The sequence below is a fragment of the Canis lupus genome, chromosome 10 (genome assembly GCF_048164855.1).
Source record: "Canis lupus baileyi chromosome 10, mCanLup2.hap1, whole genome shotgun sequence".
NCBI classification, from domain to species: domain Eukaryota; kingdom Metazoa; phylum Chordata; class Mammalia; order Carnivora; family Canidae; genus Canis; species Canis lupus.
The window spans coordinates 40,294,054-40,506,665 of record NC_132847.1 but is presented as its reverse complement, the minus strand read 5'-3'; the positions used below and the strand labels follow the sequence as shown (position 1 = coordinate 40,506,665).

Here is a 212,612-nt window from a genome sequence, read left to right as displayed (position 1 = left end):
ACTAACAAATTCAGCTGTGTTAGGAAATAAGATGAACACACAAAAATCAGTTGTGTTTCTATACACCAGCAATGAACAATCTGAATGTGAAGTTAAGAAAACAATCCCAGGGGCATCTGGATGGCTCAGTTGGTTAAGCATCTGCCTTTAGCTTAGGTCATGATCCCAGAGTCCTGGAATTGAGCCCAACATCAGGCTCCTTGCTCAGTGGGGAGCCTGCTTCTTTCCTTCTGCCTGTTGCTCCCCCTCCTTGTGCGCTCTCTCTGTCAAATAAATAAAATCTTAAAAAAAAAAAATCCCAAAGAGTAAAATACCTATGAATAAAATGAATCAAGGAGGTAAAATACTTGCAAGCTGAAAACCACCATACATGTCTGAAATAAATTAAAGAAGACCTAAACAAATAGAAAGACCTTCTGTGTTCATGAATTTGAAGATTCAATGTTGTAAAGATGATAAAATTGATCTATAGATTAAATGAAATCCCTCTCAAAATTTCAAAGGCGGGGCAGCCTGGGTGGCTCAGCGGTTTAGCGCCGCCTTCAGCCCAGGGCCTGATCCTGGAGACCCCGGGTATCAAGTCCCACGTCGGGCTCCTTGCATGGAGCCTGCTTCTGCCTCTGCCTGTGTCTCTGCCTCTCTCTTTCTCATGAATAAATAAATAAAAATTTAAAAAATTTTTCAAAGGGGCATATTTTGCATAAATGGGCATAAAATTCATATGGAATTACAAGGGATCCCAAAGAGGTAAGACAATTTTGAAGAAGAGGAACCAAATCAAGGACTCCCATTTCCTGATTTCTGAAACTTACTACAAAACTGCATATCGAAACAGCATGACACTAGCCTAAGGATAGATGTATAGACCAATGGAATAGAATCAAGAGCCCAGACTCATAAACTCATACATCTACGGCCAATTGATTTTCAACAAGGGTGCCAAGATCATTCAATGAGGAAAAGAATAGTGCCCTTAACAAATGGTGGTGGGACAACTGGATATCTACATGCAAAAGAATAAAGTTGGACTTACTACATCACACCATATTAACAAAATAACTCCAAAAGGATCAATGACCTAAATATAAGAACTCAAGCCACACAGTTCTTGAAAATATAGGGGTAAATTATGACGACTTCGGATTTGGCAGTGGATTTGTCTCAGATATAACACCAAAAGAAAAAAATAGATAAACTGGACTTCATCAAAATTAAAAACTATTGTACATCAAAAGACATTATCAAGAAAGTGGCAAGAGACACCTTCAGAAGAAATTTGCTCATCATACATCTAATGAAGGTGTAATATTCAGAATATGCAAAGGTCTCTTACAACTTTTACAACTCTACGAGACATGCTAATTCAAAATGAGGGAGCAGCCCTTCTGCATTATTGATAAGATTATAAAATGGAGCAACTGTTATGGAAAACAGTACAGAGTTTCTTCAAAAAGTTAAAAATAGAACTTCCATTTGACCCAGCAACCCTGCTTCTGGGTTTGTATCTAAAAGAATTGAAAGCAGGGGCTCAAATAGATATATGCACATCTATGTTCACAGCAGCATTATTTATGCATTGGTGGTTCAGTGGTAGAGTTCTTGCCTACAATAGCAGCATTATTCACAATAGCTAAGGGTGGAAGTAACCCAAATATTCATCAACAGATGAATAAACAAAATGTATGTAGATACAATGGAATAATCTTTAGCTTGACAAAGGAAGGCTTCTACATGCTACAACATGGATGAATTTTGAAGACATTATGTTAAGTGCAATAAGCCAATCACAAAAAGACAAGTACTATATGATTCCATTTCTATGAATTTGACTACTTGAGATGCTTCATATAAACAAAGTAGAATGGTGGTTACCAGGGGTGGTGTAAGGGGGTGGGTGGTAGGAAGGAGGAGTTAATTCCAGTTTTGCAAGATGAAAAGGTTCTGGGGAATCTGTTTCACAACAATATGATATATGGATATATTTTAAAGGTTTATTTATGAGAAAGACAAAGAGCTCATGTGAGCAAGCGGGAGAGGGGCAGAGAGAGCGACGGAGAGAGAAAATCTTAAACGGGCTCCACAGTCAGCACAAAGTCCAACATATGGGGCTGGATCTCTGGATCCTGAGATCATGACATGAGCAGAAGAATTCAGAGTCAGACACTTAACCAACTGAGCCACCCAGGCCCCCTGTGATTATATTTAACACTACTGAACTGTACACTTAGAAGCTATTAAGATGGTAAATTTTGTGGGTTTTGCCACAGTAAAAAAAAATACATAAGAAAAACCTGAGGAGTAGTCCTGGATTTTACTCTTTGCCTCACATGAACTCACTACTACTACTTCAGTGAAAACCATTAGAGCTAAAGAAAACATAATTGGGCAAAGTGCCTGAATAGTTTCCTATCTCTCCACAGAAGATATATAAGAGTCCAAGAGGTACATGAAAAGATGCTTAACCTCATTAGTTATAAGGGAAATGCAAATCAAAACCACAATGAGGCACCACTTCACACCCTGTAGAATGTGGAAAATAATGAAATAAGTACTGGCTAGGATGTTTAATGGGGACAGAGCTTCCCTTTTAGAGCCAGATAGAGGTGGTGGACGCACAACTTTGTCAATGTACCAAATGCCAATGAATTGTTTACTTAAAAATGACGAATTTTTTTATATTAATTTCACCTCATTACAAAAAAATTTCACAGGTTTTAAATGTCATTTGACCAACATTTTGTACATTAATACCAGATGATCAAACAGATTTAGTAGACTTGCAATTTTGAATGTGAAACAGGCCTAAACTCAAATCTTTGTGATATTGAAGTGGAAGATGGGATGTAATAATCTTGGAAAGTAAAATATTGTTTACCTGAAATGCAGGAATTTTTATTTCTTTAAAAAAATAGAGTAAATAAATAATAATCAATGTTCCTTTCTGCAGGACACGGCTTGAGAGTGCAGGCTTCAGAGTTGGACCTCCTGGGCTCCTATTCTTGTCTTCCCAGGACTATCAAATATGTTGTATCTTTCTCATGGCTTGTGTCCTTTTTTTTTTTTTTAATTTTATTTATTATTTATGATAGTCACAAAGAGAGAGAGAGAGAGAGGCAGAGACACAGGCAGAGGGAGAAACAGGCTCCATGCACCGTGTGTCCTATTAGGAGCTGCATCACTGTGGACTCAAGATTTACTAAAATACATTCACTTAATCTCCCTCTACTGGCTGGTTCCCTACTACCACACTGTAAAGACTAATAATACCTACCAGAGCTGGGGTTATGATAATTTAACAAATATTTACTGAGCACTTATTTTTATGTGCCACGCACCTTGCTGTGTCCTAAGTGTTCCACAGTGAAGGTCAGACAGCGGCGATGGCCTAACTTGTCTTCTCGTAGAGGGCATAGACCATAAACACTGAGGCCAGAGAGCTAGGCTCTTGTCTCCGAGTCAAAGAACGAATCTCCGGGACAGAGAGTGAGTAAAGCAACAGAAGTGTATTAAGCAAGGAGACAGAGAAACGGTCTCAGGAGTGAGAGGGGTCCCAACAGGGTTGCCAACCTGGGCCCCCACGGACGGTCTTTTATTTAGAGCTGACTAGGGAGTTGTGGCCTTATCATTTGAGTGACGTCTTGGCTTGAGTAAGGACTGGTGGTAACATCTTTAATGGCTTCTCTTTTGGGCCTGGTTGTTTGTTGGTCACAGGTGGCGGTCACATAAAAGACACTTAGGGCAGGGTGGTCTGGTTTGTTTCCTTACCTCTGGGTTGTGGTGGTCGTTAACACCCCAGCCTTTAGGGGGTTTCTGTGAGCCCGATCCCGCAGCCCGCCGCCTAGCCCCGTCTGTCCCTTACTCGAGACCATTTATGTATCCTGATTGAGTATGAGAAAGGAGGGCAGTGCTATCCCAGAGATGAGAAGGAGGACACTATCTTAGGTAGCCAGGGGGCCAGGAAGAGCTTTTCTTGGGAGGGACATCTCACCGGAACGGACCTGCGTGCTATTAACACGCGGCCACAGGTGAATTTGGGGGAACTTGGAAGGACAGGGGATGGGCAAGTGTTTAACTGCGGTGGGAAATGCTGCGTTTCCAGCAAGAGCGACGCAATTTTGCGTTGTAAGAAGATCCCAGAGGCAAGGCAGAGCCGGGAAGGCCATTTTAGGACGCACGGATGGTGGCCTGGACTTAGGGTAACGGGTTAGTGGCCTGCGCAAAAGGGCAGGTGCTGTGCCGGGACAGGAGCACGAGGGGAGGGAGCTCCAGACAAGCCCGGCCTTCAGGGCGTCCTGCTGCCAACAGCCGGGCCAGCGCAGGGCCAGCTTCAGGCGGCGTCTCAGGTGCAGGACAGGCCGACAGAGCTGAACTCCGCTCCCGCCCTTCTTTCCCGGTACCTGCAAAGGCAGACTGTCGGGGACCGAGCCGGCCTCCGCCCTGGCTCAGGGGCGCGCCTGACAGAGCCACCGGCGGGGAGCCCAACCTTCAGAGAAACACCTGACCGCGACCGCCGGCCCCTCCCGCACCGCCCCACGCCAATTAGCCCCGCCTCCGGAAGTGCCGCCTTCCCGCGCTCACTTCCGCTATCCCAGGCTTCCGCTTCTCTCGCGAGAACTAGAAGTGCCTATGAGATGAGGGCTAAGCGGAAGTCGGGTCTCTTTTTCGTGGCGCCTCCGAGGCGGTAGGCCGCTTCAGGATGAAGGTAGGAGTGGTGGAAGCTTTTGAAACGGGCTAGGGGAACGTGGGTCGGGCCCCCCAGAACACTGCCTTGCCGCAGCCCTCCTTCTCCAAAGTCCTAGGTCTAGGTGGGAAAGGGTCTGAGGCGGGAGAAGGCTTGCCGCTTTGGGGTGCAGGGGTCCTCGGGAGAGCGGATGGCGAGCGATTACAGCAGGAGCCGCGCCGGGCGGGGAGCGCCATGGTGGCGTCCTCGGGCCCAGCCCGACAGACGCGGCCCTGCTGCCTCTTCGGCTGCCTGTGGGCCGGACGGGCCGCGGCGGGCCCTTCGCCCCCGGAGGCTTTCCGCGAAGCTCGAGGAGAAATGAGCCGGTCTTTTAGTGCGCTGCTTGTGCGTTATGAATGTGCACACACGCTTTAGCGGATGAAACCGATACGTCAGGGTTTCTGCTCCTTGTCTGGGGTTTACATAAAAGGCTTTGTGCAGTGGATTTACCTTTGCAAGTGGCTCTGCGGTTTTCTAAAACTCTTTCCCTCCCCTTAATCCTTAGCTGAACATCTCTTTCCCAGCTACTGGCTGCCAGAAACTCATTGAAGTGGATGATGAGCGCAAACTGCGTACCTTTTATGAGAAGCGTATGGCCACAGAAGTTGCTGCCGATGCTCTGGGCGAGGAATGGAAGGTTGGTTCCCGAATGAAACGGTCTCGGCTATTTGATAGCGCTGTTGGCCACGGGTGGAGTAGCGGGCTTCGATCTGGGGTCACTTCCACGTGCCCCTTTAAGGCAGCGCTATTACCCTGCGGCGTTATGGCCCTCAAACGGGAGAAGACCCCTGAAGTTCTGTGGGAAGTGCCAGCAAGGGTGGTTTGTGGGTTGGTTGCTCGATTGTACTTTGGTTTCATGACATAACTTTTCCCTCGCTGGAACGGTTACATCTGGTAAAAGAGGTTAGAAATAGGACTTGACTGAATTTGCTGACTAATCTTGGCATGAAAATCTAGACAAAACTGGGTGAGCTCAGAAAACTGAAATTCATACTGTTTTCCGCACACCCCCAGGATTTAAGGGTCGTGATCCTTTATTTTACAACGTGTGGTTGTGTCCCACAGGGTTACGTGGTGCGAATCAGTGGTGGCAATGACAAACAAGGCTTCCCCATGAAGCAGGGTGTCTTGACCCACGGCCGCGTCCGCCTGCTGCTGAGTAAGGGGCATTCCTGCTACCGACCCAGGAGGACTGGAGAGAGGAAGCGCAAATCTGTTCGGGGTTGCATTGTGGATGCCAATCTCAGTGTTCTCAATTTGGTTATTGTGAAAAAAGGTGAGGTGTACTTGTGTTCTTGAATTTAGTTTTTGTTGACATTGTTTTAAAAGCTGATAATCCAGATGTTTTTCATTTGCATTATCCACAGTTTCTTTACCAGTGCATAAACAGTAATTTAGAGTTTTTGTAAGAAAGTTGTGGAATTAAAAAGGTCTGATCACTTCCTCTTTTAGGGGAGAAGGATATTCCTGGACTCACGGATACTACTGTGCCTCGTCGCCTGGGGCCCAAAAGAGCCAGCAGAATCCGAAAGCTTTTTAATCTGTCGAAAGAAGACGATGTCCGCCAGTATGTTGTTAGAAAGCCCCTAAACAAAGAAGGTACGAGGATTTTGCTTAATTTCATTTGTAGCATCTTGTATGCATGTTAATAAATGTATTTACGGGGAGAGGGTCAAGACAGGCACTTGTTAAATCTGATGCTTGTCTGCAGTATTACAATTTTACTTGAAGTTTTGCCTGTGCTCCTGATGTAGAAGTTTATCTGAAAATAAGTTATCAGAAGTTCATTACTTTTGGGTTAGGAATCGGTAAAATGATAGAAAATTCTGGGACTATGATTGAAAACCCTCAGTCCCACCACTTTTGCTTTCTTTGCATATTAGAGGTTCTGTCTGTTTACAGAAGTAGTGCTTTCGTTGCCTGAAGTTGCTTTTAACTCCTGGCTCTTTTTAATCTGAGCTGTGGATAGGAATAGTAGGAGTTGTGGCTGTTAGAAGAAATACACTTTATTCAGAATACTAGAAGGTGTTTGGGGTTTTGGAGTTATAATATTTTAAGATGGCATACAGATGCGCAGTTTGTTAGAGGACATAACTCCTCACTGGTGAGGCTCTGTAACGTTATTTCTCTAGTAAAGTGTATGCATATTTACTTAGGTTATGTGGAATAAAGAGGATGTCAGTTCAGGTTGGGTTTTTCTGAATAATGTGAAAAAAATTGGTTGGCACTGGGGATTTAAGCCTGGCATATAGCAACTGCTCATGAGTCACTCCAAATACCTGAACTACCTATGTGCAAGGTAGTAGAAGTGTTGATGGTATAGTATAAAAGGACAAGTAACTCGCATGTGGTTTACACTTTAAAAAGAAATGCCAGATACATGGTGGTTGCCCATTGTCAACTCCCCTGGCAAGATCACCAGTGTAATAGGTGTTCTAGTTAACAGGTGTGTATAGAATGGTTCTTACATCTTTATAATTAAAGGATGGGTTGACTTCTTTTTAACAAACCTGAGCAGTTGAGTATTTCGTTTTAGAATATATGCTTGGGCTATGTTTGTTATTCCCACCAGGCATCTATTAAACTCAAAGACTTCTGTCCCAAAGCAGATCTATGATCCATAGAATTTGGGATGTATAGATGACACAGGCTAAATGAAGATACTCTATGAACAATGTGCTGCACGTTCTAACGTTAATGGTTTCATTCCCCAGACTGGCAGGATCTGCCTTGGCAAATACTAGATTTGAGCATAAATAGGATTTCAGAGTGTGGTTAGGATAGTGGTGCAGGTGGAACTTTACTTAGTTTTCATAGACAAGTAATATATACACAGTTCTACAGTTTTAAAATAATGTCCCTGTATCTTACAGTATAAAAATATATCTAATTGTGGAAGAGACTTGAGTCCCCCAAACAGAGTAGCTTAAATTGATGTGTGGTCTTGAAGTTGACATCCAAACTAGTGGTGTAGTTTAACGAGGTGTTTTAGGATTAAATATGCTAATTAGGAAAAGACTGGCACCTAGTAGACAAAGTTAATCTGTTTACTTCAGAAGGACTTACCAGTTTACATTGATAATATTTAGCACATCTTGGCTTTTTCTTAAGGTAGTATTTCAAGTTAAATGGTTCAGATTTTACTTCAAAGGCCTCACACAGGTAAGTTTTCCTAGATATTCCTGTAATATTAAAAATGTAGATGTAGATCCTAATGAACATTGAGAAGTGATTGAATCATCTGAATTTTCAGGTAAGAAACCTAGAACCAAAGCACCCAAGATTCAGCGTCTTGTTACTCCACGTGTCCTCCAACACAAACGTCGGCGTATTGCTTTGAAGAAACAGCGTACTAAGAAAAATAAGGAAGAGGCTGCAGAATATGCTAAACTTTTGGCCAAGAGAATGAAGGTAAATCAAGAAGATTGAGGGAGGGAGAGTCAGGCCTGACTTTGGATTTTTAACCCAGACAAGCTATAACTGTTTTGTTTTGTTTTGTTTAGGAGGCCAAAGAAAAACGCCAGGAACAGATTGCCAAGAGACGGAGGCTGTCCTCTCTGAGAGCTTCTACCTCTAAGTCTGAGTCCAGTCAAAAATGAGATTTTCTAAGAGTGACAAAATAAATAAGATCAGACACCAAATCTCTTTGACTTTTCATTGATGACAAAAATTGATAAATGGAGGGTGAGATCATAGTAAAGGGAGTATAGTTGACAGCGATCTGATGGTGGATAAAGTAAGCAAGAGATAGTTGAAAGTGCTGTCCTTCAAGGTGAGAGGCTGAAACCATATGATAACACTGGGAGAGATGGGCAGACCAGGGTTTCTTTGAGGATGGGTGAGTGGCTCTGGAAAGGTTTCTCAGCATATAAGGGGGTACCTGTTTTTTTCAGCGAGGCAAGGAACAGTTTGGGGGAAATGAAGGACTAGAACTATTAATCTGTTGTACACTTTATTTTGAGGAATACAGTTTTAAAGATCTATACACAATACATGAAAAGTGCCCTTAAGAAGGTGGACATTTGTCATATAAAAATACCTTGTTAAAAGCATAGTTAATTGATAGCATTTTTAAACAGTTCACAAAGCTTTTAAAACCAGTGCAAATTTTATTAACAAAAGCTTTTCAACTCTAGTGAATTGTTATTCATGCATTTTATGATTTCACACTGTGCCTTTACAAAGCACTTGGATCCATGAAGTATGCAAAGGAAGGAATCTACTTTTTCTAATGAAGCCTGTCTAGTTCATAGTAATTGCAGTTAAAATGAACTTTTACAGACTAGAAGGCTCTTTAAAGGCACGTTAGGTTTTAAGGGCAAAGAACTGGAGTTTACATTTTAACCACAGGAGTAGGATTTTCAAACTGCTTTAACAGGGACTGAAGCTGTGCTTGGCAATTATAATGTGTATGAGTCACTTGGGGATCTGACCAAAAATGCAGATAGTGATTCGGAAGATTTGTGGCCCCAGGTTCTACATTAAGTTCCCAGCTGATAGCAATAATGCCAGCTCACAGACTGGACTAGCTGAGAATTGAGAAGATGATTAGAAAGGAGATCCCCACATGTACTGAAAAGCTATAGACCATGAAAAATCCTAACTTGCAGTTGTTTTATATAAATTAAGGTCAAACTAAAGGCTGAAAAGGAAAGTATTTGTAAATGATTACCAAAATAAAAATAAAATACTGTAGTGACTTAAAGGCAAGTCTGGTGTATAGCCCAGAGTCCTGTACTAACCAACACCTGGTTGATTCTAATGCACAAAATATGAGAACCACTACCCTACTTGTATTAGGGAGTGCAGTCACTGAAGGGGACAAAACTACTTTTCAAAAGGATGTACCAAGAATGAAGCAACAATTGAATATCCCACAATTATGGGGAGTCTTAGGCTTACTTAGTTTAAACATGCAGGATGCTATAATTAACCTATAAAATGCAGCTAAAATTAGATTATTAAAACCAGTATAAATGCTAAGCATCTGGACTTTCAGAGACTAGAATTTCTCAGGCTTTTAAGTTTCATACGTTGCTATAGTTGCTATAAGTCATTGTAGACATTTGTAAATCTGTGGATAATGACTGCATATCTGGCTTTTTGGTTTTGTTTGCGGTGAACTTTTAGTGGTCCCCTTTCTGTGGTAGGTGCTAGAAAAGGCCTTTATGCACTTTGAACACAAATCAGTCCCTATTTCTAAAGGAGAGCAGCAGGTTAAGTTTCCAATGTATAATGGCTGAGTTCTTTTAGAATGTTATAAAAAGTTACTAGAAAATGTATACTTTGGTACAGAATAGCCAAATCTTAAGTGAGATCTTTATTACACGTCAATAGGAAGTGCTTTGGTAAGTAATTTAGTTCAAGTTAAGTCTACAGAAATGGAAAACAATACTGGAACTCTATAAATAACAAAGGTTAGAATTGTACACATTTCAGAAGCCTTAAAAATGTGACAGACAAGCACAGCAAACTTAAGAATTTTCCATTTTATTCAACCTCAAGTTTATATGCAAGGTAATTCCAAACTTTGTTGCGGCAATACGTGTTGAAAGTACCAAGTGTTAAGTTGCAAAAATATATACTCTGAGACAGTGCAAATGATCCACTTTTAAGGTATTGAGAGTTGTACATAATTTCTGACAAGTTATTTCACTTAGCAATTCCATAATAAATTGAAGCAAAATCTGCATAGGTTAGATTAACCCTGAAATGTTGAAAGACTGGTGTGCTATAAATTTTTAAGAGATTACACCAGGTGGGAGATTTGTGCTTGTTAACTCTACCACCTGGAAATATTTTTATCAACTGATTAGTCATCTGCATGATTACTGTAAAAGCACACATAACCACTGGCTTTTTAAACGATGCAGAGAGTTAAGGCAAACGTTAACTGTTCTTGAGGGCAGTTTTTAATGAAAGGCATGATAAATGTCAGGCATGTGAGGTCATGATTTTCTTGAACCTACTGGCAACAAGCTCAATAAGCTTTAACATTTTAAGACTTAACTGATCCATCCTAAAAAAACAGTATTTACAAATGCACAAATAATAAGCATACAAATCTAAATATTATACAAGAATAAAATTTCTGTGTGCAGTGCAAGTTTATCCCACAGGTTTTTAAAAGTGACCAATTTATGTACCTGAACAATTTCAGGTCCAAAAAATAAACACGAGCATTTTAAGCATGTTCCAATTTTGTAAATTATGAGGCTGACTTAATTTCATTTAAACTATATAATTGGCTCATTTACTCCAATCTTAAAGCTGTTGCAAATTAACATGATACTGGGAAGAGGATGAAAAGTAACTTGGATATTCAAGATACAATCCACTAGGAAGAGAATACATAATTATGATTGGTGAAGATATAAAGGCAAGGCTGTCATCAGATTTTAATTTTGATTAATGACTACAACTGAGTTTAGTAGTAGTCATTTAAGTTGAAGACCCCTTTCAGAAAATTGTATTGCAACACGCAGTCTAAGAATTTTAATAAATATAATATGGCTGTACATACAAATACCTACACAGCCACACATATATACACACATACACAAATAGTTGCTCTTATAATTGAAATTTCATTTGTTTTGGGGTTAGTCAAGTTTACATTAAACCACTATTCCCCAAAACCAATAACTTCAAATATAAACAAAATGCCAAGAATGAATATCGTTTCTCATTATCAAACTACACATACTGAGAAATCCAATAACGATTTTCAAGCAGAGGCAAGTGAAACATTCAGAAGTTGCAAACCTTCAGATATTAACCCTGGAATATTTTTATGGCATTTTTACGTCGCGAGATGATTGAGTATAAGTTACATTTCATTATATATTGTCCCAAGAGTTAACCTCATTTCACTTTCATCAATTGTTAGCATTTGGAACAAACCTGGATGTCTGCCAACTGAATCTATTCCCTCAAGCTTTGTGTGTTTTAAAATCTGGTGAACATCTTATTTAAATGAGAGGTGCTCCAAAACACTTCCTGCACCATTCCACACTGATACTTGGTGGAGCATCAATTTTCTGCAACTTTTCAAGACTCTCTGAAGATAGATTATTGTATGCAACTCCATATTCATTGTCAAAAGCCTCTGAAAGACATTTTCAAAAATGCAGTTGTAATTTGTTAAACAAAAGCTGTAAACTGAAAAATGGTAATCAAGTAATTTCATATATATCTATAAACTGCATATTTGAAAGTAGAAATCTTTTGAAAGGTTAAGTGCATTTACCCATACCAATTACAATTTTATAAATTACTTCAGAAAATGAACCTCCTTTAGTAATCCTTAATTAACCAACTTACCAATATCAATATTCTCTCTTCCAAGAGATACTAATGATAAGAAGAGGATTTCTCGGTATAAACTCCTATAAAACAAATATTTTTAAAGTTAATAGGCACAGCGCATAAAAATACATACATGAAGGTTTTGTAAAATGGTGAACAATAAGTTCTACAGTCTAGTCAACAGTAATGTGTCCATGTCAGTGTCCTAGTTTCGACAACACTACAGTTAAGAGATGTTATCTTTGGGGGAAGTTGGGTGAAAAATATGCTGAACTCTAGGCTACTTTTGCAACTTACTTTGAATTTCTATTTCAAGTTAAAAAGTTATGGATAAAAAATGTTAGGGATGTAAAGTTTCATACCAAAACCTATTTTAAATGGCGTGTTTTAACATTGTTATAATATTTTAAGACCATAAATACAGTTGACCCTTGAACATGGGGTTGAATTTCATGGGTCCAGCCATAGTATTTTTTCCAATACAGGAGAGTACTATAAAGGTGTTTTCTTTAATAGCTTTAAGAATTCATTATATAATACAACATACAAAATGTGTTAACTGTTTATCATATCATTGCTGGGACTTCTGGTCAACAGCTATGAAGTTCTGGGGTAGTCAAAAATTATACATAGATTATCAACTGCACGGAGGGATCATTTAAGGGTCAACTATAATAGGTAACTGTTTTAACTCTACTTTCCAATTAAAATTTGCAAAAGCAGTCACCTCTCATTTGCCACTTGACAAAGTAACAATTTTTAAGTGAGTTAGGAGTCTAAACCCTTGGACACAGTATAAAAGGTGGTATGGTCTCTTTGCTATTTAACCCAACAATAAAGGATGAACTATATTTATTTGGTTTGTGAACATAAAAGTGTTACAAATCAAACCTTAAAAATTAGCTTCTTAGCGGAGTTGTTAAAAATGAAGGAACGCTTAAGAAATGAACTGATTTCAGAAATTAACATAGAAAAAAAATTAGAGTAATGCAGATTCTGATAATGCTTCATATGATCTTTGTGTAGAAGCTTCAGAAGCCAAAACATGTCATTTCTAATTTTCCTTCCCTGCCTTAAAACTACAGATGCTTGAAACTACCTGCTCTTTAGACTGTGAAGGTATTTATCTTCAAAGATGCCATAACTAAAGAAACTTGTAAAGGACCTGGAAACTTAGTATTTGGTAGAATTTATTATGTCACCTTTTCTGAAGTTTCCACTGGAAAATTCACTAACATTGAGACTGGGATGAGTACTGATCTAAAGTATGTTAGCAGATAATAGTAAGAGGATTAGGAAACCTCCATATCCTTTGTTATTCAGTCTTTTCATGACTTTTCTAAATGGTTTCTATTCATAAACAGATTTTTGTTTTTTTATATCCCACAAAGAAATAAAATATAAGTTGTGCAGGTATGACAGGGTCTGAACAAGTAGTACATATGTATAACATCACTGTTAACAAATTCATAGGTTTCCAGTGAACACCAATAATGTTCCCAAAGACTCAGTACATTTTAGACATGAATGAATTACCTCCTAAAATTTAACCTATTCCTCCACACAGAACTTTTAGTATGTTTGCTCAAGTATGAGCAGATACATTTGGGCAGCACTTTTGAAACAATCAGGTGTTCTACACTGAGTATTTTTCTTTTATACCTAGAGATATTTTAAAAATAATACTTAAACATGAAATTATTTTGAGTGGCATGAAGCAAAAACTGGATTCTTACCTTTGTCTTTTCATGTCTGGTTTTATTAGCTGTGAAAGTAGATTGATGGGCTTAAGAACATCATTATGTTGAATACTCTGCCTGATGGTTTCCACTAAAGTGCTTGTTGCTTCTTGTTCCTCTGACAGCAGAGACAATTTCTTTTCAGAATCTAGTAAAAACAAAGAATAATTATTAAAAAAAAATTTTCCCCCAGACCTGTAGCATTTTCTAGTCTTTTATTCAACATCACCATCCCCACCCCCATCCCTTAAGGGTAAAATTACTTGTCAATGTGACCAGCTCAAAACTACTTTTCCTACTTTCTTCAGATAGGAAAGGCCTGTCCCTTTGCCTTTTCCCTGAATGTAGGGATTCCTGCTTCAAGTTGGGATGTGATAGCTTATACTCCAGCAGCTATCTTGTGACCTGAACCAACCTCAACCGATGGGAAGGTAAGACCCAACACCAGGGACCTGGGTTGCTGATGACAGAGAAGTTGCCTACCAATATATATTAGGTATATACTGGGATTGAATCATGCTAACATTAAAAATATACAAAATCAGGGTGCCTGGGTGGCTCAGTCAGTTAAGCGTTCAACTTTTGGATTCAGCTCAGGCCATGATCTTCAGGTGAGAACAAGGCCCGAGAGGGGCTCCACCTACACTCAATGTGGAACCTGCTTCAAGGTTTTCCATCTCCCTTTACTCCTCCTTCTGTTCATGCTCTCAAAAATAAATAGATAGATAGATAGATAGATAGATAGATAGATAAATAAATAAATAAAAATAAAAATCAAAAAATCAAAAAAGTGTTCTTGACCCAGAGAAAAGGGAAAACTTTAATACTGCAGGTAACTCCAGCAACCACACAATTTGATTTACACCCATGTTAGTTGAGATGGAATATGTATCCAGTGGCTCCCCCAGTCAGCCGCATTTACAGTGTCTGTCATAAAACTAGTTATTGTATTTTTCATACAACACAGCCACTTAATAAAGGCAACTAGTAGAACTTCATTTGTGTTCAAAGAAACAGCAAAGTTCTCTGTTATAAGAGGAAATAATGGCTGCTATGTGTTTTGATTCTAGCTCTTCTACCTGCTACATGATGACCTTTAAATATATTTGATTTTTATGTTATGCTGTGATTTTAGAACCTAACTGAAATATAATCTGCAACTTCATTGTTTCTCCTATAACTCAGTTTTTTGTTTTTTTTTTTTTATAACTCAGTTTTTTAATTAACAAAGAACTTTGTTCTTTTTCAAGATTGAGCTATTTTAGGTCCTTTAAATATCTACGTGAATTTTAGAATTCACGTCAATTTCTGTAAAAAAGACACTTTGATTTTTGGTAGAGATTGTGCTTGATCTGTAGCTCAATTTGGAAATACTGCACTGCCATCTTAATATTAAATCTTCCAATCTATAAACATGGGATTTCTTACATTTAGGTCTTCCTCAGTTTTATGCTGCTTCTGCTTTATTTTTTCCTATTTTATTATTTTTTAAAGATTTTATTTCAGAGACAGAGCATGCAAGGAGGGGGAGGAGTAGAAGAAAAGGGAGAGAAATCCTCAAGCAGACTCCCCACTGAGCTCGGAGCCCCATGGGGGACTTGATCCTGGGACCCTGAGATCATGACCTAAGCAGAAGAAATCAAGAGCCGGATGATCAGCCAACTGAGCCATCTAGGACCCCTCTATTTTATCCTTTTTAATGCTATTATAAATGGAATTCTTGCTTTCATTTTTGAATTATTCATTGAAAATATATGGTAATACTTAATTTCTATGTATTGATCTTATATCCTGCAACTTTGCTGAATTTATTACTTCCATATAATGTGTCTATTCTTCTTAGGATTTTAATCTGTTAGAGCATATAATCTACAAATATAGTTTTGTTTCCTCCTTTCCAATTTGGATATCTTTTATTTTCTTGCCTAATTGCTCTAGTAAGAACCTCCAGCATAATGTTGAACAAAACAGGAAAAAAGACATCCTTGCCTTGTTCTTGTACTTAAGGATAAAGTATTCAGTCTTTTACCATGAAGTATGTCAGCTGTGGGTTTTCATAGATACTCATAATCAGGCTGAGGAAGTCTGTTTCTATTCCTAGCTTGTTAAGTGTTTTTACAATGGGTGATAGATTTTGTCACATGCTTTAGCTGACTAAGCCTATTAAGTTGATCATGTGGATTCTGTCCTGTATTCTATTGGTATGTTAGATTACATTACTTGATTTTCAAATATTAAACCAACACTGTATGACTGGGATAAACTACACTCACTCATGATAAACAGTCTTTTTTTCTGTATTGATGGATTTAGACTGGTAGTATTTTGTTGAGGATATTCATGTCGATATTCATAAGTGATACAGATTTTTTTCTTATGGTGTCTGGTTTTTTTCTATCTGTATCATACTGGCCTTCTCACCAAATCTCCACTATTTCCAAGAGTGCTCTTGGGCTTGAACTTCTCCACACTGTTCCAAATAAAGTCATTTCCTTTGGGGAAGGTTTTAGAGCTCAATGTTCTGATGGCCTGTTTCTTCCCTTGGGTAAAAATCTCTGAGCCACTGTTCTAGAGCTGGGGCTGGGAACAGTGGCCCTTTTCTTGGAATGACACTTCTGCTTTGTGAACGGGGGGGTTGGGTGGGGGCAGTTGATTCTGGGCTTTTCAGCTTGTCTCTCCTGGCATAATACCTCTATGAGCAAGATGGGCTGAGAACTGAGGCCCCTGTATTCATTGCTTGCTGAAGCTGAGATAGAAATGAATGGGTGCCAGGCGGAGGACGTGAGCATCTATCTCTCCTGGAATTTAGCCTCTGCTTTATAGAGCTGGGAGAATGAGAACTGCTGGCAGTCTGTCTTTCCCAGGGAGATGCTGTAGTTCTTAGCTAAGAGCTGGGGGTAGAAGTGGGGAGTGGGAAAGAACAGAAAATTGTAGCTCAAATGCCACAGAAACTTACTGTTTTTACTGAAATTCAGTATATTTTCTTGAACAAATGTTTTGTTTGTTCTGTATGTACCCTTAGACATTACTTTCTAAAAATTTTTATTTTTGAGGGGTGCCTGGCTGGCTCAGTCAGTTGAGTGTTCTCTTGATTTCGGCTCCGGTCATGATCTCAAGGTCATGAGATTGAACCCCAAACTGGGCTCTGCGATGGGCGTGGAGCCTCTTCCTTAGGATTCTTTATCTTTCCTCTATCCCCCTACACTGTTCATGCTCTCTCTTAAAAAAAAAAAACACAAAAAACTGTTGAAGTATATAGTTGACATACATTATTTAAGCATTTTATTATTAATATATGTTATATATTAATAATAATATGAATAATATGAATAGTATTCAGGTGTTCAACACAGTGATTTGGCAATTCTGTATTTCATCACAATAAGTGTATCATCGCCATCTGTCATCATAAAACACTGTTGACTATATTAACTTTGCTGCAGTTCTCATTCTCTGTGACTTTATTATATAACAGGAAGTTTCTATCTCATAATCCCCTTCATCTATTGTGTCCATTCCTCACCTTTCTCCCTATTGGCAACTATCAGTTTGTTCTCTAAATTTACGACTCTCTTTCTAGTTTTTTTTTTTTAGTTTCCACATATAAGTGGAACCGTACAGCATTTGTCTTTCTCTAGCTTATCTCATTTAGCATAATGCCCTCAACATCTATCCATGATACTGCAAATGGCAAGATCTCATTTTTTTAATGTCTGAGTAATATTCCATTATGTAATATTCCACACACATCTTCATTATCAATTCTTATCTGTTGAGGGACACTTGGATTACTTCCATATTTTGGCTACTATGATGCTGCAATTAACACACGGGTGCATACATCTTTCAAATTACTGTTTTCTTTGGGTAGATACCCAGTATTACTGGATCATATGGTATTCTAGACTTAATTTTTTTAAGATTATTTATTTATTTATTTATTTACTTACTTACTTATTTATTTATTTATTTGGGGGGGGGGGCAGACATAGGCAGAGGGAGAAGCAGGCTCCATGTAGGGAGCCTGACGTGAGACTTGATCCCGGGTCTCCAGGATCACACCCTGGGCTGAAGGCGGTGCTAAACTGCTAAACCACTAGGGCTGCCCCCAATTTAATTTTTAAATTTAAAATTTACAAACCGGGATCCCTGGGTGGCGCAGCGGTTTGGCGCCTGCCTTTGGCCCAGGGCACGATCCTGGAGACCCGGGATCGAATACCACGTCGGGCTCCCGGTGCATGGAGCCTGCTTCTCCCTCTGCCTATGTCTCTGCCTCTCTCTCTCTCTGTGTGACTATCATAAATAAATAAAAATTTAAAAATAAATAAATAAAATTTACAAACCTCCATACTGTGTTCCACATTGTCTGCAACAATTTACATTCCTACCAACAGTGCACAAGGGTTTCCTTTTCTTTACATACTCACCAACACTTGTTATCTCTACTTTTTGATACTAGCCATTCTGACAGGTGAAGTTCACTGTGGTTTTGATTTGAATTTCCCTGATAGTTAGTGATGTTGAGCATCTTTTTATGTCTCTTGGCCATGTGAATGTCTTCTTTAGAAATGTCTTTGAAGGTGATCTGCCAATTTTTTAATTGGATGGTTTATCTGTTGAGTTATGGAAAGTTTTTTTTTTTTTAAAAGATTTTATTATTTGACAGAGAAAGAGAGAGAGAACACAAGCAGGGGGAGGCAACAGAGGCAGAGGGAGAATCAGGCTCTCCACCAAGCAGGCTGCCTTTTCATTTTATTGATGGTTTCCTTTGCTGTGCAAAATCTTTTTACTATGATGTAGTCCCAACAGTTTATTTTTGCTTTGGTTTCCCAGCTTGAGGAAACACATGCATAAATATGTTGCTTATGCCGAAGTCCAAAGAGATTACTGCCTAGGTTTTCTTTTGGAGTTTTAGATTTTAGGTATCACATTTAGGTCTTTAATCCATTTTGAGTTTATTTTTGTATAAGATATAAGAAAATCACCCAGTTTCATGCTTTTGCATGTAGCTATCCAATTTTCCAAGCATCATTTATTTAAAAGACTTTTTCTCCATTATGTATCTCTTGCCTCCTTTGTTATAGAGTAATTGGCCATATAGGTGTGGATTTATTTCTGGGCTCTGTATTCTGTTCCATTGATCTATATATCTAGTTTAGGGCCAGTACCATATTGTTTTGATTACTCTAGCTTCCTGTAGTAGATCTTGAAATCTGGGATTGTGAACCTCAAGCTTTGTTCCTCTTTCTCAAGATTACTTTGTCTATTTGGGATTTTTTTTTTAGTTCCATACAAATTTATGATAATTTGTTCTAGTTCTGTGAAAAATGCTATTGGTATTTTTTATACAGATTGCATTGAATCCATATATTGCTTTGGGTAGTATGGGCATTTTAATGATATTAATTCTTCCAATCCATGAACATGGTATATCTTTTCATTTGTTTGTGTCATCTTCAATTTCTTTCATCACTGTCCCACAGTTTTCAGAGTACAGGTCTTTTATCTACTTTGTTAAATATATTCCTTGATATTTTTTCCTTTTTGGTACAATTGTAAACAAAATGTTTTCTCAATTTCTCTTCCTATGTTATTAGTGTAGAGAAATGCTATCAATTTCTGGGTATTAATTTTTCTATCTTGCAACTTTACTGAATCTTAAGAGTTTTTTTGTGAAGTCTTTCAGGTTTTCTATATATAATATCATGTCATCTTCAAATAGGAAAAATTTTACTTTCTCCTTTTGAATTTGGATGTCTTTTAATTCCTTGTCTGACTGCCACAGTTAGGACTTTCAGTAGTACACTGAATAAAAGTGGTAAGGGTAGACATCCTTGTCCCTGATCTTAAAGAAGAGTTTTTAATTTTTTACTACTGAGTATAATGTTAGTGTGGGTTTTCATATATGGCTTCCATTATGTTGAGGTATGTTCCCTCTAAACCCACTTTGTTGAGAGTTTTTATCATGAGTGGATATTCTACTTTGTCAAATGCTTTTTCAGCACCTAATGAGATGATCACATGGTTTTTATCCTTCCTGTTAATCACACTAACTGATTTGCGAATATAAAACCATTCTTGTGTCCCTGAATAAATCCTTCTTGATTGTGGTGAATGATCCTTTTAGTATATTATTGAATTTGGTTTGCTAATATTTCATTGAGGATTTCTCCATTTATGTTCATCAGGGATACCGGCCAACAGTTTTCTTTTTACATAGTGTCTTTATCGGGGTTTGGTATCAGGGTAATGCTGACCTTGTAGAATGAATTTGGAAGTTTTCCTTCTTCCTATATTTTTTGGGTAGCGTAAGAAGACCAGGTGTTAACTCTTAAATGTTTGGTAGAATTCACATGTGAAACCATCTGGTCCTTGATTTTTGCTTGTTGGGAGTTTTTTTTTGATTACCAGTTCAACTACATTACTAGTAATCAGTCTGCTCAGATTTTCTATTTCTTTCTGATTCAATTTTGGAAGATTGGGAATTATCCATTCTAGGAATGGATAATCTAGGAATTATCCATTTCTTCTAGGACCAATTTATTGGCATGTAATTTTTCACAGTGTTATAATCCTCTGTATTTTTGTGTTATTTTTCCTCTTTCACTTCTGATCTTATTTATCTGAGACCACTTTTTTTCTTAATGAGTCTGCCTAAAAGGTTTATCAATTTTATCTTTTCAAAAAAAAAAAAACAGCTCTTGATTTCACTGATTTTTTCTATTTTTTTGTCTCTATTTCTTTCCACTCTAATCTTTATTATTTCCTTCATTTTAACTTTGAGCTTTGTTCTTTTCCTAGTTCCTTTAGATGTTAGAGGTTAGTTTGTGATTTTTGTCATCTTTTGACATAGGCCTGTGGCACTGTAAACTTCCCTCCTAAAACTGCTTTTGCTGCACCCCAAAGATTTTAGACTATTGTGTTTCTATTTCCATTAATCTACATGTATTTTTTAATTTTCTCTGATTTTCTTCATTGACCCATTGTTTGTTTAATAGCATGTTGTTAAGCCTTCACCTGTTTTGTGTTTTTTCCGGTATTTTTCTTGTCACTGATTTCTAATTCCACACTTGTGGTCAGGAAAGATGCTTGATATGATTTCAGTCTTCTTAAATTTATTAAGATTTGTTTTGCAGCCAACATTGATCTATCCTGGACAATGTTCCATATGCACCTGAAAATAATGTGTTTTGAAATGGAATGTTCTACATATATCTCTGTTAAGTACGTTTGGTCTAATGTGCCATTCAAAGCCAGTTTCCTTCTTGATTTTCTCTCTGGATGATCTACCCATTGATGTTTAAGTGGAGTGTTAAAATTCTCTATTATTGTATTTCTGTGAATTTGCCTCAATTTCCTGTGAATATTTGCTTTATATATTTAGGTGCTCCTATATTCAATGCTTAGATATTCGCAACTGTTATATCCTATCTTTGGACCGATCCCATTATCACTATGTAAGGCTCTTCTTTGTCTCTTGCTATACTCCTTGTTTTAAATTCTATTTTTTGTCTGATAAAAGTATTGCTACCCTGGTTGCTTTTGTTTCATTCGCTTTCATTTGGATGGAATATCTTTTTCCATCCCTTCACTTTCATTCTCTATATATCTTTAGATCTAATGTGAATCTCTGGTCAGCAGCATAGAGATGGGTTTCATTCCCCTACCCCCCCATCCATTCCGTCACCCTCTGTCTTTTGATTTGAATATCTAATCCATTTACATTTAGTCATTATTGATAGGCATATACTTATTGCCATTTTGTTGTTTTCTGGTTGTTTTTGCAGTTCTTTTCCTTTCTTCTTCTCTTGCTCTCTTTCCTTGTAGTCTGAGGCTTTCTTTAGTGTTATGCTTGGATTCTTTTCTCTTTATTATTATATTTCGTATCTATACAGGTTTTTGATTTGTGGTTACCATGGGATTCAAATGTAACATTATATGTATATACCATTCTATACTAAGTTGATGGTCACTTAATTGAACACATTTTTAAAGCACAAAATTTTTACTCCCCCTCCATGTTTTATTTATACAATGTTCCTATTTTACTTTGTGTATTCCTTAACTAATTTTTGTAGATATAATCCTGTCATAATTTTCTTCTATTTATGGCCTTTTCCTTTCACGTGAAAAATTCTTAACATTAAGGCTTATTTAGTATGATGAACTCAATTTTAACTTTGCTTTTGGAGAAACTTTCTCTCTCTTTCAATTCTGAATGATAAGCTTGCCAGGGGGAGTAGTCTTTGTTGTAGGTTTTTTTGTTTGACCATTTGACTATGTCATGCTCCTCCATTTTGGCATGCAAAGTTTCTGCTGAGAAATGAGCTGATAGACTTATGGGGTTTCCCTTGTATGTAATGGTTTTATTTTCTCTTGCTGCTTTTAAAATTCTCTAGCTTTCTTTTTGCTGTTTTAACTGTGTGTCTTGGTGTGGCCTGCTTGGGTTCATCTTCTTAGGGGCTTTCTGTGCTTGCTGGACCCGGATATCTATGTCCTTCTCAGAGCAGGGAAAATCTTTTATTTGGGATATATTCCTCTGTCTCTTCATTTTTTCTAACTCTGTGTTTGCTTCTCTATATTATGTAGGTCAGCTGTATCTCCTGGTCTTGAAAAGTAGTGGGCTTGCATAGAAGAGGTCCTGGTACCCTACAACACAATCCCCCACTCACTAGGACTAGGTACTCCGCAAGTTTTCTCTGTATGGGCTGCGTGTGTCCTCTTATTGTGGCTGAGCTGTGAATTTTGTGGACATGCTGGTGAGTGGGGATGGCCCTCAGCCTAGCTGGCTGCAATAAACCACTAGGTATATTGGGCAGGGTTTAAGAGGGCTGGCTGCAGCCATCATGAGCCCACTGGTAGGTGGGGCTGCCACTCAGCCTAGCTGCCTGCAATTTGCCTGTACCACAGCTGTGGGCACACTGATGGGTAAGGCTTGCTTCCTGTGTAGTTATGAGGCCTAACTGCAGACATACTGGTGTGTGGGGGTGTTTAAATCTTTGCCCCTCAGGGTATGAGTCACTTTGGAGGGAAGTGAGGCAAGTAGGTTTATGTGGAATGTCAGAGAGGGGCATGCGGTACTGGCAAGGTACATGGAAACTGTTAATACTGGCTCCCCCAAATGTCTAGCCATCTAGGCTGGGGGAAGGCAAGAAAAACAGTGCCTGCCACCGTTTCTGTTCCCAGAGAAATATGCAGATCCCTGCCCCTTTGGCACATACCTTAAAAGTAGTCAATAAGCCCCTTTCACATATATCCTAGGCACTTTTCAAACTGCTGCTTCTTTGCTGTGTTCTGGTGAATTATTTAGCATGCTGGTTCTTTAAAGGTGGAGACTCCGTTTCCCATTGTCCTCTGGCTCTCCTGGAGTTAAGCACTGCTGATTTTCAAAGCCAGATGTTATGGGGACTTGTCTTCTAAGTCCAGGTCCTCAGGGCCAGGGATACCCAGTGTGGGGTCTAATCCTCCCTTTCCTCCATGTTTGTGATGTCCCTATTTTTGGTTTGCTGTGCTGGGAGTCTGGTTCCCAACTGCCCCTCCGCTTCTTTTTGCTATAGCCTTTTCTCTACAACTAGCTTTGGAAGATCCATTTTGCCAGTCTTTAGGTCATTTTCAGAGTTAGTACAACAGGTGTAGCTGTTGCCTTGGTTTGTCTGTGAGACAAAGTAAACTCAGGACCCTCCAACTCTGCCATCTTCCCTCCTCTTATCTTCTTCTTTAGTAATTTTTTTTTTATTTTTTTTTTTTACCAATTATGATTGTTTTGCTGGGAAGTGGCTCTCTGAAGCTCCTCTTTCAGAAATCACTGGAAATTGGTACCATTCTAGAAGTCATTGCCCACTTACTTCTTCCGTCTTTTAAAGTCCTTTACTTGCCAATTCTTCATTTAAAGCAGCCAGTCAATCCATTTTTAGGAAACAAGGCCATTCTTGAGAACTCTAAATTTTATTCCCATCACAAATAGAATATTTTGAAACACTTGAGCATTTCAAGAGAGGCAAGAAAATAACTTAAAAAAAAAAAAAGCAACTCTAGTTCTATTATTATTATTAAGTAGAGTCCACACCCAATGTGGAGTCCAACAATGGGACTGAATTCATGACCTCAAACGAAGACCTAAGATGAGATCAAGAGTCAGATTCTCAACTGATTAAGCCATCTATCCAGGTGCCCCTAATTCTATTATTTTCTAGCATAAATTTCAAGTTTATTCTGCTCCTGTTAGGTATTTATTTGAAGTCTTTCATTATTACAAATAATTGTACAGTAAGCATCACTGTACAGACAGCTTTGCATACTCTATTTCTATAGAACAGAGCTGTGTGACTGCTGAGTTAAAGGGTATCCACATATTAAATATGGATAATATATGCCATATTCTTCTACAGAACTGTATCATTTTCACTTCTAACAGTGGATCAGAGTGGATATGGATCTTTTCCTCCATATCCTCAAAAAGATTCGATATAATAAAGTCTTTTGCCATCTTGATGTAGCTAAGTTTGTCCTTTCCCTTTTTTAAAAGAAAGGGATATTTCACTAAATAGTAAGATTGAGCATTTTTTCATGTTTGTGTTATAAACTGAATTATGTTCCCCCCAAATTCACATGTTGAAGCTCTAACTCCCTATGTGACTATATCTGAAGATAGGGTCTTTTAAAGGGTAACTAACGTTAAATGAGGTCATAAGGGTGGGGCCCTAATCCAATATAACTAGTGTTCTTATAAGAAGAGAAAAGTACACCAGAGAGATGGAGATTTACACAGGGAGAAGGCCATCTGCAAGCCAAGGAGAGAGGCCATGGGAGAAACCAAACCTGCTGACATCCTGATTTTTGGCTTACAGTGTCCAGACTGTGAGAAACAAATTTCTGTTAAGCCACCCAGTCTGTGGTATTGTTATGGTAGCCCTAGCAAACTAATATAAGCCATGTAATTTTTCTTCCATGAACTGCCTATTATAATCATATGCTCACTTATCTACTGGGTAGTGCTGTTTTATTGACTCAAAGGACTTTGGAATACTGGATGATACCTCTTTAAATGCCCTGTAAAAAACAGTTCTAAATATAAGACTGAAAATGAAGCCATAATCTTTGAGATTAGTATCCATATAATTTACATTATGATCCTATACCAACACATCCATATTGTTCTTCAACTATATAGAATTTATTCTCCCAATACCTAACTAAAATTGGCAACTGACAGAAAAATCACAAAACATTCTTTAACTCCCTGACACAGTCAAATGGATCAGTACAAGAGCAAATCAATTTGATCTAAAATAGACTCTTGAAGAGATACTAAAAATTTAAAAATAAAGCAGAATAGTTTGTTTCTCTCACCTCCTTAATTTTATTTTTTCCCCCAGTAGTCTATTCTTCTTTATTGTTAAGGAGTATTCTGTATGGATAGTACCACAATTTGTTTATTCATTCACTTGTGAAAAGATATGTGGATTGTTTCCAGTTTGAGTCTTTTATGTTTTTAATTCTATTTTACTTACTAAAATTCCTCCATGAGACATACAAAGGTTCTCCTGGTTCCTGATGAAGGTTGATATTATCCCATAATAGCTGAATATACACAAGTTTGCTATCCTGGGACAGAGATGATAGAGGAAGCTAAAAGAGTAAAGTAGAAAGTATTAGTACCCTAAGCAGAATAATTACCAGTGGATCTAGAAAAGCTTGATTATATAAAACAAATGAGTTCTTTCAAAACTCTGGACCTAAAATTCTATGCAAATTTTTAAATTTTTATTTGTATCTGATGATAAATATTCCTGTTTTTGAAGTGCAAGTTTCTCATTCCTACTTCTACAGATTGGAAAGACAAGTTGGTAACTGGCACAGTGGCCACATGAAAGATTAGTCACCATTACAACAAATTTTAAGGTAAAAGACAGTACAATCTTTTCTACTATCTTGTTGTCCAGACTGCTACTTAAAACAAATGAGTCAAAATAGAGTATGATACTTTAAGAAAAGATTCTGTCACGACCCTGGTGTATGTGGGGATGGCTCAGTATTCATGTTCAATATCTCAAACTGAAGGAACTCTAGGAAGCTCACTGCCTCCAATGGGATCAGGCACCCAGCACCAGTACAGTAGGGGCTTCAAAGTCCGATGGCCACACTGTGGTCTTGGCCCCCATCACGTATTAGGTATGCGACCTTATAGAAGTTATTTAACTACTCTAACTTTTAATTATATCATCTTAAAAACAAGGATAAGAGGAGTCCTTTAAAATATGGTGGTTGTGAGAATTTCAACTGGGAGCTATAGTTCAGAATAAAAACTACCTATTCTAGACACCCTTGCAACTAGATATAACCATATAACTAAGTTTAGGCCAAACAGATACACAGATAAATGTTAGGTACAACTCTAGGGAACTATCTAGAGAAAGAAGGCATACTCTTCATACTCTATTTTTATCCTTACTGCTGGCTGGGATGTGGCTGTGATGGTTGGAAATAGAGGAAAGCCATCCTGGACCACATACAGAACTTGGAAACAGAGGTTATGCACAGCTGAACAAAAGCTAGAAGGATCTTTCAGGTCCCTAACATTATACCATTTCAGGACCACCTGCCCAAACTCTTCTGTGAAAGAGAAGCAGCATACCTCCTATTAAGGCACTGTTGTTGTATACTGTTACTTGAAGCTAAACCTCATTCTAACCAACCCCGATGGAGTAGAAGTACTGATGTTGGTACCCTACCTGTACACCTCCATTACAATGTTCAGATGTGAGGATGAGTCCTGGCAAGTTACTAGGAAGGTCCAAACGTCGGAAATACCAAACAAGGTTCCAGAAAATGATTGGATGTTGATTGATGAAAGAGGATGTGTGAATCACTTGGTCACCTTCATTCTCTAGCAAAGATTCAAGTTCTTTACGAAGCACTAGAGGACTCAAGTAGGGCACAGAAACAGGGGGAGGGTTGGGTCTCTTTCCTAAAGGATCCTTTAAAAAATAAAAACACAGAAAGAAGTGAATATTATCTATTCTGTATGTGTATGATTATTCAGTTAGACTATACTTTATCCTTTCAAAATCAGTGAGTTCCACTGGCATACCCTAATGAAAACCTAAGAAAAGAAGGATGCTTGGGTGGCTCAGTAGTTGAGCGTCTACCTTCGGCTCAGGGCATGATCCCAGGGTTCTGGGATCGAGTCCTGCATCGGGCTCCCTGCATGGAGCCTGCTTCTCCCTCTACCTATATTTCTACTTATCTCTGTCTCTCATGAATAAATAAAAATCTTAAAAAAAAAAAAAAAGAAAATTTAAAAAAATGAAATACTTAATAAGTGCCCTTAAGTTAAAGGATTACAAAAGAAAACTAATAATCCATATAATAGACCCTATTTTAAACATACAGAGTTTCTCGATTTTTACAAGAAATACATTTCAGATGTTTTATAATGATTCCCCAGAAAAGCTGACTTTATCTTCTTCCTACAACTCTAAGTTAGGAACTGTGTAGTATACTGAAATTTTTTAAAGTTCTTCATCTGCTTATGAAAAATTATTACTTGTGAATTATGCACTGCTGTAAGAAATACTTACACGAGTACACAGATAGTTATAATCTTCTTACATACCACAACTTCCTGCAGACTGTTTGGGAGACTGACTGTTGAAATGCCATGAAATGGTCGCTGGGAAAAGTCAATATTTTGCAGAGGACCTCCAACACTGTGACTTCGAGTCAAAGATATGTTTCGCTTTGACAAACTATTAGGCGCAGGTGAAAATTTCATAGTTTGGACTTCTCCACTGGCTCTCTTTATTTCATCACTTAAAAAAAATGAAGAAATGCTGTATTTGTGCTATAATACAATCTAAACCTGATCCAGCTAGAATATTTTCTACAATGAGTTTTGAATCTACTGAATGTATCAGAGGAGAATCAGTACCACCTTATAAGATTTACATTTTCTTCAGGCATTTTTGTAAAAAGTAGTCAGAAGAACAGGATGGATGGATGACTCTGGTGAAGGGTGGGAAGAAGACAAAGGGTAGGTAATAGATATTCTTTTTAAAAGACTACCCATTCAGTTGTTTTACTCAAACATTATTTCATCTTTATTAAACAAAATCACCTAGAATTATGCAACTAAGTATTACAGATTCATCGATAAATATTTAACCTCTAAATATTTAATCCATCTAAGGATAGAGACCAGATCTTATGCTTTTATTCTTAGTGCTTAGCATAATGCTCAGCATCCAAATAGTCTCTCAATAAGTGTTTGATTCAATCAGCATCTAAGAAGCAGTATATTTCATAGTAAAGAGAATATGTCTCTGGAAACTGGCAATGACTACACTAAAAGGGAAAAATACTTTGTACTGTTGGGAAGCTTGTTTTGTTAAAGAACACTGTAAAACATTAAACATAGTTTCAAAAATGATTTATCATCACATTAGATACTTAAACAATATAGCATAGTAAAAAGTTGAGATTGAATTTTTAAAATGCCAGAATGAAGAGTTCTTTGTACCCTATGGTACCTTGATTCAACTGCAGAGGTTGTTTCTTCCGTTATGGTCTCGTTTTGCTTTGGGAGATCCATAAAATTGATCAAGTCAGGTTCTGCTGAACTAGACATAGGTTTGTGCTCTGAAGGTTCACTTGCCAATGGAATGCTGCCACTTTGTAAACTGTCACCAGAGGTACTTGGTTTCAGGAAAAAGCTAAATATGGAGCAATATAAAAAGAAGCCTTTAAACACCCTACAATCCTCTAAATTTCATATTTAGAATTACTTTGTGATAAAGCAGTCATGGATGAATTATACAATCCATACAAATGATGCTTCTTTTAAACACACACACACACACGCGCGCACACACGCACACCTGCTAGCATTCTCTTTCTCTCTTGTCGTAAACTTTTCAAATGAAAAAGGTCTCAAAGTCATTATAGTTCAATATAAGATCCTTTAAAGAAAGCTGTGAAGGAAGATGGAAAGCAAAATATTTCATCAATTTTCTAAGTTAAAAAAAATAGAGCAGCAATGGCATTTTATCATGTGTTAACTTATAACTATGCATACCATCCTCCCCTACATATATATCCATTTGTCTCTAGTCATTTTCTCTCCCCTTTATTCATTATTTTGTTTTCATCTTATTTCTGTCCTTCTCTATCTGGATGGGGAGAGAGTGAGGGTTGGGCCTTGCAAGGGACATTAAGAGAACTCTCTGAGGTAACAGTAATGTTCTGTATCTTGATAAGAGTTTGATTTGCATAAATGTGTGCATTCAATTTTCAAATGGTACATTTTAAATCTATAGATTTTCTTGTATACGTCTTTATCACAAAAGAAACTGTAAACAAATATTGAACTTTATTTAATATGTATGCTGAAGTCTTTGGGGGAGAGCTACGTTAATGTCTACATCTTCTTTTAAATAAATATAAGATGGGGATCCCTGGATGGCTCAGTGGTTAGTGCCTGTCTTCCACCTAGGGCGTGGTCCTGGAGTCCTGGGAGCAAGTCCCGCATCAGGCTCCCTGCATGGAGCCTGCTTCTCTCTCTGCCTACATCTCTGCCTCTCTCTGTGTGTGTGTCTCTCATAAATAAATAAATAAAATCTTAAAAAAATAATAAATATAAGATAGACGTAGATAGAGGGATAGACAGTTGATAAAGCAAGTAAAATAAAATAGTAACTGGAGAGATGAATTATTTGGGTGTCACCGTAAGAAAAATATTTAAATTTAGCTGCAAGTTTGAAATTTTCCGTAATGACACAGTGGGGAGGAAAACCAACAATGCTCCTTTATAACCCACTTAGAAAATACAAGGTACTTAACACAATAGCTTATGAGACAATTAACTGAACAAAACAGTATAAGACTATGGTAGATAATTTAAAGCCCTATTAGGACCTAAAGGACAACCTAAAAAAATAGAGATATATATTCAGAGATATATATGCTCAGAGATAAGAAAATAAAACTGAAAAAAGTCCATCTTCCTCAGATTAATCTATACACCTAATGCTGCAATCTCAATGAAGACTCCAAGTGGATTTGGGAGTGGAGGGAGAGAGAGGAGACTAAAGGTGCTCTGAGCAAAATAAATAAATAAAGCTGTTACCTCCCATCATACACAAACACAAAGGTGTACTCTAGCTGGATTACAAATCTAAGCATCAGAAGTAAAATACAAAGCTAACAAAAGAAACGTCAGGACAAAATCTTCACGTCCTACAGATGGGAAAGAACTTTTAAAACAAGACCAAAGCACAAATCCTTAAGTGGAAAATTAATGGAAAATGATGTCAAAATGAATGACTTCAAGGAATTAATATCAGGAATATTCAAGACAGACAACAAGAAAAAGAAAGTTAATATAAAAATGGACAAGGTAAAAATATAAACAGGCAATTCATAGAAAATGCTGGAATAACTAATATTAGTGAGTTTACCTCACTAATATTCAGAGAAATTCAAACAAAATCACGATACCACTTTATATTCATTAGAATACAGAGAACAGAAAAATGATAAAACCAAATGCTGGTACAGATATACAGAAATGAGAATTCTTGGGCACTGATAGTGGGAATATTGCTATCTGGAAGCAATCTTCCATTGTTTATTGAAATCATGTATGAAAATGGCTCAAAAACCTCATTCCTAAGACTATTATTCTGAGAGAAACTATTTCATAAGTTTAAAAGGAGATATATTTTATATTGCACTGCATCATGGCAGTGATATTTATAGTAACAGAGAACGGGAAGCAACTGAAGCGTATGATGGATGAGTAAAATGACGTATTAACTTCCTATAGGAGAAAAGGAATAATAAACTGGATGCAGGCATAGCAACTCAGATTTTAAACCGAGTAATAGAAATTATCAGTATTCTACTTATGTAAGTTAAAAATGCATAATTGTGCAAACAGTGTATTTTATGAGGGTATACAGTCAGAGATATCACACACGGTAGAGTCAATGTTTTTGTTAGATAAAGGAATGAGAGTGGAAATGAGTGAGGGTTGGGGGTAGAACTAATAAAAGAAGACCCTTGCACCAAGCAATGATGATAGTGCATCAGGAATTAGAATATGACTTCACTCAGCTCCACACCTGAAGCTAAAAGGAGAAACTAAGGTAAGAAGAAACAGCCATACAATTGGGAGATTTTTTAAAAGCAGCTAAAGGTAGATAATAATATGAAATTTGCTCCATAAAACAAATAGAATATTAAGTATAATTACTGAGGTAAGCAGGTACCAAGCCCTTGATGACTTAATGACTAATAAGAGATCATCTAGTCTCTCTTCTATTGCCTAGAATTTGGTCATTTCACCATATAGAGCACTACCATAAAAGGGGCAACAAGTTATAAGAGTTCAAAAAGCCATATCCCTCTCAGCTTTATTTTTTCTTCTAGAAGATAGTTACTGAGAAAGTTTAAAATAATGACAAACACTAAAGTTCTGAATTATCTATAAGGTTTAGCTCCAAGGATTAACTATACAGATAATTGTGTGTTAAATAAAATGGAAAAGCAGTCTTCTATATCGGCAGTATTTTCTACTCCAATACTGAAAGTGAAGGAGAGAAAGGAAGGGGGCAGCTGGCGTGTGCGTGACTGTTCCACTCTCCCCAGGAGTCATGCCTTCTGGAAGGGCACTCACCTTGTAAGGGGGCGTGTACAATACTAACCTTGCAGAGCCTCTCAAGTCTTTAAATTCTATATTGAGAAGAGGCAAGAAGTTGCTTTTACAGAATGGACAGGTTGTATTCAAATTTGAATCATCTGCCGTCCATCCAGCCATAATTTCTTCATCGTAAACTAAAGCTCCACAAGCTCTGCACTGTGAACAACTTGACATCAAAACCTAAGAGTAGAAGAGTGTAGACACTGAGAACTGCCATAGTGAAAAGAAACGTTAACAGGCCATCCTCTTAAGAGACAGAATTTTTATTTGTTGATCAAATTTGGAATTAACAGTTCAGTCACTTTATAGATAAAACTACCAGTTTATTGTCCTGCTTATGTAAGACATGAAGCAAATTCAACAAAATGATTTACTCTTCTGTCTACAAGGGTGTCACAGAATTCTATTAAGTGCCATTCTGAAATAAACATGTTCACAGCCACTTTATCATGTGCAGACTACAGAACCCTTACCTCCATTGCACAATTCTGATAGATGCTAGACATGCTGGTGTTTTGAGAAGAACCATGGTCTGATTTTTCAAAGTCCTGCACCTTTACACTTTTTGGAAATGGAGGTTCACCTAAAGAGAAGTAAATATCATAATACGTTATATGAAAATGTCTTTATTCTTTGGAAATGCATACTAAAGTATTTAGGGGGAGTATTAGGAAGTCTGCGATTTACTTTCAAATGGTTCAGTATAAAAATTTATGTGTATATCTAAAGTTAACAGTATTTAAATCTAACTGGAGAATATATGATTGTTCATTATATGATCCTTTCAATTATTCAGGACATCAGAAATTTTTTGTAACTGAATGTTGGAAAAAAATTAATAGAACTAAAATTTTAGAAAATAACAGCACTAAAAATATCAGTGACACAGCCCAAGGATTCCCAAACTCTGGTATACATTTGATTTATCCACAGTGCCAGTTAAAAATATACATTCCTAAGGCCCCATTCAGATGCAGTTTCAAAAGTTTTAGCCTCAGGCTTGGATGTTGTATATATTTTTAAATAAATTCTCCATGTGATTCTGACACACACTGAAGTTTGGGAACTAATGATAGAATCCACAAATACAACTAAGGTGATGGTAATACTTAGAGATCATATAAAATAAGTGATAGTATGGTGTGGCTATATTAAAAATCTATCAGCTCATCTCAACAAAGGGGCTTATTGTGTATGTGGGAGGGAGAGGGAGAGGTATGGGCATATAAATTACAGAAGAGGACAATCCCTTCCATACCTGTTGAGTACTGCAGTTTTCCTACATCTCCACTGCTGCTGCTACTGCCAAGGCTTGTGTTGCTCAGGGTAAGTTCATTGGGAACCAACCCTGAGATATTCATGTTCGGTGACACATTCTCCCCCAAAATATGGTCTTCAAGGCCAGCTGGGAAGCTGTAATCTCTGTTAGTTTCCTCCTTTAATTGAAAAGAATAAAACCCTCATACATAAATAATATCTACAATAAGAATATATTCACTCTACCCTTTTCAAAATTAAACTTCTCTATAAACCTTAAATAAATTATCATCCCCATATTTTTCAAAACCATGAACTCTTCTTGATATTATTTGGAATTTCCTTTCCATACTCTAAGATATTGAAGCAAAGACCTATAATACTTTTAGATTTTGTTTCGCTCTTGATATATGTTGGGGTGTCTCTCAATAATCAATATCCTAAAAAACGAAGGAACTCTAGGAAACTCACTGCCTCCAACGGGATCAGGCACCCAGCACCAGTACAGTAGGGGCTTCAAAGTCCGATGGCCACACTGCAGTCTTGGCCCCATCACGTATTAGGTATGTGACCTTATAGAAATTATTTTACTCTAACTTTTAATTATATCATCTTAAAAATAAGGATAAGAGGAGTCCTTTAAAATAAGGTGGTTATGAGAATTTCAGCTGGAGCTATAGTTCAGAATAAAAACTACCTATTCTAGACACCCTTGCAACTAGATATAACCATATAACTAAGTTTAGGCCAAACAGATACACAGATAAATGTTAGGTGCAACTCTAGGAACTATCCCTAGAGAAAGAAAGCATACTTTTCATACTCTATTTTTATCCTTACTGCTGGCTGGGATGTGGCTGTGATGGTTAGAAATGGAGCAGCCATCCTGTTCAAGTCATTTCAAGAAAGAAATAGGAAATGCATAAAGTTTTAAAATATAAAAACCAAAGTTATCAGAAATCTCTAAATAATAACTTATATATATAAAATACTAGAAACACTCCCCTATCAGGTAGACCACACACATAAAACATTCTTACCTCATCATCCGAGTAGCTGTAGGCAGACGCTACAGCTACCCACATCTTACTGGCCACTGTTGCTGCTTGTTTCATACCAGATTTTAGGACATCCATCTTGGGTCCTGAGAGTATATTATCTAGCTTTAGCCCTGACAAAGAATTTACCACAGAACCCAATGAGCCATGTGGTGAAGAGCGCACCAGGGCTGATAAAGAAGTTGAACGTTCTTTATGACTGCGAGAAGGAGTCTGCTGCTTGAAACGCCCAGTAAAAGCTTTAGATCTGGATTCTGCAGGGGAGCTCTTTTCACTTTCAGGATATTCCTCTGCTGCTGGACCAGGCTCTAAAGGTAGGCTTGATCTTCTCTCTAAAGGGTGAGTAAATGCAATGGTAGTGCCAGACTCTCTGCTTCCCTCTCCGTGTAATTCCATACTGGAAGACTTGCTACCCAGGGGACTCTTTAGGTTCATATAGCTTTCAATTTCATCAGCCAGATTACGTGCAATTACTGGAGAGGACACCTTATCTTCAGAGTCTGGAGTTTTTTCTCCCGTACATTCAGTGGCCAAAAGAGACAAAGGATCTAGTCCAGTTTCAACATCCTCCCTCTCAACAGCTTTAACAACACCATATAAACTACTTCTCTTATTTATTACATCTTTGGATCCTACTTTCAAGTCTCTGGGCTGATTACTATTACTATCATTTTGCAGACTGTCACATGCATCCTTTTTCATAGTAGTTTTAGCTACACTGTCATCAACCACAGGTTCTAGGGTCTCTTGACTCTCCTCAAGCATCTCTAATACCGAAGATCTGTGCTCAGAATCCCAAGTGCTTTCAGACATACGAGTCCTAGTGTCAACTAGATGACAACTAACACTGTCAAAGCTATGGGTGCTTGCAACCTGGAGTGGGGAAGTCTTAGGACAGGTCAATGCTGCTGTAAGAATCTTGGCATCTGCTCCCATCATAATAGCCACTTCACTTGAATTCAAATCCAAGCTGCTCTTCTTAAGCAACATTCCTGCTCGACTTTCAGAACTGAAACTACAACTCCGCTCTGGAAAATGCTTTTGTCTTTTATCTCCTCTATCACCATTCTTCTTGAGATTAGTAACTTCACCAAAGACTGCATCTTCAGCTGGATCCTGAGTAGAAAATGGCACATTTGCTGTATTACCTAAAAGGGAAAGTACAATATTAGAAATGAAACTCTACTTTCTGAAATAACTTTTAGAAAAATGTTTTTCTGAGTTTTGAAAAGTAATACATACTCAGCGTAAAAGATTCAGAGTTTAGAAGGTACAAAGAAAGTATACAGAAAAAAGAACCAAAAAACCTCCATTCAGTCCTGCCTCCCAGAGATAACATTGTAATTAATAACCTGTCTTTCACCTTCTGTGCATACACATTTAAAAAAATCATGCAGTATATGCTCTATGCCTGTATTCTTCACCAAAATCTATCACATTTATCAAATATCAAATACATCTTACAGTTAAGAAGTTCTACATTCAATTTAAGAAATATATTTTGTGTTAAATAGCAGATCTAAAAAGACAGAATCTCTTCCCTTTTAGATTTCATATAATTTAACAATATATTTGGCAGAAATCTACTCCACACAAAATAAATTTATAACCATGTAGGAATTCTATATTTTCTAAAATAAAAGCCTTACTGTTCCAAGTAAAATAAAGGAAACTAGAAGGGAGTGCTTAGACCTGGTAAATTCCAAGAAGGCTGATGAAATCTGAATAGGTAAAAACTTTTCAGATATATTCATTCCTTCAACAAACACTTAGATGTCTACTAGCATTTACTATATAAGGTGCTAGGAATATAATGGCAAATAAAACAAACATGATCCCAGACCTCTCACAGAGTTTAGTCTTGTTTGATCAAGTGGAACAAAATTATTCCAGTGGCTGTAGGAACTTCCCCCACTTTTGGGGGAAGCAAGTAGTCTTCTTTTTTTTTTTTAAGGGTTTTTATTTGTTTAGTTTTTATTTAAATTCCAGTTAGTTATTATATAGTGTAGTATTCGTTTCAGGAGTAGAATTTAGTGATTCATCACTTACATACAACACTCAGTGTTCATCACAACAAGCAAGTAGTTTTTTTTTTTTTTTAAGATTTTATTTATTTATGAGAGACACAGAGAAAGACACACACACACACACACACACAGAGGCAGAGACACAGGCAGAGGGAGAAGCAGGCTCAATGCAGGGAGCCCGATGTGGGACTTGATCCCGGGTCTCCAGGATCGGGCCCTGGGCCGAAGGCAGCGCCAAATCACTGAGCACCGGGCTGTCTTTTATTCCTTGCTCCCATGCAATTTTTTCCACTCCAAGACCAAAAGCTGTTTCCTATTTGAATCATTATCAGAACTTAAGTCTACTCATTCATACATATTTAGGATTCTCATTTATTTTTTAAAAGGTATAATGACTGAGAAGATTTGAGAGAAAAGTTATCTTTTAATAAAGTCTTCTTTTTATCTACCAATTAAACAGAACAATAAGCACTTAGAGATATTTCACAGCTTTTAGGAGAATTAAATTAGCCTATTTTACAACTCTGAAATTTGTGCCTGCTTTGAAAATTTTTACCAGTATTTGAGAAACAGATCTTAGCAAATTTACTGGTTCTCATGGTATTTCCAGGAATTTAGTGGCACATTTTTTTCAATTAAAAAAAAAAAATTGACCCTCTGATATACTGGCCAAAGCTCCACTACTACCTCTTCCTTTATTGGAATCAGTCTTCCCACATCAAGATATAACATGGAAATAGGATGAGTTAAAGAAGGAAGAAAACATGCTAGTCCCCAGATCTTATCCATGTCAATATTTTTTAAATTTTATTTAAATTCAATTTGACACCATATAGTATAACACCCAGTGCTCATCTTGTTATCTCGCCCTCCTTAATGCCCGTCACTTCTATGCCAATTTTATGAGTAGATTATAAACCTTTGATAAAATTCTGCCCTCCTCCTTTTTCATTTTTAAACCTGCTAGCAACAGATTGGGCAAACAGAACACAGAACATATTATTTTTTCAAAAACCTTTAGCTTCACCTCTTGAATACTACCTGCCCCCCAAAACAAGCAAGCTAAACTTGCTGTCAGTAAACTTTAAAAGGAAAAACTTTTGGAATAAAGAGTATTCCTACATGGATTTAAGAAGGTAAACAAATTGATTTTTTTTAAATATTTTATTTATTTATTCATGAGAGATACAGAGAAAGGCAGAGACACAGGTAGAGGAAGGAGTAGGCTCCTGATGCAGGACCCCATCCCAGGGCCCCAGGCTTCATCACCTGAGCCAAAGGCAGATGCTCAACCACTGAGCCACCCAGTTGCCCCGCAAATTAATTTCTATAAGTCACACAATAGATATCGTTAAGACAGTTGACTTTTGAGAAGTGAATTATAGCTGCTACTAAAAAAGGGAAAAAGACACAGGCCAATCTCTTTGTTCTTTGAAATCATACACTTAGATGCAAGCCTTCAGGGCACTTGGAAGGCCTAAAACATAATTAAAAGTAGTAAACTCAAATTCAAGGGAGTCACACACAGAAGAGTTATTCATTACAAATACTGAATCATAAATAAGTGGCTCAAGGTGCCTATAAAAACTGGCCAAACTAAAGACACACTGGTATTTTCTGTAATACAACACAATGACAGGAATCTTTTTCTCCCACTGCCTTTCCATAGCCACACAAAAGCCCCCCTGGAATTCAATGACATCACTACCTCTCTGTTCTTAATGAGTATAGTAGGAGGCCCCCTCTCACTATCTACCATGAGAAAGAGGTACCAAACTGAGAAGAGGCATACAATAAGAAAGTATTCCCAGTAACAATGAAATACTAAACACCCCTCCTTTTAAACACTAAACATTTTAAACAACTTTAAGTTTGAATCCTATACACAGGTAGGATTCAAACACTTCTGGCTCTTTAGCATGTTCATTACAATTAAGTCATCAATTTAATGTCCTTAAAAACTATTTTAAATATTTAGCAATCAGTACATAAAGACTCACCAGTGCTGCTCCTCCTGCCACTGAGATCAAATATACCAGATGGAACTTTTACAATGCTGCTGCCCCACGCAGGAGGCTCGGTAGGACTCTGTGGCTCTGCACTGGGTTGTGAATGTTTTGCCACCATAGCAGAGATATCACACACCTCTGGGGAACAAAATATTTGGATGTTATTCCTACTTTCACTAAAATTCAACAGAAACCATATATTGATTTTTGTATATTTTGCTTTTCTATATTTTTCTCCAAGTGGGAGTGAATATGTGACTATTTTATACAAGTTTATTGGGTCTGATTTACTTTATGCCATCAATGTTGCCATGAAATAAATGCTTTATTTTAGCAACAATAATCCTAACTTGAGCATTCCTGTGAATAAATTAAAGATTTTGGCCTCCATTTACACTCCCATCACTTTGTAAAGTAGGGGAGAGGCTTGCTTCTGCATAACTCTAGAGCCTAAATTAAGTGACATCATAAAGAAAAGTATACTTCTGTATAAGAGGGTAGGAAGAACATCTTATTACCATAAAGCCAGAAAATTCCTCCACATTTCCATAAAATGATTACTGTAAGTCATATCTACTTCAATGAGAACCATTTAAAAAAACAAAAGACAAAAAACAGGAAACCACAGACACTATTTCTAACCTACCAATGAAAAATACCTTAGAAGGCAGCCCCAGTGGCGCAGCGGTTTGGCGCCACCTGCAGCCTCAGGTGTGATCCTGGAGGCCCGGGATCGAGTCCCTGCATGGAGCCTGCTTCTCCCTCTGCCTGTATCTCTGCCTCTCTCTCTGTGTCTATGAATAAATAAATAAAATCTTAAAAAAAAAAAAAAAAAAGAAAAAGAAAAGAAAAATACCTTAGATATTTGAAGGACTTTTAGTGAAACCGTATTTTAAAATAAAACAAACATTAGAACACAGGTTTGATGACTCAAAGTTTAGTCCTGGTTCTATCACAAAATAGCTATTTATATACCTTTGGCAAATGAATACCTCAATGGATTGTAGTTTCCTACAGAATTGAAGGCTGACCTATAGTCTCTAAAGATCTCTTAAATTCTAAAATTGAGAAACTACTCGTTCTCTCCATTTATAACACAACATAATATCTTATAAGCCCAAAACTTTATTTCTTTCTAGAAATTATCATCAAAATTATAGATTAGTACACGGGCTCCTAGCTGGCTCAGCTGGAAGAGCACACAACTCTTTATCTCGGGGCCATGAGTTCAAGCCCCATGTTGGGTGGAGAGATTATTAAAAATAAACAAACCTAAAAAAATGAATATGGTATTTTTCTTTTTCTTTTTTTTTTTTTCTTAAGATTTTATTTATTTATTCATGAGACACAGAAAGAGAGAGGCAGACACACAGGCAGAGGGAGAAGCAGGCTCCACGCAGGGAGCCCAACATGGGACTCGATCCTGGGTCTCCAGGATCACACTCCAGGCCAAAGGCAGGCGCTAAACCGCTGAACCACCCAGGCTGCCCGAATATGGTATTTTTCTAAGTAAAGCTAGTAAATACCAGTACTTAACCTTCTGTTTGCACTTTTGTTTTAGTTATCACTTCTCTTGCTGCTCGTTCTTCAGGCACATGAATTTCTGCATCATCCTTTAGAAGTTCATCCTTAGACCCATAGCCTTGGTCAGACTGACCACCTGTTGAAAAAGAATGCAGGCTTATAGGCGAATGCTTTTACTCATTGTCAAGGTATAAAATGTCAAAAGAAAATTCCATTGATTCATACAATTAAGTTTACAGAAAAGGAAGACAAGAAAGCTCACAAAGCACACAGAACATTGTAAACAAATGATAAGAAGCAAAGAAAAGGAACAAAAGCAACATCAAAGACTAAAAAATTTGGAAGCACTGAACCTTAGTTTCCTCATCCATAAATTAATAGATTTGGACAAGATGTTCTGAAAAGTTTCTTTTGGAGTATGTCTTTAGAATGCTACCTTTTGTGTAAGAAAAAAGAGGTAATAAACATATATGTTAACTTTTGCAAAAAGAAATGGAGAAATAATACACCAGAAAGCAATAAAACTGGTTAACTACAAGGTGTGGGGGGAATTAGGATGGAAGAGATAAAGGGAGAGGAAACTTCTCTAAATATGGTTTATTGTATTACTTTATTTTTGGAAATGCATCATTTTCTACATATTCAAAAAAATTAAATCAACAAAACTGGGAGGAGGGTAGTAACTAAAATTGAATGTAAGCAGGAACAAATGAGACCAACTGTATTTCACATGAATAACTATATTGAAAGGATGGGAAATGGGGTGTGGGGGAGAGGACTAATACAAGAAACTTTTCAACACATTATTTTGAGTCTATATCCTAAGCCTGGGGGAGAAGGGGGTAAGAGACAAACCCTGAACTCCTTAGAAAGTTTGTTTCTTCCAGAATAATAAATGTAGCAATTCTGAAATTATTTTATGTATACTGCAAGACTGAGCAAACAAGTAAAAATAATGATGGTTATTGGGAGCCAAAATTCTCACTGTGGAAGAAGAGAGATTTTTTAAAAATGAAATGAGGGAAGGCAAAGAAAAATCTGTGGGGTTGATTTGAAACTGGAAGTATTCCAAGGGGCACCCGGGTGGCTCAGTTGGTTAAGTGTCTGACTCTTGGGTTTCACTAAGGTCATGACCTCAGGTCATGAGACTGAGCCCTGTGTCGGGCTCCGCACTCAGCGGGGAGTCTGAGATTCTGTCTCCCTCTTCCTCTGCCTTTCCCCTCTCCTCTCAAATAAATAAATTTTAAAAATAAAAAAAAAAATGGAGGTATTTCTAAAACTATATACATTTTTTTCATATATATATATTCCAGCTCTGCTGAAAAAGTCTAGAAGCAGTAAGTAGGCACACTAGATCGTGGCATCTAAAATCTATTGCCCTCCCCCCCAAAAATAAGTAAATAAATAAAAATAAAAATAAAATAAAATAAAATAAAATAAAAAACTAAAATAAAATAAAATAAAATAAATAAAATAAAATAAAATAAAATAAAATAAAATAAAATAAAATAAAATAAAATAAAATCTATTGCCCATTGAAAGGAACCTGGGATCCTGAAGAAATGGCTGATTCCAGATCTCAGGCAGGAAAGCTAGAAGAATGAACCAGGAACATTTCATTGTACAACGATGTACAACATTTCAATGTACATTTATGACATCTTATAAATGTAGGCAGAGAAGAGAGTTGGCAAAATCACTACTTTTAAAAAATTATTGGGGGTGGGGGCAGAAGGAGAGGGAGAATCTCAGACTCCATGCTAAGTGCAGAGCCCAATGCAGGACTTGATCTCACAACCCTGAGATCACAATGTGAGCAGAAGAAATCAGATGCTTAACCAACTGAGCTACCCAGGTACCCCCAAATCACTACTTTATAGTAAGGACCAATTAAGGCAGAATCATCAATGGATGCTAAATTTAAGAGAGAAAGTATGATAAGAAAGAGGGTATTACTGTATAGTCTCAGATCTCCTCACAGATAGCTTATCACCTGCAGGGATGATAATAACTAGGAGAAAACAAATACTAAGACCAGGTGATCAAAATTAGTATCAACAATGAGAGGCAGACAGATAATGCATGCCTCTGGGATGTGACAATCTGAGAAAGACACAATGTCACTTTTGTAGTAGAGCCATGGATGTACAGCCCAATCTAATCACACAGAAACATCAGACAGACTCAAACTAAGGAGGATTCCACAAAATAACTAGACTGAATTCTTCAAAAAGGTCGAGGTCATGAAAGACAAAGAAAGAGTAAGGAACTAGGCTAAAGGAGACTGCAGAGAGGGAGCCAGAGTGCCACAAAGGACATTACAGCAATTGACAAAACTGGAATGCAGACTATAGACTAAAGTAGTGTACAGATATTTTCCTGAATTTAGTTAACTGTACTATGGTTTATCAGAGAAAAATACCACTAAAGTATTAAAAGATAAAAGGTCAAGATGTATGCAACCTGTCACATGATTCAGAAAAAGAATGTGTATATGTGTATACAGAAAGAAAAAGATAAAGCAAATGTGAACTAAAAGTGAGTGAATCTAGGGAGAAGTTATTCAAGTGCTCTCTGTACTATACTTGCAACATTTTCATAAGTTTGAAATAATTTCAGGATAAAATTTTAAATAGGTCTATTTGACCTACAAGTTCTATCATTTCAAACTGAAACGAAGACTGAAGACTAACTGAAACTAAGTTCCTAGAGAATCCTTATAGGGGATGTCAGTGAAACATGAAACAAGCACACACAGTTGTCCCTTGAACACACTGGCCCTCCCACCCCCCACAATCGAAAATCCAGGCATAACTTTTCACTCCCCAAAACTCACTACTAAAGCCTACTGTTGACTGGCAGTTTTACCAATAACAGTCTATTAACACATATTTTCTGTTATATATATATATTATATACTATATTCTTACAGTAAAGGAAGCAGAGAAAAGAAAATGTCATTAAAAAACCAAGTACTGTAATAGAGTTGTATGATGACAGATGGTAGTTACACTTGTGGTGAGCACAGCGTAAGGTAAAGAGAAGTTGAATCACTACGTTGTATACCTGAAACTAATGTAACAACTCATGTAAACCATACTGAAATTTAAACTTTTTTTAAAAGGAGAAAAAAAATCCTAAGAGAAAATACATTTACAGTACTGTATTTATTTAAAAAAAAAAAAAAAAAAAAAAAACTGGCATGGAAGTGGACCCGTGCAGTTCAAACCCATGTTGTTCAAGAGTAAACTGTAGTGCCTTCTACTTTCTACTGCTTGTTACACTGCCACTCAAACTGTAGGTCTGCAATATATTTTTTAAAAAAAAAGAACAAAACTTCTTTACGTACCCCTGGTTAGAATGATTAACTTCTCAGTTTTTTATTGGCCCCACAGAAAGTCTGATAAGGCGTTACGGCACCATGAAATGGACACCAGACTGGGGTCTAAGCAGACAGATTAAACCAAGATATGCGCCCTCACCCTCTGCCAAGCTAAGTGACTCCATATCAGGTACCAAGTGCAAGATTCTACAAGAGAATCTTTCATGAAAGAGGAACTTAAGCACCTAGGTTGGAGTCTCCAAAAGTATCAAATGATGTCACCAGAAACTCTACAAGGACCCATAATCACTGTAAATTCAGCAACAAGGCCTCAGACATTTGAAATGGAACTGAAATGATATGTATGGAAAAAGGATCTGAAGTTTCTTCCCCAACTATTGGAATCTTTATACCAATCACCCAGAATAAAAGGAGATTGTTTTTTCATTAAAGGAGATATGTTTAGAAGAGTAAGGATAGTATTTATTATTATTTTTTAAATTATAATTATTCTGGTGAAATGGTTTCATATCACAATATTTTTTTCCATAAATGAAACCCATTTCTTCTTAGAAGTTTCAGGAAAAAATACAGGAAGAAATAAAATAAGGTGACTTTAAAATTAAAGTCACATAATTCCTACTGTTGAAAGAAGGTTAAGTTACAAATAGGATTGTAACCTATAGTTCTATGTTGACTTTCAATGATTTAATGATGCTGCAAACAAACGCCAAAGGAACAATTATAGCAAGGCACAGTGTATTTTCAAATAAGATAACAAATATGATTTGCAAAATGATCGTAAAATGTTAGCTGGATATTTTCAGTGGTACATATATGATTACACTTATCTGAAGGAGAAAAAGCCAAGAAAACTAAAAGTGATTTCCACCTACAACAATAAACACAACAAAAGGTCTCTCCCCCACCCTTGCCATGTCAGCAAAATTTAACCTAATAAATGGGAAATTACCTGAAGTGGTTAACATTCAAGGGTAGAATTAATGCACACGTGTATCCATAGCTTCACGTCATACAAGTCTGTCTGCACCCCACACCATGACAGCCAAGGACAAATGCAGCACCAAGAAACAGCACAGAGCAAAAAGCAGAGCAACAAAGAGCAGAAAAAAGGAAACTTCAGTCATTGAGACAAGTTCATCAGATGAAGCACAGGAATTAAAGACTTAGGATTTTTTTTTAAAGAAAAGCTTGAGATATTAACAATAACAACAACAAAAAAGAAAACAACACAAGAAGAAGGATGTGCAACACACATATATTTGTTCAATGTGCTACCTGAATTATGCCTTTTTCTAATTTCAGAGGACAGAATGTATGCCCGTAGTTTTGTACGTAAATGTAGCTTCAGAAATTTCTCAGACTTAAAAAGTGTCATTTAAAATAATTACTCTGCAAAGAGAATACTCTATCTCATGGTGTGTGACTTATTTTTTCCCTCTATAATATTCATAACCTCAAATTCTTAATATTTTCCATTTAATGGAAAAAAGATCTGCAAGTTGTATTACTAATATTCAAGTTCCTCAGTTTCTAATCCCCCCAGTTATACTGTATACTTTCACAAATTAATGATGAATAAAAACAAAGGAGCACCATGCTAGAGCCTTCTGCACAGCACTCCAAAGTTAATTTTGCAGTGATCTGCAATCAGAGGTGTAATTTCGTATTTATATATAGTATTTTTAAAGCATTCATTGCACAAACTCAAAGGAGGGTAAAAGCTTTTTAAAAAGGGAAAGACTTAACAAGAGAGTAAGTGAAGGGTTAGTAAAATCCAGATTTTAGTACCTGTGCTAAAGTGATTATCAGTGGAATCAAGTCTGATTAAATCTCTGACGAAGACTGTGTGCTCCCCATTGTTAGCATCATTAGAACTATCCACGCTACCGTGGCTCACCGTGTCCCCATCACTTCCACCTGTGGCACTCTGAGGAGCTAAAGATAAGGACAACAGCAGTTCAATAACTCATGCACTGATAATCTCTGAAACTAAACATGAAGGCCCCACAATTCATTTACAGTTGCAGAACACCTTCTAAATTTGTACGGGGGGAAATAATTTCGTACTAATGTAATCTCTGTTTTCACTTGTATATGAAAATATCAACAAGAATTTCATTTATGTTTTCTACTTCATACAATTAAATACTCCTATGCCTACATAAAGCTTATGTTTCAGCAAGAGAGTATCTTTCCAACCACATGTATTACCTGATATTGAGGAGACCTGTGACTTTTGCACGGTCTTTTTAAGCGGCTGCCTAAATTGTGCCAAGCCACGTACCACATTCCGTACCTTCGTCCATAAGAAGATACCACTGCGGGTACTGCTAGGCCACGGGCTCTCCAAAACTACCTAAAGGTAAAACTACAGTTAAAAATAATGCTCATTAGGAATACTTGATCTTTTAAAGAACTACATACATGATATATACATAAATAACTATAGCTCAAAATTTTAAAAGAAGTTTCATGATTAATAAAAGGTACAAAATGTATCAATCTTAATAAGCAGCATGTTGTCCAATGTCAATCCCACTTACCTTATTATAATAACCATAAGTAATAGCATTTGGCTTTATCTTAGCAGTTTTCATTTCAAATAAGACTCTCACTGCTAAAACAGGATGACCCCATAGTCCACAGAGCTGCATGACTACACGATAGCACACCTAACAAAAAATAACATCAAAGCATTAGCAGTTAGCATATTAGTCTACCTATGACTTATAGAAATCTTTTGATTACTCAGTTCTTCTCAAAGTCATCCAGCACTAATTGTCTTTTGTTCTTAATCTCAGTAAATTTTTAAAACCTACTCATTAATGAAAATACCAGCATTATTAACTATTTCACATAAGACCTATGTGCATGTGTGCCACTTATTTCCGCAACTAAGTTTACACAAAGAGAATGACTATTATTCTCCATAATTTGAGAAGGAATTCATTTTTTAAATTTAAAATGATTAAAATAACTCTCTCCCAAATCAAACTCTATATTCTGTGCTAAAGGAATTAAACAACATCTCCAGGATGCCTACCTAACAAAAAAGATTCTGTAAACTCATGCCTTAGAAAAGTATAAGAAGAAACTTTAGGGGTGCCTGAGTGGCTCACAGTTGGTTAAACATCTGTCTTCGGCTCAGGTCATGATCTCAGGGTCCTGGGATCGAGCCCCAAGTTGGACTCCCTGCTCTAGCGGGGGGATCCTGCTTCTCCCTCTCCTTCTGCCTCTTCCTCTGCTTGTGCTCACTCTCTCAAATAATCTTTTTTTTTTTTTTTTTAAAGAAACTTTAAAACACAACAACATTTTTAGCAAAGGCTTTCCTGGGAATGTGTTTACTGAGGAGGGCTAGATCTGATCACAAGAAGACAAGTGAGGTTAGAAGATTACAGCAGAAACCACGGAGAGTGAACCGGTATCTCAAGTGCTCCTGGCAAAGAGGTGAGCCAGGTGACAGGAGCAGCAACGGTGCAGCCACAGACTGTCTCTCAGCTTAGTCTGAGAAGAAGGAAGTACACACAGAGAAGACATTCTTGTCGGGACTTGTAAAATGTGTTCTGTTTACAGCAGAGTTGGTTAACAAAAAGGTACCATAAAGCCCAGTTGGTCTCTCAACTAAAGGGCATAGTAAAAAGATTTCAGAAGGGATATTTTAGTCAAGAGAACAGGAGAAATGAAAAAAGACATGAAAAGGCCGATGGTCATAAAGATGAATACTTGGGAGCCAGAGACGGAGAATATAATTTAGAGACAGAAGGCAGTCAGAACCTGAGAGCAACTCTATAAATAACAAGTTAAAGAAGTGTTACGAAATTCCATGAATCAGGAACAACTGAAGGAACTAGGTAAGATGTGTAAAGGGAGGGCAAGAATGTGGCCCACGAGGGTTCTTCAAGTATCTGAAGAGTTGTCATACTGAAAGAGGGAAGAAACAGTTTGTACAATTCCAGAAAAGCCACATGGAGGTGAAAGTGAGCTCAACAACAAAAAAAAAACATACACTTCCTAATCACAGACCCAATCAAGCAGAGCAAGATCTCATTTGCTATACTTTCTACAGAGGATCAGTGTTAGGTTCAAGTTGTATTGAAGAATCTTAAAATCCTATCAACTTTTAAGACCCTGTGAGCCATTAAGGAGGAACTCACTTTCTATGTCTAATTTGGATTCATCTGAATTTTCTAAAACCATTCTAAGCTATGAACTTATTCTGACGTCTACAAAGTATTCCCCAACCTTCCAGTTTTACCTGTATAAGGGCCAGACACCAAACTAAAGAAATAGTAATAATGCCAGATATAATTTTTCAATTGCAGTATTTTGTTGCCTGCAACATATTTTTTGGATATCTGTGGTAGATAAAAGATGGCCCCCTCACTCTTTGCTCATCCTTCCACTGAGAGGTCCGTGTCCCTCTCCTTGAACTGCTGGAGAAGGGAGAAGGATCGCCGAGACTGTACGACCAATAGAATTTGATGAGACACTGTACTAGTCTCCTGGCTTAAGCCTTCAGAAACTACTAAATTTCCACTTCCTCTCGCTTGAAATAAATGCTCCTTAAGCTCTAAGCTACCATGGGAAAAGCCCAAGTACCACAGAGAGAGGTCCTGAGCCTACGTGGAGGGAGAGGGACCCACCTGAGCCCCCCATTACAATCACCCTTGCCAAGGTACCTGGCTGGCTTTGAGTTAAGCAATTTGGGGCCCACCAGACCAGATCAGCTAGCAACAGATTATAACCAAGTGATTCCAGTTATGCAATGTGGAGAAGAAAAATCACCTAGAATTCTTCCTGGGTTCTGGCAAATAAAGTAAGGGTCAGATTCAATAAAGTTGTTATTTTAAGCCACTAAATTTTGGGGTGGTTTGTTACTCAGCAATGTACCATAATATGATATGAACAGACTGATAAAACAATGTAGGAACAAGTTTGACACAAATATTCCATTTTCTTTAAAAATTCAGTTAAGTAGTATTAAAAACAAATGCATTATGCATTTTAACTTTTTGTGGCATATGCTACTTCTGGGTCTTTGAAGAGTTTTATTTTCAAATCTAGGTTATTACACCTTTTACAAGCATAACATGTAGAACAAAAAGCTGTCAAATTAAAACAGTAAGCTCATGAATGAGACACTGGGTTCTAATGAAACAGACCTAAAAATCAAGACCACTTACGAGGCAGTCCTGTATGTGTGTCATCTAAGTTTCAAATTACTTTCTTTGTAAAATGCAGCTAATTTATTGCCTCACAGACTTGCTGGGAATACCGAAGAAAAGAATGTACATGAAAATTCCATGAAAACTTTAATATGCTACTCTTTATATAATCAATAAACAGATAAAATGCACAAAATATACCTAGCACATACACATTAAGTATTAAAATAAACATTTCTTTCTTCCAGTTGTGGAGATGTAATGACTTCAGGATACTAAAAATCTGTCAAAATAACCTGTTAGAAGTAGAAATACAACAAAGTAAGCTCCAAGTTTAAGCTATCAGTGTTAATTAGGGAATAGTCTAAGAAATTTTTTTAGCTCGTCATAATTGCTTATGTTAGAAAACGAGAGAATGTAATTCTTTACACCACTGAATTTAAATACCTATAGAGACAATTACTTTTCAAGAAATTTATGATATGCATTATAAACTTTTAACTAAAACAAAATTATCAAGTGCTATGCTTTGAATTTGGAGAACGGTAACGTAATTCATATGGCATACTTTCACAGAGCACACTTTTAAACACTTTAAAAATATTTTACACCTTTCACAGGTTAAAACACATCTTAAGAAACTATTAGAACAATTTTTTTAAAACACTAAAATGTACGAGGTATGAAAAACACTGATTCTGATCAAGTACTTTTAATTTCCAAATAGTTTTATACACATCGGATGAGAGAAAAATGTAATCAAATGAGAATGGATATTTTACTAGTTGTTTTATAATTTCATTTTTATTTTTAAAGCTTTTATAAACTACAGTTAATTCTTAGAGAAAATGAGTTTTAGTGTAGCCACAAGCATTCTCAAATTTTCATATTATACATGCTGTATTCATTTAAGATCTTTTTTATTTTAGAAAAAATATGTAATTACTGTTGAAGCCTATAACGCTCCCTTCTTCAATCCCATTTCTCTTCTATACCTGTGCTCTTTTCCCTCACATACCCATTACAAGAATTTTTATTTCAACTTCACTTTATTTTTTTGTTTTTTTTTCCATTTTTTTCAACTTCACTTTAAATTCTAATCTGATTCTAAAGATCATTTATAGTTATTTTAACACCAAAAGTCATTTTTTTTAAGAGGGAAAACTAGCACAGAAAAAGGCTAAATAAGTGATTCAGTTTCTTCAATGATTAACTGGATAGTATCACTACCTTAACTCTTAGGGTGGCTCTCCAGCTTAAGAGAGATACTGCCTATGAAACCTTAGCATATCAATCACTGAGTGCTTACACTATAAGCCAGGTACTATTCTAGGCATATTCTGTACATTCAGGTTAACCTTATAAAGATGATACCAACTATAATTGTCTATATTAGTGGGGTAATTTTGACCTCCAGGGACCTCTGGCAATGTCTGCAGACATTTCTGAATGCCATGTACACAGGGGACTGTTACTGGCAGCTCGTGCAGAGTCCAGAGATGCTGCTGAACATCCTACAATGTACAGGACAGACCCACAATAAATAACTATGTGGGCCAAAATGTCAATAGTGCCAAAGTTGAGAAATCTGGATCTACATTTTCAGATACATAATCTGAAACACAGGTTATATAACTCACCCCAGGACATAGGGCATAATGGAGAGCCACTTACTAAAAGCCTATTCCCTATTTGCTTCCTAATAAAGTTATATTAAGAATAAAATGAAGTATGGGTGCCTGGGTAATTCAGTCCATCAAGTGTCTGACTCTTGATTTCATTTCAGGTCATGATCTCAGGGTTGTGAGATGGAGCTGGGTGTTGAGCCTGCTTAAGATTTTCTCCCTTTCCCTCTGCCCCTCCCCACTCTCTCCTTCTCTTACAAAAATAAAATAAATAAATAAGATGAAGTCAATACTATTTTCTATTTGTCAAGTGCAAACTATCTGACCTAAGGCAGTCTCTGCTTCATTCCAAAGCAGTTCATTCCAAAAATAAATGAGAAGTATTAGCTCCATGGAACAGAGTAATATTTAACCTTTGCTGCTTAATGAGAATACTTGAGAACACTTTAAAGCAACTGAGACCTAAATTTTCTTTAAAATACAAAAATTAATCTTAGTAATAATAATTCAGTTTGTTATACTTGCCTCATCCAGCGGATCCACATCAGTTTTCCTCATCTTAATAAGTACATCATATGCCTGCTGAAGTGCTCTGACCTTAGGATGAGAAACTCTGACATAGGCTGGGAGACAAATAAACCATAAGCTGTAACAATGACTGAAGAGGCACTTGGCCCATTGTGGTGGATTCGTGTAACATCTCTTCGCCAACTTATGAGCTGTTTTTATCTCCTAGAAAGAGAATAAATAAAACAGTATGGTATTTGAGACACCTGGCTGGCTTTAGTCGGCAGAACATGCAACTCTTGATCTCTGGTTCATGAGTTCAAGCCTCACACTGGGAGTAGAGATTACTTACAAAAAGAAAATTAAGGAAAAAAAAATTATGGTATTTATTAAAATCCATTAAGGTAGGGAGAAAAGTGAGAAGGAAAAGAGAGAGGGGAATATAATGTAAAATTTGACTCTAAAATCACACATTTCAGTTTTACTTTCATGAGTGGCTTTCCTACCATGTGTTTCCCTCAACACTCATCTAATCTACAGAAGCACTTTATACTGCACTGTACCTTTACTGGCAAGCATGCATTTCCTAATAGACTAGAAATCCCTTAAAAGTGGGATCATTCATATTTTTATAATATTATGGCTAATTAGTTGCCCTTCACATAGAAGGCACTCATATGCTTGATGGATAAGAGTTTGAACCATTTAGAGCTTTTAAGTCCTTTGGCATTCTTGAAAAGTGACAGTCTTTCCAACTTTCTCCCTGCTTAACTGCTTAAGATACTTTAGGCTATTTCCTGCCAAGATTTCCATTCTACCCTCCCTCACACAGTCTTTAAACTTTCATGGACTGATTCTTTACATGCCTTTGCAGGCAACATAGTCTGATAAAGATCACAGACTTTCTTACCCAACAGTCTGATAGTCATGTTTCCTACTTCCAATTTTCATTCTATTTAGGTGGAAAAGAGCAGGTATCAAAACCACCTGCTGAGCTTAAATCAAACTAGATAGAGACTCCCATGGGGCACTTGTGTAGCTATTGGTTGAGCACTCAGCTCATGATGTCAGCACTGTGAAATCGAGCCCCATGTCGGGCTCCACGTTCAGCGAGAAGTCTGCTTCCAATTTTCTTTCTCCCTCTCCCTCTGACCCTCCTCACATTGTGCACGCACACACACGTTCTCTCAAATAAATAACTTTTTAAAAGAACACAACAAAACAAAAGTATACTTCTAGAACCTACAGAACCTTCCAGATATGTCGGACCACCATTGTGCACCTTACACTACAGATTTCTCTGCTAGGATGTGTTCTAAATAAAAATGCCCTGGCCCATTACTTTTTCTTATGAGCTCTATTTCCATTAGACTTGAAGATGTATTTGAAAATACAGTCCCTATATTTCTAAGATAGGAAGGTTCTTTTCTCTTCCAGGTAGCCTGGGGGACAGAATTCTTGTGAATATGAGATTTAAGGATTTGGTAACTATATTCACCCATTTTAAAAACTGGCTTGTATGAAGCTGGTAATAGCAATATACACACACTAATTTCCCTTCAGACACAGAGAAATATGTACACATGTTCTGTATGAAATGAAGGAACACTTCAGATAATCTCTAGGATTTGGGAGACTGTACACAAATTGGTAAAACCTGAGCTGCATTCTAAAATGTTCCATGTTTTGCAGACCAAAAAATATCAATATATACATGAAGGATGTTTCATTTTAACTCACATCTAACCTAAGACTAACTCTTTATGCCTAAATCAGATATAGCATTAAAGCAAGATGTCTAGCTTGTCCTAAATTAACTCCCTTTAAAGCTTTTTAAATATAATATTTCACATAAAGTATATTTCATTAACTGCGAGAGAAATAAAAATCAAAATCACCATGAGATACCACTTCACACACACAAGGATGGCTATAATCAAAAAGACAGATAATAACAAGAATTGACAGGGACGTTGGTACAACAGGAATCCTCACACACACTGTTGGCAGGAATTTAAAATGGTACAGCCATTTTGGAAAACAGTCTTCACTGTTCCTCAAAAGGTTAAACATAGAGATACCATATGACATAGCAATTCTACTTCTAGGCATTTACTCAAGAGAAATGAAAACATGCATCCACACAAACACTTGTACACAAATGTTCACAGCAGCACTATGCATAACAGCCAAAAAGCAGGAACCACTTACATGTATATGAATGAATGAATAAAATGTGGTATATATCCATACAATGTAATATTATTCAGCAATAAAACTAAATGAAGTATTGACACATGCTGCAACATGGATGAACTTGAAAACATTATGCTGTATGAAAGGAGCCAGTCACAAAGGGCCACATATTGTTTAATTCCATTTATATGAAATGCCCAGAAGAGGAGAAACCACAGAGACAGAAAATAGATTATTAGCAGTTGCCTGGGCTGTTGGGATGGATGGGAGGGTTACCAGGTAAGGTGCACAGCCTTTCTTTTTGGGGTAACAAAAATGTTCTAAAATTGACTGTGGTGGTGGTTGCACAACCCTGCGAATATACTAAAAGGCACTGAGTATACTTCAATGGGTGAACTGTATGGTATAGGAACTATATCTCAATAAAGTTGTTTTTTAAAAAGTGTATTTGGTTCCGCAGGATTCTCTTCAAGCATAAACATAAGCATTCACAAACTTCAGCCTCAATATTAGAACAGGGTTGAAAAACATCTACTTAACTTCATTAACAACCACAGTGAGTCTGCAATGTTTGCCACGGGTGATAATTCTAAACTATGAGCTGCGTATCACATATACATATTTTACATTTTAAATTAAGTATTAGATAAAGAATATCTGACCTGTTTAGTTCTCTTAGCCATGAGTGCTGGACTGTTTGTAATGCTATTCCCAGTAGGGTGTCTACTAAAACAAAGTTTCAACTCCTGTGGTCTGTCAAAAAGCTTAAGGTCCAGTCTTGGAAAGTATTTGTAACTAAAATAAAAAGCAAAAATAGAACTGCTGGTTTAAAATACATTAACTCTTCATATTATTCCAGAATTTAAGTGAATATTTCTAAATCTTTAGTACCCAATATTATTCCCCCAAATCTGGATATAGAAAAATATTTTTCAAAAATATAAGATGATGTAGTTATAAGATTCACAGACTATCTACATAAAAACTTTGGCCTCCTCCCCACTCTGAATGTTATGTTCAACCAATCCCTGGAAAACAGAAAATCCTGATATTTTACTTCACAAGAGAAATTTGTAACTTTAAACAGTAACCATGTGTCCAATGATAATTTATATTAAAAAGTAACATCTAGTATACTTTGTAATTTTGTTTTTCTTCATAAAAGTACCTTGTATTGGTATTTAAGAGGAAAAAAATCTGAAGATTTTTATTTTAGGGATATACCATAATTTCATCATTCTTTATTGTTGGACATTTTTAGGTTATTTCCGAAGTTTTGCAATTAAATATTCGTGTACTTATATCTTTGTGAAAACTTGTACTTAATGTCTCAGTATGATAATGCCCAACAATACAGTTTGCTATGGTCAATGTTTATTAAGAGAATTAAAATTACCAGAGTCACTATCAAATTATTTCAAGAAAGGTTATAATTACATACCCTCTAACATATACTCTAAAAAGTAGCATAACCTATCTTCAGTCTGATAGATTAAAAATGCTTCTCACCATTTTGGTTTGCATTTCTTTGAATCCTAGCAAAGCTTAATATATTTTCATATTTTCATATTTTTAATTCTTGGGATTTCTTCTTAGAAATTACCTACTTATTGCCGTTGGCCAATTTTCTTCTGTGAGATATACTGCCTTTCCCTATTTGATTTACTTTATACATGGATTCCAGTGTATGGTGATTAAACCAAGGTTAAAAAAAAAAAAAGTTCTATAATTAACGTGTGATCAAAATAGCACTGAATAAAGCCTCTAAATTCCAGGTATATATCCTTCATTCTTATGCCACCCAGGTAACATAATTTATTAATTCCATATTTTTGGAAGACAATTATTTTATACTCCCTTTGCCTCAGATATTCCTTTAAGGATGTAGTCTAAGGAAAAAAACTACATGAGGATATAGCTAGCAAAGAAATGAAAAACAAAATCCATAGGAGACTAGTTATACAAATCACAATAAAGGCATGCAATATGGTCATTTAAAATGATATGGCACAAAAATATTTGTTAGCATGGAAAAATGTCCAGACCATTAAAGGTAGACACAGGTTACAAAGAAAATGTACAATATGAACTCATATATTTTTTAATATAGTAAATGCAAATTTATGCACAAAAACAGGAAAGATATACATACAGTTGTTAACAGACATTAAGTATTGGTGCTTAAGTGATGTGCTGGTGTGTGTGATTTTTTTTTTTTTTTGACTTTCTAAGTTTGTTAAACTATATATTATCATAATCATAATACCAACAAGTAACAATCAAGTACATTTTAATTTTTTAAAAGGTTCCCATTTAAATCTTATTTTCCAAGTTTTTATTATTTTTATTTTACTTTAAATTCCAGTGTGGTTAACATACAGTGTTATATTAGTTTTAGGTGTAAAATATAGTGATTCAACAATTCCATACATTACCCAGTGCCCATCACAAGTGCACTCCTTAATCCTCATCACTTATTTTAATAAATAATGATTCCTAGCCCTCTACTTTTAGTTTTCTCTGATATCTTACTAATGCTTAAGAATTTACATTGACAATACCCCCTCCCCCAACAGAGGAGCAACTTCACAAAAGTAAGCTTATTCTTCTCCTAAAATGAAATTTTAAAGGTTAAAATATGATTAAACATTTAGGTGAATAGTGATCAACATTTGGCTTCCCTTCCACAAAGGCTAATTTTTAAATTATAATATCTGGTAACATCTTCATGCAATCAATATTCATCTTCATTAGTTCGCTGAATAAATTTTGAAAATGACTTTCACAAATGACTAATATAAATATCTACTAATAAACACAAAAGATCAAAATAAATTATTAAAGCTACACTCAAACACAGCAATTTTAAAAAAATGCTACCTGTACTTTGGTGACAGATCCTTTCCATCATCAGGAGGCGGCTCTGGTGGCATTATGAATACAGTGTGCTCACTTTTCTGTGTATCATCTAGCTCTATCAATTTGGTATCTTCGGCTGAATCAAAATCAACCTGAAAATAATTATTTCCTCCAATTAATCTGCATACAATCAATATTTAGTTCTGAAATTATAAAACTTAAGATAAAATACCTTTTCTGTTTTCTCTGTGCCTTTATCAGGAAACAACTAGAAAAGAAGAAAAGAATTCTTGGTGAAAACGTTGACTATGAATTTATTACATATGATCTTAAATTCTATTATTAAAAACTATCCTTGGGGATCCCTGGGTGGCTCAGTGGTTTAGCGCCTGCCTTCAGCCCAGGGCATGATCTTGGAGTCTCAGGATCAAGTCCCACATCAGGCTCCCTTCATGGAGCCTACTTCTCCCTCTGCCTGTCTCTCTCTCTCTCTCTCTCATGAATAAATAAATAAAATCTTTTTAAAAAATAAAAATAAAAACTATCCTTTTTTAATACTGGACAGATAAAAAACATTTCACAGTATATTTTGGAGGCCCTGCACTGTCAGGTTAACATATAGTATTTTTCTTATGGCTATCAGGATAGAAACAATTTATTTTAAATAGGTTTTTCATAAATCTTTCTTCACAAGCAAAACTGGCCAGTCACGAGGGGAATCTAGCTTCCCAAATCAAAAACTTTATTGTTATTAAAATATTGCATTAGAAAAATAAAAAATAAAAATAAATAAATAAAATCCTGCATTAGAGAATATTATCTAAGCTTCCCTCTAATTGAACAATGCCAAATTATTAATTTTATAAGTAATAAAAAAGTTGAAGAGTTTTAATCTTATCCCCAGAGTTTTAGGTCACATCAACAGAATGGGGGAAATGTCATTCAAGTCCTCTAAGGAGACTACAAAAATTATGTCATAATAGTCTATCTTTTTTAAATACAATCTCAAATTTTATATACTATGGTTTACATAAACAAATTAGCCCCAAGATCCACTTAGCAAAAATAAAAACTCTATTAAAAGTGAGGGGAAAAAATGTGAGTCATCACTGTGAAGAATCAAACTTCCTTACCATGGGGTAAGTAAAACTTTGATATTTAAAATATTTCCAAATCTGCTTCATTAAAACAAAAAATATGTATTTAGCCAAAGTCCTCTTTGGAAAGGCTTTAAACAAAAGAACAAAATGGCATACTGTATTGACTATCCTGTAAAAATGTATAATGTTTAAAATATGTAATTGAATAAAGAAAAGCTAACAGTTAAAAGGAAAAAAAAAAAAAAAACTCAAGACTTCCATTACCCATAAAACTAAACTTTCTTAACGAACTACTACATGTTATCTTACTTAGGTAAGTAAAAAATATAAGATTTATGAGTTTCAATGAAATGTTCTTAGCACTCAACAGTTGCAAAACCAAAGTAAGATTCAAGAAAAATTAGCTATATATGGTAGAAATTACATATCACAAAGGAAGATTATTATATTAAGCCTAGAACTGGACACTTGCACACATGCACACCCCATACTGTGTCTCTCAGATCATTGGGGGTAATAATAAAGATGATTATACAGGCAGTCAAACTGTTAAAGTTTTTAACACATACAGGACAAACTTTTACCTTTTCTATGCAGTCATCAAAAAATGCCAATCCAGTATCCTTATCACTTACAAAACTACATTCTTCAATAAAACGAATAAAAATCTGTGTTTTGGATAAATGAGTGTAGAATTTTGTATAGGCACGATCTCGACTTTTTAAAAATCCTAAAGAAAACAAAATTACAATTAAATTCAAAATTTAAAGTGGAACTAGATATCATATAAAATATTACTTTAAACTTGTACATGTCTATATTATATTCTCTTTACGTATATCCACATTTATAGAAGCTTTTGTAACCATTTCTAGTAAGCACTGCTCTTTCTGCCCAATTCAACCATAAAAAACTTAACTTATACCATTAACCTTCTCACTGCAATCTTTATCTTCTATAAGGAACCTCTAGCCCTACAGTTCTCAAGTAGAAATTTCTCTTTTAGACTCTGCATAGTTATGACCAAGAAGGGTCAATGCCCTTCCTCTGCAATGCTACCAGACAATTCCTGTACTGGCTTGTGAAAATTTCTGCTCAGTGATGGTTCATACGTCTTGGCTCTTTCACCCTTTCCTCTGCTAACTGTAGTCATCTATTGACTTCAGGGATACTCTCTCCATTCACTGAAGAATAGGACACCCAATTCCAGTTCTTCTCCTCTCCAACTCCTACCATCATCATTCTTCAACATCCATAAGCACAAACCAACCAATGCTTTAACGAGTTCTTAATGCCTTAAATTTCAATGATCTATGGTCTATCTCCTCAATCACCAACTTCTGTACAGTCACACACTCCAGGGAATGTGGCATTTAAAACAATTCTGCCTCCTAAATCTAATTTACATATATATTATATTACTTTCTGCCAACTACCCTTGTCTGATTTGCTCACTTAAGTACTCCTACCAGGCATGGGAGGGCAGGGGGAAGCCTCGCTGAAATCTGCAATCATTCATATCCTTTTACTTTGTACCTAACCCTCCTGTCTTCACTTCTCTCTCCTTATCCAATATTGATTCCATGTTCAAGTCCATCATTTCATTTACTTTCTTGTCAACACCTTCAATTCTTACATCCTTTTATCTTTTTTGGTCAAATTCACCTAGTATAACTTGGCCCTGGAGGAAATGTATTGCCTGGCTGAGCACAAATAAAAGGAGAAAAAAATAATTCCACAACCAAGGTGATCAGAACCACTATACCTTCATCCCTGACTAACAACCCTACAAAATTTCTGGAATCAACCTAATTTCCCCTTACCCATGTTTTCACAACTATTTTCAATTCTTTAATTCTCTCCTATCATGTTCCCTCCCCCATCTCTAAGTGATTACACCTTATGTTGTAGAGAAAACAAAAATCATTAAGAGAATTACCATCATTATCTCACTACAAAACTTTGCCTTTCTGCAGCTAGCAGTTACCCCTTCCGTCTTTGTATGATGGCCATGTCCCTCTTATCTAAGGCCAAGCCCACCACATGAGCCTGGGATTCCAGCCTCCTCAGTATTCTCGGGCCAATTTTCCCTCTTTATTAGCTATTTATCAGCACATTCAAGTCTTTCTCTCATTTTAAAAAACGTTTCCTTAAAAAATAACCAGATCCCTTTCTGCTGTTTCCCTTACAATAAAGGGCACGACCATCTACCCACTTGGTTGACAAAGACAAAAATTTCAAAGTTACTCTCTTGACCTCTCCCTCTATCTTATATCCCATATTCAACCACCATGCTGTATTCAGTCTACCTTCTAAAAAACATCACTCTTCCATTCATACTACTGTCAACTAAACCAGAGCACTTTCATGATCACTTGGACCAATGTGATAACCAACTAACCAGTAGATCCATACTTTGGATTCCTCCAGTCTCTGCACAGAGGCAAAGAAAAAAAATTTTAACACTGATCTTTTAAAAAAGCACATCTGGGCAGACCCAGTGGCTCAGAAGTTTAGCGCCGCCTTCAGCCCAGGGCCTGACCCTGGAGACCTGGGATTGAGTCCCGCATTGGGCTCCCTGCATGGAGCCTGCTTCTCCCTCTGCCGGTGTCTATGCCTCTCTCTCTCTCTCTGACTCTCATGAATAAATAAATAAATAAATAAAATCTTTAAAATAAATAAATAAATATGCAAACCTGATCCTATTACCTACTTAAATATTCTTCTGGCTTCTAATTAATTTTTTTTTCAAGAAGATTTTATTTATTTATTCATGAGACACACACAGAGAGAGAGAGAGAGAGAGAGAGAGGCAGGCAGAGAGAGGCACAGACACAGGCAGAGGGAGAAGCAGGCTCCATGCAGGGAGCCCGATGTGGGACTCAATCCCGGGTTTCCAGGATCATACCCTAGGCCGAAGGCGGCACTAAACCGCTGAGTCACCCGGGCTGCCCTCTAATTACTCTTAAAGACAGAAACCCTCCACTGGTCCTAAAAGATCCTGCATGATTTGGCTCACACCCACCATTTTCAAGCATGGCTTTTGGGCCACTTTTCCCTCCAGCCTTTCTTTCTTTGACGTTTCAAGGCATTCCACAAGCTGGGGTCCTCACTCCATCCCCTTGAAATACTAATTAGTTGAGAAATGCTTAAATAAAATAAAAATGAATTATTCTTTACAAGTAGTAACAAAAAGTCTTTTTTTATTCTCCTAATGGATCCAGGCAATGATCAGCAAAGGCTGCTAAAATAATCAAATGAAAGGCTGATGGTGAAACTAAAATGAATGAATGAGGCTAACAACACTTTAAACACACTGATCAATCTTAGGAGCATTAAAAATGGGACAGCCAGACGTGTGTGGGCTACAATAGGAAGTAGTGAGCACCATGTGTTGTTTTTAGCACTACTTGCCAAGAAAATTTTACCTGAATCTAATCAAGCTCTAGAACAGTACAATTTAATTCAGTTACCACTACCCACATGTGACAATTCACTTGAAATGTGACTGGTCCAAACTGAGATATGCTGTAAATATAAAACATATACTGATTTTGAAGCCTTAGTATAGAAAAAAGAATGTAAAATATTTCATTAAAATTTAAAAATTTTAATTACATTTTGAAATACCACCTTGGATATTTGAAGTTACAAAAACATATTATGAAAATTAGTTTCCCATATTGCCTACTATTTTTTTAACTATAGCAACTAGAAAAGTTTAAGTCATATGTGTGTCTCATATTACATTTCTGTTAGACAATGCATCTCTTAATCTAACCAAAAGTTTATAGGAAATACAGATGATGGAAGAAATGTTAAACAGCACCATGGGGACAGGATCAGCCAAAAGCACATACCATACAAATCTAGGAGATTCTAAAGGATAATTAGAAGTTTATGGGTAAAATGATGTTCTATTTGGAATTTGGAAAGAAAGCGGGGGAAGGATGGAACAAAAATGGTAAAATGTTGATTGCCACTTACTGCTGAGGTTGGAAGATGCTATATGAAAGTATATTATTCTATTTTCAAATATGTTGGGAAAGTACCCCTAATGAAAAGGTAATCCAAAATCCACAGCCAATTCTTATTCACTTTTCAGGCCCAAGCTTAATTGTTATTTCTTCAGGGAACCCTTCCCTGACCTAGCACTCTGACTATAGCCAATACATTCCTTCACAATACACTTAGTAAAATGTAATTAGTATTTGTGTTACTATGTAATATCTGTAGCCCTCACTATACTAAATACTATTCCTGTTAACAAAAAAATCTTAAGCCTCAGACACTAAATATCTTTCTAAATTCCGTTAGCAATGGCACTCTCCCACTGAGAAAGAATATGAATGAATTAGTGACTCACAATTTAAACTACCCATTTAGGGACACCTGAGTGGCTCAGCAGCTGAGCATCTGCCTTCAGCTCAGGTTGTGATCCTAGGGTGATCGGGTCCTGTACTGGTTTCCCGCGAGGAGCCTGCTTCTCCCTCTGCCTGTGTCTCTGCCTCTCTCTCTGATAAATAAATAAATCTTTAAAAATAAAATAAAATAATAAATAAACTTCCTACTTAAGACTACCCATAACCTGAGCTCTAACCTTATTATCAGCCTTATCTTTCACAACACCACTAAAGCTCTTCACTTTGCTGTTATGGGCTTAACCCTGTAATTCTCTTTTTTTTTTTTTTAGATTTTATTTATTTATTTATTTATTTTTTATTATTATTTATTTATGATAGTCAGAGAAAGAGAGAGAAAGGCAGAGACACAGGCAGAGGGAGAAACAGGCTCCATGCGCCGGGAGCCCGACGTGGGACTCGATCCCGGGTCTCCAGGATCGCGCCCTGGGCCAAAGGCAGGCGCTAAACCGCTGCGCCACCCAGGGATCCCGATTTTATTTATTTATTCATGAGAAACACACAGAGAGAGAAGCAGACATAGGCAGAGGGAGAAGCAGGCTACGTGCAGGGAGCCAGATGTGGGACTCGATCCCAGAGGGATCACGTCTTGAGCCAAAGGCAGAGGCACAACCGCTGAGCCACCCAGGCATCCCTGAACCCGGTAATTCTGGTATTTCCCCCCTCCCCACCATCAAATTTTTATGAAGTCCTAACCCTCGGTATTTTAAAATGCACTGTATTTGCAGATAGGGTCTTTAAAAAAGTAATTAAGTCAAAATGAGATAATTAGGGTGGGTTCTAGTCCAATGATTAATGAATGTACTTATAAGTAGAAATCTGGGAGCACCCGGGTGTCTCAGCCGGTTAAGCGAACAACTCTTATTTCAGCTCAGGTCATGATCTCAGAGTCATGGGACTGAGCCCCATGATGGGCTCTGTACTCAGCAGGAAGTCTGCTTGAGATTCTGTCTCCTTCTGCCCCTCCCCCCACACACTCCAACGCTCTCCCTCTCTGTCTCTAATAAATAAATAAATAAATCTTTAAAAAAAAAAAAAAAAAAAGAACAAGAAGTGGAAATCTGGATACAGATTCACCCAGAAGGAAAACCATGTGAAAACACAAGGAGAAGTTGGCCCATCTTTATAAGACAAGGAGAAAGACCTCAGGGGACACCAATCCCACCAACACAATGATCTTGGACTTCTAGCCTCTAGAATTGTGAGAAAATAAATTTCTGTTGTTTAAGCCACCCAACCTATGCCACTTTGTTATGGTAGCCATGACAAGTTAATACATTTAAGCCACCCAATCTATGCCACTTTGTTATGGTAGCCATGACAAATTAATACACATACCTTATACATTTGTTCTTGAGGTTTCTTCCATTCTGTTATTACCACTAACAATAATAACTATTATCATGAGTACTGTAATCTTACTAGTTGCTTCACATACATTCAATCTTCACCACTCATTCATGAAGTAGGTATCATCCCCATTTTATTAATGAGAAAACAGAACCTCAGAAAGTCTTAACAAAAAAGAAATTCTATTCAAATTTGACTTTTAATACATATTGGCTTTGTTTTTGTTTTTTAAAGGTTTTATTTATTTGAGAGAAAGAACACAAGCAGGGGGAGAGTAAGGGGGTGGAGGCAGGGCAGAGGGAGAAGCAGACTCCCCACTGAGCAAGAAGCCTGACACTTTGGGGCTCAACCCCAGGACTTCGAGATTATGACCTGAGCCAAAGGCAGACACCTAACCGACTGGGCACCCAGGCACCCCTAATGCATCTTGTTTTTCAGAAAACCTGTCCTGCTCATCTCCATTTATCTAAATTCTATTCATTCATCAAAGTCATACTCTACTTCCATGAAGTCTTCTGAATATTCATTTGGAAGAATGCTCCCTTTTTCCAAATTTGGGAACTTCTCACTGAATTATTAATTGTGTAAAATCTATTTTCTTGAGTACATGTTCTATTTTAAAAAGTATTTTAGATTTATTTTCCACTTACTATCCCATAGAGCTAGATTTTAACACTTATTTACCTCTCTACCTAATAACTAGTCAGACTTGGTAAGTGGTGACTAAATATTTAAGAGATAGGTTATCCTAAAGCAGAGATGATAAAAGACAAAAAGATCATTAGAAGTTTTTTTTTTTTTTTTTTAAGTACTGGGTAAAAGTACAGAAATATCAAATAATTTTCATATAAATATTATTATATCTATAAGGTTGCTACATGTGAGAGCAACTGAATAACAAAAATCTTTACAATTTCCTAAAATAACAAATACTAAAAAAAAATGAGTTCAGTGTTTTCCCCTGAAACAAAGCTATATTTTTCAAAAATTCTAAAAACTGGTGGCCTTATTCCAAAAACTAATTGTTAGTGAATACTGTAAAGTGAAGAATGTATAAATCAAAGAATTAGCAAAATTGAGGAACCACATAAAAGCAAATCACCAGGTATGTTCTACTAAGATAACTATCTAGTAAATACAAGCAATATCTTTGACTTTTCATAATTAAAGATGTCCATTTTCATTTCTCAGGGGAAAATGGGATATAAAAGTTAAAAGAAATTCTTCATAGAGCTAGACTACAAATACATAGATATTCATTATATTTTTTTTTAATTTTTTTTTTTTTTTTTTTTTTATGATAGTCACAGAGAGAGGGAGAGAAAGAGAGACAGGCAGAGGGAGAAGCAGGCTCCATGCACCGGGAGCCCGATGTGGGATTCGATCCCGGATCTCCAGGATCGCGCCCTGGGCCAAAGGCAGGCGCCAAACCGCTGCGCCACCCAGGGATCCCTCATTATATTTTAATATACATTTCTAAGAACTTACATAGTGAATATTTTGGGGGGAGCAATACCAAATAGAAAATATTTTCCAAAAAAAAAAAGAAAATATTTTTCATTTCAATAAAAAGTAAATATATTTTCAATGCCACTCACCCTGTCGGTCAAACAATGAATCAACAGCTGTGGCTTTATTTGAAGGGGCCTCTGTGATTGGTCTGAGATATGTTCTATACCCTTTTAAAATAGATGCCATAAAACGCAAAAATGCCTCCTGAATTTCCATTTCAAGTTGTGTTGTCTTCTTTTGCCAAGAGAAATCTGCTTCAATTGGAGTCATCTCAATTGCTGAACCTTCTTGTGTTTTTCGGTGAACTGACAAATGAAGAGAAAATGGCATTAATATATAATATTATACAAATAATGATTAAACAATTAAGAAAATTGTCAAAATCCATGACTTCCTGAAATTCCTCTCTCCATTAATGTAAAGAGATCATTGGCAGATACTAACAGGGAGATTCAGGCAGACAGGATACAAAGAACGTGCTCAAAAAAAATCACAAACTACATTAACGTCTTAGTACTGAAATATTGTTTTTTTTTTAATGAGAATCATTTTAAATGGAGTGAAATTATATTTAAATTTAAGAATTTATTTTCATACATATTCTTCCATTTAAAATATTCCTTTCTCCTCATATTTACCCGAAGATAGCTGGGGATACAACTTCTTTAAGGTACTAAGCAGATTTTTGCATGGCTTTTTGGGAAGCTGCTTCCAGTTCATGTTCTTCTTTTCATCTGATCTATTAAATAAAAACATAATTAATAAAATCTGCTAAAATCTCTTTTTACTTACCAAAATTCTTACATCAAACTAATAAAGAAAATGGAAAGGGTATATTTGCTCATTACAATTGACATTGTCAGCTGAATAAATGGTTTTCAAGGAAGTTCTCTTTACATTTCAATGAACCTCAGTCAAATTTGGTCACTGCTCTAACACAGATTCTCAAAGCTGGAGCTATGAATTCAACACCGAAGTCTTACTTCAAAAGTTTTAGAGTATTTTAAGTGACCAACTTAACTGATGCTTCAAACTACCTATTAGAAGCAAATCTTAATAAATATCGGAGAGTAATATATTAAGCATATTCTGACTACAATTCAAATAGCATTTAAGAGAAAAAAAGCTTAGAAGTTCAAAAGAATACTTCTAAATAATGCATGATTCAAAATATTTTAATAGAAATTAACATTTAAGACTCTAGGGATGCCTAGGTGGTTCAGTTGGTTGAGCAACTGACTCTTGGTTTTGGCCCAGGTCCTGATCTCAAAGTCCTGAGATCAAGCCCCACATCAGGCTCTGTGCTCAGCATGGAGTCTGCTTGAGATTCTCTTTCCTCCCTCTCTGCCCCTCCTCCTCGTGCTCTCAATCTTCCTCTCTAAAATAAATAAATTGGGGGCGGGGGGAAGCCTCTACAAAGATGAAAGCCTATATATTAACCATGGGCCACAGCTAAAGCTATATACATCATTAAGCCAATATCATTTATGACGTCAATGTAAACATTTTAAATTTTTAGAAAATTTAATCTAAGTTAAAAAAAAGATAATATTTATTTCAGTAATGTAAGAATTATTCACTAATTGATTTTTTTTTAATTTTTATTTATTTATTCATGAGAGAGAGGCAGAGACACAGACAGAGGGAGAAGCAGGCTCCATGCAGGGAGCCCGATGTGGGACTCGATCCCGGGTCTCCAGGATCACGCCCTGAGCTAAAGGCGGCGCTAAACCGCTAAACCGTTGAGCCACCTGGGCTGCCCCATTAATTGATTTTATAATGTAATTTACCACACAGAAAATAAAAGAGAAACAATGCTCATTTCAATAGCTGTATAAAAGTATAAAATTCAAGACCTATTTAAGAGTTTTTAAAAATCATTATGTAGAAGCAATCAATCAAAACTCTAGAGTGGAGCTAACAAACCTTTTCTATAAAACGTCAGACATTAAACATTTTATGTTTTGAGGACCATACGGTCCTCTGTCACAATTTCTCAAGTGTACCCCTATAGCAAGAAAGCAGCCTCACAGAATATGTAAATGAATGAATTTTGTAGTTTTATCTACAAAAATAGGCCATGGGCTAGATGTCAATTCTTGCTTAAAACAATAATCATACTTAATGATGGAGTGCTCAAGGCATTCCCTTTAAAATTAGGAGTAAGACAAGATACCAGTTATGACTACTTCTATTCAACACACTATGCTGGATCCTAGCCAGAGAATTAAGACAAGAATTTAAAAATATATGGATTGTACTTGATGTGATTGTTTACAGCCAGAAAACAGAAGAGAATTTACAGACAAAACAGAAGAATTCAATTAAGTTGCCGTGCAGATCACTACATGAAAACCAGTATCATTTCTATACTGTAGCAAAAAATAGAAAATGTAATTTAAAATATCATTTACAGTAGCAATAAAAAACACACAGTACTTAGGAATAACTAAGTCTAACAAAAGATGTTCATGGTCTTTATGAGAAAACTGCAAAGCTTATTGGAAAAAATGTAAAAAGATCTATGAAGTAAACTACTATAAAGATGGGTAAGGAGACTCTATCAAGAAGATGTCATTTGCCTCCCTCCACATTAAACTATAAACCAATAAAATTCTAACCAAAATCACAGCGTAATTTTGCATGGAACTTAATATATTAAAATTTATAAGGAAAAGCAAAAGACCAAATATAGTCAAAACAATTTTAAAGAACAAGGGTAAAGAAAGGGACTTGTCATCTCACAGTACAACTTTTTTTTAAACTTTATTTAGATATAATTCACACATAACTCATCCATCTGAAACATGCAACTTGCTGGTTTTACAGCATATTCACAGGATTGTGTAACAGCCCACAATTTTAGACATTTAGTATAAATAAGATCATATGAGCTCTTTTACCATGATGTTTTCAAGGTTTATTCATGTTTTAGACAACCTAACTTTAAAGCTATTAAGAAAAAAAAAAAAAAAAAAAAAAAAAAAATAAAGCTATTAAGATAGCATTATAGTAGCAAGAGGCTAAAACAGACTAAAGGAACAGAATAAGCATAATATAGATATAAAATTCATTTGCAAATTAATAATAATATTGATTATATAAAATACATATATAAAATATAAAATATGATATGCACAAATATAAAAGCTGATATGCAGTGGTATTGACGATGGAGACCACGGGGAAGAGATGAAATGTTTACCCAACATACAATGCTACGTGAGAATTATTTATTCATGTAAGAAAAATGAAATAGTACTTCTATGCCACATCATACAGTAATACAAGTTCAACTGAATTAAGGCCCTAAATGAGAAAGGCCAAACCTTACAAATTTAAGAATATCCAGAATAGGGGTGCCTGCTGGCTCAGTCAGTAGGGCATGTGACTCTTGATCTCAGGGTTGTGAGTTCAAGCCCCCATGTATGGCGTGGACTTTACTTAAAATAAAAAAAATTTAAAAAAGAAAGAATATCCAGAATAATATTTCATAACCTCAAGGCAGAGAATTTCATATACAAGAACCAAAAACAGCAATCAATAAAAAGAAACTGATAAATTTTATCAATTAAAATAAGCTTCTGTTCATCAAAATATACCATAGATATAATGTAAAGACAAGTCACAGTGGGGGGAAAGCTTTTTGCAAAGCATGTAACAGAACAAGAATTAACCATATTATAAAGAGGACTGATACAAATCAAAAGGAAAAAAAAAACAATCTAATAGGAAATGTACCCCAAAAAAGGAAAATCCAATTCAGAGAGGAAAACCAAAGGACAAAAAGAAATTTAAATGCCCCATTTGCTACTAATTAGGGAAATATGAATAAAAGGCACAATGAGACTCCATTACTATCAAATTAACAAAAATTTCAAAGTCTGACCATAACAAGTATTTGGCAAAGAATAGAACAAAGAGAATTCTCATTTGCTGCTAAGGAGGTAAACGTGGAAGAGTAATATGACATTAGCTATGTCTACAACCCAAAATTAGCTCTCCTACTTCAAAAGAATTCCTGCCTGTATACTCAAAGAAATATGCACAATAGTAATCAGAGGAGCCTTGTTCATAATTGCAAAAAAATCTAGGTACAATCTAAATACACAATACTGATAAACCCTAAAAATGAACTAGAGCTACATGTATCAACACAGATGAACCTCATAAAGAATGACCAGTAAAAAATCAAGTCACGGGAAACTATACAAAGATTTAAAATTTTTAAAGCATGCAAAACAAAATATTTAAACTAATACATCTACAATAAAGTTTATAAAACACATGGAAATGATAAACACCAAATTCAAGATAACAGTAAATGAGGAGCAAGATACATTGCAGGGGTTTCAACTTCATCAGGAATATTCTATTTCTTAATTTGAGTCATGGATACATGGGATTTATTTACATTATTCTTTATAGTTCTTGGGATTCTAGAACATTTCATAATTATTTAAGTACAACTGAGGAAAGAGTTAAAAGTTATTTGAGAAAACAAGTCTTCAAAAAAAAAAGAGAGAACAAGTCTTCTGATCAATAAATATGTTACAGAAGTTACTTAAAACTGGAAAAAAAACTGGAAAAAATTAAGCCTCTCCATAATATTTTATACAGAATAGTAAATAAAGGCAAACATCTGAGTTACGACTTCATAAGTAATCATTTCCAAAAGCACCACAATGTGTACAACCCTGACATAATTGTTTTTCAGGGATAGTAGCTGGAAACAAAATGTGTGCTATGGGAAATATTTAGTGGTTCATTACTTTTAGGCTACAAGTAAGTTAAAGTACACATAGTAAAGAGCTACCAGAGTATACAGTCTCAGAAATAAATGGCAGATCCATTTCAAAAAAAATTTTAAGTGATAGCAAATGTTTTCTTCTTAGGTATTCCTTTGGTTCACTTAGGGATATTTTTCCAACTTATTCTACTGCTGTTACCCTTGAAGTCTCACTCACAATTCTTATTCTATTCATTTTCTGCCAATCTCAAAACAGTAAAGAATAAAGTACTTCAGGACCTGGAGTTTAGTACCAACACTACAGAATTTTCAACAGTTACTGACCTTACCGAGATTTTGTGGGGAGAGAGGGAGGAGGAGGAGATTGGCTCTTGAGCAATGATCCAGAGCTGTTTTTATTAATTGTCATACTCTAGTCTTTGAACTCTCGGTTACACCACTGCTGTACATTTTATCACCTCCAGTAAACACAAAGTATGATTGGTTTTTAATATAAATTTCTCTGTAATAAGGGGCACCTAGGTGGCTCAATCAGTTAAGCATCTGCTTTCAGCTCAGGTCATGATCCCCAGGTCCTGGGATCAAGCCCCACATCAGGCTCCCTGTTCAGTGGGAAGTCTGCTTCTCCTTCTCCCTCTGCCCCTTCCCCTCATCCTCACACCCTGCCCCCACTCGTATTCTCTCTCTCAAATAAAATCTTTTTAAAAACTTTCTCACAATAAAGTAGATCCTTAAAAAATTTAAATCTTGATAACTAAGGAAATGGCATAATATTTAACTTATATTCTAACTAAACTCAAACAGGTAAACTCATTTTTTTCAAAGCTTATGTATGGATTTTGAATTAAACCTAGAAAGCGGGATCCCTGGGTGGCGCAGCGGTTTGGCGCCTGCCTTTGGCCCAGGGCGCGATCTTGGAGATCCGGGATCGAATCCCATGTCAGGCTCTCAGTGCATGGAGCCTGCTTCTCCCTCTGCCTATGTCTCTGCCCCTCTCTCTCTCTCTCTCTCTCTCTCTGTGACTATCATAAATAAATAAAAATTAAAAAAAAAAAAAAACCTAGAAAGCATATCATCTCTTGAGCTCTGAAAGCAGTATTTAACCTTTTTTTTTCAAATCCATATTCTCTTTTGACAAACATAAATATTTTCTGTCTACTGCCAACATTATTATCAAAATATAAACTAATGTTGAACATGTTCTTTTCCAAACTTTCCAGGATTCTAATAGCTGCCCGCATTGAGAATTATTGTACTAAAGATGAAAACTTATTAATAACAACGTTAAAAACAGCATATTTCTCAATGCTTTCAACGAGCTGTACCTACATATGGGGGAAAATATAAATGGGAGATAAGATAAAAAGAATCAACTTACACATATAACATGTTTGTATCCAAGTCAATGCAAACAACATCTTGTGGTGGGTCATGAAGATCAAAATACCTTGAGTCAACTCCAACTATAAATGGTAAAGGTGCACTAAGGACTGCCGCCAGTGAAAGAGGACAAAGGGGGATATATGGGCACTGCCACTGAAATGGAAAGATCATCTGGGAAAAAAATTTTGAAAAATTAACCAAATTTCAAATGTGCAATGAAACATATGTAATTAACTAATATTATTGAAAGGGACCATTAAAAAGCAGTGAAGTTTCTTTTACCTTGTACTTCATTCAGAAAACTAAATAACTATAAAATATTACTAAGCAGTACTATGAACCAATGTTATTATTAAAATCTTTAAGCATGACAATTATCACAAGCATAATAAAAATGCTAACAGCTCTTTGCATGTTAATTCTTCTACTGCCACATAAAACCCACATCCAAATTTTTTTTTAAAAAGTCAAAGCAGAGAGAGAAAAATCCCCCCCAAAATTATAAAACAAACTCATATCTTTATTTAATTCTTATGCATTTCATCCACCTATTAATTCTCAAAATACCTTTTGACTAAAATCCAAGGACTAAAAAAAATTCAAATCATTCTCTTAGTAATGGTCATAGTCAACTGAAAATTTCATTAAAAGTTTCCTAACTGCTCAAATAAACGCAAAATGATCCAACTTCAATGAAGCCTGGCATCTTAAAAAATACTTGTTAATATAAAACATACCTCAAGAATCCTTATCAGTGTTTTACAAAGCTCTACCTTAATTATATCGTATGTCCTTTTTAAAATAAAAGACAAGTTTTGGTAAGTTAAAAAACAGACTAAAAATTTAATTATCAGTTAATATGCAAATCCTAATCACTGATGACAAAAATTTTTCCTTTACTATAAAAATCCTTGCTATACCTTATCCATCATTACTCACCCTATAGCATTTATTACACCTGCCAGTTATTCCAGATGGTTGTTCGGAATAGGATTTTGTCTTCAATCATTTATTTACTTATCAAATATTTCAACACTTAGTGTGAGTCAACCACTGTTCTAAATGAGGCTGTAACAGTGAATAAAACAAAGATCACTGCCCTCCTGAGGTTTATAGCTTAGCAAAAGAGTCAGGAAACTCTTTCTGTACAAGAAAGATAAGAAATATTTTAGACCTTATGAGCCGTATTGTCTCACAAATATTTCACTTTGTCTCCATGCATGAAAGCAGTCATAGGCAAGTATGTAAATAAATGACCTATGTTCCAGTAAAATTTTACTCTCAAAAACAGATGGCAAGCAAGATTTGACCAGTAGGCCATCCTAGTTTAGCAGAGGCAGAATATAAAAAGAGGACACAATAAAAAAAAAAAAAAAAAAAAAAAAAAAAAAATATATATATATATATATATATATATATATATATATATATATATCCCCTATTAGGAAGTGCTAAGTGCTATGGAAAAAGAAAAAGTAAAGCCCAAGTGCACAGGATTCTAATTAAGAATAGGAAAGAGGGGGATCCCTGGGTGGCGCAGCGGTTTAGCGCCTGCCTTTGGCCCAGGGCACGATCCTGGAGACCTGGGATCGAATCCCACGTCAGGCTCCCGGTGCATGGAGCCTGCTTCTCCCTCTGCCTAGGTCTCTGCCTCTCTCTCTCTCACTGTGTGCCTATCATAAATAAATAAAATTTTTTAAAAATTTTAAAAAAAGAATAGGAAAGAGGAAAGCAGGTTGTATATTATATAGGACAAATAGGGTGGACTTCATTAAGGTGACAACTGAGCCTAAACCTGAAGGGGAAGAGTGCTTTTGAGGGAAGGAACAGCTAGAGTAAGGTATGGGGCCTGCCTAATATGCTTCAGGAGCAGCTTGTGTGCTGGAGCAGGGTAAGCAAGGGGCAGAGTAGCCAGAATCAGAGGGCAAACAAAAAGAGCCACTCCCATAGGACCTTGCAAGGACTTCACAGATACCTACAGTGAAGATGGAAAACGATCTTCCATTCAACAAAAGTACATTATACCTGCAACTATGTCAAAAAATTTTAAAAACAAAAGAGCAAAATGTGACACCTTTATATTCACCTTTGACTTTTACAGCTTAATCGATAAATAGGGTCATTTTTACAAAAATATTCATTGGTTTCATCAATGTTTGCTGTGGAGCTCCATTAACTCTTGGATATTGTTTGATATTCAAATCATCCTCCTTCTGAATAATTTATCCTGTCAACATTCCTTTCCATTTTCTCTTCTTTATTTATTTATTTTTTTAATTTTTATTTATTTATGATAGTCACACAGAGAGAGAGAGAGAGAGGCAGAGACACAGGCAGAGAAAGAAGCAGGCTCCATGCACCGGGAGCCCGACGTGGGATTCGATCCTGGGTCTCCAGGATCGTGCCCTGGGCCAAAGGCAGGCGCTAAACCGCTGCGCCACCCAGGGATCCCATTTTCTCTTCTTTAAATGATAAACCGCCAGTCTTCACTTATTAATGGTTTTGCATTCATTGCAAGCAGTACTCCAACATCAGTTACATAAATTTCATGCAATTTTGCATTTTGCATAAGATTTCCAATTACACATTGCAATGTTTCCAACCAATTCTTGCACTGTACTGCTGAAAACAATCAAGAAGACTGGGCCACAAAGATTCTGACATAGGAACATAGATAAACACTCATGTTTTACAGGAAGGACTGGGAATTTTCTAAAACTGTTTATTTCATTAACAAATATTTTCATGTTATAATGGCTTTTGCTTTCATATGCAACTGTGAAGGTTTCAAAAATTAATACACAATGAGGATTTCTGCTCCTCATAGACTATCTCACATTGGTTACTTCAGTTTACAGTCATAGTAGCATTTCTCTGACAAATTAAGATCTTGGAAACATCCCAGTTGTTGATTTAACAGACATTTATTGAGTGCTTACTCAATGCTATTTAGCAGTAATTAAGTGCTGAGGACACAGGAATAATCAAGAGACTAGGTCTTTATTTCCATGTGAATTACATTCTTAAAATGGGGAAGAGAAAACAGGAGAGTCAACTGTTTTAAATTAAACATATAGTGGGAAATAAAGTTGGAGAAATGGAACAACCAAAATTCTGTACTATGATCCATAAAGCCCTACATTATCAGACCTCTAACTGCAATTGGGAAGACATCAAAAAACAGAAGAGAGGGATCCCTGGGTGGCGCAGCGGTTTGGCGCCTGCCTTTGGCCCAGGGCACGATCCTGGAGACCCAGGATCGAATCCCACGTCGGGCTCCCTGCATGGAGCCTGCTTCTCCCTCTGCCTGTGTCTCTGCCTCTCTCTCTCTCTCTCTCTCTCTCTCTGTGTGTGTGTGTGTGTGACTATCATGAATAAATAAAATCTTTAAAAAAAAAAAAAACAGAAGAGAATTTGATTTAATTTTGTTTTACATAATAGCTAAACATTTTTATATTATCCTATTTCACAATCACTTAGGATTTCCTGTTACTGGCTTACAATGATTAAAAGTTAAACTGGGAATAATTAACTGTGTAATTCATTTGCATAATTTTAGGGTAGATGAAATTGGCCAGAGCCTCTTGTTTAATATAATAAACTTCATTCACGAGTTTTGTGTAATCATATAGATTCTCTAAAGTACTCTATTAATACATGAAAAATCAGAAAGTGGAATTTTCTGTCAAATAGAAATCACCTTTTTTTCTTTTTCTCTTTACTATTTCTCTTTGCCACTCTATTATATTTATGTTAAACGTTTCCTGGTAATTTCTTTTTTTTTTTTTTCAAGATTTTATTTATTTATTCATGACAGAGATAGATAGAGAGAGAGAGAGAGAGAGAGAGAGAGAGAGAGAAGCAGGCTCCATGCAGGGAACCTGACGTGGGACTTGATCCTGGGTCTCCAGGATCACACCCCGGGCTGAAGGTGGCACTAAACCGCTGGGCCACTGGGGCTGCCCTCTGGTAATTTCAAAGTTGCTTTCACTGAAGCAAATTTCCCTTTATAGTAAAAATTCTGTCAGTAATCCTGTACTATAAAGAAAATTCTGTACTTACAGCTACAACAGCTTCAGCTACTCCAGTCAACACAGCTGGCCTAAGAGAATGTAGCAGAATCTTACTCTCAAGTAAAACAAACAGCAGCAGTGTGGCACAATTCTCAGGACCCAGATTCATTAACAAGGTGCTAAAGTTGGCTCCACTAGAAGAAAAGAGAAAAAGATTATGAACTATTTCACTAAAACATGTACAAATTTGCTTATTAAATTATTTCTTAAATATTAACAGACTGAGAATCCAGTGGTAATTTCAAGTCCTGATTTAGTTATCACTGAGAAGTAGCAAATTTAATGAGAGAGTATAACAATGATTCAAACTCATCCTTTGGTAACAAAGGGGAGTTTATCAGGGAAGATTTTCCCAAAAAACCACCACTTGAGCTGAGCTAAAACAAATGGAAGTTAGGGAGAAGCCAACAGATGCAGAGGCAATGAGGCAAGAAAAAGCTACCATCGTTTCTACGAAATTGAAATACACTTATTGTGACTAAAGCATAAGGAAGGGGTACAGATTATGTCAAAACAGAAACAATACAATTACATTTGCATTCTCAAAAGGACACCTGCTTGCAGTATGGATAAAGAAATGAAGGAAGAAGAAAAGGGATGAATTACAGTTACTAACAAAGTTGTCTAGGTGAAAGATCAGGCTATCCTGGACTAGAGATGTAGATGAACAGACGCTAACAGGTTTGAGATATCTGGGGAGGTTAAAATCAGTTCACTTGAATATTTAGCTGAGAAACCAGATAGGAGGGGAGAGAAAAGGAAGAGGGAGTTATTTCCTATATCCACCTTGCAACACTCTTAAATGTTCCATTTTTTAAACGGACAGCCCACCATCCATTCAGCTATCAAAATAGAAACATTAAGACTATCCTATGTAAAAGATGACACTTAATTTTATTATCCTAACCCTTAAAATATTTTAAAGCTTCTGCTCCAAGTGAATGAATATATCATTTTAGATACTATTACTAACCTTAGTGGTAAAGGCGTAGAAACTGGCTGTGATAATATTAATGCATCATGGACTGAAAGCTTTAAAAAAAAAAGAAAGATGAATTAATCAAGCCAATCTTGAAACCTAAATATTTAGGTCTATATCAAGGATGATACAGAAAATAATACAAAGACTAACACAGTTTTAGAAATGTACTAAGGTATAAAACAATAGCTGTATTTACTCAGAGGTATTGTATTAGCTCTTTCAAATTAAATGGTTAATTCAACTGAATTCTAATTCAGTTAATTATTTAAAATACAGTTATTTTTAAATTATGAAATAATTGTTTTTTAAAAGCTTCAAGTTTATTTACTCTATAGACTGGCAAGCATTTAGCAACTGATTACTATATATTAACACTTGCTGGGATCCCTGGGTGGCGCAGTGGTTTAGCGCCTGCCTTTGGCCCAGGGCGCGATCCTGGAGACCCGGGATCGAATCCCACGTCAGGCTCCCGGTGCATGGAGCCTGCTTCTCCCTCTGCCTGTGTCTCTGCCTCTCTCTCTCTCTCTCTGTGACTATCATAAATAAATAAAAATTAAAAAAAAAATACAGTTATTAACACTTGCTGAAGAACATACTGGTTGAACAGAAGTACATTCAAGATTAACAATACTTGACTTAATGCCACCATATCACATTAATGTTGATAACATCTTAGAAAAAAATTTTAAAATAGCTTGCCTCTAGAGATCAGCAATACTCAAAGTACCAGTCTGCAAACTGTTACTGGCCTAGGAAAAGATCATATACAAATGGAGAAAGCCATTCAGAAACCTTTAGGGCAATATGACACTGCTCTCACACCCAAGTACGTGATCAGAGGGCTCGTGTCTTTGGACAGGTACAGATATGTTCATGTCTACACTGATCACATGGTAAGGCACATTTCACAAGCTGTAAACTCGTACAGGCTTGCCACTGATCAGAAATAAAGAAGCTGTTGCTTTAACATAGAAAGTTTGAAGACCACTATCAGAGACTATTTCACCTCTTCCCTCCAACCACAAATCATTTAATATTTAATATTTATTAGTTGCTCAGATTTAAAAATATGCTTAAAACATAATTCTGGGTTATACATTATTAAAACCAGCTACATAAATGCCATACACAGACCAATAATGATAATGTCATGAATCAAAGGTTGTAATTATTCCAATTCTTCACACTCAAAATATAAAATACAAAAAATTCAAGGACTTTATGAACACATACTGCTCCACTTCAAACTCAAAGGGCCATAAATCTACTCTGCAATGACTAGAATGAACATTTGCAGAGCTTCCCTCAAATATATTTGCTTTTGATTACCTGTACAAGGATTCTTGGTCTTTGTGGTGAAGGAAAAGGGATGTTTTGCATGAAGTGTGAAATATGCCTGCAAATAAAATTGAAATATAGATCATAATTACTTTTCTAAAATGCATCATAGATTTTAACAAGTTTTAAATATTATATATATCATTCCAGGTCTGACAAAACCACTTACCTAAAACTTATGCTAAATAAATATACTTAGTGTATAAACAAATATATTCATCCCACTAAACTTCTGAAATGCACACTCTATTTCCTGATTAAAAGTCCATATTAATATACCCTAATGTTGCCAGGAAAATAAGAATAACACATATATAATCTTCATAAAAGAAGCTAATTGGGATCCCTGGGTGGCGCAGCGGTTTGGCACCTGCCTTTGGCCCAGGGCGCGATCCTGAAGACCCGGGATCGAATCCCACGTCAGGCTCCCGGTGCATGGAGCCTGCTTCTCCCTCTGCCTATGTCTCTGCCTCACTCTCTCTCTGTATGACTATCATAAATAAATAAAAATTAAAAAATAAATAAATAAATAAAAATAAAAGAAGCTAATTTTTATTGTCTGGTTACCAGTGCCGGTATGGGGAACAACTAACTGCAATACAATAAATTAAAACTATTACTGATTTTAATCCTAATAATTAATCAATATTAATTTAATCAATATAGTTCTTTCACGGGATCCCTGGGTGGCGCAGCGGTTTAGTGCCTGCCTTTGGCCCAGGGCGCGATCCTGGAGACCCAGGATCGAATCCCACGTCGGGCTCCCGATGCATGGCGCCTGCTTCTCCCTCTGCCTGTCTCTGCCTCTCTCTCTATCTCTGTGTGACTATCATAAATAAACTAAAAAAAAAAAAAAAAAAAAATATATATATATATATATATATATATATATATATATATATATATAGTTCTTTCACTATAACTTTGGGCAAACCACTTACCTTCTCTATTTCTCTACTTATAAATAATGCTTCTTATGTCTCTCCAAAGCTTTGAGCTCTTAGGAACCACTAACATGCAAATTTTATTCATCTGAGAAAAACATTAATTGCATATACTGATTTAATACCTCAAACTATTCATAGAACATTAATTTTTCAAAAGGCTACTCACTTGTCCCTAACATTAAGCTTTATTTCAAACAATTTTAAGTTCATCTGAAAGCCAAAGTTAAATTTAGACTATGAACTCTTAGTTTGGCATCTCAAGAGTACATCACAAAAGTTAAATAATTCCCCTACTTTTCCACTAATTATTATGCTTTGCTGATATTCTTTCTGTTATAATGTGAAATCTCAGAAATTGTATGAAAAATTTATCTCATGCAAACTATATTTCCATAAAGCTCTGACACCTATTGGTTTGTTAAGAGGATAAATAAGTCATTAACTATAATAAACAAAAGTCAGTGTGCCTCCAGAGTCAGAAAAGATGTGTGTGTGAGAGTGTTTTTAAGTAATCTCAACATCCAACGTAGGGGCTTGAACCCATGATCCTGAGATCAAGAGTTGGATGCTCCACCAACTGAGCCAGTGAGGTGCCCCAAGATGTGGTTTTTAAAAGACAGCAGCTTCTTAAAACAGAGGATCATGGGGGAAGGGAGGAAAAAATAAAACGACAAAATCATACAGGCAGACAAACCATGAGACTCTTAATCATAGGAAACAAACTGAGGGTCGCTGGAGGGGAGGGGGTTGGGGGATGGAGTAATTGCGTGATGGGCATTAAGGAGGGCACATGATGTGATGAGCACTGGGTGTTAAAAAGGACTGATGAATCACTGACCTCTACTTCTCAAACTAATAATACACTAAATGTTAATTAACTGAATTTAAACTTTAAAAGGGGGAGGGGTGCCTGAATTCTCAGTGGATTAAGCGGCTGCCTTCAGGTCAGGTCATGATCCTGGAGTCCTGGCAGCCTTGAGCTCCCTGCTTAGGAAAAAAGTCTACTTGTCCCTCTCCCTCTACCTCTCCCCCCAACCCTGCCCTCGCTGTGTTCTCTCTCTCAAATAAATAAATAAAACCTTAGAAAACAAAAAAGAAAAAAAACCCTCAAAAAAATAAAAGCAGCTCCACATATATTTTTCCTGCTTACAAAAGATTTCCATAACAAAAGGACTTAAAAATAGAGTGGAAAATTAGAATCCCTCGATGCTAAAACCAAAACCTCACTTTTAGCATCAATTAACTTACCCTTATTAATTTCTACCTCAGCTAAGATGCTTTATAGTTAGACCCCGGAATGGCCATGTGTATTATTTAGGTCTACATGTGTCCATAGCTTTTTTTCTCTTGGTTATTAGAGAATGAATAGGAAAAACACATACAGTGCACTATATAGAGTCCCTTCAGTTGAGTTCTCAAAAAAGTTATTCATCCCAACCACCACTCCTCAATTTTAAAATCACTAGTTCAGGTGAAAAAGGGGACAAGTAAAAAGATGACTGTGACCCTTCTTCCCTTTGAACTTTTCTCCTTAAACTTAAGCAAACAATTAAATGTGTACATACAAAACCAGTTTTCCCACCAGACATCTTTCTCATCATTATACCTACTTTTCAATGGGAAGAGGATGTGGTCCAGACACAGAAAGTTTGTAGATAAACATGAGAAATTTTCTGAAAGCTTCAAAAAAAGGCCAGTGTGAGAGTAAACAAATGCATTTGTTTGAATTGATGGATCTGGAGACCACTTTTCTCTCCACAGGGGTCACCAGGCCCAGATGCATAAGCTGTTTCTCTGTCAGAAGTTCCCGAGAGTAAGGTTCATAAAACTGGATGGCAGCTCCATATACCTACAAAGCAACAGAATTCCAGTATAAGATTTGAGTTTGTTTGTACAAGAGAAACACTAGCATAGAGTGAATAAGGTGATTAGAAAAATCTCAAACACTGCTGGTGGGAATATAAAATGGTACAGCTTCTGTGGAAAAGTTTGGTGGCGTCTTTAAAATTTTAAAAAGAATTACTATAGAATCCAGCAATTCTACTAATTAGACCCCAAAGAATTGAAATTAGGGACTCAAACAGATACTTGTACACCAGTGTTCAAAGCAGCATTATTCACAATAGACAAATAGTGGAAACAACCCCAATATCCATCAATAGATGAGTGGACAAACAAAAAACGTGGTATATAATGCCATGGAATGTTATTCATCCTCAAAAAGGAGTGAAATTCTGATAGACACTGCAACATGAATGAACCTTGGAAAACACTATACTAAGTGAAATAAGCCAGACACAAAAGGACAAATATTTATAGGATTCCACTTATATGAGCTACCTAAAATAGGCAAATTTGTAGAAAGTAGAATAGAGATTACCAGGAACCAGGCATAGGGGTGGGGGAAGTTTCTGTCTAAGGTAATGGAAAAGTTCTGGAAACAGATAGTGATACCTTTTAAAAATATTATAACTACTTGGTCACTATATATATAAATATACATACATATGTATACATAATTATATATATATATATACACTTATCACATACAGTGTGTATCACATTAACCTTTGTCTTTACAAATATAACACTTTCTATGATCTCAAGAGATTTTAATATGACAAAAGCATCTCAATGAAACATTATTCTCTATCGATCAAAGTAAATTTAATAACTCTTAAGTGTTTAAAGATCTTAAAATTTTCATTTATATTTATTGCTTTCAATGAGAGAAATATAAATACTTATTAGCTAAAGACTTACCTTAGTTGTAAGCAACCTAATTAATACAGCATTGGCCTTCATTCAGTGCATACTTTGCTTATGTTCCAGACATTATGCTAGATACTTAATCTTCATTATCATTAATACAGTGGTTTTATAACTATGCCCTATAGAATGAGGCCACAGATGTGTTTTGTTTGATCCATAAGAGTCAGCATTGGTTAGTTATACTTTCCAATAAACTATTTTATCAAATTTCCTGAGAGCTTTTAATTTTGAAATTTCTACTACATTCATAGTTTTATTTACTTTTTATTTCCTAATATTGTTTCACCATCTCTTTCTTATTTTGAATTATTATTTATGTCATTACTATTGCTTTATACATGTTTTCAGTTACTGACTATTACAAATAAGACATATACATGTCTTTTGGAAAATATATACAATCTTTTCCCTTGGGATAAGAGTGTAAGTCCTGGGCCACAGAGTTGTTTCTTTCCCTTGCTAATAATGTATAAATTCTTATATACTATGGATTCAAGTCACACACACACACACTGCATTATTTCCTCTCATCCTGTGGCCTGCTTTTTTCACCTTAAGGGTATCTTTTTTTTTTTTTTAAAGGATTTTATTAACTTATTTGAGAGAATGAGAGAAAGTGAGAGAGTGTGTGCACGAATAGAGGGTGGGCAGTGGGGGTAGGGGCAGAAGGACAAGTAGACTGGAGGACCTTGAGATCATGACCTGAGCCAAAATCAGATGCTTCTGACTGACCCACCCAGGCACCCCCTGGTATCTTTGAATAAACAGATTTTTTTTATTTCAGTGAGGTCCTATTATTCATCTTTTCTTTTATGGTCAGTACTTAAAAAAAAAAAAATGTTAATTCCAATATAGTTAACATACAGTGTTAATTTCAAGTATATAATACAGTGATTCAGTAATTCCATATACTACTCTTATCAAGAGTTGTTTATCAAGATAAGCATACTCTTAATTCACTTTACCTATTTCACCCATTCTTCTACCCATCTCCCCTCTGGTAACCTATATATATATAATATAGATATTATTTATACTTCTCTCATTGAAAGCAATAAATATAAATGAAAATTTTAAGATCTTTAAACACTTAAGAGTTATTAAATTTACTTTGATCGATAGAATTCCAGTATAAGATTTGAGTTTGTTTGTACAAGAGAAACACTAGCATAGAGTGAATAAGGTTATCCAGGTTTTTCTAGGTTGACAAGTCCCTTGGCATATAATTTTTCATAATATTCCCTTACAATTCTTTGTATTTCTATGATGTCAGGTCTTATTTCTCCTCTTTCATTTCTAATTTTATTTCAGTCCTCTTTTTTTTTTTTTAAATGAATCTAGCTAAAGATTTATCGATTTCAGTGATCTTTTCAAAGTACCAGCTTCTAAAACACACACACACACACACACACAAAGTACCAGCTTCTGGTTTCATTGATATGTATTACTGTTTGGGGGTTTTTGCCTTTTTTTTTTTTTTTTTTTTTTTTCATTTCTGTATCACTTATTTCTGCTCTAGTCTGTAATACTTCATTCTGCTGGTTTGAGTTTTGTTTGTTCAATGTTTCATTGAGATGCTTTTGTCATATTTATTAAAAATCTCTTGAGATCATAGAAAGTGTTATATTTGTAAAGACACATAGCTTGCCCTCTATAAATAAAAGTCTGGTTTTTTTGTCTTGTCTCTTTTATCCCCCCTTGTTCATTTGTTTTGTTTCTTAAGTTCCACATATGAGTGAAATCATATGCTATGGGTCTTTCTCTGACTGGCTTATTTCACTTAGCATTATACTCTCTAGATACATCTATGTTGTGAATGGCAAGATTTCATTCTTTTTCTGGCTGAACGATATTCCATTGTACATATATACCACTTCTTTATCCACTCATCTATCAATGGATACTCGGACTGCTTCAAAAATTTAAATACTGCTGCAATAAACACAGGGGTGCACAGATTCCTTTGAATTAGTGTTTTCCTGTTCCTTAGGTAAATACACAGTAGTGCAATTACTAGATTATAGGGTAGCTCTATTTTTAATTTTCTGAGGAATCTCCATACTGTCTTCCGCAGTGACAGTACCAGTTTGCATTCCCACCAACAGTGCAAAAGGGTATCTTTTTTCCCACATCCTTGCCAACATTTGTTGTTTCTTGTGTTCACTATTTTAGCCCTTTTGATAGGAGTGAGGTGATATCCTATTGTGATTTTGATTTGCACTTCCTTGATGATGAGTGATACCGAGCATCTTTTCATGTGCCTGTTGCTCATCCATGTGTCTTCTTTGGAGAAATGTCTGTTCATGTCTTCTGCCTATTTTTAAATTAGTTTATTGTGGGATTTTTGCTGCTGAGTTGTATAAGTTCTTTATATATTTTGGATACTAAGCCTTTATCAGATATTTCATTTGCAAAATATCTTCTCCCATTCAGTAGGATGTCTTTTAGTTCTGTTGGTTGTTTCCTTTCCTATGCAGAAGGTTTTTCTTTGATGTAACCCCAGTAGCTTATTTTTGCTTTTGTTTCCCTTGCTCAAGAGACATATCTAGAAAGATGCTGCTATGGCTAATGTCAGAGAAATTACTGCCTATGATCTCTTCTAGGATTTTTATGGTTTCAGGTCTCACATTTAGGTCCTTGTCCACTCTGAGTTTATTTTTGTGTATGGTTAAGAAAGTGATCTAGTTTCATTCTTTTGCATGAATCTGTCCAATTTTCCCTATATTATTTGTTGAAAATAGTCTTTTTCTCATTGCATATTCTTGCCTCCTTTGTAAAAAATTAACTGACCATATAACCATGGGTTTATTTCTGGATTTTCTATTCTGTTCCATTGATCTATGTATCTATTTTTGTGTCAGTACCATACAGTTTTGATTACTACAGCTTTGTAATATAACATGAAATCTGGAATTGTGATACCTGCATCTTTGTTTTTCTTTTTCATGATTACTTTGGCTATTTGGGGTCTTTTGTAGTTCCATATAAATTTGAGTATTGTTTGTTCTAGCTCTGTGAAAAAGGCTCTAGGTTTTTTTTTGTTTTTTTTTTTAAAGATTGCATTTATCTATTAATGAGAGACACAGAGAGAGAGAGAGGCAGAGACACAGGCAGAAGGAGAAGCAAGCTCCATGCAGGAAGCCCGATGTGGAACTCGATCCCGGGACTCCAGGATCACACCCTGGGTGAAGGCAGGCTCTCAACCACTGGGCAACCCAGGCATCCCGCTATTGATATTTTGATAGGAATTGCATTAAATCTGCAGATTACTTTGGATAGTATGGACATATTAACAATATTTGTTCTTCTAATCCATTAGCATGGAGTCTTTCCAATCCTTTGTGTCATCGTCAACTTCCTTCATCAATGTTTATACTTCTCAGAGTATGTCTTTCACCACCTTGATCATGCTTATTCTTAGGTATTCTATTATTTTTGGTGCAGGTACAAATGGAATTATTTAATTTTTCTTTCTGTTGCTTCATTATTTGTATATTGAAATGCAACAGATTTCTGCACATTGATTTTGTATCCTCCAACTTTACTGAATTCCATTATCAGTTCTAGTAGTTTTTTGGTGGAATCTTGAGAGTTTTATATATATAATATCATGTTATCTACAAATTATAAGTTTTACTTCTTCCTTGCTAATGTGGATGCCTTTTATTTTTGTTGTGTGATTGCTGCAGCTAGGACTTCCAATACTATGTTAAATAAGTGATGAGAGTGGACATCCTTCCTTGTTACTAACTTAGGGGAAAAGCTCTCAGTTTCTCCCCATTAAGGATGATGTTCACTGTGGGCTTTTCCATATATGGCCTTATTGTGTTCAGGCAGGTTCCCTCTAAATCTACTTTGTTGAGGGTTTTTATCATGAATGGATGTTGTACTTTGTGCCTATTGAAATGATCATTTGGTTTTTATCCTCTTATTGATGTGATATACTGCATTTATTGATTTGCAAACATTGTACCACCCTTGCATCCCCAGAATAAATCCCACTTCATTATGATGCATGTTTTTAATGTATTAGATTTAGTTTGCTAATATTTTGTTGAGGATTTCTGCATCTATGTTCATCAGAGATACTGACCTATAGTACTCTTGTTTTGTACTGTTTTTATCTGGTTTTGGTGAGTAATACTGGCCTCATAGAATGAATTAGGAAGTTTTATTTCCTCTTCTATTTTCTGGAAAGGTTTGAGAAGAATAGGTATTAACTCTTCTTTAAATGTTGGGTAGAATGCACCTGTGAAACCATCTGGTCCTGGACTTTTGTTTGTTGGTAGCTTTTTGATTACTAATTCAAATTTCGTTGCTAGTAATTGGTCTGTTCAAATTTTCTATTTCTTCTTGATTCAGTTTTGGGAGATTATATATTTCCAGGAATTTATCTAGGTTTTTCTAGGTTGACAAGTCCCTTGGCATATAATTTTTCATAATATTCCCTTACAATTCTTTGTATTTCTATGATGTCAGGTCTTATTTCTCCTCTTTCATTTCTAATTTTATTTCAGTCCTTTTTTTTTTTTTTAATGAATCTAGCTAAAGATTTATCGATTTCGGTGATCTTTTCAAAGTACCAGCGTCTAAAAACACACACACACAGACACACACACACACACAAAGTACCAGCTTCTGGTTTCATTGATATATATTACTGTTTGGGGGTTTTTGCTTTTTTTTTTTTTTTTTTTTTCCATTTCTGTATCACTTATTTCTGCTCTAGTCTGTATTATTTCCTTCTGCTGGTTTGAGTTTTGTTTGTTCTTTTTTGAGCTCCTTTAGGCATATGGTTCGGTTGCTTGAGATTTTTCTTGCCTCTTGAGGTAGGTCTGTATTGCTATTTAAACTTCCCTCTTAGAACCACTTTTGTGGCATCCCAAAGATTCTGGAGCATTATGTTTTAATTTTTATTTGTTTCCGTGTATTTTCTGATTTTTTCTTTGATTACTTGTTTGACCCATTCATGGTTTAGTAGCATATTATTTGACCTCCATGTATTTGTGCTCTTTCCAGGTTTTTCTCTTGTGGTTGATTTCTAGTTTCACTGCATTGTGATCAGAAAAGATGCACGGTGTGACCTCAATCTTTTGGAATTTGTTGAGACTTGTTTTGTGGCCTGATATGTGATCTATTCAGGGTGTTCTTAGGCTGGGTGCATAAATATTTACAATTGTTATATCTTCTTTTTGGATTGTCCCTTTAATAGTGTCCTTCTCTGGAGTGCCTGGGTGGCTCAGTTAAGCATCCTACTCTTAATTTTGGCCCAGGTCATGATCTCAAGGTTGTGAGACCTGGCTCTGCCCTAGGCATGGAACTTGATTAAGATTCTCTCTCTCCTTCTAAAAAACACACACACACACACACACACACACACACACATACAATTGGGGGGGGGGGTGGAGAGTCCTCCCTTGTCTCATTACAATCTTTGCTTTAAAGTCTGTTTTATCCAACAAAAAAAATTGCTACTTCTGATTTCTTTGACATCCATTTGCATGATAAATGCTTCTCCACTCCTTCATTTTCAATCTGCAGGTGTCTTCAGGCCTGAAATGAGTCTTTTATTGGCAGCATATAAATGGGTCTTGTTTTTTTATCCATTCTGTCACACCTTTTCCTTTCATTGGAGCATTTAGTCCATTTACATTCAAAGTAAATTTTTTTAAAGATTTTATTTATGTATTCAACAGAGAGAGAGAAAGGGCAAGCACAAGCAGGGGAAGCAACAGAGGAGAGGGAGAAGCAGGCTCCCCCATCAAGCAGGAAGCCTGATATGGGGCTCAATCCAAGGACGCTGGGATCATGACCTGAGCCTAAGGCAGCCGCTTATCAACTGAGCCACTCAGGTGCCCTCAAAGTCATTATTTGGATTACATAAATAGGTATGTATTTATTGCCATCTTGTTACTTGTTTTGTGATTATTTTTGTAGTTCCTCTGTTCCTTTCTTCCCTTGCTCTCTTCTTTTATGCTAAATTGGATTCCTTTTCTCTTTATGTTTGCATATCTATTACTGGATTATGATTTGTAGGTACCATTAGGTTTGTATACAACATCTTGTACATATAGCAGTCTCTATTAAGTTGATGGTCACTTAACTTTGAACTCATTCTTTATTGCTCTCCTCCCCATGTTTCAGGACTGTGATGTCATACCTTATATCCTTTTATTTTGAGTCCCTTGATTGATTTTCAGATACGTTTACCATTTTTATGCTTCCTACTTTTCTTACTTGTACTTATGTCCTCTCCTTTCCACTCAATGAGTACCATTTAACATTTCTTGTAGGCGATCCCTGGGTGGCGCAGCGGTTTGGCGCCTGCCTTTGGCCCAGGGCGCGATCCTGGAGACCCGGGATCGAATCCCACATCGGGCTCCCGGTGCATGGAGCCTGCTTCTCCCTCTGCCTATGTCTCTGCCTCTCTCTCTCTCACTGTGTGCTTATCATAAATAAATAAAAATTAAAAAAAAAAAAAAACATTTCTTGTAGAGTTGGTTCACTGGTCACGAACTCCTTTAACTTGTTTGGGAAACTCTCTGTCTCCTATTCTGAATGATAGCCTGAATGATAGCTAGATAGAGTATTCATGGTTATAGATTTTTCCCATTCAGCACTTTGAATATATCATGCCACAGCCTTCTGGCCTGCAAAGTTTCTACTGAAAAATCTGCTGAGAGCCCATGGGGCTTCCCTTTTATGTAACTGTCTTTTCTCTTGCTGCTTTTAAAATTCTCTCTTTATCACTACTTTTTGCCATTCTTTTTTTAAATTTTTTTAATTTATTTATGATAGTCACACACACAGAGAGAGAGGCAGAAACATAGGCAAAGGGAGAAGAAGCAGGCTCCATGCACCGGGAGCCTGACGTGGGATTCGATCCCGGGTCTCCAGGATCGCGCCCTGGGCCAAAGGCAGGCACCAAACCGCTGCGCCACCCAGGGATCCCCTTTTTGCCATTTTTAATTGTTATGTGTCTTAGTACGGACCTCCATGGAGTGATTGTGTTGGGACTTCTCTGCACTTCCTAGATCTGGATTTCTGTTTCCTCCCCCAGATTTGGGAAGTTTTCAGCTATTATTTCTTCAAATAAATTTTCTGCCCTCTTTTCTCTCTCTTCTTCTGGTATCCCTATAATGAGAATATTATTATGCTTTTGGAGTCACTGAATTCCCCAAGTCTATTCTCATTTTACATAATTTTTTTCTCTCACTTGCTCAGCTTGATTACTTTTCATTACTCTGTCCTCCGGGTCACTGTTTCACTGTTCCTTCTTCTAATCTGCTATTTATTTTACCTAGTATATTTTAATTTCAATTATTGTGTTCTTTATCTCCGAGGGATTCTTTTTCTTTATAAATAGCCACATTGATGTCCTTCACTCTTTTCTCAAGTCCAATAAGTTTCTTTAGGATCACTATGTCAAATTCTCTATCAGGCATATTACTTATCTGTTTCACCTAGGTCTCTTGCTGTAGTTTTGTCCTATTTTTTCATGTGGGCATATTCCTATTCCCTCATTTTGTCTATTTCTATGAGTTAGGAAAGTCACCTAATCTCTCTCTTGAAAGTAGTGGGTGGACCACAACGTTTTAACAAGGTGCATTCTAGTCCTCTCCCACAGGGAACATGCCTCCACTGCCAAGACCAACCATAGTGATGGCAAAGCGCATGTCAGCAGGGGAGGGGTGGTGGTATACACAGTGCCCATTAGTTTTGTGCTGGTCCTCTTCCACAGGGAGTGTGTAGGTGTTGCCAAGACCAAAGACAGCTGGAGCTCACCTGCAAAGTGCATGCCAGGGGGGTGATCAGTTTTAACAAGGTGTATGCATTCTCCTGGTAGCATGACTAGCCACTGCCACCAAGACCAAGGCCCCAGAAAGTACACTTGGTACTGGCAAGGTTTGTGCAGGTCTTCTGGGATAGGGGATTCAGGACCTGGACCCAAGGCAGGCCTGGCCAGAGGGGCAGGATGCAGTGTCATCAACTTAGATAGTGAATAGTTCCCACAGGTGGCCATATCGTTTATGCTGGGAGGTGGGGGAAGGGAAACAGCAGCTTTGCCATTTGTTCTGGAGAAGTCCTTCAGAAAACCCTACCCCTCCAGATACACTCTGATCGGAGTAAATAATTCTCCCTTCTCTATGCCCCAGGGACTTTTTGAACTGCTGCTTCTGTGCTGTATATCTGTGGAATGTTTGTTGTGCTAGCTCTTTAAGAGTGGAGACTCAGTTTCCTATCACTCACTCTGCTATCCTAGAACCTAGCCCACAGATTTTTAAGTTCCAGGCTTTAAGTCCCACTGGTTCTAAGAACTCATGAAATTCAGCCCCTCTGGTTTTCAAAGCCAGATATTTGGGGATTCACCTTACCCATACAGGGTCTTCAGTGTGAGGGTCTGTTTCTCTCCCCTCTCTGACTTGGTGATGTCCCTCCCTTCTACAGACATTCCAGGCAGGTTCCTTTAGCTCCCAACCACTTCTTCGCCCTTCATATCCTCTTTCATGTGGCTTCTTCTCTACATTTAGTTGTGGAGTTTGTTCTTCCCATCTTCAGGTTGTTTTCTGGGTTTTTTACAGTGATGTGAGTGTTACCTACATGTACCCATGGGACGAGGTAAGTCCTGCATCCTCCTACTCTGCTGTCTTCTGCGAGCAAAGTCTAGCTAGTACTTTCTATACATTGTTAAAATGATCTTTGCTTACTCCCTCCATTTTAGTATATTATTTGTCTTCTGATCCTCACTCTTGTCACTGAAAAATTAGCCAACAACCTAATACTCATCCCTTTAAAAACAAGTATGTCTTTTCCTTCTGGTTGCTTTTTGTCTTTGGAGGTCCATGGTTTCACTATAATATAAACCTTTCTGCTGAAGGTTCAAAGTGTATCTTTAATCTAAAGACTCAATTTTTCATCAACCCTGGAAAAAAACCAACTAATAGCTCTTAAAATGCTGCCACTCCCTTTCTAATCTCTCCTTCTGGAATTCATTAAATATCCACTGGTCCTCCCCTAGGTGGCTCAGTGGTTTGGCGCCTGACTTTAGCCCAGGGCATGGTTCTGGGGTCCCCGGATGGAGTCCCGCATCGGGCTTCCTGCATGGAACCTGCTTCTCCCTCTGCCTTTGTCTCTGCCTCTCTCTGTTTCACATGAATAAATAAACAAAGTCTTAAAAAATATATGTATATATTGATTCTATCCTCTACATTTATAAACTCTTTTTAGATGTTTTTCTGTGCTACATTTGAGGTAACTTATCCCACACTTAATTGATTTTCCTGGCATGTATGTCTTATCTGCTGTTCAAACTATTCAGTGACTCTTTAATTTTGAGGACCATATTTTTCATCTCTAGACGTCTGATTCTCTTCCCATTTGGTCTACTCATTTCATAAAATAAAGTGTTGGGATCCCTGGGTGGCGCAGCGGTTTGGCGCCTGCCTTTGGCCCAGGGCGCGATCCTGGAGACCTGGGATCGAATCCCACATCAGGCTCCCGGTGCATGGAGCCTGCCTCTCCCTCTGCCTGTGTCTCTGCCTCTCTCTCTCTCTCTCTCTGTGACTATCATAAATAAATTAAAAAAAAAAAATTAAAAAAAATAAAATAAAATAAAAATAAAGTGTTCTTCCCTAATGTTTTGAAGTCTTAAATCATTTCAATTATATATTTAATTTATATCTTTCACATCATCATTGTATCAATTCAGTATGTGCAGGGTCTAATTCAGCTTCGTGTTGTATCTTGTTGATTCTTCCTATGGTATCTATGTCTTCTAACTTCTATTATAATCTCATCTTGAGGCTTGGTTTTTTTTTTTGTTATGTTTTGGTTTTTTTTTTAGGCTTGGGTTTTGAGGGTATCTTTCTAGAAAGACTTTTTATTTGCTTCTTAGAAGCTCCAGAGATATCTGCATCCTGATACTAATTTTCATGGCATCTCACCTTGGGCACTATAGTGTAAATTTAACCTAAAATATATTGTGACCAAATAATCCTAACATTCTTTTTTTTAATCCTAACATTCAAATAAACTTACATCATGTTAATTATTTTATGGGATAAAAATATGGACAATATAGGTTTAATAAAAGAGGAAAAATATACCTTTTCAGCAGAAGAAGCTGTCAGGACAAAAGTTGAAAAAACTGGAAGTGGGTATTTGGTTTGAGGATCCCAACATTCAATAGTAGCTCCCATGGGAAGGCAGAAGAGAGGTACAGATTCTGAGAGTGGAAATGACTCATAATCTTCTTCTGGATATCTAAAAATTAAACCTTTTGGAGAAAGGAGACAATAATAAATTTTTTTGAATAGTTATGTTCCCATAAATTATATGTGATACACATTATCGGGATATTTTAGTAGCAAATTTCATTAAAATATTTATGTGTGAAATTTCAACATAAATTTTTCTCTTGCCATATCAGAAATTTAAATAAAATAACCAGTTTACCCCTTATTTTTTACTTGTGAATTTACAGTTCATTGTAACATTAAAATGTACTAAGTATACAAGTCAAAACTCTATTCAACAGGGTCACCAATCTTAATATATTTTCTTCTACATACCACAACATCTTATAGAAAGTGGTAAGGAACAAACAGGAAAATTTACCAAGTATTTCAGTAAAAAATTCAGGGGAGGGGTGTTATATAATAATGCTAAGGCAACAGAAATGATCAGAGCCCTTAAACTCACTCTTGAGAGACCAGCAGTATAAAAAGCATTCAGCATGAAAAGCAAATGAGACCAAAATCCTCTGACTGAGTACAGAGTATGTGAGACCAATGATGCAAGAGCAGGGGAGCTTCTGGCAAGTATAACAAAGCCCCTTCAGAGTAAAGTAGCTACAAAGCATCAGTGCATTAGCCTCTGATGTCTCTAATATGCAGACCACCTCTAAGTTAAACTGTTGAAAGTCAGTAGAATTCTGAGTCAAAATTCAATGTGTAAAACTCTATATTCTAAAACATGTCTTTTCTCAAACACCTGAATACTTTCACAAAGCTTGTTTCTATTAGTGTTTCTTTTTTAAAGTGACACTTTCTCCACACATAGACATACATACAACTTAGGAAATTACAATCGTCACATTATAGCAATATTAACAGTATCACATATTAAAATGATACTGAAATTTGTAATTATTAGTTGCTGCCTTTATTTTTATATTACAAATTAAATGGTCTGATTTATTAGTATGAATGTCTTTAAGAAGATAATAAAGATTTTTCAGATATGGATGTGCCTGACTTCCCTGAAGCAAAACTTTATTCCAAAAATTGTGCATGATCAAAAAGTAACTGACACTGCTTCTTTTCACAAGGAAGTATTCCAGTATCTCTTCTATTTACAACTGGAGCATACCTGTATTTTCAGTTTTTATCCCACCATACCAGTGGGATGAAGAGGTCACACTTAAATCTTTACAGCCCTTGACACTTTACTGTGCAGTAAGAATGTGGCGATAGATTTCTCAAACACTTCATGGCAGAAAAGTTTCTCAGGCCCTCCTCTCCTCCATATAGCTGATTCTTTGCAACAAAGGAGAAAGGAAGCAAGTCCACCTTTCATGGCAAGTAACATGAGGTTTCAAATCAGACACACAGAGATAAGAGAAGGAAATATAAGAAGTAAAGATGCAGTTTGACACCTTTCTGATTGCCAAAATAAAAAGGTCAGAGAGAGTAAGCAGTTTTCCATTGAATAGTTAAATCTATTAGTGTATACTAAATGCTTGAATGTTCATTTCACAAATGCTTACCTGGAATGAAAATTTCTATTTAACAACATGTTTCAGGGAGAGGGTGTAATATTAATATATCTTGCAGTATATAATGTATTTAAGAAAATTTATACCTTTACATGCTAAAATTATATAGATCAACCCCCTAAACTACATAAGAGAGCATATATCGTCTCCTCTATAATGTTAGGTGAACACTATGACCACTACACTATAGAAACTAACCAAATATTAATATACAACAATGACTACAGTAATAATTTTTTTTAATTTACTCACCAGCTTTATATGCTATTGCATTAGAAGCAGGCACAGACTTCTTATAACACAGAAATACACTGGAACCCCACTGTAAAATATAAATTATGTTTAAAAAAGACCAGAGTGAAAATAAATTGATTTTGTTGAATATCTCCTAAAGATTCTGATTATTCAGTGAAGTCTATTTAAAACATATTTATCAGAGATTACAGGGGCGCCTGGGTGGCTTAGTTGGTTGAGTGCCCAACTCTTGGTTTCAGCTCAGGCATCTCAGGGTCCTGGGATCAAGCCCCATGTTCGGCTGTTAGCTCAGTGGGGAGTCTGCTTGAGATTCTCTTTCCCTCTCCCTCTGCCCTTGCCCCATGTGTACATATTCTCTCTCTAAAATGAATAAATCTTTAAAAAAAAAAAAAAGACTCTAGACTATAATATAGCAAAACATGAAGTTCAGAACACTAAAAGGAGTAAAAACACACTGCCACAAAAATTAAACTGATAGGGATCCCTGGATAGCACAGTGGTTTAGCGCCTGCCTTTGGCCCAGGGCGTGATCCTGGAGACCCGGGATCGAATCCCACGTCGGGCTCCCGGTGCATGGAGCCTGCTTCTCCCTCTGCCTATGTCTCTGCCTCTCCCTCTCTGTGTGTGACTATCATAAATAAATAAAAAATTAAAAAAAATTAAACTGATAAAAAACAGTTTCAAAAGTTTAGAATGCTGTAACCAGACACTTTGAAAGAAACAGCACTAACATGAGTGGCCCCTGGGGCCCAAACTAGATACTACGAAGAGAACTAAGGTACCATGAAGTCATTGCCTCCAGAGGCAAGCTGTCTTGACTAATGGCCATGGGCATAGTAATCAGTCATCTTTGCCTATATCTCATTAAAGCTAATAATACTTCTATCTAAAGATATTTTTCAAAATAAATCTGACCCAATAGTAAACCTTAGTCTCATAAAACTATAAATCAAATGTATATGTTCAATGCTCTTGTTCATTAGAGCCCCTTTAAAAATAAGTATGCAAGAGGTGGGGTGCCTGGCATGCTTGGTAGAGCATGTGACTCTTGATCTTGGTGTTCTGAGTTCAAAACCCCATGTTGGGTGTGACAACCACTTAAAAAAAAAAACAAGTATGTAAAACTACAATAATTAAAATAAATAAATAAATATAAAGGGAGTTCCCTATCTAGTCTCCCTAGAGTTGTCCATGAAGACACCAGTGAAATACAAAAGCTAATAAAAACCTCTATTTTAGGGATCCCTGGGTGGCGCAGCGGTTTGGCGCCTGCCTTTGGCCCAGGGCGCGATTCTGGAGACCCGGGATCGAATCCCACATCGGGCTCCCGGTGCATGGAGCCTGCTTTTCCCTCTGCCTGTGTCTCTGCCTCTCTCTCTCTCTGTAACTATCATAAATAAATTAAAAAAAAAAAAAAAAAAAAAAACCTCTATTTTAGTGTAACACAAGCAGTATTAGCAAATACCAAAAAAAAATTTTAAATCCCTGACTTTAAGTACTTATTTTCTCAATGAAATTATTCTAAAAATCATATAGCTAAAAATCTTTAAATTTATTACGAATCATAAAAGTTACAGAGGTAAAAATAATATAAACAACCATGAAAATATAAACAGTAAATTATACACCCAATAATAAACAGGAGTCCAAAAATTATACTTTTTTAGGGAGTGGAGGACAGTACATATAAAACTGAAAATGAAACAACTGTATTCTTACCATTCCACAATTTAAATTTTTGTCAACTTTGCAGAAAGTATGAGGAGGGGTTTCTCCTTTACTGGTTACAATAACACAGATATCAGTTACAGCCAAAGAATTCTGGGGTCGAATTAGAGGAGCCCTTCGATAAGTGATAAAGATTCTTTGTGAAGTAGTTGAACTGTTGTTGACATTGGCACAGCGACCATAGGGTGTGGCTTGGATCACTTCACATCCTGGAATAAGCCTTTCTTTCCCTTCATATAAAACTCTGCAAGGCAGGGAGGGGAGAAATAGATAGGCAGATAAGAAATACATTTCAAGTTAATGCTGGTTTTCCTCTTGAAAACAAACAAATGGGGAGAGGATCCTCTACAGTTTCTCAAAATTTAATTGCAAACCAAAAGTAAGATTATTTCTTTCAGAATTATAGATCTCTTAACTACTATTTTTCAACAGCTGGAATGTAAATTTAAGAAGAGTAGTAAATAAGATCAAACAATTTGATTTTTTTATTGTTTATTACAAAAAACACATGAAATAAGAAAGAGGCTACACCATAAACATCCTCAACTTGATTTCTAGATCAAGTATTCAGATGTTTTAACAAAATTTTCCTTCATAATTCCTGTCAAATTTTCACCTTTAAAAATCTTTTGAATCTCTAAAACATAAAGAAACTAGAGATGAGCTAATAAATAAAAAGACATCCCATGGTCATAAATATGAACACTTAATATTTGGTAAGATGTCAATATTTCCCAAAGAAATCTAAAGAGTCAACACAATTCCCATCAAAATCCCTAGGCGCTATTTTTTTGTAGAAATTGGTAAATGAGCCTAATGTTCACATGGAGATCCAAAGAACTCAATAGAGGCAATTTGGAAAAACTAGAACAAAGTTGGAAGACTCACATTTTTCAAAACTTAATATATTTCAAAACTTAATACAAATCTACTCATCAGCACAATGTATTACTACCACCAAGAAAAACATTCAGGTCAATGAAACGGCACAGGCAGTGCAGAATTAAACCCATACATTTATAGTCAATTAATTTTGACAAGAGTGCCAAGATAATAGGAAAAAAAGTGTCTTTTCAACAAATGGTTCTGGGACAATTGGATATCAAATGCAAAAGAAAAAGAAGTTGAAGAAAAAAAAAAAGAAAAAGAAGCTGGATCCCTTCCTTACACTGAACACCAGAAATGATATCAAACACTTAAATGTATGAGATGAAACTATAAAACTCTTAGAAAAAAACAGGAATAAAAACTTGTGACCTTGGGTTTGACAAACCCTTCTTATATATGACACCAAAGCACAAGTGACAAAAGAAAATATTTTAAATTGGATTTCATTAAAATAAAAAACTTATATGCTACAGGTGATACCATCAACGAAGTGAAAAGACAACCCCATGGAATGTGAGAAAATATTTGCAATCATTTATCTAATTAGATAAATATAGTATCCTTTCCAGAATACGTAAAGAACTCTTACAAATCAATATAAAAAGATAAACAACTTAAAAATGGACACAGGGCTGGCAAAGAACATATGGGAATTGTCTATATTATCCTTAAAAACTCTTCAGTAAAACTAAAATTATCTTGGGATGCCTGGATGGCTCAGTGGTTGATGTCTGCCTTTGGCTCAGGATGTGATCCCCGGGTCTGGGAATCAAGTCCCATATCGGCTGCCTGCGAGGAGCCTGCTTCTCCCTCTGCCTAATGTCTCTGCCTCCAATCTGTGTGTGTGTCTCTCATGAATAAAAAAAAAATTTTTTTTAAACCCAAACTAAAATTATCTTAAAATAAGACATCTTCTTTCACTGTTTTTTAAGTGGGCAAAGAGTATAAATAGGCATTTGTCCAAAGAAGATAATGGCCAAAAGCACATGAGAAGAAGCTCAACATACTATCCATTAGGGAACTGCAAATCAAAACTACAATAAGATAGCAATTCACATACAATTGGAGGGCTATAATCAAAAAGACAGATAATCACAAGTGCTAGTAAGGTAAGAGCACAGATAAATTAGAATCTTTATACAAAGCCAGTGAAAATCAACTGCTTTGGGAAACAGTCCAATGGTTCCTCAAAGGGTTAAAGAGAGTTTCTATATAATTCAGCAATTCTATTCCAAGGTAAACAAGAGAAATGAAAACATACATCTGCACAAATAGTGGTATGCAAATACACATATAACAGCATTGTTCACAACAGCCAAAAAGTAGAAACGATCAAATGTCTATCAACTAATGAACAGATACATAAAATGTGCCATACCCATATACAGAATACTGTTCAGCAATAAAAAGCAATGAAGTACTAGGTAAGCCTGGCTGGCTCCATCAGAAGAGCATGCAACTCTTGATCTTGGGTTCATGAGTTTGTGTGTAGAGAGTACTTAAATAAATAAATAAACAAACAAAGGCAATGAAGTACTAAAACGTGGTACAACATTGATGAGCATTTTAATCATGTTAAGTGAAAGAAGTGTGACAAAAAAGACCACACATGATCCATTTACATAAAATGCCCAGAACAGGCATATCTATAGAGATAAAAAGTAGATTAGTAGTTGCCTAGGGCTAGACAGTGGAAAGGGACATGAGAGAGTGACTGCTGATGAATACAGGGTTTCTTTTTTAGGGGGATGAAAATATTCTAAAATTAGCTGTGGTCACAGCTGCACAAATCTGTGAATCTACTAAAGACGAATGGATGAAATGGATGAATTCTGTGATATCTGAATTATATCTCAATGGAGGGGCACCTGCATGGCTCAGTGGTTGAGCATCTGCCTTCAGCTCAGGTTGTGATCCAGGGTCTAATATCCAGCATTGGGCTCCCAAGGAGCCTGTTCTCCTTCTGCCTGTGTCTCTGCCTCTCTCTCTCTCCCCCCCCCCCCTCCCATGCATGTGAACACACTCTCTCACTCTATCAAATAAATAAAAATTTAAAAAAAAGAAAATCAATGAATCTGATAAATGGAGGAAGAAGTAATGAATTTGTGATTTTTTATCTTAATAAGCACATCTGACACATAAGATAATATACTGTACATTTATTTGTTTTTAAAGATTTTTATTTATTTATTTGACAGAGAGAGAATGTGTAAGCAGGGGGAGAGGCAAGAGGGAGAAGCAGAAGCAGGCTCCCCACTGAGCAAGGAAAGATTCACATCCTTTCGATTATGAATATATATTGGGGTTTGGGGAGGAGGATATGAAAAAATGGCCTTTAGAGACTAGCTGACTGTGAACATTGAAGCCTGAAACAGAAGTTAAGTCCCTGGCTTGATGCCTGTCAACTGACATGGATATTACCAAAATTTTACCCTATACCCATCCTTCTATGATATTATTTATCTTCTTAAGAAACTCATAGAGAGAGGGATGCCTCGGTGGCTCAGTGGTTGAGGGTCTGCCTTTGGCTCAGGGCATGATCCTGGAGTTCCGGGATCCAGTCCTACATCGGGCTCCCTGTATGGAGCCTGCTTCTCCCTCTGCTTGTGTCTCTGCCTCTCTGTCTCTGTGTCTCTCATGAATAAGTAAATAAAATCTTAAAAAAAAAAAAAACAAAAAAACCTCATAGAGAAAATGAAAAGAAGTAACATAAAATCACTGCATGTCCTGAATTACTCCTCTGCAACCAATAGTCTGTGTTTATCCTCTTTTTAACCTCCACACCCCTTTTCAAAGGAAAAGCCCCTTCCAATAAAGGCTAATCCAGTCACCTGTGCTATTGACATTATCCCTTCAATCTATTTTATAATTTTATTCTATCAGATATCTCCTTACTCCTATATTTTCACCCTACATTTCCATTGCTTTCTCTCCTTCAAATAAAGATGTTCAAGGTCATCCTCTAGAAGAAAGTTAAAAAACAGCCTGTGACTCTGTATTGCCTTACTTCCCAATTTTTCTTAACCATTGCTTCTGGGGATTTTGTTAAAACACGATTCTGATTCAGGAAATTTGGGGCAGTGCCTAAGATTCTGAATTTCTAAACTGTTCCCAGGCTCTACAGACGATACTGGTTCAAAGACCACATCTTGAATAGCAAGTTCCATAATTATCTTCTCTTTCTCTTAAAGTCAAGCTTTCGAAAAAAAGCCTCTATTAATCCAATTCCAATCATTTCTCAACCCTTTCTAGCCTGGCTCCTGTCCCTAATGATCCTATAAAGCTGTATGGCCACCATCCTAACTGTATTGACTTGAAGGAAAATCAGAGAGCTAAACAGGGTGGCCAATATTAAAGAAGTTAAACGCATGCTGCATACAGGTTAGTAAGATAAGGATAAATCATCCTCTGACTTTGGAAATTTGAACATAATGAGGACCTTAGGACCATTTCACCAGAGCTCTACTGTAAAAGTAGAGGAGGTGATAAGCAAAACAGGTGGTGGTCAAAGGAAGCAGCACACTCCCTGCCTTAATAGCTGAACAACTATTATCAGAAAAACCAGCAACCATAAAAACAACAAAACTTCATGGAACAATCAGGGAAATTTGGATAGATGATGCTATTAAGTAATTGATCATTTCTACAGTGTGGTATTGTCATTACATTAAGAGATTCAACATAGGGCAGCCCGCTCAGCAGTTTAGTGCTGCCGTCAGCTCAGGGCGTGATCCTGGAGACCCAGGATCGAGTCCCACGTCAGGCTCCCTGCATGGAGCCTGCTTCTCCCTCTGCCTGTGTCTCTGCCTGTCTCTCTCTGTGTCTCTCATGAATGAATAAATAAATAAATAAAATCTTTAAAAAAAGAGATTCAACATAAGAAAATCAATGTAATATGCCATATTAATAGAAAGAAAGAAATACCTGTGTGATCTCAATTCACAAAGAAAAGGCACTCAAAAAAAAAAAATCCAACACACTTTCAGGATAAAAGCTCTCATAAAATCAAAAATAGAAGGGATCTTTCTTAATATGATAAATGACATTTATGAAAAACCCACAGCTAACATCATATTCAATAGTGAAAGCCTGAAAGCTTTGCACCTAAGACCAGGAATGAGCCAAGGATGTCTGTTTTCACTACCGCTATTCAACACGGTACATTAAGTTCTAGACTGAGCAAGGAACCAATACAACAAACTGCAAAGGAAGGAGTAAAACTAACTCTATTTGCAAATGACATGATCCTATATATTTAAGAAACTGCCAAATGGCTGAAAGAAATCTAGTAGAGTTAACAAATGCAGCAAAGTTAAAGGGTATAAGACTAACACATGAAATTAAAATTCAGCTGTGTTTGTATAAAACAGCAATGAACAATCCATAAAGGAAATTAAGAAAACAATCCCATTTCTAATGGAATCCAAAATAATAAAATATGGAGGAATAAAATTAATCAAGGAGGTGAAAGACTTGTACACTAAAAACTACAAAGCATTGATTAAAAAAAATTAAAGACCTAAATAAAGGGAAAAATATCTCATATTCATAAGTTAGAAGACTTAATTGGTATAAAGTCGGTAGTACTCCCTAATTTGACCTATAGATTAAATGCAATCCCCACCAAAATTCCAACTCCATATTTTACGTAAATGGACAAGCTGATCCCAAATACTTCCTAAGATGCTTTCAAATACCTATATGTTTTTACTAACTGATGGTAATTATAATACATGACACATATACTTATTGACGTAATAATTATAGGTATTCTAAAAACACATTTCATTTACAAAAGAGGATCAATGTAGACATTTTTGGAAAAAAGGCTTACAAAGAATGTGCTTCACTGGCTATGGACTAGATACTAAATGCCTCATAAGAACTACATTCATTCTAAACTGTAAATACCTCCTCCTTCCTAGGACTAAAAACCACACAGTACAATTTAAAAAAAAAACAAAAAAAAAACAGGAACGTTCCTTTTTTTAATGAGTTCAAGGCTTCACAAAACCTCATCACATAGCCTACTTATAAGTAGCTCCTTAAAAATATAGTCTTTTATTATAGCTTCTTGTTCTTTTATTTTAATTAATAAGCTTATCTGATAAGTACAAGAGAAATGGAATCACATTTCAGGCTTTAATGCCTTCATTTCAATATTCTTTTGAAAGGAAATGATCTAATGATTCAAGTACAATGCAAAGAAATCCAGTAAGGGTAGATAGAGATATGCAATATCTTACTACACTTCATCCTAAAGTAACAAAGAGTAATAGAACTATAAAGGATTTCAGATTTCTATTCCCATGCACTTTAAATAAATGTTATTTCCTGCACTTCAGCAAAAGAAAATAAGTTGCCATACCCAATGTCAGTAAGGGGTGGTTTATCTCTTGCTCTCTTATAACAGAGGAAAAGTTCTGGGCTTTTCAGACTTCCATAGTTCAAATTTGCTTGGAGAGCTGATGGAGTGGCTTCAACACAAGTGTAACCTTCAGGTACTGTTTCCCCAGCAGATTTGTTAATAACTGCAATGTCTGTAATTGGAGCTTTAGGCCCAGTTGACTTAGTATCTAAACGATTTATTTCTTGATCCAAAAGAGTAGATGTGTCAGTGAGACCTGCCACAACAAAGTAGTCAGTCACTCTTGGCCCTTTGTCTTCTATCATGGCTGCTATTATATTTCCTAGAAGAAGAAGAAAAAAAGACATCAATTAAATAAAACATTTTATCTTGACTAACTAAAATTGAAATACTCCTGAGTTAACAGTGATCAACTAGCACACTTCCCAGCTAGATTTAAAATCATTGTTGTCCTTTTGGAGAATCAACCTATTTTGGTATCATCTTGTCAGCTTTTACCTGCTACAAAGTACAAGTTTACAGCATCAATTCATTTGTAAAGTAAGAATAATCAAACTGTCAGAGGTGGGCTATGGTGCTTTCCTTTCAGCAAAATGCACTTAAATGAACAATATTCAGACGACTTAAAAAATCATTCTCGTTTAGGTTACAAAATTCCTAGAGCTAAGCTTCATATTTAAACAAATGAATTGAGTTCATCATGATTAAGTCAAGGTCTAAGACAAAAATAATAAATAAATGAATGAATGAATGAATGAATGAAATAAACAAATCAAACTAGTCTCTCAATCCAGTTAGGGGTCTGTCCATTCTGGTTAAAAAATTTTATGGGAACACCATGGAAACTAAGTATGTTTAGGAGTATTTATGTATTTCCTATATAAATACCAAATAAAGCATAAAATACTATAACTAAAGACGACAAAATTATATAAAATACATATTAAGAGACTTAGGGGGATCCCTGGGTGGCGCAGCGGTTTGGCGCCTGCCTTTGGCCCAGGGCGCGATCCTGGAGACCCGGGATCGAATCCCACATCGGGCTCCCAGTGCATGGAGCCTGCTTCTCCCTCGGCCTATGTCTCTGCCTCTCTCTCTCTCTCTCTCTCTCTCTGTGACTATCATAAATAAATAAAAATTGAAAAAAAAAAAAAAAGAGACTTAGGTACTACATGGTAGAAACCCAGTGATTATGAACATTGAGACAGATTTTTATCATCTCTAAACTCAGCACCTCTAAAAATAAAATGAAGCTTCTGAAGTTTTAAATATTTCCATGGATTTTCTATACTTTTTAAAAACAACCTTATTTAAGTATAATTTACATACAATAAAATGTATAGATATAAAGTATAGATTTTCATAAATACATATACATCTGGGAAATCATTACCACAATCAAGATAGTAAACATATCCACTGAAACCCCAATCTGCTTTCTATCATAGTTTTTAGAAATGATATACATGGAATCGTATGTATTTTTTTTGTCTATTTTTTTCGTAATAATTTAAATTACGAAATTTTATGTATATATAATTATTAGAGATTCATTCATGCTGCTGTTTATAGCAGTAGTTCATTCCTTTTTATATTTTTAAAAAAAATTTTAAGTAATCTCTATACCCAACATGGGGCTCAAGCTCACAACCCTGAGATGAAGAGTCTCATGCTCTACCGACTGAGCCAGCCAGGTGCCCCTCATTCCTTCCTATTGCTAAGTAGTATTCCATTATTGAGTATACCACAATATGCTTACCTATTCACTTTATTAATAGACATATGGGCTATTTTCAGTTAGGAGTTATACAAATAAAGCTCTCATAAACACCCATGTATAAGCCTTATAGACATAAGCTTTCATTTACCTTAGGTCAATTCTTAGGATGAAAGGACTAGATCACCTGCTAGATATATTTAGTTCTAAAAAACTGCCAAATAGTTTCCTAGAATATACCATTTTATATTCTTACCATCAGATTAGGGCTCCAGTTGTTTCACATCCTCTCTAAAGCTCTATACTGTCAATCTTTTAAATGTAGATACTCTAATATGCTCATAGTGATACTTAATTATCATTTTCATTTGCATCTTTTTTTTTTTTTTTAAGTAGGCTCCACAACTAGCATGGAGCCCAACTCGAGGCCTGAACTCACAACCCTGAGATCAAGAGTTAGATGCTTAACTGACTCAGCCATCCAGGCACCCCTTAATTTGCATCTTTCTAATGACTAGAGAAGTTAACCATCTTTTCATGTGCTTATTTGATCCATATTTTTTTTTTCAGTTAAATTTGTGTTCAAATCTTTGCCCATTTTCTACTTGGGCTGTTTGTTTACTCATTCTTCAGTTGTTTTATAGGTTTTTTAAGGTTTTATTTATTAGAAGACCTACACATGGTCAACAAGCACATGAAAAAATGCTCCATATCACTTGTTCCGAGCAGTACAAACCAAAACCACAAAGGGATACCACTTTACACCAGTGAGAATGGCTAAAATTAACAAGACAAGAAACAACAAATGTTGGCAAGGATGTGGAGAAAGGGGAACCCTCGTGCACTGTTGGTGGGAATGCAAACTGGTGCAGCTACTTTGAAAAACAGTGTGGAGGTTCCTCAGGAAGATAAAAATAGAGCTACCGTACAATTCAGCAATTGCACTACTGGGTAAAGACACTGATGTAGTGAAACAATGGGACACCTGCACCCCAATGTTCATGGCAGCATGTCCACAATTGCCAAACTGTGGAAGGAGCCAAGATCTCCTTCAACAGATGACTGGATAAAGAAGATGTGGTGTGCGTGCATGTGTGTGTGTGTGTCTGTGTATACATATACATACATATATATGTATATGTATATACACACATTCCATATATAAGTGTATAAATATATATATAAATATTCCATATAAAATAGAATATTACTGGGGATCCCTGGGTGGCTTAGCGATTTAGCGCCTGCCTTCAGCCCAGGGCATGATCCAAGAGTCCCGGGATCAAGTCGTATGTCGGGCTCCCTGCATGAAGCCTGCTTCTCCTTCTGCCTGTGTCTCTGCCTCTCAATGTGTGTCTCTAATGAATAAATAAATAAAATATTTTTTTTTAAAAGTAATATTAGCCATCAGAAAGGATGAATACCTGCCATTTACATCAACATAGATGGAACTGGAGGGTATTATGCTAAGTGAAATAAGTCAATCAGAGAAAGGTAATTGTCATATGGTTTCACTCATATGTGGAATATAAGAAAGACTTGAAAGGGACTATAAGGGAAGGGGGAAAACTGAGTGGGAAAAATTAGAGAGGAAGACAAACCATGAGTGACTCCTAACTCTAGAAAACAAACAAAAAGTTGCAGAAGGGGAGGTGGGCAGGGGATAGGCATTTATGAGGGCATGTGATGAGATTAGCACTGGATGTCATACTATACGTTGGCAAATTGAATAAAAATTTTAAAAATATAAATTTTTTTAAAGATTTTTTTTTATTTTTTATTTTAGAGAGAAAAGGAGAGAGCTTGCATGCTAGCAGAAGAGGGGCAGAGAGGGGGAGGAAAAGGAACAAGCAGACTCTCTGCTAAGCATGGAGCCCCATATGGGGCTCAATCTCACAACCCTGACATGACCTGAGCCAAAACCAAGAATTGAACGTTCAATAGACTGGGTCACCCAGGCGCCTCACTCTGGAGTTTTGAAAGTTCTTTATATATTCTACAGAAAAATCATCTATCAGATATATGCTTTACAAATATTTTCTCCCAATTTATGACTGTTTTTTTTTTAACTCTAATAGTACCTTTTGAAAAGCAGAAGTTTTTCTTTTTGATGAAGTCCAATTTACCAATCTGTTCTTTTATGGGTCATGCTTATGATGTATTTAAGAAATGACTGCCTAATCTAAGGTCACTAAGGTTTGCTCCCATATTTTCCTCTAAAAGTTTTATAATTTCAAATTCTACATTTTGGTCTATGATCAATTCGGAGTTAGTGTTTGTATCTAGTGTGAGGTATGAGTAAAGAACCAGTTTTTACATATAGATATCCAATTTTTCCAGCACCACTGATTGAAAAACCTTACTTTTCTCCACTGTTAGGCCTTTGTACCTTTATTCAAAACCAACTACTCAACGTGTTTTAGATTCACCTCTGGATTCTTTATTCCACTGATCTATCAGTACTAAATAATTTTGATTACTGTAGCTTTATAATAAATCTTAAAATCAGGAATTATTAGTCTTCAATCTGTTCTTTTACAAAATTGTTTTGATTATTCTATTCTAGGTCCTTTGCGTTTCAATAAGCATTTTAGAATCAGCTTATCCATTTCTACCCCCCCCAAAAAAAGCCTACTAATATTTTAATCAGAATTGTGTTGAAACTGTAGGTCAGGGGCACCTGAGTGGATCAGTCAGTTAAGCATCTGCCTTCGGCTCAGGTCATAAATCTGGAGTTCCAGGATCCAGCCCCACATCAGGCTCCCTACTCAGCAGGGAGTCTGCTTCTCCCTCTGACCCTCCCCCATCTCATACTCTCTCCCTCTCAAAAAAATAAATAAATAAAGTCTTAAAAAAATCTAGGTCAATATTGAATCTTCAAAACCACAAACAAGGTTTATCTCTGCATTTATTTAGATTTGTAAAAATTCCTCTCATCAATGTTTTATGGTTTACCAGCATCTTTCATATCTTATCAGATTTTGCTTAAGTACATAATAATGCTATTGTAAAATAACACCATTTCCTTTTTAGCTCAATTTCTAATTATTCTTTGCTACTACACAGAAATATAATTGATTTTATATCTTGATCTTATACAATTTTCATACAGTTGCCTAAAGGTTGTAGATCTGGTTTTGTAGTACCACCAATTTTCTACATTGATAGTAATGTGTCTACAAATAAAGACAATTTTATTTCTTTCCAATATAGATGCTTTTCATATCTTTTTCTTGTCTTACTGTACTGGCTAGAACATCCAATAGAGTGTTCAAAAGAAATGCTGACCAAAGAGGATATACAAATGATCAATAAGCACATAAAAAGCTGCTTAGCATCATTAGAGCAGCATTATTCACAATAACCAAATGATAAAAACAACCCAATATCCATCCAAAAGATGAATGGATAAATAGAATATATCTATACAATAGAATATTATTCAGTCATAAAAAGGAATTGAATTTTGATAAAAGCTGCAACATGGTTGAACTCTGAAAACCTCATGCTAAGTAAAATAAGCCAAAAAGACACAGAAGGACAAATATTACATGGTTCCTATAGGAGGTACACTGAATAAATTCAGAGAGACATATAAAGTAAAGTAGAGGTAACCAAAGGCTGGGAAAGGGGAGAATGAAGAGTTATTGTTTAATGGGTACAGGGTTAAAAAAAAATGGGTACAGAGTTTATGTTGGAGATGATGGAAAAGTTTTAAGCATAGCAGTGGCAATGGTTATACAACACTGACAATGTGGGGCAGCCCCGGTGGCTCAGCGGTTTAGCGCCGCCTTCAGCCCGGTGCGTGATCCTGGAGACCCGGGATTGAGTCCCACGTCGGGCTCCCTGCATGGGGCCTGCTTCTCCCTCTGCCTGCGTCTCTGCCTCTCTCTCATGAATAAATAAAATCTTTAAAAAAAAAAAAAAAAAAACACTGACAAATGACAGTGTTGACTTTAATGACATTAAAGTGTACGCTTAAAAATGATTAAAATGATAAATGTTATGTATATTTATCACAATTAAAAAAAAAGAGAGAATGTATCAACAAGCCTCTCTCCATATGAACGTTCTGGGCTTCAGTTATGTTATAGGATAAACTTCCAGATTCAGCTTTCTAGATCAGAGTATATAAACTCATGTATAAATATTATTATATGCTACCTTCTTGCCTTTTGAAAAGAATATGCCAATTTACCATGGCAACAATATTTCTATGGTCCAAAGGGCGTTACAATTGTACTTATGTTTATTGTGTTAGAGTAAAATTGGTGTAGAGAAATTGTTTTAATATACATTTCTTTGATTAAAAAAAAAAAAAAAAAGGAGGGCACCTGGCTGCTGGCTGGCTCAATCAGTAAAGCATGTGACCCTTGATTTTGGGGTTGTGAGTTCAAGCAGACATTATTTTTTTAAAAATCAATATTTTTTTTAAGAGAAATGTTGGGAGTAGACATCTTCCTTTTGCTAATTTTATGGGGAAAACATTCAGTCCTTTATCAGTAAATATGATGTTACTTATAGGTTTTTCATGAATGCTCTTTTATCAAGTTAAAAATGTTCCTTTCTATTCCTGAGACTTTTATCAGGAATAGATGTTGGATTTTATCACACACTTTTTCTGCAGCTACTGACATGAAACATCTATCTTTAACATAGTAAATTACAGTGATTAATTTTCAAGTTATTAATCAATACTGCATTCCTGAAATAAACTCCATTTGGTCATGATATATTATCCCTTCTATTTGCTAAAATTTCATTTGAAATTTTATATATGTTAATGAAAGATACTGGTTTTAGGGTCTGTTTTTTTTTTAAGATTTTATTTATTTATTCATGAGAAACACAGAGAGAGAGGCAGAGACACAAGCCAAGGCAGAAGCAGGCTCCATGCAGGGAACCCAATTAAGGGACTTGACCCTGGTATTCTGGGATCACGCCCTGAGCCGAAGGCAGACACTCAACCGCTGAGTCACCCAGGTGTCCCGCCTTCTTATACTTTTAATATCTGTGGAATATGTAGCGACGTCAACTCTCTCATTTCCAATATTAGTAATTTGGGTCTTCTTTTTTCCTGACCAATCTGGCTAGAAATTTATCATTTTACTGATCTTCTCTAAGAGCCAGCTTGGTTTCATTAATTTTCTCTATTTTGTTTTATAATTCACCGATTTCTATTTTGATCTTTATTATTTTCTTCCCTCTGTTTATGCAAAATTTAATTCACTTCTTTTTCTAGCTTCTTAAGGTGGAAACTGAGGTCACTGATTTGAGATCTTTCTTCTTCTTTATTGTAGGTATTTAGTGTTATAAGTCTCCACCTAATGTTTCAGTGGCATCCAAAAACTTATGTATGTTGTGTTTTCTTTTCATTAAGTTCAAAACACTTTTTAATTTCCCTTTCTTAAAGTATTTTCTTTGACCAATGGATCACTTAAAAGTATGTTTTCCAGTTTCCAAATTTTATACTTGGGAATTTCCCAAGAATCTTTGCTCATTAATTTCTAATTTAATTACACTGTGGTCAAGGCAGCCTGGGTGGCTTAGAGGTTTAGCGCCACCTTCGGCCCAGGGTGTGATCCTGGGGACCCAGGATCGAGTTCCACATCAGGCTCCCTGCATGGAGCCTGCTTCTCCCTCTGCCTATGTCTCTGCCTCTCTCTCTCTTTCTCTGTGTTTCTCATGAATAAATATTTTTTAAAAAATTACACTGTGGTCAGAGAATATACTGTGAATGACTTGAATTCTCTTACATTTACTGAGACTAGTTTTATGGCTAAGAGTATGGCCCATCTTGATAAATAAACCATGGGTACTTTAGCACTTTAGCATGTGTATTCTGTTTTTGAACAGAGGCCTCTACAAATGTCAATTGAGTATGCTAACAGTGTTGTTGAAGTGTCTACTATATCTTGGCTGATTTCCTGTCCACTTGTTCTATATCAAGAGAACAATATTAAAATCTCTGACTAGGGGATCCCTGGGTGGCGCAGCGGTTTGGCGCCTGCCTTTGGCCCAGGGCGCGATCCTGGAGACCTGGGATCGAATCCCACATCGGGCTCCTGGTGCATGGAGCCTGCTTCTCCCTCTGCCTGTGTCTCTGCCTCTCTCTCTCTCTGTAACTATCATAAATAAATAAAATAAATAAATAAATAAATAAATAAAATAAATAAATAAATAAATAAAAAATAAAATCTCTGACTAGGGGCAGCCTGGGTGGCTCAGCGGTTTAGCGTTGCCTTCAGCCCAGGGCGTGATCCTGGAGACCCCGGATCGAGTCCCACGTTGGGCTCCATGCATGGAGCCTCCTGTTTCTCCCTCTGCCTCTCTCTTTCTCCCTCTGTCTCTCTCTGTGTCTCTCATGGATAAATAAAATCTTTTTTAAAAAAATCTCTAACTATAATTGCACATTTGTCTACTCCCCCTTTCATCTCTTATCAGTTTTTGGCTCATGTATTTTGAAGCTCCATTGTTAAGGGCATAAACATTTAGAATTGCTATGCCCTTTTGATCAACTGACCCCTCTTTATCACTATGAAATGGCTTTCTCTATCTCTAGTAAAAATTACTCCGCATTAACAAAAGCTTTTGAGAACATTAAAATATTTATAAAAACTAATAGATATAATTAAATTTCATTTTCCAACTATTGCTAAAATAATCTTTCAAAATCAATTTCATTTCACCCTACCGTTAAGAATGGTATACATTTTGGGCAGCCCGGGTGGCTTAGTGGTTTAGTGCCGCCGTCAGCCCAGGGCCTGATCCTGGAGAGCCAGGATCGAGTCCCGTGTCGGGCTCCCTGCATGAACCCTGCTTCTCCCTCTGCCTGTGTCTCTGACTCTCTCTCTCTCTCTCTGTCTCTCATGAATAAATAAATAAAATCTTAAAAAAAAAAAAAAAGAATGGTAACATTTTAATAAATGAATGCTGTCAACATCAACAAAATGTCAATAACTTCAATCTATAAAGCTAAATGTAGTTTACACAATTCTCTCACCTGTAACAAAAAGATGTGTTTAAGGCTTCAAAAATACCTTGTGTTCCTTGGTGTTCCAAATCATGCAGAATGAATGGTGAATGTCATTTAAACCACAATGAGAGTGCAGTTTTATCAAAGTTATTTGCTGCATTTAAGCAATTTAAAATAGTGCCTTGGTGAATCCATTTAGAAAGCATTATCAACATGAGCTAAACTAGCTGAGTCATGGAATTACAAAATTGCAAAAGTCATTTCAGACAAAATCAGTTCCTTTTTCAGACCACAAAGCAGTGTAATTCTCTACTATTTCACCTGCCACTGAAAGTTTTGTAAAGAAGGAGGGTTGTAAAGAAAGGCTGCAAACACAAATGCTTAAAGGGGTCAAGCAGAATAAGAGTCGTGGGAACTAGACAACACTGGCCGCCACTACTAGTCAGATCTATCCAATTGTTGCCAAACGGACTTGGCAAAATCAGAATTTCTTTTTTGCCTTCTTTAGAAAGCCAGAAATCAGGATTTTTATGTAAATCTCCAAGTTTTAAAATATCGGCAACTAATTCAGATTTCTTGTAAACACTACCAAGTTCAAACAAAACACATTAAGCTGGGTGTATCCATTCTAAAGGTTAAATTAAAAGTCTACAAAAGAACAGTTTCTAAATTCCATTAAAATTTTTTTTGACCTGGTTAAATACCTACCTCACTATTAATAATATATGAGCCAATAAACCTAATCGTGTACCAAATTAACAATATAATCACCTAAAGGGAAATGAAAAAAAGAACTAATTCAAGTAACTTAAACAATTTAACATAAAGAACTAAAAAAGAAACCCAGACTTTAGACATAGTGGTACAGTTTATAGTGGTATGGTTGCAGCAATTCAAACATTATTCTGTATGTACTCTATAACTAAACAATTGTTGGAAGCCAGAATTCTGTGAGAAGAGAGAGAAATACAGGACAGGTGAGGGCAAGTAAGAATATGTCTATTGAAATGAAATTAGAGGTATCAGTATAAACTCATGATTTTAAAATATATATATATACTAAATGTAATGTGGTACCCTGAATTGGTATATAGAACAGAAAAAGCACATTAACATAAAACCTAGTAAGATTAAAATAAAATCTGAATTTTAGTTATGAGCAATATAACAATGTTGTCTTAGCTTTGACAAATATACTATGGTAATGCTAACCATAGAGGAATACAAGAATTCTCTGTACTATCTTTCCAACTTTTCAGTAAACCTAAAATAATCCAAAAATTAAAAATTTTAAATATCTCAATATTTATACTAGACAAAAAATGGAAACAGCCCAAATATCCACCAACAGATAAAGGGGTAAATAAAATGTAGTACACATCCATACAATGAACTATCTTCAGCAATAAAAAGGAATTAAGTACTGACACATGCTAAACATGGATAAACCCTAAAAACATTACACTAAATGAAAGCAGTTACAAAACACCACATATAGTATGGTTCCATTTATACAAAATGTCCAAAATAGGCAATCTATAAAAAGAGAAAGTAGATTGGTAGCTGCCTACATCAGGGGAATAGAGAAAAATGGGGAATGACTTTAATGGGTATGCTGTTTCTTTCTGGGGTGATAAAACTGATTGTAGTAATGGTTGAGCAATCTGTGACTACACTAAAAACCAATGCATTTTATACTTTAAATAGATGAATTGTGTGATATGTGAATTATTTATCAATAAAGCTGTTAAAAATGAGTGTCTCCTCCTATCTACTAAAAAGGAAACCCAAAAACAATGTCACCCCACCAGCAACAAACATACTCAGCACCTAAATCTTTGTTTCTTAAAACCATTCCTCACCGAACGATATTAGACCTCCTTGGAGAAATGACCAAATCCAAGGTTGGGCAAGAAAAGCACAAGATAGGGGAGCCTGAGCGTCTCAGTAGGTTAAGTGTCAAACTCTTGATCTTGGCTCAGGTCTTGATCTCCTCAGGTCTTGATCTCACAATTTGAAGTTCAACCCCTGTGTTAGGCTCTGTGCCAAAATAAAAAAACCCACAAGATATACCTTGAATTTACTGAGGAAGAAAGAAGCAGGGACACCTGGGTAGCTCAGAGGTTGAGTGTAAGTAAACCTTCAGCTCAGGGCATGATCCCAGACTTCTGGGAAAGAGTTTTGCATCAGGCTCCCTGCAGGGAGCCTGCTTCTCCCTCTGCCTGTGTCTCTGCCTGTCTCTCATGAATAAATAAATAAAATCTTAAAAAAAAAAAAAAAAAAAAAAGAAGAAAGCACTACTCAAAGACTAATGGGGGTCCTATTAAAAGGACACAGGAACTAGCTTGAGGAAGTCTCCCATTGGCCAGACTGGAAATAATTTTAGCATCAAAATGAATGACAATAATGGATTACAATACATTGATTTTTTTTTTTTAAGACTTGAGTCCACACTAATATTATAAAATAAATGAATAAAGGAGAGGGAAAGAAGGTTCTTCCCAATAGAATATCAACTAATAAACATAGAAGAGATGGTCAAAAACCATTTTGGGGACCCCTGGGTGGCGCAGCGGTTTGGTGCCTGCCTTTGGCCCAGGGCGCGATCCTGGAGACCCGGGATCGAATCCCACGTCGGGCTCCCGGTGCATGGAGCCTGCTTCTCCCTCTGCGTGTGTTTCTGCCCCTCTCTCTCTCTCTCTCTCTCTCTGACTATCATAAATAAATAAAAATTAAAAAATAAAATAAAAATCTTTAAAAAAAAAAAAAAACATTTTACAATCATCATAGTATTCAGTTTCAAACAAGAATTACCAGTGGATGCTACAACCACTGGGTAGAAGACTATTGAATATAGGATATTTATACAATTTCAAGGTCTTTTCCCAAACATACTAGTCAGTACAAAAGAATAAAATGTATCAGGGCATCTGGATGGTTCAGTTGGTTGAGCACTGGACTCTTGATTTCAACTCAGGTCATGATCTCAGGGTTGTGGGATCAGCTCAAGTCAGGGTCCAGGGATAGAACCTGCTTATTAAGATTCTATCCCTGCTCCTCCCCACCTACCCTAAAATAAATAAATAAATAAATAAAACGTAACACCAGAGAAAGCTGATGGCCACCACTTTAACCAAATAATCAAAATTAACATCATTAATGATTAATCAAACTGATATTACATGCCTTCTGATGTGATGCACAAAGGATACCACATAAATTATGTAGTATTCCTGATTTTAAAAATGCATAGCCTTAATCTAACCATGAGGGATTAAACAACCTCAAACTCAAAGGGAGCATTCTAGTCAAGGGAAACAAAAGTAAAAATAAATTGAGACTATACCAAAATAAATTGAGGCTATACCAAAATAAAAAGCTTTTGCACAGCAAAGGAAATCATCAACAAAATGACAAAGCAACCTACTAAACAGGAGAAGATATTTGCAACTGATATAGCCAATACAGGACTAATATCAAAAATACATAAAGAATTTATATAATTCAAAGTGCCTTGGTGGCTCAGTTGGTTAAGTGTCTGCCTTCAGCTCAGGTCATGACCCCAGGGTCCTAGGATGGAGCCCTGCATCAGGCTCCCTGCTCAGCGGGGAATCTCCTCCTCTTTCTCCCTCTGCTGTTCCCCCTTCTTGTGTGCACTCTGACTCTGTCAAAAAAAATTAAATCTCTTAAAAAACAAAAAAAAAAGAATTTAGGGATGCTTGGGTGGCTCAGTGGTTGAGCATCTGTCTTTGGCTCATTCCGGAGATCAAGTCCCACATCGGGCTCCCCAAGGAGCCGGCTTCTCCCAATACCTGTGTCTCTGCCTCTCTCTCTGTGTCTCTCACTAATAAATAAATATTTTTTTTAAAAAAAGAATGTATATAACTCAACACCAAAAAAGTAAACACTCCAATTTAAAAACGGGCAGAGGACCTGAATAGATATTTCTCCAAAGACATATAGATGACAAGAGACATATGAAAACATCACTAATTATCAGGGAAATTCATATCAAAGGCCCTATGAAATATCACTTCACACCTATCAGAATGGTTAGTGTCAAAAGACAAGAAATTACAAGTACTGGTAAGGATAAAGAGATAAAGGAACTCTTGTATACTCTTAGTAGGAATGTAAATTAGTACAGCTACTATGGAAAACTACATGGAAGTTCTTCAAAAATTAAAATTAGAAATACCACATGATGTATTAATTCCATTACTGAGTATTTACCCACAGAAAAGAGAAACACTAATTCAAAAAGTTATATGCACCCTTATGTTTACTGTAGTATTACTTACAATAGCCAAGTTATGGAAGTAACCCAGTGTCCATCTTGATAGATGAGTGGATAAAGATGTGGGATGGGTATGTGTGTGTGTGTATGTGTGTGTATAATGGGATATTACTCAGCCATAAAAAAAGAGAGGCCTTGCCATACAGAAAAACATCAACTGATCTGGAAAATATTATACTAAGTGACGTAAGTCAGACAGAGAAGGACATGTTTCATATGATTTCACTTATATGTAGAATCTAAAATATGAAACAAAACAAACAAAAGCAGAAGAAGGCCCACAAATACAGAGAACAAACTGATGGTTACTACAGAGAAAGACAGGATGGGCAAAAGGGTGAAGGGGAAGGGGAGATACAGCTTCCAGTTATGGAACGAGTAAGTCACAAGGATGACAGGTACACCATAAGTAACATAATTAATAGTACTGTAATAGTGCTGTATGGTGACAAAATGGTAGCTATATTTGTGGTGAGAACAGCATAATGTAGAGAGCTGTGCAGTCACTATTCTGTGCATGTGAAACTAATGTAACACTGTGTGTCAACTATAATTCAATCAAATAAATAAAACTAAAGGGCGGAATTTTTAAAAAGTCAATATAATGAAATGGGGGAAAAAGTTTCAAAGTTCCAAATTAAAAGAGATTAAAATCTGAGCATCAAAACAATGACAACAGAAGAATAACAGGAAAATCTCAAAACACTTAGAAAATAAATACACTACTAAATAATTCAGTGTTCTAGAGGAAATTTAAGGAAATTACAAAATATTTTAAACAAAAAACAAAAGACAACATCAAAATTTGCAGAATGCAGTTAAAGCAGTACTCAGGAGAACATACCATTAAGCATTTACTAGAAAAAAAAAAAAAGCAAGTTCCCAAATTAATAATCCAAACTTCAATTTAAAGAAACTAAAAAGGGATCCCTGGGTGGCTCAGTGGTTTGGTGCCTGCCTTGGGCCCAGGGTGTGATCCTGGAGACCCGGGATCAGGTCCCACATCGGGGTCCTTGCAAAGAGCCTGCTTCTCCGTCTGCCTGTGTCCCAGCCTCTCCCCCGCCCCCCTTCTCTGTCTCTCATGAATAAATGAATAAAATCTTTTAAAAAATAATAATAATAAACTAAAAAAGGAATACCAAAATAAAGTCAAAGAAAACAGAAGGAAGAAATTAAGATAGAAGATAAATAAAAAACGTTATTTGCAGATATGACTATGTAGAAAATCCAACTAAGTACCAAATAAATGACAACTAAATTCAATGTGTAATCCTAGAATGCATCTGGGATCAGAAAAACAAAAAGGTGATATAAATAAACAGTACTGGAGAAATTTCAGTGTAAGCTATAGATTCATTTTGTAACAATGCTGATCTACCTAATGTGACCATTATATTCTGTAAGAGAATTTCTTATTCTAAGGAAATACATGCTGAACTTATTCTCAAATGGTTTAATCAAAAAATAATACTATGCACTGGAGGGGCCAGGCTGGCTCAATCAGTAGAGCATGCAAATCTTGATGTTGGGGTTGTGAGTTCAAGCCAATATTGTGCATAAAGCATACTTTAAAAAATGAAAATATAAATAATACTATGCACAAAAAGAGTGTATTAATGTAATAAAATGTTAATAACTGGTAAATTTAAGTGAAGGGTGTAGAAGGAACTCATTACAGTATCTTCAACTTTTCTGAATTTATTATCAAAATAAAAGTGTTTTTTTTGGTGGGTTTTGTTTCATTTTGTTTTGTTTCGTTTTGTTTAAGAAGGAAAGATAAAGGGGGAGAGGGAGAGGGAGAGAAAGAACTTTAAACAGGCTCCATGCCCAGCGCAGAGCCCTATGCAGGGCTTGATCTCAAAACCCTGAGATCAGGACCTGGGCCGAAATCAAGAGTCAGACATGCTTAACTGACTGTGCCACCAAATTAAAAGCTTTTTTAAAAGCAGCTCATGTTCTCCAAGATTTCAACAAAAGTATAGGGGGAAATGGAGGAAAGTGCAAGAGGTAAGAAAACAACAGAGTAGAATAACATTGGTTTAAACTCAGTAAGTAGTCAGAAAGCATAATTGCCAATCTGAATATTCCCAATTTTAACAGAACTCTATAAAGCTGGAAAAGTAGAACATAAAACCTGCTAAGTTATTGCATACATATGTATACATACACATATAAAGTTGGAAAAGTAAATAAAACCTGCTAAGTTATTGCATACATATACACATACACATTTATATATATTTAAGTATACAGAGAGAGAGAGAGATGCAAGACAAATATCTAATAAATTCAGTTTTCCCCCATGGACTTTTTTCCTTTGTTTTCCTTAAAAGCTGAATTATTATTCCTAAACTTTATTCACTGAGCATAAAGTGACTGTGGGATAAATTCACACCTCACAGGTTTCTAAAACTCTATCTGGCAACCTCACCAATTCATAAATAGCCCAGAACCAGCCATGAGGATCTACAATAGAGATCACAAAGCAGCAAAACATACATACTTGAGGCATTTCAGTCTCTCATTCACAGTCTATTCAGTATTAGTTTACAAGAAATGTATTAAGTATTTGACTACTAAATACATAGTGAAAACTGGAGCAAATTAAATGGAAGAGAGGTCAACTTTATCAGATTAAACTGTCCAGGCGCCTAGGTGGCATCTGACTCTTGATCTCAGCTCAGGTGTTGATCTCAAGGTCATGAGTTCAAGTCCCATGCTGGGCTCTGCGCTAGGCAGAGAGCCTACTTTAAAAAAAAAAAAAATTAAGCTGTCAAGGAATGAGAGAACTATTTTATAAAACACAAGGTGACCTAAGGATTAGGTTTAGTTAACTAGATCCCTTACTGTAAAGAGTAAAGAGATCCACACATCTTAAATATACCTAATGGGCATCACTGCTTTAAAAATGCTCTATGCGGGATCCCTGGGTGGCGCAGCGGTTTAGCGCCTGCCTTTGGCTCAGGGCGTGATCCTGGAGACCAGGGATCGAATCCCACGTCGGCTCCCAGTGCATGGAGCCTGCTTCTCCCTCTGCCTATGTCTCTGCCTCTCTCTCTCTCTCTCTCTCTGTGACTATCATAAATAAATTAAAAAAAAAATTTAAAAAAAAGAAAAATAAAAAAAAATGCTCTATGGGGGGCTCCCTGGGTGGCACAGCGGTTTGGCGCCTGCCTTTGGCCCGGGGCGCGATCCTGGAGACCTGGGATCGAATCCCACGTCGGGCTCCCTGCAGGGAGCCTGCTTCTCCCTCTGCCTGTGTCTCTGCCTCTCTGTCTCTCTGTGTGGCTATCATGAATAAATAAATAAAATCTTTAAAAAAAAACTGCTCTAAGGGGACACCTGGGTGGCTCAGTGGTTGAGCATCTGTCTTTGGCTCAGGTCGTGATCCTAGGGTCCTGGGATGGAGTCCCACATCCAGATCCCTGCAGGGAGCCTGCTTCTCCCTCTGCCTATGTCTCTGCCTCTCTCTGTGGGTCTCATGAACAAATAAAATCTTAAAAAAAAAAAAAAAAAAGAAAGATAACTTTAAAAAAATAAAAATGCTCTACAGAATAAAATTTAACTCTGTCCTCTACTTATTAGAGAAAGGTTAACTTAGTGAATAATTCTCTTCACATCTTTCTCATATATATATATTTTTAAACATTTTTATTTATTTATGATAGTCACAGAGAGAGAGAGGCAGAGACATAGGCAGAGGGAGAAGCAGGCTCCATGCACCGAGACCCCGACGTGGGATTCAATCTCGGGTCTCCAGGATCGCGCCCTGGGCCAAAGGCAGGCGCCAAACCGCTGCGCCACCCAGGGATCCCTCTCATATATTAATATCCTATATAATCCTCTAAAAATGAAACCTTTGTTTTGTTTCATTAATCAATATTCAAGCTAGTATCACCCATAGTTAATTATAATAGCTCTAAATGTTTTCTGACCTGGCAAACTCCCTCTTCATTTTTTTTTTTAAGACTTTCCAACCTTATTCACCCATACTTATCAAGTTTCAGTGGAGGTAGAGAGGGGTCGGGGTGGGAGTTGAGATTTTTTTTAAAGTTGCTCTAAGACATAGTTTATTTAAGGAGAATGGACATCTTTGCAATATAAAGTTCTCTACTCAGGAGCATGGTATGGCTATTTTATTCAGGTCTTTTTTTTTTTTTTTTTTAAAAAAAAGCTCTTAAGCAAGGTATCATAATCTTTTTCATCTAGGTCTTCTGTGGATTACTCATAAATATTTCATAGTTTTGTAGCTAACAGGAAAGAGCTCTATATTTGCTAATCAATCACTCTGGTTTATTAATAACCTAGGACTGAGCCTTAGACATTGTTCTAAATGTTGGGAATTAAAGTAATGAAAACACCAAATGCCCTATCTTTATGGAGCTTATAGTTGGGAAATAATCAGTAAACAAGTATAAACTTATAAATAAATAATTTAAGGAAACATAAGTACTATGAGGAAAATAAAGCAAATCAGGGAAAGAAAGAGATACCACAGGAGCTTATTTTCACAGTGCAATCAAGAAAGGCGTACATACATACATGGCCAAGAGTGAAAGAAAAGAGATTAAATAGTCTTAGTAGTCAGAGTGGAAGAGCAAAATGACACAGTAACACTGGGGGAACAAGTGATGTTTTTGGCCATAAATGTAAAGTGAGACCAGCCAGCACTGTTCTGTTTCCTCCAATCACACTCAGCCACTCAGGTTCAAGGAAGTAGAGTTGGCAAAGTAATGAATTAATTAGAACTGAAGTTTGCCTCAATTATAGGGTTGCTTTGTTTTGGGGTTTGTTTTTTTTAATCTATTTTGGGGGCCTGGGCAGCTCAGATCATGACCTGGGAGTCCTGGGATGGAGCCCCGCATTGAGCTCTCTGTTCAGCCAGGAGTCAGCTTCTCCCTCTCCTTCTGACCCCTCTCCTCTCTCACTCGTGTGCCCACTTTCTCCCTCTCTCTCCAATAAACAAAATCTTAGAGAGCGTGCACTCAGGAACAGGGAGAGGAGGAGAGGAAGAGAGAATCCCAAGCATCCTGCAGACTCCAAACTGAGTCTGGAGCCAATGCAAGGCCTTTATTCACTAAATCAATATAACTGGATAAGGAAAGAAATTACTATAGGCAGGGGGATGGCAGACAGTGAAAAAGTGATGTGGCTAATGACCTGGATCTCGATGGAATCTAAAAAATATCAAAATAGGGTACTAGAGTATATAAGCTAGCAAAAGACGAGATGGAAGTCAGATGCTTAAAATACTTTCAGTTACAGATTATGGTCATAAAGTCTAGGGCAATGGTTCCCCACCCTAACTACACAATGGAAACAGCTGGAACACTTTAAAAAATACTTATCAAACCAATTAAATAAGAATTTGAGGGTGGCATATTAGCATATTTTTAAGCTGCTCAATTAACTGTAATTTACAACCAGAATGGAGAACCAACAGTCTTGGGTGCGATCATGGAAGCAGCTAGCTGAAGCAGGCTGGAAAAGAAATAAGCTATAGATTCCAAAAATCCTAATGAAGTCTTCTTCTATTATTCCCAATATAAATAAAAGCATGAGCTATGTTCAAAGTACTTTACATTGACTCATTTCACACTCCTAACAACCCAATAAGGTAAAACTAGCATTACTCTGTTTTTAATGACAAAGAAGAATGGAAAAGAATAGAAGTGTACTGAATAAAGAGTTCCAGGTTACTGGGGCACCTGGGTGGCTCAATTAGTTGGGCATCTGACTTCAGCTCAAATAATGATCTTGGGGCCCTGGGACTGAGCCCCATATTGGGCTCCCTGCCCTCTCCCTCTCCCTCTGACCTTCCACCTGTTCATGCTCTCTTTCTCAAATAAACAAATCTTTAAATAAATAAGTAAGTAAGTAAGAGTCCTGGCTTGCCTGGGTGGCTCAGTCATTTAAGTGTCCACCTTTGGCTCAGGTCATGATCCTGAGGTCCTGGGTTCAAGCCCCACATCGGGCTCCCTGCTCAGCAAGGACTCTGCCTCTCCCTCTGCTCCTGCTCTCACGCTCCTATGCTCGCTCTCTCTCTCTCTCAAATAAATTAATAAATCTTTAAAAAAAAAAAGAGTCCTAGGTTATACATGACATAGTAGAACATTATTTGAAGATAAACTAGTAAATTATAAAGATTCATTTATAAGCTCTAAGGCAACTACTTAAAAAAAAAAAGAACTTATAGCTAACAAGACAATGAAGACAATGTGGAGATAGAATACTAAAATATATTCAATCCAAAAAAGAACAGATAGGGCACCTGGGTGGCTCAGTGGTTGAGCGTCTACCTTTGGCTCAGGTCGTGGTCCCGGGGTCCCGGGATCGAGTCCCACATCAGGCTCCCTGCAGGAGCCTGCTTCTCCCTCTGCCTGTGTCTCTGCCTCTCTCTATCTCTGTCTCTCATAAATAAATAAATAAATAAACTTAAAAAAAAAAAAGAACAACAAAAAAAAAGAACAGATAGATTTTTATTTAAAAATAAATAGCAAGGTAATAGATTCAAACCCAACTTTATCGGGATCCCTGGGTGGCACAGCGGTTTGGCGCCTGCCTTTGGCCCAGGGCGCGATCCTGGAGACCCGGGATCGAATCCCACGTTGGGCTCCCGGTGCATGGAGCCTGCTTCTCCCTCTGCCTGTGTCTCTGCCTCTCTCTCTCTCTCTCTGTGACTATCATAAATAAATAAAAATTAAAAAAAAAAAAAAAAAAAAAAACAAACCCAACTTTATCAATAATTTCACTAAATTTGGGCAGCCCAGGTGGCTCAGCGGTTTAGCACCGCCTTCAGCCCAGGGCGTGATCCTAGAGACCTGGGATCGAGTCCCACATCAGGCTCCCTGTATGGAGCCTGCTTCTCCCTCTGTTTGTTTCTCTGCCTCTCTTTCTCTGTGTTTCTCATGATTAAATAAATAAAATCTTTAAAAATAATAATAATAATTTCACTAAATTTAAGCCAAATGAAAACATATGTCCCTATAAAAACTTGTACACAAATATTCATAGTAGCACTACTTAAAATTGCCAAAGGATCTCTGGGTGGCTCAGCGGTTTAGCGCCTGCCTTTGGCCCAGGGTGTGGTCCTGGAGTCCTGGGATCGAGTCCCACATCGGGCTCCCTACATGGAGCCTGCTTCTCCCTCTGCCTGTGTCTCTGCCTCTCTCTTTCTCTCGGTCTCATGAATAAATAAAATTTTAAAAAATAAAGAAATAAATAAAATTGCCAAAACACAGAAACAACCCAAATATCCATCAAGTCAGAATCCATAAGCAAAATGTGGTCTTTCCATGCAAATAGGGTATTATTCAGCCATAAGGAGAATTAAGTTAGGGCAACTGATGCATGCCCTAACATGGATGAACCTCGAAAGCATTAACCTATTAATGATATTACATCAGTAATTATCAGGGAAATGTAAATCAAAACCACAGTGAGATATTACCTTACACCTGTTAGAATGGCAATTAACATAAAGAAACAAGGGTTGGGGATCCCTGGGTGGCGCAGCGGTTTGGCGCCTGCCTTTGGCCCAGGGCGCGATCCTGGAGACCCGGGATCGAATCCCACGTCGGGCTCCCGGTGCAAGGAGCCTGCTTCTCCCTCTGCCTATGTCTCTGCCTCTCTCTCTCTCTGTGTGGGACTATCATAAATAAATAAAAATTAAAAAAAAAAAAAGAAACAAGGGTTGGAGAGGATATGGAAAAAATCTCTCATCTACTGTCAGTGGGAATATAAACTGGTACAGTCACTATGGAAAACAGTATGCAGGTTCCTCTAAAAACAGAAATACCATATGATCCAGTTACATTCCACTTCTGGGTATTTATCCAAAGAAAACAAAAACATTAATTCATAAAGATATAATCACTCATATGTTTACTGCAGCATTTTTTACAATAGTCAAGATATGGAAACAACTGAAGTGTCCACTGATGGATGAGTGGACAAAGATGTGTGTGTGCATACATATACACACACTAGAGTATTACTGAGCCATGAAAAGAAGGAAATCTTAATTATTTAATTAATTAATTAAATCTTGCACTTGTGACAACCTGGATGGACCTTAAGTATATTATGTTAAGTGAAGTAAGTCAGACAGAGAAGGGTAGATACTATATGATTTCACTTATATGTGGAATCTAAAAAACAAAACAAAACTCACAGATACAGAGAAAAGATCAGTAGTTATGAGAAGAGAAGGGGATTCAGGGAGGGTGAAATGGGTGAAGAGGGTCAACTGATCTGTAACAGATGATAACTAGTCGATACTTCGTATTGTATACAAAAATCGAATTACTAGGCTATACACCTGAAACTAGTATGTTTTATACCAATTTTGCCTCAATTTAAAAAAAAAAAAGTCACATACTGCATATTTTCATCTATAGGAAATATCCAGAATAGGCAAATCCATAGAAAAAGCAAGCAGACTAGTTGTTGCCAGGAGCTAGCGTGGGGAGGAGAGCTTCCTTTTAGGGTGATGAAAACATTCTGGAACTCCATAATAGTGACAGTTGTGTAACACTGTGAATGTACTAAATGCCACTGAATTGTGCATTTTTATTTTTTTTTAATATTTTTTATTTATTTATTTAGGATAGTCACAGAGAGAGAGAGAGAGAGAGAGAGAGAGGCAGAGACACAGGCAGAGGGAGAAGCAAGCTCCATGCAGGGAGCCTGACGTGGGATTCGATCCCAGGTCTCCAGGATCGCGCCCTGGGTCAAAGGCAGGCACCAAACCGCTGCGCCACCCATGGATCCCTGATTTCCTTTATTTCACAGTAATATTATGAGAACTTGTGCATTTTTAAATTGTCAAAATGGCCCACTTTTTTTTTTACTTTTTTTTTTTATTGTCATTTTAAATTGAAGAATATAGTTGATACATAGTATTACATTAGTTTCAGGGGCACAACATAGTGATTCCCCAAGTCCATACATTATGCTGCGCTCACCTCAAGTGTACCTATTATCTATCGGTCACCATACAATGCTATTACAATACCACTGACTATATTCCCTATGCTGTGTACCTTTCACCTCGTGACTTATACATTCCATAATTGGTAGCCTGTATCTCTAATTCTCCATCTATTTTGCCTATCCCCACTGAGTTAAAATGGTGAATTTTGTTATGAGAACTGTGCCACAATTTAAAAAAATAATAAAGGAATGACTTATACAACATGAATGAACCGCAAAAACCTTATCCTAAATAAAAGCCGTTGATTACAAAAGATCACATACTATAGGATTTCATTCATACGAAATGTCCAGAATAGGCAAATCTTACAGGGACAGAAAACAGATCAGTGGTTGCCTAGAGCTACAGTGGGGAAGTGGAGAATAAGACAGTGATTGCTAATGGACACAAGGTTTCTTTTTGTGGTGAAAGTGTTCTAAATGAGATTACACTGATGACTGGAAAATTCCATTAATATACTAAGAACCACTGAATTGTACTCTTTAAATGAGTAAATTTTATGATGTATAAGTTAGAGCTCAATAAAACTGATTTTTTTTTTTCATTTTAAGTGCACTAAAGACTACTATTAGCGGTGCCTGATGGCTCAGTCGATTAAGTGTCTGCTTTTGGCCTCAGATCGTGATCCCAGAATCCCATGTCAGGCTCCCTATCCAGTGGGCAGTCTACTTCTCCTTCTCCTTCTGCCTCTCATCCTGCCTGTGCTCACTCTCTCTCTTTCAAATAAGTAAATAAAATCTTTTTTTTTAAAAGACTCCTATTAAAAGATGGAACTTATTGGACTAGATTAAAAAAAATAACACTCAACTCTAAACTACCTCTTGGAAACATGTTTAAATATTAAGACATAAATATATTAAAAGTTAAAGGATGACTGACCTTTGGCAAAGGAGCAAAGGCAAATGTCAATAAAGTATAGTCTTTCAGCCAATAGTGGTACAAAATTGTATCTCCATATGCAAAAAAAAAAAAAAAAGAATTTAGATTGAGATCTTACACCTTCTACAAAAAGTAACTTAAAATGGATCACAGACCTAAATATAAAATGCTATACTATAAAACTTCCAGGGTGTGTTTCCTCCTCCCTCTGCTCTTCCCTCCTGCTCACACTCACCTGCACACTCCCTCTCTAAAATAAATAAAAATTATTTAGAAATTTTTTTTAATCTATGTTTTAAAAAAGTGCAAGTATGCAAAAACATTCAACATGTAAGAAAGCCTGAGTGGCCATATTTTTTTAAAAGATTTATTTATTTATTTATTTATTTATTTATTTATTTATTTGAGAGAGAAAGAGTATGAGTGGGCAGGGCAGGGGGGGAAGAGGGAAAGAGGGAGAGGGAGAAGGAGAGGGAGAGGGAGAGGGAGAGGGAGAGGGAGAGGGAGGGAGGGGGAGAGAGAGAGAGAGAGAGAGAATATCTCAAGCAGACTGCCCACTGAGCAGGGAGCCCAACTCAGGGCTCAATTTCAGGACGCTTGAGATCATGACCTGAGCTAAATGCAAATGTTTCACTGACTGAGCTACCCCATGCACCCCTAGACTTTTTAAAATTTTTTTTATTGGAGTTCAATTTGCCAACATATAGCAAACACCCAGTGCTCATCCTGCCAAGTCCTCACCTCAGTGCCCATCAACCCAGTCACCCCAACCCCCCACCTCCCTTTCCACTACACCTTGTTCATTTCCCAGAGTAGGTCTCTCATGTTTTGTCACCCTCACTGATATTTTCACTCATTTTCTCTCCTTTCCCTTTATTCCCTTTCACTAATTTTTATATTCCCCAAATGAATGAGACCATATGTTTGTCCTTCGCCAATTGAATTATTTCACTCAGCATAATACCCTCCAGTTCCATCCACGTCAAAGCACATGATGGGTATTTGTCATTTCTAATGGCTAACTAATATTCCATTGTATACATAGACCACATCGTCTTTCATCCATCTTTCGATGGACTCCGAGGCTCCTTCCACAGTTTGGCTATTGTGGACATTGCTGCTAGAAACATTGGGGGGCAGGTGTTCTGGTGTTTCACTGCATCAGTATCTTTGGGGTAAATCCCCAGCAGTGCAATTGCTGGGTCTTAGGGCAGATCAATTTTTAACTCTGAGGAACCTCCACACAGTTTTCCAGAGTGGCTGCACCAGTTCACATTCCCACCAACAGTGCAAGAGGGTTCCCCTTTCTCCACATCCTCTCCAAAATTTGTTGTTTCCTGTCTTGTTAATTTGCCCCATTCTCACTGGTGTGAGGTGGTATCTCATTGTGGTTTTGATTTGTATTTCCCTGATGGCCAGTGATGTGGAGCATTTTCTCATGTGCTTGTTGGCCACGTGTATGTCTTCTTTGGTGAAATTTCTGTTCATGCCTTTTGCCCATTTCATGATTGGATTGTTTGTTTCTTTGCTGTTAAGTTTAATCAGTTCTTTATAGATCTTGGATACTAGCCCTTTATCAGATAGGTCATTTGCAAATATCTTCTCCCATTTGGTAGGTTGTCTTTTAGTTTTGTTGACTGTTACTTTTGCTGGGCAGAAGCTTTTTATCTTGATTAAGTCCCAATAATTCATTTTTGCTTTTGTTTCTCTTGCCTTCATGGATGTATCTTGCAAGAAGTTGCTGTGGCCAAATTCAAAAGGGGTGTTGCCTGCACTCTCCTCTAGGATTTTGATAGATTCTCGTCTCACATTTAGATCTTTCATCAATTTTGAGTTTATCTTTGTGCATGGTGTAAGAGAATGGTCTAGTTTCATTATTCTCCATGTGGATGTCCAATTTTCCCAGCACCATTTGTTGAAGAGACTGTCTTTTTTTCCAGTGGATAGTCTTTCCTGCTTTGTCAAATATTAGTTGACCATAGAGTTGAGGGCCCATTTCTGAATATTGTTCCATTGATTTATGTGTCTGTTTTTGTGCCAGTACCACACTGTCTTGATGACCACAGCTTTGTAGTACAACCTGAAATCTGGCATTGTGATGCCCCCAGATGTGGTTTTCTTTTTTAATATTCCCCTGGCTATTCAGGGTCTTTTCTGATTCCACACGAATCTTAGGATGATTTGTTCCAACTCTCTGAAGAAAGTCCATGGTATTTTGATAGGGATTGTATTAAATGTATAAATTGCCCTGGGTAGCATGGACATTTTCACAATATTAATTCTTCCAATCCATGATCATGGAATAGTTTTCCATCTCTTTGTGTCTTCCTTAATTTCTTTCAGAAGTGATCTGTAGTTTTTAGGGTATAGATCCTTTACCTCTTTGGTTAGGCTTATTCTTAGGTATCTTATGCTTTTGGGTGCAACTGTAATTAGGATTAACTCCTTAATTTCTCTTTCTTCAGTCTCATTGTTAGTGTATAGAAATGCCACTGATTTCTGGGCATTGATTTTGTATCCTGCCACACTGCCGAATTGCTGTCTGAGTTGTAGCAATCTTGGGGTGGAGTCTTTTGGGTTTTCTATGTACAGTATCATGTCATCTGTGAAGAGGGAGAGTTTGACTTCTCTGCCAATTTGAATGCCTTTTATTTCTTTTTGTTGCCTGACTGCTGAGGCTAGGACTTCTAATACTATGTTGAATAGCAGTGGTGAGCGTGGACATCCCTGTCGTGTTCCTGATCTTAGGGGAAACGCTCCCAGTGTTTCCCCATTGAGAATATTCCCACATATTTACTGTGGGCTTCTCATAGATGGCTTTTAAGATGCTGAGGAATGTTCCCTCTATCTCTACACTCTGAAGAGTTTTGATGAGGAATGGATGCTGTATTTTGTCAAATGCTTTCTCTACATCTCTTGAGAGGATCATATGGTTCTTTTTTTCTCTTGTTGATATGATCTATCACATTTATTGCTTTACAAGTGTTGAACCAGCCTTGCATTCTTGGAATAAATCCCACTTGGTCATGGTGAATAACCTTCTTAATATACTGTTGGATCGGGCAGCCCTGGCGGCACAGCGGTTTAGGGCCGCCTGCAGCCCAGGGCGTGATCCTGGAGACCCTGGATCAAGTCCCATGTCGGGCTCTCTGCATGGAGCCTGCTTCTCCCTCTGCCTGTGTCTCTGCCTCTCATTCTCTCTCTGTGTTTCTATGAATAAATAAATAAAATCTTTAAAAAAAATGTACTGTTGGATCCTATTGGCTAGTATCTTGTTGAGAATTTTTCATGTGTTCATCAAGGATACTGGTCTATAATTCTCCTTTTTGGTGGGGTCTTTGTCTGGTTTTGGAATTAAGGTGATGCTGGCCTCATAGAACGAGTTTGGAAGTACTCCATTTCTTTCTATCTTTCTGAACAGCTTTAGTAGAATAGGTATGGTTTCTTCTTTAAACGTTTGATAGAACCCCCCTGGGAAGCCATCTGGCCCTGGACTTTTGTGTCTTGGGAGGTTTTTGATGACTGCTTCAATTTCCTCCCTGGTTATCGGCCTGTTCAGGTTTTCTATTTCTTCCTGTTCCAGTTTTGGGAGTTTGTGGTTTTCCAGAAATGTGCCCATTTCTTCTAGATTGCCTAATTTATTAGCATATAGCTGCTCATAATAAGTTTTTTAAATCATTTGTATTTCCTTGGTATTGGTGATGGTCTCTCCTTTCTCATTCATGATTTTATTAATTTGAGTCTTTTCTCTCTTCTTTTTAATAAGGCTGGCTAATGGTTTATCTATCTTATTAATTCTCTCAAAGAACCAACTCCTGGTTTTGTTGATCTGTTCCACAGTTCTTCTGGTCTCTATTTCATTGAGTTCTGCTCGAATCTTTATTAACTGTCTTCTTCTGCTGGGTGAAGGTTTTATTTGCTGCTCCTTCTCCAGCTCCTTTAGCTGCAAGGTTAGCTTTTGTATTTGAGTTCCTTCCAGTTTTTGGATGGATGTTTGTATTGCGATGTATTTCCTCTTCAGGACTGCTTTTGCTGTATCCCAAAGATTTTGAATGGTTGTATCTTTATTCTCATTAGTTTCCATGAATCTTTTTAATTCTTCTCTAATTTCCTGGTTGACCTTTTCATCTTTTAGCAGGATGGTCTTTAACGTCCACGTGTTTGAAATCCTTCCAAACTTCTTCTTGTGGTTTAGTTCTAGTTTCAAAGCACTATGGTCTAAAAATATGCAGGGGACAATCCCAATCTTTTGGTATCAGTTAAGACCTGATTTGTGACCCAGTATGTGGTCTATTCTGGAGAAAGTTCCATGTGCACTTGAGAAGAATGAGAATTTAGTTGCATTTGGATGTAAAGTTCTGTAAATATCTGTGAAATCCATCTGGTCCAGTATATCACTTAATGCTCTTGTTTCTCTGGAGATGTTGTGCTTATAAGACCTATCAATTGTAGAAAGCACTACACTGAAGTCACCAAGTGTATTATTATCTAAGTATGTCTTAACATTGGTTATTAATTGATTGATATACTTGGCAGCTCCCACATTCGGAGCATAAATATTCATGATTGTTAGGTCCTCTTGTTGGATAGATCCTTTAAGTATGATATAGTGTCCCTCTTCATCTCTTATTACAGTCTTTGGGATAAACTTTAATTTATTTGATATGAGGATGGCTACCTCTGCTTTCTTTTGAGGACCCTTTGAATGGTAAATGGTTCTCCAACCTTTTATTTTCAGGCTGTAGGTGTCCTTACATCTAAAATGAGTTTCTTGTAGACAGCAAATAGATGGGTCTTGCTTTTTTATCCAGTCTGAAACCCTGCACCTTTTGATGGGATCATTAAGCCCATTCATGTTCAGAGTTACTACTGAAAGATATGAATTTAGTGTCATCATGATATCTATTCAGTCCCTGTTTTTGTGGATTATTTCCTTGGACTTCTTCTTTTACAGAGTCTCCCTTAATATTTCTTGCAGAGCTGGTTTGGTGGTCACATATTCTTTCAGTTTCTGCCTATCTTGGAAGCTCTTTATCTCTCCTATTCTGAATGAGAGCCTTGCTGGATAGAGTGTTCTTGGCTGCATGTTCTTCTCATTTAGGACCCTGAATATATCCTGCCAGACTTTTCTGGCCTGCCAGGTCTCTGTGGAGAGGTCTGCTGTTAACCTAATACTTCTCCCCATAAAGGTTAGGGGTTCTCTTGTCTCTTGCAGCTTTAAGGATCTTCTCTTTATCTTTGGAATTTGCAAGTTTCACTATTAAATATCGGGGTGTTGAACAGTTTTTATTGATTTTAGGGGGTGATCTATCTCCTGGATCTGAATGTCTGTTTCCCTTCCCAAGTCAGGGAAGTTCTCAGCTATGATTTGTTCAAATACACTTTCTGGTCCTCTGTCCCTTTCGGCGCCCTCTGGAACCCCAATTAAATGTAGATTTTTCCTCCTGAGGCTGTCATTTATTTCCCTTAACCTTTCCTCATGATCTTTTAATTGTTTTTCTCTTTTTTCCTCAGCTTCCTTCCTTGCCATCAACTTGTCTTCTTTGTCACTCAGTTGTTCTTCTACCTTGTTAACCCTCATCGTTAGGAACTCCAGTTTGGATTGCATCTCATTTAATTGATTTTTAATTTCAGTCTGATTAGATCTAAATTCTGCAGACATGAAGTCTCTTGAATCCTTTATGCTTTTTTCTAGAGCCACCAGTAGCTTCATAATTGTGCTTCTGAATTGGCTTTCTGACATTGAATTGTAATCCAAATTCTGTAACTCTGTGGAAGAGTACTGTTTCTGATTCTTTCTTTTGTGGTGAGTTCTATCTAGTCATTTTGCTCAGTGCAGAGTGGCTAAAAACAAGCTGTGCTTGATAGAATACCACAGTGAGAAGCAAACTCTTCTCACTGTAGCATTCCAACTGTTCTCTCTTTAAATCTCAGGCTGAGTTCGTAGGTTTTCAGGATGATTTTAGATTTTATTTTCTAGAACAGTTTTAGATTTAGAGAAAATTTGAAAAGGTAGTACAGAGATTTCTCTATACCTTGGACTCAGTTTCTCCTATTATTAACATCTTACTGACATTTGTTACAATTAATGAACCAATGTTAACACCTTATTATTCACTAAAGTCTACAGTTTGTTCAGATTGCCTTAGTTTTTACCTAATGTACTTCTTCTATTCTAGGATCTCTAGACACATCATTACATTGAGTTGCCATGTCTCCTGAGGCTACTTCTAGGTACAACAGTTTCTTAAATGCTCCTTGTTCTTCATGATCATAACAGTTTAGAGGAGTACCGGTCGGGCATTTTTTAGGATGTTCCTCTACTGGAATTTTTCTGATGTTTTTCTTAAGATTACAGAGGGATTATGAGTTTTCGCGAGGAAGATCAATCATGATGGTAAGATCACGACCTGAGCCAAAACCAAGAATCAATAAAAAAAAAAAAAAACAAAAACAAAAAAAACCAAGAATCAGTTGCTTAACTGACTGAGCCACCCAGGCATCCCACAAGGGGTCTTATTAACAACAGGCAAAGAAGAACTTCAAAACAAGGATAAAGAGAAACATTTCATGATAACAATAAAAGAGTTCATTCATCAAGCCTAACAATCCTAAAAGTGCATACACCTAACAAGAGAGCAACAAAGTATATGGAGCACAAACTGACAGATTGGTGTGTTTTTTGGTGGACTTTTTATGGGTTTTTTTTTTTTTGTATTTTTAAGTTTTTACTTACATTTTAGTTACTTAACATATAGTGAAATATTAGATTCAGGAGTAGAATTTGGTCATTCATTATTACATAACCCAGCACTCATCATAGGAAGTACTCTCCTTAATACCTATTACCTCTCTGCCTACCTCCCCTCAGCAACCTTCAGTTTATTCTCTATAGTTGTCTTTTATGGTTTGCCTCCTTTTCTCTTTTTGGGTTCTTCCCATAATTTGGCTATTGTTGATAGTGCTGGGTGCATGTGCCCCTTCAAATCACTATTTTTGTATCCTTTGCATAAGCACCCAATGGTGCACTCATATTAGAAAAGAGGAAAGTTTTTAAATTAGTGGTCTAAGGATTCCCCTTAAGAAGGTAGAAAAAGAAAAGCAAATTAAGTCAAGAGTAAGCAGAGGGAAAAAAAATTAAAAGAACAGAAATTAGTAAAATTGAAAATGGACAAGTAATAGCAATAGAAATCAATACCTCTAAATCAAAAAAAAAAAAAGCAAGAGGTGAAATTACAAAAGAAGGTATATTTTTAGACATTAAAAAAATAACAGGGGTACATCATAAATACTTTCACATCTATAAATTAAACAACATCTTTCCCCTGGCTGGCAGCACGCAGACCGCAGGATGCCTGGAGTTACTGTAAAAGACGTGAACCAGGAGTTCATCAGAGCTCTGGCAGCCTTCCTCAAAAAGTCTGGGAAGCTGAAAGTCCCTGAATGGGTGGACACTGTTAAGCTGGTCAAGCATAAAGAGCTTGCTCCCTACGATGAGAACTGGTTCTACACACGAGCTGCTTCCACAGCACAGCACCTGTACCTCCGGGGTGGCGCTGGGGTCGGCTCCATGACTAAGATCTCTGGGGGATGTCAGAGAAATGGGGTCATGCCCAGCCACTTCAGCAGAGGCTCCAAGAGCATGGCCCACAGGATCCTCCAAGCCCTAGAGGGGCTGAAAATGGTAGAAAAGGACCAAGATGGGGGCCGCAAACTGACACCTCAGGGACAGCAGGATCTGGACAGAATCGCCAGACAGGTGGCAGCTGCCAACAAGAAGCATTAGAACAAATGCTGGGTTAACAAATTGCCTCATTCATAAAAAAAAAAATAAATAAATAATAAAATAATAAAATAAATAAAATAAATTCAACAACATGTGAAATGGATAAAGTTTTTAAAAGACACAAATTACCAAAACTGACAAAAAAAGAAATGGAAAATCTAAATAGCCCTGTATCTAGGATAATCTAAGGATTGCCAGCAACCACCAGAAATAAGAAGAGGAATGGAAGGAATCCTTCCTAGAGCTTTCAAAGGGTGTTGAGTCCCTGTCAACATCTTGATTTCAGACCTTGAGTTTCCAGAACTAAGACAGAAGTAATTTTTGTTGTGTTAAACCACACGGTTTGTGGTAATTTGTGATGACAGTGCTGGGGAAACTACTGTGAATAATATGTAGGAGATAGTGGAGTAAAAAATGTATTTCATGTAATGACTTATCATTGCCTCTTATTGTGGGACTACTAAAAAATTCTAAGTTACATTATATTTCTAGTGAATAGCACTAATCTAGCCAGTGACAATAGGGAAAAAAAAACAGCATACTGACTAGAAACGAAGCAAAAATGGCTTTCTCTGCAGATATGATTGTGTATGAAGAAAATCCTAAGGGATCTACATAAAAGTACTAGAAATAAAAAGTGAATTTAGTAAGATAACAAATTACAAAACAATATACAAAAGAATCAAAAAGAATCAATTGTATTTTCTACATTTTATCAAAAAAAATTTTGGGAAAAGAAATTTAAAATACAGTATCATTGACAGTGGAAAGCATCAAAAAACATGAAATACTTAGGGATAAATAGAACAAAATATATATAAGACCTACAAAAGAAAAACTACAAAAATGCTACATAAAAGTACTAAAGAGACCTAAATAAATGAAGAGCTATGCCATGTTAAAGTATCAGAAGACTCAATATTAGTAAGGTGTCAATTCTCCTGAACCAGCTTTTTGTAAAAACTGGTAAGCTTAGTCTATAGTTTATATGAAAATGCTAAAGATCTAAAATATCCAAAGCAATATTGAAAAAAGACAATGTTGAAGGATATACACTACCTGACTGTAAGGTTTGCTATATAGAAATAATAAAGACAATATAGTGTTGGTATAAAAATGTAGACCAATGGAACAGAAAAAGACCAGAAATACAACCAAACTTACAAAAAATAAAAAAGGAGTCAGATCACATATAATCTCCAAACTGGTAAAGGGAATAAACAGGAAGGAAAGAGGAGAGGAGAGGAGAGGAGAGGAGAGGAGAGGAGAGGAGAGGAGAGGAGAGGAGAGGACAAAAAAAGAAAGAAAGAAATCCTGCAGAATAAAATAACTAGGTGGTATGATAGTAACTGATCTCCCTATAGGCAGTGTGATCAGGAAAGCCAGCTCAGAAAAACTAACATATAAATGGAACAGCATAAGCAAGAGCTCTAAGAGAAAGAACCTGAAAGCTGACTGGTGTGACTGGTTGCATACTGGACAAGAAGATCAGGAGAGAGAAAAGGCTTCTGAGACAGAGAATAATGTCTGTATCAAATAATAGTTCTCAATTCTATTTACTTTTTCCCATTCCTACCACTGCTGTTCTTAATTCTCACCTGGATGCCTTCAAGATCTTCTGATGAATCTGCAGCCTCATTCAAGCTGCTTCTCACAACCATCCTTCACAAACAAGCCAAAGATATTTAATAGTCTAAAATCATAACATGGTTTCCTATTCCCCATAATGTATGGTCTTAATTTCTAATTCAATTTATTCAACTTTCATAACATAATCCCTGCTTTCTCCTCCAGCTTAGTCCCTAGTTCCCTCTAGAACTGTGAACCCACACTACACTACTTGCATTTTCATAAAATCCACCATTTTCATTACTTTGTACCTTTTCATATCATTCTTTGAGTTTTAAATCAAGTATCTCATCCTATGTAAATTTACCATCTCTAATCCACATCAAAAATAGTTAGGGACTTCCCTCTGCTCCCATAGAGAAGTTTGCTTTATTTTAGATTGTCATATTGTAGTTGTGATGCATATTCATAAGACTGTTTATCCTGCTAGACTTTAATATTCAGAATGTTATTCATCCTTTTATCCCTAGCCAATAGCACAGTACCTAGTTAGTACATTCTTTTTTCCATAATTAAAAAGAGACTCCTAACACTTATGCTTTTAGGGTCTAAGCATTCCTAAATTAGATATACATAAACTGCATATACACAATAAAAAACTACATTCAAAGAATCCTTTAAAATATTTCAAATACTTTTAAAATTCTATAAAATTACTCTTCTGTAAGTCAAAAGACTGTAAATCTAGATGTAAATATGAGTTCAGGGTGAAATAAGAGAAACATTTATGTCCCACAATATTACTTTAAGAATGGAGAATCACTAGAAAATATTACTTACTATATTTTAAAAGTAAAATTGATAAACAGAAACATGTAGCAAGTAACAGGAAAAATTATGAATTTTTATTTTAATACCTACTTATTTTAATTTTTATTTTAATACCTATTTTAATTTTTATTTTAATATAAATTCAAGACATACAGGCACATCAACCATTTTTCATCTTCTTTTTTTTTTTTTAAAGATTTTATTCGGGCAGCCCCGGTGGCGCAGCGTAGTTTAGCGCCGCCTGCAGCCCAGGGCGTGATCCTGGAGCCCTGGGATCGAGTCCCACATCAGGCTCTCTGCATGGAGCCTGCTTCTCCCTCTGCCTGTGTGTGACACACTCTGCCTCTCTCTCTCTGTATCTCAATAAATAAATAAAATCTTTAAAATATATATATATATTTTATTCATTTATTCATGAGCGACACAGAGAGAGGCAGAGACACAGGCAGAGGGAGAAGCAGGCTCCATGCAAGGAACCAGACGTGGGACTTCGATCCCAGGAATCCAGGATCACACCCTGAGCCAAAGGCAGGGGCTCAAAACTGAGCCACCCAGGCGTCCCCATGTTTTCATCTTTTTAAAATTGTGTTCTCAATTAAATACTGTATTATAAAAGCCCTAATAATCCACTGCAAACGAAACAGTTGAAAGAATGCCTACTTATTCAAACGTTTAAAAAGTAATTTGGAAAAACAAAATAAAATAAAAATAAATAATAAATAAAATAAAAATTAATTTGGCTTGGACAGTCATATTAGCAAAATGATTTCATTATCACATTATTTTAAGAGTAATAAAGTGGAATTACTAAAATGTTCAAAGACAAAGAAATAGTTAAATGCACTGTGAAACAGCAAAACTTTGGACTATTACAAAACCATAAAATAATAATAAGCAGCACCAGGGACCTGGGTGGTTCAGCGGTTTAGCGCCACCTTCAGCCCAGGGTGTGATCCTGTAGACGCGGGATCAAGTCCCACGTCAGGCTCCTTGCATGGAGTTGGCTTCTCCTTCTGCCTGTGTGTGTCTCTGTCTCTCTCTCTCATAAATAAAGAAAATCAAAGAAAGAAAGCAAAGAAAAGGAAGACAGACAGACAGACAATTATATGGAGCGCTTAGATGGCTCAGCCGGCTAAGCAGAAGGCTCCTGATTTCAGCTCAGGGCATGATCCCAGGCTCCACAGGGACTCTGCATGAGATTTTCTCCCTCTCCCTCAGCCCTCCCCACCATCCTCCCCACCACCCCCCAGCCCCCCCCCACAACATGCACACACACTCTCTTTTTAAAATATCCTTTAAAAAAAATTATATGAATATTAACCACAGAATTATATACAAGTATGGATAGGATTAATACATTATACTGATTAATATATTATACAAGTAGAGTAAGAATACAGAAAAATGTAAGGTGAGAATTAAATTTTTTTCCTTTTGAATTTCTTCTAATCATGTTCTTTTAATCATTCTTTTAATCTTTTAATTTTAATTTAATCATTTAATTTTAATCATTTAATTTAATCATTTAATTTTAATCATTTTAATTTTAATTTAATCATTCTTTTAATCTTTTAATTTTCTTCTAATCATGTTCTTTTAATCATTCTTTTCCAATAAAGTTTTAAAGTCACACATAGAGCTCTACTACACTTATTATACATATTACACACTGACATAAGTAGAAAAAAATTTTAAGTTTATAAACTACCTAATATCTTCCCAAAAAATACTGTTTTAAATTTCAAATATAAACTTATCTGATTTTGGAATTTCCTACAATCTGACACTAAACCTATACTTTCACACCAGCTGTACTATGTACAAGTTTCCCCAATTTTTAACCTTCACAAAGGAATCTCCTCCAATCCCAACAAGACATCCCATTACTACAAGTCTGTCAAACTGACAATATGAAAGAGGAGGTAAAACGCATGCCACCAGCTAAGAGAAGATAAAATTTTAATTCGTGTATTAGGAAAGCTTATTTGCCCTTACTACCTAAGTTCAGCAAGCATATTCTATTGGAAATTGAAATTCTAACCAAAATTCCCTTCTGCAAACCAGAAAGACCAAATGAGACAACCTGCCACTGACTCAGCAGCTTTCCTTTTCTTTACAACCTGTACTTAAGTTGCAAGTAGAAGACTGAAACTAAGTTTCAAACTGAGTAGTAAAGCCAATGCAAAATCAGTTAACTGTCTTGGCAGTAAACTCCAAAGAAAATATAACATGTTTTGGTCCTAACTGGAAGATATATACAGAGCAAAGGTGCCTTTATGTATCTTTATCATGCAAAATCCCTCAGGTATAGCTACAAATTAGCTTTTATCGAAGATACTTAATATGTTTCTTTATAGAGAGCACCTTAACCAAATAACCCTCCAAGTCTGGCACCATGAATTGTCACAGCCTACACATCACTACCATTCCTTATAATTTAAAACATTTGCGTTTTAAGAACAGTGTCCACACACCAGCTCTACTGCCAATTTCTTCAGCTGAAAACTGAAGTTTATTCTACAAAACACTATGTTTACTCTCAACAACAGGATGCACTCATTTACAAATTATACAAGAGTGAATTACCCCGATATACAACTTCAACATTTCTAACATCATTGCTTTCCTATTTTCCAAATTAACAAGTCTAAACAGTAGTGCACTAAGTCTGGTACTACAGCCAAAGTAAAATCAGTAATATAAAAGATTAACTATTTTGCAAAATGGCCACACAAGATACCTATGTAGTTCAAAGTGTGGACTGAGATTGCCGTTAAGACAAAAGAGTCAAACCAAGCCTATAGGAGGTAGATCACCCTCATGAATACAAATCTAGATTCATTTCTGAGTCCCCAGTCTCACAGCAAGAAGTTTACCAGCTTTTTAACACTGATTACAAATAACAGGGCAGAAAATAAAATATAAGGCCTTCATATTGGTTATATCATATAAAATGGCTATATTATAACCATTTCTTTAAATTTTTTTTATTTTTTTATTTATGATAGTCACAGAGAGAGAGAGAGAGAGAGGCAGAGACACAAGCAGGCTCCATGCACCGGGAGCCCGACGTGGGATTCGATCCCGGGTCTCCAGGATCGCGCCCTGGGCCAAAGGCAGGCGCCAAACCGCTGCGCCACCCAGGGATCCCTCTTAATGGTTATAACTGAACAAGAGCTGACATTCTTTAATGCTCAAAGCAGTTCTCCGGTAGAGATTGTGCTCTTATGTGTACACATAACATCATAAACGACGCTCTTCATTTCAGACAGCTTAATACACACGCTCACTTCAAATATTCCTTAAAAACTTGGCGCCTTGGCGCTAATATTACTCCCAGTCTTACTAAACCCTTCACCTCCTAAACCGGAAGACCGGAAGGGAAGATCTGCTCCTCCTTGTAAATTGAGGTCTAGGGAAAACGATCTAACACGAGTTTGTACAATTAAGCAGTCTCAGTAAATCAAATTCCCAGATTACAACGTCTGGCAACTCTCTTAGGCAAAAACATACAGGCAGCTAGCCGAGGGTTCGTTCGTTACTGGAGATGACAGGTCACCCCCACATCTGCACGAGGAACTTCGGTAACTGGCCTAAATTTTCCCGTGTTGAGACAAACGCATCAAGGGATGGGACGGGGCGGGGGGGGGGTTACCCTTTAAAAACTGGGTCATTCCTTATTTGCTCTGATGCGACGGAAGAGGAAAAGGTCCATGAAGCAGCAAAAGAAAAAAAAAAAAAAGACAGGACAGCATCCTCGGTGCAGAAAAGTTACAGCCCCTCACGCAAGTCAGCACTAAGGTCTCATGAGGTGGTTTTACTTGTGTGTAGTCCCTCGGAGTTGAATGGAACCAGCCTCCCGAAAGTCGTGCCCCCGCAAGGAAGCCCTGAGGATCAGGCGCAGGAAGGCAGAGGAGGAAATGCCCTCGATTCACCTGCGACACCTGCGCGGGCCCCCAGGGCTCGGCTCGCGGGCTCGGGACCCAGCGCGGCCGACCGCGGGCCTCCCCCGCACGCGCCCGGCCCGATGCCCGCCCCGCCCGGAGGCCCCCGGCCCGGCAAGTGGCTCCCGGGAGCCCAGGCGGACGATGCGAGGAGGCCCGCCCCGGCGCGGCCTCTCCCGCTCCATCACACCTCGCAGGCTCCGGGGACTCCCCGCCCCCGGAAGCCGCGGACAGACCAGGCCGGGACCGCCGAAGCCGGCCCCTTCCGCCTCCCGCGCGACCCCCGCAGGCGGGCCCCGGGCCCCGGGCCCCGGCCCCCGGCCCCCGGCCCCCGGCCCCCGGCCCCCGGCCCGTACCTGCGCGGCGCCCTCCCAGCCCGGAGCGCGGGCCCGACGCAGGCGCGGCGCCGGGCTCGTCCGCGAGAGGCCCTCGCCGCAGACTCACCTGCCGCCCGCTCCACCTTCGGTGCCACCCAGACGCAGCCCCTTCCTGGGGCATGAAAGCGCCGGCTTCGCGGCCTGCGCGCCCGAGGCTGCGCCGCGCGGGGGACTCGCTCCCGCGGCCGCCGCCGCCGCCGCCGCCGCCGCCGCCGCCACGGCCGGGTCTGCGCCTGCGCGGCCTCACGGGCTGGGTCTCGGGGGGCGCCGCAGGCAGCGACTACGGCCGGAGGCGCGAGCCCGCGCGGGCGCCTGTGCGCCCTGGAGTCCCGCGGCGCGGGCGGCGGGTCGCCTAGGAGCTGCCCGCTGCACCGCCGTCCCGACAGCTGACGGCCATGTTTCTGTTCCCTTTTCTTTTTTTTCTCCCCGTCCTTCCGCCCCTTTCCACTGAACAGCACTTTCCTTTTCCCCCTCCCTCTCCCTTTCCTACTGCGGGGGCGGGTGGACAAGGACGTGGGGGAGGGGAGGGCAGGGCAGGGCAGGGGCGGGGCGGCGCCGGGGCCACGCCCCCGGGGCGGGGCGGGGCGGGGCGGGCCGCGCGGCCTCTGCTCCCCTCCCCTCCCCCACCCCCCGCGGCGACCCCCGCGGGGCGCGAGGTCGCCGCCCGGGCCCTTCGCAGCCCTTCCTGCGCGTCGGCGCGGCGGGTCCCCTGCGGGAGCGGCGCGGGAGGACGGGCCCTGGGCGCCGCTTCGCACCCCTCCTACGGGCGGGCTGACCGTGTGGTGCGGGCTTATTGCCTTGGCCTCGGGCAGGTGGCGGCCGCTCCTCGCGGCTGTATCCAAGCCGGGCCGAGGGAGTCCCTCGGAGTCCGTGACGAGCCTGCCGGCGGGGAGCGACCCCTGGAAGACAACATTCGTTCCCACGGTGGGAGCTGGAGTTTCCACGCGTGACCGGGGGGGGGTCCTCCGAGGCTGGAGAGAGACCCGCCGACTGGCGCCTCCCGAACTCCGCGGCTGCGGCGCCCCAAGACGGTCCTCGGCCGTCCGCGCTGTCGCTGCCTCGGCTGGGATTTCGGGATGGGGACTCCGTGTTTTATCAGCCCTGTCCTGCCTCCTAAGTGTAGGCTCCTTATCTACACAGATGCGTGCAAAGTCCTTCCGCCTTCATGCAAAATTTGCAAAATGTTTTTGACAGCGTTTGGAAGTTACTAGATGAGAAAGAATAACAACCAGTTATTCGGTAAGGAGCAGGTGGTTTGAATTTTTTTTTTTTTTTTTTTTTTTTTTTTTTTTACCTCCTGGCTAAAAATAAAAATAAATGACGGATGATTTCACAGATTCCATGGCAGATCAAAACTAGAGCGGGTAATATTTGTCTATCTCTGATAAGTGTTATATATATATATATATATATATATATATATATATATATATATATATATATATATATATATACCTATGGATCATTGTCCTGAGAACTACTCTCTTGATTCAGTCTGCACTTTTTTGCTGGAAAGTGTAAGATTAGACCTCAGTCGTGAACATCCTGTTGTCGATTTACTTCGGAATTTTACTGCATAGACAGTTCGAATTTTGTAGCCAATGGCAGAAACTATTTTCCTAACTACATTAGCCGTCAGAACGGATTCTGTAGAAATGCACAGCAATAAAAACAAGGCTTATTTAGTAATAGTTTGGAGTCCGTTTGAACGCAGTGAAAACCAACCTTTGACAATCTGCACAGAAGGTTTTCAAGGAACTAATACTTGGAAATTAGCTCGAGGATTCTTGTCCTTCCTTTCTCAAGGACTTCTTGTCCTTCCTTTCTCGAGGCCTATTAACCGTTTTAAAAGATTTAATATAGATGAGATATCTTAATGGATAGATTTCATGAACACAGATTGTTTCTTCTTGTTTTTTTTTTTTTTTTGCAACTGCAGAAATGAAAAATGGAAGAAGCCACTATACCTCTTCCATTTGATTGACAGACTTATCTCAATTTGCAATGTAGGATTTAAGAATCTCTTTCATTTTTTTTTTCACTATTTTAATTGCCCTATAGATTTCCCATAGGTTTTCATTGCCATTGTCCACCTAAAATTTCATGGAATGAACTAGTATATTTTGGGCCTAATTTTCTTATCTCAGTAGCTCTTCTTAGGTCTGCAAGTCCTTGATCCTGCAACCTTCCCAACTATAATCTTATGCACAGAGTATTGAAATAAGTTCATTTTAATTTTTAACATGTAAATATTTAAGTCTAACTCGTGGGAGAGGAGCTGGAGGGCCCAATAACAACATGATTGTTATAATCCTTATAGTATCACAGTTTCAATTGAGCCTTCCTAAATACAAGAATGCATAGAACAATCACCCAGCCCATTGAAGAAGGGAATACAGACATCTGATTGGGCATGGTCACTGCAGATTTCTGCCAATAAGCAATGCAAAAGAGTTGAATAGAAATGCTGAAATTTTTCTTAAAATAAACATATGATATATTGGGTTGCCATCTTCAGTGCTGAAACATCCCAAATTGTTTTCCTCTTCCTATTTGTTCCCCTGAAAAAGTTCTAAAAATTGGTTTTCACAGGAATATTCAAAGACCTTTATGCTTCTATATTTTTTATCTGTTTCATTCAACTACCTGTTTAATAGAAGCATTATAAATCTAGCAGCTTAATCTGATTATTGTAATTATTTTTGTAATTTTTTTTTAATTTTATTTGTATGTAATTTCTACACCCAATGTGGGGCTCCAACCCCAGCCCCAAGATCAAGAGTCACATGCTCTTCTGTCTGAGCCAGCCAGGAGCCCCTATTTTTGTCATTTCTTAATGTCTGAATTCCATACTAGATTATAAGCCCTTGAGAACAATGTTCACAAGTCATATATGTGTATTCATATGTCATGTTCTCTTTCAGATTTGGAATAACCAACATATGACAGACTTCCAAAAAATATGTGATAAGTGACTGAAATAAATCATGGTTCCCTCACTTTCTTCCACTCTATCATCAGGCGAGTTACTTAATTTACCTCATGTATAAAGTGAGTAAAATTCTATTAGTAAAAAGTGAGATCATTTAGTAATTTACAATAAGCTATAATATCAAACAGACCAGTCCAGTAATCAATATTTAGCACATGTGATAGGCAGCCTTTCATTGTGTCTTATAATGATCCCTACTTCCTGATTTATGCTCTTGTGTAATCTCCTTCCACTGGCTGTGGGGTGGATTTATGGATGAGCTTCTAACACACAGAATACATCAGAAGTGATGAGATGTCTCTAACAAGATGAGACTATTAAAAAAGACCTGTGCCTTCACTCATGGATTCTTTCTCTCTCACCTTCTGGATTGCTTCCTCTGGGGGAAGCCAGCTACCATGTCATCAGGCAGCCGTGTGAACGAGTTCAGAAGTGTATCCTAGCCAAGTTGAGCCTTGAGATGACTGTAGCCACAGCCAAAACCTCTATTTCAGCCTCCTGACAGACCCTGAGCCAGAATTGCCCAACTAAGCTGCTCCTACATTCCTTACTTACAGAACTGTGAGTTAAGAAATGTTTCTTGTTTCCAGCTGCAACATTTGGGGGTTAATTTGTGACATAACAAAAATAATTAATACATTATAGTCATACCTGGATGATAACAAATGTGCATTCACGGTAGCTAATCCTTGACTAGGGTTTAGCATGCGATTCTTAGCATCCTATCATGCTAAATTTAAGTATAGTGGTTATAATTGCAGTAAAAGAAGGTAAGAAAAGTGGAAAGACTAACTTCTCCTGATCAGTTATTTATAAACTATCTTTGCTCCAAAAGAGTTCACTAAAATGTATTTCATATGATATCTTGGATTTGCTTCAAAATAATGCAAGGAGGGATAGAATAGTGAGTAAATAGGAGTTTAGGTAAAACAAAATTGGACACAAGATGAAATGGAGTGATTGCTACTGGGAGTTCTTAGAGTTCTCTACTTTTAATAACTTTTTAATTTTTTCATAATAAAAAGGGTAGCTTTGGGATCCCTGGGTGGCGCAGCGGTTTGGCGCCTGCCTTTGGCCCAGGGCGCGATCCTGGCGACCCGGGATCGAATCCCACGTCGGGCTCCCGGTGCATGGAGCCTGCTTCTCCCTCTGACTGTGTCTCTGCCTCTCTCTCTCTCTGTGACTATCATAAATAAAAAAAAAAAAAAAAAAAGGGTAGCTTTAAGATTTCATGGAATCATGAGTTTGTAGTAGAGGGGAAACTTTAGAGATCGTCTATTCTAATTAAGTCATTTGATAGATGGGGACACTAAGGCCCAGCAAAGTTTACTGACTTACCTAGAGTCTTCCCAGGCTCAGCTTTAGTGATTTCATGGTTGAGTATGGAGAAACTACTAATAAGTTCTTAACCCTTTATTTTCTCAGTCAGAATAACTTAACTCTAGATTCCCTAGGATAGCCTCCACAGCATGAAAATCTGAGCCTGATCTCTACTTTCCAGTGTATAAGCCACTTGTCATACACTGGCAAGTTATTTGGTTCCAGCCCCTTACTCATCAATTTTCAAAAACACAGGATTTGAAGGCCTGGTGTTTTATGCCTGCAGGCACTGTGTTATCCTTCTAGAAAAGAGTTTTAAGTAACAATGACATCAACAAACACTAGATCTGCATTATTCATGTATCTAAATGAGCCAGTGTGTCCTACTCTCCACAAGGAGCATTAGCACACTCTCTTTGTGTTCTACTCCAGTATCTTATCTGACTGTGGACTCTGTCCCAGCATTATCAGAATGACCTCATCTAGAGTCTTTTGGAATTACTCAGCATAATCTTTATCCAACCCTCCTTACTAGGCCTGCAGGCCAAACATAGATGGACTCTAGGTGGAGAGGGTTGGCACAAGGCTCCTGATCTTGAGTCAAAATAGAGTAAATGATCCTGAGAACAAATCATAAAGAGTTGGGATTAGCAAAAGGAAGAAACACAGACAGGGGACGCCTGGGTGGCTCAGCAGTTGAGCATCTGTCTTGGGCTCAGGGCGTGATCCTGGGGTCCTGGGATCGAGTCCCGCATCAGGCTCCTTTCAGGGAACCTGCTTCTCCCCCTGCCTATGTCTCTGCCTGTGTGTGTGTGATCAATAAATAAATAAAATCTTTTTAAAAAGAAGAAGAAGAAAAACAGAAAGAAATAATGGGTGGAGAGGTTGATAGGAAGACAGACTATTCTTACTGTTGCCTGTCATGACTAGAATTCAACTCTTACCTGCTTCTTCCCAACCCCTTTTTCTGGGCTTTAATTCTTTTTTTTCCTCACATCATATCAAATTGTCCTGACCACAGACCAAGAAATACATGTATTGTAGGGGCATTGGGTGGTACAGTTGGTTAAGCATCTGACTCTAGTTTTTGGCTCAGGTTGAGATCTCAGGGTCTTGAAACCAAGCTTTTTCTGGGGCATGGAGTCTGCTTGAGATTCTATCTCCTTCTCCTTCTGTCCCTTCTGCTTATGCGCTCGCTCTGTCTCAGATAAATAAGTAAATCTTTTTTTAAAAAAAGAAATATATGTATTCTGTGTTTCAAAGATCAATTTTTTTAAAAAATTTTATTAAGAAAACAGGGCAGCCTGGGTGGCTCAGTGGTTTAGAACTACCTTCAGCCCAGGGTCTGATCCTGGAGACCTGGGATCGAGTCCCACATCTGGCTTTCTGCATGGAGCCTGCTTTTCCCTCTGCCTGTGTCTCTGCCTCTCTCTCTCTCTCTCTCTCTCTTTCTGTGTCTCTCATGAATAAATAAATAAAATCTTTTAAAAATTTTTTATTAAGAAAACAAGAACAATAAGATATAAGCATCAATAAAAATAATAGTATAGGGACATCTGAGTGGCTCAGCGGTTGAGCACCTGCCATTGGCCCAGGGCGAGATCCTGGAGTCCCACATCGGGCTCCCTGCATGGAGCCTGCTTCTCCCTCTGCCTATGTCTCTGCCTCTCTCTCTCTGTGTGTCTCTCATGAGCCTGGGTGGCTCAGCGGTTGGGCGCCTGCCTTCGGCTCAGGTCATCATCCCGGGATCCGGTATCAAGTCCCACATTGGGCTCCCTGTAAGGAGCCTGCTTCTCCCTCTGCCTGTGTCTCTGCCTCTCTTTCTGTCTGTATCTCTCATTAATAAATAAATAAATCTTTTAAAATAAATAATTTAAAAAATTTTTAAATTGTATAATGAACTCTTCTGAGTTTATCACTTAGCTTCAACTCATAGTTAATCTTGATTCCATGTATCCCATTCCCCACTTCCCTCTTCTCCCTGAGTATTTTGAAGCAAATAATTGGCATTTCATTTCATCAGCAAATACTTCAGCATGTAGATCTAGAAGATATGGACTTTAAAAAATAAAAAGTACGAGGCCACTGTCACTACTAAAAATTATTTTAGGGCAGCCTGGGTGGCTCAGCGGTTTAGGGCCACCTTCAGCCCAGGGCCTGATCCTGGAGACCCGGGATCGAGTCCCACATCAGGCTCCCTGCATGGAGCCTGCTTCTCCCTCTGCCTGTGTCTCTGCCTCTCTCTCTCTGTGTGTGTGTCTCTCATGAATAAATACATAAAATCTTTTTTAAAAATAAAAAAATTATTTTAATTAATATTTTGTTCAATATTTTGTTATTTTTGAATGAGAAAAAACCTATGAAATATTGATAAGGTATCCTGTCTCACCCCTTCTACTCCTCATGGATCTATATAACTCCTGCCTGGAGGGTTTGAGTTTGCAATACACCTCTGATTGATAAACCAGAATGATGCTGCTCAGGTTCCTCCATGATTCAGGGAGTATAGGGTGTGGACTCTCTCCAACGAAATTGTCCCCCTTAAAGATATTTCACTATTTAGATCAAAGACCCCATAATATTTAAGAATCAGAGTCTGCCTAAAAGCCTCAAATTAATATTCAATTTCTGACATTTAATATGAGTTCAATAAGCACTGTATTGTTTTAATACCCTGACAAAGAAATAATTGGGATCTGGTGCTAATACCCTTTAGCACCTACTCAAATTTTCCCCTACTTTTATGGTTCCTTTCAGACAGAAAAGGAGAAAATGAACTGAATACTAGAAGGTGTCTCAAAAGGATTAATAGAAACCAGAATAAGGGGGATCCCTAGGTGGCTCAGTGGTTTAGCGCCTGCGTTCAGCCCAGGGCGTGATCCTGGAATCCCAGGATTGGGTCCCACATCCGGCTCCCTGCGTGGAGCCTGCTTCTCCCTCTGCCTGTGTCTCTGCCTCTCTCTCTCTCTCTCTCTCTCTCTCTCTCTGTGTGTGTCTCTCATGAATAAATAAAATAAAATCTTTTAAAAAAAAGACAATAATTTCAACCCCTTTTTGTTGTTCACTCCCAAATTTACCTCTCTAGCCACAAATTTACTTGGGCTATCGACTCAACCATCAAACTACCCCCATGGTTTATTGTTTATCAAATATTTTATTTATTTATTTGAGAGAGAGAGAGAGCATAAGAGAGAGATCACAAACAGTGGGGAAGGATAGAGGGAGAAGCAGACTCCCCACCAAGCAGGGAGCCTGATGCAGGACCTATGACCAAGCCAAAGGCAGACACTTAACCAACTCAGTCACACAGATGTCCAACCTCTAATGTTTAAATGACATCTAACATTTTACATGTTTAAAACACAACTCTTAATTCCCTCCCTGCATTATATCTGCCCGCCCCCCACCAAAACTATTCCTTTTTAAGTTCCCTCATTTTATTATTTGGCGCCATCATCTTCCCTATCTTGCCAAATGATGTCCTCTTCAACCCCCAGATCCAAAGGTGGATCACATGAACTAGGTGTTAGGGAGGATGTCATTTGGCAAGATAGAGAAGAAATGGAGCTGGGGTCAGCATTGGGAGGACTGTCCAGGGCTCTCATAGGCCAATACCTGGGAACCACAAAAGGGCCAATGCCTATAGACTATTAACGACCATTCAGTGCTACACAACAGGCAGTTATGTGAAGTCAAATGTAGTCACCTCAGCTGTGTGTCCACCATTGAGGCCCATGGTCCTTCCATTGGCATCAGCCTGCATATAACTGTGCTCTTGACTATGAGAATGTAAACCTGTATCCTGAAACTTGAATACCTAACCACATTGTGTGTGTAAAGAACCACTCTTTTTTAGTTTTCCAGGATACAGAACAGTGTGACCTTGACACCCAGAAAGCCATTAGCGGTATAGAAGGGAAAACTTGGGAGCCCTGGGTGGCACAGCGGTTTAGCGCCTGCCTTTGGCCCAGGGCACAATCCTGGAGACCCAGGATCGAATCCCACATCGGGCTCCTGGTGCATGGAGCCTGCTTCTCCCTCTGCCTGTGTCTCTGCCTCTCTCTCTCTCTCTCTCTGTGTGACTATCATAAATAAATAAAAAATTAAAAAAAATAGAAGGGAAAACTTTGGAGAGACTGGGCAGAGGTGAAACTACCACTTTACAAAAAAAATATGTGTTAGATAAGCTGTATTCAGGCATGGCTTACAGTGCTGTTGGCTATGAGTTCAATGTGAAGAAATCAATGTTATATATTAAATATGGTTTCTTTAAACAGAAACACATAGAACAAGGTTATGTGTAGATTAGTTGATGCAAATTTGAACAAAGGCTCTCAGGAAACTATTTCTGCTAGGAGCAGTGCTTAGTGTTTGAAATTCAATGTTCCCTGCCTATCCTATCTAAAGCAACACTCACACTGGGGCACTGCAGTGGCTCAGTCCATTGAACATCTGCCTTTGCCTCAAGTCATAACCCCACATCATTGGCTTCCTGCTCAGCGAGGAGTCTGCTTCTCTCTCTCTTTCTGCTCCTCCCTCTACCCTTCCCTCTGCTTGTTCTTTCTCTCTCAAATAAATAAAATCTTTAAAAAATAAATAAACACTCAGATTATATCATCTTGCCCTATTTTATTTGTTTTTAAGATTTTATTTGTTTATTCATGAGAGACACAGAGAGAGGGGCAGAGACATAGGCAGAAGGAGAAGTAGGCTCCCTGCAGGGAGCCAGCTGCAAGACTCAATCCCAGGACCCCAGGATCATGACCTGAGGCAAAGGCAGATGCTCAACCACTGAGCCACCCAGGTGTCATCTTGCCCTGTTTTAAATTTTCCCCATCCTTTAGTCACTGACATTCTTTGTCTATTTATGTGTTTACTATCAGTATGTAAGTCTCAGAAGGGCAGGAACTTTATTTTATTCACTACTGTATCCCTGGTACCTAGAACAGTAGTAATAACCTATAAATATTGTTGGTGAATCAATCAAATAATTAAGCAGGCTGTGAGGAGTCTGTTCTTTCCACCACTTTTCAGCCTCCATGTTTCTTTCTTTTTTTTTTTTTAATTTTTTTTTTAAATTTATTTATGATAGTCACACACAGAGAGAGAGAGAGGCAGAGACACAGGCAGAGGGAGAAGCAGGCTCCATGCACTGGGAGCCCGACGTGGGACTCGATCCCGGGTCTCCAGGATCGTGCCCTGGGCCAAAGGCAGGCGCCAAACCGCTGCACCACCCAGGGATCCCAGCCTCCATGTTTCTGATCATTGTTCCATCTCTGGAATTACTGAAACCCTAGTACAGGTAAACCCCAGCTGGCTCCACCTCTCCAATCCTGCAAATATGCCTGAACATGTCTGAAATGTCTGGGACTCTCATCGATATTTCTTCCCTGTGCAGTCTACATGAGAAAGTTCTTAAAAAAAAAAAAAAGAGAGAGAAAGTTCTTTGAGTTGGGTCCAGAGCATGAAATATGGTTTTGAATAATTCTCTGCTAGCAATAACCATTAATGGACAATGCCTAAAAGACAACAACAGCAACTTAGAAAATCCTGTCTTAACTGACTCAAATGACATGTTAATTCTCAACCTAATGATTTATTTACTGATGCCTGCTGCCTTCATTAAGAATTATTAGAGCATTTTCTTTTGAGCTTGTCAAAGGGAAAATTATATTTGTGTTTACTTTAGTCACCAAGGTTAATTGCTATTTTAATACTCTTTTGATGTGCTAGTAGCTCCTAATGAGGATCATTAATTAGAAAACTAAAAGGAGAAGTCAGGTTTCTACAGAAAATTTGAATCTATTCCCACTACTCCCCTAAACTCCATTTCTTCCATGACTTACTACTATTCATTTCATCTAGATTTCCACAATTAAATTCAAACTATATTCATTGGGGAAAAAATTGAGCAGTTAAGTCTTTGGGATCTTCACTTACTCCATAAGTTCTTCAATGTCCTGAGCCTCTTTCCTCTGGCATAAAATATTTATCTTGCAGAGTCATTTACAATTAATCATTATCATTTGCAGCAACCATTTATCAAGCACCTACTATAGGCCAGTCACCATACTAGGTGCTTAACCTTCATTGTCTACTACTCTGCCCTAGTGGAGAATTGTCATTATAGTTTCCCATGATATAATGTATGTAAAGCCTCTGTCATAGTGACTGGCACATACTTGGACAGGAGTTGGCATACTTTAGCCCTTGGGCTAAATCTACCCTGATGCCTATTTTTGTAAATTAAGTTTTATTGGAACACAGCCATGCCCATTTGTTTAATATTGTCTTTGGGTACTTTGGCACTAAAATGGCAGAATTAAAGAGTTAAGATAGAGATGGTATGGACCACAAAGACAAAAATATTTGCTATCTGATACTTTATTTAAAAAAAAGTTTGCCAACTCTTATACTAGGAGACCAAAAAAGTTAGTTTGATATGCTTTTCCCTCCAAACAGGAGGCCAGAAAAAAAGCACAGACAAGCAGGATTAGAAAATGAGTCACCAAGGACTAGAGTCCTAAGGGATCAAAGATTTTTACCAAAAGAAGGGGGAAGAATAGAGGTGAATCGAGACCCTAATGTGTGTCTTCCAGATACATTGTCTATTGCAAAATGAACAGCCTCCGATATGGAAGGTGGCAAGCAGTGTGCGTAGGGAAGAATATGAATGTAGTTATGAGTCCTCAGGGAAGAGTCAGGTGGAGAGTGTTCAATGAATAGGTAAAGGATATAGAAGAGAAATCTGTTTATCATGGAAAATTGCAGGAGGCAGAGTGGGAAGATTTGTAAAGGAAGGGTGAAGCATTGGGGGCTTCAGAATGTCTATAACAAGGGGATTTAGGAGTATCACTGGTTGAAAGAATGTCACTTATACATAACAAGATTGGGTAAAGTGAACTGAAGGAGATCACGAGAGATCTGGAGCCATTCCCTAACGTACCATTAGCACTTTCCACTAGTGGGAGGTCAGGAATGGGAAAAGGGAGCAAAAGTATAAACAGCACAAAAAGTCATGACAAAAAGACATATTTTGAACAGTGACTGAAGATGATGACAGAAATGATAAATATAGTGGAATAATCTGGTTTCACGATTTCGAAAGGTTTCTTATTATACACTTGCTTTACCTTAGGTAGAAGCCCACATCTTGGTAGAATCAGTGACCCAGGGAAGTTGATGATCTGACCTGTAAGTTTTGTAGACCAGAAGTGAACAGGCCTCACAACATCAGTGCTTTAATTGTGGTATTCAGCAATGCTATCAATGAAGTTGTTTCCATTCTTTAAACCTATTAGAATTATGGCAATCAATAGGCCATAACTCAGAAAGGTAATTTGAAGTAATTCAATGATTAAAAAGGAAAAAGAAGAGAGGGGCACCTGGGTGGCTCAGTTGTTTAAGTGTTTGCCTTCAGCTCAGGTCATGATCCTAGGGTCATGGGATCAAGCCTGCTTAGCGAGGAGTCTGCTTCTCCCCCTGCCCCTCTCCATTCACCTCTCCTCCCCCTGTTCGTTCTCTCTCTCTCTCTCTCAAATAAATAAATAAAATTTAAAAAGAAAAGAAAAGAAAGTGAAACCGTACTATCAGAAGGTCTTAGTCTTGTTTTTTGATATGCTTTTCCTTCCTTGCTTTCTTTTATCAAGACAGCACCATCTTTTAAAATACTTTTGTAGTTGTGGGAAAGTCATGTAAAAGGACTGTGATTTCTGGAAAGTTAAAAAAACAAACAAACCAAGCAACCACCTCTGGTGTTGTTCCAGGGGAGCTCTGACTCTAATATATACTCTCCTTTCACCTTAACTAGATTTTTTGTATTGCAAAAATACTATGTATTTTGCAAGTCATGGCATCTCCAGAATTTTTAAACAGAGTACTAACTTGTTTAATATCCATAGAGTCAGTATCTTGGGGTAACTTTTCCAAAAAGTCCATCCCACTCTGAATTTTTAAGCATTTTTTAGTTTACCTGTTTGGATTCAGTTCGATGACAACTTTTTATTTTTTACCTTTGATCCTAATAGTCTTCAGCTCTTTGTTTTTTTGTTTTTTGTTTTTTTTAATACGAAAGTTATTTTAGAGCTGGACTTGTAGAGTGGTTTGCTCAGAAGGCAGCTAAAATCAAAGCACTATTTGCAATGTTGTCCTGGTGTGTGGAAAATACGTCTTTGATCTGATATGTTAGAAAAGCATTTTAGTTTCAGAGAAAGGCCACAATTATTTATATGATTCAGCCAGAAAACATGCTTAAATTATAATTCATAGTAAGTAAAGAAAAGAAAAGGGCCAATAATTTATCACTCATTCAGTAAGTGTTGATTGAATAGCTACTGGGTGCCTACACTGTTCTAGGCACCAGGGTTAGAGCAAGAATAAAACAGACAAAAATTCTTGCCTTTCGGAAGTTTATATTCTAGTGAGGGCAAACAGACAATAAACAAGATAAATAGGGGGAAAAATGGAATATGGTAAAAGGTGGTAAATATAAGAAAAAAAGTTATGCTGGGAAGGGGAAAGGGTGCTTTAGCCAATGAGCTATTTGCAAGTCTCAGTAGGGTCTCCAGTCAGCTTTGAACACTCTTGATTTCTTCAAAATGCTTTGGAACAGGCAGCACAGGTGGCTCAGCGGTTTAGCACTGCCTTCAGCCCATGGCGTGATCCTGGAGTCCTGGGATTGAGTCCCACGTCAGGCTTCCTGCATGGAGCCTGCTTCTCCCTCTGCCTGTGTCTGTCTGTCTGTCTGTCTCTCTCTCTCTCTCTCTTTCTCTCATGAATAAATAAATAAAATAAAATGCTTTGGAGCTTACCAGGCACTTCACTAGAAGCTTGAAGAGGGTTCCAAGAGACAGGAATTGGAACTAGTGATAGCTTACCCAGTTATCTGATTACTTAAGACCTTACACATTATTTCATACCCAGCCTTCCCTATCTTCTACACCTCCACTACACCGTCTCCCCTGTTAATTGCTTTTTATTTAGCCAATACAAGTGAAAAGAGGGGGGCAAAAAGCATTAAAAATACTTTTGCTTATATTTTGAGTCTGATGCATTTTTTTCAAGCTTTTTAATTAATGAAATATATTGAAACTGTAAATTTTTAAAATTAGCATACAGTGTTATGTTTCAGGTGCACAATATAGTGACTCAGTTCTATGCATTACACAGTGCTCATTATGATAAGTGTACTCTTTAACCCCATTCAGCTATTTCATATTCCCTCCCCACCTTCCCTCTGGTAACCATTAGGTTGTTCTCTATAGTTAAGAGTCAAGGGACACCTGGGTGGCTCAGCGGTTAAGTGTCTGCCTTTGGCTCGGCATGATCCTGGAGTCCCAGGATTGAGTCCTACATCAGGCACCCTGCATGGAACATGCTTCTCCCTCTCCCTCTATCTCTATCTCTATAAAGATAATATATCTCTCTATATATATAAAGAGTCTAGCTTTTTGTTTCTCTTCTTTTTCTTTGTTCATTTGTTTTGTTTTTTTAAATTCCACATGAGTGAAATCAGAAGGCATTTGCCTTTCTCTGACTTATTTCACTAAGCATTATACTCTCTAGATCCATCCATGTTGTTGCAAATGACAAGGTTTCATTATTTTTTATAGCTGAGTAATATTCTTGTGTGTGTGTGTGTGTGTGTGTGCGCGCGCGCGCACACGTGCATGCGCGCACGTGCCACATCTTTAGCCATTCACTTGGGCTGCTTCTGTAATTTGGCTATTATAAATAATGCTGCAGTAAACATAGGGGTGCATATATCTTTTTGAATTAGTGTTTTCATATCATTTGAGTAAATACCCAGTAGTGGAATCACTGGATCATATGGTAATTCTATTTTTAATTTTTGAGGAACCTCCATACTGTTTTCCATAGTGGTTGCACCAGTTTGCATTCCCACTAACAATATATAAGTGTTCCTTTTCCTCCTCTTGTTCCTAGCACTTGTTGTTTCTTTTGTTGATTTTTAGCCATTCTAACAGGTATAAGGTGATATTTCATCATGGTTTTAATTTGCATTTTGCTGATGATGTGTCTGTTGGACTTTTGTATGGCTTCTTTGGAGAAATATCTATTCATGTCTTCTGTCCTTTAAAAATTGGATTACTTGTTTTCTTGGTGTTGAGTTATATAAGTCTTTATATATTTTGGATACTAACCCTATATCATAGATGTCATTTGCAAATATCTTCTCCCATTCAATAGGTTGTCTTTAATTTTATTGATGGTTTCCTTTGCTGTGCAGAAGCTTTTTATTTTTATATAGTCCTAATAGTTTATCTTTGCTTTTATTTTCCTTGCCTCAGGAAACATATCTAGAAAAATGTTGCTATGGCCAACATCAGAGAAATTAGTGCCTGTGCTTTTAGGATTTTTATGACTTCAGGTCTCACATTTAGGTCTTTAATCCATTTTGAGTTTATTTTTGTCTATGATATAAGGAAGTGGCCCAGGGATGCCTGGGTGGCTCAACAGTTGAGCGTTTGCCTTCAGCTAAGAGCGTGATCCCAGGGTCCCAGGATCGAGTCCCGCATCGGCCTCCCTGCCAGGAGCCTGCTTCTCCTTCTGCCTATGTCTCTGCCTCTCTGTCTCTCATGAATAAATAAATAAAATCTTAAAAAAAAAAAAAAAAAGAAAGTGGTCCAGTTTCATTCTTTTGCATGTAGTTGTCCAAGCCTGATGCATTTTTTTTTTTAATGTAAGTTCTAAAAAATTAAGGGGCACCTGGGTGGCTCAGTCAGTTAAATGTCTGCCTTCAACTCAAGTCCTAGTCCCAGAGTCCTGGGATCCAGCCCCACATTGGGCTCCCTGTTCAGTGGGAAGTCTGCTTCTGCCTCTCCCTCTGCCTCTCCTCCACTCTTGCTCTCTATCTCTCTCTCACTCGAATAAATAAAATCTTCTAAAAAAAAAAAAAAAGGACTATTTCATCATAGTAAAAAAAAAGATTTAAAAATAAAATGAATATAAATGTAAATCCTAATGAGTTCTAGAAATGGAAGCCATGTGAAAAACAAATTCTCATAGCTCTTGTTATTGCAGATAAACTGATGATTAAAGCCACCTTAGAATTTCTTTCCAGGGCAGCCCGGTGGCTCAACAGTTTAGTGCCGTCTTCAGCCCAGGGTGTGATCTTGGAGACCCAGGATCGAGTCCCACGTCGGGCTCCCTGCATGGAGCCTGTTTCTCCCTCTGTCTGTGTCTGTGCCTCTCTCTCTCTCTCTCTCTCTCTGTGTCCTTCATGAATAAATAAATAAAATCTTAAAAAAAAATAGAATTTCTTTCCATTTGAAATAGAGTACAGTATCCTGGAAAACACTGAGTCAACAGTTTGGGTTTTAGGTACCAGATATGCCACTGCCTACCTGTATAATCTGAAGAGGTCATATACTTTTCTAGACCTCAGATCTTCATCTGAGAAACTCTAAAATGCTGTGATTCCTCTTTATAATCACTTCAAGTCATTAATTACATAAGCCTAGATGAAATAAAACTTCTCTTTTTTTTTCAGGAAGTAAATATATGTGGCTAAGATTAATAACCAGGTTTTGTGTACAAATGTAGTAGAATATGGATTTTACAACCAATTTACATGACTCTTTGATCCTCATGAATGTTTTTTATTAAGAATATGTATCAAATTCTTTGCATATATTTACATTTTACATAAAAATTTATTTTAAAATATAGAAAAGATTAAAGTAATTTGTATAAGGTAATTTCAACTTTGATTAAAACTTGAACAGCTTTAGAAAACTAGAATATGGGATGCCTGGGTGGCTTAGCAGTTGAGCATCTGCCTTCGGCCCAGGGCGTGATCCTGAAGACCCAGGGTCAAGTCCCACATCAGGCTCCCTGCATGGAGCCTGCTTCTCTCTCTGCCGGTGTCTCTGCCTCTCTCTCTCTGTGTCTCTCATGAATAAATAAATAAAATCTTTTAAAAAAAAACCTAGAATATTATATTAAGATAATTTAGGCAACTTTTTTGGAATATACCATTGTGTTGTTTTATTTGTGAATAAAAACTTGATATATAATGATAATTAAAATTGCTGCTAGAAGGTTCAATAAATGCATTATGTATATTGACTCAGTTGAGAGTTAGAAGAACCCCAATGAGGTAGATACTATTACCTCCTCCATTTTATAGATTTAAATACCTTGCTCAAGTCCACAGAAACCTTGAGCCCTAAATTTGAGCCTGGGAGCCTTGGCTCATTATTATTATTGCTCTCTTCAGGAAGAACATTTTCACATGAAGTGACTAAACAGTGACGGGAGATACTGCCAAGAGAAGATTGGGGGAGAGGTTAGTGCATTTTGTGTGAAAGCAGAGATTTTGAGCAGATCTAGTGGCCTTCATTTACCCAAACTTTGTACACCTAGAGCTGCCACTCCTACTTGAATTAAAAATATTGTTTATTATAGGGGTGCCTGGGTGACCCAGTTGGTTAAGCATCTGCCTTTGGCTCAGGTTGTGATCTCAAGGTCCTGGGATGGCCCTGTGTCAGACTCCCTGCTCAGCAAGGAGTCTGCTTCTCCCTCTCCCTCTCCTTCTACCCCCACCCCACTCGTTCTCTCTCTCCAACATTCTCGCTCAAGTAAATAAAAATGAAAAAGAAAGAAAAAAGAGAGATATATCTATTCATTGTTGTAATTTCCATAACAAATGAATATTCATTAATCCTGACAAATGTGTTTTTACACAAAAGAGAATCATCAGTATGTCCTTTTGATCACAGTAAATCATTTATTAAAAGCCTGTTTAAATAGAACATGCAAACTGCTATCAAAAAAACCTAAAACAAACAAAAAAAAACTAAAATTCAACCATATTTAACATAGATTTTTGCCTTTACAACATTATCCAAGAATATTATACATAAAGCATCTTTGATAACACTATTCCAATTTGTTCCATTTGAATTTATGTATCACTCAGTATTTTGACATATAAAGATATTTATCAGGGCACTTTGGTGGCTCAGTAGGTTAAGCATCTGACTCTTGATCTCAGCTCAGCTTCTGATCAGGGTGATGAATTTAAGCCCTGAATTGGCAGGGAGCCTACTTAAAAATAAATAAAAAGATATTTCTCTTTTTTCTTGTAGGTCATTATTAAATCTTTTCTCTTATTAATAGTAGTTTGTGGGGCACCTGGCTAGCCCGGTCAGTGAAGCATAGGACTAAATATAAAACTTTTTCAAAATAAGAGTTCTTCTAAGTGATATTTTGCATGTAATCTTTCTCCCTCAAAAGTATATCATGGACATCTTTCCATGCCATCACACATAGAGCTACTTTACTCTTTCTGACATCTGCCTTGTATATTCTTTTTTTTTTTTTTTTAAGATTTATTTATTTATTTATTCAGAGAGAGGGAAAGAGAGGCAGAAAGAGAAGCAGGCTCCATGGAGGGAGCCCGACGTGGGACTCAATCCCGGGTCTCCAGGATCACACCCTGGGCTGCAGGCGGCGCTAAACTGCTGTGCCACCGGGGCTGCCCTGCCTTGTAAATTCTAATACATTAATGAACGTTAATGTATTGAATTTATCACTAATTAAAATATATTCTGGAGTTTTTCAATTTGGGAGATTTTATTATGGAGAAAGTTATAATAAATATATTAAAGTCTAGGGATCCCTGGGTGGCTCAGTGGTTTGGCGCCGCCTTTGGCCCAGGGCGCGATCCTGGAGTCCCGGGATCGAGTCCCGCGTCAGGTTCCCGGCATGGAGCCTGCTCTCCCTCCTCCTGTGTCTCTGCCTCTCGCTCTCTCTATGTCTATCACGAATAAATAAATAAATAAATAAATCTTTAAAAAATATATATATATATATTAAAGTCTGCTATTGCACATATATACAAATGGCTCTTTCAAATCAATAATAAAAATGCAAACAGCACATTTAGATAAGAAATGGCATAAAATATGATATTTAAATGGAAAAATGAATTAAAAAAAGGACAACTCAGATGAAATGCCAATGGCAAACAAATATAAGCAAATATCTGATAAATAAATATTTGCATTTACTAGTAATCGGGGAAAAATAAAACAATGAGATACTGCCTTTCATCCAGCAGATGAGCAAAGAGAAGGGGAAAAAAGGATAAAAAGGGGAAGTGTTCTTGTTGAGGAAAAGGCATTTTTATAAACTAAGAAGTGTTCCTTCCTATGTACTTTCAGCAGGGCAGTTTGACCATGTTTATCTAATCTTACAACTATGTATAGCTTTTTATCCAATGAGGCCGTTTGCAGAAATTTTAACTAAAAAATAAGGTTACCTCTTTTTATTTTTTTAACTAAGCCTACCTCTTAATTAAATTTTAGTTAAGGCCATTAGAGGAATATTTAAACCCTATAGCGAAACATAATTTAAAATAGCAAATATTCGGGCCACCTGGGTTGCTCAGTGGTTGAGCCTTATGTTCAGGGCATGATCCCAGAGTCTCAGGATCAAGTCCCGCATTAGGGCTCCCTGCGGGAAGTCTGCTTCTCCCTCTGCCTATGTCTCTGCCTCTCTCATGAATAAATAAATAAAATATTTAATATAAATAAAATAGCAAATATTCAACAATTGCATGTGGAACATCTATGAGATGGACTGGAGTATATCATAATAAGAATGATGTTGCTGTAAAGTATATTTTTCATATGGAAAAGCACAGGCTGAAAAAAACAGTATGCACAGATGATTGCTTTTTAAATTAGTGTGAATATACATATGCATACACATATGTAGGAAAACCCTGCCAGGAAGACTGGTGATGTCATGGAGAATTTATTTCCTTCAATTTGCTTAACTGTATTTCTAATGAATACATATTACAATCATTTAATAAAAGCTATACAATGTTTAAATGAAGAGTTTGCTTTGGTAAAAGTCGAAATGTTAAACTTTCTATGAGAAGTAAATGGTGCAGGAAACAAAAACAAAACAGCTGGATTGCTATTGGTAAGGGAGGTTTGCTCTGTTTTTAAGAGAATAGCAAATGACTCCCTGCAGATTTGAAGTTTACTCTCTCAGTGTAAGGATGTGTCTTTGTGACTATCATCTCTTTATTCTTAAGCCAAGTGGAAAGAGAACAAAGCTGTCAGAAGAACTGATAAAGACCTTTAACTGATCTGGGGAGTAAGGGAAATTAAGAAAACCAAACCTCAATTAAGTGTTAAAGTAATTTTTTGTGTAGCAAGAGAATAGTCTGGACTCCAAGAAGCTGGAGAAAAATCTCATTGAGCTCTTGTTACTGGTGGAATTTTAAGACTAGATTGGCCTGAAATGTGGGGACTGTCCTTGATGGGACCTTCTAAAAGACATATTCAGGTTTAGTTAGAAAGAAGCCTTCCTGGGCAGCCCGGGTAGCTCAGCGGTTTAGCGCCGTCTTCGGCCCAGGGCCTGATCCTGGAGACCCGGGATCGAGTCCCACGTCGGGCTCCCTGCGAGGAGCCTTCTTCTCCCTCTGCCTGTGTCTCTGCCTCTCTCTCTATGTCTCTCATGAATTAATAAATAAAATCTTTAAAAAAAAAAAAAAAAAAAGAAAGAAAGAAGCCTTCCTACTCTGGGAATAGAACCAAAATGTGCTATTATATTTATAGCCTGTGTATACGTTTACAATAAAACCTTGCCTGATGCAGGTATCATCTAAACATAGTGTTAAACAATAGCCCTATATGGATTTTTGTATTAGAAGAGGAAAGTAAAAATGTGATTGTCAACCTCTTGGTTAACCATTACTGCTTGTCAAATCCAGTTGTTTGGACAACAAAACATTAGTCAAGTTAACACCAAACATAATTTACAGCTATGGAACCCAAACAAATAAAAAATGACCAGAATCCTGAATTTGAAACCTAAAGCACTTATTCTGGGAACATCAAATCCAGCAAAACTATGATGCACGTGATTAATGAGCAAGGGGCTTTTACAAGATTGGTCTATTATTTTTAGATTTTTAGCGATAGTTTGCTATGGCATACGTATGGTCATTTCTCTGATAAATCAGAGAATATAAATCCGAGAATATAAATCAAACATCACAACGGAGAATTCTGAGGATAATAATTGAAACAAATTCTCAATATAATCATTGAAATAAATGTAAGGTATACTAATTTATTTGCTTACTATTGCTTGCTAAATGAGGTGCCTTGGTGGCTCAGTCTGTTGGGCATCTGCCTTTGGCTCAGGTCATGATCTCAGGGTATCCCGCTCTCTGCTCAGGGAGGAGTCAGCTTCTCCCTCTCCCTCTGACCTGCCCCCCTGGCTCATGTTTTCTCTTGTGCTCTTTCTGTTGCTCTCTCTCAAATAAATAAATAAGATCTTTAAAAAATATATTGTTCGCTAAGTACCTATACTGGCTGATTTAATCTATAGCATACCATATAGTTAGATATCTAGGATGGCTGACGGATATGAACCTTTTGCCTTATGAGTGATGAAGTGACCTTGTCTGCCTCCAAGCTTGCCAGATCCACTCGTGCAGACAACTGTTTACATGTTCAGTCCTCTTTAGAAAAATGTACAGAAGCTTACTATATGACATCAGTCTTCCTGTACTTTCCTTGTATTCTGGATTTTACTGTTGGTCTTTTCTGCCTCAACACTGTGATTTTTGAGTGTGGCTTTAGACTCCAATTTTAGTTTATTTGGCTTCTCATATTTTGGATCCTACCTCTGGCATGTTTTTGCACTTCTGTCCCAACCTGAGCTTGTCTCCCAATTCAAATTCCTGAACTTGACACCCCCAAACTCCACCTACACACCCCTTACACTGAGTTACTGTTTCCCTTACGTCCTAGACACTAAAACCAACAGGGAAATATTAGCTCAGCCAGAGAAGCATCTTTCTTAGTCTCTCAATATGATCTCTTCTTTGGTGGAGGGTCCTCACATAAAAACCAAAATTTGTTAATGCAAAAAAAAACCTTATGCAAGAGTTACCTGTTTGCACAAGATTTTCCCTCAAGGGGACAAGAACCTGCTAGACTAGTTGCCATCGCTCAATTAGAAAAGACATTCATGTGATATACACTTGAAACCTGTCTGTCTTTCATTTAACTCTCATCTCCTCATTCACCTCCCAGACACAGACACACTTGCCTACCCAGCTTTGTCTGGTTTGTGGGTAGTTTATTAGGAGGAACTAAGGTTTCCTGGCACTCTGGTTCTGTCTGGTGTCATTTCACTGTTCCAACCCTTTGGCTCTGCCACCACCCATCAGTCTGGGTAAATTTATATCTGTGAACATGTGAATGCATGAGGCATCAGGCATATGCTTACTTTGCATGAATTTGGCTGAATACTCTTATCTTATTGTGAGTATATGAATTCAATGCCAGTTTGTGTGAATTACACTGAAATTACTAACACCCATCTCATAGCCCTAGAGCTATTTGTGTTACTTAATAACTGAATATCTGAGGAGCATCACTATAATGCTATCTTGTTGTAAATGCAATGTTTTGTTTGATACAATTTTGTTTAATCCCAAATAAATTTCCCACCAGCCTGCCACCACGCCTGAAATTCCACTATTAGGGACTCATATCTTTATGTCTTGAAAGGAACTCAAGACACCTAATGGTGCATTCTTATGTGAGTGTGTCGATGTGTGTACATGCATATTTCAAAATGTTAACATCTATCTGGAGATAGTGGGATTATTATTTTCTTCATATGTTTCCCTATTTTCAAAAAATTCTATAATGAATACATACACTTTTATTATCAGAAAGAATGCTTCAAATTTTTAGACATTCAAGAATGGTAAATCTAAAGCAATTCTCAGCAAGTAATACCTTACTGAATATATATTTCTCAAACTTTTATCTCAATGCCAGATATCTAGAAGCCAGAATCCTTCAGAAATAGGTATAAGATCCCCAAAGGAAGTAAATCCTGATATTGATAATGTTCTTGTTCTTTTTTTTTTTCTTTTTCTTTTTTTTTTGTTCTTGTTCTTAAGCAGAACACATAGTCACATATTAATTATAACATGTATTCTTTTGTACATGCTAAATATTACTCTATTTTTTTTTTAATAAAAAAATCTCGAGGGGAGTCAGGGTGGTTCAGTCAGTTATGCTTACTTATGACTCTTGATTTTGTCTCAAGTCATGATCTCAGGGACCTGGAATGGAGCCCTGAGTCTGGCTCCACATTCAGCACAGAGTCTAGTCAAGATTTTCTCTCTCCCTCTCCGTTTGCCTCTCCCCCAACTCAAGCACATTCACATGCTCATTCTCTTCCTCTCTTTCACTCTCAAATAAATAAATAAATAAAATCTTTTTAAAAAGAAAAAAGAGGACAGCCCCAGTGGCTCAGTGGTTTAGTGCCGCCTTCAGCCCAGGGTGGGATCCTGGAGACCCCGGATTGAGTCCCACATTGGGCTCCCTGCATGGAGCCTGCTTCTCCCTCTACCTGTCTCTCTCTCTCTCTCATGCATAAATAAATAAAATCTTAAAAAATAAATAAAAAGAAAAAAGAGGGGTGCCTGGGTGGCTCAGTGGTTGAACTTCTGCCTATGGCTCAGGGTATGATCCTGGAGTCCTGGGATCAAGTCCCACAGGAGGCTCCCTACGTGGAGCCTGCTTCTCCCTCTGCCTGTCTCTGCCTCTCTCTGTGTGTCTCTCATGAATAAATAAATAAAATCTTTAAAAGATAAAAATAAAAAATAAAAGAAATAGAAAAAGAAAAAAGAAAATCCTGGAAGGGCCAAAGATAAATTTTCCCAGTATTTCCCAGGCCTACATGGCAGGATTCATGCAGAGGAACTGCTTTATAGATAATGTGGCCATGTAAGTAGCATTTCTAAAAATATCTTTAAAAACTAGAATGTGTAAGACATTACACATGACACCTAATATGGGCATTCCCCATATTAGGCTAAATTAGACCCATATTAGGCTAAAATCTACCCCCATTTTATGTATGGCAAAGTTTGTTTATTTAAAAAAAATTTTTGAGATGCCTAGGTGGCTCAGCAGTTGAGCATCTGCCTTTGGCTCCGGGCATGATCCCAGAGTTCCAGGATCGAGTCTGATATCAGGATCCTTGTATGGAGCTTGCTTTTCGCTCTGCCTGTGTCTCTGTCTCTCTCTCTATGTCTCTCATGGATAAATAAATCAAATCTTTTTAAAAATTAAAAAAAAATGTTATTCTCTGCCCATCCCTAGTAAAGTTTAAACTATTGAAATTCTACTGAAAATCATTAAGTTATGATGGTAAGTATCAAATGATATCTATTCACGTCATATTCGTGCTCTTTTTTTAGATTTCATTCATTCATTCATCCATTCATTCATTCGAGACACAGAGAGAGAGAGGCAGAGACATAGGCAGAGGGAGAAGCAGGCTCCTCACAGAGCCTGATGTGAGACTGGATCCCCAGACTGGGATCATGCCCTGAGCTGAAGGTAGCTGCTCAACCACTGAGCCATCCAGGTGTCCCTCGTGTCCTTTTCAGCGTCAGGTAAATTTGGTTTGAATTTCACAGGAATCTTTGGATTAAAGAGTAGATTTCTAAAAAAAAAAAAAAAAAAAAAAGAGTAGATTTCTCCAACAGTAGTTGTCTATTCCATTTTCAGGTATACTCGTAGAGAAGTGACCTCCCATTCACTTATCCATCCATTCCTTTACTCATATTTCCTGAGCAATGCAGTAGTTGTATGCTAAATTTGTGCTAGGGGTATTGTGTTGAACAAATCAGACATGTCCCCTGCCCTCATGGAGCTTACAGTCTGGTATATTCCTGGCATGCCACAGTTCCCAATTGTATCTTGTTTTTTTGTTTTGTTTTCAAGATGTAATTCACATACCATGATACTTACCCTTTAAAGTACCAGTTGTATTTTCATTAATTTTTGCAAATATTTGTTGAATGTTGGTTATTTGTAAGGCAATGTGTTAGGTAAGTGAAGTACATATAGACTCAACCTTCTTGGGTCTTACAGGTAAGATTTACTAGATAGTAAAAATATTACAATTCAGCTTCTTTATATCCATTGATTAATTTTTCTCCAGTTTTGTTAAAATAAAATTGGCAGGGATGCCTGGGTTGAGCATCTGCTCAGTGGTTGAGCATCTGCCTTCTGCTCAGGGTGTGATCCCTGGGTCCTGGGATCGAGTCCCACATCAGGCTCCTCGCAGGAAGCCTGCTTCTCCCTCTGCCTGTGTCTTTGCCTCTCTCTCTCTTCTTTCATGAATAAATAAATAAAATCTTTTTTAAAAAAGAAGATAAAATTGGCATACATTAGTATATAAATTTAAGGTGAACAGCATATATTCAACGTGCATATATTGTGAAATGATTACTGCAATAAATTCAGTTAGCATCTATCATGCATGTCATAGAGATATAGAAAAGAGAAAAGAAAAAAAAGGGGGGGGTTGTGATGAGAACTCAGGATTGTTTAATCTCGTATCATCTTTACTTATCACATTCAGGATTAACTGGAATTAATCTATGCTTATACTGACTTTTTCCCAGATTGAAGGATAATTTTAATGATTTTTGGCATGAAGGTTTTTATTTATTTTAACTTTTAGCCTTTTCTTTATTAAGATGGATGGAACTCAGATACAATAGTTTGAATGCTTGGGAGTTTTCTCTATCACTAGGTATCACAAGCATAGTTGCTATCTTTGTGAAGCTGGTGTTCCAGCTACACCCAAACTTTTAACACATGATCACCAGCAATCTTGTTAAAATGTGGATTCTGATTTAGTAGGTGTGAGTTGGACCCACACCTACATTTCCTTTTTTTTTTTTTTTTTTTTTAAGATTTTATTTATTTATTTGAGAAAGAGAGAAAGAGCACACCGGCTTGCACATGAGCAGGGGGAGGGGCAGAGGGAGAGAGAAGGGGAGTAGACTCCTTGCCAAGTGCAGAGCCCAGTGGGGGATTGCTTAATGCCGAGGCTTGATCCCAAGATGCTGAGATCATGATCTGAGCTGAAGTCAGGTACTTAACCAACTGAGTCACCCAGGCACCCCTCTGCATTTCTAATATACTTACTGTACTGCCCATGCTGCTGGTCCATGACCCCCAATTTGAGTACCAAAGAGTTAGGATCTATCTTTCTGTCTTTCTTTCCTTTAAAGATTTTATTTATTCATGAAAGACACAGACAGAGAGAGAGAGGCAGAGACACACAGCAGAGGGAGAAGCAGGCTCCCTATAGGAGCCCAATGTGGGATTTGATCCCAGGACCCAGGGATCACACCTTGAGCCAAATGCAGACACTCAACCACTGAGCCACCCAGGCATTTCTAGGACCATGTTTCTAGAAGAAAACCTGCTGAAGCTCTCCTTCAGATGTTTCTGTGTGAAAGCTGCCATGTTCTTTATTAACACAGCCTCTCTGCTGGCAGCATTTTAGCCAGCACAAATCTCTGCTCTGCCCACCCCCCAGCTCTTCAACTAGTTTCTTTTTCTTAAATCTTCAAGTGTTTGCCTGCTCCCAGCTATCTGATCAGTGACCAGTTTCTCATCTCCGTAGAGGTCCTTGTGTTTGCTTCTCCTTGAGATGCTGCCCTCCTCCTTCCTCCTGAGATAAGCATATCCTTTGTATTTATGAGCCATTAACTACCTTTATCTAAGAGATAAGAAAGATCAATGGAAACCAGATGCTCTTTGTTCAAACTATTTCATTGACTTTGATATAAACCTTTCCCTTACTCTCTGTTTTCATCCAGTTTACTTTGACAGTATTTTAGAAGTTTGGGAAAGCTGAAGGCTTGTTTTGATCTTTGTTCGAATTCCTTAAGCTCTGGGGGCACCTAGGTGGCTCACTCACTTGGGCGTGTGACTCTTGGTCTTGTCTCAGGGTTGTGGGGTAAGTCCCCCCTGTCGAGCTCTGCACTCCATACAAAGTCTGCTTGGGATTCTTTCTCCCTCTCCTTCTGCCCCTCCCCCCCTCATGCTTGCTCTCTCTCTCAAAACAAATAAATAAATCATTTAAATAAACTCCTTAAGCTCTGGGGTGATTGGTAAAAATTTTGGAAGCCAATTGATAATAGCCTTTTTGTTAGCTGCTTTAGTGCTAACTAAACTAAATTTAGTGCTATAATGATAGACTTTGAGAGTAGAAGGGAGCTTTCAAGGGGTTTTAGTTCAACCTCTCATCTGACAGATAGGAAATGGAAGCCCATGGAATTTATGTACTTTGTCAAAAACTGGTGTGCTGAGTCACCATACTGTTTAGACTGTGCTCCATTAGGGGTGCCTGGCTTGCTCAGTAGGTAGAGCATGGGATCCTTGATCTCATGGATGTGAGAGCGAGCCCTGAACCTAGCCCCGTGCTGACCCCACGCCGGGCTCCAGACCCAGCAGAGAATCTGCTTGAGATTCTCTCTCTGCCTCTGCCTTTCCCAGTTTCTCTCTCCCTTTCAAATAAATAATCTTTAAATAAATTAATAATGTTTTTTTAAAGGGCACTTGGGTGGCTTAGTTAAGCAGCTCACTCTTAATTGTGGCTCAGGGCATGATCTCAGAGACATTGAGCCCTGTGTGAGACTCTACACTTAGTGAGGAGTCGGCTTAGGATTCTCTCCCTCTCCCTCTGTGCCTCCCTGCCTTCCTCTCTAAATAAAATAAAACAAAACAAAAATTAAAAAAAATAAACTTTGCTCCATGGAACAGTAAAGAGCTGCTGACTTGGCTGTGCTGAGATATTTTTGTAGGAGTGGATATGGAGGCAAGGGCTTCCTTCTCTCCATATCTCAACCAAAGGAGCTCCATTTACATTTTCATCTGTTCCATATGCTAGACTTCCAATTTACATCTTATTTGAAGAATGAGTTATATATCACAAAAAAATTTTTTTTTAATTTTTTTTTTAATTTTTATTTATTTATGATAGTCACAGAGAGAGAGAGAGAGGCAGAGACACAGGCAGAGGGAGAAGCAGGCTCCATGCACCGGGAGCCCGACGTGGGATTCGATCCCTGGTCTCCAGGATCGTGCCCTGGGCCAAAGGCAGGCGCCAAACCGCTGCGCCACCCAGGGATCCCTATATCACAAAAATTTTTAAACCATTTTATTTCACCTATTCTGCCTGCAGATTAATCTTAATTTCACAACTACCAGTTAAGAGAATCATATTTTTTTATTCTCCCTTTAGTTGTAGAGTCTGAGCCAAAGGTAAAATTTAGCATCTGTGGAAAAGCTAAGGAAGGGAAGTATGACACTTAGAACATTTGAATATAATATTTAAATACTCCTTAATAATGGAATTTTATGTCAGTCACCAACTGATGCTATGAAAATATAAATTTTATACTTAGAAACATAGAACTTGCATTATCCCATTTAATCTCTGTTGTATTTTCATACTTTTCCAACACTTGCATTGGAAGTTATACATAGCTTTTGATTGATTTTCACCTGAATCATGGTAAATGTAACAACTTTATTGATATATAATTGACATACCATATGTAGTGGTTAATTTTATTTTATTTTTTTTATTTTTTATTTTTTTTTGTAGTGGTTAATTTTATGTGTCAACTTGACTGAGCTAAAGGATGCCTAGATAGCTGGCAAACAGTTTCTCTGCATTTGTCTGTGGGAGTGTTTCTGAAAGATATAGCATTTGATTCATAAAATGAGAAAAGAAGATCCTCTCTTACCAGTAGTGGGTGGGCATCATCCAATCCATTGAGTGCCAGGAATAGAACACAAAGAAGAAGGAAAGGTGAATTCCCTTTCTTAGACTGGGAAGGTCAAGACTAGGAATTACACCATCTGCTCCCTTGATTCTCAGGCCTTCAGATTTGAACTGAATTGCACAGCCAGCTCTCCTGGTTAATCAGTTTGTAGATAGCAGATTGTGGAACTTAGTCCTCCTAATCACTAAGCCAATTTTTATAATAAATTTCCTCTTATGAATATCTACATACATATATCCTATTGGTTCTGTTTCTCTGGGGAATTCTAACTAATTCAACCATATAGTTTACCAGTTTAAGGTTATAAATCCATGGCTTGTAATATATTCACAGACTTGTGCAGTTATCATCACTGTCTAATTCTAAAACACCTTCATCACCCCAACAAGAAACTCTGTATTCATCAGCAGTTGCTCCTCATTACTTTCTCCCCCAATCCCTGGCAACCACTAATAGACATCCTATCTCTCTGAGTTGCCTATTCTGGGTATTTCATATAAGTGAAATCATACAACCTTTTTTGTCTGACTTCTTTAACTTAGCATGCTTTCAGAATTCATTCATGATGTAGCATTTATTGGTGCTTTACTCGTTTCTATGGCTGACTAGTATTCTGTTATGTGAATATACCACATTTTATTTATCTATTCATCCCTGGATGGGTATTGGAGTTGTTTCCAGTTCTTTTGGCTATTGTGAATAACACTGCTATGAACAATGGCATAAAAGCATTGGTTTGAGCACTTGATTTCAATCCTTTTGGGTGTATTCCTGGGGGTAGAATTGCTAGGTCATATGATAATTCTATGTTTTACTTTAGGAGGAACCACCAAACTCTTAACCACAGTAGCCACTCCATTTTACATTATTAGTGACAATGTACAAGAGTTCAAATTTTTCCACATTCTTGCTATTTTAAGAATGCCTTTATCAGATATATGTATGATATGCAAATATTTTCTCCCAATCTGTAGTTTGTCTTTTCACTTTCTTGATGATGTCACTGAAAGCTAAAACAGTTAAACATTTTAGTAATGATCGATGTATCTTTTCTTTGGGGAAGTGGTAGTCCTTGTGCTTTTGGTGTCATTTCTAAAAAACCATAGCCGAATCCAATCCAAAGTCTTGAAAATTTGTACCTCTAGTTTAGCTCATTTATAGTTTTAGTTCTTACATTTAGGTCTATGATTCATTTTAAGTTAATCATTTTATATAATGTGAGATAGGAGTCCAACTTTATTTTTTTGCATGTGACATCCATTTCTCTTAGTACCATTTGCTGAAAGTATTCTCTATTCATCAAATTGCCTCACCTCCTTGTCAAAAATCAATTTACTGTAAATATGAGGGTTTGTTTCTAAACTCTAAATTTTATTCTATTGATCTACACATCTATTTTTATGCCAGTATACCACTCTCCTAATTATTTTTTTTTAATTTTTATTTATTTATGATAGTCACAGAGAGAGAGAGAGAGAGGCAGAGACACAGGCAGAGGAAGAAGCAGGCTCCATGCACCGGGAGCCCGACGTGGGATTCGATCCCGGGTCTCCAGGATCGCGCCCTGGGCCAAAGGCAGGCACTAAACCGCTGCGCCACTCAGGGATCCCTCTCCTAATTATTTTTTTTTTAATTTTTTTTTTTTTATTTATGATAGTCACAGAGAGACAGAGAGGCAGAGACATAGGCAGAGGGAGAAGCAGGCTCCATGCACCAGGAGCCCGATGTGGGATTCGATCCCGGGTCTCCAGGATCGCGCCCTGGGCCAAAGGCAGGCGCCAAACTGCTGTACCACCCAGGGATCCCTCTCCTAATTATTATAGCTTTGTATTAAGTTCCAAATCAGGATGTGTGAGTCATCCAACTTTGTTCTTCTTTTTCCAGATTGTTTTGGTTATTCTGCATCCTTTGCATTTCTGTATTATTTTTAGCATCATTTTGCTAATTTCTGCAAAGAAGACAGCTGGGAATTTGATAGGGGCCATGTTGAATGTGTAGATCAATTTGGAGAGTAATGCCATCTTAACAGTATTAAGTCTTCCAATCCACGAACATAGGTTACCTTTCCACTTATTTAGTCTTTTAAACTTTCTTTCAACAGTTTTTGGTTTTCAGAGCACAAGATTTGCATTTGTTTTGTAAATGTATTCTTAAGTATTTATTTTTTGATGCTATTATAAATACAATTGTTTTCTTTTTCCTAATTTCATTTTTGAATTGTCCCTTTCTAGTGTTTAGAAATACAATTGGGTTTTGTTGTTAGTGATCTTATTCTTGATGATTTTATTTCTTAATTCTAACAGGTTTTTCAGAAGATTCCTTAGGATTTTCTTTTTCTTTCTTTCTTTCTTTCTTTCTTTCTTTCTTTCTTTCTTTCTTTCTTTCTTTTTTTTTTTTAGATTTCATTTATGTCCAACCACTGAGCCACCCAGGCATCACTGAGTAAGTTTTTTTTTTAAGGCAAAGGCAGAACACTTCAGTGGATGCTGAAGCTAAACTGCCTGGACTCAAATGCTGGCTCTGCTACTTGCTGGCTGGGTTTGATTTGATCAAGTTACTTAACCATGCTGTGTCTCAGTTTTCTCATCTATAAAGTAGATTGTGTTCCAATTACCTATTATTGCATTACAAACCAATCTAAGACTTGAAGACTTAATACTTCATTATTATCTTCTAGAGTTTTGGAGGATAACTGGACTCTGGGTGGTTCTCATTTGGGATCCCTCGTATGGTTGCAGCCATATGTGGACTGGGACTGGAATTATCTGTAGATTTCTTCACTTGTGTACCTCATACCTGGGTTAGGAGGACTTTAATAGCTGGGCCACTTGGATATTTCTCCACTGTCCAACTTGTGTTTCTTCAACTGACATCAGACTTCCCCCAGAATGGGCCATTTAGTAACATAACCTCAGAGGTCCCCAAATATCACTCCTCCTGCATTCTATTAACCAAGCAAGTCACTAAGGTCAGGTCAGCTTCAAGGGATGAGGAATTAGACCTTCTGATGGAAGGCATGCCAAAGAATTTGTAGCTGTTTTTAAAACACCATGGGTATGATAATAGTACTTACTTCGAAGTTGTTGTGAGGGTTAACTGAGCCACTGTTTGTAAGGCATTTATTTTTTTTTTAATTTTTATTTATTTATAATAGTCACACAGAGAGAGAGAGAGAGAGAGAGAGGCAGAGACATAGGCAGAGGGAGAAGCAGGCTCCATGCACCGGGAGCCCGATGTGGGATTTGATCCCGGGTCTCCAGGATCGCGCCCTGGGCCAAAGGCAGGCGCCAGACTGCTGCGCCACCCAGGGATCCCTGTAAGGCATTTAGAACAATACTTGGCACTTAGTAGTGCCATACAGTTTTACCTCTTATTATTATGGACATAAGTATAATTCATAGATATAATATATTTGGGTGAATGCTCAGTATTTTTATGATGGAAACATTCAGTTTTGAAGACTGCTCTGTAGTGTCATTTACCAAGGTTTCGTTGTTGTTTGTTGTTCTTGAATGTTAGTGTCCTTCTGAACCTGCTCCTCTGTGAATGCCTCAAGGTCAGGGACTTTGTCAAAGTTTTTATTTTTTTATTTTTAGAGAGAGAGCACACAAGCAGGAGGTGTGGAGGGGCAGAGGAAAAGAAAATCTTAAGCAGGCTCAATGCCCAGTGCTTGGAGCCCAACTTGGGGCTCAATCTCACAACCCTGAGATCATGACCTGAGCCAAAATCAAGAGTCAGATATTTAATCAACTGAGCCACCCAGTCACTCTTTCAAAGTTTTTCTTTATTTTCCAGTGTCTAGTACAGTGCGTGGCATGTGGTAACTGCTCAGTGATTTTTTTTTTTTTTTTTTTTTTTAATAAATGGGTGGAAAGAATGAGTGGAATAAGGTGGCATTGCCCGGAACCAATGGGGTTCCCAGAACACAGAATTTCAGTGCTAAAACCAAGAAAATATCAGGCAAGCCAGGACAAATTGGTCACTTTAAGATTAATGAATGAATGCGTTTTCCAAAAAAGACCAAAGTTGAAACATAATGGTGAGGTGAGGTTCCTAGGCCAGCCCACTCAACCTTGGTAAACTCATAAACTCATAAATCAGAGTAATGACCTTTTTTTTTTTTTTTTAAGTCTTGTAGTTTTGTTTCTGTCTTTGTTTTTGTTTCTCCTTCTTCTTCTTCTTCTTCTTCTTCTTCTTCTTCTTCTTCTTCTTCTTCTTCTATCTCCTCTTCAAATGAAACCTTACTCAAGCACATTGCATATAAAAGAGGCAAAATAGACACTGATTGATGTGCAAAAGGAAGTACCTGGGGTTTTGGTTTTGGCTTTCCCTTGCCTTCTGTCTCTCCCCTTAGAGGCCCCTAAAAATCCTAGGGCATTACCATGAAAGCCACCAATGTAATAAATCATAGCCCGAGGCCCCTGGAAGTCCCTGAAATTTGACCATTTGACCCTTCTTAATCTGATTTCTGCATTCTGGAACCTCTGTTTGGCATAAGTGGTAGAAGGTGAGTGAGACAGGTAGACAGGTCCAGGGCAATAGGGGGTAGAGGAGGAGATTTCTGGCACAAAAAAGGGCCAGATCTTTACAAGTTCCCCCAGAAATAAAACAGGAGCATTTATGAAAAGGAAGTAGTATCAGCACCAGGAGAGCCCAGGGTCAAGAGGAGTGAAGCAGAAGGGGCCACTGGTTTGTGCTGTCATTTGCAAGTGAAGAACTGATTGACTTTACAAACATTATATCATCCCTGATTATTTTAAGAGAATGAGGTCTTCTGTGTGTTAAGACCCTTGTACATATTAATAATCATTGTCACAGTAAATCCACTTCTAATAATTCCCATGAAAGGCACACTCAGAAATATGTGCAAAGATATATAGAAAAATATTCACTGCAGTTTTTTTTTTTTAAGATTTTATTTATTTATTCATGAGACACAGAGAGAGAGAGGCCAAGACATAGGCAGAGGGAGAAGTAGGCTCCCTCTGTGGAGCCTGATATGGAACTTGACCCCAGGACCCCAGGATCACAACCCAAGGCAAAGGCAGATGCTCAGCCACTGAGCCACCCAGGTTCCCTCCCTGCAGTTTTTTATTTTTTTTATTTATTTATTTATTTATTTATTTATTTATTTATTTATTTATTTATTTTAATTTATGATAGTCACAGAGAGAGAGAGAGAGAGAGAGAGAGGCAGAGACACAGGCAGAGGGAGAAGCAGGCTCCATGCACCGGGAGCCTGACGTGGGATTCGATCCCGGGTCTCCAGGATCGCGCCCTGGGCCAAAGGCAGGCGCCAAACCGCTGCACCACCCAGGGATCCCCCCTGCAGTTTTTTAGTGGTAGAAGTTTCCAGGAGGACATGACAACTGAGAAGATTGTAAGATGGTGAATAGGAGTTAGGAGGCCTATTGGGAATAGAAAGAGGAGATGCTGTTCCATTGAGGGTGGGGAGGAGTATGCACTAAGGTACAAAGATATAACACATTCCAGTGTATTGGGAAACTATAAGAAATTGGGAATTGGGATCCCTGGATGGCGCAGCGGTTTAGCGCCTGCCTTTGGCCCAGGGCGCGATCCTGGAGACCCGGGATCGAATCCCACGTCGGGCTCCCAGTGCATGGAGCCTGCTTCTCCCTCTACCTATGCCTCTGCCTCTCTCTCTCTCTCTCTCTCTCTCTGTGTGGCTATCATAAATAATAAATAAAAATTAAAAAAAAATAAAATTAAAAAAAAAGAAAAAAAAGAAATTGGGAATTACTGTAGAAAAGAGAGACACTGTGAAGAGAGCAGGGAATGAGGCTGGAAGAGAGGAAGAGGTCAGAGGCAGAACCAAAGTATAATTCCTCTCGTAAAAATCACATTAATTTTACTCTTTGAGTGAAAAACACCGTTCTGCAGGTTGGCATGCATACAGAGATAAGAACTCTAACCCTGTGGGCAGGAAATTCAAACCAAGGGAAGTAGTGAACTATCTTGAGTTTAAATATGATTTGAAACAACAAAATAAAGAAGATTAACTATTATGCTACTTTGATGTACCAAATCATCTTTGTATATAATTCATCAGTAGAAGTTCAAGAATTGGTTATCTTTATAAAAATATGGCTCTCCTCTTTGCAGGGTCATCACAACAGTTCAAGAATTATTTGGGTAATAAGTTTTGTTTCTTTCTTATTTTTTTTTTATGATTTATTTATTCATGAGAGACAGAGAGAGGCAGAGAGATAGGCAGAGGGAGAGGCAGGCTCCCTGCAGGGAGCCGGATGGGGGAGATCCCAGAACTTGGCATCAGGCATCATGCCCTGAGCCAAAGGCAGACATTCAACCACTGAGCCACCCAGGCATCCCATAAGTTTTGTTTCTTATGCAAAAAAAAAAAAAAAAAGTTATGATTTTAGCCAAGTGGACTGTAAAACAAAATTCTCTATCTCCTTAGCAGGTTTGTGTCCACTTGCATAATAAAAAATAGCTCCAAGTTTACCGTGATCACATTACCTGTTGTTGCCTCTCACCTGCCTGTTCTTAAACTCCTCTTACAGGTTCCTGTCTATCCACCATTATCTGCATCTTTTTGCTGCTTCTACTGCTAAATAATCATCTCAAAGGAAGCTTTTTGTCCTGCCACTTTCTGCTTCATTGTTCTCCGACCACAAAGACCAAGACCAAAGCAATTTATCACCATCATACCATAGATTGCTTTAATAAACACTGGGTCAATGGGCATACTTGCTCACAGGTGAAAGATTGTCAGACTCAACTGATTGATAAATTGAAACAATTGTTTTAAAATGTCCCTCTGTAGGCTTCAGAGAATGTAACTGGTTCAGAGGAAACAACTCATGGTGGAAGAACAAGTCTCACAACCTAAAATAAGATTATAAAGCTTTAGAGCTGTAGTCTGGTGTGCATTTCAGAAATTATCCTATCCAGCTCCTTATGGATCAAACAGCTGAAGCCTGAGAGGACAACATGGTGACCATGTGACCTTGGGCAATTTATCTATTTTCCCTTTGCCTTATTTTTCTTATCTATTACATTGATCTTTGCAGTATCCACACCTCAGAGGGTTATTGTAAGAATAAAAGAGATAAGGAAGTAAAGAATTTATCACGCTTAGTCTGTTCAATAAATGTCATTCAATAAATGTTTGTTGCTATGACAGTAGATACAACAAAGGAGCAAGGTGTCCTAAATCTGCTATTGCTTTGCAACAAACTCTGAAAGTTCCTCTGTTCACTGTCTGTGAACTGAGGCTAGACTAAGTCTGGTTCGGGTTTTGCTGTGGAGCCTCAGGGCTCCCCTAAAGGACCAGAGGAGGGCACGGGGAGACCAGCACACAGGGCCTGAGCAGCCACTCTCAGCCAAAGCTGTTTATCTTTCCTCTTACTCCTTATATTTTTGTTTGAATAAGAATTCTGCTAAGGGGAGCCTGGGTGGCTCAGTTAAGTGTCTGCCTTAGGCTCAGGTCATGATACGTCCTGGGATCGAGCCCCGGTATCAGACTGCCTGCTCAGCGAGGAGTCTGCTTCTCCCTTTCCCTCTCTCCCTCGTTCATGCTCTCTGTCTCTCTCAAATAAAGAAATAAAATCTTAAGAAAAAGAATTCTGCCAAAAAATAAAAATTAACTGTAACAAGATAATCTTTAAGGTTCTTTCAGCTCAAGTTTCTATGGTTTTGCAACAATCACACTATGTTCCTTATTATTCCAGTTTCAAAATAAAGACAAGGGTTTTAAAGTTTTAAAGATAAGATCAAGTTATGACTGTAGGAACAAAGCTGGGACAGAACTCTAGGCCTCCTGACAATAAGGAAGAGACACGATAATCTCTTGAGGTTAATGGGAAGGAGGTTGTCAAATGATTAATGCTCAGTAATGGTCATGGCCATTCTCATGTCTTGCTTATGGGGAAACAAATTCTGCATTTTTGCTTTTTATTTTCCTCTTGAATCATTCAAAGAGTATTTTTCTGGACAGGGCTGATGACTATCTACTCTATGATTACATTTATTACCCAATCTTTTCTTGGTAAACTGAAAAGTCAAGTTTGCTGAATTATAGTTTATTGAGAAAGAGGACCTTAAGGAGAGATTTCACCATCGCATCTACTTGTATTTATTTTTTAGAAGGTTATAGAGTAGTTATTGCCATACCACTAAAATATCCAGGTGAGGATTTGTGTATTTCAGATGTAATTCTCTGACATAGCTCTCATTTTCAGTGAACCCACTTCAATATCAAAGCTCTCATCGAAAAAGAGATTGTAGTTATGTCAAAATATTAAATAAAATTTGTTGGCACATAATAAGCTTATGATATAGTTTCTATTGGGTTATTACAAGTAGTCTTATTTATCCCTGCATTTCAGACTTTCCCAGGATAAAAATGTTCAGGTTCACAACTACTATATCAGATTCCAGTATATAAATTCCAAACTATTCTTTCTGCCTTGCCTTTTCAAGTGTCTCTGAACTAATGTTTCCATTGAATTAAATAGCTTAAGGGCATTGACTTTCATCAGATAAGAAATGTAACCCTAAGAAGTATATAGCTTTTCTACTATAGCTTTATTTCAATATTTTTAAGTATCTTTACATCCAATGTGGCGCTTGAACTCACAACCCTGAGATCAAGAGCCACATGCTCCACTGACCAAACCAGCCAGAGGTCCCTCTACTGTATAATTTTAATTCTCACATAGAACACACTTAGTTTGAACTGTGTTGTAAGGCATTGCAGTCAACATAACAGATCTGAATGGAAACTTAATAACATGGGCACCTGGGTGGCTCATGACTGAGCATGGGCCTTCGGCTCTGGTCATGATCCTGGAATCCTGGGGTCAAGTCCCATAACAGGCTCCCTATAGGGATCCTGCTTCTCCCTCTGCCTATGTCTCTGCCTCTTTCTGTATCTCTCACGAATAAAATCTTTAAAAAAAAATTAAAAATGTAATAAAATGCTTCTGCATTTTCATGAAGATTTTATTAAAGCCTAAATTGCATATCAGTGATTCTTACACATGTATTCCCCCCATAGGTTAGAAAGTACTGTACATACAATGAAAAGAAAATCTTTTACCTAACCATGACCTCTATCTCTCAGTTCCCCCATGTGCAGATTACCACTAGTCCTAGTTTCTTAGGAGAAGAGAGCAGAGGAGGGGCTGAGGGAGAATCTCAAGCAGACTCCTTGTTGAGCATGGAGCCCAAGGTGGGGCTCCACCTCACAACCCTGAAATCATGGCCTGAGCCAAAACCAAGAGTTGGATGCTTAACCAACTGAGCCACCCAGCTGCCCCTTTAATGCATTTTTCTGAGATAATTATGGGCATAAGAAAGCAAAACTTCAACATAACTTATTTGATCTGAAAAAATTCTGTAAGGGACACAGAAGAGGTTTCCTTCTTGATCACAGAAGCATAAGTGAATGTTCAGAGAAGTAAATCATTATAACTGTTCTATAATTATAATTATTAAAGATTGTATTTATTTATTTTAGAGAGCATGGACAGCAGGGGGAGGGGCAGAGGGATAAGAGAGAGAGAATCCCAGGAAGACTCCCACTAAGTGGGGAGCCTGACACAGGGCTTGATCCCTGAGATCATGACCTGAGCTTAAAACCGAGAGTCAGAAGCTTTAACTGACTGAGGCCACCCAGGTGCCCCTGTTCTACAATCATTAAGTTGATCACATAGTTAGGTTTTTATGAAGCACCTCTTACATGTCATGGAGGATAGTCAGAAGAAAGGCAGGCAGGGGCAAGGGGCCTTCATCCTAAGAGGAAACTACTCTTAAAAGGAAAAACCCCCATCCTCTTATCACCCCATATTCTACACCACCCTGGAAGGAGCCCTCCACCCTTTCCCACGTGAACAACTGCCTGATAAGTAGATGAGCACGTGAACAAAAACCTGATTGGGTGGCAGGCGCATGGAGGGTTAACCAGATTAAAACAGCCCGCCAAGGGCAGCCCTGGTGGCGCAGCGGTTTAGCGCCACCTTGAGTCGAGGGCGTGATCCTAGAGACCCGGGATCGAGCCCCGCGTCGGGCTCTCTGCGTGGAGCCTGCTTCTCCCTCTGCCTGTGTCTCTGCCTCTCTCTCTCTCTCTCTGATGAATAAGTAAATAAAATCTTAAAAAAAAAAAAAACCCAGCCCGCCAACAATCTCTTAAAAACCCCGTAGACTTAGAAACTCCAACGGCGGGATCCCTGGGTGGCGCAGCGGTTTGGCGCCTGCCTTTGGCCCAGGGCGCGATCCTGGAGACCTGGGATCGAATCCCATGTCAGGCTCCCGGTGCATGGCGCCTGCTTCTCCCTCTGCCTGTGTCTCTGCCTCTTTCTCTCTGTGTGACTATCGTAAATAAATTAAAAAAAAAAAAAAAAAAAAAAAAAAAACAACTCCAACGGCAACCCTTTCAGATCCCTTCCTTCTTCAGGAGCTTTAGACTGTCGCGCAGTAAACTTTGCTTTGCTGTCCGCCGTTCCTCGTCTAGTCTATCTCTTCATTCCTCCAAGTGGTGTGACCAAGAACCTCAGTCACTAAAAGAAAAGCAATCCTGAAACACATGGAGGCACTGGGCTGAGGGGCAGAGACAGGATTCCAAGTCCAAATGCGTGATACCTCGGTGCTCTTTCTATCACTTGGAGTGGTTCTTAAATGCTTCAGGTTAAAAGACTGAACAGTTTAAAACTGGGGGAGGCTCTTTTACAATGTAAACGTATTTAATGAGAAATCTTGATTCACAGAGTAGAGTGTAGCCCACACCATTCTGCGACTGCTGAGGACAGTAGAAAGAAAAGTAGAGGCTGGCTTAAGGCTGGCTTTTATAATGCTAATATTTGCCTGCCTCGGCATCTAGGTTTTTGTTGTAAGGATTTCTGAGGAAACCCCAACTGTTACAAGGAAGTGTTGCTTTGGGTTTAATGTTTATCCTGCTAGTGCACTCCACCCTTAAATGATCTTAGTGACTAATAGGCCTGGCACTGGTTCTAACTTAGCAGCTGTGACGTCTACTCACCACCTTGTTTTCTCTACCTTCTGCTAATTTGCAGTTGCAGACAAATCGAGATTAAAGAACTTTAAATAAAAGAGGGAACAATGCACTTGCTCTTTAATTTCTATATTGGCCTGGAACAGTGGCCTCACCTAAAAGTCATATGGTCAGTGAGTAGGTTGTGTGTTCCCTGACAAGGGCCCTCCCCTGCCACCACAGTGACTCAGAAGGCAGCCGCAGGGGACAGGAAGGCCTGAGATGCATGTGACAAGCCATCGGCCTTCACCCGGGCAGACAAAGCAGGTGGGATGGCTCACGTCTGCCCTCCAGCTTCATGTTGAGTTTTGGAGATTTTTTTTTTCCTCCTCCAATTGCTTTGAATTTTCTCTTTGACCTAATTTCATCTGTGGAAAAATGCTGCCCGGGAGGTTTTGTCTGGGCCTGCCTCACTAAGGAAGACCAGCAATCTGCACACTAAGAATGGAAAACATGTTTCTGTGCTTCAGAGATCACTGACCACACTCTTCCCCAGATGAATCAATTCCTTCCAGCTGGGATCATTTCCATAAGCTGGGATAATGAAGATGTCAATACTCAATTGCCAAACTCGCTGATTCTGGGGACCAGGTGTCACTATTTTGCAAGGTGTGGCCCAAGACCCACCTACAGGTGTCACTATTTTGCAAGGTGTGGCCCAAGACCCACCTACGTTAGAATCACCAAGATTAAGGCATGGTTATCTCTAGAGAAGGACCCGGTCATCTGTGATTTTAACGAGCACCACAACTAGTTTGCATGCACAGAATTCACTCAGCTGAATCCAAGTTCACACGCTCTCACGGATGACGCCAGAGGAGGCAAGGAGGCAGTTTGAAGGAAGAGGAGTGTTGTTAATGTCACCCTGTCCACACCTCTCTATCTGTCCCATCCTCCTCGGAATGCCATTTCTGATAGCGCAGTGTGTCACTCTAGAAGGAAAGAGTGGAAAGAGGAGGAGCTAAGGAAACAGCAAAGTTCTCCCTCCATTGTATTGGTGCTAGTGTAGGAATGTGCTGGGGAAACGACAGGTCAGACTCCCCAGGTGGCCGAACAGAAGACAGGCTGGTGGCCGAACAGAAGACAGGCTGAACCAGGCAGCTGATGCAGGACAACTGGTGCTTCCTCAGTGTAGGGCTTACTTTTGGCAAGAAGAGCTCTGAAGTCAACTGTTAGATCCTTTGTAATCCTGGCTTTCTCTAATAAAGCCTCTTAGCCCAGCCAAAAAGAAAAGGAAAAAAAAATTCATAAATGCCTTTAAAATAAGCATTTCTGAAGGACTGGTTTTAGAAAGCAGTGGACCAAAATGCTTAAGAATCATTCATGAAGGGGCACCTAGGTGGCTCAGTCAGTTGAGCATCTGCCTTCAGCTCAGGACGTGATCCCAGAGTCCTGGAATTGAGTCCTTCATTGGGCTCCCTGCAAGGAGCCTACTACTTTTCCCTGTGTGTGTCTCTCCCTCTCTGTGTGTGTTTCTCATGAATAAATAAATATATATATATATATATATATATATATATATTTTTTTTTAAAGCTAGAACAGCAGTTTTCAAAGTTTTAATCTCTGGGCCTTTGGAGTTTCTGAGATTTTTCAGGGGGTCTGCAAAATCAAAAATATGTTTTTTAATAATATAAAGGTTTTAGCTGCCTATTCCCTGTGTTGACTTTTGCACTCATTGTTCAAAACCAATGATAGGTAAAACCAATGGCCTGGGTAACAGTGGATAGTGGTAAGTCTACTGAGCTAGAAAACATAGGAAGAATGGCCTAAGGGGAAGGGAAGACTTTGATTTTGGATGTATTGATTTTGAAGTGCCTATGGGATATCCAGATGGAGTTGGTATGAAGGCATTTATGGATTTGGATCTCAGCAGAGAATTTTGAACTGGATGTATGTGCAATCAGCTTAATCTAGGCAAGACGAATAGGAATCATGCTGCTTCTTACATACATCCTAATTCTGCCCCATAGGTTAAATCTCCCTGACATTCTTTTCTTGTCCAAGGATACATAGCCAAGGATACACTTTCCCACCCGTGTCACCTTGGGCAAGTTTAAAATCCTGTGTTTCTCAATTTTTCTCACTCTCATGTGAGGATAAAGGGTTATTATTATAGGATTGCTGTGAGGATTAAAAGACTTAATGCATGTTAAATGCAAATAGTGCATGGTACACAGCAAGTACTCAATAAATATTAGCTACATTTTAAATGATGGCACCTGTACTTTTCTTTGTAGTATTTATCACAATTGTTAGCAGACATAATTACCAGGTTAAAAGCTCCATGAGGGGATCCCTGAGTGGCGCAGCGGTTTGGTGCCTGCCTTTGGCCCAGGGCGCGATCCTGGAGACCCGGAATCGAATCCCACGTCGGGCTCCCGGTGCATGGAGCCTGCTTCTCCCTCTCCCTCTGCCTGTGTCTCTGCCTCTCTCTCTCTCTCTCTCTGTGACTATCATAAAAAAAAAAAAAAAAGCTCCATGAGAGTTTGGATCTCTGCATAGCACTAGCATGTGGTAAATGCTCAATAAATGTTTATTTGATAAATCAATAAATCTATTTTTCAGGGTTGTGGTTGCATCACTGTAAATTCCTTCCCATCTTTAAGCTGCCCTTGATTCAAGTCAGATCAATGGGTTGGAGAAGTAAGTTCACTGTGACTTGTTCTCTGCTTCATACAGTGTTGTTTCCTCCAAAATCCCTCTGATGGTGCACATGCACAAGGGGTCAGTAAGTGCTTAGGGGTTGATTTATTGAATGATATGGATTGACCCTGGTTTCTTGTCCCAACTTTGCCTACTGGCAGATATAAGGCAAAGAGAAAAATTAGGGACGTTACTCTTAGGTTACAGAGGTCACACCTTTACCTGAACTTTTTGTAGTATAGTGTGAGGTCCATTGGAACTTCCCTGTCTTTGTTCCTTACTGGCCGGAAAAACCAGGTAACCTTAGGCAAGGGCCTAATGGCCAGTAACTGACTACTTCATTATCTCTGGGTACTATATAGATAGCATTAAATTCCATACATGCCCCTTATTGTGAATGAACAGGTATTAGTGTAATTGAAAGGATCTCTTTCAGCCACCTGGGTGGCTCAGTGGTTGAGCATTTGCCTTTGGCTCAGGTCGAGATGCCAGGGGAGCTGGCTCCTCCTCTGCCTATGGCTCTGCTTCTCTCTGTCTCTCTCATATGAGATTAATAAATTAAATAGGTAAATATTTTAAGATATATAAAATCTTAAAAAAAAAGAAAGCATCTGTTTCATCTTGTGTTTTACAAATGGATGGGTAAATATTCACTATTCTTCGTTGTGCAGAAATAATAACTACATCAGAGCACCAATAATTCACTAGCTGCAGAGCTTTGGGTTTGTTCATTCCCTCTGGAAGTAAATTTTCTCATTGATAAAATGAAGAGCTTGGATTCTGGTCTAAAGTTTCTTTCAATTCTAACATCTCATTTCCCTTCTATATCCTTCAGTGTACCAGACCCCTCAAAATTAATTTTTGTTCAGCTTTCACCTCTGTTTACAGGGGAAAAATAAATTTCCGTCTTTCTGTAAATCTGTAGGTAAACTTCTTTTTAATTGTGCTTATGTCACCACAAATGACTTTTCCTTGAAAATAAAATACTGAAAACACAGACTTTTCCCATTTGGCCATTAGATGTCGCTCAGCATCCAGGAAGTACAAGAAACCAGGCGTGGATTGTAAAACCCCTATTTGGTCCCCCAGGACCCAGTCCTTCCCACTATCTTGAGTCTGTGGTTTGCTTACTCATGTAATTCATATTTGTGCATCAGCGCATTGCTGTATGTAACCCCGAAAAGCCCCAGCCTTCCAGAAAACAAGTTTTCCAAATATCCTTTTTTTTTTTTTTTAATTTTATTTATTCATGAGAGGCAGAGACACAGGCAGAGGGAGAAGCAGGTTCCCTGTGGGGAGCCTAATACAGGACTTGATCCCAGGACCCCGGGATCACACCCTGAGCCAAAGGCAGACACTTAACCACTGAGTCATCCAGGTGCCCCTCAAAGGTCTTAATTTTGCCATTTCGGTTAACACTGAGTTGGTAAGCATTTGGCTTCCTGCAAACCAGTATCAAGGTATTCTATGGCAGAACTCATCCTGTCCTTCAAGGCCTAAATCAAAGGTCACCTCCTCTGTGGAGCCTCATCTGGCCCTCCTTCCTAACCCAGAGCACTGCAGGAAAATCTTTGTCCTAGTGCTTTTGCATTGTGTTTGTTTACAAATCTCTGAAGATTCCAAATTTCCTTCACAATATCAATCAATCAGCAGAGGGAATTTTTACTAAGGAGATTGGCAAATATCCACAGTTTTGATATCTTTGTTTTAGGGTAACAGGTATTCTCATACATTCTTAGTGGGAGTGTAGACTGATTTATGCTTTCTGGAAGACAATTCAGCAATATCTGCCAAGATTTTTTAATTGACAGCGTTCTTCTAGACATTTGTCCTAGTGATAGAAAATACTTTCACACATGCAGAAATATTTGTATAAGAACAGATTCACTGCAAAATTGCTTATGGCAGCAAAAAAAATAGAAATGACTTAAATGCCCATTAATAAGGAACTGGTTAAATTGTACATCTTACAGTGAATTACTATGCAACTGTTAAATAAGTATATTTATAGGTATAAAATAAAGCTATCCACAAAATATGTCATTAGAAAATGGCTGGGGGACACCTGGGTGGCTCAGTTGGTTAAGCATCCAGCTCTTGGTTTCAGCTCAGGTCATGATCTCATGGGTCCTGAAATGGAGCTTTGCATGGGGCTCCATGCTGAGTGGGGAGTCTGCTTGAAAGATTCTCTCCTTCTGCCTCTTTCCCACTCACTCTAGGAAGCACGTGCTTTCTCTCTCTCAAAAAAAAAAAAAAAAAAAACAACAAACCAAACATTTTTTTAAAACAACCCTAGGAAGTAGGCATTTCTTATTATCGCCATATTACAGATAAAAGTAAGGCAGAGAGAAATTAAATAATTTGTCCAAATGCTAGCTAGTGATTAGAGGAGCTGATACTTAAACCCAGGTAGTCTAAATTTCGGGAGACTAGCTCTTAATCATTATACCTTATTTATGTGCAGTAGTGGAGGAAATATAAAGGTGCTCTAGAAAAGCCTGGTAATGCTGGGGCATCTGGCTGGAGACTTGGGAGCTAAAGATCAAGGATAGAAGAGAGACTTTTCTTCCCATTCTACACCAGTGGTTCTCAGTCTTTGTTGCATATTAGAATCACTGGCAGAGCTTCTAAAACTACTGTTGCCTGGACCCATTTCAGGTGAATTAGATGAGAATCTGGGAGAAAGACCCAAGCACTGGCATTTTAGACAAAGCTTCCCTAGTGATTCAAATGTGAAGTTGGCATTAAAAATCACTTTCTATTATCTTCTTGTATCATTTGAATTAAAAAAAGAAAATTGGGGGGGGGCACCTGAGTAACTCAGTTAAGTATCCTACTCTTTATTTGGGCTCAGGTCATATCTGACCTGGGTGTGAGATGAAGCTCTGTGTGGTGTGGGGCTTTTCACCTCTGTCTCCCTCTGCCCCTCACCATACTCACTTTTTCTAAATGAACAAATAAAATCTTCAAAAAAAGAAAAAATATATATTTTAAGTAGTCTCCATGCCCAAGGAGGGGCTTGAACTCACAACCCTGAGATTGAAAATTACTGGCTTCACTGACTGAGCCAGCCAAGCACCCCTGAATTTTATTTATTTGTTTGTTTGTTTGTTTATTTATTTATTTATTTATTTTACGTAAACTCTATGCCTAACATGAGACTTAAACTCACAACTCTGAGATCAAGGGTTGCATGCTCTACTGACTGAGTCAGCCAGGGACCCCTGAACTTTTTTTTTTTAACAATACTGTTACTTTAAAAAGAATCTCATGAGGTGCCTGGGTGACTCAGTTAAGTGTCTACCTTAACACTTAAGGCAGGATCCTGGGATCAAACCCTGCATCGGGCTCCCAGCTTAGAGGGTAGTCTGCTTCTCCCCCTACTCATACTCTCTCTTTGTCTCTCCCAAATAAATAAAATCTTTTAAAAAATAAAATAAAAAGAATCTCAGGGATCCCTGGGTGGCTCAGCAGTTTAGCGCCTGCCTTTGGCCCAGGGCGTGATCCTGGAGACCCGGGATCGAGTCCCACATCGGGCTCCCTGCATGGAACCTGCTTCTCCCTCCTCCCGTGTCTCTGCCCCCCTCTCTCTCTCTCTCTCTATCATAAATAAATAAATCTTAAAAAAAAATCTCATAACTGAGCATTATGTCTTATAATACAGATCTCTGGAGAACATAGGTTCTTCGTTGACATACTTCTTTATTGTGCTAAAAAAATGATCTCTGATTTTTTTTAAAGATTTTATTTATTTATAAACAAATAATCTCTCATGAGAGACACAGAGCGAAAGAGAGAGAGAGGCAGAGACACAGGCAGAGGGAGAAGCAGGCTCCACACAGGGAACCTGAGGTGGGACTGGATCCCAGGTCTCCAGGATCATAATCTGGGCCGAAGGTGGTGGTAAACCGCTGAGCCACCCGAGCTGCCCCAAAATGATCTCTTTGAAATTTGATGTATTAGATAGGCTTATGTAACAAAAACAAAACTTTTAGGTTTTTGCCAAAAATTCTTTATATACATACTTTAATCGTCAAATTACCCATAACCTGATATAATTGAGTTCATTCTATTTCCTTATAAATTAAAAGCCTTCTGATCTCACATGTCCTTAATATAATATAGATTTGTCAGCTATATATGTTTCTTAATAGAATAGGGGCCAACAAAGTTTTAAAATATATTTCATGTTTCTGTTCCTGGCATCTTCATTCCTCTTTCCTTCGCTATATCATTCTGCGCAAAAGCATCTTTGCGGTCTCATGTATTAAAGAGCTAAGGTTGGTTCCATGAGTCAAAAAGAAGTTAGCAATTTACAGATAAAATGCTTTCAGAAATGATTTAAGTTCATCAGTCACAATTGTGTTCTGTTTTATTGGCCTATAACAGCTAAAGGAGGGCTTTCTAGAAAATTCCAATGATGGCTTTATTAGAGCTGAAATAGGACACACTGTGCAACCCAGGGGTAAAAATGTTCATGCCAGGCCAATTATTAGCTGGATCCTAGGCTAATAAACGAAAAGATTTGGGATGAGGAAGAATCACAGTAAGCTTGAGTGCATTTTTGGCAGACTTGAGTTGGGAAGGTAAATGTTGGCCTAAGAAGATAGGTGGCAAATATGGCAGCTGGCAGGTAGGCGATCAAAGGCCCACTTATACCCCAAAACCTGTGGTTAGTCCCCATCACCTTACAGTAGGTGGCTTTTTGATCATTAACTTGGCATCCTCTGAGATATTTATTTATCCTCTTGAGAAAAAAGTCCGGTATTCACCACTTTCCTTCTTCAGAATGCTACCGTTTATACCTGAGCAATGCTTACTTACTTACTTATTTATTTTCCAGGGAGAGAGAGAAGCAGACTCCCTGCTTGGGATCCCTGTTTGGGATCCTGATGCAGGGCTTGATCCTGGGATTCCAGGATCATAACCTAAGCCAAAGGCCGATGCCCAATGAACTGAGCCACCCAGGTGCCCCTTGAGCAGTGGTTTAAAATCATTTCTAATTAGTTACAAATTTTACTATTTGCCCAAGGAAACTGAGGCACAAAGACTTTCCTATGAAGTTAAGTGCTCCAGCCTAACCTACCACTACATTTCAGTACAGAACCTTGAGTGTAATCATGGTCATGGTGAACTCTGATCATCATCAGATGAAGACTGAATTTCAGCACTGCAATTTTTTTTGTGAGTGTGTGTGCATGAACATGTGCAAAGTGGGGTGAGGAGCAGAGAGAGAGGAGCAGAGGACCTTAAAGTAAGCTTCAAGCCCAGTGCAGAGCCTGATCCAGGGCTGGATCTCATGACCCTGAGATCATGACCTCAGCTAAAATCAAGAGTCAGATGCTCAACCAATCAAGCCACCCAGGGGACCTTCAACACTGCAATATTAATTGGCCACAGGTGGATTACTTAATTGTTTTCTCTGTTTTTTTTAAGTTCTTTTTTTTTTTTTTTTTTTAACATGCTCAGGGTTCCTAGGTGGCTCAGTTGGTTTAAAAAAAAAAAAAAGGAAGAGTTAAAAAGAGTCTCCTGTTCCACTCCCTACACCAGCTAGATGTATTGTCTCATTTTAAAAAATCTATATAATCTCTACCTGCAACATGGGGCTTGAATTCACAACCCCAAGATCAGAGTCACATGCTTTTCTGAATGAACCAGCCAGGCATCCATCCCTGTTCTCATTTTTTTTTTAATTAAAAATAATTTTTTTCCTGTTCTCATTTTTTAAATTAAAAAAGCCCTTCAGTAAAAGGCTCTCATTTACCTTTCATAGGGCTCTCAGAGAAACCCTGTTACATTCTAAATATTTCTTGCTACCTCAACAATAGTTCTAAAACAATGGTGGACTACAATAAAAATAGAATCATGGAAAAAATACAATGCTAATTTACCACAGAACACTTACAACCAATTTATTTTATATACCACTAGAGCAACTAAACATTTAATAAACATTTATTGAATATCTGCCCTTTTGTTTAATATTCCAACTGATTTTTTTTTTTTTTAATTCATGAGAGACCGCAGAGAGAGACAGAGACTTAGGCAGAGGGAGAAGCAGGCTTCCTGCAAGGGGCTGATTCAGGACTTGATCACAGGACCCTGGGATCACAACCTGAGCCAAAGGTGGACACTCAACCACCCAGGTACCCCTCATGTAGACATTTTCATATGTTTTCCTCTAAAAGCATTATGGTTTAAGCTTTTACATTTAGGTTTGTGATCCATTTCAAACTATTTTTTGTGTATGTTGTGAGCTAAGGATTGGGATTCATTTTTCCGCATGACTAGTTAGTTGTTTCAGTGTAATTTACTGAAATTACTTTCTTTTACTCATCATATTGCTTTGATGTCTTTTTGAAAATCAAAAGGGCATATAAGAAAAGGGTGCCTGGATGGCACAGTCAGTTGAGCATCTTACTGTTGGATTGGGCTCAGGTCATGATCTTGGGGTTTGGGGACCAAGCCCCACATCCAACTCTGCACCCAGTAGGGAGTCTGCTTAAATTCTCTCTGCCCCTTCTACTCATGCTCTCTCTCTTTCTAAAGTAAATAAATGAGTAGATTTGTTTTAAAGGCCATATAAGAATGGGTGGTTTGCATTTTAAAATTATTTTTGGTTATGAATTTTTCATTTTATTGTGTTGTGATCTGAGGATCTGGTTATATATTTATTTTTTATCTTTGGGCACCTTTTTGGGTAACTACATTGCCAGTTTTATTAAATGGTCCTTGTGTGCTTTAAAAGTATGTTTTTTCTCTAATTGTTGGTTTCAGAGCTCTCTCAATCTTTTGATGGAGTGTTTCGTACTCTTAAAACATTTTTTTGGCTTGTGTTCTCATTTTTAAAAATATTTGTTATAATCTCCTAGCTTGTCATGCTTGTGGGATGGCAAGGACACCAGTGTGTGACTCAATCACAATAAGGGGGAGAGGAGTAGGAGTTGAGGTCAAAGAAGCAATAGGGTCAGATCACTTCTTAAAGGCTTTGGATTTTACTGTGAGTGTGTTGAGCCATCATTAAGGATTGTGAGCAGAGGATTACACTGATGACATGCTGAGAACAGACTAAGATGTGGGGGTGGCATTCCATAAGACACATTACAGAAGGCCAGACAAGTGAAGATGATTTGGCCTAGAGTATATAGAAGAAAAGATGAGAAAGGTTTGAATTCTGGAAATATTTTGAAATGTCAAGAGCCAACATATTTAGTTAATAGTTTAAATGTGAAAAAAAAATAGTTTAAATGTGAGATATGAGGGGTGCCTGGTGGCTCAGTTGATCAAGCATCTGCCTTCGGCTTCAGTCGTGGTCCTGGAGTCCTGGGATTGAGCCCTTTATAGGGCTCCCTGCTCAGTGGGGTATCTGTTTCTCCCTCTGCCTCTACCTGCCACTTCCCCCACTTGTGCTCTCTGTCTGTCAAATAAATAAATAAAATCTTAAAAAAAAATAAATAAACAGAGACACCTGGGTAGCTCAGTAGTTGAGCATCTGCCTTTGGCTCAGGGCATGATCCCGGGGTCCTGGATCGTGTCCCTCTCTCTCTGTGTCTCTCATGAATAAATAAAATCTTTAAAAATAAGTAAGTAAGTAAGTAAATAAATAAATAAATAAATGTATGTGGAGTGTGAGAGAAAGGGAGGGGAGGATTCAAGGATGATCCTAAGATTTTTGGGGTTTTTTGCTTTAATTTTTTTAAAAGCAAAAATGAATTATTGGGACTTAATCAAGATAAAATCTTCTGCACAGCAAAAGAAACAGTCAACAAAACTAAAAGACAACCTACAGAATGGGAGAAGATATTTGCAAATGACCTATCAGATAAAAGGCTAGTATCCAAGATCTATAAAGAACTGATTAAACTCAACAGCAAAGAAACAAACAATCCAATCATGAAATGGGCAAAAGACATGAACAGAAATTTCACCAAAGAAGACGTACACATGGCCAACAAGCACATGAGAAAATGCTCTGCATCACTTGCCATCAGGGAAATACAAATCAAAACCACAATGAGATACCACCTCACACCAGTGAGAATGGGGAAAATTAACAAAACAGGAAACCACAAATGTTGGAGAGGATGTGGAGAAAGGGGAACCCTCTTGCACTGTTGGTGGGAATGTGAACTGGTGCAGCCACTCTGGAAAACTGTGTGGAGGTCCCTCAAAGAGTTCAAAATAGATCTGCCCTACGACCCAGCAATTGTACTGCTGGGGATTTACCCCAAAGATACAGATGCAGTGAAACAGCAGGGCACCTGCATCCCAATGTTTATAGCAGCAATGATTCTAAGATTTTTGGTCAGAACTATTGCAAGGATGAAGTTACTGATTACAAAGCAGAGTGGAGGTGGGGATAAATGTCTCTATATCTAGATACCTGTAAGCTCCATACAGGCACAGCCAGTATCTTCTTTCTCTGCAAACTCTCAATAGTGCCTTCATTATCAGAACCCAAATAAATATAATAATGCTAACAGCTAATATGTATCTAGTATTTATGTGCCAGGCATGGTATCATTAATGTAAATATAAATTTAATCCTTTAATGTACATTTATATTTGATCATTTAGTCATCACACAAACTTAGGTGATAGGTCCTATTATTATCCTCATTTATACATAGGGTCACTGAGCCCTATAAAAGTTAAATAACTTGTTCAAGTTTGTATAACTAGTAAAAAGGAAAGCTGTTTTTTTTTCTTTTTATAAGTTTTCTCCAGATGTAGCACTTTATTTTTTCTTTAAAAATCATTGTTTTAGGGATCCCTGGGTGGCGCAGTGGTTTAGCGCCTGCCTTTAGCCTAGGGCGCGATCCTGGAGACCTGGGATCGAATCCCACGTCGGGTTCCCGGTTCATGGAGCCTGCTTCTCCCTCTGCCTGTGTCTCTGCCTCTCTCTCTCTCTCTCTCTCTCTCTCTCTCTCTGTGACTATCATAAATAAATAAAAAAAAAATCATTGTTTTAGGGCACCCAGGGGGCTCAATTGGGTAAATGTCTGGTTTTAGCTCAAATCAAGATCCCAGGGTCCTGGGATTGAGCCCCCAGTCAGGCTCAGCGGGGAGTTGCTTCTCCCTTTCCCCTTGCTCGTGCTCTCTCTCTCTCTGTAATAAATAAAATCTTTAGAAAAAAAAACTATTGCTTTAATATTTGGACAGATGAGAGAATCACATAGTTTAAATGTGAAATGACAAGTTTCTCTTTCAAACTTTTTTTTTTTTTTAATTTATGATAGTCACAGAGAGAGAGAGAGAGAGGCAGAGACATAGGCAGAGGGAGAAGCAGGCTCCATGCACCGGGAGCCCGACGTGGGATTCGATCCTGGGTCTCCAGGATCGCGCCCTGGACCAAAGGCAGGCGCCAAACCGCTGCGCCACCCAGGGATCCCATCTTTCAAACTTTTTCTCAACTTTTCCCCCTCCATGGGTAATCAGTCTTACTAGTTTCTTGAATATTCTTTCAGGAAAATTCTATTTCCTAGACAAGCAGATATAAAACAGAAAATATTTTCCTCCTCTTTGTGTTTTCACAGAGAGTAACATACTTTATATATTGCCTTGTACCTTGTATTTCCACTCAAGAACTTTTCTCCTGGTTATACTATAATTCATTTAATTGGTCCCCCATTGGCAGATACTTAGTATACTGCTAGTCATTTGTTATTATCAACAGTTCTGCAAGAAATTTCCTTGTATATATACTGTTGACAAAGGTGAAAGCTAGTATTAAAACCTACATCTGTTTGACCTCGAAGCTACTTACTTTTCATACTGCACTGCCTCCCCGTATGTTGTTGATTAATTTGAGAGGGCGATTCTTCTTTTTTTAAGATTTTATTTATTTATTTAACAGAGAGAGAGAGCACACAAGCAGGGGGAGCAGGAGGCAGAGGGAGAGGAGAAGCAGAAGCAGGCTGACTGCTTGGGGCTTGATGCAGAGCTTGATCCCAGGACCCTGAGATCATGACCTGACCCAAAGGCAAATGCTTAACCACTGCGCCATGCAGGCTCGAGAGGGTGATTCTTCTTAACTCCTCTCAGTTTAATGAGAATACTTCATGTCTTTACCTCTGTGACTTCTGGCTTCCAGTTCAAGGTGTAATCACTCCTGAACACCTCTTATGTTCATAAAACACCCAGTCTCCCCAGGGGATCTGGGACCCTCATCCATACTCCTATGACCCTGATGACAGAGTCTAGAAAAGGGAAATCATCAATTCAGAGCACTTGAGAAAGATTTTCTTTGTTTATTGTTTTTGTTTTTAAGATTTTATTTATTTATTCATGAGAGACACAGAGAGAGAGAGAGGCTGAGACACAGGCAAGCTCCATGCAGGGAGACTGATGTGGGACTCGATCTGAGGTCTCCAGGATCAGGCCCTGGGCAGAAGGTGACGCTAAAGCACTGAGCTACCCGGGCTGCCCTGCTTATTGGTTTAAAGCAAATGTACTTTGGGAAGTGACCCAGAGGGTGAAAATGTCTAGGGCAAATGGCAAACCTGTTCTAAAGTGAGATAGTGATCTAACTCCTGCAAAGACAGATTGCACACCAGTATCTTGAGCAATTTATCACATCATCCTGACATTCATTTTTCTCTTGCACAACTTTTCATTGTGCATGGGGCTAACTTTATTCCAGATTTGAGTCATTTCCTGTTAAATTTTACATCTACCTTGTAGTGCTTAGCAATTCTGTGTGGCTCTGAACTTTGGTCTAGTTTGTGTTGTAATGGCATGCACTCCTCCATGAACTTTCACCTAGATACCTGATTCCCTGAAATTATTAATAGTACTGTATCCGGGCGTACTAATTCTTTTTAATACTGTATATCGATACTTGAGACAGCTAAATACTTCATAAATGTTATTAGCACATACATTTAAAGTTTAAAAACTTTTAAAAACTAACTAAAAAAAAAGTTAAAACTACTTCTCCATCTCAGCCATAGAAAGCAGCACTTGCTTCGTTTTTTTTTTTCTAAGGTTTATTTATTTATTTATTTCAGAGGGAAGAGGGAGAAAAGGGGCAGTGGGAGAGGGAGATTCTCAAGCAGACTCCCTACTAAATGTGGAGACTTACATGGGGCTTGATCTCATGACCCTGAGATCATGACCTGAGCTGAAATCAAGAGTTGGACACTTAACCAACTGAGTCACTCAGGCTCCCCGAGCACTTGCTTATCTTTTTCATTCTGTGGTAAAAGTAATAATATTTGCTGAGCCCTACTATATGCTAGGTATTGTTGTAAACCCTTTAGGTAGCACTCACAAGAGGTAGATTCTATTATTATTTTCATTTTGTAAGCATAGAAACTGAAACACACAGAGGTTAAGTATTTGCTTCAGGCTCTACTCAATGGGTATTAGTAGGGAAACTGAGATTTGGAATCCCTGTGGTCTGGTTTTGGAGCCCAAAACATTAACCACTCTACCATGAATTTGTTAGAACTCAAAGCCCTCTATCTACCTTACTGTTACTGCCATTCCTTATCTGCTCTTTGTCTTTCTGCCCTACCTGTCACCAGCTTTACTGTACCATCTTAGCCAAACAGTGGCAAAGCTGAGTTGAGGAATCAATAACCCAACTTAGTTATGTACTGGAAAGTCATGATTCTGTGACTGGGAAATGATTGTATTACCAGTGGCTGGCTCTATACTAGTTGAGAACATTTCAATGAGTGTCACAGACCTGTACAGAGGCCAAAAAAGCGATAAGGTAAGTCAAACCATGCTGTGGGTTGGGTTTGTATTCTAGGGAGGGTCGAGGAATTATCCATGACCCTCAATGTGAAGCGGGAATAGACAAGCTTAAGACCAAAGAACACTTGCTTACCCATCTCTGGCTTCATAGAGATTTCAAACTTCAAGGTTTCCACGAGAGCAGACAAAACTAGCTCCTTCTTCTTTCAAAATAGCTGTCCTTCCTGAAGATTTCTTGAATCCACCAGTGGTCTCTCTGCAATCCAGCTTTCATACTGCTGCCAGAAACCACATAATCTCCTCCAAGGACTCCTCAATATCACTGCAAGAATGAAGTTTAAACTCCTGAGCTCATCCTACCAAGCCTACCTGCCTCTTTGTTTGCCACTCCCTCCAAATACCCTTCATTTCATTCCTTCCACAACTGGAGCGGATCACCTCTGTTCTAGTTCAGCCCCTTTGCATGCTTTTCAAGGATCCCCCAGATCTAGCTTTCTATCCCCATCTCCTACTATCTTCCAGCGTATCAACTTTCCCAGTTGCACCACACTAAGCTTGCCCCGTGCATAGTGTGCATTTTGCGAATATGCTTCCCTTCCCTGTTCCTCACTTGTTCTTAAAGACCCTGCTTCAGCACCACCTTCTTTATGAGAGCTTTCGTACAACTACCCCCCCATCCCTAGTTTGAGTGAGCTGCAGCTAGATTACATTGTATCTTCAATGTCCTGTATTTGATTGTTAACAATCTTTCTCCTCTGATAGGTTGTAGGCTACTTGAGAATGGTGAAAGACATGTTTTCATTTCTGTCTACTGTTGCAAGTTCTCCTAAAGTACCTGGTACATAGATCATGTTCATTGTGATGTAATTTAGAGTATTGTTGGGATCCAGAGCTGATGGCCAAGAAAGAATTCTTGAGACGTCTTTGGTGCAAAAAGGTCGTTTTATTAAAGTATGTGGACAGGACCAGTGGGCAGAAAGAGTTGCATTGGGGTTGTGAGGAATGGCTGATTATATACTTTGGAGTTGGGGGAGGTAAGGACAAAGGGAGGTGTCCAAAAGGACTTTCAGGATACTGGAGACCTGGCTATTACCAAGCTAAGATTGTTTTTCCCTCTTGAAAGGCATTAATATTAAGACAGTTGGGAGTTTCCTGGAGGGAGTTATACTCAACCTATCTCAAGTATTTGTCAATGGGCTGTAGGTATAAGGGGATTTGATTTTATTTACATTCCCTTCTGGCTTTGCTTCCCACGTCACTCTGGAGGGAAGGGTGATGTTAGGATGCCAGGAAACTGAGTCAATGGGTTTCAAGAAGTTAAGCTATTGACAAGATTGCTTTTTTCACGTAAATCACTAAGATATTTGTAAATGATGGAGACTCACATCCTGCAGGACTGTGATCTCTATCAGTTAACCACTAGTTGGTTTTTTCCCCCCCTTCCCTTAGATTAAGGGCAACCAGGAGTGCCTGGAGAATGTCATACATATCCCACCAGGGAGTGGGGATGGGGGTTTAAGGGGTGTCAGCTTCTGCTTTGCCCTCAGCTTCCCTCTGCGACCTCATCAACTGGAAATTCCCTGAATAATCTATTTCTTTTTTGTTGTTGGTAGTGGTGGTGGTAAGATTTTTTGAATTATGTCAGAGAGAGTTCATGGAAGCAGGTGAGGGAGAGAGAGAATCCCAAGTGGATTTTGAGCTGAGCAGAGCCCATTGTGGGGCTTGAACCCATGACCCTTAAATCATGACCTGAGTCCAAATCAAGAGTCAAACACAACTGACTGAGCCACCTAGGCACCCCATGAATAGTCTATTTTTTTAAAGATTAATTTATTTTGAGAGAGAGAGAGAGCATGCATACACATGAGCACAGGGAGGAAGGGCAGAGGGAGAGGGAGAGAATCACAAGGCCCTCCTTGAATAGTCTGCTTCTTGTAAGTAAAAGAAATGCCAGGCAACATTTGCTAAATCATTTGTTTATGAGGTAGATCAAAGAGGTGATGCTACTCTCTTCATAAATGTAGGGGTATCTTTCAAGTGTGGCTGAAACACTCTAGAATGGCACTGTCAGATAGGATAACCATAGCTACAGGTGGCTATTCAAGTTTAAAATACTTAAAAATAGGGGGAATCCATGGGTGGCTTAGTGGTTTAGCACCTGCCTTTGGCCCAGGGCGTGATCCTGGGGTCCCGGGATTGAGTCCCGTGTCGGGCTTCCTGAATGGAGCCTGCTTCTCCCTCTGCCTGTGTCTCTGCCTCTCTCTCTCTATCATGAATAAATAAATAAATAATCTTTAAAAATAAATAAAATGTAAACTTTCTGTTCCTTAGTCACCTTACCCACATTTCAGATGCTCAATAGCCTCATGTGGCTAGTGGCTAGTCTATGGTTAACACAGATATAGAATATTTCTATCACAAATTTCTATTAGCACTGATCTAGAAAGATAATTGGTACAGATCAAGGGAGTCCATATAAAGTTTATATACCACTGAAAAATTATTTTTGTGAGCATATTAGGATTAATACTGATATTATAATCTTAGAGAATATTCTTTTCCTTTGGGATATTCAACACTTAGTGACTCAGGGTTACAGTAGAGAAATAAGGAGAAAACAACGAAGCTATTAGTAAAACATATGTGTTAGAAAATTGCTTTATGGTCAGCCCCATTGGCCCAGTGGTTTGGTGCTGCCTTCAGCCCAGGGTATGATCCTGGGGTCCCGGGATTGAGTCCGACATCGGGCTCCCTTCATGGAGCCTGCTTCTCCCTCTGCCTGTGACTCTGCCTCTCTCCCTCGCTGGTCTCTCATGAATAAATAAATAAAATCTTAAAAAAAAAAAAAAAGAAAACTGCTTTGAGGAAAATCTCGGCAATCAGAATCCTGCATCTTAAAGGCAACTAACAGTTGCTAAAGGCAGATCTCTGTAGGCCTTTTCCAAGATATATAGAGTTAAAAAAAAAAAAAGATATACAAAGTAAACCAAATATCTATTTTTACCTCAGAAATCTGGTCCCATCGGGGGGCATGGGTGGCTCAGTCAGTTAAGTGTCTGCCTTCAGGTCAGATGATTCCAGGGATCTTGGTAGAGCCTCATGTCAGACTGCTCAGCGCAGAGCCTGCTTCTCCCTCTCCTGCCACTTCCCCTGGTTGTACTCTCTCTCTCTCTCTATGTCAAATAAATAACTAAAATAAAATGAAGTCTGGTCCCATCAAAAGGCGGACAATTTTCAGTTCATTGTCTTAACCCTTCAAAAAAGAAAGCTTTCAAACAAGAGGTAAAAAAAAGTCAAAGCAATTTCAGAGGTATGCTGAGATAAATTTTTTTCTTATAAATTGGTAATACAGGCAACTCTGGAGTTCCAGACTTCCAGAGGAACTCTGAGTTCCTCCTGTTTATAACGTATAGTTCCTGAAGGAGAAAAGAAAGTAAGAGTTTGTCTGCAGCCACTGCAAGTGAAGCCCGGGATTGTAAAATGTGTTGACTCATTTGAGTTGTATGGTAATTTTCCTGACATGTATGTCAACTTAAAAAGTAGTTTATGATTTTACCCTCCTTTCTCTTCTTTCTATATTCTCTCTTTCCTGACCTTAGCCATATCATACAACTCCTAACTCCACAGATCTCCTCCTAAGTAATGACTTTTTTTTTCTTTTCTTTTTTTTTTTTTTAGTAATGACTTTTAAGTCAACCTTCCCACCGGGAATTCTCTCTGCTTGTAGGGACAATGGACAGAACCGAGTTATGGAAACAAGGACAATGTGTGCAGGCTGATGCAGTTGGTCTGCAGATCATACTTTGAGTAGCAAGGTTCTAGATGAGGGGTTGACAGACCTTTTCTGTACATGGCCAAATAGTCTGTTTCAATTACTCGGTTCTGTCTTTGTAGCATAAAGCAACCACAGATAACATATACTCAAATGGCCATAGCTGTGTTCTAGTAGGATTTTATTTTCAAAGACAAGAGGCAGGTGGGATTCTGTTAGAGTTTGCTGATTTCTGTTGATCACTGATTTTCAAGCAAGAAGCTCCTTCAGAATCCACTCAGAGAGACAGGATGTGAGGAAATGAGAGGGAGGATACTCTCTCCCCATTTTCCCTCATCAGAGCAATTTAATTTTAATCCATTTTGTTTATACAGCTAAGCAAGCTCTCATTTGCACGAAGGGTTTCACGGCCAAAAAGTTTGAAAGTCACTTGTCTTTGTGTTTTCTGAGGTTTGTTCTAGGTATGAATCAGCCACCTATCTCAATCTGGTCACTGTCTGCTCAGCTTTGATCCATCTTCTGTTGCAAAGTAGTAGCATAATTGCCTACTTAGGACCATATCACTTCTCAAACTTCAATGATTCCCATGAGCCATTCCCAATCTACCTCCTTAATCTGCCTCTAGTCTAACATACTTTATGGATCAGTCCATGCCCTCCCACCCCACCTTTCTACATAGTGATCCTCAAGTGCTATTTGCTCTGTGGAGTCATCTATAATTTCGCCACTCAGAAATAATCTCTTCTGTGCTTCTGTGTGCTTTGCTCATGGGGCATTTATGTGTCTGGGTCCCAGCTCCCTTGCTGGATTAATGTTCCTGAAGGGCAGGCATCACATTTTATGGGAGGCATAGTTCAGTACCATATGTGTAGCAGCCATTTGAGTTATTTGAATCAAAAGAGGACATGCCCTAGCACAGTGCATCCTATCTGCCCAAGAACTTCTTTATCTGCTGCCCTGTTCTTGCTTCTTCCTCCTCCATGCCTGTGGAGGACCACAGTTATAAGGCACAGGTGTTTCCCATTGTTCTCAGATGATGAGAATAGCTGGTTGATGCTTGAGAGCTGAGAGAACAAGATCCAGGTAAACTAGCAGTGAAAGGGACATGGGAAAGTGATGGGGATGTCCAGGGAGGAAGAAACAAGTCCAGAAGCCTTGGATGACAGGCAAACATAAGGCCTCTGGTCCAGATGGGCAAGGTCTAGGTGAAGGCACTGGCCAGGGCTTTGAGAGACAGAGTCATGCAGGGGAAAGAGAGAAGCAGGACTCAGAGAAGGGCACACATATGCTGAAAATTTACAGCTGTTTAACTTTGAGTGGATTTCCAGCCCTCTGAACTTCATCTGCACATTAAAAATGTTTTAAATATATTTTTAAATGCTCTGAGGGTTAGAAAAATAATGTGTGTGGTACAGAATAGGAGCCCAATAAGTGGCACTGTAGGTTTTGAAGAAGGGGAGTGAAGAGGCAAAGGAAATTTAAAAGAAGAATAAAGAGGAAAATGTATTTCTTAAATGTTATTAATTGCTCTTTATTTTCATTTAAGATTTAGCTGGCAAATTACATTGGCCTCCTTTTGAACTGTAGTTGAAGTGAGAAGGTGGTGGTCTGGCATGAGCATAGGAATCGCCAAGGGACCATTAAAATGCAGATTTTCATTCCTTGGGTCTGGATGGGTCTGAGATAGGATATTTATGATGTAATGCTGCTGGTCCTTGAACCATAGTATGAGTAGCAAGGTAGCCATCCATGTAGGCTGTTGACAAGAAGAAGACGAATGGGCCCTGCTGTCCTCTCTGGTCTGCTTTTCTCACAAAATTCCTGCACTTTAGAAAGAATGAAGTCAGCTAAGAGAGGTTAAAGTCTGTCAGGAAGAGTAGCAGCACCACGTGCTACCAAAGAGTAGGGAAATTGTGAGGAAAAAAGAACTCATGTTCTCTGGGGCTTATCTGCAGACCACACTCAGATACAAGGGAACTTTAATCTCTTTGGACTTTGCTTGAAATGCTGGACTAGGAAAGGAGAACATGAGAGGCAAGATGGCAGCTGAGGCTTTTGCAATAAACCATTAACACCTTTGTCCCCTAGCAAAGTAGTGTGATGAGTTGGAAAAAGGACTAACACACATCGTCAACAGTGTGACTTTTATTAAACTATATACCATCTGACAGTTTCCTCAGCAATACACTGGAAATGGTAACTATAGCAAATACAGCAAATTATTAATTGTAGAATTTAAGTGGTGGTGTATAGGAGTATAGGTGTTCATTGAACAGTTCTTTCAATGTCCCTATATATTTGAAAATCTTCATAATAAAATCTTGAAAAATTATGCTTCCTACCTCTCAGGGTTCCCATAAGGTAGAAATGAGATAAACACAGTACATGTAGATTTAGAACATTTAGAACACAGTAGATGTAGCTAAATATTGTTAACCTAGTCTGAACAGTGGGTACACTCTGAGGGATTTTCTTCTCAGCAGTTTCAGAAGCTATAAGCATAAATAGGGCAGCCCTGGTGGCTTAGCAGTTTAGCGCCGCCTTCAGCCCAGGGTGTGATCCTGGAGACCTGGGATCGAGTCCCACGTCGGGCTCCCTGCATGGAGCCTGCTTCTCCCTCTGCCTGTGTCTCTGTGTCTCTAATAAATAAATAAAATCTTTTAAAAAAAAGTTATAAGCATAAATACACATAAAATATCTCTGAGGGGATACACAAGAAAATAACATAGGTGGCTTCCGGGGGCAAAAAGATGTTTGTAGCTAAAGGATAAGAATGGAAGGGAGATTTCTCACTGAATTCCCTTGTGTAAGTTTTTTATATCACATTGTATCTATGTATTACCTGTTCAAAAATAAATAAAATAAAAAACAAATGTGGAGCTCTCAAAACCTAATGGTCTACCTCTTTGGCTAGTAGTATAAGTGTTAATTTGCAGAACTTGCTGTGCATGGAAGCGAAGAAGTCAATGTCCAGCTTCACGAATGGGGCATTATGGGGCTGGACTGACTTGGACTGACCCATAAGCAATCAGCTGACTGTCGAGGACATTTGGGCTGTGAGCCAAAGGACTACATTTTCTACTCCTGCTTTCCAGATAGGGCTGGGCCCAGGAAATAACCAGGCTGGGTAGCCCAGAAGAATGAAGGCTTCAGGGGTGCCTGTGTGGCTTAGTCAGTTAACCCAGTTAAATCAGTTAACTCTTGATTTCGGTTCAGGTCATGATCCTAGGGTCCAGGGATCAAGCCCTGTGTCAGGCTCTGAGCTCAGCATGGAGTCTGCTTGGGATTCTCTCTCTCCCTCTCCCTGCTCATGTGCTCTATCTCTCCCTCTAAAAATAAATAAATAAAATATTTTTAAGAAAAGAATGAGGGGTTCAGAGGAGCCTGGAGGTAGACCCCACTGCTGCAGACACCTTAAAGGAGACAGGCAGAAATAGGAAGTGAGAACTATACCTCACAATTGGGGCATAATTCTGTGTAAATAATAGTTTACATATTATATACCTTACAGTTCACAAAGTGTTCATAACATCACTTCCTCTGAGTAACACAACTGCCCTGGGAGTATGGGTTTAGACCTGTTTTACTAAAGAGGAAGCTAAGTGTGGTGGCCACGAGATTTGCCTGCGTCAGATATCCTCCCAACCGCAGGAAGTAACTGATGGAGGACCCCGCTGTGTTCTGAAATGCACCAACATGTTTGAGCTAAGGCCATGTTATACATGGGCTGCTCCTGGCCAATGACAGGGTGCAGCCGAGATATGAAGGCAGCCTCATTCTCTGGGGACAGGGGACTTCTCTAGTGGCTTGAGTGCTGCTCAACAACCTTGCTGAACTTCCCTTAGAAAACACTATAAACTAACACTCATTCCCTCACTAACACTTGCTTCCCCCACCCTTTCTTCCCTCTCTTCTTTGGTCCAGGGTGAGCCTACATTACAGTCTGATGGCTCTCTCAGCCTCTCCTGATTCCCTCTTATTTTCTCTTAGAGGCATTTCCTGCAAGTTGGATGCTGTTTTGGCATCAAACAGAAATCTGGGTGATTCTTGGCTATGCTTTTTTTTTTTTTTTTAATCTTGGCTATGCTTCTAATCAATGTACTATATTGTCATTCTTTTCATAAAGTTCATTTCAGCTTAGGTCACTAGATGAGCACATCCTTTTCCAACCAGCTTGCTATTTTAAATTCTTTATTATATCTATATTTACATATATGTGGTTATGTCTGGCATGTTACACAGGCATAGAAATTGAAGTTATTCTATCTTATTAAAAATGCAATTGTGCTTTCTTAAATTATGATCAAACACTATTCTTTTTTTAAAAGTAGGCTCCATACCCAACATGAGGCTTGAACTCACAACCCCAAGATCAAGAGTTGCATGCTTAACTGACTGAGTCAGCTAAGCTTGGCTTTATTAAATTATGTAAATTTACAGGATTCAGTTTCACAAAGCTTTCTGTTTAGTTTACCTACAGACTTTGAGGTTTCTTTTGTTCTTTTTTTTTTAAGACTTTGTTTATTTATTTACTTGCTTACTTATTTATTTATTTTGAAGTAAACTACATCCAATGTGGGGGGCGAACTTACGACCCTGAGATCAAGTGTTGCATGGTCTACCGACTGAGCCAGTTAGGCACCCTCTTTTGTTCTTTGTTAATAATTTGCCCTTTACCATCCTGCATATCCCCCTTTTTATTGTCTTTATTAATGTTCTGGGGTTTGTAATTATGCTGGCCAGCCTAGAGATTATAGGAATGTACGCAGGCCAGAAAAACTACCATTTGCTGGCCACCCTTATGGTTTGGCATAAAATGTCATAGACACACAAACACTAGTCTAAGGAGGAAGCTGTTTAAGTCTGTTGAAATGGTGTCACCAGAAGAATGGGGACATTGTAAGCTGTGAGCATGACACCATTTAACATAGGGTATGGAGGAGGCACAGGAATCAGCAGGCTCTTACTTCTAGGCTCTTCTTGGAATTGGTTGGGAGCAATCTAGTAGGCTGTTGGCATGGGTTCCCAGGATTCCACTGGGAGTTCATTCTGAATTGATAGAATGTTTTGTCAGAACAACTAGGGCTTCCTTTCGAAAGTGTGCTTGGCTGGGAAAGAAAGCAAGAACCTTCAGGGGCCAATGTTCTAGGAGTGGTTGGCCCTGAAATGATGCATGGAAGAAGGGCTACAGTATAAAGATGGTGGAGGGGATTTTAGCAACTTAAATAAGCCAAGTCTTGTGGAAGCAACCCTGAACTGAACACTTTAGGCAGCTGACCTGAGCAGGTAATGCTTACCTCTTGCTCACATCTCCCTAGAGATAGGAAGTATGGCTGGAGGACGGGGGACTGCCAAAGCCAGAAAGGCCAAAGGAAAGTGAGTGCTTGAGCAGTAGAACTTGATTTGGTGAAGAAATAAAGAACGTCTTTAAGGAGCTGTGTATGTAATCAGACAGGTGACAGTAATCAGTACCTTACCTGTGGAAATGCGTGTCCACACACACATACACACAGAGAAGGAGCAATATTACATATTAATATTAGCTTGCTGCTTTATAACTGTCAGGATCCTCAGACATTAACTTTATTTGAGGCTCTTCAAGAGTAGGGGTCATGAATTTTCCATCTGTTACTTTGGTTCCATGGCAGGGCCTTCTTGAATACATGTATTGTTCTTTTGGGTGCCATGGAAAATGTGTTCTTGGTTCCCTGGCAATGTGCACTGTGCTAAATGATTTGCATGGCCAAGAGGACAGAGGTTCCTTACCTCATCTCCAACATCATTCGTCCACACATTGAGAATTCAACCTAACAGTCTAGGGTTTTGTTGTTGTTGTTGTTTTGTTTCTGTTTTGTTTTTAAGTAGGCTCCATGCCCAGTGTGGAGCCCAATACAGGGTTTAAACTTACAACTTGAGATGAAGACCTGAGTTATAATCAAGAGTGGGATGCTTAGCTGACTGAACCACCCAAATGCCCACTTAACAGTCCAGTTTTAACACACTGTCTTTTGACTGAGCATGAGGTCTGTTGTTGCCAACAGTCAATACTAGATTAGACCCCTACAGCCATTTGCCATTTTCTGAGAGGCCTGGAGAATCAACTATAAACAAAAATTGGAGAATGAAGGGTGGGCTATTGGTGGTGGTGGTGGTGGTGGTGGTGGTTGCTGTGGGAAGGACTTGAAGGGAAACTGCTCATTCTGACAGGAGGTGGATAGTGCCTGCAGGCTCAAGACAAGGAGTCACAGGAAAAGGAAGCCAAGGGGGTTTCCACTTTTTCCAAGATTTATATCTGCCTAATTTCCTCTGGACTCGGAAGATTCATAAGAAGCTGTCTTCTCAGGGACCCCCACAGCTGCTTAAAAAATGTATTGGGGATTCTCAAAGATAGGCAGGACTTCAAAAGACATCTGTGTGAGGCTAATGATGGTAATATGTGACCCATGTGTAGGGGTTATGCATGCTGCCTTTTGTGTATTAACCTCATAACCTGCAATAATCTTTCCTATAATCACTTATTAATTTCAGAAATTCTTTTTTCAGTTCTTTTGGGTTTTCTACATGGACTAGTATGTCAACTATGAACAAAGACAGTTTTATTTCTTCCTTTCCAAACTGTGTATCTTTTATTTCCTTTTCTTGTCTTATTGTATTAGCTAGAACTTCCAGTACAATATTAAAAGGGAATAGTGGGAGGGGAAACCCTTCCCTTGTACCTGATCTTTGTGGGAAAGCTTCAAGTGACCCACATTATGAAGCTTTTTGTTTTTAAATTTTCTATTATGCTTTCTGCCTACAAAAGTAGAAATATAGGCTCAATAAACATTTTCAAATGTTTTAAGAAATATGTAATATGAAGAATGGGGGTTTTTCTCAATCCCTAACCAGTTATTTGATATGTGTCTCAGGATAGCATACTTTGTGGGATGCCTGGGTGGCTCATTGATTAAGCATCCAACTCTTGTTTTCAGCTCAGGTCATGATCTCAGGGAAATGAGATCAAGCCCCAAGCTGAGCTCCATGCTGGGTATGGAGCCTGCCTAAAATTCTCTCTTTCTCTCTCTCTCTCTCTCTCTCTCTGCACCCCCTCCTTGCTCTCTCTCTCAAAAAAAAAATGATAAAGCCAATTGTGTATGCCTTAATACATTATATCTCTGACCAAAAATAAATTGCACCACAAACTGAGATTACTTGCTAGTTTGGAGTATAGGTATCAGGCTATATGTTTGTGTATAAAAGAGAGAAAGAGACACAGAATAAATCTGATAAAATTACCCGTATTCCTTTTCTGGGAAATGCTCTTCAGTTCTTGATTTTTATCTTTCATAGGAAACTGTGTTATGAATTAGGTCACCAGATCATTTATTTAACATGAATACATTAAAATTTACTTCAGTTAGAGAATACCCTAACAAGAGTTACCTAAAAATAAATACATACATAGTTATGAGTTATGACCTACATATGTACTCACCTGTTGGAGAGCTGTCAAGAACATAGTAGCCTATGTGTGGCTTCTTCCCCCAGGATTCTTGAAGTTCTTACAAAAACATAAAGGCAAGGAGCCATGTCTTAGATGACTAGCAAAAATATCCTGAAGTAGAGACTTAGGAAGAATTCTTAAGGAAATGATTGGTTGGGACACCTCTCATAGAAGTTAAACTTTGTACCTTTGGGGATGCTCCACCACTGAGTGAATATGATTTGGTTCATAAATTAGACTTGCAATTTTGAGACTTCCTAACTGGCCATCTCTAAGCAGCTATGGGACTTCCTGACTCAGATACACATGTAATGTTCACAGTTGGATTTTCTAGAATGGGTGAGCTGTACTCAGTTACTGGCTTTCCATAATCAGGTTGCTAAGTGCAATTTAGAAATCATCAGTGACTACTGTGGCTAATTATTTAGCTTTTGAGTATTATGTACAATCTAAGAAAAATCTTCACTAAAAAAACATTTTTATTCAGTCACAAGTAATATAGTTCATTTAATTTTTTAAAAAGGTATTATTTATTTGAGAGAGAGAGCACTAGCAGGGGGAGAGGCAGAGGGAGAGGGAGAAGCAGACACTCCATTGAGCAGGGAACCCGACTTGGGGCTTAATTCCAGGACCCCAAGATCATGACCCGAACTGAAGGCAGGTGCTCAACTGACTGAGCCACCCAGGTGCTTCAGTTGATTTAATTAATTTCTTGTAATATAGTCATTTTAGAGACTAGAGATAAACAATATGAAAAAATGAGCTGCAATCCTCCTACCATATGGTAACTATAATTAACATTATGGTATATTTCCTTGTAAAATTTCCATACTTTAATAACCTTTCAATAATTTTTTTTAAAGATTTTATTTATTTATTCATGAGAGACACCCAGAGAGAGGCAGAGACACAGGCAGAGGGAGAAGCAGGCTCCATGCAGGGAGCCCGACGCAGGCCTCGATCCCGGGCCCCCAGGACCATGTCCCAGGCCGAAAGCAGCACCAAACCCCTGAGCCACCCAGGCTGCCCAATAAATAAATATTTTATAGTTATATGAGAAAGTTTTCCTTCCTTCTTTTATTTCAACCTTGGGATAGCTATGTTTCTTTCTGTATTTCTTCTCTTCTCTTCTTTTTTTTTTTTTTTTTTTTACAGAATTGCTATATTATTTATATTTTTCAAAAGCAGTTGACCATAGAGTACCAGATTGGTTCAGCTAGTTAAGCATCTGCCTTTGGCTCAGGTCATGATTCCAGGGTCCTAGGGATTGAGCCCTACATCAGGCTCTCTGCTCGGCACTCCTGCTTGTGCTCATGCACTCTCTCTCTCTATCAAGTAAATAAATAAAATAATAAATTATATATATATATATAATATATATATATAATATATATATATAACTAAAGCTATATATATAGCTTTAGTTTGAATGCAAAAGCAGGTGTAATATTGCTATCCTTTACATTTCAACCTGGGTTGTTTCTGTATTTCCTCCTTGAGTGTTTGTAGGTCTTTTGTTTTCCAAGAGATTTATTAAACTAAACAATCATATTACTCAGACTGGAGTCATGTGGGTAACTGGGTAAACAGTCAACCTGGACACAAACTGTAAAATATTTAATGTTCATGATAAGCTTACTGAAAAAAGCAAGCTACCAAATAATACTGATAATATAAATCTACTTTTATGAAAGTATAATATTAGATAAATACACTTACATAGAACAAATATAGAAATGCTATAATCCAAAATATTACCAGTGGTTATCTCTAGGTGATAGAGTTATGAGTGATTATTATTATTTCATTCATGTTTATATTTAAATTGTTTCTTCAGTAGGCCTATGTTACATTTTTCATATATTATTTTTATAATCAAACAAAATTTTAGGTAGGTAGGATCAAAATTTAGGTAGGATCATAGTCTTTATTGATCAACAGTAAAATGATACTTCAAAAAAGGAAATTGCATTTAATTCCGACATATTCTCTCTCCCAATAACCTTCCTGCTTATCTAAAACATTTGCCAAACTAAGTGCCATGTGGTTTCCTCTCAACTCTGAGAGGGATGATTTTGAGAAGTAGAAAGTTTTTAAGAGCAGAGTGTGAAGAGGAATAAAACACCAGCATGTATTATATGTATGATAGTCAATTTAATTCAGCTGTGTATTACCTAAGTACATATGGATTTAATTATTCGTCTGCATCTTCAAGATTATATTTTTCAACTCCTGAAGCCAGCCTGAAGCCCGTTAATGTGGGAGAGGGGAGAGTGTTTCTGAGTCCATATTTCATTATCATCCTTTTATATCTAATCAGAATCTCAGTAATCGGTATAGATGGTGAAGGGGGTATGGTGGCTAGTTGATCTGCATCTCAGTTTCAGAAAAATGTGCTTCCCTTTCTTCAGGGACAGTAGATAAGAGTCGTTTCAGTTTGCTAAAGCCAAATATGAAATTTTCTGCAGTGTAGAAAACCAATGAAGCTATCATGGATGCCATTCTCACAGCACGACTCTGTCACAAACATTTTGTTTTTTGTTTTTGTTTTTTTTCTATTTTAGTGTTCTAACATTTGAAGATCATCAAAGATAGATTGATTTTGGTTTGTACAGATCTATCAAAATGACATCAGGATTACTTAAAGTCATTGATTTCCTTAACTTTCTCAGTTGTTTGTTGAGTCATTAAGGACAGTTAATATTGACTCTGTCAGAAGCCTGGCTAGCAAAAGAATCTTTGCCAAAGCACATTCCAGAGCTAGGCTATAGAATGACAGTGAATAGAATAGCTAAGTCATTCCTGAAACTTTTGGCTCTGGCATCATTCCCAAATAACATAGTTAAAACAAAAGCAAAAACAAAAGTCACTCCTCTCCCACCCCTACTTCCTTGCTCTTGACTAATAAGAAAACTCAAAAATGGAAGGATAAGGCATCTTCACAAAATGAAACCAGGCCACAAGGACAGGTTTTCACCGGTGTCTGGCCAGAGCTTTTGCCTCCAAGAAAACTGCTGAAGCAGCCCTCCGAGGAGAAGGTGCTTGACTGAAGATCTGCGTTCCAGGCCATTTTCATGCACAAAGAAGCACAAGAGACCCACTGAATTAGATAATCTGCTGGGTTTCTTCCTGGTCTAGAATTCTATGACTGTCATCTGGGCTTTGTGGCCACAAATTAAAATGACCTGATTACAATTTTAATTCCTGAGAAAGGGCAAAAAAGATATAAACATGGCAACCATGGGTCTGGTGTCCTTGGGGAACTGATCAAGCTTGGAGACTGATACATAGGTAGTATATGGGTGTGTGTGTGTGTGTGTGTGTTTATGGCAGACTTTCTTAACTTCTTTTGCATCTACTAAGAACAGTTCCTTTCTGTTCCCCTAAGGAAACAGTCCTCACCCTTTGTTTTTGTTTTTGTTTTCTCTTAACTTATTACCTCATTCTCTCTTGTCCTTTATTTTAACATTCATTCAACAAACATTTACTGGGGGTTTTTAGACATGCATATTTCCTTCAGAGATAGCATAACATAGCTGCAAGAACTTTGGCTTTAAAGGCTGCAGACGGGATTTGAGGCCCAAATCCATCACTTACAGACCAGGAATGCTTAGACAAGTACAAGTGACTTTGAGTCAGAGCACAGAATAGGAATAGCGTATCCTTCCTAACCTCATAAGAAAGTATTTTGTAAATTGTTTAAGAAAAGAAGAAGATTTTTATTAACCTGTAAATGCCCCTAGGGAAGGGGACCTAATAAATTAGTCTAGCATTTTGGTTTGAATTCACCTATAAGGTGCATCTGCCTTTTTCATTAAGAGCACACACTTGCTAGGATTGGAGTCTGTTGGGGAGGATACTGTAGTTGAGAGACTCAAGGAACTTATTAAATGACCTGGGGAAAGGAGGGTTTTTTTTAAGGAGAGAAAAATGTGCTGAAGGAGCCTTGGCACATTTCTCTTTGCCCTCAGTGGGCAAAGTACTTTGTGAGGGGCCCTCAAAAAGTACTTTGCCCACTTCAATTTTCCTGTGATCAAGCCCTGATTGTCACAGACCTGGATACACAGTGGACCGTGACCTCCAGGCAGAGCTGCTTAGGTTACCTAGGACAAAGGCCACTTATTTTGCAAACTCCTATGCTCTAGTAACCCCCAAATCATAAGTCCTCCAAGTTTTAGGCCTTGAGGTTGGGAATTGATTCTCTTTCTAGCATCAGGGTTAGGCAGGAAGCTTGAGTTAAAGTTAATAAATAGAGTTGACTTTTGAACAACACAGGGATGTAGGGTGCTGACCTGTGCAGCTAAAAATCTGTGTATAACTTTGACTCCCCCAAAACTTAACTATTAGTAGCCTGCTGCTGACTAGATGCCTTACCTATAATATAAACAGCCGATTAACACATATTTTGTGTAATATGGACTATATATTGTATTTGTACAATAAAGTAAGCTAGAGAAAAGAAAATATTAAGGAAGTCATAAGAAAAAGAAATATATTTATAGTACTGTATTGCACTTATTGAAAAAGATCTGCATGTAAGCAGAGTGGATGGAGCAGCTCTAATCCTTAATGTTCCAGGGTCAACTGTATTTATTATAAAGGGCAATTTTTTAAAAAAGATTTTATTTGTTTATTCATGAGAGGCACAGAGAGAGAGACAGAGAGAGGCAGAGACACAGGCAGAGGGAGAAGTAGGCTCCCTGCAGGGCAATTCTTTATGCCAAAATGATTCAATGAAACAGATCTCCTGTTGGGTTATATTTTTGTATACATTGTGGGAAGGCCAAGGAGTCAGGCATCTCAAGTTCAGGTTTCAACTCTGCCAGCAGTGGTGCCTTAGGCAAATCACTCAGCTGCTTTGTCTCTCAGAAGTCCAGCTGGAGGGATCCCTGGGTGGCTCAGCAGTTGAGCATCTGCCTTCTGCTCAGGGCATGATCCTGGAGTCCTGGGATTGAGTCCCACGTTGGGAGCCTGGGATTCAGTCCACTGCAGGGAGCCTGCTTCTCCCTCTGCCTGTGATTCTGCCTCTCTCTCTCTCTCTCAATGTGTGTCTCTCATGAATAAATAAATAAAATCTTTAAAAATAAATAAAAATTAAAAAAATAAGTATGGCTGGAATACATTATTTCTTAAAGTGTAGTTATTGGGTTACCTGCATCAGAATGATCTGGGCTACTTTTTAAATGCTTCTGGACTTTTTTTTTTTTTTTTAAGATTTTATTTATTTATTTGAGAGAGAGAGAGAGAGAGAGAGAGAGAGAGAGAACATGTGCAAGAGAGCATAAGCACATGTGTATGGGGGGAGTGGAGAGGGAGAGGGAGAAGCAGACTCCCCACTGAGCATGGAGCATAATGTGGGGCTTCATCCTAGAACCCTGGGATTGAGCCACCCAGGTGTCCTTCTTTGTTTTTTAATATTATTTATTTATTTACTTATTTATTAAAGATTTTATTTATTTATTCATGAGGGACACAGAGAGAGGCAGAGACACAGGCAGAAGGAGAAGCAGGCTCTCCACGGGGAGCCAGATGCAAGACTCAACCCCAGGATCACAACCTGAGCCAAAGGCAGACACTCAACCCCTGAGCCACCCAGATGTCCCTATTATTTATTTTGTGGGGTGGGTGGGGAGGGGAGAGGGAGAGAGAACAAGCTGGGGGAGGGCCAGGAGAAGAGGGAGAGAATCTCAAGTCAACTCTGCCCCAAGCACAGAGCCCATTGTGGAACTGGATCCCATGGCCCTGAGATCATGACCTGAGCCCAAACCAAGAGTCAGATGCTCAACTGACTGAGCCACCCAGATGCCCCTGGACTGACTCACTCTTCTTTCTTTCTTTCTTTCTTTCTTTCTTTCTTTCTTTCTTTCTTTCTTTCTTTCTTTCTTTCTTCTTTCTTTTCTTTCTTTCTTCTTTCTTTTCTTTCTTTTTCTTTCTTTCTTTTTCTTTCTTTCTTTCTTTCTTTCTTTCTTTCTTTCTTTCTTTCTTTCTTTCTTTCTTCTTCCTCTCTCTTTCTCCCTCCTTTCTTTCTTTTAATGATTTTATTTATTTAAGAGAGAGAGAGAGAGAGCGCGAGCATGCATGGGTGGGAGGGGCAGAGAGAGAGAAAGAAGCAGATTCCCCACTGAGCAGGGAAGCCAGTCACAGGGCTCTACCCCAGGACTTAGGGATCATGACTTGAGCCAAAGGCAGATGCCCAACTGACTAAGCCACTCAGGTGTCCCTGAACTGTTTCTTAAATCTGGTGGAAAAGAATCTCTGGGCATGAGGTCCCCAAATCTGTCATGCACAATGGCCCCAGGCCATTGACATGTACACAGGGATTCACTGGATAGGACCATCAATAGGATCTCTTCCTGCTCTAAAATTCTGTTCATTCTCATCACCTGAATTTTACTTCGCTCTATTTTCTGTGAACAAAATGAAATTAAAAGGAGAAAGGCAATGACACTGGCTAAGAACCTATTTTTTGCCTGTGCTATGTTCGGGGCCTTATACTCATTGTCTTATTTTTCTACCCAATAATCCTTGAGGTAGGTGTTATTGTTATCACCCAGTATGTATAGATTCCAAGTTGGAACTCTGTACAAACTTCTAGCTGTAAGATGAATAAGTTCTGGGGACTATAGTTAACAGGAGTTTTGTCTATTTCAAAGTTGTTAGGAGAGTAGATTTTGAAAGTTCTCATTGCGTGCGCGCGCGTGCGCGCGCACACACACACACACACACACACCGTAACTATGTGATGTGATGGATGTGATAACTAACCTAATTGTGGTAATCCTTTTTCCATATATATATATATATATATATATATATATATATATATATATATAAAATAACTACATTGTATACCTTAAACTTTTTAAAAAAATATTTTATTTATTTATTCATGAAAGACACAGAGGAGAGAGAGGCAGAGACACCGGCAGAGGGAGAAGCAGGCTCCATGCAGGAAGCACAATGTGGGACCCGATCCTGGAACTCCAGGATCACGCCCTGGGCTAAACCGCTGAGCCACCCAGGGATTCCCTGTATACCTTAAACTTATACAATGTCATATATCTACTATATCTCAATGAAACTGGTGGGAAAAAGTCAGCACTCTGATTTCAAAGTCAATGTTTTTTGTCTTTCTTTCTTCCTTTGTGCCACAGTCTCATATTCTAGCAAGAAACTACAAAAGAATTTATAATTGATAAGCTCTAGTGCAGCACCTTATCTTCATACAATAGATTACTATTTTAGGAGCTGTTTCTTCATCCTTGTTGAATCACCAAGCTTCTATTGTGAACATTAATTACCTGAGGTGATGATGATAATATAAAAACAGTAAGCTTCATCTTACTTTTTGCCTTATTTTTCTTACTTTTAAAAATGTATTTTTTTTAATACTTTATTTATTCATGAGAAACACAGAGAGAGAGGCAGAGGGAGAAGCAGGCTCCATGCGGGGAGCCCGACGTGGGACTCGATCCCGGGTCTCCAGGCTCATGCCCTGGGCCGAAGGCAGGTGCTAAACCCCTGAGCCACCCGGGCCACCCTAAAAAATGTATTCTTATATTCTATGCATTTTGTGAGGCAATTTAAGTCCTTTGTGTGTGATAGGGAATAAATTGGATATACATAAATAACAAAAACAAGCTATATTATGAATTCATTTAATAATTACATTCGCTTAGGGGTGCCTGGGTGGCTCAGTGGGTTAAGCATACAATTCTTGGCTTCAGCTCAGGTTGTGATTTTTTTTCCTCTTATTTTTTTTAATTAAAAAAATTTTTTTTTCAGTTTGTGATCTTGAGGTCATGGAATTGAGCCGTATGTGGGGCTCCACACTGAGCATGGAGTCTGCTTGAGGGGAGTAAAAGAAGAATGGCAGAGGATCAAGTTTGGGCATGATTAGGAAAGTAGATTAATTGGGTCATCCAAGAAATTCTTCCTACAAGGGACCAGTTTGCATGGAGTTTGAACTGGTCAAAAGAGAAATCATCTGGCCTCCTGATTCATTACTTGTGAATCATTATTTTTATCTCTGGTCCATGATAAAAGCAGTTCAAGCTCAACTGAAAAGGAGAAATAAACATAGTATATTTCTCCTGTGTTTGGGTGGGGCTGTCTCATGAAAAGGCATCGGCCTAGTTTGGGACAGAGTTTATAGAAAAACACTCTGATGTCATAAAAAAATGTAAAGTATTGTTATTTTTTGGAAGGAACCCTAGATACCTTCTAACTCCCTCATAGAGGCATTGAGGCCTACAAAGGATCAAGTATATTTACTACCTAAGAGCACATACCAAGTAGTGGTGAACAGTACAGATTCTGAAGCCAGACATACGTGGTTTGAGGCTCAGCTCCGCCATTTCCAAGTTTGTGGCCCTGGGGCTGAGGAAGGCCTCACAGAGGAGAGCTGTACTGCACAGAGTGAGTAGAGTTTTCCAGATGGGCAGGTATGCCAGACAGACTGAAGGTATGTCCAAAGAGAGAGGGATGGGAGGGAGAGAAGGCTGCATGGAGGAGTCAATGCAGGTGGAAACAGCTGGAGCACACAGTGCTTACCTCAGAGTTAAGAGAAATAAGCCAGAGAGAAAACTTGTTTCCCTGCCTCTGGAAGAGGAAACTTCATTGCAATTTTTTTTTTTTTGCTATTTATTATTACTTTGTATCAGTTATATACTCAAAGGGGGCAGAGTTGCTACTAACTCTAGGATAAGTATCTTTGTCAACAGGGTCTCCCATACTTTGTAGTCCAGGAAGGAAGACTAGGCAGGGCTTGGGATGCTGGTCCCTTGGAACCCCTTCTACTTCCCCTGTGAGCTGAGCTCTCTTCAGCAGTCCAATGCTCAGCATGGCCCTCTTGAACAAAAAGCTCTGGTTATAAAACATTAAGAATAGCTACCATTTCTATGTACCTGGCATTATTCTGTTGAGTGAATGGATTCATTTAGTTTTTGCCAAAATCTTACGAAGTAAGCACAACTATGCCTTTTTCTTTGCTTGACTTTTCAAATCTTATCTAGGGAAGTATAAGATACATGCAAAAAATGTTTAATATATCTTATATATATTAATATTTAAGTTTATATATATAAGTTTAATAAATTTTCACAAATAAGAGCACAAACATGTCACTAGATCTCAGCACAAGAAAAGATTAGCAGTGGGGCACCTGGGTGGTTCAGTTGGTTAAGTGACTCTTGATTTCAGCTCAGGTCATGGTCTCAGGGTCATAAGATTGAGCCCTGGGTCAGGCTCCACACTGTGTGGAGCCCACTTAGGATTCTCTTTCCCTCTCCCTCTGCCCCCCAGGCTTGTGTGCACTCTCAGAAAGAAAGAGAGAGAGAGAGAGAGAGAGAGAGAGAAAGAAAGAAAAGAGAAAAAGAAAAATTAGCAGCCATCCAAAGGGCCTTTCATTGCCATATCCAGTCACTAGTCCTCCTTAGCTCTAAAAGCAATTGCCATCTTTACTTCTAGTAGCAGAGCTTAGTTTGTTTTGTACAGTATTACTTGTCTGCAGTTTCTTTCATTTACATTATATTGCATATAATTACAGGTCCATTCATTTTCTTTTATCACTACATTATTTACCTTGTATCTTGAAACATTTTAAGCCCCAGAAAAGTTGAGAAATGAACAAAGTGAACATCCATATGTCCTTTATTTAAAGCATGAAGGACTATTATTATTTCCACTTGCTAGGTGAGGGAACTAAGGCAAAGAGAAATTAGGTAACCAGCCCAGGTCATGCCTCTAGGATGTAGTGTTATGTAGCTTGCTGCTTAGTCGGCCGTAAGGCTGTGGGCCAATCCTGAAATTTGTCTGAAGCTGTTCCTTCATTAATAAGATGGGTTTCCAGGCTGTTGCAGGCTCAAACATGAAGAAGACGTGAAAGTGCTATGCGCAGAGTAAAAGTTCGAATGCTCACTCCCGGGCCTCACTCCCTACAGATCCTGGCTCAGTAGGTCTGGGGTAGGAGGCAAAATGTTTAAGGAGCACCCTAGGCAATTCTGATTGAGGCATGAATTCTCTACCACAGTATGAAAAAAAACGCTTCTGTAAAAACGACTCTCAAATTTCAGAGACCATCAGAATCACCTGGAAAACCTCCTGCAGCTGGTTCCCGGTTCACTGACTCAGGAAGACAAAAGAGGGTTGTAAATGCCGGCTGCTCCATCCTCTTTTGGGCTTAGCCTCAAGATTAGCCCCAGGAGCCCTCTCCCTTACAGGCTGAGAGAAATAAAAGGAAGCTTGCTCCTCCTTAAGGAAGACCAATAACTCAAAAGAAAAAATTGGAGCCCTTTGTAGGTGAAAGGGCAAGAGTGTTCTGTTGCAAAATGAGAGGTCAGATTGGAGGGAAGTAAAAAAAGACCCAACTCCTCCTTATTCAAAATTCAATACATTCCTGACATCTTACATCAGAGCAGGGGTTAGATTAACAACTGGCACACCAAACCTCTGCTTAGAGCCCTAACAAAGCTGGAACACAAAAAAAGAAAAAGAAAAAAAAAAAAAAAAGAATTTGATCGCTTGAAGTACTGAAAATGTCAACACATTGGGGGGAAACCGAAAAACAAACTCATGACCTTTTTGGACTTTCTAACACTTATCTTATGGTTTGGCATGTGTTTTATTTTGAATCAGATGGTACGAGAGGAAGAAGTACTGTACTTTCTTGCTTAGGGCCTCTAGTTGTATGAATTCGGTCTTGTATAAGGGATACGTTTTTAATGGATCAATTTGGAGCTTTAGATATGATAAACAGTATCTACGTGCACGCGACGTTAGTGAAGTAATTGAGGTCAATGTCTTTGCGGGCTTTCCACCGTTCTAACGCCGCTGCTAGACAAAGCCAGCCTCCAGGCTCCAGCGTCCTCGGGGCCTCCCCGAGATCCGCGCGCGGGAGGCCGAGGGCCAGCGGCTGCCAGCAACCCTGCCACCTGTCCCTT

At 38.0% G+C, this 212,612-nt stretch overlaps 2 protein-coding genes, 1 long non-coding RNA gene and 1 pseudogene across 6 annotated transcripts; 3 read left to right on the top strand and 1 right to left on the bottom strand.

The window, feature by feature from the left end:
• Positions 1 to 4,562: 4,562 nt before the first annotated feature.
• Positions 4,563 to 8,361, top strand: RPS6 (ribosomal protein S6). The gene is made up of 6 exons (XM_072841496.1): positions 4,563 to 4,702; positions 5,226 to 5,357; positions 5,786 to 5,996; positions 6,173 to 6,319; positions 7,974 to 8,131; positions 8,224 to 8,361. The coding sequence occupies exons 1-6, from the start codon at positions 4,697 to 4,699 to the stop codon at positions 8,317 to 8,319; spliced, it is 750 nt and encodes a 249-aa protein (XP_072697597.1). The 5' UTR covers positions 4,563 to 4,696; the 3' UTR covers positions 8,320 to 8,361.
• A 294-nt stretch (positions 8,362 to 8,655) lies between these two features.
• Positions 8,656 to 138,135, bottom strand: DENND4C (DENN domain containing 4C). Of its 4 annotated transcripts, none has more exons than XM_072841492.1 (33): positions 137,829 to 138,135; positions 99,682 to 100,003; positions 93,417 to 93,669; positions 91,695 to 91,764; positions 89,773 to 89,942; positions 78,505 to 78,743; positions 75,939 to 76,005; positions 74,601 to 74,659; positions 73,617 to 73,761; positions 69,550 to 69,725; positions 64,060 to 64,160; positions 63,508 to 63,726; positions 56,723 to 56,868; positions 55,271 to 55,306; positions 55,060 to 55,190; positions 52,842 to 52,974; positions 50,002 to 50,208; positions 45,230 to 45,358; positions 44,898 to 45,042; positions 44,475 to 44,621; positions 39,354 to 39,476; positions 37,808 to 37,954; positions 33,763 to 34,928; positions 32,724 to 32,901; positions 31,939 to 32,048; positions 31,470 to 31,645; positions 28,296 to 28,478; positions 27,383 to 27,578; positions 26,499 to 26,744; positions 25,278 to 25,395; positions 13,765 to 13,915; positions 12,044 to 12,108; positions 8,656 to 11,828 (listed from the first exon to the last, which is right to left on the bottom strand). In XM_072841492.1, exons 2-33 carry the CDS (start codon positions 99,984 to 99,986, stop codon positions 11,692 to 11,694), a joined length of 5,874 nt encoding a protein of 1,957 aa, XP_072697593.1. In that variant the 5' UTR covers positions 99,987 to 100,003; positions 137,829 to 138,135; the 3' UTR covers positions 8,656 to 11,691. The 4 variants fall into 4 exon arrangements, with proteins under 4 accessions (XP_072697593.1, XP_072697595.1, XP_072697594.1 ...); XM_072841494.1 differs by lacking the exon at positions 137,829 to 138,135 and adding an exon at positions 137,120 to 137,264; XM_072841493.1 differs by lacking the exons at positions 44,475 to 44,621; positions 137,829 to 138,135 and adding an exon at positions 137,120 to 137,241.
• On the top strand, positions 123,955 to 131,362 carry LOC140641499 (small ribosomal subunit protein eS19 pseudogene; annotated as a pseudogene).
• LOC140641500 (uncharacterized) lies at positions 137,699 to 140,066 on the top strand. The gene is made up of 2 exons (XR_012038017.1): positions 137,699 to 138,291; positions 139,977 to 140,066. It is a non-coding gene; the product is annotated as an uncharacterized lncRNA (long non-coding RNA).
• Positions 140,067 to 212,612: the final 72,546 nt, after the last annotated feature.

Excerpts from the sequence above, each read along its gene's own strand:
- RPS6 (XM_072841496.1), top strand. Across the intron at positions 5,997-6,172 it reads TTTGGTTATTGTGAAAAAAG|GGGAGAAGGATATTCCTGGA; the intron begins GTGAGGTGTACT and ends TTCCTCTTTTAG. Across the intron at positions 8,132-8,223 it reads TTTTGGCCAAGAGAATGAAG|GAGGCCAAAGAAAAACGCCA; the intron begins GTAAATCAAGAA and ends TGTTTTGTTTAG.
- DENND4C (XM_072841492.1), bottom strand. The coding sequence starts at position 99,986 with ATGATAGAAGACAAAGGGCCAAGAGTGACTGACTACTTTGTTGTGGCA. Across the intron at positions 55,191-55,270 it reads GCACAGAGAAAACAGAAAAG|GTTGATTTTGATTCAGCCGA; the intron begins GTATTTTATCTT and ends AATTATTTTCAG. Across the intron at positions 27,579-28,295 it reads ACCTCTGCAGTTGAATCAAG|TGATGAAATAAAGAGAGCCA; the intron begins GTACCATAGGGT and ends ATTTTTTTTAAG.